At 36.7% G+C, this 288358-nt stretch overlaps 4 protein-coding genes, 1 long non-coding RNA gene and 5 pseudogenes across 8 annotated transcripts; 5 read left to right on the top strand and 5 right to left on the bottom strand.

Annotated features, from left to right (window-relative positions):
• Positions 1–57388: 57388 nt before the first annotated feature.
• On the bottom strand, positions 57389–62846 carry LOC109059594 (GATA-binding factor 6-B). Of its 4 annotated transcripts, none has more exons than XM_042717807.1 (7): positions 62721–62846; positions 61062–61964; positions 59923–60089; positions 58770–58895; positions 58535–58622; positions 58325–58425; positions 57389–58114 (listed from the first exon to the last, which is right to left on the bottom strand). In XM_042717807.1, the coding sequence occupies exons 2-7, from the start codon at positions 61909–61911 to the stop codon at positions 57947–57949; spliced, it is 1500 nt and encodes a 499-aa protein (XP_042573741.1). In that variant the 5' UTR covers positions 61912–61964; positions 62721–62846; the 3' UTR covers positions 57389–57946. The 4 variants fall into 4 exon arrangements, with proteins under 4 accessions (XP_042573741.1, XP_042573743.1, XP_042573744.1 ...); XM_042717809.1 differs by lacking the exon at positions 62721–62846 and adding an exon at positions 62596–62719; XM_042717810.1 differs by lacking the exon at positions 62721–62846 and adding an exon at positions 62327–62461.
• A 25406-nt stretch (positions 62847–88252) lies between these two features.
• Positions 88253–132857, bottom strand: LOC109092814 (annotated as a pseudogene).
• Positions 107164–112772, top strand: LOC122136146. The gene is made up of 2 exons (XR_006153957.1): positions 107164–107277; positions 107396–112772. It is a non-coding gene; the product is annotated as an uncharacterized LOC122136146 (long non-coding RNA).
• Positions 132858–140684: 7827 nt separating the features above from the next.
• Positions 140685–148488, top strand: LOC109092818 (ATP-dependent zinc metalloprotease YME1L1-like). The gene is made up of 15 exons (XM_042719336.1): positions 140685–140777; positions 142645–142743; positions 142848–142980; positions 143213–143296; positions 143566–143739; positions 144680–144832; positions 145002–145134; positions 145243–145305; positions 145488–145600; positions 145736–145891; positions 146153–146304; positions 146484–146610; positions 146854–146927; positions 147385–147471; positions 148317–148488. The coding sequence occupies exons 1-15, from the start codon at positions 140685–140687 to the stop codon at positions 148458–148460; spliced, it is 1785 nt and encodes a 594-aa protein (XP_042575270.1). The 3' UTR covers positions 148461–148488.
• Positions 148489–150472: 1984 nt separating this feature from the next.
• On the bottom strand, positions 150473–156730 carry LOC109092819 (annotated as a pseudogene).
• A 4427-nt stretch (positions 156731–161157) lies between these two features.
• On the top strand, positions 161158–165026 carry LOC122134010 (annotated as a pseudogene).
• A 9771-nt stretch (positions 165027–174797) lies between these two features.
• Positions 174798–186571, bottom strand: LOC109102735 (homeobox protein Mohawk-like). The gene is made up of 8 exons (XM_042717805.1): positions 186435–186571; positions 185891–186175; positions 185612–185620; positions 184672–184798; positions 182674–182846; positions 182236–182559; positions 175928–175961; positions 174798–175838 (listed from the first exon to the last, which is right to left on the bottom strand). The coding sequence occupies exons 2-8, from the start codon at positions 186099–186101 to the stop codon at positions 175646–175648; spliced, it is 1071 nt and encodes a 356-aa protein (XP_042573739.1). The 5' UTR covers positions 186102–186175; positions 186435–186571; the 3' UTR covers positions 174798–175645.
• A 15138-nt stretch (positions 186572–201709) lies between these two features.
• On the bottom strand, positions 201710–245384 carry LOC122136390 (annotated as a pseudogene).
• Positions 245385–247754: 2370 nt separating this feature from the next.
• On the top strand, positions 247755–255786 carry LOC109105826 (annotated as a pseudogene).
• Positions 255787–257742: 1956 nt separating this feature from the next.
• LOC122136145 (BMP and activin membrane-bound inhibitor homolog) lies at positions 257743–264783 on the top strand. The gene is made up of 4 exons (XM_042717804.1): positions 257743–257828; positions 257914–260864; positions 261349–261624; positions 262374–264783. The coding sequence occupies exons 2-4, from the start codon at positions 260789–260791 to the stop codon at positions 262787–262789; spliced, it is 768 nt and encodes a 255-aa protein (XP_042573738.1). The 5' UTR covers positions 257743–257828; positions 257914–260788; the 3' UTR covers positions 262790–264783.
• The last annotated feature ends 23575 nt before the right edge of the window (positions 264784–288358 follow it).

Raw genomic sequence — 288358 nt, 5'->3', positions numbered from 1 at the left:
ATGCCGTACCGTGGACTCTCATCATGCCACACACCTCCTGATCTAGTTTTACGGATCCCTGCGTCTTCACGGCATAGAACAATACAAAAGGCCACGTACATCGAGGTCCTCTTGTTACTCAGATGTTATGGTATATGTACAATATTTATAAAAGTTTTGTTGTACAAAGGTACAGTAAATTACATCAAAACCAATTTGCAGAAACCTTGAGTTATTTTCACAGTTCATTCTACCCTTTTCGTCTTAGCAGCTCTATGTTTTATGAAAACCACAATCTGCTTTGTTTAAGCTGACAGAAATGTTTGGTATTCCCACTTGATGCATGTGAATAATTTGGCCTATTGGTTTGGTTTTGATTCCAAATTACAGACCAATCTTAAAACCGTGCAAAAGTAGTAAGACCTGCGTTAGTTATTAAATCCCGGAGTGAATAACTGAATTTATTTACATTTCACACCTGGCTTTCCAAGGATTGGGCACTGTGATGTGATAAAATAGCATTGGTCTTTGTTTTCCAAATATTGGTAGAATATGTAGAAAAGTTGTAACGTTTTACATAATCTAAAGATCCTTTTGAATTATTTGTGAGACAGAAAAGAAATACATTTGAGTTTTGTTTGATTGTCTACTTGCCAAACACTGCTGCGATATGATTTTATTAATATTTTATTGAGGAAATAAAGCTATTAAATTTTATGTTGACAGCTTTATTCCAAACATTGAAAGAAATTCTAACTATTTCATTTATGACTGCTCAATCTGTTATAAACTAACGAATGTATCAAAACAAAACATTTAGTTGTTAGAAGTTCCAAATAGAAATACTGTAATGTTAAAAAAACATACTAGAACGCAATGTCCGAAGGAGTGTGGCTTTGCTTAAGAAAAAGTGCTCCCATTTATCAATAAGTAGGCTCTTTATAATTCCATCCGAATGTCAAAACGATATTGCAATGTCACACATATTACCAAGATGTTTAAAAAAAGGTTATGTGGCCATGAAATCGACTTGCTGTTGTGATTCAAGGGTTTTGTTGTACATGCCCTGCCAAAAATTTACATAATTAGCATGTAGACTGCTTCTATCAAACACAAGACGAAAGAACGGGATAGCAACATTCTAACATTCTGATCTTGCTCAGTGTTATAACGAACTGTGAGTAAAACTTCGCCTTGAAAAGTCCTCATTCATGTCCTTCTTGAGATTCAGCAGGTTTGACATGACTCGATGACTGTGGTCTGGAAAAAGTGAGCGCCGTAAACACATACATATATGAGACACCTAGTACAGAGTATCACAAGGGTTTTCCACATGGGTCACGGGAAATTCTTTTGATACATTATTGCCTGGGAACTTTCCCTACAACAGAACACAATAGCCGATTGTTACAAGCATTAAATAAACCCAGTGGAAAGAAAGGGAGAAGGCTGGTCTCCTGAACCGTACTGAGTTTTTTGAGTTCAAGTACGTGTCTACTTCACAATGCAAAAATCACAACAGCATGTAAGCCATGACTACAAATCCACTTTGTCAGACACTAGCTGCTATTTGAAAAATTAATTTACAGTGTGTCAACAAACAGAACAAAGAGGACACCAAAGTAAAAAAAAAATAATAATAATGCATACAAAAACAAAGGCATAGTGGTTTCTTCCAGTGTTTGGAGTAAGACAAGCATGTTCAGGTACACCATTCTTGTATTTTTTGTTTTTTTTTTTTTTTTGTTTTTTTTTTTTTTTTTTTTTTTTTTTGTTTTTTTTTTTTTCCCTTTTTTTTTTTTTTTTTTTTTTTTGTTTTTTTTTATTTTTTTTTTTATTTTTTTTTTAATTTTCTTTGTTTTTTTTTCTGTTTTGTTTTTTTTTTGCAAAATGTTTCTCTATTTTTTTTTTTTTTTTTTTTTTTTTATTTTTTTTTTTTTTTTTTTTTTCTTTTTTTTTTTGTTTTTTTTCTTATTTTTTTGTTATTTTTTGTTTTTTTTTTTTTTTTTGGTGTTAGGTATTTTTTTTTTTTTTTTTTTTTTTTTTGTTTTTTTTTTTTTTTTTTTTTTTTTTGTTTTTCGTGCTACACAGGTTCATTACGAATTAACTGACAATAGTGACTCAAGTTCACAACTGTAAATGTGTCCTGTAACAGTAAACAATAAAAAGCACAAATCACTGAGTGGCACACGTGACATAACCTGACGTTAAAAAACAAATTTATACCCCATAGGGAAACAAATCTTTGTCTTCTCATAGCTTCCTTAGCGTCTCCTGCTTCTCAGATTGTGTTTTATCTTAAGAAAAGAGCCAGGGATTCTCATATGGTTTTGTTCGGAGTTTCAGATAAGGTCCCCGCTGTCTCAAAACTGGCTCCATTGGCATCAAAATATTTATTTTTATATTTGTTAATACAAATCCTTGTGAATCGGTCAAGTCCTTGATTGCTGTTACGTGATAACTCACCATGTATGAAGGGAAAGATAAGCACTCTTTGGTGCTTCCCACAGGGCACATTGTGGGTACCCAGGACGCTTGGGGTCATACTCCCTGAAAATCTCCTATTTCATTCCCGATGAGTACCGAGAAGGGCGCTATAACAACACGATTTTACATGTGCTGCGCTCACACAATCCTCAAACAAGTATACTACGTATCAATAGTTAGTCCTACATTTAGAAAAGCAGTTGGTCTTGTCAGCATTTTGCACCACCATCTCAATCAAGTTTATGACTGTCATTTATTCTAATCATCAAAGCTCACCATTACACCAACGCCACACTTTGGTTTGGTTGGTTGTTGACCATTAAATTTGCTCTATTAAACATTAACCCAAGCGGCACAGTGACAGATCGGAGAGCTGAGGCAGATTATGTATAAGCGCCATGAGCCAGTTGCTGTTGCAGTGCACAGACAGCAAGAAGCGTATGCAAGTCCGAAGTAAACTCTAATGGTTACTTGGCAGTGGCAGGGTGCGCAGGACTAGCGAGGCGGCGGTGTGACTGGCTCTCAGCTAGACGGAGAGAAAGAGCGACGTGGAGCTCGAGATGTAGTCTGGCGACGAAATCCAGGAACATTGGTTGGATACAGGAAACTGTGTGTATGACCGCACCCCCCCAGCCACCCCCCCAAAACTGGGGTTGTGTAGTACATTTACAGAAACTGTAGTCAAATCAAGATTAAAGATTTTCGTTTAGATAAACAATGGGAGAAAGAAAATTTATTAACTAGGCCCCAAACTTACCAGTGTGTAAACTGTGGCACTCTACCAAACAGAAAGGAAGGTGAAAACCTATGGGAATGCTGGTTTCCGCCACGAAATAGAAGGTAAGGTACATATGCGTATCTTCTAACTAGAGACCATTGCACATTTTTCTCAGAATTGCGAGAGTCATATCTTGCGAACTTTTGACTTCAAAACTCGCAATTGCGGTTATATATCATGCAATTCTGACTTTGGTAATCTGAAACTTTTGAGGCAATAAGGAAAGTAGAATTGCAAGAACAAAAACTTAGAATTGCGAATTTATATCTTGCAATTCTGACTTTTTTTTTTTTTACAGAATTGGGCGATTTATAAGTTCAGGAATTTGTGGAAAAGAAACTCACAATTGCAAGGTTATAAAGTCAACAATAAGCAAGAATAACTCGCAATTTCTTGAGAAAAAAGTACAGGAAGTGGACGTTAAAGTCTCGACATCCATTATCTTTATTCGAGTTGGCGAAAACCAGCTTTCCATAGTTTTTTAAGTCAGAATTGTCAGTTATAAAAAGTAACCATTACCTTGTTTTTAATTTTTTATTTAATGGCTGAACCGGCTTCCATAGAAAACATAGATTGTACAGAATTTTGTAATTAACACAGTAAAATATCTGTACTTAAGTATCACGAAAGGGAAACAAAATAGAAATTATTTGGTTGGTTACGCTCCCTTGCCCATCTGCACCCCCATTCAACACCCTTCCAGTGACGATCACAATCGACCTTGGCACTCATGCCACCCGAGGGTGGTCGCTGGGGGATCCGACTTTCTACCTGCGCAATCTCCTGCTAGGGAGCAAGAGTAACATCTCACGTAGTACTCACCATACACAGCAGTGGCTGATAATGGCATAAGATACTTAACCTGCGGCTAATCCATTTGCCACCAGTACGGGTGGCCTGCTGGAATGTCTTCACTGCTTGAGCTATTGTTAGTTGTAAGGATCACTTAAGGAAAGTAATTTGAAATTACATGTCACATTTTAACTGTTTGGCTTTAAGAGGAAGACAAAAACAAACGCAAAAAAAAACCTTAATATAGGCATTGTTGCTAGGGTGGGCGATATATCGCATGCGATTTGTCACACGCATCTCGCTCAGTAAAGCCGGTTGCCCTTATTTACCATAAACCATACCCATAACCTGCTTGGTCAAAAAAAGTAGCGGCAGGTAATAGGACAGAGCCGTAGAGTGGGTTCATGACAGCGTACGCATATACGAAGGGGATTCAGACCTGCGATTAATGAAAACGCATATTTGCGTAGTCTAGTCAATGAACTTAGGCTCTGTCTATTTACATTGTCCGCTCCAATTCGAACGTCAGGTTATTTGGATAGTGGTAGGGTTATCGGTAAATCAGGAGAACTGGCTTTACTGACGAATGCGCGAGTGAACAATCGACCTGCGATATAATCGCTCCAGCCCCAATTGTTGCTGGTATTACAACCAAACGACTGGTTGTTGTTTAAATAACCGAAGCGGTCTTATGCTCAACAAATGTTCATTACCGAAAGAGTCTTATGCAACAAGCATTAATTCCGATGATCTATTCATTACACTTACACAATGAACTCCAATGCACAAGTAAAGGTTATTTTAACCCCCATTATTTACTGATATAAATAATGCATCATAAAAATGACGTAAAAAAATGAATTGCAATTACTACTCTCATGCCCCAAGAATCAAGATTGAATGGATGGATGGCTAATATAGCACATATAGGTTATTTATTCAATCGATCAGCCTCTCACACTACAAAAAGAATTTAGGGAATTCTTTTTTAATCCTGCAAAAACGACAGGACATGTAAGACTTTTTTTTTTTTTTTAATGTTGTATCAACAGCTGTAATTAAAACCCCAAAAAAACCTACCAACCTTTCAAACCCAAGAACCTCCATATTTCCAATCTAGTTTAAAACCTCTGAACATAAACGACAAATAACAAGCGATAGTCGAAATGGTTACTTTACACTCTCTAGTCTTCAAGTTACCTTCACATAGCTAAACAAGTGTCTACAAATTGTTCCGTAGCCACCTAAAAAGCCACAGTTATGTACCTGGAATTGTAAATCTGCACAAGAGTGTTTTCTAGTCATTTAACAGTTTTTTCGAACCTCATTGATGCAACTTATTTATATACATTAACTCTGCTAACATCATGATTTGTTTGCAGTGTACTTGAGGATTTAAGGAGTATTTGGCATGTGATGATATGGAAACCAGAAATACAAACAATATTATCTAGATCATCTGTTAATAATGTGGTGACATTTTCTCAATGCATAAAGGATACCAGAAATAGATAAAACAAAACACAAAAATTAACACTGAAGTAAAAAAAACAAATAACCAGGTTAATCAAATGCCACTTTAATTTGGTTGTTTGTATATCAAATAAATTTGTCCGACCAAAATATACCTACAGCATAACTAACTTATTCATGTACTCAGACTTAGAAGCAGACTCTTAGTAGTATTACTGTAGACTTGAAGCAGAGAGTATTTTTGAACTTAGCATTAGCGCAGAGTATTTTTGAGATGTTTTGAGTGATGCATCAATAATCCTCAGATCCCATGAGGATAGGACCAGCAGTTATAGGTTATGTATGCACAGGAGCCCTTCAAACCAGCTTGGTGAATGGAAAAGCATTAGGGGCAAAAACTAATAGGAAGAGGTTGCCCTTTAGCGTTTTCATATAAATATTAAAAAACCAAACCAGGATTTTCAGGAGGGCGTTCATAGCAACTCATAGATCCACTGTGTAGAAGCAGTCCCATAGCTAATCATCAGTTCACCTGACCTCGTTCCTTCAGTTTGCTGACATAAACTCTGTGTGTTTTAGTTTGTTAGAACTCAGTCAGGATACAGGAGCATCTACATACTCTTCGGCCCACTGGTGGCGCTGATGCTAGCAGAACATTTCCATAAACTTGGCACTCTATCCAGGACAACCCCACTTAGAGTTGCTCTGTCATAACTGTGGCACGACTTTTTACATGCCAATCAGCCAAGCTAAAACATCAATGGGAATAAATCATGCTGAATTTTTTGCCATGAGCCATTCATCATACTGAATGCATAACCTAAGGCAGAGTTCAGTTATATAATACTACATACAAGGGGATCCAAATGTTGGTATGAGCATCCGACATTAAAACAAAGAAGCATTCAGCATTTCAAGGTCAAATTTAAATCAACCATTTAAGCAAATTTAGTTAACACTGTCTAATCAAATGTTGTCCAAATCAGTTTTCACCATGTGTGTACAAAAAATGTCCAGGGGCCGGTTTGCATAAACTTAGTTTGTTTATTGACCAACTAGTGGTTTGCATAGGGGTAATCAGTCTTACTTTATCCAATACAAATAAGAGAAAAATCTACCTTTTCCGCAAACTGGGAATTTAAATAGTTATGACAAGTCTTGAAGAAAAACAATTAGATCACTAAATTAAACAGTTTTATGCAACCCGGGCCCCTAATTTTCCTTTCTTCCATTGAATAGTAACAAATGAAGATGGACAACATAAATGTTGACAAGTTCATGGTCACTGAAACAAAAGATGGACTAACCAAAAAAGTCATTTGGTGAACGATTTATGTCATTCTTAAAAAATCATTAAGACAATAAATACAACCTAGTGAGGAAGAAGTCACTCATATTAAAATAATACAAATTGCAAACTAATGCATGGTTTTCACTTGTGGTCTGAGACTTTTATAATCGCCAAACATTGATAATACCAGAGGGAGGCTTTTATCTCTACAAGGCTTTTATCAGCTTTTATGTGGTAGCCATAAATAAGGGACATTTAAATGGATTTAACGCTGTCCCCTTTTATCCAGTTAACATTACGTTTTCACAATCTGTATCCACAATTATTCACATGTTTGTTTCTGTTAAACCCTTAATATTAACACTTTTTTTTTTTTTTTTGTGGTGAAAAGAAAAACAGTGCAACATCGAGAGCCATTCAGGGATTAAGTCATTATTAATAAAGTATTTGAATACAGATACAGCAGGACTCCAGGGTCTACACCATTCACCCACAGAGCCTAATCTCAGATAGTAATAAATCCAATGACTGGGATTCCCTCAAGTTGCTATCTTCAAAAACAAACCAACAACGAGTCTCTACTCTTATGCTCAAAGCAATCTCTGAGACTGTTTAAATAGAATTTTTGCACTCCATAAACAAGAAATTAAGTAGGCCTCAAAAAGCAAAAAACTTATGTTAAAGCTTAAGCATCACTAAACTGTGGAAGCAGGTCAAAAATAACAAGTTTTCTAACAGGTTTTCGCCTCAAATTTACACCATTGGTTGAGTTGTAGATTTTCAAGATACTCAAACAAGTGTTTGAAAGCACCATCACAGAGCTCTCACTTTTCAGATAAATAAACCTACATATGGGCTTACTTACAGTTGTCCTCTGCATATTAAAAGTGATAGGAGAAACCATTTTAATGTATTACAGAAATAAATTACAAGTTTCAGCTTTAAACAATGGAAAAAGCAGCAATGCCAAGGTGTAGGTAAGGCAAAAGTCCCATTAGAAGTTAGATAATCAAGGCATAATGGAAAATGTTAAATATCAAAGAAAATAGATGGTATACGCTGCAGATCCAGTAGATAATAATAAAAAAACCTGTTGTGTCAGAAAAAAGAAGTGGTAAAGTCAAGGGTGAGTCTATGTAAGCAGGCATGCCCAAGCTTGTTGGTCAGTCTCTCTGATTTTAAAATTTACACTATGTACTGTACCAAAAATCTGAGATGCTATGCATGAACAAAACGTATGACAAACGGAGTCTGAGTGCATTCCAGTCTAAAAACAATCTGAATTAAATGAGAACACTATATGAAAAAAATCCAATATAATAGTTAAAAAACAACTTTCAGTGTATAGTACTTTATGTAAAATATTATTATGATTATTTTTATAAGATTATTTATAAGGATACAGAATGGTTATTTTTGGACCCAGTTGATAATATCCCAGGAAAAAAAAAATGGTAGGTATTCGAAAAAGTGAAAGGGATAGATAAAAAGGATGATAATGAAAAAAAAGATTTATACATGCATGAAGAATACATACCCTGTTTGGCTACAAATCTCGATAGGGCAGGGACAGAAAAAACACTATAGAAGGATCTTCTGCCACTGATAAGGACTATCCTATAAAGACAAAAGTGCGATGTGGTGGTACATAAACCTAATTGAAGTGAACTAGCTGTACAATATTGTGAGGTCAGGACCACAGGGGCAAGATGAAGAGATACACAGTAACCCCCCCCCTGACCCGTCGGCCCTCAGACTGATACGAAATAGTATGTCAAATTATGTAGGAATGTATCTGGGAATATGTAACAAAGATCAGAAGAAAACAAAAAGAAAGGCAAATTGCTTCTAAAAACAATCTTTGAAGAAAATCAAAACCTGATTCGAGACCACTAAGAACTGAACATGTTTACAAACAAACAAGGATTTAAGATTGTAATATTCTGCCAAGGCTTTTCAAGTTTCTTATATTTCCTTCAGAAGTTTCATCAACTGCTAATAACTGATCTAAAGCACCAAATAAAAAACTATGTACGATCAAAGTACAGCCACATCAAAACACTGCAGTTAGCTTTACAAAATAAATGTCAGCTGACTTCATTGCAAGGCTGCAAATCTGTTTATTTTATGGATTTTTCTCATGATTTTCTCAAAAGCCCAAAGGAAAAAACAAGCTGGTCCACACCTCTTGTTTCCCAACACACCAATTCAAAATCCCATTCAGATAATAGAGAGCATCTGGCTAAGACTCTATAATCAATTATAAAAAAACAAAAACACAAAACAAAACAAAAAAAAAAAACAATAATAACATGTCCCAGATGTTTGGGTTTTAGAGAGTGTCTGCTTCAACTATCAATTTAAAATACCAGAGGGTCAATTAGGGATAAAAATTTCACACATACATACGCACACACACACACACACACTGATGAACATCTGCATAAAAGTAACGAAAAACATTCTTTCCTTTTCCATGTTCTACAACTTCAAGTGGTCTTGTTTTTTTTTTTTTTTATGTATTATATCCAAATGGCATGACCTTATAAAATTGGAAGAAATATGATGGTTGCAATGTGCATGATTAGCCAGGGAAAATTTAATCAAAAAGGGAAATAATTTAGCAAATTTCAAATTTAATTTCAAAAGTTAAAAAAAAGAAAAAAAGAAGAAGAAGAAAAAAAAAGAGAACCAGGAAAAATCTTTTAATAAGTTCAGGGGGAGTCTTTTGCTGAAACACTTGATGTGTGGGTGCTGTTCTCTGTGAGATGTCTGTGTGTGGGCCGTTGGGTAGCTGTGTGCATACCTTCCATTGCGCATATCATGTTGTCTTATGTTTTTGATGAAATGGACCTTCTTGAAACTCTTTGGTCGGGGTGAACCAGATAAAGTTCGGCATCTAGATAAAACAAAGGCAGCATCAACACTTATCATTAGAGAAATAAATACTGATATTCTTATGGCTATACACACAAACACACACACACACACACACACACACACATAACACACACACACACCACTATATAGAGCAAATCTCATCTAATCTGCTAAATATAAGACTGCATTAAGATACTATTCTTAACAATAACATTATGATGTTCTGTAAAGCTGCTCTGAAACAATGTGTATTGTTCTGACTTTATGTTTTTCCACTTACTGCTATTGTTTTTTACTCTTAACAATTTATTTATTTACAAGCTTTATCCTAGTGTAACTAACTTCAAGCACTGTTACTAAAATCAGAATGCATCTGAAGAAACCAGTCTTGTTAAAGAGTAAATAAAACCAATTGTCTTAAACATAAACTATGCACAAAATCATTCTGAACTGAACTAAAATTACTTTTAATATATCACTTTTAAAGTAAAAAGGTTTACATAATGTTAACCAAGAAAATGAAAGAACAATCAGATGGGTTACCCAAGCAATAATTTATTTATCACAATCAGTCAGAATCACACATGTACCAAGTAACGCCTCTGGCCGTTGAAAAGTTTCAGCGCAAAAAACAATTATGGTCCTGCTGGTAATACCTGCGTTAGAGGGGCATTCTCCTCAATATCTTCCAGAGTCTCCAGTGAGGAACGCTGGGATATTAGTCTCCGCCGCCTGCAAATTAAAACAATAGGATAAGATTTTTGTAGTGCTCCATTTACTAAAATCACAGTCATAAACTTCTAGTAGTTAGTTCAGATTTTCATATATTCCTTAATCAAAATAAAGGTATGTAAATTTAGCTTATTTTATTGGAATGGGTAAAAGGGAATGTTGCAAGCAAGACTCGAACCTGAATGTCAATCTTACAAAGTGCCATGACCAACACACATACTCAAAACAATTAAACATTTCACTAGAGTTTTTACCACACAATAGGCTTATGCACAAAAACATAGCAACTGCAGAGTTTCACACACCACCTATTGAGTCAAAACATATAACCAACTTATTATGATTGGCACACATTGCCAAACAAAGCTTTGATGAGCACACAGCCTCAGTGGGCTTTAGAGCATTACTTCAAATTCAGGTTAAAGTTTCCCATCAATACCAAACCTGTTGCAGCACAAGTGTTCGACTTTGTTTATTTTCTTGATGTAATATGGAGATCACACAGAGAATTTTTCCAGAAACAAGCCCCTGTAAGAGGATAAGTCATGGCTCCAGCAGAGATTTCAGTTACACTTTCACATAACACATTCCTTCTCACAAGCTGAGGTAATAACCAACATCTATTAGTCTGCTGATAAGGTACAACACACCAGAGAGATTGAGTAAAGGCCTTATAAGCAACTCTTTTTTTTCTATTTCAAGACATTATCATAAGCAGTTTTTTTTCTCAAAGCTCACACACTCTAAGTTCAAGTTCTTCATATTTGCTTTTCAAAAGCAGAGAGCAGCACTGAAAAACAGGTTAAGCATGGCCTTGTTGCAAAGACCTGTATCTGTGGAAACGTGGGCTGAAGAATGCTTGTGTTCCTGCCAATAAGCTCTGAAATCAGACCAATAACAGACACCTGATAAGAGTGTGACCACTGCAAAAGTACACTGTATGTAGTGTTCATTCAAGCTTATTCTTCTGTCCATTCAAGTCAAATCACCTCTATTTATATATTGCTTTCCACAATACAGATTGTTTCAAAGCAGTTTTATAAGTGATTAAAAGTAAAAAATAATGATTCAGTGATGCAAACGGTATTGAATTCTGCTGTAAAAGCACCTCTGAAAAGACAACAGTAAATAGTCATTATTCAGTTGAAAATCAGATCATTGTTAATTCAGTCCCGGTTCAATAATGGTTCCAATGTGTAAAGTTTCCTCAATTATGGAATGAGTTTTAATTCACCTTTAAACAGCTAAGTCATCACCCAGCTAAATTCAGTTTTAATCCAATAGTGTATGTGCAGTCAAGTTAATACTATTGCCAAATATTAAGTGTCCCCAACCAAGCAAGCCAAAAGGTGAAAGTGGCAAGGAGAAACCAGGATTTTTAATCAAAATACAGTAAAACAGTAATATTGTGAAAATATTTTTACAATTTAAAATATCTGTTTTCTATTTGCATATGTTTAATGTATGTAAAATGTAATTTATTCCTGTGATAGCAAAGTTGAATTTTCAGCAGCCATTACTCATTACTATACTGTCACATGATCCTTTAGAAATCATTTATGCTGATTTGCTGCCCGAGAAACAGTTTTGCTGCTTATATTTGTGAAAACAGTCATACATTTTTTTAGGATTCTTTTATTCTTTAAATAGAATGTTGGAATGTTAAAAACAACAACAACAACAAAAAAACCACACATACTCGCAGGACATTTTGCATACACACAGTTTGTTTATGCATCAATAATAAATGGACTCAAGTGCATATAAGGACCACTGTTGAATTTCATTGAAACTGAGAGTTTTCAGGAACACAGGAATTTAACAGGATTATATCCCACCGGTTACTTAAAACAATGAACGGTGGTATTTTTAAGGATTGAGGTAAAGGAAATGATGTTGTGTAATGGCAAGCAGATGTGGCAGGAATAAAGGATGGCATGTATGTGAATTCATCAGTAGGGTGGGAAATGGCATAAAGTGAGATTTTACTGCTGTTACGAGTCATTTCTCGGATTGCTAAAAGAGGATGCTGTATTAGTGACTACAGCAGGTGCATCCCGATTCATACATTCAACACCATTTTGTAGTATATGCAGTGCAAATAGTGTTCACACACACATACAAAAAAAAATTAATGAGTCATGGTGCACTACAGGTGCAAAAAAATATATCACATAATTTATGCATTCAAGTCACAGCTTCCCTTAAGAAATGAAAGATAAATGTATTAAAGATAGCGGCAGCACATCAGGTGCATTTTAATTGTAATTTTCTTCAAACTGAAAACTAAAATGTATATACTCCACAACAGTCCTCTTGTGGAATAGGGTTATTGGTTAGTGCACAGTACATCATTTGAGATGGAACTAGTTTTCCTTTTCAGTTCAACTACTGTTAATTTAGTAAAATATCAACAAGTTAAGCTACTTCCCTAATTACTTGCATACTTATGTGTTTCTGGCCTTATTGTGTTCTTTCATTAAAAACACCACAAAATTACTACGTTGAATTTTGCTTTTGCATCTCAATTTCAAAAGTTTTCTGAATCTTTGATCTTGGAGGATTGAATGAAAAACAGAGCTCTGTGTTCTGGGTGATTATGCTTTACACCACTGGAATGGTAAGAAAACAATGGTCATGACCAACCAAACTAAATTACCTCAGTCAAAACATCAATACACAACATCTCTAATGTTTATGAAAGGCTTTTCAATCTACAAGGCTATAGCAAAGACTTATTCTCACAGTTTATCTATAGCAGGAATTACATCATCCACTGATAGTCAAAGCACAGAAGTTATTGTATCGGGCCTTTACCATGCAAAGAGTATCTTTCTAAACATGAGGTTACTCGTTTATGAACTTGACTCGCAACAGCAGTAAAATCTCACTTTATACAATTTTCAACCCTACTGATGAATCCACATACATCCCATCCTTTATTTCTGCCACATCTGCTTGCCATTACACAACAGCATTTCCTTTACCTCAATCCTTAAAATACCACTGTTCATTGTTTTGAGTAACCAGTGGGATATAATCCTGTAAAAGTCCTGTGTTCCTGAAAACTCTCAGGATAAAAACAGAGGCAACAAGCCACAGCAGCCCATGTTTTTTTTTTTTTTTTTTAATCATGTCTTGGCCTGAATTTGCCTGGTTGCAATTGGCCCACCACATCCGATACTGGTTTTAAGTTCTGGTTTAAAACCTTTTCCTACTTCATTTATTTGACTGGAAAATAAAATGGCAGCATAATCTCTCAGCAATGCCAGCTAACCACACAACACAAAAGAAAAGGACATGGTCCATCCAAAACATGACTCATATTAATGGTTATGGAACATATCCAGTAATGAGTCTGGAGGAATGTCAATGTTTTTTTTAAGAATATTTTAGGTGCAAAAGCTTCAAAAAAATATACAAAAATATGTGGAAAAAAGAAAAAGAATGATATTTTGGACAAAAGTACATCATATAAATAATGTTCATGTTTGTTTTTTTTTTTTTTCTCTCTTTCTCATTCATGTACTCTAAAATGAATTTACAGTGTATTCCTGGCTATTAGTTGCTGCCATTTTAACAGTAAATTTTATAGTAGTACTTCTACAATTTACTTCATAATGGACAAGAGCAGGGACAGGAAAATGATGGTGAACACAGTGATTAGCTATGCCCTATTTAAAGTAATCTTTTAAATGGTTATATAATTGTGCCGTGCACTTTTATTATATTATTTTTGTGCCAATTTTGCTGTCATTAGAAATCTTCAAAGTTTATTCTTTATCTAAAAATGATTCCTGTTGATCAATCACTAACGCAATTTTCTCCAAGCCTTGTAACAAATTGTGTTCTGTAACACTGTTACAGAAACTAGGATAAAAAAAATTTTAAAAGTAAATTTGGTCCCATGTTTCCAACCAAAGGCTACAGAACACTAATCCCCATAATGGAAACTGTTTAACACTTATTTTACATAACAGAGGTGTGATTATAGCAACACACTCTCACTCCCAGCTCGACACATATTGACGCTTGATCAGGACCCCCTTGGCGTGTCACTTTTGACACACAGGATACCCCTTTAATGTCATTTTTTCACAACCGTTTTATACTATTTACACATTTATGAGCACATACCCAACCCCTGCCCCTAAACCTACCATTTGTCAATAAAACACACTATATAACAGGCAGATACAACTACCATCAAAATTTATTCCAAAAGTATTAATATTCCAAGTCTTCTGAGGCAAAATTATTGATTTGTGAGAGGAATAGGCCTAGATGCGACTGCCGTCTCCATCCACCATAAAGCTCAAATCCTGTAATGCAGTCTGTGCACATATTCAAAAAAGATGACGCCAGAAAGAAGGCTTACGTCAGCCTTGGTGGTGAATTGGCTTTTTTGTCATGTCTTGTGACTGATTGGTGACATGCTACCGGAGTATCTTTTTGAATGAGATGTGAGCATGTAAACGGAGCTGGATCATTTTCAGTGATTAAAACCATATGTTTTACTTTCTTCTTCGCATAAAGACATTGTATGGCTTCAGAAGACATGGAATGCAACACAACTTGTTTATAGTGCTTGTTTATGGTCAGTTTTTGCAAAAAAAATAATGTTACCTGTGAGCCGGACTTATATTTGCCTGTTATGTGTTTTATATTGTTCAGATTCAGAAGGGGGTGGGTTTAGGGTAGGGGTGGGGGTTAGGTGCTCCAACGAAAGTATAAAATTTATATAAAATTATTTCTGTTATTTACAAATGCATGCAAACCATTAAATTAAGGCAAACGACTGAAAACAAAGGGAGGACCCTGCACATCGAAAACTTACACCAAAGGGGTACCTTGAGCGTCAAAAATCGAAACCAAGTGGTCCTGACCAAGCGTCAATATGTGACGAGTTGGGAGTGAGAATGTGTTGCATATACAGTAGTTACCTTTTTTTCCCCACAGTAAATTGGAATACGGTATCATAGTGTAAATTACAGCTAGACCCTAGAAAATTTTAGAGCCCTCTACTTAGTTGTCTTGGAGGACTTTGCAATCTGTGAGGCTAGATTAAAGCCACGGCACCAGAAAAATACAGGCTATTTGCACAGATGTATAGCCACCCATTAGAGCTCAGGAATTACATAACCACCACACTCTTCACACACAGTTAGACAGACAGAGTTTTGCAATAATGCTTTTGTCGCTCTGGGCCGGACCAATCAAGCCAGACTATAGCTTAACAGAAGGCCCAGAAGAAACAGGATCATATAGGCGAGGTGTGTGTTGTGTACATTTTGTGTCTTGAAGGCATGTGCCAGCAACATGAAGAAGACAGAACTACACTGCACACTCTCTCTTCACAGGCTGCTCTTGGCAGTGCTGTCTAAAGGTTTTGGTCTTCCTGGTGGAAAGTGGCAGCCCATGCAGGAGGGGTCTTGGAGAGGAAGTGGGAGGATCAGATAGGGCAATGGAGAACAGGTGAGTGGAGGATTGTGGGTCGGGGCGGGGAGGGTTTTCGGGGGCAGAGGCGCTGGGCATCACTGCCTGGATACCTGTGATTTTTCTAGCAGCCGCCTCATTTAGAACAAGTCTTACACTGTTAAAAAGCTCACAAGTAGTTATGTTAAAATACTTTCTCCTAATCTGAGCTAAAAAAAAAAAAAATACTGTGAAATTTTATGTTAAAAAACTGCGCAGCTTGTAGCTGCTAGAAATTCCCCTTAAAACATAAGTTAGCATTTTTGGCAAGTTAGCTTTTTACAGAATGAATAACCACGTTTAAAAACACATAAAATTGAAAATACTACTATTATTGAATTAACTGCAATAATGTAATAATTTATGCCAAGTTGCTGAAGTACTAAAATTAGCTTTGTATCTGTTATACAAACACAATAAACACAAGGTCACTGTGATAACGAAAAAAAGCCGATCACCGTAGTACATTAAAGGTAAATCCCAAAGTGCTGTATAGCTTATACCACAAGCTCAGGTAACCTACTGTAATACATAGAAGATTGCACAGTGTCATGTGCACACAAATACAAAAAACCCCATCATGGTACACACATATGACATTAAATTAATAAAATAAACCTTGATTTAACAACGTTCGGTTGAAACATAAAGCCCTAAATAATATATAATGCTGATAAGAAAAAAAAAAAAACTTAAGAAGAAAATAGCACATTTCACGGGGGAAAAAACCATCAAAAGTGAAGTGTTCAAAATAGGACACTATAAATTTAACAGTAATTTACTGTAACTTTATCGTGAACTTATTCACCAATTAACTTTTTTGCAAGTGGCTGTGTTAGCTATTTGTTGACTCATGTGGGACACACTCAAATAATGACGTTTTGGGGTGGGAATACCCCCCCGATTTAGTTAGTTAGTAGTAGGGGTATTTTGGGAAACCTGTTTAAAACCCATTAGTATTTTTACACCCTCTGGCTAGTGCTCAAAGAATGATACACTGTCACTTTTAAATAGGTTAGTTCACCACAAAAATGAAAATTCTGTCATTACTTACCTCATGTTGTTCCAACCCCCAGTTTAAGTCGTTCGTTCATCTTCGGAACAAAAAATTATGATATTTTTGATCAAATCTGAGAGCTCTCTGACCCTCCGTAGACAGCAATGCAACTGCAATGTTTCCAGGTCCAGAAAAGTTAGCATAGTAAAATAGTCTATTTGACATCAGTGGTTAAACCATAATTTAACGAAGCTACGAGAATACTTTTTGTGTGCAAAGAAAACAATAACAACCATAATTTATTAACAATTCTGCTCCCCAAACCTTACCATCTTCTGCCATTTTGGAGAGTACCCCAGACGGTAATCCATGTAATCAGTGTTGTTTATGCTTCACGCATGTGTGCGTGCGCTTTCTACTGTAGCGTAAACGACACGTGATTACGTTGAGAACACATTCTGAGGTACTCTCCAAAATGGCATAAGACAGTACTCGTAAAAGTAACACAAAAAAGTTTTCTCGTAACTTCGTACAATTGACGGATTTTTAAGCCACTGATGTCACATGGACTATATAACCGATGTCCTTGATACACGTTTCTGGACACCTAGGGAACATTGCAGTTGCATTGCTGTTTTCGGAGGGTACAGAGAGCTCTCAGATTTTATCAAAAATAATCTTAAAGGGGTCATATGATCTACTACTAAAAAGTTACATTATTTGGTGTATTTGGGAGTAATCAAATGTGTTTATGCGGTTTAAGGTTTAAAAAAAAAAAAACATTATTTTCCACATACTGTACATCTATTGTTTCTCCTCTATGTCCCACCTTCTGAACGCATCGCATTTTTCCAAAGGCTAATCGCCATCGCTATGAAAAAGCGAGGTGGTGCTGTGATTGGCCAGCTACCACAGTCGCAATGGTGATTGGCCAAAATGCCTCAAGCGGGTAACAGAAATGGTTGTGTGACAAGGAGGCCAGCTTGAGTGAGCAGAGGAGGGCGGCTTGAGGCGGATTCTACGATAAGAGCATAACCTGTGCTTGCAGCAACCACAGTGTGACGAAAAACAAGAATTTGGCTTAATTTTTTGTTTTTCGTTTCAAGGGTAGAAAAAATTAATAAAACAGCTTGATATTCGATTTCTACATGTGGGGCAGGACAATTAAACAACCCATTCACTGCTGATTGGTCAGACAAAAAAAAGATCATCATCAACCATCAAAACTGTCATCAGTCACTTCTGCAGCTTCCCGCGCAGCAGAATTACTAGTCCTCTGCCGACTGATGGGTGAGATTTTGCTATAGCGTACCCCATATTTTCCGAACTGTAAAGTCCCACTTTTTATCAGGATACAACTTTAAATTTTTTCATAAAGTGACTGATAAAATAATGCATTTAACGTCAAATAGAACCTGTAATGTAGACTTTTAAAAATAGGCAGGTCAAGTAGCCTACATCACTGTGTATTGGTTAATGTTTGTGGTGTGGCATACGATTGTTCAAGGAGGTGGAACCGAAGACGCTGCTTAAAGCAGCGAGCATGCACGGCTTGTTTTCTTTATTTTTCAAAAGCGATCGAATGACATTTTGTCAGTTCATTTTGAAATGTACACAAATAAAAATATGCATCTTTACCTATGACTATAAATGACAACTGTATCTAAATAATTTTTCCCCTCTTGAGGACACAAATCCAAGTGGAGACATCAACTAATTCGCAATATTACTTAACATAAAACTGTTTTGATTGCTGCATTATTCCTGTGCCACTTCCAATATGGTCTGTGCTGGACAGTAGTCATGGTTTTCTGTTTATTTAACTAGGGTAACTAGTCAGATGTTGTTCTAAAGGTTATTAGGTCTACCTTCTTTTTTCCGATAACACACGATGTCCTGCTCGCACACCCATTTAATGGGGCAGAGATGGTAAATTTCACTTTCTATTCTTTAAGCAAATGCAAACTCTCATAAACATTAAATGCATCTCGTGGCGTAGGCTATATTCCAAACTTTCTGAAGGTATACAGTATAGGTTAGTAAGAGAAACAAACCGAAATGGCCCAAGTAATTACATTTATGTAAATCTTGTGTTACATCCCTGTGTGCGAGTGCACAGGAGCTTGCGCCACGCACAAGTGTCAGACTAAATCAGACTACAGTTAGGCTACTTTTTATAGATTACATGATTACATATTATTCACACAATAGAAATAAATTATTCATCATTTATTGATTCTATCTAATTCCTCTTTTTTACATTTTAAATGTTCCTTTTCTAAAATAGTCTACCGCTTATATACACTCAGAAAGTCTTCCAGTTTGTGGACATTCGCACAGTTATGCTACACAGCATTTGACCAATGGGTTTACAAAAATAATTTCAGGTTTAAGACGTGTTCAAACATTGCATCAACTACTGATGAACGCATTAATTTTTATTTAACTGATCACTCAGTACGTTTAACCAAGTATATTATGTATTATTGAAAGGGCTTTGTCTTTCAAACTCATTAAAATTCACAAATTTCTCATATTTTCTATTTGCATTTTGATATTCTCAAACTCTTTGTTCTCCTGAACCTCTTTCACCCAAACATCTTTCTTTAAGGGGGTGGTCAATCAGGCAATTTCTGTAAAAGACTATCTCCCTTGCATTAAACTCTTGAGCATCGTAAACTTTGTAATGTTTTTTTTTAATGCTCAACCAACAACATTACATACTAAAGTAAAAAAAAAGTTAAATCATAAAATCAGTGAACCTTTAAGTACCCCTGAAGATTTTAAAATCAATATTTTAATAATTAAGTAATCTCATTGCTTGCAGTTCATGGTTCTCTGGACATAGGTGTATATATAATATTATAATTTTTATATTTTTTATTTTATAAATTTGAAAATCATTATGGTACAAGATTATCCTATTTAAATCAATGTGATAACATGCAGTTTAGGTCAAAAGTATCAAAAAAGTAATCTGACTATATTAGCTAAAACATGTAATGGTAATGGAATACATTACATTACTGACTACATTTTTTGTCATGTAATTTGCGAATCAGTACGGATTTGCAATTTGTATAGTAATCTACCCAGGGCTGCGTTTCCCAAAAAACTTTGTAAGTCCTAAGAATGTTCGTAAAAAAAAACGATCGTACCGTCTGATCTTCAATATGTGTCTCGGTCTGTTTCCCAAAAGCATCGTAAAACTTAAGTAGCACTTAGAAAATATCGTAGATCTACGAGGTTGCTTTTTGAAGTAAATAATAAAGACTCTAAGTGCCATCGTAAAAGCAGGACCCAATCGGACAGATTGCACCTATACGTTTATTCAAGTGCAATGTTGATTCTAAATAAAGATCTTTGATATGTACGTTCTTGTCCATTTATAATTGTTGTCTTTGTTGTTGATTATAATGAATGTATACATCGAAGGTAATAATTTTCAACAGATCTACAATCTACATTAAATGATGACACCAACCTGAAAATCAAAATAAAGAATAAAAAGACATAGATGTAGAGCAAAATAATCTGTCAATGAGACTACTTGCTGACTTGCACGAACACCCGTCAACCTATTGAGACCCAAGGACATTAGACGTCTCTCTCTATCTCTCCTTATATATCTATGTTATGTAAAGAAAATTAATTATATGTATAATATAATTGATATAATTACTAATAATCTAATATAGACTATACTATACTCTAAGATAATTATTATAGTATATTCTCTATCTTAGATTATATTATATTATCTTACAGTTATTATTATCCGCGTTGTCTTGAACACCAGCATATAGGTTAACATTTTAATAAAACGAGCACTGTACAACAATTACGAACCATTCTAAGGTGACATATTCAGCACTTGACAAACTGATAGGACTCCTAAGTAGTACTTGCAGCTTAAACGGCTACACGTGCTGATTGGTTGTTATGTGCAATTTTTGGGGGCATACGCTATCGACTAAACCCGGCAATGCCACTGTTGTGTCGCAAAGCCATAGAACATTTATATCAACAGAGAGATAGCAAGCCACTGTCTATGCCTCTGCCCCCGCAGGAATAGGGGTTGTCGAGACCCACTTTCATCGCTGTCTATGATTTGTTTTGATGAGAAACAAGGTTAAATGTAGTTTGCAATAACACACGTTTCACGAATCCGTACATCTGCGACAGGCAAGCTCCCCTAGTCGTCTGGCCGGCGTGGAAACTGCGGAAACGACACTGATGCCAGCACACGTTGTTGATCCTTTTGTTTTTTGTCTGGACCATCAGCAGGCGCAGGAGAGGGGTATGTTAATTCACCGCCTTGTGTAGAAATAATAATATTCAAGCTGTTGATTCATTTTTTTCTACCGCTCTAACGAAAACCTAAAAATAGAAGCAAGAAATTACAAAAACAAAAAAAGAAACGAAAAAAAAAGGAGCACAGTTTCTCATTTTTCTTCTTTCATATAGTACACAAAAAAAAGCCATATGACCAAAAGATACACGTGACCCATTACTCGACTTTAATATGGATAATACGTTAGATGGAAACAAGGTGTCCTAGCCTATAGTCACAGAATTCATTCATAGGGAACATATTTATTTAGCCCTACAGTTACAGCAATGAAAATACTATTTAAAACCTCCTATACATTTTACATTTACATCTTTTGTCTTACTATTCTGACTTTTTTTTGTTCATTTTCTCGCAACAGCAACTTTATATCTTGAATTTCGGAGCTTTATAACTGGATTTAAACTCAGACCCAATAGCGCGGGTTTTGTCCATTCGGAGAAGGAAACAAGCCAGAACATGTGGGGATAAAAAACTCAAAAGAGAGGAATGACGAGTTTGATTTTCTTATCAAGAAGTGTGCGATTATCAATCTCAGAATTGGTGAAAATAAAGTTCAGATTGTTTGTGGGAAATATAACTCAAAAGTACTTTTTGTTTTTTAACCCTATTTATTCCAATGGGTGATCGCCTAAAACCGGGTGGGCTGGCCAGCGTTTGAGAATCTGCGAGTTTCTTTGTTTGTCTGGCTCCGCGCAGATGAGGCCTCCGGCCCAGCTGGCTACAAAAATATCATCACTGTTTGCAAACACCAAAGTGTTCCTTAACAAAACTGTCGTCCACAACAAAATAAGTTCACTGGACAATGGCAAATCATCATTGAAGTTAAATGAAACAATTTATCTTCAGAAATAAGCATTACAAATACCCGTGGCCCATTCTCGGGGAAGTTATGGTTTCCAAATCAAAGTTTAACCTTTATTTGGGTGTATTTGGGTGTTTATTTATTTTAATTTAATGTTTATGTTTTTTAAAGTATCCCAATATAGTAAGAATACTTCAGACAGGTTACATTGTCTGGAGGCAACCACCAGTTCATTTCGATGTTGGGGACCACTTTTCGGACCCTTCTCGGAGTACCTTGCAACAACCTACCCAACAGGAGACTATACCCTTTCCCAGCTGTGAAATGCAAGCAAGAATGAGGTTTTTAGGTCAGTCCAGTGCCCTCCATCACCCACAGTGACGCACTACCCCAAGCTCTTGTCCTGAGGGGAAAACAGGTTTGTTCATATTCACTAATTTTCTGTAATCCATTGTTGTATGTCCATTTTGGGTCACCTTTTCGCTTAAACAACACCCCAAAAACACATTAAATTATGCATACAATCTATTCGCATATTCAGAAAACCCTTCCCTCTTGGGGCTCTCTGGCTCCACAAAACCAAGCAAAGTTGAGACAACGTACCATCAAAATTGCATTCAGGGCCCGTCTAATGGCTCAACTAACCGCAACTTCATAGTGTTTCACACACATTAAGTCAGCTCACAAGCAGAGTGCGAAGCGTAGTTGTTTGTGTGTGTTGGAGTTTTGTGTGTGTTGCCTGGACTTAATGGTGACAAGGGGGCTGTGGCAGCGGGCCGTACCCCCCCGGGCTGTGTGTGGCTGCGTGTACTATTATAGAATCATTATATATTATCTATATATACCGTCAAGAAGAAAAGTAAGATGTATGTAGTATTAACTATATAAAGAGGTGACGAGTCGGTAATATTATATTATTTATCTAAAGCTAGGGGAAGAGGAACGAGAGCCAGGGAAGATACAGTAACCAAACGTTAATGAGCTGTCGCATTTCGAGTTTCGTGCTTTGCATGCCTCATCAAACAACAGGAGAGCAACAGACCCAGTGCTGTGGCTGCTTTGGCTGAGATTGGAAATGTTGTGGTTATATTGGTTGAATGAAACACGTGCATGGCAACACTTCAGTGTTGCCCACCTGCTCATCTCGATTAGACCCAGCTTGGCACTAATGATACATGTAGAATAAATATGATCTGGTAACCTTTTAATTTAGGATATACTGGCTGCTGTGTGTTTTTTTCTCTCATAGGGACACATTTCGAAGAGAATACACATTTGACGAGTTTTAAGGGCCCATATTAATAGGTTTTTTTTTTACATTAAACAGTTCTGACATGTAGGCAATATTTTTTTTAAACTGCTATCAAGGCAAATTGATTTATCAAAAACATAAGTGAAGAAATAAAAACCAATTATTGATTCAATAATAAAAAAAAATTCTGATATTAAATGTAAAAATCTCTTTTAAATTCTGTTCAAATGTTTTGGTAAGCACAGGTGAACTGGCAGAAATTCCACCATGCAAGCTGTGTCACCGGCAAGTATCCCTCAGAATGCACGGCCCTTAGGGATATTAAATAATGAGTGATGAAATGTAGAAAAGTCTGAATGGAGCTTATTGATTTGTTTTTTCAGGGATTGTGTTTAATGTGTCTAATGGGGCCATTAGTTCAATCGCAGCTAATCTCCCATTTCAATAAAATCTAGGTAATCCCTCACTTCACAGCTTCTATGTGTATTCTTCTAAAAATATACCTATATCCCACCTCAATAGCAATATTGTGAAACACTTTTGCAATACAACAAAAAAAAGTACACTGTATCAAACGATTAAAGACATCTAATGGGACCCATTACTGTACACAAACATTGTGATGTACAGTATATATGTCTGAATTTAGTTTGAAAATTACCATGCCACTATTTTAAAAACAGTGTCTTTATATCAGACTGTTCATATTATAACATAGTTGCTAATGTTAGTACTTTGCAATTACTATTTTGCATTATTATTTTACATTATTAAAGAACTATGTTTCACAGACAGGCCTACACCACAAACTGCATGTATGCAATTCTATTAAATATTCTAAATATCAACCCAAACTGCATTTATTTTAGAGAAAGATAGTAGTAGTTACTTCTCACACAAGAGAAAAGCAAATAAAGTTTGTTAATACAATTGATATACTGAATAAAATGTATTTGGACAGACACTTTGTGTTAGTAAACGTGGAACATATTCATAGTTTATGTGAGAAACTACACCTAAGGTAACATGTAAGTAAATTTAAAAAGTGATTTCATAAATCTTCTAAAAATCACCTTGACATTAGTCGGTTAAAAGTGCTTACAAAAATGACTCAGAAAGGTTAACTTATTTCTAGAATCATTTGTTTTCATGTGGCACTTGGTTTCCCTTTTTGTTAGATTATTTATATCCCTCAATATCAATGCAATACTACAAGTGAGCTAAATTTAAAGGATTATATCTGTTGGTGCATATTTGCATATGTAAATAGTGATTAACACAAATGAACCTGCATGTTAATAATTTGTGGAGAACCTTACTGCATTACTGTTATTAATGACCTGTCCTCATCCCAGTGCATAAGATTACCTGGATCTCTGCAGTTCCAGGGCAGAATTGGCTATCTGCCCTCCCTCCAGACAGCAGTAGTTCTGGCTGGACTGCCTGGAGTAGGACACAGGCAGGATTCCCTGAGTGTACGTCTGAAGTCTCCCTCTCGTAGCCGGCGGAACTGCTGAAAAGGGGGAGCTGAACACGGACTGGAGCACCTGAGAGCCGCACACATCCCCCTCCGCATCCTCTCCGAACGCTGGAGGAGGAACAGCGGCCGCGCTGGGACCCGTGATACCAGCCATGAAACCAGCAGCTCGGGCACTGCTGAGAGCCTGGCTCGCTGCTGCGGCCAATGCCTGCTGGCCCACTGCAGAGACCAGGCTCTGTCTAGTCCTGGAGCTGTCCTCGTCCTCGGTCTGATTCTCCCCGTCATCCTGCACGGGTCGTCCGTCCAGAGAGATGTTGCTGAGGAATGAGAGTGCAGCTTGTCTCCGTCGTGGATCTATTACGCGCTTCCGTGTGTGCCTCCAGACTGGAGGGCTTCATCTGCAGCCGCGTCAGCATTAGCCGTGGATAGTGCGTGTTTTGTCCAACGGAGGGGTTCATAGTGATTGTTTGGATATGGGGTGAACTTGGTGGTCCAAAGCGCCATGGCGTTGGCTTTTAAGTTGCCTGTGTGTTTTTACTGTGGTGGTGTACAGAACAGCTGGGGTCACGTGTGTGTCGTATTGTGGCAGACAGGAGCTTGAGTCTGACCAATGGGAGTCTGAGAACAAGGCGGTGTTCCAAAACATACTGAGTCGCCTAACTAGACTGCAATTCGTAGCGCTTTTTTGGAAATTGACGTTCAAAATTCTAGAACAGCGTGTTCGAGAGCGGTTTAATTCGTTTTAGCTGACACCTGATCCCGAGCACGCCCTCGGTGCTAAAAATGCTGTCTAACTTTAGGCGGCTCGTTAACGGTTTTTAAACACAGCCTGCGTGTTTTTTCCCCTTGCTTTCACTTTTTTGTTCCGCCCTTCTGGGCTACTTGGACAGGACCATTAAAAAAAATTCAATACAAAAAAAAGTAAACATCTTAGGTACGGAACAGTCCGAGGTAGCACAAAGGAGATCAGTGGTGTCCTTTTAGATGAGTCGTTATTGTGGTTCAAATAACATTTCCAGTTCACCTCAAACAACTGTACATAGACTTGCTCTCTTCTTAAGACGGTTTTAACATTTAATAGGTATTGAAATATACTTGGGTAGTATTTTACATAACTGCGTACCCTTGCCAGGGTAAAAGGTGTAGCTTGAATGTACTGACAAGCATTCATGGGAAACGAAAATATAGGTACCTTTTCTATACATTTATATTGAAATTGTGTATGTCATTGTCATCATAACTTTGTTATTACAAAAGTTAACATTAACTGTGTTAGGAAATAATCGTCATGAAGTACACAACCAAGCATATTATAACTTAAATGGGAAGGCTTGCAGACAACCATTGGTTTGGCAACCAAATTCCAAAACATATTTGTATATTTAAAATTGGTATTTGTGTCCAGCTGGGTTTGCCTCATGATGATATAGTAAGTGGAACGTCACACAATATGTAGGCTATATAAAACACTGTGTTGAGTGTTATGGATTCCTCTTCTAAGCTAAGCTGAAATGACGAAACACTCCACATGATATCACAATTTAGATACAATAACAGACGGTCACTGACCTGAACTTCCTAGGTGCCATCTACAAAGACCAGCGTTATTTTTTTGTGTCTTGTTGTTTTTTTTTTAAACAGTTTTGTCTTAATAGCAGTTATTTTCAACCATCACAACGGCCATCTAGTGGTTAATCATGTATATGCAGTATGTCCTAGAATTTATGTGGCGATTAAAGAATGATTTCTTCAAAGTGTCTCCGAGATGGCGCCAGAGTTTTGAGCCTAAAACGTTTCAAATTATATATTTTTTGTAACCCAGATACAAGGGTGCGAGTGAGCCATAGATTCCAGTGATTGAAATGAATGAGGGAGGTGGCTATAACACCTTCGATTGAAATCCTTTGTAAGATTCAAGTTCATTTGCCGTTTTTGTAAGAGAAAGGTCAGGAATTCTTTCTCAATCAGTGTCCCTAGGCTAACAGGTTTATGAAGGAAATTAAGTGACAGGCTGTTGTGCAATTTGGGGGGAAAAACAAATTATTGTTGGTTTTTATATCATGTACACAGCTTGTTTTCTACATGTGCGGATCGTGTGCAGTCCCGCGCGTTAACTCGCCATCTCAAACAGTTTTTAATGTAGTTCGATATAAACTCTGGGCCTCTGCCCCCTACACCATGGAGATCATTTGTAACTTAATTAATTTTTTTTTGTTATTTTACAAGTCTCAATTTTTTCCACTGATGTTGCCCCAACTAAATGAAAAGGAGTATTCCTGCGTAGAATGTGGACTACAACATCCATGCTCCAGTAACAGTTGGTGGTCCCTTTGCTCTGTCATCTGGTCAGAATTCTTCCCCACTGATAACCTTTAACCTTCCTCGCGCAGAAGCACTCGGGTCAATGACAGTATTCTAACATGGCTGAGGTTTTACCATGTTATTGGTAATGAACAGATAACACTACACAAGCAACGAAATTATGTAAGCAACTCCTTCAACCACAAGAAGCTGTGCTTTAATTGAATGTGGCTGGAATTTTCCCTCTTTTACTTGTTCTCTTACCCTTCCCCAAATCTGCATAATCCAGTCCATGGTGTTTGCTACAGGGACAAAAAAGTTGGAAAGACTATTGTGCTGGACGATGAGACAAGTCTCAAATATCAGCATTAAACAATCAATATCAACAAGACTTGTTTCACTTTTCAGTCCTAATTTGCGCAGATCCTCAATGCTGTTTGCGCACTTCGGTTGCTGTTGTTAATTAACTTCCTCAGTCTCATAACGCACCCGAAATAACACAACTTTTTACACACGTGTTTATTTTGAGCCTACGCGCCTAATCACATGAGCAACAATAATGTAACTCTCGGCCAGGTTAAATCTGTATCCAACATCAGTGGAGCAGAGCACAGACCTCAGACTCTCTGTCCCTGTGTGTTGAAATGCAGCACGTCCTGTGTTTGTGTGGGGTTTCCTCCCCCTCAAGTGATTTTGGGCACCTTATTGTGAGTCATGATTGCACACGGTGTGACAACTGCTTCACGTTGGAATTAAGGAAAAAGAACAAAATATTGCTGATGGTTTTTCTGACAGCCGGTGGTTGGGATTATGAAGCTGGAATAACTGGGATCATGCGGAACTAAAATGTGAAGTGATTTATCAGAACTATCAGTCCCTGTTCTTATCAGCTTGCTTCAGGGAGCAACCGCTCTGATTCATGAGGTGACAAGGGTTTGTTTCTCTTTTAATGCATTTGTTTGTTTTGGCGAGTGCGTCGACCTAAGAAATGTAGGAGTCACATCAGTCAGTTTTGTTAGAAATGTATGTAAGTTGTTTTTAATAAGATACCAATTTAAGTGCGGTTTTATATAATTTCAGGAGCCTATCAGAGTGACGGATAGCTGCTTCTGCCCTAACGTCACCCAGTCTGACGCTGAGCGTTCTTGTTGTTTGCCTTCTCTGTGTCAAGAGGTGCAAGGTGGCTTGGGCAGAGGGAGATCTGCGGTCAGATCGTACAGGATTGATGAGTGGTTTCTAGGGGGAACTGTGAGGAAGGTCCATCTCCAGACCCACCCCTCCCAGTGGGGCCGACAGCAGCCCCACATCAAACAGACCAGCTCCACTGTGATGTTTGTGCGGCTGCGCTGCACAACTTTCAACCAGAGTCGAGAAGGTCCCATCAAAGGGATTTATCTCAAGGGAGGATGAACAGGAGAAGCAGAGGCGTCTGCCAAACAAAGCTTCCTAGGGGGCCAACAGTACCAACCAAAATCAGGCCTGGCCCTCAACTAGAGATTTATATGAGTCCACTTCTCACCGGTCAGAACACATTCTGGTCAGATAGATGGGTTGAATGGAGACTAAATGTTGGGAAAATATTGAAGATCATATTAAAATTTGTGTATGCAATACTTTTGGCCCAGACTGGTGTGGCCATTCCCCCTTAAAAAATAATGATTATTATAATATATAGCTATTCATCGTACCCTGTAAGCTAGCACATTTTTAATATTTGTTTTAATAAAACGGAAGACCTTTAGAAAAAACATGTAATTATGAAACATTTAATATATGTACACTTTAAACCTTAGGAAGATGTTAATTTTTACTTGATGGTTTCAACCACCGCCAAGACTCTGTCATGTCATTAAATTGAAAAGTTTTATGAACAGTGATATAAATATTTTTCAGAACTATATAAAACCTGAATACAAAAAGTACAAGTTCTAAGAACTTGAAAAATTCTTGAAAAGCTTGATTTTTAAACAACAGTTGGCCTTCTTAATCAGGACACATTTTATGAAAACCAAATTCACGGTTCACCTTACACTTATCTCAAGCAGCAGTATAGCATCATATGTAACTTAGTAATAAAAACCATTGCCATTGCACATGCGACTGATCATATCAACATTTAAGGAAACCCTTCCCACCTTGCTTCCCAATATATAAGCGCCCCAAAACACACACAATATCTGACATGTTCCTGGAATGAGCTCTGATTCCTTGAAAATTAGATTAATTCAGATCAGGTTTAAAACTCCAACTGACCAGTTTTTTTTCTTAAGGTTCATATTTTACTACATAAATATAGTTGACTTTCAGCTTTTAGAAATCATTATTATTTGATTTTTTATCATAAGGTAAAATCGTTTATGATCTTATAATAAAATTATGAACAGAGTTTGCGTACCAGCAAACAGCTTGGCAATTTGTGGGGGAAAAACCCCCATCTGAAATTAAACTGCCATAATAACATATTTATTATATTAAATATTCATCATTTATGAGAATTAAACAATACTAAATTTCTCCATGATGTAAGTTATTAAGTCTAATGATCATGTGAGGCCCATGACCTCTTGAATTGGTGGAAACTGTCACTCTATGTCCCCACTCCCACTAAAGCTGTCAGATGAGAGCTTACCATATTAATCACACCATCATTCTTGCACACAACTTCACCATTAAAACAATTTAGTCATAATGGGATAGCATTTTCAAACTGTTTAAATCTGTATTTGTTTTCTCTTCTCTTTCGTGGAGGAAAGCAGGCCTGTGATAACATACTTTACTGTTCGGCTCAAAATGAAAACATTCAGTTGTATTCATTTGAAGAGGATAAGCAAGCAGCTGGGGGAGACACTGAGGTTGGCACACATGAGCTCTGTTGCAAAACCTCTAGTTGCTGTGCCTTGTTGTCTACTGCCTTCATAGCAACTTTCTTCTTAGTTCAGCATCAGTCAGGGTTTTAAAAGGTGGCTGCAAGCGATGTGCTAGGGGCTTTGTGGAAAAGTTTTTTAAGAAAAACAATGTAAAAGCTTAAACTAAATTAATACAAAAAAAAAATACATTCTAAACATCCAACAGTACAGTACTACTGTGAGTAGGAAACAAAGATAACACTTTATTTTAAGGTGTTACACGTTACATGCACTTACTATTATAATAACAATAAATTATGCATAATTGCATGCAAGAGCCAAACGCCAACCCTAATCCTAACCCTAACCATATAGTAAGTACATGTAGTTTAATTAATATTACTCATTACTTAAATGTATAATTACAACTGTCACAACCGGGCAATGTAAACATATGGATATAAATTATGTATAAAAATAACTATTTTTATACAATCAATTTTATATGTATATCCATATATATAATTGGGGATATATTTTTGAATGTTAGCACATTCTAGTATTGCCTTCCTACTAGAATTGTCTTTACCCTCCGTAAAGAGCCAATGATACTAAAAACGTCTATTTCTGTAATGGCAGCTGACTAAGATTTGTGTACAGAGCTAATTGTCTCAGTGTGAAAAGGTACAACACAGGACCTCACCAAGAATTGATCTGCCCAGAATGTTTCCCATTGCGGGCCATTAATTTAATATCACTGGCGCTCCAGGCTTTCAGTTTTCTAGTTGTTTAAATCCAAGTCTATTCTTTGCCTTTAATAGTGGATGTTCTGGCATCCACTTTCACTTTGCGTTCAGAGAAACAACACACATTATCACTGACTGACCACATGTGGTGACACACAGTGGGGGACACTGTAGAACAAAAACACCTCATGTTTCATAGAAACCCCTTTTTAGGCAAAAGAGCACAACTCAGCCTTACTGTTTTGGCTGAATATTTTGTATTTCAGGTAAAATAAAAACATGGCAGGATAGGGACACTGGATGAAACCAATAATGGGCCATGAATGGGGCCACATTTGGGTGGCTAAGAGTAAACATGATGGAGGATTTATGGGGGAAGTCTAAGGTGAAAACAGTAGCAGCCAAAGGTTCATTGGGAAGGTCAGTTATAGACACTGGAAGTTTTACTGTAACAGCAGCCTATAACTGTGAGGAAAAGTCCCACGCAAGTGGAGTCTTTCAGTATAAGAGGAAGGAGTAATTATGAGGTCAGCACGTAGAGAGGAAGAAGACCTGTGCATTCCACAGGCCATGGGGATGACTGTACTGTGTGTGTCCAAAGAACGGTCAAATGTATTGGTTTAGTTCTTTAAAATATGTGCTCCTATAGAAATCCATGTAATACATTTTCATTGACTTACTCTACGTGACTGATACCGTTTTCGCCTGAAATACAAGCAAGTCAATGAGCAGGGAACATGTAGCAACGCACCATTGGGAAAGGTGATTCCTTCATTCCAATCTCCTGTGGAAAAGCTGTTTGAATTCTTAAACAACAGTCTGTAACCTGTTCCTTTGACCACTGCTTGAGATCATCATCATTTTAAGGATCAGTATTATAATTTTTTAAAATAACTTTTTTAATTATAAATTGGCTTATGCAAATTATATTTTTGTTATTACCTTTCTAATGTAAAGTTACAACATGTATTACTATAATAGTTATAAATTATTCAATCATATAGTTATAATTTTAAAATAATATCGAAATATAATTATAAAAAATATGCTAAATCAACATGTAATTATCCCAATACACAACCAAACCCTAACTCAGATAGTAAGAAAGAACATTAATTAATATTGCTCCATGTATTTATCACACTGTAACTTCACCTTAAAATAAAGTGTAAACCCCTTACTAAGGCAACAATCCTCTATTTATAATTTTTTCAAAAAATGTTAATAAAACATCAAATAAACCATGTGGTGTAAACCACAAGTAAAAAGTAACAACATATTTTACCTACACACTGTAGGTACACACGGCTTAATCAGTATTTAAAATAAATAAATCAATAAATAAGCAAGCAAGCAAGGCAAACAAACACACTTTATGAGCCACACTAAAAGAGCTTCTGCATGTTATAGATTGGCGTTTAACATGACACTAGGCTAACAAGATGATAATCTTAATAAGCATTTGGGGAAGGGGTCATGAAATGAGAAATCAAAAGCCTTTGATCTTTTGACATATAAAAGGTCTTTGTGCTATAAAAACATCCTGTACGTTTCAAGCAACTCAAAACTTTCTCACATTAGTCTAAAAACAGCTTATAATGAAACCAATCTGCCAAAAGGACAGCTTGCTGGAACATTCTACTCTATGGTGTAATATTGTCGCTAAATACCACCTTTGCAGAAGTTTTGATCAACAGCTGTGTTTCTTCATCACTGCCTGTTTAGGCACACCTATTCAAAACAGCGTTCTGATGAGGGGGTCAAACATAGGACCAGAACAATAGCCTATTACTCACTCTTAAATTATCATGTGGTTGTTGATGTAAAAAAATCTTGATAACATTATAATTGTGGACTTAAGAGAACAGTGCAAAATAATAAAAAATGCAGTTGAATGACCCCCGTTTAATATAGCACACGTGCAAATATTGATCAAATAAAGCATTTTTAATGTGCAATTGCAACTATTTTTCATGTTTTTTTTCAGTTTTTGTGTTGGCTAACTAACTTAGTGTCAAGCAGCATGTATCAAGATACTAACAACACATAGCATCTCCCTGGCAATACCCTTATAGAGAGTATTAGGCCTATTTCCTTACCAGCTCTTTACATGAAAAACTTTATTATTCTTTCTAGAGTAGTTTAAAACCTAAGTATTAGCCTGTCTGATGTCAAGTCTAAGTAAATAAGTTGAACCCTTGGGGACTGGCTAATAAAAACCCTATACTTTTAACATCTCTTTTTCTACAGAGAGCCTCTGGTGGTTTAGTGGACAAAACTTACATCGGTTCACTGTGTTCATGGGTTAGTGTCACCCAAAAATGAAAATTCTGTCATTAATTACTCACCCTCATGACATTCCAAACCCGTAAGACCTCCGTGTCATCTTCGAACACAAATAAGATATTTTTGATAAAAGCCGAGAGCTCTCAGACCCTGGCGATAGACAGCAAGGTTACTACTACAATCAAAGGTTCCAGAAACTGTAAGCAGGACATTAGTAAACATATGAGATCAGCTGGTTCAACTGTAGTTTTAAGAAACTACGAGAATACTTTTTGTGCACAAAGAAAAACAAAAATAATGACTTTATTCAACCATTCTTTTCCATCCTCATCCCATATGCTGTGGCGTGCCACCAATTTGGAGAGAGTATCATGATGCATGTGCTTGCCCACAAAAATATTCTCCGTTAGCTTCAGAAAATTAACAGTTGAAACCCATGATATCACATGGACTTAATTTTACGACCGATGTTCTTGCTAAATTACTGGACCTTGATTGTGGTCGTAACCTGCTGTCTATGGGAGGGTCCAGAGAGCAATTCGTTATTTGATCAAAAATATCTTAATTTGTGGTTCCAAAGCATAACGAAGTTTGGAACGACATGAGGGTTTGGAACGACATGAGGTGAGTAATGAATTACAGAATTGTAATTTGTAGGTGAACTTCAAATCCCCTTTAATATTGCAGGTGTTTGCGCAACATGCACTGCATTTACCTGCGCAAATACTGATAAATAGGAATGTGAGGCTTCCCATCACACCTCATGCTGTCTGGTTCAATGAAGCTAGTAATGAGGATGGAGAGCAATCCATCACGGCTGGCTGAGGGGCGTCGTGGGTCAGCGCCACAGGACCTGTGAAGCCTCGCACCGTGTCGTCCCCTTGGCATCCTGCTTGAACGGACGGCGTGGAAACCCCATGCAGCCCACACTCCAGCCGCCCCTTGAGAGAGGCAGCCAGGACAGAATGGACACTGAGCCCTGAACACCTCCCTATTTCATCCGAAGCCTCTAACCCCAGCTCACAATGGCTTAGTAAGCAGAGAATTGTAACAATGTTTAGGAATGCATGCTCGGGAACACCCCTGTGCCCTTTGTTTTTTGCGAGGGTCTTTTTGGCATGTTATCAAGTCTGTAAGGAGTCTCAGCCCTACAGGTTCAAGGTGTGAGTTATAGATCAATTACAATGCGACTCATAAATGCTGAAGTGGTTTGACAGTTTTTATTATAGCGTTCCCCATATAGATCAAGCCGTTTTTAACGGCTACGATAATTCAATGAAACACACTGATAGTGGATAGCAAACAATATGAAATCTGTTAAACTGACATTTGTGTTGTTTTTACTGTGTAAGTACTTTTTCATTATGGCTGGTTTTCTGAGAACCATCATAAAGTTTCGCAGATCCAATACATTGGAGGAACAAAGTTCAAACGTTTCAGTATCAGGTCATCACATGCAATGCACCGTCCTTATCACGCTGATGTCTAATCATACTGGTGCATCATAAACGATTTTTAGCAGTCTAGAGCACACAGACTAACTGGTTAAAGTTTAAGACGTACAGTACTTGGGCATTCCTAGTTGAGAACCTACTGAACTGAAAACAAAGGCAGAGCAGATGTTTTGTATGGTGTTCAATATTAAGTAGAGTTGATGAGGGTACAGTGGATGAGCAGTGATTGATGCTCTACAGTTTTTATGGCTACAGTGTCTTGTCAGAGGGGCCTTTTGAGGAAATGCAGGGGCAGTCTGTGGTTAGTGGTCGTTTTTTGACACAGCTTGATCCTCTGCTTTTATCCAACTTGTATTTTCACAGCATGAAACGTGAAAAACAATAACCTTTTCTACCCTGTTTGGGGCAGTTCCTGAGGCACCATCGCCTGAAAATCCAGTTAATCTAACCTCCCCTGTTTTGCTCAGGGTCATTATTATAACATGAGATATCATAAATGTGAAAACACAGACGTGTATTTTTTGTTGAATATTAGACACGCATGTTTATTCTAATGTTTAAAAGAACAAGACAAAACGTGACAAATGAAACAATGCACCAAAAAAGTCCTAGGGATTAATGTACATTCAGTAATTCTAAAACGCAATTGACCACATGAAGCATCTGAAGCAACTAAATAAAATGCATCCCTTAACAACTTGATTCCTCTAGGTAACACGAGGTTGCGGTAAAACTTGCCGGTTACTACTTTTTTCAGTGCCCTAGGTTCTATGTATTCACTAATGGAAAACAATCTAATCCAATTTCCATTCTAATATCCACTTCTTAGTCATTAAATTCTGATGACACACCCCTATTTGCAAAGACTGAAAAAAATGGTGCTTCCAAAGAAGCACAAAAGAAGTTTTACCATTTTTACCATTTTTAATGATAGTTCTCCCATTCTAAGTTTTATTACAGTGATTTCGGGGGTTTTTTTTTGGTTTTTTTACAACATTATCTCCTAAGTCTCTCGCCTGGGTTAAGGTTAGGCAGACAAGGTTTTGGCAGGTAGAACTTCCTCTGAGTTATTGCTCTCTGCACTCCATCTACACCGCTCACAGTCATTTGTTTTCTCACTCTCTGTCTCTATTCCCAAGCCCTTCGAATGATAAGTTGTCATTTGTCTCCTGGGCATACGCAGCCCAGCATTCCCTTGGTCTGCTGAGGAAAGGGTGGATTAGAATGAAAAAAAAAGAAGAGCAAGAAAAAAACATGTAACTTCACTTCCAAGGCCTTCTACAATGCCATTAGGTCCATGAGAATTTAATCATACTACGCGCTCAAAAGCTGAAAATAGTCACCGAAAGGGCCGGGGTTTGAGCTTCCACTTTCCGTCACTCAAAGGTCCTCGTCATCTGTTGGAGAGAGGAATGAATAAATACCTGGGGCAAAACACTATTATTGAATGTCGCTTTCCTCGTTTGTAAACAGTTAGAGCAAATTATCATTCCTCAAAGACAGTCCATTTCCAGAATGAGCTGCTCTGCAGTCTTCTGGAATTCTGGCTGACATATAGAAAAACTGCAACAGGCGCTTGAGGAATGGATTGTTCCAGTCGCTCGAAGCTATTTTTGTTTTGCCAAAAATTTCAGAAGTGTGCCTGTTACCCGGGAGGCAGCTCGTGTTTTCCATGTCAGCTCAGCGTCTTGGGCAGGGTCTAGATCCGTGGTTTCCCACTCTGTCCCCCCTTGCCCCCTGGCCTTCTCCCTCTCTCTGTCGCGTCTTCGCAACCCAAGCACTCCACCAACCAGGAAAGAGAGCGCAGCCCTGCTGTGGATGACAGACTGACTGCGCCGGCGGCCCGGCCCGATGTACGGAAGATAAGTTTGTGTTTCGTAAGCTGTGGCCGTGACCCCTCAGAAGCGGGACACTGCCAGAATCCTGTCAGAGATAGGGCAGAATGGAGCGGCACAGCCACTACCCTTCCCCCACAGCTGCGTCCATCATCCTCCAATCGGAACTCCTGCCATCCAGCCTATCGCGGCCCGCCTCGCTGGGAGGAGGGAAATCCGTGTGGAGCCAACGCCTTTCCTCTACGGCAGCACCACGCAGGCTTCCTAACACCTCCTATGACCCTGCAATCCCCCCCCCCCCTCTCTATGCTCTGCCGACCTACACAATGATGGCCCGCATCATTTCCCCTCTCCCTGCCGGGAGGACTAATGGATGGAGATGTGTGGAGAACGACGCCGGAAAGTACGTTCGAAAACACTCCATCAGCAGTTTTCTCATGCTGATAGCTCCTCGAGTAACTGAAGAAAGCGTTTGCTGTGCAGTTGGAAGTGAGATGTGGCTGAAAAAGAAAAGCAAAATCCTGTCAACAGAGCCCTCGAGCCACAGAGAAAGTTTGTCTTTTTTTGTCTTTTTGAGATCCCAAACCTAAAACCTGAGAATGCTATACTGCATACTGCCAATAGCAGCAGCTATACAGATGGATCGAGGGAAAGGTTGAGGTTTTAGAGGAAATCTCTGACAGCCGCACTGCAAAATGCTTAAATTGATGCTAACGATCCTTGAAAATGTGAAGCAGCAAGCTCATTGGGCCTGCATATGCAACATGGACCAATCCAGCTTGTGCCAAGTTGTTTAATGCTGGGGTTGGGGGAATAATCATCAGTAATGTTACAACCCATCAGCCTGTCACCATCAGCCTGTTGCCAGCTTTTCATGAAAGACCTGGCATTTATTTGGTTACCCATTTTCTTTTTTTTTCTTTTTGTGGTGGTGCATGTAAAATAAAATAGACAATAAAATAAAATAAAGTCTATTTGGGCTTCATTTCAAAGTTTCACCTGATACGATAACATATAGCAGTTAAGACAGAGACCCACACTCATGCAAATTGGTGGGTTAATTCTAAATAATGCAAAAATTCACAGTAACGGTAAACTGCGTTCTTTAGGGGGTGGACATTCATGCATTTTTTTTTCTAAAAATCACACATTTTTTGTATGAATCATACGGTAACGAACATACAGAATCACTGTATCATGACTTTTTAGGGCCCTTAGCGTGAGATTTCAGAGTCTTTGGTCCTCTTCCCAGCCTACAAAGAAGTCTAGTTACACAGTCACGCCGTCCCTGGGACATTAATGTGGCAGGCGTTCCCAATGACTTCCTGACTCTGTCTATGAGCTGAGACCAGTTGGGACACAGGACAAGATGAAAGCACTGGCACAACTTGAAATGCCAACGGGAAGGACTGAAAACACTGCTTTGAAGTGAACCTAATTGGGCTTTCAGCAGTTACTGTACATCTGCTTCACAGAGTTTATTTAAAGCACTGTGGCCTGATTAGTCACAATGCAGTCCTACTGATGGAACTGTATGTTACCTTGCCTTTCAAAAGGGATTTAACGCAAAAGGGAGTTCACCTTGAAGCCAAGAAAACGGTGGAACTAAAATAGTAGCTTTATCAGAGGTGGCTGTATTTCATGTGCTCTTTTGGCCACCTGGAATAAAATCCTATTGAACAAGTGATAACACGAATAAGGAGTCTAGAAATAGTTTATTTCCTAATGTTATATGTGAGCTGAACTGTGTTCTGGGGGAGATTATTGATTTGTCCCTAACCTTTGCAGAGTATTTTGAAAAATGTGGGAAATTAACCAAGCTGAATTAAATAATGTGATATAAGGAAAAATTGGTCCAAACAGAAAACAATCACCATTTGGCAATGTGACAGCTTTTTAAATGTTGTACTTTGCACTCACGGTACCGGGTTTTGGGTATTCTTTTTTAAAGAGGTCCCACAAGATCTGTGCACAAGTCTAACAACACTGAAAAAAACAAAGCAATACTGAAAGAAAATGTCTAATCTTTTCAGGCACAAAGAATATTACAGAAACTTGGGTGACTATAAGCTTCATTGTGGGGGCCTAATAGTTAGAGCGTCGGGACTTGTAACCCAAAGGTCACAGGGTTTGAGTCTCAGTACTGGCAAGCATTGTAGGTGGGAAAAAGTGAATGTACAGCACTCTCTTCCACCTTCAATATGACTGATTTGAGACCCTTGAGCAAAGCACCAAACCCCCAGGTTCACAGTAAAAAATGGTTTGGCCACGGACTCCAGATGTGTTGTGGTTGTTCACTACCCTCTGCTGCCCATTGGAATGAATACGCCTTCTTGTTATTTTTAGACAAAGTGGATATAACAATAACCCCCAATAGTTAGTTGCATCTTTGATCAATTACCTTGGCATAATTATTCATCAGCATCTACCCCAACCCTCATATCACTCCCAACCTCTATAGGGACAAAATGTTTAAGAATGCTCTTTTGGATAGAAAAGGCATGGTAATCAACGACTGTCAGGATTAACTAATATAGTTACTAACATATTAGAACTATAGATATATAGATAGAGACGTTTGGGTTTTGGCACTCAAGTCCTCTTGCACACTAAACAAAACTGGACTACTACATGAAACCAACAGTGCCCCTGCGACAAGTATTCTTTTTTTTTTTTTCATGTTCGCCCCGGCCCCCCTCACATGTTCTATGCCCCAGATATGTTAAACCTGCTTTAGATTACTTTTTTTGCACATGAATCTACACTCCATACACTCTAATGACAAACAAAAAAAACCAGGTTTGTGAACAACTTTGCAAAATTTATTAAAACTAAAACTCTGAAATGATTACATTGCATACGTATTCGGACCCTTTTCTGGAACACTTAAAATGTAACTCTTGAGAATTCTTCTTGCCTTACTGTAAGATGGTGACGACACTTTGGAGTGGAGATAACCTGTTACAAATGCAATTGAATAGGCATGATTTGGAAAGGCCCACACCTCTCAATCAAAAGGCCTACAAACACCTGAAAAATGCATATCAGAGCGAAAATCAAAACCATGAGGTCAAAACAAACTGCACCAAGTGCACATAGGGGTCAGAGACAGGAGGATGGTGTCAAGGACATAGTTCTGGGAACGAAGTTCAGAAATTAAAACTCTGCTGCAGTGAAGGTTCACAGAAGCATGTAACCTCTATTATCCTTAATGGGAAGGATCGTTTGCGAACAACCAGGGACTCTTCCTAGAGCTTGGTCTCCTGACCAAACTGAGCAATCGATTGAAAAAGATCCTTGGTTAGAGTGGTGTACTAGGGTAAAACTGATGGTACATGCTAGTTTAGCTCCATGATCATATATGGAGATGGAAGAAACTTACAGAATGCAAAATCACTGCAACTCTCCACCGGATCTGGCTTTATAGCAGAGTGTCCAGACTGAATCCTCTCCTCAGTAAAGACACATGAAAACCCACTTGAAATTTGCAAAAAAAAAAAAAAAAAAACCCCAAAAGACTCTCAGACTGTGAGAAACAAGATTTTCTAGTTTAATGATCCTTAATTCCAAACCTCCTTTAGAGAGGAAAGCAGGACACTGATTCATCAAACTGAACATATAACCATACCAACCGTAAAAAAGTGTGGTGCTTTGCAACCATATGCTGTGGGCCCGCTGTACTACTAGAAGTGGAAACATGAGACTCCTAGAAGGGAAGCTCTACACAAATCGAACATTTGTATAAAGTCCTTAATGAAAACTTAGTGCCAAGTACATCATAACCTCAGACGGCGGCTGTGACCCTCAATCACAGCAGCTAAAGTCAATGCAAGAAGTGGCTTATGGACAATTCTGTGAATCTCATTGAGTGACCGAGCGAGCCAGAGAATGGGCTTGAAGTGCAAGTCAAGCTTAACCCTTATTCCTGCGATTGTTGTAAAAGCAGCTTTACAGTATTGAACAGGGAACTGTGTGTGTCAAAATAATGTTCAGTTCTCCTCTGGCCCAGATGAAACCAGCAGTGTTAATTTAGGCCTGCAACAAGGTAGAGATTGTGCAGAGGACCTCATCTGACGTATCCTGGCTGGTCTTGTCCCGATGGCCGTCTAGCAGTTTAACAAAAGGCAGCAACATAAAATAAACATGAAAAAAAAAATAGTTTTGCAAGGCACTTGTATTTCATTATCTTTCCTAGGCTATAAAGTGTACCAAGACAGTAGACCAGCTCAAAAAAGAATGTGCATAATGCACTTATAGTATGATATTTTTAGATTAAATTCCACTTACAACTTAAAATTTGATGAATCACTAGTTCAAAAATTTAATCTGTTGGTTCCTTTTTTATTTTTTTTTAAATCCAACTTTTATAATAAGTAATTCAAATAAAGCAGTTGTGTCAAAAATATGATGAATTATTAATTTCGACTTGAGAAGTGCTATTATGTTTTTGTTTGTCGACCATTTTACAAACTGGACGAACCTTGCCTCGTCATTACAAAGTATCTTGACATTTTAAGAAATAGGAGTCTGCAGGGGTGCCTATGTGTATAATTTCCCGGATTATGTTTTGTGTCGCAGAGTGCACTTTTCAAATGTGATAAGGAGGGAGGGTCTCAAAGCCAAGCTGGGTCTGGACTCTGTCCTCCATCACAGGATGCACATCACACATTTTTTTTTTTACTTTTACCTCTCCTCTGTGCTAATTATTTGACCATGAAAACTAGTGAATGTGATATGTTTAGATATAGATATTGGATCATTTTACACCCTTGTAGTTCCCCCTCCTCACGGTCCTGGTGTTGCTGCAGCAAATTCCCCATGCAACTGACAAATGGTACACAACTCTAAAGTGTTTAGAGTCCCCAAAAGTAAACCTACTATTGTTTAACACCATCAACACATTCATTTATCCCGTGTCACCTTCCTGAAACAGGCAGCAAAAATGTATTTGGAGTGAGCAAGAACTATAATACCCCCAGTGCAGAAATCAAATCTGTAAAAAGATTTACAAATACAGATTTGTAAAAATCATTATAGTAAATATATAAAAATAAATAAACATATATTAAAATAAATAAATAAATCTACATCCAGCTTGTGTATATATATATACAAAGTGTAGAGGCTACAACATATTATCATATATACCTATGTATATATGCATGTGTGTGTGTTCAAAAAGTGGTGTCAGTCATGTATAATATACAAAGTGTAGAGGATTTCAACATAATACCTTTCATTATTTGACCTTCTGTACAATGCATTTTATGGAAAAATCAAAATATCTCAGGAAATGCTGGGAAAAGAAACCTCCATTGCTAAATAACCAGACTCTTGTTTTATACAACTGCTCTAATTTTGCCCTTCTGCCCAAGGTCTTTTATTTTATTTTTTTTGTTATTACTGCTCAGATGCAATGAGGACCAGAATAAACAATTTGCACAGCTCATCTGGTAGATTTGTACCAGACTTATGCTTAAGAAGAAAGAGACATTAGAAGGCTCTGTGAGGATACATACAGTATATTTTGAATTTGTTCTTTCTACTTCAATGTGACAAAACTGCTTTATTTTTATAATTACAACTGTGACAAATGGGTGCTTTTAAAAAGCGATTTTTCAGCATCTGAACAAACTCATGTTTCATCTCCAATTCTGATAATGAATTACAAAGCTCCTGTGAGGGTGTTCTGTTGAAGTTTACACTACATTAGCAGCACACCAGAAACTCAATTCCCAAATGTCACTTCTCTTTCTAAAATCTATCAACATGAACATTTTGAAACAAAATCTTTTGGAACAAAACTGACTTTACAATACTAGAGGCTATTATGAAGAGAAAAATTCAAATCAAGATATGTGCCTCTTTTCCCAAGTCTGAGAAGCATTCCTGGCTATTTTTCCTATAAGGACACATTATGCATATATTCAACATGCCAAAATTTAAATGCACATACATGGTGAAGCAAAGGTTTAAAACCCCAAAATGAGAAACCAAGCACTTTGGGCTGATGCGGTTATTCAAATGAGATCAGATAAAGTGGAATCACATTTTAGGTCAAGACACTGTAATTTCTTACATTATACTAAACAGTTTTAATATTACATAATGAACATTTTAAAATGATTAGTAGTTTCTGTTAGGATCAATATTAGTATTAGGATCAATACAAAACATAAATAGATACTTTTTGCACAAGATAAATAACAACAGATTACACATCAAAAATGTGCCTAGAGAAAATCCTATTAAAAGGTTGTCCCTTTTGAAAGTATTTTCACAGTTTTAGAGTAATATTACGCCAATCATAACAAACTATATTAAAAAAAAACAATATCAAATCAACTCACCACAAAAAAAGCACTACACTACTTAAAAAACCAAATACACCCATAACATTACTGAAAATATTATAGTGAGTCTGTCTAGCCTCCCACTTCACTCATTTCTTAGAAAAGGGCAAACATTCGATGGCAGGCTGAAAAAGGCCAGTATTGAAACTAATATCTGCAGCTTGGAAGTGTTCAAATACAGCTTGAATGTGTTTACCTCACACTTGCTGAACTTGTTGCTGAATGTTTAATCCCTGATTAAGCGTCAGACAACACAAGTAAATAGACTATTGTATGCGACACTACTTCACACGGAAAGGTGTGAGGGTGTGTGTGTCTGTGAATGTGACCTCTGCTGTACACACACAGTCTTGTTAGATGAAAGAGAGTTAGAGGGCATCTACAGGTAAAAGGTCAGCAACAGGTAACATGTCCTATAAGCTTCCGTGGGAAGGAAGAAAATGGAATGGAAATGAAAATAACATTCATTCAGGTGATATTATTTCAGCATGCTATGCTCCGAAGATGAAAATACTCAAACTTTTCAAGAGTTAAATCAAAGAGACCTTCATTGACTCATGAAATACTGCTAAATAAACAAGAAAGCTGATTACATGGCAACACAAACTAAGTGATACACTAAGGAGTTGCCCGGGCATGATTCGCTTCCTGGGTTTGTAGACACAGGTTTCAAACTGGTGCCATTAGGTATGAAATTCATCATCATTTGCCACCAGCTTTTGACATATATTGATACAGACATAGTAAAAACTACCCAGAAGATGCAGATAAACTGTGCCATGTTCTTTTATGAGATGTAGAGAAATAACTGGGCCATTGATATGTTCTGTGTATTGCTTGTGTGAATGACTAGTTGTCCTGAAGCTATTATGTTTAACTACATTTCTCAGTAGCGAAATTATTTGATCACAAGTCATTTGCATTTCTTTAGCAAATCTAATTAGGCAGAGTTGTGATACAAAAACATTACATTTTGTTGGACGATATTTTGGATAAAGACATATATACTGCTTAGAATCAGAACAAGCAGTGTTCAATGAACAGTTCTTTTGAATAGGTTCTTTTCTTTTATATATATTTTTTATCAGTATATATTTGATCAGATACTATATTTTAACAGTAATGAAGGAGTAGACAATTAACAATAGACATTGTTAAAAAAATAAAAATAAAATGAGAAAGAAAAAAAAAACGCAGTATAATCACATTCAGAGTTACAGTATCATCATGTGAGCACTTAGGGATGTATAGACCTGCAATCAATGTCAAGACAGTTCAGGGTAACTGCCCACAACTTCTGAAATAAATAAGATTTCCTTTTAAACATGTATATGATCTTTTCCAGAACTATAACTTCTTTAATCAGGGCTATCCAATCCTTTATCGACCAATTTATTTTTAATTAGTGAATATATATTTTTTAATTAATTAATTGATCGAACCAATATGAATTATCAAGGTCATAAGTTTGAGTTTGAATTTATCGGAACCGTTCCAGCGTAAATGACTCACTCACTCACTGAATCAGCTGAGCGATTCATCCAGCAGATAAGCTGTTTGCACGTTCAGCACGTTGTGCTCTAACCCTCCTAGCTCTCCCACATTACCTTGTGTCAGGACAGTGAGTCACCATCTCCATACTGTTTTTCCAGCTGCATGAAACTAATAAGTGAAAAGGACATTAAAATATTATTCTGCAGTCTGAAGACATCAAACACATAACAATGGGTTTACAGCTAATTAGGCCATGTTCACACAACAGCAGAATACAGTTATCAGTCCTGTATTTGAGGTGTTGATACACACAGTTCGGCAATTTTATGGAAGTGACAACCACATTCAACTACTACAGTGAGGGGGAAACAAACATGTCCCTTCCCCGTCACTGTAAATAAAGCCAAACTCACACATATACATTTTCAGAACACACAACTGCACAAACTTGTGTTTTTGGTTTTCATGTGTGATTTTGGTAACTTAAAGAGACACAGATATGAGTTGTATCTCATCTGAAGATTTTACATCCAGCTGTCTTCCACCAGAGCTACTCCAGTCAGGTTTGTGGTCTGAGTGCTTTACTTGGGTGTAAAAGCTGCTGTTAAGATATGATGGATGAACTTGCGTCTTGACTGGACTTTTGTTGTATCATATATGATACAAGACTCTCCAGTTTTACTTTAGTCACTGTTGCTGTGGTTACAGGTGATATTCACCAGGTACGAGCTGGACTTCTGTTGCAAGTTTATACAGACAGTATTCAAGCCGTTGTAAGTTGCTGTGTAAACCTGACAATCCCAAACACTGACAGTGTGAATGAAGTGAAAACAATAAGGAACTTAAATGTAGCAAGCGGTGTTTAGCTAGCTATGTTGTATATTCCATTGGAGTTTTCATTTTACTTTAATCACATTTTTTAATACCTTGCCCAACACTGGTTTTATGTCTCCACTGCCTTCACTATACAATATGACACAATTACAAAGTGAGCACTGAGCTGAGCTATGTAAATATCATATGATGTATTTAATAGCATTTACCATCTCAGGTGACGTCCTCCAAACATCATCCTGTTAAACATCCCAAATACTCAATTATTCATTGCCCAGAGATGAGCTCATTTACAAAACTGACAGGTTGTGTTTAATGTTCCCATGGATATTGTCCTGGCTGGTAAACAATCAGAGGAGGGTGCAAAGATGTACTTACCCCATCAGCCATGTAAACTTCAGGGACCACACAAAGTGTATATATACCTCACACATCTTGATATAAACACCTGTGTTTATTAATTGAGCATCCAGTGAGCATAAACGTTCCTGACTGCCAGGCATGGGCACTATGTTTCACCATGTTGAGTGACTGAATGCAGGGCTCAGTTAAGCAGCCCCAAAAGACTATCTCTACTTGGTTATTATCGCTATCGCCCTGTCAGCTACGACTCCGGGCGGCATGCAAGGAATGTGACCAACTATGCCACAGCTCAAGACCACCTCACTTAGGTTCTGCACAACCACCTTCAACCCATCCATCAACCGACCCCCCTGCCCTTTTTGAAAAACAAGTACTCTCTAAGTAGCGAAGAGGTGCCAGGGCTAATTATAAAACAAATCATTGATGTTTTAGGGACCTGGGCAGCCTGCAGTAAAAGTCTGTAACTGAGCCATGAATGATGGGAGGGCAGGGGACTCTGCTGAAGTGTTCTGCTTGAGAGAGTGTTCAATAGACTGTGGAAGGGGACCTCACACAGGGACCGCAGTGCTACAGCAGAGTGACAGGTGTTTAGGAGCAGAGCCAAACAAAGACGAGAGGAAGCCTAGTGGAAGCCACGAGAGGTGATTGTCTTAATAAGACATTCAGAAGACTGGTGGGGCTTGATTTTTTCAAAGAGAACATACATCTTTGACAGCGATCAATGACCAAAATGTGATTAAATATTTTGAATCAAAATGTGATAACTTGATCCTTCTGTGAAATGACAGACTTCTCTCTGCTGATGTATGCCAGACTGCTCCAATCATTTCAGGATATTCACACAAAATGTGTTTTAGCTTTGAAAACTGTGAGATGTGGGCAATGGAATGGGGGGAGGGATTTCAAAAGGCCCCAAGATGCTTTTTTAAAAGATGAACTTGAACACTGCATTTTTAGAACGGCATGTCTAAAGATGTGAGACTCAAGCACAATGGTCAAACACATCCGCCTATAGTGTGTTTATAGAAAAACAATGGAAAAGTACTTCAGTAGAATGAAAAAAAAAGTCTTCTGTGCCCCCTTAGTCCACTTAAACCCGCCTCTTTTTTATGGTCAACTACAAGCTTGCAATCATATGTGCCTCCATTCAGTCAACATTGGAACCAAGTCCTTTTGATAATCCATTTCATTTGGAGGTACATCACAATATGATAGAAAAGATCTGTTGCAACATTTTTAATGTGTACATCTGCTTAAAAGTACATTTTATGACCTTGATAGCTATAGACCTTATGTAGCTCCACCCCTTTTCAGCACTGCCCATTGTCTTCCCGCTCTATTTTGAATTTGTTATGACATCCACTTTGAACATTACAATGCACATGATAACTTTCGTTTACTCTTCAATAAGTAGGCTAAATCAACTTCATCAGCTAAGCTAATTACTCTTCAACAATGATGCTATAGAGCTACTGCAAAAACGGAAGTTCAAAGACAAAATTCTAAAGATGGTTGCGCATTGTTTCTCTGACGCTTAAGGTCTATAAAGCTTCAATAATGATTTTGTGGATTTTTAAATTTATTTAGGATTAATAACCCTACATACAATATTTATATATATATATATATATATATATATATATATATATATATATATATATATATATATATATATATATATATATATATATATATATATATATATATTATGAATACTAAGACTAACCTAACTATATTGAAGACATTCTTTTTCATATCTAATACACAATTGTAGACCATTACAGAGCTGTCCAGCCATTGCATCAATGTGTAGCCTTATCCAAAGGGCTATTTTGTCATTTGTCATGGGCTTCCTCTGGTATCTGCAATGGGGTGTTTAAGTGGTGAATTTTGAAAGTACTGTACAATAACAATTGTTATTCTATAACCCTATTTGAAATTCCATACGGAGCCCGTGGCTTGAATATATGAGTCCTCTTCCGAGTTTTAGGACTACAAACTAACAGTTCTAAAGAATAATAGAGACACTCCCCAGACTTAAATGACAGTCCTCATTTTCAACCATATTTACAGCATCATATTTAACAACTCTAAAATTCTATCTACTTAAAACACCCACTATTTATTTTGGTATCAGCCTTAGTTTTTGGCTAGTGAGTGTTGAATCTCAGGAAAAATAAAATAAAAATACATCCCAGTAAGCACACAGGGATATGTGGGAGCTGGGAGTTTTGCCGTTAATTCCGAAACAGCCCGTCATAAATGCACATGAGAATCCTTCACTGTGGCGAAATCATCCTCCTGTTTCATGTACTGTATGACTTTTAATAAAAAAAAATTGCATTATTGGACTCTGTTTAGGACAGAGCAGCAAAGCAATGTGTTTGTTGAAACTGATTTAGAATAATGTTTACCAGTTTCCAACTACTTAAAACCAGTACCTATTTAAATTCAGAATGTTGGCAGTTTAAGATTTAAGTTTGTTAGGTGGTTACCATTAATCCATTTTCCAAACCACTTGTCCTATGATAATGGGAATGCTGGAACACCCTTGATTGGAAAATCCCAATTCCAATTGGAGCATATTCAGAATGTGGAAGTAATGACAGCTGTAACCAAAACAAAATGATATTGGTAAACTGCTACTGTAATGTTATTGTATATTTGTTAATGTGAGGTTATGAACATTTTGTTCCATGAGTGCTTTTAAATATTTCCCTCGATCAAAAGGTACTGTGTGATGATGACAAAAAATAATAATTGCTGGCAAATATTGTAATTATTAATGAATATTGTATTAGTCAGTCTTGTTTTTTGTTCAGCTTTGAAAACTCCAGTCCATGGTAAAAATGCCTTCCTACTGTCTTTCATGACTTCCTTTTAAAAATAACAGAAGGGTGAGGCTGGAGATGTGTATCAGTTGAAAAGTGTGAATATATTGCATTTCACGCAAACAACTGAGTTGACTTGTGGCTGTGGAGACCCCACTAATGATTTTTTTTGTGATTATGAGAACGTTGTCAGAATGGGAGGGCAAAGACTGAGGGGTCAAGGTCAATTAAGCAGGTGTTTATAGGAAGAACTATTTGGAGAAATGTTCTTGTTTCATGTTGACAGAAGGAAGTCCCTGTTTTTCACAAGAAAGTCCCTCTTTAATCGACTTTTCATTGGAAGTGTGAGACATTGTGAATAAGGGAGGAAAAGTAACAGGGAGCACAAGTCAAAAATTCTTCTCTACACTCAGTGAGTAAGTGCAAGTAATCATAATAAACATAATGGTCAGAGATCGATGGTAGATGGCCCTGACCTTGAGCACGTACAGCTTGGGCACTGGCCATGCCCACGGCAGGCGCTGTTCCTTCTGAAAAATTCCCACATTACCCTTCATGGCAAAGGAAGAAATGACAGACATCATTTCCCCCTAACGATCAAGCACTGTTGATCTCTGCGTTGACATGATTTGATGCAATCTGCTGCTCGGCACGAAATAATTGAATGTGCTGAAAATTGGGAACTATTTCTAGGTATTTCCTCTCTTTAAAGTTCAGGGAAGATTAGCTTAATTGGGGGGAAAACAGGAAATTTTTAAGTCCTGTGGATAATTAATAGGCAGCCTTGGCCAAGAGGTCTCCATGGTCACTCTCTGTAAGGATCCAGGAAAAGGTTGTATATTTGTCTAAAAAAACACCACATATTATATATATAATATATATATATATATAGATATATAGTTGATAAAAAACAAAATCTGCACATCTTCAAAACAGAACCTTACTTAAAAAAAAAAAAAAAAAAAAAAACTTAAGCAACATTAATAATGCGTGCTTACATAATAAAATCATAAGATTTGGATTTTACATGATAAAGATTTTCATCATAAAATCATAAGATTTGGATAAAAAACAAAGATTTGCTGTAAACAAGGAGGTTGTAAAAATGTCCACACTCTACAGCCAACAGTTTGTGTCTGTATTTTACTATAGTTCCTAGTGAAGTGTGTCTCTCTGAGCTGTATCCTGTCTTACGTCATCCCTGATTTACTCTGGTTTCTTGTCTTGTTATCAGTTTATAATTGGCTCCCAGGGGACTGCTGATAGTTTAGAAGGGCATAGAACAACTTAGAATCTCACACACAGAGACCACTCTATCGCAAGAGCCACAAATAACCAAAGCTGCTTTTTGTGTAACTGGCAGTGTGATAAACATGCTTATACAGAGCACAGAGGAGACCCTTGTTATTCATTTGTAGATTAGTCTGTCATCTCATGAACTATTTAGGAACAAGCAGCAGTTGTCGTGTATTAAAGAGATAATTTGCATAAAATTAATTGGTTACACTTTATTTTAAGGTGTCCTTGTTACAGTGTAATTGTACATTTAAGTACTGAGTAATATTGATTAACTACATGTACTTACTATATAGTTAGATTACAATTAGGGTTTGGCTTAGGGTTACTTGCATATGAATTATGCATTTATTGTTATTAAAATATATATATAATCTTCACCCTATATATATATATATATATGAAGAGTTTGGTTCCAAAACGCAATAAATACATTTTGATTAATTTCAGTAAAAATGTGTTTTCTTTACCAAGAAAGTGGCAAGATGAAAACACAATATATATATATATATATATATATATATATATATATATATATATATATATATATATATCTCATTCTGCAACAAAGGGAGAGACTGGCGTTTGTCACTGTTTGGAAAAAAAGGGAGAAAACATGACCTAATAAAACTCTGAGAATATTGCATTTGGCATTAAAATTAAAAATGTACTTTTCAATACCGACCAGATACAATACTGATTTTGCCGTTTGAAATTTGAAGTGGCACTCTTCATATATATATTTTTATTCAATGAAAATCAATGAAGTATGAAACAACACTTAACCCCATTGAGTTCATTGTTTTGGAGAAAAATAAAATTGTTTATAAAAAAAATAAAAAAATCTTTTTCTTCAAACAAAAATTAAATAATGAATGATGACGTTCACTATTAACTTTGGGATGACACTCATAGATGGCAGATGATGATGGGTCCTGTTTTAATAGATCCAGGCTATATGCCTATTCATGCAGCAGCAGTGTGTATCTGTTAGCTGTTGCAATTCCATACTTGGTCTACAGCAGCGTGTATATTTAATATGTGTTTTAATACAGTCTTTTTATGCTGTAGGAGCGAGCAGCAGCAGCATATTTTTATATGCTTAACAGCAGCATGTCTGTATATCTACTAGCAGTATTTTAGCAGATCTAGTCTGCCAAGACCACATGCATGAACATTGTCATATCCATTAACATGCTAAAACTATTCAGAATGTTGTCGTGATCTAACTAAAAATTAATCTTAAAAGTTATACAGGTTCTTAACCGGCATATACCATCTATCACTTAAAAAAAAAAACCTTCAGGTTCTGCTCTGTTTATTGACATTAGTTAGAAAACAGACAAGATTAGACCTCACTCACATTATATGGTCCTGACTATCTATCATCAGAAGGCTTGCATACGACAACAATCACACACACTCGTTAACAAACAAAAAAAAAATAAATGCAAATTTCAATTGATTAACTCTCATTTTATGTTGCTTAAGCATGGCTTGCATACGACAACAATCCTTTTCCCTTGTTAAGAAAGATTAGAATTTGGTTTGTTGATACATAGGTAATTGATTCAAATGGGTCTCAAATGAGTTCAGTGATTGTGTTGTTTTTAAAAGGCTTGAGCTTTGACAGAAATACGCGGCGGGAAGTATTGCAATTGGCGGCGAGCACAGTTTCCCATAGACCAATGTGTTTGAACTCAGCTCCAAGCCTCTTGGATGTGAGATGACTGCTGAGCTAGTGGGAGAGGGAGAGATAGCAGTGACTCTGGCTGTGAACCCCTGCAAAAACTTGATTATGTCTGGAGTATTTGGAGAAAATACTTAAATGAGCTTCATGATTTGGTGGGGGAGTGACTCCACAGACCTGGCCCTGGAAATAGGGAAAGAAGGTGAAAAGGAAACTGGGAAAAGAACATTAGAGGATCACTTTAAAAACACAAAGCCGCTAGTGCATCTGGATCAGTCAAACTGCTGTACTTTGAGTGCATTGTCAAACTAAAAGTGTTCAGAGACTTCAAAAACAAGTCGAAAATGATTGTGATCTCTGTTTCATGCTTTTTATGTGTTTACTTTTGGAAACAGCATGTCTAGTTTGGCACAATGCCAAGAAAAAACCTACCCCTGCTTTCTTTGCAATGGGCAATCTTTAAAGAAAAAGCAAGTCCAAATTGCACTGTGCACGTCCTCACAATATAGTTATATACAATTAATTGCCCTTGCAAACAGAGCTTGTGGAAGTGTGTGTCATATCCTCCAGATCATTAGCCTCATGGGACAAATTCTATTTGCAATTGCCCTTGCAAACAGAGCTTGTGGAAGTGTGTGTCATATCCTCCAGATCATTATTGGAGGCCACGCAGAAGTCAGTTGTCAGTTATGACTAATGCATGCATTTCCGCTATTCAAGACTAAAGACCTGTACTTTTGCCCTTCTCTCATGTTCTACAGTATACCTAACTCTTTCTACGTGCTTTCTAATTTCCCTTCCCCTTGACTTCCTCATTTTTGACATTTGGAGAGGAGCACCAAAAACAAAAACAAAATTATTGCCTTGGCTTCCTGTGCTTTCGTCAATCACTCACTCATCTCCTTCCACAGTCTTGCTTCATCAAACTTCTTTGTTAGCCAAAATTCGGATTTTGTATGTATAGCCAAGGATATAAAATACACAGAGAAAGCTTTCTGTTAGCAATCCTGCCTAATTGCTTGGGTGGCTCAGGGACCCCTTAAAAGTACTGTATGTGAAGGACTCCATCTTTATTTCATAGGCAAACAGTTCTGGAAACAAGCCATGCGACTGATCATGCATCAAAAATGATTAGAATTCAAAGAAATAAAAACTTGTGAATTATATGTTGCTTGCATTTTCAATATTACATGGTTACTTGGTTATGTCTGTCAGTGAGAAAACTCTTTTTTTTGCCAGCATAATCATGTAGTTACAGCATCTGCCACCAGGGGCTAAGGTCATATCTAGCTGCTAAACCACCAATCTCACTTTACTTATTAATGATAAAAATCTTAATGTTTCCAAACTTTTGACTGGTAGTCTTTTGCCTAATTATGTTCCTTTTTTAAAATGTAATGCACATTCCATACATGTACCATAGTCTATAATAAATAATACATTCTTTATTGTCAAAAAAAAAAGTGCTAGTATTTTGTGATGTGGTAAGAATAAAGAAACACTGCACCGAACTGCCATGTCTTCATTATTCCATTATATTATAATTTCTTCATAATATGTCATAGACATTTAGTACTCATATTCCTAAGGAAATATCCTCAGGATTTCTTTTTTCAGAATGTCAGGCCTGTTTGTTTAGGGAAATATCAGTTGGAAATTGGGCTGAATTTTACTAGAAATCCTCAAGGGCTGCGTCAGTGATCCCATCTCTTCCGGAGGCTGTAGACACAGACAGTCCCTCACTGAGATCCGTTGGGTAACTCCCCCTAGGGGAAAACCATTCTTTACCCATTTTCAAACAGCCTAAGGCTCTCAGTTCTTAGTCCTGAGACCTCCTTCATGTTTACTTTGGCACAGGGTGGACTTTCAACCCCACCCCAGAGAGGAGAGGGTGACACTGACCCTTTTATTCACTCTCCAAATACATAGTTCAGTACTGGACATCAGAGGCTGTGGAATTAAAGCAAAACTCAATGTTGATTTTAAGGGAAACGTGCGGATTATAATTCTATTGCACATACCTGCAGTGTAGTGCATAGTAAAGTGCCAACTGATTGATTTAAGTGCAACAGATAACGTCATTTTCAGTTTTAAATGAAATTCAAATTTGATTTCTCAGGTAAGATCTGAAGCTCTCTACAGGACAAGATCTGTTAAAAGACAAGCAGATAAACCCATGTTTGTGTATGTCTCTTAAAGCTTCAAGCATACACACTTTTGATTGCTTGACTGTAGACCATCTATTTTTAGTAATCTCCTTATTCGTCTGAATAAGTATTCATGATGATTGTCTCAGTTGTGTGATTTGTGACTTTTATTAAAGGTAATGTATTCTATTTTAAGGAATACAGCGTTTTGTCCCAAACTTAAACACACCAGTACACAAGTTTACAGACACAGAAATATTCAGAGCATTGTGTATGATTTGAGTATTGTAAATACCTTGCCCTCAACTGTGAGTTGAAATCAAAAATATTCTTCGGTGTTGACATATTGAAAGTAATACTGTCACATTAGATGCAAAATTGACAGTAAAAAACAGCAGCTGTGGTAGTTAGAATTTTACTGTAAAAAAAAGAGATCAACATTTTAAGTTGTAAAAATTTATATGAAATTTACAGTAATAAAAATGTCTATTTTATTTATGGAAATAATGTTAATATACCAAATTACTAAAATCAATTTTTACCTTTATAATATACTGACAATCACCTTAAAAGCACAGATAATATATATATATAGAAGATACACATAAACACCATCATGGTAACACTCATGACACTAATATCATGCATTAAAACATGAATTTAACAACAGGATGTAATATAAAACCCTAATGTGCATAACAGACAAGTAAAAGTTTTACATTAAAAGAATTAACATTTTTACCGCACATTATTTAAAAAATTGATTTTTCAAAGTTGCACATAAAACAAAGATTATTGTAACATATTTTACTATATATTTTTTTTTCAGTCTTTCTGCTTCAAATTTTCACATTTAATTCAATGTGTTTGTAAAATTATTTGTAAAATTTACTACCAATTTCCAAATGTGCACCGTATTCCCATTTTTAACAATGCACAAATATCATATCAGGACAATGCCCAGATTATTTCTTTATTTCTAGATTTAATTACTAAAAAAAAATAATAATAATAATAATATAATTATCTAGTTCTTATTACAATATAACAATATATTTTTAATTTGAAGATATTTTTATGCATTGTTGCATCTTGCTTATTTTGTCTATCTGCATTGACAGTCTGCTTTACCTGTTTTTTACTTAAAACAAGTGAATTAAAATCCAGTGCAGTAAGACAAAATATAGCTTTGTTGGAGATGTCTATGAAAACAGGTCTTAAGCAGTTTTGCTTCTTCACTAAATGTTTAGATATTTACTCTGGACACTTGAGATATTGATATACTCATATACATATATTGAGACAAAACACTTATAAGAATATGATCTGTTTTGCAGTGTGTTGTTCTGGTAGTATGTATCCTACACAATTTGGAAGAAGCAGTTGGATATGCAATACCAATTTGTACCACTAGAACCGCGCTTGCGTGGAGCTTCTTGGCACAGAATACTACTCTCAGCCCTCAGTCACAAAGAGAAGAATTTGCTGAAATCCTTCACAGATCCCAGCCCCCAATAAACCTCATAGCAATATGTCATACACCCTGGGAAGATAACCAGAATGCATAAGAATAAATCTTAATCAAAGAAAGAGCGGTAGGTGACAGGAGAAGGGAGCTGGAATGTAATGTGACGTTAGTGCAGTCTAAGTGAATTCTGTTGGGCTGTGCCAAAGCTGTTATTAATGGAGTGTGTTTCTGAGTTATTAAGCTTTATGTTGTGGCTGGTACTTCTCTCCGAAGCAAAGAGGGCAAATGTAGTTCAAAAGGGCAGCAGGGAGCAACTTTTGCTCTGTGGAAATACTAGTCTGGGCTGGTGTTATGGTGTTGCAACTGCCAAACAGACAAAGGGATTGACAATTAAAGACAGAAAGTTAACAGAATTTGAAACAATGTAAACAAAGATTTGAAACAAACTTTTATACTGGATGCACTACAAAAAAAGATATTGATGACAAAGAAACAATACAGCAATTGGTTCTGGGTCTCTGTTCTTTCCGCATAGATTCCTTTCAGTGATCTCGAGCAAAAGATGTGTTGTGAACATGACGTATCAGTATGTCAAAGCATGCTGTGTCTTGGTTCGATTCAACAGAATCACAAACAGCACAAGAAATTACATCAGAGATCTGCAATCTATTGGAGACGAGACGTCATCAGTCAGTCGTAAATCAAAGTGCAACTTTGACGCGAAGATCAGCACATTCAAATGTCAAGAGTTCACATAAACCAATAACTCATTTGGGCAGGGCTCAGGCTTAAGCAGTCTTCAGATGCTCTAGAAACATGTCACGCAATATTTCATTTTAACATTGATAATGTTCATTATTGTCCCAAATTTAGATCTGGCCATTTTAAGTCATCATTTTGATATTCTGTTGTAATATAATGTGATTATAATAAAAATATATGTGAAAAGTTACTATTGTTGAAATACAAATTTCAAATTTTTAATTAGCTTCAGTGTACCAACAAACAAAATGATATGTGATCCATGAGCAAACAACTGGCCTATGAGTGTTTAACATGACTAGAAAATCAATGCAAAGATAGGCTTTGTTGTTTAACAATATTGATTGATACTTGATTAAATTAAAACAATTTGAATACCTTTACAACAAAAATAAGGGATGGGAAAAACAACCACTTTAGTCATGGCTCTTATTTATTGTTCCAGTGATAATAAACTAATCTGAGAAAAAAAAAAATCTAACAATGACATCCTTACTACTCTATACACTGGAAAACCATAGGGAGAGTCAATGGTTTAAGAACATTTTTACCCCCAAAAAAATTGCTTCATGACTGGTGATGACAATAAAATCAGTAAAATCATTTTGATTAAATTATCATAACAACCTTCCATAATAAATGTTAAAATCTAAAAAAAAGAGAAGGAAAACACACCTTGCAATTCAAAATATAACTTGAATAATTTCAAGATAAAAACATAACAAATACGTCTGTTTAACCCAGATGGCAAAAATTAAAATAATTTTGAACTGAAATTATACAAAAAAAAAAAAAAAAAAGAAAACACCATAAAATACAAATACATTAATTCAAATAAAATAAACAAATACCTCTAACAAACACACTACATTGCAGAAATAAATAATTCTAGAGGTTATAAAGGCTGAGAATCACAATGATAGCAAAATGTTTCTTGTGTTGTTCACACATTGTCTCTATGACACAAAAAGCTTGTCCAAAAATGTCACTGTCATGGAATTACTTTGCTGATCTAAGGAGTAATCATTTGAAGAAGGCTCTTCTGGTGCTCCTTTAATCTCCCATTTCAAAGCCATAAGATGTTTACACGGGGAACTTGTAGTTGGGTAACTGTTTAACAGATCAGAGGCAGTAAATCATGGACGCCAAAACCACTTGAGACCGACTCTTTCATGAGTGAATTAAACTCTTTAGATAGCTCATTAATTACTGTCATTGTGCATTATGTTTGTGGTTTAGATAGTAACTCACAAGAAACTTTCACATCTGATTGATTCTGGCACACATTGCTCTCTCTAAAACATTCAACAAATTGTGAAAGCAAGATCCAGATTAAACATTGTCCCTCCATCAGCTATAGAAGTGACCACAGAAGTGTATCACACTGGAAGTAAAAAAATAAAAATAAACAGCAATATGCACTGACATTCACACATCAGTGTCACATGTTAGGTAGTCTTACATCCAAAATCATTGCAGCAAAACCTTTTTTTGCAGTTTTGTGTTGTAACAAAAAATGCATCAGAAAAGAAATCCCGAGCACCATTTGTTCTAACAGAGATATAAAGGTCCTTTAATTTATGCTTTGCTGATGATTTATGCCATTCTGATTTCTCCAAAAAATAACTATTTTCTTCACTATGAATTTTGATTAGACCATTTTCATTTGATAGTGATCTCTAGGAAAATGTGTAATAGAACAAAACACCACAAGTCTCGTGAGAGTTCCTGTGATCTTTGATACCCTGTTAAACCATCACAAAACAGTTCAGTCTACTAAGAGCTGTTTTTTCTTTTCTTTTCTTTTTTTTATTTCACATAGAAGGTGTGCAGATTAGTCAGCAACATCCACTGCAACAACATCATGCTCGAAACAAAAGATTTTTAAAGGAAGGGCAAGGCTTCAGTCCTACACTATTTGATGTGATCTTTATTGACAAATATATGCATCATTTGAACAACTGTAGCTTCATAAATATGTTTGCATTCCTCAAAAGAACACCTTGACACTTCATCTTCAATTCCAGTTTCAGAAAGATCAAACATTTTCTCTTCAGATCGCCAAAATCCAATTAACAACCTTGTCTTTCCAGATGGGCGAAGTATCCGTTAGCATTAATATGTACAATACTACTTTCAAGAAATCATTTTTGATCCACTTACTCTTCCGAGCAACATTCGTGGTAGAAGGTGTGCTCTGAAAGTACCAAAGGTGTGTTAAAGCAGACTTCTCAAGTGTCGTCCTCTAGTGCAGAGTAGAAAAGATCATCTCCATCATGGATGTACAGTATTCCACGGGGGAAACCAAAACTGGAGTATTTGGAACAGATCAAGCCTCTGCTCAAGATCACTAACACAGACCAAAAACAGATGACACCCCATACCCTGCCAGATTTTAAGAGCAACGCCAAGGGACGTTCAAGAGAGCTGAAGGACAGCAAATGGCTCCCATCCCATAATGCCAGGGTTTAGGCCAAGGCCATGGGGCACCAAGTGTCCCCTCTCACGGAGGTTGTCACATCAGCTGTGGACGTCAGGCCTACATTCGTGTACAGGCTCTCCTGGCCAGGGTACTTCACCATGGACCCAGTCGTGCCTGGAACATCAACTTGGCCCACCAGCGTCGAAGAGTTGACCTGGATCAAAGCACAGAATGTCAGTATGACAAATAAAATGCAAACCAGTTGTTGCAATGAAATGGTCTCTTTGTATAAGGTTTTATGAGTCATACAGAAGAATCATTTTCAAACACCAGCAACGTTTTAGCTATGTAAGGTTTGGCACATTGTTGACTCATTTTAATGCTATGCAAATGCAGCAAAAAAAATAAGGGTATATAAACTTACTGATGTTACAGGCACCTGTGTTGATGAAGGACTGTTCTTTGTGCACTCGTCTGAATTAGAAGACGATGAAGACGTTGGAGTCATTGGGACAGAACTACTTCCTGTGAATAATTTTAACCAGTTAGTTGACCTGCATTTAACCTCAGTGGAATTAAAAATGAAAGATATTAACTTGTCTGATTGAGTTTTTATTATTACTGTTTAACATACCAGACGATCCCTTCGTTTTGTTCAAGGTTTTTGGTTTTCTTTTCCTTGTCTGAATACCTTCTTTTTTCATGGCAAGGGGCCTAGGCACCTAAAAAAAAGAAAAGAAAAAAAAAATCAGATTTTAAAATACTGTAATGACACATGTAGCTTTCCCCCGTTTATTTTAAATGTATCAGTTTATTATTTATTCCATTGTATCAAATCTTGTTTTCACGCAAAATTTAATATAGCATACCCCGTGTAACTTTGTGTAAAGTCCACACGCGTTGCACACAGGCTCTCCGTCTGCGTTTCTGCGCCACAGTGTTGTAGTACTCGTCTGGCAGTTCGCGCATGACAGGCCGATCCGCCTTGAAGACGACTGGAGAAGCAATTAACAATGTCATTAATTTATACTAATAAAGATTAAGTCTCCCATTGTCATTAATCCAAAGTGGTAAAATGAAATCGATGTAAGCTATAAATAGATGTCTGGCAGATTAAATGCATATGTCTAAGTATTGGACCTTTAGAATCTGTTAGTCTTGTATTTTTGTTTATTTCTCTTTTTTTTATTCCTTGTATTGATGTAGCAATATATATATAGCATACCCCGTGTATATCTGTATAGTACACGCGTTGCACACAGGCTCTCCGTCTGCGTTTCTGCGCCACAGTGTTGTATACTCGTCTGGCAGTTCGCGCATGACAGATCCGCCTTGAAGACGACTGGAGAAAGCAATATAACAATGTCATTAATTTATACTAATAAAGATTAAGTCTCCCATTGTCATTAATCCAAAGTGGTAAAATGAAATCGATGTAAGCTATAAATAGATGTCTGGCAGATTAAATGCATATTTCTAAGTATTGGACCTTTAGTCTGTTAGTCTTTATTTTTTTATTTCTTTTTTTTTTTTTACTATATATATTGATATATATATATATATATATATATATATATATATATAATCAAATAATAAAAAAAGAGCGCGCATGCAGCTACCTTTTTATTTTTAGAAAAAGCTTTTTTAAAAAATAAAAGGTAGCTGAACATTTTTTTTGTTAGCTCTAAAATTATTTGAGTAATGCAAACTTGTTTCGCCAATTTACTTTATTGATCTATTATATAGTTCAATGCAAACATAACTCAATAAAGTAAAAAAAACGGTGTTCCATTACTCAAATATTTAGAAAAAGCTTATATTAAAAATAAAAAGGTAGCTGCATGCGCGCTCTTTTTTGTAGCCTAAACAATTAATGTTCAATGCAAACTTGTCTCGCCAATAAAAATAGCGTCTATTATGGGAGGAGACCTGTGAAGATGTTCCCAGATAACCTCTGGCTATTGTTTGAAATAAATAGACAGGAAATTGAGTGGTTAAGTAGTTCATCAAGTCGGTGCTCACCATTCGCTTCTGAGGTTTAATTAATGGTCGGCTGAGTCCATTCATTTTGCTGTACAGACCGCAGGCGTTACAGAGAAAGTGACCCGTGCCGTCGCGTCTCCACAGCGGGGTGGAAATAGAGCCGCAGTTGACGCACTCCAACCTCTCCATCATGTCCTCCAGCAAATCTGAGACACAGACAGTTTTCCCACTCAGCACTGTCATCACATTAACATCCAACTAATCAACTTAACACTTTTATTTTAGAGCAGCTTGTAATTACCTTAACATTTTTATTTTAATCGCAATTAATTATATTAACATGTACACCTGAAACATGGACACTAATGTAAAGCTTTATTAGAAAAGTTAGTTATGCTACTAAAAGATACTGCAACAAAACTTCGTTGATAGACAATTTGTTAAAATTATTGTAGCCTAAATGGCGTCGGTGTTGTTGTAATAATTCTTTGTGATTTGAACTTTGATTGGAAACGATAGAATTAGTAAACTGATCCATTCCTTTTTATTTCTTAAAAAAAAAAACAGATATATTGCATATTCTACAGCCTAATATATTTTTGATCCTTAATAAAAAAGGTAGTCCGTTTACTTTGCACATATAGCAAATAAAAGGTTCCACCTGGTGTTTCTATAATGATACAAGTTACATTAAAATAAAATTTGTCCGATATCTTGTATTTTTCACCTGTCGCCAAAAAGGCTACATGCTAAAGAACAGAAACCGTTTACGGAAGGTAAACATAACCGTTTTTGGCAGAACATTAGCCTATATATATATAGACAAAAAGAAAAAAAAAACATATGATAGAAGTATTACAAATAAATCACATAACTTTAATGTTTGCCTTTAAAAATCTTTTTGACATTGATCTGTGTGTGGCGCCAACGACTGCACCCCGAAAATGACATGTGCCTTAACATTTAATTATTTAACAGCTATTTGACAAACAAACAAATACATCAATAAATAAACACAATAAATAAATAAATAAACATTTATCATTAATATATTATTAATTATAATAATTATAATAATAATTGAATTATTCACATGCTGCCCAAAATGTGAGGGTAACGAGGCTTTTGTACTTCACAGTCAAAAAAGACTTTTGATATGATGAATAGCTGTAGCTTACCTCCGTTTGGTCCCCTGATAGACAGCGGTGCGCTTCTGGACTGCAAGGAATGCAGCATGGAGTTCTCGAAGGTCCCCGCGGGCCACGCCGCCGGTAGCTGTGATAGCTGCGGTGCAACATACGGAGAATACGGGCTCGTGTAAGATCCACTTATGGGTCGTGACAGGTACTGGTCTCGACTGTTTACATTCAGAGGATTAGTATAGCTGGTATCCCTCGATGTGCCGTTATTCATAGGCGGACTTGGGGAGTAGTGGAAACGGCTGGAGGTATGTGGGCTTCCAGTGCTGTAGGACGGGCTCTCTGGGGCGGACTGTGACCAGACCGAGTGACTGCTGACGGCATGGCTCGGCTGCGACGACACGCTGGGTTGTAAGTACGACAAATTAGGTATCATTGTTCCAACGCGAGACGTCGGCACATAAACGGGAGAATTAGGGTTGGAGTGCATGTAACCGGCCGATGGCGTGTCGTTATAACCGGCCTGACTCTGGGCCGCGGCGATGGCCAGGGTCTGATACATGTCTGTAGGGTCCACAATTAAGCCTCCCTTATGCGTCTCCCTGGTGTGCCCACCTGAGATGATGAGTTTGTTGCCCTGGTCTAAATCCGTGAAGAGTGTAACGTCGTCAGAATTGGGCAGGGCGTTGTTGGGATGGCCAAAGTGGACGTAGGAGTGTAGGGGCCTGCCCTCGGCGCGACGGGTTCCCACCGCGTCCAGGTGCGTCGGCGCCGGTGATCTTAGCCGGTCCCTCCGGTCAGTGCTCAGATACTGCTCAGCCGGAGACCCTGGGCTGCTGCTGGACACTTCGCGCTTGACCATGGACCAGCTGTTATCACCCAGGTCCATCCAGGATCCCTTTTATATCTCACAGTATGTGGAAAATACAGAGGCAGAGTGCACTGAAAAAGAGAACATAATAATTTGAGAAACGTTGGGGTATATAGAGAATAATAAATTAGAAAAAAGACGAAAATATTTTACTTTTAGATAATAAATGTCGATGAGTATCTCAAATCATTAAGCAAATAACCAACTGTTAAAGTTTCTCCGAATCTTTACTGAATTGTAAGCACACAAATATGTCTTTTTCTTTTGTCGCGGTGGAACAGTTTCACTTCAGAAAGCGCGCAATGGTAGCCTACAAACTTTCTCGAATCATTCATAATTGTTTTGCCATCTTGTAATGTTCTAAATTTGAAAGTTAAGCTGCATGACCAATGAACACAACTTCACTATTCCACATTAACACATGCGCACGCACATACACAGCCCATACAGGGCTTAACACTGAAGATCTGAATCCATCCGTGTCATGAGCCCGTCCCCCCTCTTGATGTAGCCTCATCATAATTACCAAAAAGAAAAAAAAAACACACACACACAACGTAACAGATAGGAAACAAAACGTAATATGTCTTTGCAGAAAAGAGATAACCACTCGATAAGACCCACAAAAGATAAGAGAGAGAGAGAGAGAGAGAGAGAGAGAGAGAGAGAGAGAGAGAGAGGCAGGGTAAAGAAAAAAAATACCCGAAATTATAGGCTCTCCTCAGCTGGCATCGAAAACAGCACCAAGACCGGAGGTTTGACAAGAGCTGGAGAAGACATTTATAGGCAAGACAAGAATATGTTAAAAGAAAAGAGTCACCACTGACCTATTGGTGGTTTGCCATAAGTTGGTGTTCGCAGGATCCAGCGGTTATGTGGTTGCAGGACTTGGAGAACTATTAGGAATGAAAGTTCTCTGTTCACTCGTGACGATGTTTAAGAGAGGAGGCGCCTCCTGTGCTCAGAGGCTCTGATTGGATTCCAGCTTGAGCAAACACATCTGCTCGATAGGGGTGCTGCTCTTCACTTTCCACCTTACTTAGTTTTGATGTCCTTGATTTCGAACGGAAAATGCGAGTCTTACAAATCTGACTACATTTTCTCAAAAGGACGGAACATATTTAAATGCTTCAGCGGAATTTTATTGTCTTGGTTGTTTTTATTTTTTTTTTTTTTTTTCGGACAAACAAAATTGCCTATATATTTTCCCTAAAAGACAAGTACAAGTTGATTGAAATTGTAATTTAAAGCAATAATCTATAAACGGTTCATAAATGGTGTCATTAAGTAGCCTAATACGCCGGCATAAAATGTCGGTTTAATTTATAGCAGATTTTTTTTTTTTTTTTAATAAAGTATATACTGTATATACATATATATATGTGTGTGTGTGTGTGTGTGTGTGTGTGTGTGTGTGTGTGTGTGTGTGTGTGTGTTAGGCCTATATTACAGTTTGAAAATGTAAACGAGCAAAATGCCTTTTCGATTACTAAATCCGTATCCAAAACTGAATGGTAAGCTATCAAGCTCTTATAGGAATACTATTTTATATGTTATTTTTTAATTGTGTTTTGTGTAAACGTTTGTGTAATGTAAGGGTAATCACAAAAATAGAACAATGAAATAATTTATTCTTCTATTTGTTTTGATGTTGAACTTCATCTGTGCTATGCAAATTAGGGTCGTTGCTAATTAGTTCATCTAAGACGATGGGGCATCGTTTAGGATAGAAGGAGATCTTACATAAACACTCAGCGGGCAATAGGTAGTCTATTACTGAACGCTTCACTTTGAACAGCTGATAATTAATTCAAGCGGAATATACATTGTATTGTGACCTGATCAAGTATTGGAGGATGCCAATTAGATTAATCATTTTTAAGTCGTGGGGGTCTCTGACTCTTTTGTTCTTCAGTTTATTCGATAACCAACACTGAACTATTTTATTATTTGAGTTATGAGTTGTTATTACACAATTGAGTTAAATACTCATGTATGTTATGAATAAAAAGATAGGCTATATTTATTTATATGTTGGTATAGCCTATTTTTAACGATATAATTTCCGAACAATGTGTGTCACAGGTATCTGAAGCCGTTGTAAAAATGCTTTACAAAAAAAAAAGAAAGAAAGAAAGAAAGAAAGAAAGAAAGAGTTGTATTTTATTGTTTTATATGATGTGTTTCGGACAGTGAATTCCTTAGAAATTATTGTTATTTAAATAAATATCGCTTTTGTCACTATATGAGGAAAAAATGACTATGCAATGTAAAAAGATAATTAAAACATTTTTTTCGTAGTCACTTGCAACTGGAGTGTTTGTCAATAATGTAGTACATACTATATCCAGTCAGTTTAGGAGCAAGTGTGAATGCATGATCCGTTTGTCAGTCTGCTGTCTGTCCTGCAGTTATCTGACATGTGTGTTTGTCTCATAATAATAATCAAAGGCGTAGAGAAATAAAATCGTCTGCTTTCTTTTATTTAGAGAAACCAACAAAATAAATAAATAAATAATTAAAATAAAATAAGAAAAAAAAAACGGAACTTTTGGCTTAGAATTAAAGAAATGTAAGATATAGATATTAATCTTATTAAGAACTAATCGCAGTATTTCCATTAATTAAAACTGTTAAAACAAATACAATAAACAAGTCGCATTGTTGTTAACAAACAAATATACATCATCATCACCATCATCATCATTAACAACAACAACGTTTTTTTAGTAAGACACATCACATTAAATCAGGCCTGTTTACCTTACAGAAGCACTAAAGTGAGCTAAAGCGAGAACTGTAATGTAAAGCTTCTCATTGATTTTTGCATATGAAATATTGCGAGTATGTGAGAAACGTATTTCAGAGTAGTGAGCAGCTGTCAAACACATCAGACATATCACAGTTATCACTGCTGTTCATTGAAATAATGAAAGCAAATTTAACGTCACCGTCGATCAAAATAAACGTAAAAAAACTGAACACCGGTGTCGAAATCACAGTGTTGCAAAGTATTTACGGGAATAAATGGTTTCCCACTGTATATATATGAAATATCTCAAACTAGCCTATTTATTGCATGCTAGGCCACTAAAAAGAGAGTCTTTATCAGACTGTCTCCATGTACTTTGACCCCACAATGTAAAACAAATTCAACGAACACAGTAGGGACACAATGTCTGTGCCATTATGGATTCATAATCCAGTAGCACTGATCAATGATTTTAGCGACAGCTTTATCATTTTAATTCTACATTATTATTATTATTATTCGTTTGTGTTTTGTTGTTGGTATTCCCTTTAAACTGTTTTCTTGGACAAGTCAGTCATGTACACATTAAATGAAACACTAGATATATCCATATATTATTTGATAATTACAATTACAGAATAATTTAACTAGTTTGGTTTCTATCTAGAAAAAGATCATAATTCAATGGTGCCATCAGATTATCTCTATTTGATTAGACAGCTTCAGTGGAGTAAAGAAAGTATGTTTGCGATTGGTCAGCCTCATAGAAATTTGCTCATGGCTCATCAGGTTGCTTCAAACAATGTTTCTTGTAGACCAATCATTGCTAGATTGGTTTGCTTTGTGTTGTACATAACTAAAGTTTTTGTCACATGAATGATGATGAAGTGATCAAATACTCATTACCTTTGGTAATATATTGTAAGACAGGGTGTTGGCCTCTCCTCTGGAAGACCAGTCATTGTGGACATTAAGTCACCACAGTGCTTATTAGTGTCCCACAAATTTTAAATATTAATAAAAAATATGCTGAATACCAAACAAAAATCTCTCAGTTTATGTCTGATGTAGGCTATGAATTAAATATAAATGGCTTTAAAATCTCAAGACTGTCAGGCTGACACTGGTATTTCCCTCTCCTTCCAATTATATTAAAATTTAGCCTATTTAGTTATGGTTTCTAACAAATTTTATGGTTTTATGCCTGGCACTGCCTTCTCCAGTTGAGCTAGAAGTCAGAGACTGTCATCCATTGAGAGGGACAGTCAGAGGCATATACAGTATGTTGCTGTTTGCAATAGTAGATGATTAAACGAGATGGTGTAAAAGCAACCTTTGTGTGTGTGTGTGTGTGTGTGTGTGTGTGTGTCATAGTTTATGTATGGGGGCGAGTGGGAGAGGCCTCGATAGTAAACGTGTTAACAACCTTCTCACAGATCTTCAGTCACACCCTGTTAGTTCAGTAAAAATACAGAAGCACTGTAGAGGAAGTTCAAAGGAACAATGTTGTATGTCTTTTTCTTCAGTGAAAAAAAATAAAAAAAAAAAAATAATATTAAACAAACCTTGTAAAAGTGCTATATTCAAACTCTTCTAGCTAAACAAAAGTATGATATTTCACTGAAAACAACATTGGTGGGCACTCTTTTGCAGGTAGTGCAATGGCTCAAAAACTAAATACTGTAGAAACAATACAAGAGAAATACTTGTACTTGTAAATACTGTAGAATTTTAACTTCCGAAAAACAAATGCCACTGACTACATAACTCCGAAATTTCTAGTAACTATCACAAATAAGTACAGGAGAAACAGCAAGTAACAATTGAATTAAATGGTGAGATTAGCTAAGTAGACAGTTTACTCATCTTTTTTTGTAAAATATACTCCAAATAATCTTGAAATAGATTACCGCAATTAACATGTGATGCGATTAATGTGTGTGCGATTTCACTCAGTCACACAAACCAGCTTGACTGCCCAGATCTCAAGATCTGAGTGTTGGAGCACGAGGCAGATCGACATCCGAAAAAAAAAAAATGCGGTTCACTCTGCCACTAAAACAGCTTGATTCCGGGAAGCCGCAGTCTGTAACCACCCAACTGCCTTCCCCCCTAGACAAAACACAGCCCAGCCCACCAGGATGGAGGCTGATTGGATGGTGTATGGAAAAAAACAACTTGGCCCAAAGAACGTTAGCTTCACTGCTTTTTATTTTTGGAGGGCAGCGGTAGTAGTGGGTATAGACACACAGGCCACAGTGGCTAAACAATATCGATTTCACTCCGAGGTCTTCATGAAAAGTTCAATGGTCAAGCACACACTGAAATAGCACAGGGTAGTGTGAGAACATCTTGATCATACTGTTCATACAAATGGGCAAGATGCCCCAGAACCCATCAGTTTGGTTTCAAGTGAATCCAAGTAATCAGTTTTCAAAGACTAGAATTAAAAATCAATACCGCAAAGAAACTGTTTAAAAACAATGTCAGTTGTTTGTAATGATACTACACTTGAAAATATGTTTAATACTGATAATTGTACCAGTAATAAAAACAAAAAAGTCATCATTGGTATGTATTCAAACAGTAACAATTGTTTTTTATTTAGTTTTATTTTATGTTATTTTATTGTTAATTACATTCTCCAAAATGGCTTGTCCTAAGATGGTGGGGATGCTATTATTTGATAATTTGTACCATTTGTCATATTATGTCCGAATTATTTTTATTATATTATTTTTGTGATATCGTGTTTTGTTGCTGTGTCCTTATAAACGCATGTCTTTCTCCTAATAAAGTTTTTTTTTTTTATGATGTTAAATTTTATTAGTAGTAATAGTAGTAGTTGTTAATCTTTAATTCTTTTCAATCAACAGACCTCGCTTTCTGAAAAACATTCATCATTAAGTTTTGCGGTATTATAGCGCATAGACAGGCCCTATCAACATATATGCAGCTCTAATCCGGTTTCTTAAACACGTTGAATCCACAACCGGACTACTGATGGGGACTCTTATCTTTCATCCTAGCTCATCTTTCATAGGTCAATCTAGTTGTGCTTGACTGCTCTTGGATCTTCCCTGCCTAAAGCCCATGGAAAAAAAAAAAAAACTGTGTTGGATTCTGATTCTCTCTCTCTCTCTATCTCTCCTCGGATGTGTGTGTGTTTCTTATTGTTAAGCGTTAATTTTGTAAAATCTAACGGTCAACTATGCTCCTACATTATTTTCACACATACAATTTTTGTTGTTATTATTAATTTTTATTATGATTTTCTTATTGCTGTTTTCACAACAAGTGAGGCCTCTCACAGAGAGCCTATAGTTCAATATTACTAGTAAAATCCATACTGTAAATTTTGCCTGTGTTATTAATAACAACATTTTCAATGTAGGGACAACCTTTTCATTTTAACATTGTTTAACAAGCGAATTGCTTTGAGATCTTTCAATTTTGTTTAAATGACTTTACTTTTCACCTCTACCACTGTAGAAATTTGGTAAATCTGCAATAAAAGGCTCTATTTTAACCCATTTAACCCATACAAATGAGTTGTGTGCGGTTATAAATGCACATTCGCAACATTAAATAATATTTTATATTTGATAATAAAATCAGTTTTTTTTTTTTTTTCAGGTTACCTTTTTTTTTTTTTCAGTGTTACATGGAACAATGTTGCCATGCACTCAGGACATTTTTGCTTTCCATTTCCTTTGTCTGGCAAACAAGCTGTGCACTTTAGTTTCCGATAATATCTCCCGTGACCTCAAATTGGTGTGGTCCCGAGAAACATGGCCACCATGATATGGCACTGTTTCTCCTGTACAAATTCATCTTGTCCTCATGACCTTCTTATACACACACACACAGCACACAATCCTGGTGTTGTCTTCTTACTGCCGTGAACTTAAACATGCTCCTCATGTTTGAAAGCGTACACACAATAGAGTCGTTGAGCCTAGTTTCTGTGGTATGACCAGGGTTTGTTTAGGCAGAAAATACATAAGCATTCTTAACAATCTCCATTATGTTCAATTTTTATCAGGTCATCAAACTGTCAAATGGAGATCATTCTTTCAGTTCAGGCACTTGTACCAGGCACACGAGACGGACTCACTACTGTTTACAAGTGAGTCTGGAGCTGCTCTCTGCTTTGGAAAAAAAGAAAGAGAAAATGGAAAGCTGTAATACTTTATAACACTGAAAATGATGTGTCACTCCCTTCTAATAACTTGCAGGGACTTATTGGTTTTTAATTTTTTGTTCTTTCAGCTCTCTCTCTCTGGTCCTATTAAAAAAAAAAAAGTGCCCAGACCGCAGTGCTGCTGGGTTTGTTTTTTGTCCCAAGGTCTTTTGAAGAAGCGGACACTTCAGAAAGGAGTGGTATCAGGCAGATCTGCTGTTATATAATGCTAACATTGTGAAGTGGTTTTGAGAGGCGTGGGAGATCAGAGTTCTGTGCTGCAGACAGATATACAGCACTTCCATGTAATGTCTTTACAGCACGTATGCAGACTGCTAGAACGGTCACTCTTTTAAAACAGGGTATTTTTAAAATCAATAACTTGATTTTAGCACGTACACAGCCTGAGGTAGGGGAGAATATAAAAGTGAAACATTTTCACACAACACAAAAGGAAAAGTTGAATAGAATGTTTCTTTTCCACACAATGCATCAGTTACCTTGAGCTGCAAAAACTCTTAAAAAGTGGAGAAAAGGACAAACTTGTCCCATAAATCAGTCGTGCAATTATATATTGCACAAGATTAAAACCATATGACCAAAACCATATGCTTTGTTTGATGAAAAGATCGAAATTTAAGTCAACATTTGGTGAAAGTCTGCTATAGATCTCAGTTCCCTTCTCATTCATGCATGTTTATATTGCATGCTTGTTTAAAAATTTGGTGCTTGAAGACAATTGTTAAATAACATGAGGGTGAGCAAATATTTGGGTGAATTTCCTTTTTAAATTAATAAAAGGGTAAGTATTGTTTTTTTATGTTTACATTTTTTAAATTTAACAGATAAACCAAAAAAAAAAAAAACCTCAACTTATGGAATTTCGGGCAGAAAAAAAAATCTGATTAAAAAGTCTGTTAGCTAATATATGATCATAGTCCTTTATTCAAGTAAATAAAGTCATTAATTGAGTGCAAATCTGCTATAGCTCCCAGATTTCATTCAGGTTTGTTTATAACTTGATTCTTGAAGACAATTTAGAACAACATGTACAAGAAAATGACCATATTTTGGGGTGAATTGTCTTTTTTTTAAGAGATCCTCTTATTATCTTATTAAGAGCATAAGTACTTTTTTTTGTCTACAAATTATTAAACAAAAAATTATTACAAATTATTGACATAAACTATACTAGACTTTATAAAACTATATAACTTATATAAATTACAAACACTAAAGAAGTCTTTTTTTCAGAAAGAATTCTGGCAAAAATTAAGGTGTTTTGGAGTTTGTTATGGTGGTTCAAAATTTATAATCAGCTCAAAGCTTCACAACAGCTGAACAAAATGTCATTGCAAAGCTTTGCACCAGCTGCGGCTGTTAAACACCTTTGAAATGCTATTGGTTTGTGATTGTTGGGAGAAACTCTGGGGCTCCATGTTCAGTGGAAGTGGAAAATGTTTTGAGGTTTCATTTCTTCACTCATCTAAACATTGCATGAAAACACACATAATACCATACCAAATTATATTCAAACAACAATATACATCAAAACAAATAACAATTTAAATTATATAGAAAAAATTAAACAAAAAAATAAAAAAACACACACAATAATTATTATCATAAATTACAATTCCAATGTTTCAGGGGGAAAATATTTATTTTTAATAATGCAAACAATAAAATTCACATAAGTGGAGAATTTCCAACAAGAAAACAGCATGATCTGCTCCACCCACCAAACCAAAAACACCCCAAAACAGTTAACGAGGAACCAGCATGATCTGCTCCACCCACCCCATCAATGACCCCCTAGTGCCCTAAACCTCCACTCTCTAGCCTCTAAACTCTCTTCATTACTCCCCCTTGTCAGCCTTGGAGGCCTATTTGTTTTGATAGGCTGAGGCATAGCTGTGAGGCCTGGTCCCATTGGAGATTCATGTTTGGGGAGAACAACAAGATGCAGACTGAATAAGAAGTCTGAAGAAAGAAGCAGGGGTTCTCTAAACCTTGGATAAGAAGATCTCAAAAACAAGATATGCATTGAGAATATAGGAGACGGCTAGAGGTGTCTTATCTGCTTTGTTGTGACCTTCTCTGGCCTTGATCATTCAAATTGAGATGCTAAGATGATGTATGAAGGATTAGATTGGATGTTCTTATACGTCATCTCTGACACTATCTAATCATAAGTGGAAATGCTCTGATATGACTTTAACTTTTTAAATTTGGATACACTAAAACACACTTAAAAGCTAAGCCACAGCTCCAACATATTTAACAGTTCTATAGAGTCACTAAAGCAAATTCCTCGGATGTGCAAACATACCTGGCGATAAAGCTGATTCCTTATATATTTTGCAGGCATGCACAATTTTTGGTATGAACCATTAGCTAAGACTTCTTTCAAATGTTTTGTCATCTGAACCAAAACGAAACATGAACTGGAACTCTACTGACGTTTCATTTTTGCCATTTCACAATGTTCCCAAGTCTCAAAATTTACTCACTCATTTGATGACAACAAACACCATTCATAAAAAAAATCATACTGAATTCAAACACCATCACTACAAACAACATCATTCTTACCTTGCTCACTTCAAACACCATCTCTAGGAACAATTGGCCTGCTTGTAGTGAGCAGCAGTTCTGTGTACCTGTTTACCTTTGGTCTGCAAGCCAAGCCAACAGTGGAATTCAAAGGGCACAAGCTGTAGAGTGCTCACTCTCCCTGTTACCATTGTGTAAAGCACCACCCCCAACCACCCCACCATTAAAAGACAAAGGGCTCACTGGATAAGCAAATGTAACGCTCACCACAAGCAACCTGAGAAAACAATATGTGATGCTGCCATAGTCTTTCAGTACATATGTTGAAACCAGTCCTGTATGAAAAAACATCAGTCTAATACATCTATGTAACTGGAAAAAAATTCTCTTAGCAAGTATAACTTATGCTCATTTTTTGGTGAGAGGCTTATACCTTAAACTTGTTAATAATATTAAATGTAATGTGTGTGTGTATATATATATATATATATATATATATATATATATATATAATAGATATATATAGATATATATACAGACATCAATATGCCATTCTGTACCTGAAATATTGTCAGCATATTTTTTAATTAGATGAAAATCTGAAACCACAGCTACAGGAATTTTTTTTTTGTACAGTAAGTTTGTTTGTATCTAACTATAATTTGGTTGCAACACTAGTTCTTAGATATGCAGCAAAATCTATTTTAGCTCTATGTAAGTTTAGAAGGAGTTACACCCGCACTCACGATCACCAAGGTGCCAGACAAACAAGACTGAAAATCTCAAAATCTCTTTTTTGAGCTCTATGTAAGTTACATTATACAGTCAAAATAGTGGTTTTATAGAATAAATGTTCATGAACTGTATCTAAAATTATCCAGGCTATATAAATAAATATGAATACACCAAAATGGAATATGTGTTTCTGTTATAATGACTCTAGGTGATGGGGAAAGTGCATAGAAGTGCTGAGAGGTCATTTACTCTGTATATACACTGTATAAAATATGAGTTCAAATGAGTGCTGTCAATCGATTAATCGCCATGAATCCCTTCCAAATAAACGTTTTTGTTTACATATATATGTGCGTGTTCTGTGCTATATTTATTATGTATGTATACACTCATACAGTAAATATTTTGAAAATATTTACATGTACTTTATAATTTACATATATTTCATATAAATATATTTTATATATAAACATAAATTTTTTCTTAAATATATACATGCATGTGTGTATTTATATATACATAATAAATATACACAGTACACGCACATATATTATGTAAACAAAAACGTATTAATCAGTATTTTGGGATTAATCGTTTATTAATCGTGATTAATCGGTTGACAGCATTGGTTTGAATGTCAACATCATACGTATGTTTCTGATAAAATGGGTTTTAAAAAATTATTCTGTCCCTTGAAAACCTAAAAACAAAATGGAATCCAATAGCACATTAAACTCTTCGTGGGCCATGGAGCGAGAAGCTGTGGAGAGACCGAGCCAGGTCGGGGGACTGAAGAAGCTACAACGGATGGCAGTGTGTTCTCAAGACATTTGAAACATTGTCAACAGATAAGACAACACCTGTAGAGGACAAGGCCCAGGTCGCCATGCATCTTTCAAGAACATGAGGTGTCAATAAGTAACATGATTATATGGGCTTGTTAATATTTAACCCGGACCCCAGATTTGCGGCCCCCTAACAAAGTTGAACTGACACGGGCCTGCTGGTGCTGATCGCGGAGTGGTCCATGAGAAACCAAAAAAAAAAGAGTATACATGAGGGTAAACACATAAACGTCAAGTGAATCTGAGTCTGTTGAGGGTGGGGATGTTTGTTGACAACAGATATGGAATTTTCATGTGGGGAGTGGAGATTTTACTGGTATAAATAAGGATTTTATGAGCATTCAGCTGCAACTGTTGCTCGTTTAGCCAAAAGTTAAGGAGTTACGGCACCGCCTCTCTTGCCAGGGTCAGGGGAACATGATTAAGGACTATCTATCTCCCCTGCTCCCCCATAATGGCCTTGTGGCTCCAGGCAGAGGGTGCAGCGCCATCCTTGACAGACACCTTCAGTAAGCTCTTTCACCCCACACACACACACACACACACACACAGCCCTATGCCCCCCTGCTTGCCTGCCTGCGTGACTCCAGCCTCGGTGCTTTGATAAACACTGCCAGTGGGGCTCAAACATGGGTCAGGATAACCTCCTGATGACCCAAAGTCTCCATCTCCTGTTGTGACACACACTGCTGACCAGGTCATCTCTACGCGATGCGCCACTTCACTGTTCTTATCAAGGTTCGCAATTCAACAGTGGAGCTCTTTGCTTGAAAATACCGCTGTGTGATTGTTAATTGGTGGAAGGTGACTTTTACTAGCAGTTGATTTGTGGGCTTCACTTAGAACTGTAGAACTGGTCTTTAAAGGGATGGTTCACCCAGAAATTAACCTGTTTGACTATTTTTCTGCTGTGGAACACATATTTATCTATACAATGAAATTCAATAGCCCCCAAAACAGCACTAATCCCCACTGATTTTCATTTTAGGAATGAATAGAGTTTAAAAATTCAGTCCCACTTTATATTAAGTGGCCTAAACTACTATGTACTTGCATCAAAAAATAAGTACAATGTACTTATTATGTTCATACTGTATTGCAAAACACTTTTGCTGCTATTGAGGAGGGAAACAGGTAAGGATAGGGACAGGTTTGGTGGTATGGGTAGGTTTAAAGGTGGGTTAAGGTGTAAGGAATGGGTCAACAGTGTAATTATAAATGTAATTACAGAAATTAATTACAGATGTAATTACATGCAGGTATTTTTAAAATATAAGTACAATGTAAAAACATGTATGTACACAATAAGTACATTGTACAAAATGATTAATTAAAATGTAAGTACATAGTAGTTAAGGCCACTTAATATAAAGTGGGACCAAAAATTCATCAAAATATCTTCTTACGTGCTCTGCAGAAGAAAGTAAAACGGGTTGGGAATGTCATGAGGTTGAGTGAATGATGTCAGAATTTTTAATTTTTGTGTGAATTACCAAAAGCTGAATTATGTACTTGTCAATATATCCTAAAGGATTTCAATAAGAAAACTGTACAGGATTCTATTATAATTTATTTATATTTTATCATAAAATTGATACAATTTACTTTATCATATTTTGGGGCCATTCCATACACACACACACACACACACACACACACACACACACACACACACACACACACATATATATATATATATATATATATATATATATATATATATATAGTGTGTTAAGTCTTATAAGAATCACACTGGAATGGTTCAAAATTATGATTACAACTATTTTCTCATTGGAATCCTTTTTTGACAGCTCTAATGAGGTAAATATTAGGTCTGAATATAGTCTAGAAGTTTTGTATGAATGTAGTGGATTTTAGAACAGCAGATGGACATGTATGCACAGTGTAAACAGAACTGTTGAACTGCAGTACTGCATTATGGGAAAAATCAGTCTTCAGCTAAAACTGCTTATTGATAAAACTGTGTTAAAGGCCTATTCTATCTTACTACTTAAAGGCTTTTTAACTCTGGAATGTATTGTACAATTAGGAAATTAGATTTTATTCCAGGTACTGAAATGAGTTTCGTCTTTTAAAATTTGATAATTTTATACACAGTCTTCAAGTGCTAAGGAAGCATCGCCACAATGACAACATAAAGATAAATGACCCTTTCCATTCTTAAAGGGTTAGTTCACCCAAAAATGAAAATTTTGCCTGTGTTTTACTCACCCTCAAAGCATCCTAGGTGTATGTGACTTTCTTCTTTCAGATGAATCTGATCGGAGTTATATAAAAAATTGTCCTGGCCCCTCCAAGTCTTTCAATGGGGGTTAGCGGGTGTTTAGAAAAAGAAAGTCGTGACATTTGTCAAGTATGGTAACCCATACTCGAAATTGGTGCTCTGCATTTAACCCATCCAAGTGCACACACACAGCAGTGAGAAGTGAACACACCGTGAACACACACCCGGAGCAGTGGGCAGCTATATATCCAGCGCCCGGGGAGCAACTGGGGGTTCAGTACCTTGCTCAAGGGCACTTCAGCCATGGGTGTTGAGGGTGGAAGAGAGCGCTGTTTATTCACTCCCCACCCACCTACAACTCCTGCCAGCACCGAAACTCGAACCTGCGACCTTCTGGTTACAAGTCCAAATCTCTAACCGTTAGGTTCAGAAGACATGAAATAAAGTGCGCGAATAAATAATAAAATGTCCCTCACATGGCTCCGGGGGGTGAATAAAGGCCTCATGCAGCGAATCCATGCATTTTTGTAAGATAAATATCCATATTTCAAACGCAATAAAAAAAAAATTCTCTCTTCCGTTGACTGTCATACGCGGAAGCCATTCCGGCGGATTACATAAAATGTCGGCGTTGCGTGATTAGTGACAAACACAGAGACAAAACAAAACTCCGGTCACAAATTAGAAGCACAAAATGAGGATTTGTAAAGAAAAATGTCGGAGGATTTCGATATAAGCTAAGAGCAGACCGGTCTTCCTTTGCTAAATTAAGGAAACTTTGCTTCCTTTGCTCTTGCATATCTCAGAGGCGCGTGCACGATGCAGATGTCCTATGTCATCCGCCTGCATGACTTCCGCGTATGACAGTTCGTGGAAGTGAGAAAAAATTGTTTATTACGTTTGAAATATAGATATTTATCTTACAAAAATGCATGGATTCACTACAGGAGGCCTTTATTCACCCCCCGGAGCCGTGTGAAGGACGTTTTATTATAGATCAGTGCATTTTATTTCACGTCTTTGGACTGTTGACAACCAAAATCCACTTACCCCCACTGAAAGGCTTGGAGGGGCCAGGACAATATTTAATATAACTCCGACTGGATTCGTCTGAAAGAAGAAAGTCACATACACCTAGAATGCTTTGAGGCTGAGTAAAACACAGGCTAATTTTCATTTCTGGGTGAACTAACTCTTTAATCTTGCTTTGAATCACTTTAAACCATTCCAAAGTTCAGCCTAAAAACTGAGTATATTATAGTATGTGTAAATTGACATTATCAAAACAGTGTCAAAGTTTTGTGAATTGCACAACGGGCAGAGAAAATATTCAATCAATAGCAAAAATGTTACAGGTTAAACATTGAGCTCTGAGTACACCTTATTGCGTCTGGAAAACTATGACAAAAGTCTATAAAGTAAAGTACACAATACATAAACTGTAATACAGAATCACAATGCTCTGGTCACTTGGACTTGCTAAAAATTACAAACTGCTACAAACTGCTTATAAGTCTTCTTTTTTCTTTCTTTATTCTTGTTGTAAAGTTGTGTGTGGTGCAACTTGTTCTGCCTCTTTAAAGCAAAATAATTATAAATGTATAATTTTGCAAATATTCACAGTTTTGATTAGCTCTAAATAAATGTAGTAAAAAATACCTCTCAGTAACTTTTCCATATTTATACAAAGTTATATAGCAGTATTATATAATTTGTAGTGTTATGTATGTATATATAATTTTCTGCATTACGACTGAAATCAAGATGATTAAAATTTAGCACGAAAAACAAAATTTCCCTTAAATAAACATGATAAATAATCAAGTATCACAATCTTTTTTGAAATAGAATTTGTCAAGGTAAATTGACCTCAGTTCATGTCACACAAATGCTTAAGAAATTAGTGTTATAGATTCACAGCACTGGTGTTCTTTTGGAGAGTCTGAAAAAATATTTCTTTGTCTACTCTGAGATGCGGTTTTCCTTAACCTTCAGAAGTTGTCTTTGTCCTTTTATGTCACACTGGGTCTCGATTAGATCACATATAATCGCATTATCTGAGCAGCAGCAGCAGCTTCATTGTCTCCAGAGCTGAAACACACACACACACACACACACACACACACACACACACACACACACACACACACACACACACACACACACACACACACACACACACACACACACACACACAGCCAATGCAGTAGCTTCATTTCCTTATCAGCTACCATGAGCTCAAACACAGTAAGGTCAGGAATTACAGTTACAGTTTCAGCAGTTCATTCAAATTACATATATCTCCTGTCTAACAAATACAATCATTGTTCAGTATTAACATGCTGCAGTGTTAATGCAAACTAGTATAATGCAACCCAAGGCTAAATCAGCCTAAATATGGTTCGTTTTCTTGCATGGAAAATTGGGGTGTTTTTGAAGGACAGGATTTTAAAAGAAACAGAAAGGAGCAACAGCCGTAGGTGACAGCTAGATTCTCAACTATTTTCCAGTCTAACCATATGAGCTGTGGAACAACAGACACCACTGAAACAAGAAGCACTGCGACCAGGTGTTTCATTCCCAGGCAGTGCAATAACCTTGACATTAGTAACGAGTTGCCTAAACTTCTCATGAATCACCAATGAACTACATTTACAACTGCACACTTGCTTAGAAAGAATGCAATAACAGGAAAATAAATCAATAGCTTGATTTTTAAATAAATTTATATTTTTAATTATGTAAAATGAAAAATGTAAAAAAAATAACCATGTAATTCCAGATATTTAATTTAACTCAAGTAGTATTTACTTATAGAGCTTTTTTTAACATTACAGATTGTGTCAAAGCAGTAATGAACAGTAATAACAGTGTTATGTTGTAGAATTCATTAAAACAAATTCTATTTAAGCTGTATAGTAGCTTAGCAGAAGATAATAGACCATTTAAATGTGGTGATGTCATTGACCCATGAAAATTCCCTGCTTGTAGTCAAACTATTTCAAAATGGTAACAGGAGGTGATTTAGTTCTAACCAACATGAGCACAGCTGGGGTTTTTTTTTGTTTTGTTTGTTTTTTATCAAAAGGTGGACTCTCAGAAGTCATGGCAATTCGTACATATTTTACAAGGTTTTAAATTAATACAAATTTGTACGACCGCACTCGTACAGATTCATAAGATTTTTGCTAAATCGTACTTATTTTACGAGTTGGACAATTCATATGAATTTGTATGAATGACCTACACCTAACCCCGCCCCTTAACCTACCCATCACTGGAGTCTAGACAAATCATACAAAATAGTACGAGTGAGGTTGTATAAATTCTTACGAATTAGCCACTCCGTAAAATACATACGAATTGGTCATGAGATAGCATTGGAAATTTAAATGTAAAAACGGAAACGCATTTGGACTGTTGCGTTAGATTGTTATTGTTTAGATCCCTCAAAATGGTGTAGTGTCATTATTCAGCTCAAGTCAGCTCTGTGTTGGTTCAGTTTAGTTCAATAACCGTTCAATAAATTCATCAATTATGAAACAAGTTCATTTCAGCCATAAGCAGCTCTACAGAAGGCTATAGTCTCATTATTCTGTTCAAGTCAATTCAGTGTTGATTTAATGTAGTTTAACAACAGTGTTGATGTTACAAAGCTAGTGTCAGTATCCAGCTAAAATTTTGGTCTTTTGTGATAATGTCAGTGCAAGCTGAATAATATAACTGAAAATTAATTTTGAATAGGATTGTCTTTTAACATATTTAATCAATCATTAATTTATTTATTTATAAATGAAATAAAAATATTCAGTGTTTATAATTAGTCAAAGTTTACAAATGTTAACTATATTCTGTAATCAAAGTGTTATTCCCTTAATTTAATGACTGAAGTGATGTAGTCTAAGGGGCTGTTTACATGTCAATGTTTTCAGCCAAAAACAGGAAACTTTTTGTGTGTTTTGACTGTTCGTTTACATGACAACAGCATTTTGAGGACTGAAAACGCATATTTTTGAAAATGGATCTGTTATCGTTTCCGTGTAAACACCAAAAACAGAAATCTTTGAAAATGGTGACTTCATGCGTGTGCGTAGTACTTGTTAGTTTTATTATTATATATATATATATTTTTTTTGTAGTATGTGTTAGGTATGTAGACATGCACAGTACGTGTCGATTTTAAAGGCAAGTGCAAACAAACATACACAACAATGGCAGAGTACATGGTACAGTTGCTTCTCAAGAGTTTGCTAACACTTACTTCTTCAGCAGAGAGTGGATTTACTTCACCAATATTACAACCGTCAGCGGAGACGCATCATATGCAACATATAAGTGACACTTCCCTACAGCTACTGTTTGCCAACAGGTGACAGCGCCAACTACTGGCCTGGCATATGCAATACAGCATTTTTGACCGTTTTCATGGATATGTGTAAACACGAATAATTTTGAAAACGTTGTCATGTATACGTGAAACTTTTTAAAAACGCAAGGGAAAAACTTTTCTGTTTTTGACTACACCGTTGTCGAGTTAACGTAGCCTAAATGTGGTAAGCTCAGCTCTACAAAAAACTGAAACACTCACTTGTTAAACTTTTAGAAGATACTCTGTGCAAGGTCTCTTTACACAAAAGAGTGTTCAGAAGGAATACAAAGACCTTTCAGACGAGAACCAAAACAAAAGTGCATCTGTCAGGTGTTGCTAGCCAAATGCCAGCAGCCTTGAAGGGAGTAGACCGGAATGCAGGGGCACTATCTCGCCACAGAAGTAGGAAAAGCCAAGCTTTCTTATTTTCTTTTCTCTTAGAGTGAGAGAATGGGTAGAGTAGAAATCAATATTCCAGAGTCCATCCTTTTTTGCCTCTTCTTTTTTGTGGAACTATGTGAAACTTGCAGAGTGACCCCTGACAGAAGTTAATGGCTAACTGTGTTATCTCTCTTTACAGCCTGGGGTTGAACCCCAAATCAATAGATGATGCACAAATATTCCAGCACTCAGCATTGTCCGTGCTCTAACCACATTTTAGATCGTAAAAATTTTGCTATGTTAAATAAGTTCTGCTATGTTTATGCTTTCATTACCATTTCACTTTTATATAAACGTTCTTTTTTCCTGTTTAATTTAATAAAGAAAAAATGTATGCATTCAGGGAACAATATATATGTATTTTTACTAAATAAAATAAAATAAATAGGAAATAAAAAATAGGAAAAATGCCTTTGCAAATTAAATCCTTTGGGACTGATTATTCCACCCCCAAATCCATAACTACCTAAGTCTGTGAGATGTCACAACAGCTTTAAGCATTTGCTAGTGCACAGAGCTAAATATATCGTATTGAGTCACTACTATCGCAGCTTATCACTGTCTAAAGTATCGCCTACGTGATTACAGCATGTACATCGTGTCGAAAAAAAAAATGGAGGAGAGTTGAGAGGAAGTTTTGATGAATGACATGCTGTTCGGTGAACAAACAAGTATCGTCTCCAATCTAGAAATCAAAAGTACTTCCACCAGTTTACTACCCAGCCAAAGGTTGAGCTCAAGGAGGTTTTATAGAATTATTAAGTAAGCAATTATGATAACCCGGCGTTTTAAAGATAATAGAATGATAAGATTCTGCTGGAGGCGCATAATCGCTCACCCCCTCACGTCAGAAGTCAATATGTTTTTCTTGTTTTGCTCTTGTTTTCCCCTTTTTCTTCAATCAAATCAGTGTATGTTATGTCTGCTGGGCAAATGTGTCTTTATTTGTGGTGATCATCAGAAGCTCATGTGGCCCACAGTGGAAGTGAGGGAGGGTTAGCATGACCCTGCTAAGCTAGTGGTATTTTTTTTATCAAAGCTCATAAACCTTGAATGACTATATATTGATAAAGACTGTTTAAAGTGTCATTGGAACGATAACATTTGCACTGTAAATGCGGCCCGGAGGCTCCATCTCCAGTCGAGGCCCATTGATAAGCACACTGGCTGGCGGCAGTCCTCACGGCATCCCCAGCGACAACAAAACCCAAACTTCTACTCCAGTTCATTTGCTGAGTTCAGATTCTGCCATTGCTCAAGATGCTCAGTGTGCAAAGGTATTTCCATGATAAAAACATTAATACACCCAAAGGCTTTTTTTTTTTAAGATTCCACAGAATATTATCATTTTATATATATATATATATATATATATATATATATATATATATATATATATATATATATATATATATATATATTTTTTTTTTTTTTTTTTATTAGAAAGCAATTTTTGGCATAAAAACTGGCGCCAATATTTTTTGGGGATGAGAATTGGAAGTGCTTTTAATATTATTATTATTATTATTATTATCACAAACACAATAAATAACAAAATCTGTTTTAATACATGTAAATGTAAATGTAATGTAAATTATATTTAACCAGGAAAATATCCCATTGAAATACAACATATCTTCTTCCAGGGAGTCCTGGTCAAGATGGCACCAACAACCTTAACATTTAAACATTAATGTTTACATTTATAGTTTATAAAGTGTTATTCATTAAAATATAGCACCAAAATAAATCAAATAAAATTGAACAAAATAAAATAATACATTTTGTGTGCATGTATAGTGTGGGTGTGGGGAGTGACCTTTTTTGGCAAACAAATACCTATGAGACAGTTAAAAATTCATATGAAAAATATGCAAATAGTTTAGTAATAATTCATAACTATTCTGGTTTGCTTTGTGTCATATTCCATAGAAAACAAAGAAGTATGCATTCTACTCCCGCTGAGCTCAGAAGTGGGCAGAATTTATGAATGTGTGAGTGTACACTACTTCACCTCGCCTCCCTCAGCAGCTCACTGCTACTGAATCTGTGACAACAAAAATTAAACCTTAAATTAAAAATTAAAAATTAAACCTTTAGATGAAATAGTAACAAAAATGAGGTCAATATAAACAGCTTAAATTTTTGCATGAATAATACCAACCAATTTTACATTCTAGATTTGTTTCATGAGGTAAAATAAAGTGAGCCTTGTCTAAAAAAGTTTAAAAAAAAAAAAAAATATATATATATATATATATATATATATATATATATATATATATATATATATATATATATATATATATATATATATATATATATATATATAAAATCATTCTTTATTTACTTATATAATTACAATTACAATAAAAAAGAAATTGCAGTTTGGCTTTTACCCAAAAAAATGCTAAATAAAAATCAAACAAAATAAGATAATATTAACATAAAAAAAAACACACAAGACACACACACACACACACACACACACACACACACACACACACAGAAAACCAAATGAAGTACTTGGGTGAAGATAGCCAGCACTGTATGAAAATGCAAAAAAAAAAAAAAAAAACAGTAATGTACTAATGCATTAATGCACTGTATTGACAAAAACATAAAATCAAGCTAATTGCTTGGGTAAAAATATAGCGAGCTTTGCATCAAAATGCAATAAAATGCAGTATGTCAACACTGTGTTGACAAGACATACAACTTCAAAGGAATGCTGGACAAATTTAAGAGAAGCGTCCTTCCTGAAACTGGCACGAGTGCATCAGTTAAAGGTGTTTGTGCATGTGGGTGCAAGCGAGGCGCTTGCGAAATCCAGTGATCAAACTGTGAATGGGGAACAGGTCAGCAGTACTACTATACAGCTTGTTTATTCAGCCTATCTTTTTGACTATTTAATCTTTCGGTGTTGCGTGTCAGCAGAGGTGAGGCAGACACGTTTGGCCGACTTGTATCTACACAACAAATCGCAGAATCAGAGACCTGAGACAGCGAAGGGAGGAGAAAACATGGCCTCTTTATGACTTAACAGCGAGGGGTTGGGTGGCGTCTCTAGGGTCCGAACTCCAGAGCCCTGTGGCCTACGCTCTCAGCACACCCAGAAGAGCCTGTCCAGACCTAACGGCCTTTGCCCGTGCCAGGCCATAAATATCCCCTGCTGCCATGAGCGAGGTGACGTGTGAGGACCTTCAGACACAAGGATCAATGTCTTGCAACAAACAGGCACCAAACACTGCCTGAAGCAGGTGTGGCTCCTGGAACGTGTGCTTGACGTGTTCTCAGGTATTCATTTATTGGTAGCTGATGTGATGTATTGGTTCATTCAGTGTAAATAAAGATCCTTTTATAAAAATATTTTTTTTTTGTCTGTCAATAATTTATTGTTTATATGCATCCAAAAGTAGAAAAAAATATAAATATAAATTAAATAAAATATCATTACTATCAGTTCTTTTCCTGGACAATTTGTATGTCTTAAAGAGAAAATAATAGCCATATTTCTATGGGCCTATATTATTAACAATACAAAATGCTGCCTGAAGAAGGGTTTCATCTGAAACTTTGACATGTTTTCAAGTAGATTATTAACTGATGTATTGGTTCTCTCAGTCCAAACAAGTATCTTTTTATCATTTATATAATTTAAAATTTTGTATAATTTTTGTTGTTGTCAAGAATCCAATGTTTTTAGAAATGTAAAATAAATAAATATAAATACTTTAGTGGGTAATTAGTCATTTTTCTATGTGCCTATATTATTAACAATTCTAATTCTTTATACAAAATACTGCCTGAAGAAGGGTTTCATCTGGCATGTTTTCAGGTAGATTAGTTCATTAGTAACTGATGGATTGGATCTTTTTATGACTTATATAATTAAAATGTTTTGGTCAATAATTCAACATTTTCAAAAATGTGAAACAAACAAATAAATGTCAGTCACATTGCTATGGACCTATATTGTGAATTATTATACATTCTGTAGGCTACTTCAAAATATTGGAGTCAGCAAGATTTTTTTTATCTGTTTTTAATTTAAGAAATTATTATTTTTACTATGATAAGGACAATAAAGATGCATTAATTTATCAAAAGGTCCAGTATTTTAAATAAATACTGCTCTTTCTATTCATCAAATAAATAAATATCAGTATTAAATATGATCTCCCATATAACTGATAATAAGCGATGCTTCTTGAGCACCAAATTAGCATATTAGGTAGATGAGACAATGCGTTTCATTTCCAAAATGAATCAAACCAAATGTTAGACAGAGCCAGACTCTTCAAGCAGTGGCTCTAATATATGTGGCGAGAGCGGGCACTGCCACCTTGTGGTGGTTTCTGACACTTTCACTTCAGGATCACAATCAATCTCTCAGACACCTCTCTCTGTAACAGCTGTCTATAGCAGAGGTGTGATCTCTGGAAAGATAAAGCGAGGGGCCTGGTTCCCCCTGAAGCTGTTAGTCATCTATCTGGCTCTCGTACCCCACAGTCTGGTGTCAGTCACTCTCAGCGGGAGACTCCGTCTGTGTCTGTGACGGGCCCCAGCATTCACAGTCACAAACTGAAGGCCTGGTAACCGCTGAGAAGATAATTGCTTCCTAAATCTCTTAATCTACAGCACTGTCTCTGCTAACACACAACAATGCAATGTAGCGGAGTTAGGACAAATCTGCCGAGCCCCTTATTCTTGGAAACTGTGCACACAATACTCATATATTCAAAACAGAGAAATTATATACAGTGAGACACATATGATAAAACTGAGAAATACTGTTATTTATTTATGTTTTATTCAATTTATCAAAGCCTAACAACAGGTTGGTGGATCGATCCACACTACTGACTAAAAGTTTAGAAGATTTTTAAAAGATGTTTTGAAAAAAAAAAAAAGCTCACTTAAAGCTGCATATATTTGATCAAAAATACAGTAAAAAAAAGTAATATTGTGAAATATTATTTCAAAGAACATTTTTCTATTTTAATAAAAAAAAAAAAAATCATATTTACATGACGGCAAAGCTAAATTGTAACCATTACTCCAGTCTTCAGTGTCACATGATCTTCATTCTAATTGTTATAGAATTTTTTATTGCCAATAATGGAAATAGTTTTTGCTGCTTAATATTTTTGTTGTGATACATTACAAAATCATGATACATTAATTCAAAAGTTTGGAGTTAGAACAAAATAGGAAAAAGAAATTCATATATATACAGTATATTTTCAGCAAGGACGCATGATCAAAAGTGGCAGAAAAGACACTGTTTTATAATGTTACAAAAGATTTCTATTTACAGAACATGCTGTTCATTGAGCTTTCTATTCATCAATGAATCCTGAAGAAAAAAAACCCCACCAAATATTAATAAGCATTATTATTGATCACCAAATCAGCACATTAGAATGATTTCTGAATGATACTGCATAAAAGAAATCTCAAGTCGTCATCAGTCATATTTCATATTTAACTAATTTGGAATAGCCTAATTGCAGAGGTGCTGGTTCGTTCAGTGAAAAAACTATCTTTTTATAAAGCTCAGTTTAATTTTTTTTAACACTTTGCTGTTATTATTTATTTTGATGCAGGAATTATGCTACTATTCAAAAGTTTAGTATTTTTTTCCCCCAATGAAATTAATATTTTACTTACTCCGCAAAGAACTGATCAAAAGTGACAGTGAAGACAATTATAAATCTATTACAAATAATTTGCTGCTCATTTGAACTTAATATTTATCAAAGAACCTTGAAAATAAAGTACTGAACCCTGAAAAAAAAGTAGGAGGCCTGTGGGCCCAGCTTGTCCTCCTCCTCCTGTGAGAGCTCTCCGGCCGCTGCCACAACGCCAGGGCCAAAAACAACTGATAGCAGCTCTTAGAGATATGTGTTGGGTCCCCGCTATAATAGCAGCAACATTCACAAACTTGTCTTGTCTACTGTAGTTTCCATAAAAATGCTTAGCTGCATAACAGTTTTCAACATGGATAAGTATAAGAATTATATCTGCAGGATAATGTTACATTGAAGACTGGAGTAACAGCCGCTGAAAATTACATTTTAATAATAATAAAAAAAAAACTAATATTGTTATATTTTAATATTACTATTGTCACTGTATTTTTGATAAGAAAAGGGAGCCTTGGTGAGCATAAGAGATGTAGGCTATTTTAATTGTACTTTATTAATTTTAGTGACCCCAAACGTTTGATAGTCAGAATAAATTCCGCCTCAGAGGTGTCAATACAATTCCACATCCTAAACAAAACAAACACTGTTGATGATGCAATGACCACAAGCTTGTGGATGACAGATGGCCAGCAAATCTCCCCCCGAGGCCCATTTCTGTAATCGGCCCCATTAAACTCTTTTCTCAGCCCAAAACGCTCTGATGACTCGTTCGCTGACGCAGCGCAGCTCAAAACACACTTGTGCAGCATGGGGGACATTTACGGGAAGATGAGGGCCAAGAATGAAATTTCAGATGTTACAAATCACCACTAATGCACTCTGTCAGAATCAAGGATCCGCAGGTTTTTGGAAGAAACATCGGCGCTAGCTGAGTGGTTTATGGATCTTCCCCAGTAAAAGGCCACTCCTTCCATCAGAAGATGAAAAGTCGTGGTTATGAATGAATCGGTCGATACACAGAATGTAAAAGCTCTCAGTAACGACCACATCAATGCTCAAGAGATGTGTCGTGCTGCTCTTTGGATGAGTTGAGTTTAATCTTCAAATGATTTCAAACATGACCACACTGGCTCGTTTCATCTAATTGGATTATTTCATATACACAAGACCATAGTCTACAGACTACCTGCCATTATTCTATTCTGTTGTGAAGGATCGTCTCAGGGAATTGCAATAATATCTAATCAAGAAAACCCAACATTAATTTCTGGATTGCTCATTCTGATCATCTGAAGTGACTTGAGTCTTGAAACAAAAGGCGTAAAGTACTCCGCTCCATTTTGTTAGGTCTTTATTCGGCAATGCATTTTCAAAGCAAAATTGCAATAGAAGGCAAAAAGAATTTCTCCTATGATAAATGTTGTACATCATACATCAAACATTCATTCAATTTTTATTTCTTTTGTGTGTGGGTGTGTGTGTGTATACTGAAAATAAGGTACAAAACAGGCTGTTTGAGTAACCATGACATAAGGTACATTAGTGCATCTAGTTTTTAATGTTAAAATGATCACAAAAAGACTAATACTGTGAAAATGATACAAATCTTTAAAAGGTGAAAAAAAAAAACCATAAAACAACATGTGAGATACAAATCTTTAAAAGGTAAAGTATGAAACTACTTTTGCTTCCAGTAAAAATGTTGAGTCACACTGAAATGAAACAACTGTAGACGTAACTTTAGACCTCCTCCATGATGGGAACGGGCTACAGAAAAAAAAAAAAAAAAAAAATTCTTTGAAATATATTTTGACAAGCACAAAAAGATATCAAATTGTTCATGAAAGACTATTTTGATTAACAGTCCTCAACTGCAAATTCTTTTTGGTCAGGCGTTCATGAGTAAGGCCCCATTTTACAATTACAGCTAACAGGTGCTATTCCATAGTATATTCCAAGTCTGTCAGATTTAGAAGAAAAAGGACAAAATACATAAATTAACTAGTATGGTAAAGATAAACAGCAACTTTTTCCCAAAAGGTAATGAAATGTTTTCATGTTCTTGGAAGAACGGCACAAGACCATCAATTTCTATTCAGATCTTTTTTGCATTAAATATCTTGGCAAGACAACATGGTGCATAAAGTAAATCAGTTGCATGGAAAGTATGCATTTTCCTGCATTGATCAGGTGACGAGCCAATCTAAAAACAAGAGAGTCACAATAAAACTCAATCAGGTGACGAGCCAATCTATCAACATGGGTGTCACAATAATACTCTGTGTACATACTGTAGTACAGCAGCAATTCAATAGAGGAACATGCAATGTTATACTAACATTACTGCTAAAAGGTGAATGTTTTATTTCACTCATTGAGCACGACAAACTTTCTTCTGCAATTTCCAAAAATTCAGTGGGACAGAGTTCAGTTTCACCATGCTGTATCATGACCTACACAGACAATGAAAATTTAAAAATAATTTACAAAGACTCAGTGGGACAGAGTTCAGTCATGTTCTACATCTCACCATGCTGTATCGTGACTGTAGATACAACTGTTCGCATCAGGACATACGAGCATAATACACTGACATAATTAAAGAGGAAACATTAGCAGACCCTGACAGTGTCAGTTCATGTCTATCAGGTGTTGCTGAACTGCTCATGGCAGAAAAAAGTGGGCACTTGCATGAACAAAATGAAAAGATGGAGTAGTTAAGCAAGATTCTTCCTCTTCTTGTTGAACATAATCCAAGAAAACTGAAGTTAACTGAACAAATATCGAGCCTAAAAGATCATATAAAGATGATGTAACACTGATGAATCTTAGCTTAGCGTGGACACAGAGAGCCTTGCGGATACAGGAAAGGTGCTTATGAGAGCAGCAGCACACTCTGTGGCTGGAAAACAGGGATGTTGCCATGGCCCGGCGCTCTAGTAAAGTAGGATGCGACGTTCGATGGCCTTGCGGCAAATGGGGCACTCGCTCATTCTGTCTCCACAGAGCTGACAAGTGCCATGACCGCACATGAAGATCATATTCTTTAGGCGATCCAGACACACGGGGCACATAGTCTGAGTGGAAGGAAAACATTTTAAATGAGCAATTCCTGCACAAAATTGCAAATGCAGAAAACTATTAGAATTAGGGGTTTGAATATTTGGTAAGACAGTAAATAGATTTAATTCATAGGTTTAAGCAAATTCAGAACATTTTAATTCGATAAGTCAGTCATAGAGATACTATGGAAAAAAACACTGAATAGCCTTCACTTTAATCAATTAAACAACCACTGATTCTTATTAAAGAGCAATTGATTGCTTTTTGTTTGATTAATGTTAAGAACATATAGTAGGCAGCAGCAGGTATATTAGGCTGCTGTCACTTTAAGATCTAATGCACATTTAAGTTCACTTAAGACAACCCACTGTGTGAATACTTATCCACAGTTATTTATTTATTTTTTATTATTCTGATTTGTGCAAATGACGCTGCACTCCATCTCTATTAATTTGTGCATATTACTTATGTTCATATATTTTAAAATATTGTATAAAACATTACAGAAATGCGATTCATTCAATTTTTTTACATTTTTAATAATTATTGACCAAGAATGATTATTTAAAATCCACATCAAATGCATCGGCAGAATTTGTAACCGATGCATCATATCCTGCAGTTGCTGTTGTAACTTCTGTACATCTGCATTGACATGCTTACCTGCTCTTTGATATCCTGCAGTTGCTGTTGTAACTTCTGTACATCTGCATTGACATTAGTGTTGTCTTTGTCCCTCTGCAAGGCTGGGATATTCCCGCTGGCTGAAAGGCAAAGCAGATACCAATGAGAAAAGTATCACCAGTTCAATAGTCAATCATGCAGTGGGTGAAAGTAGATCCCAGAGCCTTCTAACCTATCTAACAAGGAATGACTTGTTTCTACAAGTTTTGCGCCTGTTCTGACACTTTACATGGCTTTTAAAGGGCCACCCTGTTGCGGGATCAACCCGCAGCACTGAATCGCAGCAGGCTGCAAGCAGGCCTATGGCCCCGCTTGACAGCCGCTCCTATTCGTGTAGTGCAGGCCAGAGAGAATGACGTATGCTGGGGTGGAGATATGGACTTTGAGCCCAAAGGAGCAGGAAGGAGTTGAGGCAGGAAGAACTTGGGGTGAGGAATAGAATACTTACACCAACTTAGTGCCAGATTGTTGGGCTGGAGAAGATCCTGCGACCCCCCTGCCATTGAGTTAGAGCCCCCTGCTGAGAAGCAACCAGTCACAGTGTTATGTAATGCATGCACCCCTGCTGTTGGCTCGGGGGCAAATCCAGCCTGGCCTGTGGCATATTCTAGTTCTAAATATTCGTTAGAGGGAGCAAAGGGAAGAGCAAGTTAACGTATGATTTTGACACAGCTGTTGTGGAAGGAAGACCTTGTTTGTCAAGGCATCCATCCTTTAAGGCTGCAGGACTATCCTCCTGCGGAAGTGACGACAGTCACTATTATAAAAAAAATAAAATAAAAAAAAGGTTTTAAGTAGGGATGCACTGATGTGAACATTCTGGCCGATACTAATAAGCCCATGATTACAATAGCATCCAATATATATCCAATTTTGAAATTGAAACATCTCTAATAACAGCCAATAAGCAAAATAGTTTTAATATATTGTGCATCCCTAATTTTGTGGTTTTCATTCAGTGGGAACAAAACAAAACAAAACACATTTACAGTAAAGGATTTAGAGGCCGTAAGTGTTAAGAAGCCTGACATGGAGATATTTATGATGGATTAGTGTGAAATAAGATGACAGACTGGTTAATTTTAAGCACGACAAGTTTGGAAAAAATTTGATGGATACTCACTAAAGGGGAAATTAATGGCGGCATAGTCAGAGACATTTCTTGGCTTCAGGGGTCGGCTAACATGACTGGATCATTTCCACAATGTCATTTAACAGTCCCCAAATCTTATTTTCCAAAAATGATGTAGAATCTGTCAGACGACAGCATCATTAGTGAATGGTTCCTGTGTTCATTTTCAAGTTCTCTTTAGTGGAAATTAAAGTTCTATGCCCATGTGATTGGCCACAGCCTTCAGATGCCAGTTTATCAAGTCCTTTTTTAGAGTGAGGAGCCTCTTAAATGTGTGGACTAAAGTGCTCTAGTCTTTAAAGTGACTGAAACAGAAGAGAATCCCATCTATGGTGGCATTTCTCTCTCATTGATCTGTCTACATGGAGAAAAGGGGGGAGTGTGTTAGGTCTATAATGCATAGGTCGATGCTGCTTTGGTTTTGTGCGTGTGGAAAAGTGGCGCCTTACAACAAACAGAGCTCAGGCACTAAAGACAGACCAAGATAAGAGCTAAAGGCTACATTCCTCTGTTGACTGGACTGTGTGCGTGTTTGTGTGGATCAGCATGTCTGTAGGTCAGCAGAGATGTCAGTGTGGATGGATGTGTTGGACATCTAAGCGAAGCTAAAAAGAAACAGATCCTCCTTTCTATAAATAAACACAGTAAAAAAAGTGAACTTACACCAGTATCCCTTTGAACTCAAACTAAACCAACATAAAGAACATGGGCAGTGTCATGATCACATACAAAAGGAACGATGTTCTAACAAATAATGGTGAATAACAACTCAAAATAAGATGGGACTAAAGTAAATCTTGGATAGCCCCTCTGACATGTCCAATTATAGAAATATTATGTGTGTTCTCTGAAAAATTAAACTGGTGAGGGGGGGGGGGGGGTCATTTTGACTTTTCCTAAAAATCCTTATAACTTGTAATGCATGTTTTGAAGACATTCCAGATCAGTTACAAAGCTCATTCCAGGGTGTTGATATTATGCATTAAGAGGAGGGGCTACATGTTTGATTTGAGTCATGAAAACACATTTGGGAAATAACAGATTAGTCTGTTAACAATGGGGAGAAAAATGTGTGTGGGGAACAGAAACAGACAAGCACCAACCAAAGCCAACATAAATATTAAACATGAAAACCAAGGCAGAGAGAGGAAAGAGAAATTAAAAACGGGAACGTGTGGAAGTTCACTCACTAAGGTCCTCATCATCAGTGGCATCCTCCATACCTTTCCCTCCACAGCATAAAACGAAGGGAGTGCGGTGCTCCACCACGGCCCGACACTGTACACACTTTTTCATCAGGCTGGCACAGTCTGCAGGAATACACACAATTGCAAAGTACAGTGTTAGTCTCCCATTTTATATTTGACAAATTTCGAAAGCCTCCAAATGATCTACTACATGCCTTCTGTCAACGGACTGATAGTTCATAAAAGGCCTTTTACATATAACTCTACAACGGTTCACCTTCAGGTCTGTATGTCTCTTTTTGTTGGGAAACTTTTACAGATTTTTAGTAAATGCAAAAATGTATTTTGTTAGCAATATTTCAGGATGAACACTTGTGGGGCTGAAACAATTTATAAACAAATCTTACTAAGATATATTCTTGGGAGATACAGAGTGACAACTGATATTTTCTATTCAGTTTATGCAAGTAGTCTGCTAGATCTAATTGATTTACAAGCTATCAGAGTTCCATGTTATTTTTAGGTATTTTTCTTCTCGAGTATGAGCTCCACATTCTGCTATATTATACGAGTCATGAAAGCCTCAATATGATCAATGAATCAATATGATACTCAAATACACACATGCAAACTTAAAAAAAAAAAAGATTAAATTTCCAGTTCAATTCAAATAAATATGTATTTTTTTTCTTTTTCTGACTACTATTTCATATGCCAAGCTATAAAGGGTTAAGTTAGCTTGTTAAATAGTCAGAAAATAAATTATATAGCCATAGAACAGGAGGTTGCAGTTTGAGTTTAAGGCAGAAAAATGGCAATAAAACCAAACTGAAAGGGTGGGTCTTGCTGACAAGTGATAAATGTATTTAGAGAGAATGAAACTCAGGGGATCTGGTAGGAAGGATGTTAGGTGAGAGCAAACAATTCACTTAGCTTCAACCTAACCTCGAAGACATTTTCATCATTGTGATGTGCTTCAATCAGTGATGGATTTTCTCAAGATAGAGTTAGTCTGTTTATAGTTGAACTATATTCATGTCAAGAAAAAAAGTGACAGACTTTTATAAGAGGTTTTTAAAAATACCTTTGATTAAAAAAATTAAATTAAAATCTAACACTTAGGAAAAGGTGAATCTCAAATTTGTAAAGCCCTTATCCAGATAATATTTTCACTTTAAAACTAATAGGAAAAAACAACAACAACAAAAACACACACAATAAATTATGTGTTGCATACCGGAAAAGCCTATTTTTAGTTTTCTTTTATTTGCATTGTGACATGCATGTCAAGTGCATTTTAACCCCAAACTGTCAATACTGTAATGTACCCAGGCAATTTCCTTAAAATTACTGTAATACAATGATTTTTTTTTACTAATCATCATCACCTTAAAGTCGGCACAACAAATACTATCATTTATGAATCTGATATATCATCTTAAGTTTTCATTTCAAGTAAAAAAAAAAAAAAAAAAAAAAAAAAAAAAAAAAAAATTGACATTTTTGCATCACAGCAATGATAATCTTTAAAGAAATTGTGAATCCATATTATTTAAGTTATTTTATGCTAAACGTCTGTATCTGTATCACAGTCATGTGATGTGTGATATTCTGACAAGCTAGATGACAGAATGAGCTTTTTTGTCTGGATGAGAGACAATCACATGGTGGTGATGAGAGAAGAGGTGTGGTGTGGGAGAAGCAAGCAAGCTGACTTACTCTCACAGGCGCACATGTGACCACAGGGTTGGAAAAGCACAGCTGCCTTTTTATCAGAGCAAACCACACACTCCTCAATCTGTGAGTGAAAAAAGAGAAGAGTTCACTATGGCACGTGAGAATATATGCATGCACAAAAGAAACTAATGAGGTGGATTTCTGTACCTTGGTTCTGGACTGGACCTGTTCCTTGCAAATGAGACACTTCTTGACGCGAGGTGAGCAGAGAGAGCAGGTAGCGATGTGACCGCAGGGGCCAAAAAGCGTGTCCCTTTTCATATCCGAGCACACCATGCATTCCTCAAGAGTCTCATTATTACTGTTTAGAGATGGACTACGGGAGCCAACCTGCCCACTAAGGACAAGAGAGAGAATTAAAAAAAACATCAATTGAGATATACAGAGATATAAAGTGCAAATGGATTAAAGGATTAATAGCAAAATTAATAATTAATGAATAGCAGGAAACAGATCATGAAGTCAATTTCAAATATCCGTAGTGCAAGCTTCATTATATATCCCCTACAGGTTGGGCAGATGTGCATACCTAGTCTTCTCTTTGTGGCATTTAGCTAGGGCCTTGCAGAGGCTGGGGTCAGGGCACAGGTCCAGAGGAGACTGGCCCTTCTTGTTACGGATGGTGAGGTCAGCTCCATTGGCCGCCAGGAAGCAAGCAATAGAGGCTGCACTCTTCTTCTCAGCCCCCTGAGTGCCCAGTCCCATAATTAACTGTGAAGATTCACCACAAACACAGTCAAATACAGCAGATTAATATAGATGATCTATTAAAGTCACAATTAACCATGTTGCAGTTTAATTAATTACACTATGCAATTAAAATGAGAACAATGCAGAGTCTGTGTGTATGTGTATGTATATATATATATATATACATACATACATACATACATACACACACACATTTTCATTAGAATTCTGTTTTCTGAATATCCATTTCTAAGTCCTAGGAGAATACAAACTAACCTAATTATACTGTATAGAGCTAGTGTTTCATATGAAAGCATTAAATTTCTTTATTACAAACACAGTTTTCAATTCATCACTGAATGAAAATATTTTTAATGTCCCTCCATTGAAAGCCTATGCAACTAAAATGTTAGGGTGACCATATGTGCTCTTTTTCCTGGACACGTCCTTGCCAGGATTTCTATATTGCCTAAAATATCCAGGTTTTGGCTTTGTTTTCCTGTTTTCATACTTGCTTTCGACTTGAATCTCGATCTGTCTGTGCAGCGCAGCTTCAAGTCAAACACAACACACATAAGGTGTACGTGAATTTGCATCGCTTTGACACTTCTCACGTGCCACAATTGGTCGACTATGTACAATGCCTGCTCGTTATTGGTCAATAACAATAAAATTTTGATCATTACATTCAGCAAGTATGAAAAAAGGAAAACAAAATCAAAACCTGAAAAATTTAGGCAATATAGAACCTTGCCATGATGTTTTCCGGGAAAAAAAGAGTGCGTATGGTCATCCTAACACAGTAAACATAATCTGTATGAATTGAGCGGTTTAATTTAGGTCTTCTGAAGAGACATGATTGCTTTATATGATGAAGGGAGGCCTTCATTCACACAAAAACACTGATCAATGCACATACATAGAGCTCATCAAATATGGTTATTCTTGCTTTACATACAAGAACAAATCTACTTTGAGCTATCAAGCTCAAAAGCAATCATGTCTCTTCAGAAGACTTCGATTAAACCACTTGATTCATATGATTGTTTACTATGTCTTACGTTTTGGTTACCTGGACTTCCAACAGAGGGGCAGAAATTTTTAGCCAACATATGAAACTCCCGATAGCACAGATTTGCATTGAAATTGGATTTTACCCACAAAATTTCAAAGAGCAGATATAGATCTACTAACAGTATATTAGAGTTACAGTTTTTGATGGTGTTCTAAATGCTGCTTACTGGCCAAATAAGGAGTGTCAAGTCTCTAGCTCTTTAGAAATTGCTTGGGTCGGCAGTGCAAGGATATGGGATGTGGATGCCCATATATTATAATTATATTATAATTCACCAGGTTAAAAAAAAATAGTCAAATAATTGAACTGAAATCAATCTTAAGCAATACAAGCAACATTAACAGTGATACTTGTCTTAATAAAACAACACTAAAATAATCAGTAATTGACTTCTGTGTAAAGAAACACAAAAGGCTATACATGGAATGATAAAATGCTATAGACCATATTGAGCTAATAAAAGTGGGCAGATCTCCGCATACTGATGACTTCAGTGGAGTGTTTTAAATGGATGGCCTGACTCTGCTGCGTGTGGTAAGTGTGATGGCTTGATAGAGAGAGATTTGTCACACTGTTTGTGTTAATAAATTGCTGACTGCTGGCCTGGAAGTAGCCTCCTGTCACACAATACTTGATTTACGACAGTCGTGGAACGGCTGATGATGTGAACTGGCAGGGCTTGTGTCAGGCGTAAAAGGAGCTACAAAGACTGTAAAAGATAGGGTGCATGGGACCGGCATCGTCAGTCTGTCTGGTGTCAGATGTTATGGTGAGATTTTCTGACAGTTGATCCAGAGTGTATTGATAGCATAATGTGTGAATAAAGATAAGGCTGTGGGGATGGGGGTCGTAAGTGCTGCGGGACACCTAAGAAACAATGGCACTGATGGAAGAATTCACGTATAACAGCAGCAGCGCAGAGAAAAACTTGCAGATCTGTTATTCTGATACATTTTGTGTTCTAGTGAAATGAGTAGCAAGTAAATGATAATTTACATTTCCAGATGAATTGCCCCTTTATGGGCTAAAATGTACAGACAGTAAACTATTGAATTTAAATTTATATGAGCTGAAAAGCTATGAGAAGCTGGTGGTTGACAGTGTGAGACTGATCACATCAAACGACTAGCTTCGCTCGCTGATGTTCTGTATGAAGTGTTCACTCTCTATATTGTGTCACATTTGGGATCATTGACCTGAGAACATGGCATTCGTTGCATTTTTTTAAATCTGCTCTGATAGTTCACAGATTTGGTAATTTGACTGCCATCTTTGTGGCAATATTGTGCAGAGTGAGCATAAAGTAATAGTCTCAGCCTCAGACGCCACGCCTACAGACCGATGGCCGAACATCTGATGCATATGGCACACAAAATTGGAAACACTTCAGTAGTTACAAAGTCATCATCGTGTGTGTCGCGTTCTTCAAGGTTTCGCCTGGAAACAAAGATGCGGTGATGCTAAACCCTTCATGGAAGAAGAAAGCTGTCGTGTTTACAACTGTGACAATGAGCGCTTATCAGGATCCACTAAATGCTGGATTTTCAAAAGTATGTAAAATTCATGGCACAGTCTCTATAAAATACGTCCAAGAGTTTTACACACCGGTCTGTTATTGTGGGGACATTTCCATACCCCTTAACATGAAAAAAAAAAAAAAAGTCATATCATCAGTCATATGGCCTCTTGGGCAGTCCTTGGCCATTCAAAGCAGCTAAGGCTCCAAGACGTTCTGCCGTCAGTCTGAAGGTCTGGCTATGCGTGACTAATTTAGCAAATGTCTTGATTAGGCTTATGTCTGCCAAAGCGGTCTTCTATCTGCTTTCTCTCTTCCTAGTTAATTTTACACAAATATATGTAACCCCAAGAAAAGCGAAGGGATACTCAGGAGAGAATGTCTCGCCTGAAGGATTGTGCAGTATACAGGACGCTGGACTGCAGAGGAAATGTGGCTCATTTGGCCGGTTACTCATGTGACAGCAAAGCACAATCTATCAGTATTAACACAGGGAAAAGCCTGAGAAAAGCCTTTACAGTTGCAGAGTATTTAAACTGCCTCAGTATTTTACTACTTATTACTTAGAGCTCTTTTTGTGGAATCTGTGTCATTGTTTGACGTAAAAGTTCAGTTGTTTGAGAGGTGTGAAAGCAGTTTTGCAAATTCAGGAAATCGCAATCAAGTTCACTTGAAAGGGTGTTTTGGAATATGGTTAATGCTATTGATCACACTCTGAGTAAATCTGTTTCATAAAATGATAATGTTCATTGCATGGAACGGTGGTTGGATGTTTCCTTTAGGATGCTAAAACTGCAGAGATGCACAAAGCCGGACAACAAAATGTATCTGTAGGGTCCTATGATTTATCAAATCATAAAAATGGATTTAACAGCATAAACATGGAATGAAAAAATGTGGCAAACTTTTAATAAATTGTTGTTAAATTGTATAAGTTTCATTATTTCAATTAATTAGACATGCCTTAGAGATCACTGAAATTGTTATGCCTTTCATGAAATGTAATTTAATTAAAATGGAATCCAAAACCTGTCTTGCGTGTTTGAATTGGAGGAAAAAAAAATAAATAATAACAATTCAAAATCCACTAAAACAGTAATACTTTCTCTTTCTTTTTTTATTTTTTTTAATAAAAAAAAAAAATAATAAAAATAAACTAAAAAAACTATAAACTATTTATCAATCAACAAAACAGTATTTGATCCCACCACTTCTAATCAAGTACACTGCACTGAAAGTGTTTACTACATGACATTGTTAACTTAGAGCTTTTATTGAGAACACTTTTACTGTTTATATACTTCTCTGTACACACTGTGTTTTTGGAGGGCTCCCAGGGCTCCACTTTGCTGACGTCCTGCATGTCCTGAAGTTGGCGCAGCTGGGACAGAGTGTGGTGACGCAGGGCCTCGTGCAGTGGCGTGTCTCCATCCTTGTCTTGCACATCTAAATTTGCCTCAGCTCGCACCAAGAGCTGGACACAAACAAAAAGGACTGAATTTAACCAGTGTGTTCTCAACAGTGGTGGATTTAATCATGCTCACGTTCACTGATGTTCACAAGCTAACAATGACATCTAAAGCATGTCAAATTTCATCATGTATGTATATGACAAAAATAAGAGTGTAATGTGAGACACAATAAGAATGTTTTGTTTGGTTATTACTTGAGAATCTTTCTCAGTAGACCATGCCAATACTGATGCTTTGAACAGAGGAGAGTTGCACAGCTCTCATATGCCCACAAGATGGCGCTTTGACTTCCATTGAGTCCCCTATCCCACCCCTGCCATCCATACCTCTCCTGGCGTAGCCCAGATTGCTCAGGACTAAATGAATTCAATTGGAGGGGATAAATCTGCAGCAGAACTCCTTGCATTTAAATGCATTTGTTTTGAGTAGGAAGCCAGAACACTGGGTGAGGGATGTAGATGTCAAACACTGAAAGGAAATTAAGAGAACAGAGGAAGACAGAACCACTTACTCGCACTATCTGGGTGTGCTGGCGTTCTACAGCAAGATGCAGTGCCGTCTGCTGGTTAACATTCTGTATGTCCAAATTGGCATTTCCCTATGGAAAGAGCAACACAGAGAAAAAACAAATCATTCTGTTGTCCTCAAATAAATGCTTTTAACCATTGTGATATTTACATTTATATAGATACATTATATAGTGCCTTACAAAGGAACACAAAAAAATGATTATTTGGGTATTTATGCACATACCACAATAAAAAAAATGTTTTCACTGAGGTTCAGTAAGTCGTTGTCGATATCGCTCCTCAACTAATGAAGATGAATCACTATCCATGAGCATGCCTTCTAGTCCCATAGGTTGTGTTAGGAAATGGGAGCTAATGGTGATTTGTATTCAGATATTCCCTGACTGCAACATCTCTCTGCACTACTGCAGTGCAGCTCTACTGTGGTTCGGAGGCTGAGGCTTAAGTCGCTGGTGTGAACCTTTTCTTTGTCTCTCCCTCTCTTCCGTCATGGCAGGTAGTTGACAAAGGGCTGCACTGCCAGTGCAGCATTCTCACAACACTGCTGGAATGTTGCAATAACGTTGTTACTGTGCCGCTACATAATGCTGAGCAACAGTGTCATGCTGTACTGTGGTGTGAAGGTGAGGCGCTTAACCAGTTAAGCCAAATTCACATGCAGAATGTTTAAAACGGTTCAACTCTGTGTTCTTGCAATGTGATGCATCTAGGGGTGGGTGATCTTCCCAAAACATCAAATCACGATCTTATGGCAAAATCATGATCCACGATTTGAATCACGATCTTCCCAATTTTGAGCTGTACTATCGAGAATATCCATACTGGAACAAAGCCTATGACTTAACTATTTGAACTATTTAAAACACAGTATTGCATTAAATAACCAAAACGGTCATTATAGTATGAGTTAAACTTTAAAACACTGAATCACTGTATGAATTAATTATACATTAATTCTTAAAGTTATAGAGTGATTCAGTCAAGAGCAGTGAGTGATCTTTTTTTGTTTTGTTTGATCAACAATGGCACAGACAGCAGTAGGTATTTGCAGACGGAAAGGCTTTAAGACGGAATGCACGGATCTAATACACTGACACGCATCCGATTTTTTCCCCAATTGTTTGTTTGAAAGACACATGATAGAGACTCGTGATATAATTAGACCAGCCACAGTCATCTAACAGGCATTGCTGTAGTTTTAACATTATTATGAGGACATAAAAGATCACAATCTCTATGATTCGCCTGAAAAGTAGATCATAGACATCAACATTGTTAATTCAATTTTGAATGATGGAAAGCTCTGCTATCAACATTATACTTAATATTTTGTTTCAAAAATTATCAATTCTCTACCTTAAGAGTCACTATGACTGTACAATGTGTCTAGTACAATGAGAGCTGGGTTACTTTCTCAGCTCTTCTAGGCCCCTAATGACATTAACTGCATCAATTATCCACCTGAATCATTATCTGCACAGGTGCTCGATGCTTTAACCCTTCTAGTGGACTGAATAACCTGCTGGAGTACAGGGAGGGGCCTTCCTATAGAGCGTGTTAGAACTGCTGACCTGGTGGACTAGGAGCTCCGCTACCTCCACGTGGTTGTTGAGGGCAGCCAGGTGAAGCGCGGTATAACCATCATCCTTTTTCTCATCCACTATCCATGGCCGTGGCAGTTTGGATAGCAGCACACGCATGGCACTGCAAAACAGACATGCAAAATACACATTTCAGTAAGCAGGCTTTTATAAATTTGGTGAAGGGCACTGAACTCTGGGAATGAAGGAAGCAACAGAATAAACCGTACTAAATGAGAGGAACAAGAGGTAATAGAGCGATAAAGGAGAATAGAGCACTTGAACAATGACAAAACATTATTATGAGGAAGAATATCATGAGAATCTGGTGATACTTTAAGATGTAAATAGCAGGCACAATTACTTGGGAACAAGTACACAAGCGACAATAATGATCCATCATGAAAACAAGTGAGCATTGCTATTAAAAACATTTGATCTTAAAAGTTGAATGCTGTCTTAATGTCCAAAAAAAAATAAAAAATAACCAAAATGTACATTTACGTAAGTGCATATGAATGTTGGGTGGCTGAGGGTTAGTATTCTCAATTATGTTCCTTATGAGTGTACAAGGGTGTTAAGTATCCCCACTGTAAAATGAGGTGAGGGGAAGGCGGGAAGGACAGCAAGATAAATGAGGAGTGCATCTAACGGTTACGAGCAAAGAAAAAGAACAAATCTGGTAAATGTAATTTCAATCAGAGAAGAGTGTGATTTGTGAAGCCTCTTAATATTGCTGCTTTTTGCTGCATGTTGGATTCTTGTAAACCCTGCAAAGGCTCAATCTCTTAGGTGCTTATGGGGAGTAGTGGAAGAGTAGGGCATGCCTATCTTGCAGTACAAAGTCATTTGGAGCGCTGTACAGCAAAGCATCTGTACTCGCAGTGGGCACACGGCGTGGGGCCATCAGTCTATGCCAGGGACTGCACAGGTGGGGCTCCAGGTAGCATCCTTTACAGCGCTGGCGAATGCTCGATTAAGGCGTTGTGGATATGCCCGTGTAAGAGTATGTTGACACTGATGTGCAGTAGTTTTCAAAGAAAATGCTTATCATGCAACAGTGTGTAGAAATTTAAAATGATCACCAATGTATTCGCCAAGTTTCGATATATCCTTGGGCAACACCGGCATGAACTTATTTGAAACTGCACGGCGTCATGCAGAGATCCCAGCGTCAGGAAAGTAGTAGCCAATATAAAGAGAGAAATGGTGCTGCAATGGTGCATTTCTTGTATTGGGCAAGAATGCAGATGGATCAGTGGCAGTAAGCGCTGTGGTCATTGTGAGTGGCAAGGGGCCTTTTGCTTCGAGATGCATAGTATTGACAAGCTGCCTGCGCATCGGTGGTGGCTAAATGGGCAAGTCATTCATATTAATGGCAGTTCACGGCCACCCCTCCCGGCAGCACTACTACATTGCGAGTCAAGCATTAAAAGAACACAAACTATGCAGTCTGTGGCAAGAACCCCTTGTAATTCCTTCCTGGAAATTATTTGTTCTACTGTGAGCAAAGGGAAATGGAGCTGATGAATGGTTTGTTATTGGTGGCAAACATTTATAGGGTCTTGATAATCGAATTGGTCCAATTGGCGCAAAAGAACACTAATGAAAACCCAAATAAAAAAAAAGAAAAAAAGAACCAACAAGCGAGCAATAAGTAGCCCAGAAGAACACCAATGAAAACCAAAATGGGGGCAAATGTAAATCTGAAAAGAGAGGAAAAGTAGTACAATTCTACCAGACAGGAGGAGGGGAGGTACAAGGTGAGAAGGAGATAGCCACGATGAAGCTGGGTCACCCTGTAAGGGATACAAGGGGGAAGATGCCCTCAAGGCCTGTCATGCGAGGCCTTTTTTCTCTGTAGCTCAGCCACATTGGTAGCTGTCACAGCAGGCCTGAAGGCTTCCTGTTAGCTGAGGAAGGGATAAAGTGGCTAACTACTAGCCTTATCAGATAGCACAAGAGTTAGAGTAAGGTTAAGATGGCTCCAATCTTTTCAATGTACAGAAAAGATTGAAGCAACTATATGATAGGCCCTGTATCAAAGATCAAAAACCAGCTCAACTCACATGTGAAGGCACTCAGGGAATACATCAAGAGCGAGCGGACGCTCTTGTAGCCCTCTAAAGACTACACAGACTAGTTAACAGCTTGATGAAGTAAGATAGCATGGTGATTCTTTGGGGCATATACAACGGTGAGAAAACTGACATCTTAAGCTGCAATAATAAATCGCAGCACAGCAAGACCAAATACATCCAATCACAAATACAAATTGATGTGTGGCTTGCACAAGTGGAGTTGAACCTTTTTCTCGCTTATCTTTATGTAAGCCCAATGGCAACGCGAGAATGCATGATTATCAATTCCATACTGCCTAATGATAACGATAATGGCCAGCAGCACTCCAGCTTCTGAAATGAATAAATTAGATATGAAGCAATGGTCTATGAGACATGAAACTCGAGTAATCTGAAACACTTAAGAACATGCAAGACTGAAAGTGATCTACGATTCAGAAGGCGAAAAGTGTTTATTATTAAAGGCCTTGCATAATGCTTTCTTTAAGTGACTTCTCGGCAACAAATTTGTCATATTATCGGAACAATATGTGTGAACTGGTTGTGATCAATCCATTATGGCATTAAAAGTGTGTGTCAACAGTTAGCCTCGCAAAACTTTTTTTCTGTGACCTAATTAGCAAATACACACAAATACTTATTTCTAAAAAAAATTATCTCAAACAAAAATTAACCCAATCAAACAGTAACACAATTAAACAAAAAACCCTTAATTTTACAGGTCTCGCGCAAATTATCTGTGTCGATGAGAGGCCCATCGGCATAGTAATATCTGTGACCTAATTACCTATACTGTTTCTAGAGGCATATTGATTAAACAAAAAACAAAAAACTTCCAAATCCGGAATATTGCTGCACTCACATGGCAACAAATAATGTGGTGCATTGTCCAAATAGTTTTCCGTTTTTGTGGCTTGACTGATTACAGTCCTTTACCCCAGTGAGAGTGGACATATGCATGTGGGGGAAAGGTTGAAATGTGCATTGTCCAAATAGTTTTCCGTTTTTGGTTGCAATGACTCCAGCAAATCGTCAAGTAGGTGATTTGTGGAAAAGTGGAATATATAGATTTAGACATTTTGAAATCTACCCAGACATTTTAAGTTATTCATATGGCACAGCTAGCCACCACTCCTGCCTTATTAACATAAAAAGACTACACAATAAAATCATTGTTCCTTGTCTTTTAACCACAAGCTTGACTATATGACAATTATTGTTTTTTGACATATATGAACAGCTTTGCATGAAAAACGGTTGTTCAAGGCACATTTTCCTTTTGTTGTAAAAACTGGACCTTCTTTTTGTTTACAAATCTGATGCAACCACGCATGACAGTCTTTGATACAGCCGCAGTAGGGCTGAGTGGAACAATGGCCAGGAGCTGAGAGACCCGCTCCCACAAGCTTCCCCTGACAGCACTCAGGTCGGCCCTCCATAAATCACTTTTATGCCATCTGCCGCTCAGCAGCTTTACCCGCTCCATGATGGAATGCTTAAAGGGTTGAGGATCAGGGGAAAGAGAAATAGACTAAGAAAAAAAAAAACAGGGTGGAGGATCTAATGTTATAATCAAGAACACTGAATATGGAGAGTGTGTTTAGGCTAAATTCAACATTGCACAAGACAATCTCATCCTGAAAGAATAAAACCAAATGTCTTGATTCATCCGCCTTATACCTTCAAGTTGCTGTACAATGCCAAATAAGAAATCAAATCTTACTCCCTAGACAGGTCTGTTGTATGTAATCAATCCCATCTAGTCTAAAGAGCTGTGCCAAATTTAATCAGACAAATAACATTAAAAAAGTCATTTGTCTTTTTGTGCAGACACCAAGGCCCACAGTAATTAAAACCCCTGCTTAACTCAATACTTATTACCATTCAGTCAGTCAGGTACTGGTGTGATTGATGAGATCTCTTGTTACAGGGCTACCTGAACTCAGCACTTCCGGGACAGCTTTCAAAACTACAGAAAATTACCCACAGATGGTGCATTCGTTCAGAGTGAAGCTGAGATTGTGGCTGGAAATCTTAGCTGTGCAAAATTTGCAGTCAACTGTAGCAAAACGTCACATTTAAGTATGGCTTTATAAAATAAAGAAGCTAGAAAAGTTTGTGAGCTTTGTTCAATCATTAATACATTTACATTTTCACAACTTGAACAGTAATCCAGGAGGTTGAACCACGACCTCTATGATGGACAAAGCGAGAATATACATATTTTTTTCCTCTTTCCAAATGTAGAACAACTTGCGTTAAACTGCAGAAGAGAAGTAAAATACAATGAAGTCATTCATTATTGGCCCTTCTTTCTCCGATTGATAACCGGCTCAAATAAACATTCCCAATTTATGACCTAAAGGAGGAAATTAGATTGCGCATTTGTATGGTACATGCATGGTATCCTTCCTTTATAGTAGAGTGAGTGGAATTTAACTAAAGAGACTACTGACATGAAAGAAAAAAAAAAAGGTTAATCAGACCAACAGATCCCCCTCACTGACGGAGGAATTAAGCCCAGATATTCATCCTGATGAGAACTTCCATTCACATGACACATTTGAAAATGATATTTGTCACTGCAAAGCTTTTCAGCCTCTCACTATTGAAACTTAAGCTAAAACACCAATGTTTTAATTTTGATGATGCCTCTGAAGATTCATTGTATGAGGTCCCAGGTTTTGGGGTGATGTTTTAAGATTTTCTTGAATGAGTGGTTCACTAACTGCTAATTTAACTGCTAACCCCATGAACTGTAAAATGTGTCTGTCTGGCTGAGGGTTGGGCCTCAAGCTGATGCATTACTCAAGAGTGCATTACACCTGGCAAACAGTCAATTTTTGTAATGCCCATAAATACAGAGAGCATTTACATGCCAATACGTTAGACTGTAAATGCATTAATTAAATTGTACTTCACAATTAAAAAAAAAGGGGACTTCTGCAAGCATTAAAGCATCTTAAGGATTTTTTACATCTTATCCAGAGATATTTTCTTTAGTAATCTAATGCAAGTTAGAAACCTATTTTATTTATCCTCAAAGGCTTGCCCAACACTGCCGCGAACTATAGAAAATGGGAGAAGAGAAGCCTCAGGACAATTACCAGAGACATTAAACAAAACGATGTGAAAACACTACTTTGAGAGATTAGATAGTGCCTTAAGCGCTGTAATTATCTCCTTGTAGTGGTGGGCGGATTGCAGAGGTAGCATTGTTACTGCAGGTAGAGAGATGCAGCAGAGGACAAAGCCGTGAGATGACATTGCCGACTAAATCCAACTCTCCGCACTGAATGATGGGACCTCCTAATTAAACATCTCTGTGGTTGTGCCTCAGGAAGCCTGAATGTGGCTCTTGAAAATTAATGAAAAGCTCAAGAGGCATGTCCCAGAACCAAGACAAATAATATGCTCAATACGAGTTTGACAGCTGCAGCCAGATAGTTATGCTAGTGTCCTTTGAAATGCCGTAACAGGTTTGATTCATATTGCAGTCTAGTACTCTATAGATTTTTCATAAACCCTCAAGCACTATTCACACTCCCCCTCTTCTCTCACACCTAACTGTGTATGTTGCTAAGTATAGTGACAAGGAGAGGCAAGATCTACCATATGCAGCATGTTCCGGCACTATTTAAAAGAGAACTGAGAGTACGATGGGGGTGTTAAGAAGGAGACAGAGTAGGGGGTGGAGAGGCTGGGGGTTAGAAAAGCAAGGGAGGGGAACAAGTGTGGGAAATAAAAGTGGAACCATGAGAGACAACTTTATTTGGTGCTACTAAAAATAACACAGCGAATAGCAGCCCGGCAAGCCAATGCTGTGCTAACACAGGCTAGCTACTTGCCTTGCTGGACACACAATCGATAGGTGGAACGCTGAATGGGAGACTTCCCAGAGCTTGTAGGGGGACAGCTGCCTCGGTGCAAGGAGGGGTGGGGGTAGGGGTTATTTTTTGCACTGGTTTACTAAATATGGTCACCGGGAGGTGAGCGAGATACCGAAGAGGAGCTGATTCTAAAATGATTAGCCCTACTAAAAAGTGGTAATGATTTAGCTTTTTGAGGTGCAACAGCTGGCTCCTTTTGTGGCTATTGGCTTTTTGTTCACTTTGAAGAACACCATGGAGATGACGTCTCTCTGAAATCAGTTGAGGTGATAAATGCAAAATAATCACCTCTACTGACCTTAGAAAGGTTTACGAAGAAAGGCTAAAATAAAAAGTTATATGCAAGCATCAGAGAAGCAACAATCTGCATATTTGTCGGGTTGTTGATGCACTTGTGTTTTCAAATTAAAACAGCTACTATTCACCTTTCCACTTTATAAATTTATTATGAAAGGAAACACAAACAAATGGCATTATAGAAAGTAGTGGTTTGAGGGATAAAAAAAATGATGTAGATCAGAAAAATACTAGCCAAAAAGCCAAGCGCTAAAGTGCTAGAGAAATCTCAAGCAGTCATGCAGATCTTCACAGAATTCACTGAAAATGCACATGCTAGAGAAGGGAGGGAGGAGGGGGTGAAAGTGCTGCAGTTTTTTCTGCCTGTTTTTAGAGCAGCAGCGGCAGCGGCAGCTCCTCGTGTCAGCATGATGTCTCTCCCTAAATGTAAGCCGTGAGTATGCTTTCTTCACCCGGCTCCACCCCTTTCACTTTACCACTCGTTCCTTCTCCACAACACTCGTTCACTACCCCTGCCCCCCCACCCCTCCCCTCTTCGTCAGAGAAGCTGAATCAGCAAGTCGAGCATGCGATGGCTGCAGCAGCTGGAGAACTCGGGAGGTCATTATGGCTCTTCACACACAGGAGAGAAGAAAGAGGGAGGAGCAGAGAGCAGAGGAAACTGAGCTGACAGGTAATATATGCTCCCCGTGCCTTCCTTCCTCCGGACGGGAGTTTGCCCCCCATGCCGACTAGTCCGCACTGACGTCTCTGCTTTTTTCTTCTCTGTTCCGGATGCACTGGGGGTTAAGCGCGTGGCCGGTCAGCCGCGGCGTGGTCTGTTAGAGGGAGTGGAATTTACAGCTCTGCAGCAGCATGATGAGAAAAACTACTTCTCTGGGAACACCTCGGGAAATGTAAGTGCTTCCCTCCCAAAAAACGGCAGGGATGTGTGAAACAGTCGGACAGACAGGTGTAGGTGGAACAGGGAAAGTTGCTTTCATGTGTATGGATCTGCTTGCTTGCTCGCTAGAATACTGTTTCCACCTCCCTCGCTCGCTCTTGTGCCCTACCTTACGCTCTCCATGTCTCTTGCTTTTCCAGTGCTGGTCAGGCAGCAGGCTGCTGCAGCACAGCACTCTCTGGCTCATTACCTCCTCATGGATGCAGCACCAAAGACATCTAAAAGACGGACTCAGAAACTCACTGTCCCTGAAGCGTGCAGCTTTTATCTTGGATCTTTTTCACTCTGAGGCACTTTCAGATGGAATACAACTCTTATCGGGATGGTTGCACACTTTGCCAAAACTCAATTTTCCAGTGGCCAGCCATAATTACTGGAACCATGTTTGGTGTTTCAAGACCGTTTTTGTAACAGCAGGGGGACAGGTGTATGCTAGCCATGGAGGGACATTGGTGTCACAGTGGGACGCAAGTTTCAGGCCAGGTGGGGGGTGGATCGGATTTGATGGAAAAACAGACGTGTTGGCATATTAATTCGCTAGGGAGGGCGGTTCGGTGGCTGCTGGATGTGTGTGTCAGTGAGTGAACCCACAACACCCAGGGTAGTAACCCAGTTTCTCTCTGTCTCTCTGCATGCTTTCTAATCACTAGGCAGGGGCAGAGCTGTAGTGCTGCAGTGCCATCTCCCCCTCTCAACACACTCATCCCTAAATCTTTACTAACACTGTGGCGCCACAAGAGTCCAGCCATACCTTGCCATCATATCTAACCCCGTCAAGCACCACAAACCCATCCAGGATTTCCACCCCTGCCCAGAATAGCCTGTCTAAGTGTCCTTCTGTTATGTTTCCACCCCTGCACCTCTCATTTTGGCCTGGTATTGGATAGGCTCCTGAGAGGAGGGGGATGAGACAGGGCGGTGTTGACTTGTGGAATGTGTGGAGCTGGAGCAAAGATTCATTAGAGAGCTACTGAACATTTCAAGCTGCCATGCAAACAGTTATTGATCTCTAGCACACAGCATTAGAGCTCTACAGAAGCTTCTAGAATAAACACACCCAGGTCAAAAAAAAAAAAAAAAAAAGAATATGGGGGGGTTGCAGGTAAAAAGAAGGGGAGTAGGAGAGGAGAATCAGCACACTAGTGACCAATCACTATTGCTGAGTGGGCATTAGCTCTTGCATGTGACCTCTGGCCTGGTTTGTGTGGCTAAAGCCCAAATCCTGCTCACAATAGCTTCCTGTTCCACTTGGATCAACCTCATTTTTGGACCTCAGTAACCATTCTGACATACAACTGAGAATGTGGTTAAACAACGGACAACCAGATGGAAAACGGGTAAAAAGGAGATGCATACCATGTTAAGGACACTGTTACATTAGAAATGTCTTTTTTTTTCTCTAAGGAGCCCTTTGAACTTTCATGGACAAGAACTTCAGGCAACAAGGACATCACAGGACCACTGTCCCCCTGGTTTTCAACAACATTTTTAAAAAAAATTTAGAAAAAGACTAACTTTTTACCCCCCCAAAAAAAAATATATGGCACTTTTCTTTTCCAGATTCCCTACGGATACCCCAAACTCTCTCGAGGACAGCCAAGGTCAACAGAAGATACAAAACTGAGTGAACCCCAATATGTGTTATACGCACTTGGAACGCAGTGTTGGGATAAGGCAAAAGAAAAAAGCGTGACCTAAAGAATCTGTGAAAGTCACTTTATGTATAATCCACTGCATTCTGCAGGATGGTTAAAAAAAAAAACCCCGCCACTGATCTACTGATGTGATTAAACGTGTTTGGTTTAAATAAGGGCCACGCTAACCAAACATCACATCAAAGAAGGTAAGGAAACTCAGCTGTGCCTGGGGCTGCCTACTTGGTGTACATACTTCTTTATGTGCCCATATGAACATATGACAGCTATGGAATGTAAAGAAGTATGTATTCTTGGTCAGGTGCTGATCCTCAGTTTACAAAATGTGTCAATTCTCTGCATCACTGAATATGGGTACATGGAAACCGTGTGATGGATTTTGTAACTGGGGTGCAGAAACTTACTGCAGCAGTGGATTCTGAGAGAAGTTGCTGCTCTTTCAGTGACTTCACCAGCAGTCCACACCAGCTCTCCCTAATTTAGCAACTGACATGCTGTGACAGATTGTCATGCTATAGTTCATTTCTGCAGACTATGGGTAGATAATGGTTTGTAGTGCCCATGCCCACTTTCTTGGTGAAAGAATGACTTCAGTCACTGCTTCCTCAAAGATCCAATAACGGCTCGAGACATCGCCATAGGAACAGGAGCTCCTTTCATTATTGGAGGGTTTGCTGCATTCTAAGCTTTGAATTATGGCCAGCTGCAACTAAGATCCTGTTTTTGCAGGAGTGGCATGTGCCAGAACCATTAATGCCTTCATCTTTTCAAACTTGTCTAGAGAGGGGTAAGTTTAGGACAACTTCACTTTTTTTGTCCCTTAAACGTTTTATCTCGCTACAGGGAAGCTGCTGAGGTAACAGTTCCATAAAGGTGAGCAGAGCTTGGCTATTAAAAAGGAAGCTTCTCTCACATTGTGGGATAGTACCGTTGTCGGTTTCACCCTGACACCCGTTTCTGCCCCTATTGTTCATGTTTGCTAGGCTTGCCAAATGCTTTGCTGGACCACAGAGTAGTCAGATTAGAGCATGGAAAAGTGACAATGCAGGATCAGAGTTGGCTCTGCCTGTCAGCTGATTCCAATTGTCCTACAAAAGGTAGAATGGGGGCCTCTTTTTCACTTTTGGACTGCTGGTGTGCAGCAGGTCACAATAAAAATCACTGTAAAAACAGCAGAATGAATGTACAAGTAGAACAAATCAATGCTGAACTTTTAAACCGATCAACAGGTTATCAAACAGTTGTGGGAGGGGACAAGATAACAGAGGACAGTTATACTTTCAGGGGTTTAAATGCTTCCCTACTCTGGGTGTTTGGCGGCACACCACGTCATCTATCTACTGAGGTAATACTTGATTCATGGTGATGACTAAGGTCAGAGCACCGCTGCAATTTCTTGCATAGCATCTGATAAAAGCTTCTGTTTTAAACCTCTCACTCACTTGTGTTACCAATCAAGAAAAATTTCAAGTATGCATTGTGTGCAAAGATACAGTAAGGATTTTTGGTCATGACTTGAGCCTGGGAGAGCTTGTGGCCTATTTTTCTGAATGTCAGACACTCCCGTCTGTCCTCTGTAGGGCTGTGCTCTTTCCATTTTTGTGCACCGCTTGCTGTATGGTTCGCTCCTGTCAGTCGTGTGGCTGTGTTCCCTCTTTCTCACCCTCAACCCCAGACTGAGTGACACCCACAGCAGATGCTGACATTATCAAATGTTCAGTTGATGTCCCTGGCTTTTGCCCTCTTATGGCCAGTGTATTTGGGGGCCGAACTTTGTCCAAAGTTCTGCAATCGAGTGTCTGTGTAACGCAGGGAGGGGGATCTGTGGTGCAAATAGCACTTTACTGACCCCTCTCTAATGAGCGCCATATTGAGCAGCGATGAACCCTTGCTGACACTCTCAGCTGGCCACCTGCTAAGGAGCTAAAGATGCTTTTTGGCTGCCTCTAAGCTGATGGACAGGTGACTGCATCTTACAAAGCAACACTCTGGCTTGTTGCGCTCACTATGCGTCACCAAATTTTTTTGTGGAGTTGCTTCTGTCCCAGACTGTGACTGATATGTAGTACAAATATCTTTATTAGTCACTGAGCAGTCTCAGAGGAGCTCTCACCACACTCCCTTATTGTATTAAGCGGGCAAATTAGCCCTACAATTTAGCTGAGTATGACTGAATCTTTTCCAAATTTAGAAAGTGACAACTACAAACAGCAGCACATGCTGACATCTTGATCGCCCATGTGACACTGCCCTCAGCAGGCTCAATCAGCTGCTGTAATTGCTACAAGACTTGTGGACACTTGACTCAAGTGCACAACGATAGATTATATTTTTAGTACATTCCTCTTTTTAATAAAGAGAAAGAAAACCTTTGGAGTGCAGTGAAATTATTTTTCATAGCTGTAGAGCCTGAAATGAGCCCATGTGACATTTCATGTCACGTTTCACAAATTTTACTGCTTAAGGTCATGAAACAGGGTCAAATAAGCGGTTTATTTTCAGTATCATTAACAGCAAACCACAATGCTTTGCTAAAGCTGGTAAAATGGAACCAAATCACCTCTTCAATGGATTTGGTCCCCTTCAACCAGCTGTAGCTATGCTTTGATGACAACATAAATGAATGGGTTTTATCTTGCTCTTTTGCTTCCACAGGGAATGAGATTATATATTCCATTAATTTGAGAGTGACAAAGTTTATTCTAATAAATGTTATTACAAAGTACTGTGATTGCCTTTTCTACAAGCCAAACATATTTTTAATAGGAAAAAAAAGTAGGTTAAAATATAAATGCATCATTAGAAAGTAGGCAAGGATACAAAGTTCTGAAAAGAAGGTAATGTGACGCAATGGGGATGTAAAGTTGGGCTAAGACAAGACTGACATCCACATAACTGAACAGTACACATGGAAACGGAGAGCAAAAGAAAGTCGAGGGAGAGGGGAGGACAGCAGTTGCAGCACAAGCTCACTGCGACACATGCGGGTAGCCTGCGTGCCTCTCGGTAAGCCTGCTCTGCCTGCAGACAGGGGAGTGGAGATGAAAGCCAGATGCTTCTAAGTGTGGGGGGTTATACACACAGATCATACTCAGAGAGAGTCCACCAATTATGGCGCTATGGCACACTGACGCAGCGCAGGCATGCGGTGTGAACCTCCCTCTCCTCTGCATCAGAGCAGCATCCTTCCTTCAGTCACATGGATCGCAACGCTGCATCATAATTTCACCCATAATTACGCTGATCTGCCACCATGTCATGCTGAACCTGTTCTGCACCTCCATGCATATCATGTATCAGTTCATATACAGAGGTAATTGACATATCCATATTGACATGTTTATGGTCTATGTTGTAACTGCTGTGACTGGTCACTATGAGCTAAGTGAAATGAGCTCATAAAAGGGTCAATGACAGATAAAGCGTATACAATAAGGAAAGGTCAATTAAAAGTCAAAATCTAGTTTAAAATGTAAAATTCTTAGAAATGTTCGTGTTGGTTTTTAAAAACTGTTCTATTCTATCATTTTTAATAAAATGTTGAAATTTAATGGTTCATTCTAACAAACTGAATACATGTGAGTGTACTTTTTTTTTTTTTAACAGAGAAAAAATCTTAATTCCTGATTCTTTAAAACAATGATTTTGCTTTCATTGTGGATAAGAAATCTAAACATCACCAACATGGACCATTTTTATTCTTATGACCTCCTAAAACTTGTCCAAACAATTTTACATTCAGGAATTAAAGACATGCTCATAGATGGCCTATTCCAATTCTCCTGTATGCGTACATTTTTAATGGATTTTAAATAATTTAATATTTCCAGATAACAATACATACAAAAAAGTAAATGACCAAAAAAAACTCTTAATGTCTAATCAAGTACAGCACATTAATTACATTTTTTTTTTTTATTAATAATTTTAATTTATATTGCAGTCACACAAAGTATGTTACACTACCAATAAATTTAAAAAAGGACCACTAATCTATGGCCCAGGTTTTCATAAATTAAATCTACCAATTTGGCTTAAAATCAAGCAGAAAACTTGCAATTCACCTGACAGTACAGCAGAGGCACATACAGCCCATAATAATCTGTGCTGATCATTTGCTTTCATATTCAACGGTTTCTCTATAAACATAAAACACCTCATTGAGCCATCATTTTCATTAGTGCTGAGCTCTGTTCCTATGATACCGTTTCCACTAGCAGCACTAGATATGACTGCTGGCTAAGGCTTGAACTAATCAGCTGTAGAGCACACATGCACACAGCAGTGCATCTGAGGGTGAGTGTCCATGTGGCGGTTAACAAACAGTTTGGCCCATTTGTACAGTAGTAATAGAGGCTGTGCAGCGGCAGCCTCTGCAGGGCCTGTTTGTGTACTCTGTTATGAGTCATGGGCTATTAATCGTACTGTTTACAGTGCTGGAGCACAACTGCCTTCCAGCAGCCGTCCAGAGAGCCACTGAGAGGAACCAGTCCCCTGTTTCTCTCAGCCTGGACTGTCATAAACACACAGGAAGAAGAAAAAAAAAAAAAAAAAAAATGATGAACACTTTTCAACATACCCAACCAAGACGCAAATTCGCAATGTATAGATAAACATGGGGAATGTTCAATAAAATCTTTAAAATAAATAGACAGAATGCATAAGTTCTTTTTTTTTTTTCTCAGGATTAACATATTTCAAGGGAGTTTAAAAACATTCAAAAGAATAAATTGCATATGCATACCAAGAATGTTTTCTGACTTTCCAACAGGTTCGTTTGATTCGTCTGGCTGTTTAAAATTCCTGTGTAAGGTTACAACTGTACTTACAACAGCCATTATTCAAGAACACCAGTTGAGAGACACATCAATGTGTTAATGACTTTAGGAAAATGTGCAAGGAAGAAAAAAGTAAAATGGTTTTTCAATGTGGTGTGATGTTTCTGTGATGAAATCTAACAGCTGGTTAAAATGGTGCAAGTGAACTTAGGCTAGTACAACCTACTGGTTTTAAGTCCAAAAAGTAAGACTGATTGCCACTCAGTTAACTGCTAGTTATTCATACAAGTTCTTAAGACACAGACACAGTGACTGACCCTGACAACTGAACCCTGAGATGTGTGGCGTGTGGATTCAACAGGAAATTCAATATCTTAAAGCAGCCAAACCAACAAGTTTTTCATGACCTAAACCACATACTGAAAAAAGACAAAAGCTTAGCACAAGCCTTCAGACCCAGTAAATGCATACTCAAGTCTGCACAACAGGAGTGGACTGAAAAGTTTCAGCACAGGAAAGAAAGAGTGCTGCGCAAAGACGACTGCAGCGGTGGGAGCTCATGCGAGAAATACAAGTAAATGATGAGCTGGAGGAGAGCTATATATCTCTAGGACTTTTTGATGGTGAAGGGACAGGTTCTACTCCCAAGCAAGGCTCTACTGTACAAGCGAGTCATAAATAATAACCCGGGGCAGTTCTTCACCCATAGTCAATAAAAAAGGATCCCCCATGTTGCCATTGGAGGATTGATCATTTCACTGAAGCATTTGTAACTTACGCAGCAATTTTCCATGGCACAAAGGTGCAGCAATAATAAAAAAATCAATTCCCATTTTATTTGCAATGAATAAATAAATAGGTACGGTTACAATTGACAAATTAAAGGGATAGTTCACCCCAAAAAATTAAAAATGACCCTATGATTTACTCACCCTCAAGCCATCCTAGGGCATATTTGACTTTCTTTCTTTCAGATGAATAGAATCAGAGTTACATAAAAAAAAAAGTCCAGGCTCCTTTTTTTTTTTATAATGGCAGTGAACGGGTGCTGAGATTCTGAAGTCCAATAAAGTGCACCCATCCATCATAAAAAGGGGGGGAGGGAGGGGGTGTTAATAAAGGCATTCTGAATTGAATTTATGCTACGTTTCATGCGTCCTAAGTCATCTGCTGGAATGGCACTCTCTCATGTACACACATACAACCATTAGCGGAAGCTAGAGATTCCGGGTTTATAGTTTTAAATATGGATGTTTTTTCTTACATAAATGCATCGATCACGTATTGAGGGTGAGTAAATCATACGGTTCATCTTTTCATTTTTGGAGTCCCTTTAATGATTAAATGGTTAACCTGGTTAAGTCATTAATAACATTTTATGTTATATTTATTCATGGACACTTTTTATATTAAGTACTGTGCTTCTGTGCTACTTTTTATAAAGTATTAGATGCTTCACCAAAACAGGGAAACAATTGAAATGGCTAAAATCCACAGAAAAAACTGAGGCAAGTTCTCCATGGTCCTTGCAACAGTAATATGAACAAACTAACTGAAGAACGACTGTGTTGAAGGAGATAATCATCACACAAATCTCACTGGATTGCTACGATATTTGCAAAATGAAGATTTGAAGAGGAAATGTTACACTAGAATTGAAGATGTTTTTAAACTTTATATATATCAAATCTGAATTTAGCAAAAAAGGTTTGCAAGGCTTCGAAGCTCAACAAGTTTGAAATATATATTAAGGGTATATCAACAGCTACTGGCTGAGGAAAACTGGTGAAGCATAAGGATGCAATTAGGGCTGCCCACGATCAGGTCGAAATAATCAGTATCTTTCAGTGAAGCACAGTTCTGTGATCTGGTAGTAAATCTCCATCCGCAGGCCAGAGGGCACTCACTCTCGCACTGAAACTCCAAATATGCCCCACAGAAGAAAGGTAATGCACATTGTTCCAGGGTTGTGGCTAGAAAGGATACCGCTGCAACGTAATCAATGATGTACATCCGAGTATATCGAGATGGAGGGGACGTTTACGAGTGAAGGGCATAAAAAAAAGACCTGGAACGTAAGACATGTAAAGACGTGTATTTTCTTTCATCTGCATGGGCGTGTTTGGCGTTTCAGTGCAAGAGCACCCTCTGGCCATCGGATGGAGATGTCTACTGATCACAGAACCTGCTTCATTGAAAGATACACATGACAATCGCAGCCTTTGACTAATTGCTATTTAATTTTGATTAATCCATTACAGGCCCAGATGCAATCAAGAGTGCCTACTGTAGTTTAAGTTTGTATGCAAGTGGTCATCACCATTCATGAAGCAACAATGGTAAATTCGCCAACAGTAAAGAAAAATAACTTATTTTGACTTTAGGAGCCTCGAATTTATTCCCGCACAGCCCCCAAAAAAATATGAAAATGAAATCATTCAATAAATCATTGATGCATAATTCTCATTAATCACAAGCTTAATTCAACCAAAATTATGGACACATGCAATTGAACGTTAGCCATACCTGGGGTTCCCTCGCCAGAGCTGCATGGTGAAGGGCGTTGAATCCGTTATTGTGGTTAATCGTGGAAATGTGCAACTGCTTCCTGGAGAACAGAGAGCATGTCATCCCGTCTTCTTGTGATGGCCATCATGGCGAGGTGTGTCCCCCTCCCGAGTTGCAGGGGGGAAGCATTAGTTACAGGCTCTTTAATGTATGTCTGTACTGTTTTTCTACTGAACGCAATACCAGCATGAAAAGGGTGTGATGTGACCTTGAATCTCCTGTTTACACATAATAAGCAGACACTCTGTAAATTATACAAATGCTTAGCAAGTATTATAATCAATGCTGTCAGTCAATGGGCAATGTTCATGGAAATGTTATTTTACCTTTTAATGAGAGTTCACAACATTAATATCCTTACTGGATTGTTTTTTGTATATATCTATCAAATACTATGCAGCCTTAAGGAGGATAAGAGGCTCTTGGTCAAAAGCAGTAAAACAACAAACAAAAATATTCCAAACGTTTGATACTGTAGTGTATAAGAACTACTCACTCAATACCAGCATAGAGCTTAGAGATTTGTTACCACAAACGTGTCAGTCAATACAAAGCAAGGAAGTTTTTTTCATTATAACACTGAGAGGGTCCGGAGACACCGAGGGATTCTGAAACTGACCTATTTCCACCTGCACGGACTGTGGTGGCAGCCAAAGTCCAAGCAAAGTCTTTCACCACCTGTTGCTGGCCTTGGTGACAGCGATGTGCAGAGGCGTTTGTCTGCGTTTGTTTCTGGCATTCAGGTCAGCCCCACCTCGATGCAGCACCTCGATGACAGAACCTTCGTCCCCGAAGGCTGCCGGGCTTGCCGGCTCGGTATCCATCCTTATCCAAAAGCGTCAAACGTCAATCCTGTCGAATCCTCATTTAAACACATCACAGTCTGATGCCAACTGTCTGACTATATAGCTTCTAGAATCTAATACCTGGCCTAGAACCAAGAGAAACGGACCAAGAAAAAACTGAGGAATGTTTATGGACACAGTGATTACCTACTGCCTTATAATGATGCAAATCTTCTGGTTAATTAATCAGACATTAAAAGTGATTCACAACCATAAATTAGACTTGGCCTAATAATCTCTCTGTTCCTCCAGCTGACAGTGGCAAGGCGTACAGTCTGTTTTTCTCCACTGGACCAAAATATTCATTAACGATTTCAATATGTTTAAATAATTAAACATGTACAATAGATGTGCTGACTGCATGCCACATGTACCAACATTAACTTATCCTCCGTAAAGGGGAATCAGGGGGGTGGTTCAAGTTAACCTTACCTGCCTAGGCCTCTGAAAGCAACTTAAAACAAAGCCCCTTTTCTTTACAAACCATATTTCAACTTAGCATTTCTTTTACAAGCAATTTGCGAGTCCCCCCTCCCTAAACGTTGACATCAAAATTTTATTCGTGCACGTTCCTTGGAAGATCACTCCCATTGTTCAACTGCTCCGCTGGGTAACCTCAATACTCTATGATGCTGGGATATTATGCTATAACTGTCACAACAGTATGTAATGTTACAGTGACGGCAAACTAACCATGGGCGAAGCGGTAACAAATATGCGGGTGTCCGTGGGCAACTTATTAGTATTATTTACTATAATATATGTGCAGTTTTATTAAATGTGTTATCATTATACTTATTTAATATATATCATTTTATTGCAGTATAACCTATTTCAGTAATACCAAAAAAAATATCACCTGTAGTAATAATTTACTAATAAACCAAAAACTTGATATTGAATCATTATTTTTTTGAGGTAAAACAGACAAAAAAAAAATCCAAAGAGCTTTTATTTTAAAAACAAAAATCCTATTTTTACTTGACACGTACTCGAACCCATTTAAAAAAAAAATCTAAATAATTATTATTAATATTCCAGTTTATCAAAATATTTAGTTTTATTAAATTATAACAATTCAACAAATTATATAAAGAAACAGTTCACTTTTGCTATCATACCCCAGTATGTAAAAAAATACATATTTAATAATAGTACATTTATTTAACAGAAAAAGAGTTAAATTAAATCAAAACATTCAATCAAAGAGCTCTTATTTTGAGGAAAAAATCACAGATAGAGCTTTAAACCACCCCAAGCTTCTCATTTGTTGACACTCCAACAAGTTCCCAAAATTGGGATTCATTGGATCTACAACACATCACACAATTGATATATTCTGGATTAGATATGGTTTGGATTTGGCCCAAAAAGAGACAAGTTTGCATCCCAGACCCAGGTGCATTAAAAATCCACAAGGAAACATTTAAACTCAATTCAATAAGCTAACTGGCTCCATGAGGTCTCTCTTAAACAAAAACGGCTGCTTGAGGTGTCTGAACTACAAACAAACAAGGTCCAATTGCTTTAAGGTCATTAGTCAACCAACAGCATATTATGGTTTGCACTGTTCCAAACACAATAAACTCCAAAAACAGCCAAAAGTGACAAGAGGTGGTTTAGGAGCAGGATACAAGACATACCTCAGCCTCCAGGTCCACATTATGTTTCAGCAGCAGTTTGAGGACGTCCACATGGCCATTTTGGCTGGCTGCCTGCATGGCAGTGTGTCCTGCACACTGCCCGTTCACCTGGAAACAAAAAGACAGGTGATCCATTCTCTAAAAACAATTTTCTATTAAATATATGAATCAATACACAAATTTAAACAAGTGATCAAAAGCATACACAAGTGTCTATTTATGATCTGCAGCATTGCGGTAAGTTAAACAAGTGTGCAAAGGCAGGGGTTCTTTACCAAATCATATTCTGGTGCTGTTTTTTTTTTTTTTTGTCAGAATATAATGTGGAGCCCCTGGGTATTATGCCGGACATGTTTCCTGCCGAGCATATAATTTTGGCCAGTCACCCTGGGTTCCAATTTGACATTACTTCTTCTATGTCTTCAATACCAAATTACTTCAGTGAGGGGCCTGCAGGTGGCACCGGGCCCAGTCTGGCACCACACAAACCAAAAAAGTGGGGGGGAAAAGAAGCTCAAAATTGATCAATATATTGACGTTAAAGTCCTCTATCAGGCAACGGACAAGCAAAATTCTAATGCCAATCCGGCATTCCTATCATTTATGATAACTAGGCTTTTTAAAAATCACGAGATTATAAAATTTATTTAATAATAACACAACTAAAGTTACACAAAAAAAATAAAGATTGGTTTAAAAAAAAAAAAAAAAAATGCAAGTTACAAATTTTTAAAAATTTCCCTGGCACAAATTAGAACCAGTCAAACTTGAACAAATTAAAACTTACAATTCAACAGGTGCAGAAGTTCAAAGTGATCTTGCAACAAATTAGAACCAGTGCTGCTTGATCAAAGTACTACTTGCAAGTTTCTTCATTCTGACTTGTACTTTCTTAACCCTTTCACAAGTAAGTTTAAAATATTCTAACTGTCCTCCCAGAGTCTGTTTTTTAAGGCGACCGTTATTTTAGAACATTTCCCCTTATTGTTTCCTTGCCAAGCAACACACTTTTTTTTTTAAATTTGGAAAATTGTGTTAAATGGAGAATATCTCACATATATTGACAGCAAATGAACATTAACCAAAATATTTATTGATAGTGACAGTTAAGTTCATAGTAACAGCAAACCAACATTAACCAGAATACTAAACAAACATGCAGGGATGTGCAGAACTTGTGTAGAATGAGTATTCAGATTCTATTAATCTGCTGAGCTTTTTGTGGTTGTGCAAATGTGGTACAGTGTGTGAGTGTGTGTTATGAGAGAACTCTTACGTCTACATCAGGTCTCTTCAAGATGTCCTCTACTTTGGCTAGGTCGCCATTAGCCGCGGCCTTCACCAGCTCTTCATTAATGTCTCCAGACTCCTGAGTCTCAAAAAGCTTCTTGAGGAGCTGAGACAGGCGCTCTGCAGGCATAGAAGGACTCTCTGTCAACACTGCTATAGTGTCACACAGAGTACACAATGACTGATGAGAAATGGACTGATGCTTGTCTGTGGTTGACCGTGAGCACTACTGAAATATAGAACATTTTCTCTTTCTGGCCAATCAATTAATGTCACAATATATTGAAATTAGGGCTGCATGATGTACAGAAATAGAACTGAAATCAAAAGCAGAGCAGAGGCACTCCACTACAAAATCACCCTAAATGATTTTAAAATTAGACTTAATTCTAATTTTACATTTTAGAAGTCTGCTGCTTCAAGTCTTTTGGTAATGATGGAACTTGCGACCATATTTGCTTTAGGGAAGCGCACCAGTTTAGACACACCTACTCAATCTTCAATATTACAATTTTTCACATCTTAGAAGTCACCAAAACTGCAAAATATCACAAATTGTGTGCATGGCAATAAGTGACCAAAAATAACCCAGGTGCTTTCTGGGATGCTTTTTAAACAGTACTGAAGGAATTTCCATGTAAGCTGATACTATACTCTCCAATTAATTTATTTTTTTTTAAAAAAAGCTTTTAAGCATAAGCCTTTATACCAAAAAGATTTTAAACTCAAACACTTTTGACAAGCAGTGTTTGTGTGTGTATGTGTGTATTACCTCCAGAAGCATTAGTAACAGCAGATCCAGCAGGAGCCACTTTAGTGACAGCGGCTGGATTGTATGTCCAGGATGTCCCACACACCTCGACTTTGAGGTCACTGTCAGAGTAAATCTGTTGCACTCTTCCCACCTTTCCAAGGGTCTGCAAGAGAAAACATGAGCATCTGAGTGTGAGACTGTCCTAAAATGTGTTCTATTTCATTTAACCCACTTTCCTTTCCTTCCAAGCTCTGAAACGGCTGGAATGCTAGACAGGTTTGTGTGCAAACTGTGTATTACACACTGGTATGAACACCTCCTCGAGAGCAACATCCTAAGTACTGTGGAGAGAGCTTTTAAAATTGGCTCATTTAAAAAGAGAATACCAAAATGCTCTAAGGCTTGCAGGACCATATCTCTCATCTATATTGCTCATAACTGAAGCTATTGGAATTCTGTTAAGTTTGTCCAGTGAGGACAACAAAAAGAGGGAGCTCCAAGAAATATAAACCAATCACACAGGCTCAATGCCACTCTTAGCATCTCATCCACTGCTTTAGGAGGCAGAGCTGCTTGAAACAGACTGTAGATAAAATAAAACAACTGTGCTACTGGTAGTAGGTTGCCAGTGGCTGCAAGTGAATCCTCATCAGCCTCTTAAACTCAAGCACAATGGGTCTTTATTACAAAGATGAGGTCTCATCGATGCCTGCTTTTATTGGTCATTTTATGTGCAGCCAAAACATTTTGAAATTTAACACGTTTAGAAGTAAAAGTCATTTTACTCTGGAGCTCTGGAAGTCACTCCTGCATATTGAAAGAACTGAAAAAGCTTTTGATTAGTCTAGATTTTCTTGTGCAGACTAGAGTCAGATGTCTTAGTATGGGGGGAAAAAAGCATTATTAGATTAGATAAATCCATTACACAGGACAATAAAATAACAACAACATTTCAGAGCTCTGGCCTAGTGCTTGGTGTCGGAATGGTATTCATATGGGCGAAACAGTTTTTATTTCTGCAAAATTTTCTGATCCTGTTCCAACCTCTCTCTCTCTCTCTTCATTTTTCTGTCTGCTTAAACATACATGGTAACACTTTATTTTGACAGTCCATTTTAGACACTTTTAGAGAATAAGCAAATTTGCAACTACATGTCAACTACCAATCATTAAAGTACAATGTGTGCATAATTATTATGCGAGTTGATATTCTGATCATATTTTTTTTTTCAAGCATATTTTACCAATTCCAAAGCACATCAATTTTAATAACTACTATAAATTTTGTATTTAATCATTTATAAATGAAATATTATTTAGGGTTGTTGTCCTTGGCTTTCTGACGTGATCGACCCGGGTTCGATCCCCCCTTTTGCCGAACTTTTTTTGCCAAACCTTTTGTAAATAAAATCCATTGCTAACACGATATTTGAAAAGGGAGAAAAAAAAAAAAGTTCGGCAAAAGGTGGGATCGAACCCGATTATTTCTGCATACTTTGATTGACAGACGTCTCGTCCAGTCATTGGTGAGTAATCCCAAACCAATGGCGCTGTCTCAAACTATACCTATCTCTTTCGGTTTGTCCGATTTGACATGTGTTTTCTGAAATGTTGTTATGTTTTTGGATTTGACGTTGTGTTTTATGAATTGTTATTTTGTTTTCGAATTTGTCATTGTGTTTTCTGATTTGTTATAATGTTTTCTGATTTTATTTTTTTTGTGTGTTTTCTGAATTATTTTGTTTTTTAGATTTGCAATTGCGTTTGTAATTTGTCATTTTGTTTTCATAATTGTAATCGGTTTTGCCCTTCTGGGCCACCGTAGAAAAAGGCAACAAAGAATAAGTTTTTTGACAAAGGTCAGAACTCCTGTGATGATGTAAATTTTTGAGGGTGCACTCTTGTCACAAATTAATCTATTACTTTTCCTACATTTTTAACAAAAACCATTGGTAAAATATCTATTTAGGAGTCTTAGACATTTCCAACGATATATAGTTTGTCATGATTAGACAAGGATTTAATTGTAATATAGTGAAGTAAACGGAGGCGGCCCACAGAGGGGACGGGTGGCAGTTAAGAGGTAAAACAGTTTAACTGATTGTATTAATCAGTCAAAATCTTTATGGTTGGTTAACCGGTTGAAATAAACATCCCTAATATAATTTTTAACAAGGGCTGAAAGTGAAAAACGCCTAATACTCAGTTGTGCATAATTATTAAACAGGTTTTCTTTTACAGGAAAAATGCGCCAAAAAGAGATACCTCACACTGAAAAGTCAAAAAGAATTAAATACAGAAATTGCTAAATTAAATCATGACCACTGGACAGTGAAATTTTCAGCGGGTCAGAAAAAATAAAAATAAAATAAAAACCTGGAAAATACACATGGTAACTGCAAAAGAATTAAGAAATAAGCTGAAGAATTGGGTGTGAATCCATCAGGAACCGTTTAGTCTCCAGTGCTGTCATTTTCCAGAACTGCAACCTACCTGGAGTCTCCAGAAGACAAGGGGTCAGGTTCTCAGGGACATTGCGAAGATAAAAAAAAATCTGAAACATGACCCCCACTTAATAAGAATAACATGCTGTATGATTGTGATTATGAAATACATGAAGACTGATAGTTTGAAATGGTTTTATGAACCAATAGGTTGAGAGTGATTCCTGAGGTATCAGCACCAGTTCAAGTTGGACAAGTGTGGCGGTGGTGAAGGGGTCATGATGTGAGCTGCTACAACGAGCAAGACAGACCTTTCAGGGTTGGAGATGGACTAAAAATGAGCTCCCAAACCTTACTGACAGTTTCTTAAAGATCAATTCTTCAAACAGTGGTAGAAGAGGATGCAGTGCTGGTCCTCCAAGAGTCACTCTGTCTATTAATCTGTCTATAAACCCTATCTTTGTGTATTTTACTACACTTCAGTATGTGATTCTTATTGAGTAGGGGTCATTTTTTTTAGGATTCTTTACCTAACCCAAGTCTCTGTGAACCAGGTAGGTTACAGTTCTGGAAAAATGACAGCACTGGAGACCAGGGGTGCCCAAACTCAGTCCTGGAGGGCCGGTGTCCTGCAGAGTTTAGCTCTAACTTGCCTCAACACACCTACTGGGAAGTTTCTAGTATGCCTATAAGAGCTTGATTAGCTGGTTCAGGTGTGTTCAATTGGGGTTGGATCTAAACTCTGCAGGACACCAGACCTCCAGGACCAGGTTTGGGCACCCCTGCCATAGACTAAAGGGTTCCTGATGGTTTCACACCAAATTCTTCAGCTTAATTCTTTTGCAGTTTCTTCGTCACCTGTTTTTGACTTACCCTGCTGACCCAACGAGCATTTCACTGTCCAATGGCAATGCCTTAACTTTGCAATTTCTAGTATTGCATCCTTCTCATGGGCATTTAATAATTTTAGATTTTTCAGTCAGAGTTAAATCTCATTTGGCTCATTTTACCTGTAAAATAAAACCTGCTTAATTATGCACACCTGAGTACGTCTCGGCCCTAGTCAGACACTGCTACTACAAGCAACAACAACAACAAACTAAAACCACATGCTCATGCTTCAGAAACACAAGATACTAATACCATTACCAAAACAAAATAAAAATCAAAAAAAACAAAAATGCAAAAATACAGCGTCATCACGCAAGGTTTGTGCATGCTCCAAGTCGCCTTCTCCGTTTTTAGTGCATCTCTGTGGCAGAATTATCCACATACTGGTCTAGCATGTATACTACATTGTTTTGGGTCTGTTTCAGTGGTTTCCTGTATATGCAGATATTTCTTGAAACGACGCCGTGTTTATGATATTTTTTTTTTCTTCCAAAAAAAAAGATTGGATGGGGAAAGCTCTGGCTTCATGTGGATGTGGCCTTAGTTGACATGTAGTTGCAAAGTTACTTATATTTAGTAGACTGTCTAAAATGGACTATCAATATAAAATGTAACTACATACATTTCTCATAACTCAAACAGGTTTGAACAACATGAGGGCAAGTAAATAATAACAGAATTTTCATTTTTGGGTGAACTATCCCTTAAAGGATGAGGAAGGTGATGCTCACTGGCAGCATAGCTTCAGCCCACTCTCCATGTCCTCTCTGAAGTAGTTTGATGCGATCAATGTCATAGCAGATCTGGACCAAGTCTCCCACCATGAATTGAGAGCTGCCTCCCTCAGCACCAGCCGCCACCTCTCCACTACGTACAACGTTTGCCTTTGTGAGAACTGCTGGGTTAAATGTCCACCTGCAACACACAAAAAGGTTTTGTGTTCATTTCAAAGGTTAAGTCATGGACCTTCAACAACAGTAGCAGAATTATTAGATTTCAACAAATTGTATTTTTACTGATTATTATTTTAAATGTCAGGCTTTACAGGGTTTATATTGTTACACTGCTTACTTTGTGATTTTGTTTAAGCAGTTTCATGCAACTAAGAGGGCTAATGGGAATGTTATGGTCTTATGTATTGTCACTTTAGGTCTTGATACACTGATTTACCATTTCAGAAACACAGCTTATTTTGGATTTGTAGACTGTTTATATCCAAAATGAGAATTTTTGTATATTATGTATCAACATTAATAATTAGTATTTATTATGATTTGTCATAAGTGTGAAGTTTGCATCTGTCATTTGCTGAAGCACAGGCAAATATAAATATATGAATGACAATATATTAGGGTTTAAACAGTGTTTTCAGAGGTGCCATGTGACTGACCTGTTTCCACTAGGATACTGCACAACAATGTCATGGTCTTCATCAATGCCGCACACAGTGCCTGTGGTGGTGAGCGTTTCAAACATGCCATCAGTCCAGCCTCCGTGACCATGCTGCAGCGACTGAACGATCTCCAGGTCCAAATCAATGTTGACCAAATCTCCAATCTGCAGGCCTCCTGGGTTCCTGTTTCCATTCTGCTCACCTACATAAAATCACAAAGTAAAAATTGAGATGAGCAATAGAATGACTTATGATCATTATCATCTTGAGAACAAATTCTATTGCGACTTGTTATGTTTGATTACAACAGGGCTGGACTAATTAAATGCAATAATAGCACATTTATTGTAATCCAGGGCTGGGCAACTTCGGTCCTGGAGGGCCACTGTCCTGCAGAGTTTATCTCCAACCCTAATTAAACACACCTGAACATGCTAATCAATTAATTAGGGTTGGAGCTAAACTCTGCAGGACAGTGGCCCTCCAGGACCGAAGTTGCCCAGCCCTTTAAGCACCTTGTACAAACCTTGAAAATATAAATTTATATCATACATATTTATCTCACACCAAATTCTTTTATTATGCTTTACTCAAGTTTTATATGCATTTATTGTCTGCATTGCAGTGCATTTTTGTAGAGTAAAGTGAACTTCAACAGATAGCCCTTGCTCAGGGAGTATGGAGCAGTGAACACTGCGTAGGGACCCTGTAAATTGGAAAGCACAAGACGTTACACTTTGTAGGACCATTTATTAAGGTTTCGAGAGTAATTCATTTGAGTTGAATATTCTTGAATAGAACCTTATTGTATTGGTTTGATAGCAAAGAGTAAATTATGAATTGGGGCCAAAAGAGCTTTTAAATAGGAATGTGTCATTGTAGCAATGTATGTCTGAAGATCAGCCTGACTATACCGTCTAGTGCTGACACCTAGTGGAGGCATATTATTCAATACACTTCGTTAAAATGCAGAAGAGGACTTCACTTGATCTATGAGGCTTAAACCCTTCTATATATCAAATATGTTCATGTAAAATATTATTAGTCTACAAGTATGACATGGAACGCTTACCCAACACCGGACAGTGGTCTCTGTAAAAAGTGCCACCTTTGGCATCTTGCACACACTTCAAATCAGACTAAAAAAGAAAAAAAGACAATTAATTATAACAGATTTGTTAAAAAATATATATTTTGAGTTCCTAATCATGAAAGCCTAAGCAGCGAAACTGATACAGTTGTCTGCATTTCCTTCTCTTTATCCAAATCGAATTAATAATTCCAGTGGCAGATGTCTGCGCACACCCTCCAGATATACTGCAATCACAGACAAAAGCCGTTGCCCAACCACAAAATGATTGGCTGAAATTCAGACATCGCAGTAAGTCTAACAGCCAATGAACAGGCAGCCTAGCACTTCAATAACTGAGGCACGCAGCTTTCTGCAGACCACACCCCCTGCTCACTTCACCTCTGGTCTTCATGTTGAATCTCGCTCTCTTGTGAAGAGACCGAAAGGGAACAGATTTCTTTTATCATGCAGATAGCTCATCCAGCTGCCCCTCACAATGGCTGCCCTGCACATGCCTCTTATAAAGAAGCCCAGCTTCTGGGATGACTAGTCTGTGTGTGGTGCAGTGCGTGTGTGGGGGGGTGGGTAGCAACACAAAGGCCAGTTAACTGCAGTCTTTTGTGTATGTGCATAGTAATGGGGGTGGCTTACCATGCCCTCGAATCCCACTCTGTAGAGGTTCTTGGCCCCGTTGTCCCAGAGGACGTAGGCTGCGCTGTGGGGGCTGGCAGCACTCCAGTCCTGGATCTCCGTCACCTGAAACAAAGGAGGATGGTGAGGGAGGGCAAAGAGAAGTGGAAGTGATCCAGACAAGACAAGAAATTCACAGACTTAGTGAACATCTTTCACTAAGTCACATAACTAAAGCACCCTATACAATATTCAAGGGCAAAAGAGTTTAAGAACCATGGACATCCCAATAAAGCTAATGTGAAACAAAAATAATTTGCATTATTAAAAAAAAATGTAATTAAAATCTTAAAAGATTAAAAACTTAAAAAATGTTGCCACTGAATGGTACTTGTACAGTTATTCAGAGCAACTTGTCTTGGACTTAAAGTTGAGATGAAACGCAAGTAGCGACATCTTTTTTTCCTCCATATTGTGATATACATCAGAGTGTAACAGATTATTGTGAAAAATAAGTAGGATGGGTACTTATTTAATCCCATTATGACAATTAGAGTAATCAATACGAGGGAACATATTCAAAAAAAAAAAAAAAAGATTTGTTCACATTAAGATCTATTAGATGCATTTAGAAAATTAATTTAGATGAACTGAGGGTGAAACAACAGTAACAAACTCAAAGGTCAACTGTGTTAATGATCCAGTGTAAAACTTAAGATGTCCTCTACAATAATGTACTATATATATAATTTTCGTCAAACAATAAACAAGATTAGCAATTTGTAAAGGTAAAAACAATGAACAAGCAGCAAGCACACTGAGAGTCCCAAGAAAGTGGAAGTTTTCACCACCAGATACACCATTCAAAATCAATCAAAACACATAAAAGTATGTAACAAAGACAAAAGCAATCAAAGCGAGTTCAGAAGTTATGCTTTGGAGTAAGAGCTTTACAAAAGAAAAAAATACATAATGAAAATTATTGCAAAATATGAGGTGGAAATGTTACTTCATGCAATGCTCTAGCTAACAAACAAGATGTCAACAAACAATATTACATTACAATTTTTTAACTCAATAACTCAAATTTCTTTGAATCTCGAATGTAACCTGAAACCTGCAGAATAAAAAAAGATAATCTTGGATCATTTTTAAATCACTTATTGTTTCTAGAAGAGCAGTGTGTCTCCCATCTGGAAGCTGCCCCATGCTGAACCACAGCAGACAGTTTATGGTCCTCCAGCTTTGCTGACATGCATTCATTGTTCTTCTATATGTGCTCCTAACTAACTGCAAAAAGTTATCTCAATACGAAAAAAAAAAAAAAAAAAAAAAAAAAAAGAAAAAGAAAGAAAAAAAAATTGCCAAAACATATTTAGGTTATGTATGCGGTGTTTGAAATTGCAAACTTCAATTTAAAAAAAAACTCTTAAATACAAAAGAGACTTTGTACAAAATATAATAAATAAAATAATTTGGCCTTGTGCAGAGAATGTTCATATGCACCCTAAAGCAGCTGGAAACCACAGCATGAGACAGCAGCTGCCAAAGGAAACACCCAGCAAAAAAGGCCTGACTTCATCACTGTCTTTGTGTGTTGTACTTCACTAACCATTCTCGCTAGGGAAATAGAGTCACACTTATTTGAAAGGAGACCAGCTGTTGAGCTGACCTATTATTTCTTTGAGCTCATGTTGAGGGCAGTTATGGGTGGATACCACGAGAGACGTCTTCAACAACTGCTAGACTTCTTAATAGCCCTACCATATGGAGACAGTGAAGGTTACATTACTCAAGCCAGTAAAAGGGAATAGATTGCAAGTCTAAAAACAAAACAGCAGCTCCATTTTCATATTCCATGCAAGAAAGTAGGTAAACAAAACTATTCAAGCTGTATTACACTTTTTATATATATAGCCAACATATGACTGGCAGCTAGTAAAAAATAAAATAAAAAAAACAGTAAAATATATTTTGATCAGATCAGACCCACGTTAACCATAAATCATACTAAGCAGAAATAGAACAGCACACATTTCCTGTGTTATCGTCATGACAGACATGCAACCTATAAACAGTTCAATGAATCTTCATATCTTGGATCATATCTTCACTTTGGTGAGAGAATCAAGCCATTTTATATTGCTAAGTCAATATTCAGAACAGCACAAATGACCTTACAACAGTGATTACTTTACCATACCCACTAAAAGCATTTCAGGCTTTTTAAAAAAAAATAAGTTACCTTTGGCCGCATATATGTAGTCTCTGTATTAAATAAAGAAAACAAATGACAGAAGTGTGAAATGAATGAAGGTCAATGTCAAAAAACAGACCTTAGATGCTGTTTTAACCAATTACTCCACTTTCTAAAACCATCCACCATACTGCATTCTACCATTCATTTTCTTTGTGCAAACATGGAGATATTTTGCTTCTGGATGATTATTAAAAATGTCCCAGTTTATTTGCTTATGTGGTCTACCACAGAGTCTGATCCAAAGCTTGCATTATTCGAACGAAACTCCATTTGTTAGCCTCTCTGCCATAACACCTTTTGTATCATAATGTTTACTAAATTAACAACAAAGAGTTCACCAAGTTTGATAAAAAAAAAAAAAAAACAGTGGATAACAACAAGGCTTATCTGAGCTGCAATTTGGAATGTCAGTCATTTATCTGCAATAAGGTCAATTGCTAATTATATTGCTTAATACTGCTATACAACAGCCAGTAAGTAAATATTATAGAGTAACTTGTGCATCACACCAAAAAGGGGCCAGTTACTTTATATACATCATCTCCACTAAACAAGTTAGAAGCAAAGCAAGAATGTTGTATCACTGATAAATTCAATCGACTGGAGCAAGAGGACACACAAAACCATGCTAAAAAAAAATAAAAATATCATACAAGCATGTAAGAAACTAGGGTCCAGTTGTTCAAAAGAAATTTGACCAGATTTAATTTGCATCATACACATTTATATTTTCCACTTACAGTCATAAGATACTGCAGATAAAATAGGCTATTAATCCTTTAAGTACAGTAAAGAAAAATATTTTTGCTGATATAAATAATCAATGTTGCTTTGAGAGAAAACACACACACACACAAGAAAGATCATCCTGGATAGCTAAACACAGGATTTCCTCTTTTTTTTTTTTTTTGTACAACTGGGCCCAGGTAGATGTGACAGATAGAGTACAATGTCCCAAAATCTAAAAACAAACAAACAAATCAAGACCAGTGGGCCAGCTTTAAAGTCATGCACTATGTAATTCAAACTTAAAGTATCATGTATTTAGATTCTGATTTAGGCATAAATCTCCCACACTGATGGACATGGTGACCAATGATGCAAACTGCTCTGTACTATTAAAGGCTGGTATTCCCACTGAACTCCAGGCAGTGGAAGAGTGGTCTACCTGTCGCTGGGCAACAACAGTCTGTAACTGAAGAAAATAATGCATGCTGGGTCTCAAACTGGCCAGAGAAGCTACCTCATCCACAAAGGGAATAATGCCAAGGAGTCAAGACCACAGGGAGAAAACTCACCTCTCACTACCAGGAGTGGTGATGCGGTAGAACCTGTGACGCAGATGGTGCTTATCACCATGGTAACAGGTGGTGCAGAGGTCATAGTTGGTGCACTCTGCACATTTCCAACGGATCCCAATGATGGGCTGCTGCCGACAGGTGTCACACATTGTGCCATCATGCTTGATTCCTGTAACATGGTAATGACACACATATGACACAGAAGTTGACTTCCACCCGCAGTGTGCCAACTACAGTTTGATCTATGATATATTTGCTCTATCATGTGTGTATATATGTACATATAGACACACACACAGATATATAAAAGTCTTAAGACCTTAAGGTTTTTATATATATATATATATATATATATATATATATATATATATATAACGTTAATTAATGAAAGCTATTTTAAAGTATCACCAGTGCATGTTCAATCTAAACAAGTTCGGTCTTGTTTAGGCCAGGTGACACATGCACTTGATTAGCACTAACTTGCACTTGGTGAAAGAGTCTCACCTGTGGGCGCGCTGTCTAGAATCCTCACATCATAAGCTCCAGAGCAGCGGTAATTGGCGGCGGTGCCGTTGTCCCACACGACCACCACCTCCTCCGGGCTCTCAAAACTCCTGACAGTGCCGACGTGCCCTTCTCCTCCGTCCTGTTTACCCCACTTCCAGTCAGGCCCGCGGATAACTCGAGCACCCACTCCTTCCATCATGACCCTGTTATTCCTACCGGTGGTCATTTACGAGCAAATATTGCAATAAAAGTGACTTTTAGCTAGCCGTTAAGCCAGCTCAGAAAACGCGAGGTTTTAAATTAGCCAATACGTCCCGTCTTACATCTGGGTCAATGGCAAGTGAAGGAGGGTCATTTAGTAGTTAATACAATTAATTGTATATTGATATCCTAATGACAGAATTTAACTTTGGAGTAACGTTATTCGGAATTGCTTAAGTTAGTGACAAATAAATGTGACAATGTGTAAGTCGTTTTCTTGAAATATCTCTTACGGAATAGAGTTAGCAAATTTACGTTGTAATTTAATTTATTCTGGACACAGTGCTGTGGTTAAATTTGGCAAAGTGTATATTTAAGAGTCTAACGGCTGCTTTTAGCAAAGGCCAGATAGCTGGTCTAGGCTAACCAGCTATAGCTAACCGTCCTAAAGTTCTAGGCTGATACTTGACGTTAGCAAAATTCCAATAAAAACTTTAGATTAAGAAAAAACAACCGTCGTTTTTATCGTGAGATGTAAAAATGGTTTGCGAACTTTGCCGTGCGTTCGCGGGCGTTCAACAGATGGTCCAACTTCGCGCGACGCGATTCACAATGTCTGTGCGAGCTGCTGCAACGTTACGCGAAAAGCTTCTGCAGCAATCAGCTCCAGCTTCCAGTGGATCTAAACCACTTTCATCAAAGCGTCCAGTTTTTTTAATAAGTGACAGCGTAATGTCTGAATGAATGGCTGTAGATGAGGTAACCGCAGTTCTTCATGCCCGAAACAAATGCACGCACGGATCTGTAAACAGCAGCCACATCGCCACGGATGAGGAGGAGACCTTTGTTAGTGTTTTCCCAAGAATTCCACCAGCAGAACTTAATATTTCCTTGCCAAAAAAGATTCGGAGATAATTTCTGAAATATATCCTTAAAGCCGACCTTTAAGCCCAAGTAATATCAAAGAATTGGTGAAAATGCTTGAGAATTTCTTGAGAAATGTTTCATAGAGGTGCAACTCAGGGCGAACGCGTCGCCATTATTGTCAATCAGAGCTCGAGCCAGCGGAGGTGGGACTGTTTGGGAAATGACGTCACGTCAGGGTTTTTTCTGCCTAATATTATTGCTCAATGCCATTTCATCAAGAAACTGTTTTCTCTTTCATCCACGAAGACTCTGGCTTAGACAGAAGAAGCCGTCCTCATTGAGCATGAGAAAGCATCCCTACCCCCAGCTCTCCTCCCTGATCAGAGCTCCTAGGAGACAAAAAACATGGTCAGAGTCAGAGGACTCAGCAGACGGGTCCGGAAAGTGAGCCCATCACGCCAGCACACATCCCACATCCCTCACTCCTTCCCTGACAGTGAGGGGATTCCCTAGTTCTCTCTTCTCTCCCATGTGAAGATCAGTGCCCCTCATCAAGACTGCTCGCCTTTTTCTTTTTGGAGTGATCCAAGGAGGATGTTTCTAATGGCTTCTGGACTTGTAGGAATGGTTGTGCCCATGTGGGAGAACCCCCTGGCCCCTTCTCAGCCAAAGAGAACCAGGTGATGTCAGGGGCCCAGTGTGAGAGAGCGACTTTATTTCAGTGTAGTGAAGTATTTCCTGCTGAAACTGGAGTATAATAGAGGGTGTGTGGTTTTATATTTTTGTGCTCCCCCCTGTCTCTCTCACTCACAGAAAATTAATGGTTGATGGGCGTGGTTAAGAATATTCTGCCAAAGCCATCAAACTGAAATCATCAAAGGAGTGAATGCCATCTTTACGACCTGACGCTATTAATACATACATAAAACATTACCAACAAAAACCACGACCTGCAGCAGATTAACGCAAGGATTAATTGTTCACCCCATAACTAGCCCTATTTGAATTCAATAAAATAAATAAAGTCCATTTTGATTGCATTGAGGAATTTAACCCATCCACACAGTAGTCGAGAGCAGCGGGCAGCCATATTGTTGCAGAACCCTTGAGCAGCAGGGGGTTTGGCTGCCTTTCACAAGGGTCTCTCACCCTTGTCAGGGTATTGAAGGCAGCAGAGTGCTTGCTATTCACTCCCCCACCAAACAATCTCCCTGCCAGTACTCTCAAGACTCAAACCCGGAAACCTTTGGGTTACAAATCCACAACTCTTTCTAACCATAGACTGCTTCTCAGTCACTTGAAATGCCAGGGGCTCAGGGATCAATTCAGCCAAGAGATCCCTGTCCCCCCAGCCAGTGAATCACTTTCCTGGGAGCAGTTCTGACTCCTGCTCTTTGAACATTCAGAGGACTGGGGCTGCATCATTCAAAAGTAGGGTTGTCTCTTCCTATCAGGACATTCCAGAGAATGCTGGGGCTGATGGCAGCTGCCTCCTCTGTAGTTCCCAATGAGCCTCGCCCCCACATGTGGACCCCTAAATATTTGCTGAAGTTTTCTGCATCTCATCCCATGATTGGCATCTGGGATGCATCCACTTGCAAGGCCTGCAGCTGAAGGCCTCGGCTGTATCACCAGACCGGGTACTCAGCTGGGTTAAACTAGGGAGTGGACATGTTGTCCTGGGGTGTCAGTGTCTACGGGAATGGGAACTCCACCCCTTAGATGGTTTAAAATGATCTGCAAGGGCTTCCTCCCTGGAAGGCAAGCAGGCTGACTTCTTCTGCATTGCTGTGCCACCTCAAGTCATCAGTCAAGTAAGGTAGGCTTCAGATGCTCGGGTCCTTCAGGTGGCCCCATTGCCCGCACTCACTATAGTGTTCCCAGGTTCCCTGGGATGGCACAGCCACTTCTGATCGCATCTCTTGTAGAGGGGAAGGGACCTCCCCCTCAGGCGGGGGCAAAAGGGACATTTCTTGGCTTCTCCAACTTGGAGTTGTGGAGCCTACATCTATGGACCCCTCAATGAGTGTCTCTGCAGCTTCCCATAAGGGTCATCAACAACGCCACATTACAAATGTTAATTGAGTGCTTTTGACATCTGTATCTTTCTCTCCTTATTTATGTTCCAGCAGCAAGTGCTGTCCAGCTTTTCTTGAGTTTGGCAAGTGTCTCGGCACTGTCCCATTTGATGTTGAGTGGCCTTCAAGTCTTGAACAAACATGGCCCCTCCATGAGTATCCCTTGGCATTTGGCAAGGGGAGATAACCATGTCATTGCTGTCTTCGTGATTTCAATTGTTCTGCATTTGAAGAACATGTCCAGCCAGTTTAAATCTTCTTCGGGCAAACAATGATGTGGAGTTGGCATGTGCCATTCCTCTTCAAGTACTTCTACAATAGTTATTATGATCATAATATCAGATTCTTTTTTTAGGATTTGTTGTAGACTTAAACTCTACTGAAAGATGTTAAACTTCTTGTTGATATTTCGCATGATGCCTTCCAGGTCTCATTGGCATATGTGGCTGTCAGGTTCACGATGGTAAATGAATGGTAATTACTAAATTTTATTCATCTTCTAGAAGATGGCTTCTGTCTTCCAGATGCATTAAATATGCTTCTGAGAGATTACTACACTATCCCAACCACTACCCCCTTCTCAATGCTTATCCTTCTCGCCAATTTTTATAGAGTAGTGGGAATAGAATGCAGCGTCTATCATTTTGCCCCTCAGTAAAGTAATTTTAAAACATCTGAACTGTTTGATGATGTGTAATTGTTTTTGTTGTGTTTAAATATCTTTTTTTTTTTTCATTTAGCATTATTTTTGCCATTCATTTTTTCATTTTGTTGCTCAAAAGTTGCAGACGATGCTTACAAAATAAGAACAATTGATCATTTTCAAACAGTTCAAACAGTTAACATTTAATGCATTGTGTCTGAGCATCACTGAATGTTTGCGCTCTTTTACAATAGTTGTTTTGTGTATGAGTCCATCAGGTGTCTTAAAAAATAGATATCTTTTTTGTTGATTCTCTACAGTTTTTGGACCAGCAGGCCTCATCAGATTGCAGTGTTTCAAGTGCTTCAAAACGCAGGAATCATTTTGCAAAGCAATTCGGTTTTAATTAACTTTAAGTTTCAAAAAGGTTGTTTGTTTTGTCACATCACTATAGTTAACCACCCACTCCAAAAGTTAATGTTTTCTTGCCACTGCTGTACCTAGGTTTTACACTTCAAACTTGACACATAAACTTCAATGCGACAAATCAACAAATACAAACACAAATAAAATGAAATAACAACAATGTTAAAACAATAACGCAAGCTCGAAAAAGTCAGCAAATAGTACAATAATTCGGGCAACAGTAAATAATTTATTCATGGTGGGAACTCAAATATCTTTAAGAGGATCACTCAAAAATTATCAACCGTCATCATTTAATCACCCTCATGTTGTTCCAAACCTGTGTGAGTTTCCTTCCTCTGTTGAACACAAATTAAGATATTTTGAAGAATGTTCCAAACAGTAACCAAACAGTTAACAGAAGCCTTTGACTTCCATATAATGATAATACAATGTATTCCATATAATGATAATACACCTCTATTTCCTTATGTAAGCAATGCATTTTACCGTAAAGTTCCCTTTAACTTGTACATATTCTAATATATGAAAAGTACTTTCCAACCTACAACTCAGCTAGACTGCCATTGATACAATCAACTGTCCCATTATTTATAAAAAGTTTTAATATTAATTTTGGTATTACTGTTAATTAAGTGTGTGTTTTTTTTTTTTTTTTTTTTTTTTTAATGTGCTACTTTAATTGTACCTTACTTTTACTTAAGTGTGAGGATTATATGTTTTATACACTGCAGTCATGATATGAGATACAGTGAGTAGTCTGATTCTTGGTCTAGGTCCCCAACACACTTATTATTGCTCTTCTCATCACATTATTAAAATAATTACTTTTTTTTTTTACTTTACTTGTAATTTCATTATATACTCTATTGTCATCCATTTTCAATTACACTGTTTTCTTTGTTTATATTATATTATATTATATTATATTATATTATATTATATTATATTATATTATATTATAGTTATTTTTTTTGAAACTTTTTATTAGTTTGTAGCTAGTTTGGAAATATGATTGTAAAAAAAAATATATGTTACATGCAGTAATATGGGCATTATTTACACCTGACTGACAGAAATGTTAAGGACTTTTATTTGGTCATCATCTAAGCCGGATGTTGTAGAACTTTATGTTAATGAGTCTTCGCAGTGTCAGCGAGGCTAGTTGAGCGGAAGAGGACACCGGTGGAGGGCATTACATGTAACTCCAAATCAATAAACTCCCGTTGTCTTCAAGAAATTGTCATCAGCTAATCGGAAATGTTTTCTCTTTCTACTTCCCTTCAGCCACAGGTATCAAATCACTGTCTTTATAGGACAGCGGGTTCTATAACTTAATATGCGCAGGCTGGCTGGTTTAGCTAGCATATGTAACAAGCAGCACTTAAGGTTTGGAGTTAATAGTTTTCACGAACATCATCCATTCAGAATATACATCATGTTATATTAGTCTAGTCGTAGTTGTTGCCAAGCTCACTTGGCTGCAGTGTGTTACTGACGGTTTGTGCTTGCCAAAAATGCTGTTTTTAAGACTGATTTGTAGTTGATACCAATGTAAAAACATGCATCACAGCAGAATTTTGTTTTTATCTCCCTTAAAGTCATGAACATTCAATCCACCACAGTATTTCAAGTGTGATTAATTAGTTTATTATTGTTTAATAGCTTTAGCTTTTAAAATATGTTTTAATGGTCGACTTAACGTCAGTGATACCTGGAGCACAAACCTTTAATAGATGTTAAATCATCTGGAGCTGACATAAATATGACAATCTAAAACTTGAGTTTGGCCCTTTGTCTCTCAGGAGCGCTTAAATAGTTGTCTGATCGCGATGTCACTAGTTTTTGTACACACTCTGGACATCTACAGGAGGGACGCAAACAAATATCTAAACTATTGAGAAAAGTTCAGTCTTATTTCAGTATCTCAAATGAAGTTCTTAGCAATGCATATTAACTAATCCTAAAATATTAAGTCTTTGGTTCTATAATAGTGAGGACATTTCTATCATATCTTCTGGAACATGGATCTAATATCAATTATTACAACATTTTTGTCATACTTAAGAGAAATGTAATAATGTGACTCCATACAGTATTGTTGGTCTATTGCGACAATATACTGTGCGACTGACTGTACACTGCTTCTGTGTCTGCGGCTGGACAATAATTCAATATCAATATGTATCGCGATATAATTTTTTTTTTTCAATAACGGTGATATGTTTTTTAAACACATTTCCGATATTTCGATATACCAGTGTTTCCCATACATTGATTTATTTGTGGTGTTTGACTTCGTTGAATAAATATGAGCACTGCACGTTTCAAAAATCAAACACGCCAAGGTGTTTTTTCAGAAAAGTTTCAAGGCATTTTCATTTTATCTGATAAAGAAGCGTTCATAAGCGCAGCTCCTTTGATTATAGCCGTTACTGGAGAAACCGCTGGGTCTACAACACTCTCACAGCGCCTCCTGCTGGCAGACAACTCAGTTTGCATTTAAGCCCGGCTCCAGCAACATGCTTTTTTTTCCTGCAGCAACTCAAGAGCACTCATAGATACTCTCATTCTCATATATACTGACTAAAGCACATTTGTTTCAATCTATATCCAAAGTACTGCAAAAACAGTTACAAATTTTGAAATATTTCAATATTAAAAAAAACTGCTTTTATTTTAAAATGTAGTTCGCATTCCTGCTGTGATCAAAGCTGAATTTTCAGCATCATTACTCCAGTCTTGACATGATCTTCAGAAATCATTCTATTATGCTGATTTGCTGATTATCAATATTTTAAGAGAGTTGAAAGTACTTTTTTCAGGATTCTTTGATGAATAGAAAGATCCAAAGATCAGTATTTATCTGAAACAAAGCTTTGTAACATTACATTTTGATTACATTTGATTTGATTACACTATTCCATTCAAAAGCTTTGAGTCAGCATCATTTCTTTCTTTTTCTCTTTTTTTGGAAAAAAGAAATTATAGAATTTTATTTAGCAGAATACTTTAAATTGATCAAAAGTGATGATAAAGACATTTATAATGTTAAAAATATTTATATTTCAAATAAATGTTCTTCTAAACTTTTCTATTCATCAAAGAAACCTACTCAGCTAGTTTCAACAAATTATTTTTGAGCAGCAAATCAGAATATAAGAATGATTTCTGAAGGATCATGTAATCAGAGTAATGATGCTAAAAATATAGCTTTGAAATCACAGGAATAAATTACATTTTAAAAATATTTCCAAATATAAAACGGTTATTTTAAATAGTAAAAATATTTCAAAATGTTACTTTTTCTTGCTGTATTTTGGATCAAATAAATGCAGGCTTGGTGAGCAGAAGAGAATTCTTTAAAAACATTAAAAATCTTACTGTTCAAAAGCTTTTTGACTGGTAGTATATATTAGCCTACAGTTTGAAGTTAAAGATATTAATTTTAATTAGGTGAGACTGAAATGATTTTTTGACAGTGATTTCACATTTATTGTTTGTATTGAAGGCTAAATACAAAAAAATTTGTTTTTTTTTTTTTTTTTTTCAAAAAAATATTAAATGGTTTTTAAATGAGGTGTCAGACTTGGCAAATTCATTTTTCATAAATTTATATACACTGACATCTAGGCATCTGTGGGCGTCTTGGCAGCAGTTTTACTGAGGCTTTTTATAGTGTTCATATCGATATGCAGAATTATATCGTATCAGGCCGAAATTAAGAAATATATCAATTGATATACAAATTTTGGCCATATCGTCCAGCCAAAGACAGTTTTCCTTTTTCCTCAATAATGGTGGGGGCTCCTTTTGCTAATTAATTTGGTGCTGATCAATTCATGCTGGGGCATGGACGGTGATCAGTTTGTGGCAATGCTGAGGTGGTATAGGAACACCAGGTTTCTGTGACACAAGTGGCCCTTCAGTTCATCTGCATTGTTTTGGTATCTTGTTTCTTCTTCATTTTCCTCTTGACAACACACCCCATATATTCCTCTTCTCTCTGGGTTCAGGTCAAGCCACACCAACACCATGGTCATTTAACCAACTTTTTTTGGTGCTTTTTTGGCAGTGTGGGCAGGTGCAAATCCTGCTGGAAAAATGAAATCAGCATCTTCAAAAAAGCTGGTCAGCAGAAGGAAGCATGAAAGTGCCCCAAAATTTCTTGCAGTAACCCAGCGGGTGCAGTGACTTTGGTTTTCTCAAAAAACAATGAACCAACACCAGCAGATGACATTGCACCCCAAATCATCACAGACTTTGGAAACTTAACACTGGACTTCAAGCAACTTGTGTATATTAGCTTTCTCCACCCTTCCTCCAGACCTCTAGGACCTTGGTTCTCTGAAAATGAAACTGCGATCGTTTCAAAACTTGCTCTCTTTGAAAAGAGGACGTTGGGACCACTGTGGGCAACAGTGTTCCTGTCAGACGCTTCTTCTTCATCCCTATAGCCTCCCAGGTACAGGATTCCTCAGGAGTGGTCTAACACCAGAGGAATCTCCCCACACACTGGCCAAATTCCTTGACAACAACGTCTTTGTGTGTGTGTGGTGTGCTCTTGTATGGACGGCTTGACCACCCCCCCAAACACCTTCAGTCCAATTGGGAGGAAGAGTTTCAGCCCTCAAATTCTTGAAATTTATTTTGCTTGACAATCCTCATAAGGCTAGAGCCTGCCAGTGTGCTGTGACTGGGCGGTTATCCCGCGGAGTTGGTTGTGCATTTTTTTTTTTTTTTTTTTTCTGTTTCTTCCACGAAAAAAAGAAAAAAAGGGGGGGAAGAAAAAAAGGGAGAAAGGAAGAACTGCAACAAGTGATTTTATTTCCTTCGCACATGGTGGGCTGAATCCCGGACCATTCACTCACCCCCCCTTCTGGGGCCCGACATGCTTGTTGCTAAAACAGCACATGAAAGCGTTGTCAACCGCGGGGGTGAAAGAGGAGAAAAAGTGCTAGGGAGGCGCCAGCCACTTCTCTTGGTGATGGATCGTTATCAGGCTTACCTTTCTACCCTCCTTGTGTAAGGGTGTTCAATGCTTCGTCTTCTGGACAACTGCCTGATCAGCAGTCTCTACCTCCCAACGATATCTTTTGCACCAGTGAACCCCCCTACTGCGAGACCTTTTAGAAAAAACATGAAACCTTTAGTGACGCAAGGTTAAATAACCGATTTTTACATGAATTGGAATGAAATCATATTCTAATTTTGTTTGAGAGTGGTGGGCTGAATTGGGGGATTGGGTTTTTGTTAAGTGTGTTCCAAAAATCATCACAACCAGAAGGCTCCGTCTACATTAATCCGGATACATTTGAAAACGGCATTTTTTCGTTTTAAAATGCTCTCCGTCCACACTAGCATTTTCAAGAGTTTTTTCCAAAAGTGTCTCATCCAAACAGAAACATCAGAAAAAGTTAAAACATTAACTCATTAGCGGCTTTCTGCACATGCGCAGTTCCTCAAAAAAGCTCACTGCAGATTATACACATGGAACAGACATGAAATCTTTTCATGCAGTTTTTCTGAAAGAAAATTTTTATATATTTTATTTTACAAAAGAGCTCACCATTCACTCGGGACGTCCTTAGAAGCCGACACCGACGCGCGACCACTGAACGCAGTTCTGCGAAAAAGGGGAGGCACAGACACAAATAAACACTTCTCTATAGCATGGGGTGCCAAGCCGAGGTGAAGACCTGATCTATACAACAACAAACAAAGTGACGAGGAAAGGAATAAGCGGGCGGTGACAGTCGCCGGTAAATTTTAAATTTGCTTAGTGGCGTTCTTTGCAGGACTGTGATATTCGATAGAGTTTAAGCAGCAACACATCTATAAAGTAATAGTGTGAAAGTGCATAGCACATACGGGCACAAATACCAGTATAAACACGATATCTATTGGTATACGTACCGCCACATGACTAAACTTGCATCATCGTTAAAGCCCCCTCAAGGCCATTGCAGTCCACACTACAACACAGAAACGGCATTTTCAAATTTATCCACTTTGAGAACGTTTTTTAAAAAGCTCCATTTTCCTTGACTAAAACGCTTGCGTCTCAGTGTGGGCCGGAAGGCCAAACACGGAGAGAGAAAAATATATGTTTTCGCTTTGAAAACGATTAGTGTAGACATGGCCTAAAAAGAACCAAAGACTTAAACTACTTCATTTTGTGTGCATTGAATTTATTTAATACAAAAGTTTCACAATTTGAGTTGAATTACAGAGAAATGAATGAACTTTTCCACAACATTCTAATTTATTGAGAATCACTTGTAAGTACAAGTTGGTAGATTCACACTCATTACGCGACTGTTGATAAATGAGAGGGCGGGTTTGTGGAAAGTTAAAAATATTTTTCATAAGTGAATTTTTCCCCCACATATCACATATGTCTAATATCTTACAGACATTTCAGTCTGTTTTACTGATACTATTGCCTCCCTTGATAAATGAGTACACCAACTTTAGATAAAACTTTTCATTATGGGCAAAAATGTACAGTTTAATGAGCTTTTTTTTTTTTTTTGAGAAAAGAAAAAACATACCACAAAAAAACAAAAAATGCACACATTGCACTCTCTGAAGGGTTCAGTCAGTCACAAACACAGAGAGAACATACCAGAACACGAGCTGAACTGCACAGAGGTAGTTACATTCATCTGTACACTGATAAATACTTTAAATGTGTAGGTTTTTGGAGTCTTCCCTTTGTCCCTTTCAGTCATTTATTTCCATGGAAATGTGGTTATAAAATTGAGCAGTTCAATGTTAGCAGCTTTCAAATGAAGAATGCTGTTCTGAATCCTAACAATCCTTTTCCTTCTTAAATTCTGTATCTGTAGTGTTGTGCTGGGAAGCCATCACTGACCCTTAGGGATTTAGGTTTGACCGATCTCGGGGTCAGCCAGCTAGATGAGCTGGTGCAGAAGCTTCTGCCCTGTGTAACTCAGCGGGATTCGCTCTCACAACTGAGGAGTGTGCCAAATATCTGGACAAAGATTTTACTCCATTAACACTATACCTGAACAAATAACACAAAAAATAAAAAGTATCAGATGTTGAAACGCTGGACAAGCTCCTTAAAAACAAAAACATTCCTGATGGTCAACATGATGCTTTTAAGACTGGTTTTGCAGAGGGATTCCTAAAAGCTCAGGCCCTAACACAGAGAAACCAAGGCAAGTTGACTTTGGGGTTTCAATAGACAAAAGCTCCATAAAACCATTTTCTATGAGTTTTGACAGTAATGTGATCTAGTACCTTTACACAGTACTGTAAATACTGTAGGTTTTCACAGCCTTGTTTCTACACTGATTAAGGTCTATTGTGAATTGAATGGTGAAGGTTTCACAACATTATATGATTTTTTGCTTTCTTTATTATTGTTAAAAAAAAAAACATCTCAAATAGAATCATTAAGGAGGACGCGACTGATACTATTGGTGCTTTTGCTGGTGGGCTTATATGGACTCTCAAAAACTCCTTTCTTATCAGGTAAATATTATATAGAATCTTCTGCATGTGTGATTTGTCTTCCTAAATTCAGTATAGCTTATGCCCTGTGTCATGTCTACCAGTGTAAATATAAAATCTGAATCATTAGTGAAAGTTTTGGCTTGGTTTGAAAACCAATAATGCTCACTTGGCTGGCTTGCCCCTTTAATGCCTTTTTTGTGGCTTTGAGAAAGCTCTGTGTAGTGCTTTGTGTGTGTGTGTGTGTGTGTTTGCAGTGTGAACTATAATGTGAACTATAATTCGGACAGTGCGATTCCGAACCACATCAGGCCTGGACTCAGCAGTGGACCCTGTCCAGATGAAGAATGTCACCTTTGAGCATGTGAAGGGTGTGGAGGAGGCCAAGAATGAGCTGCAGGAGGTGGTGGAGTTCCTCCAGAACCCACAGAAGTTCACTGTTTTGGGAGGAAAGCTGCCTAAAGGCAAGAACACACTTTCACTGAAAGGCTCCAAGCCAGAACCATTTAAATGAATAGTTAAACCTAAATTCTGTTTGCTCACCCTCATATTCTACCAAACCTGTATGACTTTTTTTTCTTCTGTGGAATACATTTTTGAAGAATTTTTACACATACCTTCTATAACATCCAGGACAAAAAAATGACACCAGCAGTCTATATGACTCGCGCATGGTGTTCCAAGCACTCTGAAGTCATACTTCAGCTTTGTGTGAGAAACAGGCAAAAATCTAAGTGTTATCTGTTATTTACAATGGCATTTTCTTTTAGCACATTTTTAGTTTTATGGTGACATTTTTACACAAGTTACAACATGTTACAAAGTGAAGGACGGACTACTTTTGGACTACTTCATTTTAATTTGTCATAAAAAAAAGGTATTAATTTATGCTTAATGAGGATGCAGTACATTTTTGTTTTCAGGGTTGAGGGAAATTCATGATGTCATAAACACGAGTGCTCTTATCTTTTATTATGTTAATATCAACAATGTTAATGTGAACATTGCTAACATGGTTTTTGCATTTGAACATGTGACCGCTTGCTTCAGAAGACAACCGTGTACAGAATTTAGCACAGATGTGGATGAGTAAATAAGGACCGAATTTTATTTCCCTTTGAGTAGAAGAATAAAATAAAATCACGTTTGTAATTTTAACAAAATTCCACATAAATTCTATTTGGCAGCTTTAGAGTTTAGATTTAGCTTTAGTTTTATAAAACTATATATATAGGCTCAGTGGTAGAGCATTGCGTTAGCGCAAAAGGTTGTGGGTTCGATTCCCAGGGAACACATGTAAGATAAAAAATGTTAGCCTAAATGCACTGTAAGTCGCTTTGGATAAAAGTGTCTGCTAAATATATACTTGTATTCATGTTATTTATTATCTGCATTTATTTGCAGGAATCTTGTTGGTCGGCCCTCCAGGTACAGGAAAGACCCTGTTGGCCCGTGCTGTGGCAGGTGAGGCAGATGTGCCATTCTACTACGCATCTGGCTCAGAGTTTGATGAGATGTTTGTTGGTGTCGGTGCCAGTCGAATCAGAAACCTTTTTAGTAAGTACATAGCTTGCATATAGTGCCACTCCAAATCAAAAAAAAAACATCACCTTCAATAGTCCATTAGACAAAAACAGACTAATTCTGTGTATGTGAAAGTTACCAAAAGTGTGAATGAGTCATTGTATGCATGTATTAAAGCAGTTCTCCTGCATTTGTCTTGTAGGGGAAGCTAAAGCTAATGCTCCTTGTGTTATCTTCATTGATGAGCTGGATAGTGTTGGAGGAAAGAGGATTGAGTCCCCTATGCACCCCTATTCTAGACAGACAATCAATCAGCTTCTAGCAGAGATGGATGGGTGAGCTATGCTACTCAGAGTGACTCCATTGCAACTTATGACTGCACTCGTTGTTTCAGTGAAAGGTTTGAGTTTCCTTGGCTAACTTTTAGTGTTTAACATATGCAGGTTCAAGCCAAATGAAGGCGTCATCATAATTGGAGCAACAAATTTCCCTGAAGCTTTGGATAAGTACGTAGATTGCATTTCAAACATCTAAAGACAAAAGCCTGCTTGTTTGACAGTACATCAAATGATAATATGAGGAGTGCAACTGAGGTTCATAGTTAAAGGTTGTTTTTTTTTTTCTTTTTTTTTTTTTTTCTTTCTATAATGTTGCTGATTGGTCAGAAAATCTGAATTTTGTTCCCCAGTGCTCTGATCCGGCCAGGCCGTTTTGATATGCAGGTCACTGTCCCCATGCCAGATGTGAAGGGCCGCACTGAAATCCTCAAGTGGTACCTTAAAAAAATTAAAGTCGACTCTGGTAAGTGGTCTTTTAAAGATTCATTTTCAAATGTACCTATTAAATTCTGAACTGTTAATGTTAAAGGGTAAAAAAGTAATAGTACAGCAAGTAAAGTAATTGTTCTTAAGGTTTATTGTATTTTCTGGTCATTAGCTGTGGAGGCAATGGTCATTGCTAGAGGAACGGTGGGGTTCTCTGGAGCCGAGCTGGAGAATCTTGTTAATCAGGCTGCACTAAAGGCAGCTGTGGATGGTAAAGACATGGTGACCATGAAGGAGTTGGAGTTTGCTAAGGACAAAATACTGATGGGTAGGTACTTCTAACTTATTCTGCATGCTGAAGTAAACTTTGTTGCTCATATTAGACAATAAAACCAAAAAATTTTCTTAGTGATGCACCAAAATTAATTTTTGGCAGAACCACCGAAACCAAAAATAAAGTTATAGTTATTAAATTTGGGCAACTGAGCTCTGTATGTGGTTCAGGCTGTTGTGATTGAATATTTTCATATTTTCAGTTGCTGAATTGTTGGTGCATCACTTGGTTTCCATTCACTTTCTCCCTCTGCAGGGCCAGAACGCAGGAGTGCAGATATTGATAAGAAGAATAAAGAGATCACAGCGTACCACGAGTCAGGCCATGCTATTATTGCATATTACACCAAAGATGCCATGCCCATAAATAAAGCCACTATTATGCCGAGAGGCCCAACTTTGGGGCATGTGAGTACATTTGAATTGATTATAAGAACTTCTGCTTTGAAAGGGCTCATCTATTTAGTTTGGGTTGAAATTGTAAAGTCAGGGTTAGAATATTTTAGAGATGTGAGCTGCATGTTTATTTTTCAAGTGAGAGACAGTCAGCTTTATAGTGCCAGTGTTTTTGTTCTCCTCTCTTTTAGGTGTCCATGCTCCCAGAGAATGACCGCTGGAGTGAAACTCGTGCTCAACTTCTGGCCCAGATAGATGTCAGCATGGGCGGCCGAGTGGCTGAGGAGCTCATCTTTGGCAGTGAGAATATCACCACTGGTATGTTGCGGTACTGTTTGCTCTGGTGTTGCAGTGTCATTCAAATTGTTTGTGTATTATGTAAGATGAAAGATTATATGAATATATTATAGAGTGACCTGGCTGTAAGTATGAATTTTTATTGTTCATCGCATTTGTCAATTACGTGAGAGACTGCATGAATAGTAAATGTAACAAAATTATGATAATCGCTTATTTCTGTTTTTCATCTGTGTAATGTTTTGTTGTATTAATTTCACATAGGAGCATCAAGTGATTTTGACAGCGCTACAAAAATAGCCAAAATGATGGTGACCAAATTTGGCATGAGTGAAAAGGTTTGTCATATTTAGCAGATTGTCTTTGCGCACGGAATATACGTCTGTATGGATATTATTGTCAGATTTTATTTACTTTTCTTTTTAAAGAGTTGGTTGTATTCAAACTTATTGAATATCAAATATCATTAACTCTCTTATTTTTATGCATAAAGACCTGTTTGTTGTGGAAGGAAAAATATTAAGCAGGAAATAAATGTTATGAAAACAAAATTGCATGTTATTTACTAATTTGAATAATTTACTTAATTTGTCACTGTACTAAACTATTTCACATGTCACTTGAGTTTCCATGACAGTCAGGATACAATAGAAAGCAAGGCAGCTTGCTGGGGCTTGAATAAGAGCTTTTGAGAAGGGTGTATTGGTTTTGTGTTTTTTTTTTTTTTTTTTTTTCTCTCCAGAGCTCTAGAAATGTATTTAATATTTTTTTTTTTTTTGTTTTTGTTTTTTTTAGTTGGGTGTCATGACATATGCTGACCTCACCAAGCAGAGCCCAGAAACTCAGGCAGCCATTGAAAATGAAGTCAGGATACTTCTGAGGGTATACTTTGTTTTGGTCTAATTCTATGCTCAAATCAGTACTATAAACATTGCATTTTTAAGCATTCAACAGCCTGCTATTAAAGGGTTAGTTCACCCAAAAATGAAAATTAGCCCATAAATTACTCACCCTCAAGTCATCCTAGGTGTATATGACTTTCTTCTTTCAGATGAATCCAGTCAGAGTTATATTAAAAATTGTCTTTGATCTTTCAAGCTGTTTAAAGGCACTCAGTGGGTGTTACAGTGCTGCACTTCAAAAGAAGTGACATAAAAGCACCCATCCTTATCCAAAAGTGTCTCTCACAGCTCAGGGGGGTGAACAAAGTCCTCCTGTAGCGAATCGATGTGTTTTTGTAAGAAAAAGAATCAATGTAATAACCAACTTTTTGATTGATTATTGATTTTCACGAGACTCACCAGCACATGCACAACGTTGACATCTTACGTAATCAGCCCAGAGCTGCTTCCGTGTACAACTGTTGGTGCAAGCTACATTAAAGTGATTATTACGTTTTGAATATGGATATTTTTCTTATTTTTCTTATATTTTCAAAAACACATCAATTAGCTACAGGAGACCTTTGATCACCCCCCGGAGCCGTGTGAGACTATTTTTTTCTTTTCTTGGATGGGTACTTTTTATTTAACGTCTTTTGAACTGAAGCACTGCAACACACACTGAGTGCCATGAAACAGCTTGATAGATCAAAGGCAATTTTTACTATAACTCCGTAATTTATGGGCTAATCTTCATTTTTGGGTGAACTAACCCTTTAACATTTCTTGATACCAGCTACCAATTTTTCCAGTTTTTGTCTCACATATTTGTTTGAATGCTCCTAGGATTCCTATGAGCGTGCTAAAGTGATCCTGAAGTCTCGTGCTAAGGAACACAAAAATCTTGCTGAGGCTTTACTGCAGTATGAAACATTGGATGCCAAAGAGATCCAGCTGGTCTTAGAGGGAAAGGCAATAGGCAGCAGATGAGGGCTCACCAGGACCTTCAGGCATCTAAAACAAATGAATGTAAATATGCAACCAAGAGCTTGGTAGGCCAACACTTCCCATTTATAAAAATCCAACACTTCCCATTCCAAACCATAAACTTTAGCTGAGCCCTAATTTCTAAATCCAGATGATTCTAAAAATAAACTCACATAAAAAAATTTAAAATATTACAATAAAATCAACTATAAGTCCAGCCTTATTTGAAGTGGAGCAGATGCTAATTGTGCTTGACTTATGTGGAAGTTTGGGGCCAGCAGATGCTATTTTGAATACAAATCATAACTACGCACCTGTAATCGCACAGGTCCAGTTTACTAAAAGCTCTAGGAACAAATTGCGGTTCACTGTTTCTGACCACAGTTGTTGATCCCGGCTGAGGATATGTTTCATGCCGATAAAAACCCCTGTTTGTGTGATACATATCATAATACTGCCTAGGGACTGAACAATGCATCTAAAAAAACCCCATAATGTGATATAAACCCCAGTATGTTATAAAACAAACCATAACAACAACAAACTCCAAAACAACCATTCATCAAAAAACCCCAATATGTTTATCAAACCCCCAGTTAATGTTAAAAGATCAACTTTGCCCAAGACAAGGAAATTCCAAGTGATGCCCAGTTCGATCAGTGATCAACTATACCCCATAAGTTTGAGCTCTGTTCTTGCCTATTTGCTAGATTAACTCTTACACAAACAGGAGGAGACATACATGGCTTATTTATTCATGTACAGTAGCCCTACTAAAATTTGATCTTAATTTCTCTGGTTCCAGTGGCTACACTGGGTTTATTCAGCTTTATTCTACACATTATTTATTCATGTACAGTAGCCCTACATTTGAGTTTACTTTGCCTCCATGTATGTTTGCCTTTTACCCAAGCTTGTTTTAGTTGTGTGTATATACAGTATATATTTATAATCAATAAAATTAAAAATGAGGTTATTGTATATAAGTTTATTAGATTGATTTTAGTCTGAGTTCTGCCTGGTTTGTAATTGAAAATTATTTTCCTTATATTCATGTACTCACAAACAACTGCAATGCGAGAACAACATAATAATACACAACCAGACGAGTCTAAACTAAAAAAGTTTATTTAAATAACTCTCGCATGCCAAAGAACAGTTACCATTATAAAATAAACAAAGATCTAATTAATGGGGGGGGGGCGGGGGGTTCCATTTTATGACGAAAATTCATAGGAACACAAAAGCTTGGTGCCAAGGTGGTGAGCTGCTAGATGGTTGCTGAACTGGTCCTCAACTCTATAAGTCTGAGGATTTTCACCCCAGTTACGTCTCTTTGCTTTGAAAAGTAATTAGCTTCCTCTAGAAGCCACACAGTTAAAATGACACCATTTTCATTTGGATGGGAGCTACACTAAAATGCTCACACTTCTGATGTTTCAAGACTGTCGTTTCATCTTTGAAACACAAATGAAGATATTTTTAAATGAAATCCCAGATCCCTGTCCCTCCATTTTAAAGTCCTTTCCACACAACATTTTGACGAGTTCCAAAACGGTTCATCAAATAGATTGTAAAAAGAAATCCACTTTAATTTGAGCAGTTTAATTAGAATAAGCTTTTATTCACATATTAACGCTAATAAAAGTACATGCATAATCACATCAAATATGGTAAAACAGACTTTCAGTGGAAGGAAACAGCAATCACTCGGATTTAATAAAAATGTTGACGTATCAAAATGACAGTCTACATGTTACTGCAATCATATTACAGTTACTCACTATGAATTTCAACTACATTACATTTTGCACATTTCTGGAATGATATATGTTGAAAAACATTTGAAAATCTGCCTTCACTATACTTTGAACCTGCTTCTAAGTGCTTTAAAAGTAACTACAAGAAAATTGTACTTTTTTGTCTTACTTTTATTTAATAAAATGTTATTTTACAGTATATTAAAAAAGAGATGGGACATAATGAAGAAAAAATCAGAAGTTTGATTTTTGAATTCAGTGCTGCCATAATTTGTGGCAAAATCCAAAGAAAGTTAGAAATACTGGCATAAAAGCAATGTCATGAAGCAGCTCAAAAGTAATGACTAGGACCACAATGATGAAGAACGTTCTGAATATGTAGCAGCTGGAAGCACAACTACACCCACAATTGTAGACAGAGCCCCTTGAAGTATGAGGTAACCCAGGTGTGTCGTTGCCTCCACAACTCTTTCATCACATCGGGCTAGTACTGGACACAAACGTGTAGGAGATATGAGCAGAGAAGTCCACAGAAAAAGCCAATGCTAATGACCAGGTTTAAGGTCATGGAGATTGAATCAAGAACTTACGTTTAGCAGTGCCATAAAACCGGTGATGTCCCAAAATGACTGAAGCGATGGCAAAAGCAACCCACAAGGCACAAAGAGGATTTGGAATCAGCAACAAGGGAGATGAGCAGCATTACTAGGGTTGCCACAGTGACGGTCTGAAGAGTGATAAGCCCTACCTACTGTATATTGATCATGGTATATAAACGCTGGATGGGAGACCAACAGTGGACATGGGCAGCTCGCCTGCTGTCTTCCGTAGTGAGTTCATATGCTCCTCTCATTTGAATTCTGAACAATGTCCTGAAGAAACAGACGTGAAGCAGCTATGTTGTTATTGGTTATGTTGACATCCTGTTTGAGCATTGGTTGGTGGTCCAGGAACTCATAAAAGCAATGTCTTTTAAATTGCCCTTCTGAGCTGATGTTATGACTGTGTTCCTCTGCATACTTTTCAAAGGAATGGAAGCCAAGCAGTGTTGACAAGTATCTTGACAAAATCCAATTCCTGAAAACTTTTGTACAAAACATGACTCTCAGTTGAATGGCGTTTGTTTCTCCCACCAATATGAAAATGTGCCGTTGATGGTTAACATTACATTTGGACCATAATAATCAAAGTATGTATTTTCAGCTTTGTAGTATTGGATGATGTATGATTTATCAAGTGCTAGGTTCTTGAGATCAATGCCTTGCAAGCAACCATAAACACTAACAGCAATGTATGTTAAGTAAATCAAAATGACTAAAGCTTTACTCCAAACTGTTGTCAAAAATGGTCCATAATACTTCCTGAAGAACAGTGTCATTGGGTGCTCTTCCTCAGTGCCTGTGTTATGGTCGTAAGATCCTCCAACGCAACAGAGAGTATAGACTTTAGACCGTCCTGGTGGGACCTCTTCTGGGACCTTCATGCAGGTTAACCAGTGTCTGTTCGCCCCCTCTCTTCTGCCATTCAGAGCCAAACAAGCTCCAAAGAAAGTGATGTTATAGAAGTAGCAGAACAAGACGGCTGTGCCTGCATACAGACAGAAAGACCGAACAGAGCCGAAGGGATTGCCGTAGCTGAGGTAAAAGGCTAGCACGTCAGTCAGGGTGGTGATAGTAATGGAAACGGCTGCCTCCCTGTAGGTATCAGCCATGCGTTTTGGCACTGTGTCTTGGATGTTGGTCCGTTGCCAGCTGGAGATCATGATAAACATGTCATCAATACCGATTCCTAAAAAACAGTTTCACATCTTGAAATGAAAATCTGTCAGTTGTGGAGAATATGAAATGTAGTGCTCTTTGTGCATTTGGATTTATGCATTTTAAACCATTTATCCAAATGCTACCTACAGTGTGTGGGGTAAGATGTGTCACCTCCTTAATCCAGCACCTTTTTTTTTTAATCACATGGCCATTTTTAGAAAAACAACCCATCATATATATATTCTATATGGCATTGAAAATCTGTCCATGTCTCAAAATATATATGCATATTGGTCAGTTATACATGTATAAAATCATGTTAATTGTTACATTTACATTTTTTCTGTCCAAAATGGTAGAAAGAGTTAAAACCCCCTTAATAATTGTCACCATCCTACCTGTGGGACGCTTGGTGCTCTTTTATTTTGTTGTCCTTTTTCTCTATCAAATATTTTAGTAATTATCATAAATTATATATCGTTTGAAAGATTAGAAGCCCAAAACCATTTTAAAACTGGACATTGCATTATCATGGAAATGGTATTTTAAAATCTTTTGGCATACTCCTCCCCCTTAGGCGGGCGGTTGTCAAGTGTCTTATTACAAAATGCATATTTTTCTTTATTGGTCTTTTACAATCAAAACTTTTTATAATCTTGAAATAAAAACATGTCATTGGAAAGGTCGTGAGTCGCAGGATTCCATATTTGATGGTTTTGGTGGTATTTTATGATAGAAATAATATTGGCAGAAAAATCTAGACATTTGTATGGAAGAGGATTAGGGCCAAGCAATAATAAAAAAATAAAACCATCTCGAGATTAAAGTCATTATATTGCGAGATTAAACTCATTAAATTTCGAGAAAAAAAGTTGAAAATACAATCTTGAGAATAAACTCATTAAATATCGAGAATAAAGTCGTTGTGTTTCGAGATTAAAACTCGTTTAAATTTCGAGAAAAAAAGTCGAAATACAATCTTGAGAATAAAACTCATTTAATATATCGAGAATAGAGTCGTTGTGTTTCGAGAAAAAAAACTCGTTAAATTTCGAGAAAAAAAGTCAAAAGATACAATTTTGAGAATAAACTCATTACATTACACGCCATTATTAATTACGGAAGAGGATTAGGGCCAAGCAAATAATAAAAAATAAAACCATCTCGAGATTAAAGTCATTATATTGCGAGATTTAAACTCGTTAAATTTCGAGAAAAAAAGTCGAAAAAAAGTCGAAATACAATCTTGAGAATAAACTCATTAAATTTCGAGAATAAAGTCGTTGTGTTTCGAGAAAAAAACGTCGTAAATTTCGAGAAAAAAAGTCGAAATACAATCTTGAGAATAAACTCATTTAATTTCGAGAATAAAGTCGTTGTGTTTCGAGAAAAAAAAGTCGAAATGAAATGTAGAGAATAACGCATTCGATCAGTGTTCATTGCATAGCCTATATCTTTCAGTAGCTAACAAAGAAATACTATCAACTTTAGCTAATTATGACACAATAATAATTAGCACACGAACTTTAAAGAGAATTTGCAAGAGGCTAGGTCTTTTTAGAAGAAAAAAAAAACAGTCCAATTTGCGCAATGTAGGCTACTCGCTTTTGTCCAACATGAAATGACAACCAGAGGACAAATGCAAGGTTATCGCTGGCTTCACCCAAATGCACTCTGGCTGGCACTTGGACAGCTATGATAAATTTAAAATACAAACCGTACATTGCCATTAATGGCGTGTAATGTAATGCGTTTATTCTCAAGTTTGTATTTCGACTTTTTTTTGCTCGAAATTTAATGAGTTTTTTTCTCGAAACAACGACTTATTTCTCGATATTCTAATGAGTTTATTCTCAAGATTTGTATTTCGACTTTTTTTTCTCGAAATTTAACGAGTTTAATCTCGAAACACAACGACTTTATTCTCGATATTTCATGAGTTTATTCTCAAGATTGTATTTCGACTTTTCTTCTCTCGAATTTAGCGAGTTTAATCTCGCAATATAATGACTTTAATCTCGAGATGGTTTTATTTTTTTTATTATTGCTTGGCCCTAATCCTCTTTTACCATTAAATGGCAATGCCGTACGGTTTTAATTTATCATAGCTGTCCAAGTGCCAGAGTGCATTTGGGTGGTGAAGCCAGCGATAACCTTGCATGTTGGGACAAAAAGCGAGTACCTACATCGCGCAAATTGGACTGATTTTTTTTTCTAAAAAGACCTAGCCGCTTGCAAATTCTCTTTAAAGTTCGTATGCTAATTATGTGTCATAATTAGCTAAAGTTGATAGTATTTCTTTGTTACTGAAAGAAAGTCTAAAATATAGCTTGACTAAGTGATCCAAATCTGCCATGTCCTCTATAGGCTATGCAATGAACACTGAATCGAATGCGTTATTCTCTACATTTCATTTCGACTTTTTTCTCTCGAAACACGACTTTATTCTTGAAATTAAATGAGTTTATTCTCAAGATTATTTCGACTATTTTTCCTGTTTTCGAAATTTAACGAGTTTTTTTCTCGAAACACAACGACTTTATTCTCGAAATTTAATGAGTTTGTTCTCAAGATTGTATTTTTTAAACTTTTTTTCTCGAAATTTAACGAGTTTAATCTCGAAACACAACGACTTTATTCTTGATATTTTCATGAGTTTATTCTCAAGATTGTATTTCGACTTTTTTTCCTTTCCTCTCGAAATCTAACAAGTTTAAAAATCTCGCAATATAATGACTTTTAATCTCGAGATGGTTTTATTTTTTTTTTTATTATTGCTTGGCCCCATCCTCTTCCGTACATTTGTGGCAGAAAAATGCATAAAAAAATTAAATGGAGTTTGGGATGGCACCCAGTGGCTGTTTGTGGTATAACGCCCTAAATAAAATCTCAACAGAAACCACTTTTTTTTTTTTTTCATATCAACTTCAAATTTTGGAACATAACTTATTTAGGCATAATAAAATAATAAAATAAAATATTATTATAATAAAATATAATAAAAATTGTACAGTGCATTTTCTTTACAGTAACTTTAAACTTCTATATCTTTTTGATATTTAATTTTTTCCACTTCTGCTGACTTCTTTAAAAGGAGACCAACCAATTGAAATTATAACAATTTAAATTTGGATAGTGCACTTTAATGCCTATTTTAAAAAATGGGGGTTGACAGTTAAGGGGTGTATCAGATGCTGGGCCAGTGGGTCTTCTAATAGTGAACTTTGCTACAAAATGTTGAAATTATTTCAGTACATTTAAATATTCTAAATATTAAATATTTTGGGTCTGTTATATAAAATATAGAGCAGCAAAACTTTAGAATGGGATTGTATATTACTTAATAGTTATTTAGGTAACATTTCAGTTTAGGGACCAATTTATTTCTGTTCTATGCAGTGGAGCTTACATCACTATCCCCAGTTATTTTATTTTTTATTAGAAAAACCCATAACCTGTGAATCAGATTTGCAGATCCTGTACCAATTGTAGGGTTGAATAAGTTCAAACAGTAAAGATAATAAACATTATCTACGATACAATATCTTACCAAGTATAAGGAATGGAGAAGATGCCACAGTAATAACAAATGACACCTTTATGAGTAACAGCAACCCAAAGCTGGACAGCACTGCTTGTGCAGTGGCGAAAACTCCAAGAGAAGCCACCCATGCTTTATTTATATTTTATATTTTGTGTGCCTCACGTTATCAAACCTGCAAAATTAAATAATATATAACTATTTACAATTTATATCAGATTTGTAATCTAAATGTTTTTAGTTCATGATCTGTATTACACAAACCTTAGGCAAGATATTATGAAAATGAGATGGCAAGAAAATAAGTAATTGCAAAAAGTTCAGTGACAGATAGGGTACTCTTCTCAAACTCATGTTGTCTTGACATGGATGTGAAATAGGATACCTGACAAAAAGAATTATTGTTTAGTCACCTATATAAGACTGATAAAACTAAGAATCACAGTATGAGGTAGGCTACAGAAACCCCCCTAAATATAATGCATGAATGCTCAAACCATTTGGAATTTATTATAAAGATAGCTCACCACAAACATTTCATGAAATGCTTGCAAATGGCATGTTATGTCTTAACTGTGGCTGAAGTGTCCTACATCTTGAAGCCACTGAATATGCAAATGGTTAAGCACTCTTATATGAAGTGCAAAAATATTATGCAACATTAATGATGTTCCATAATTTAGAAAACTGGCAGAGTTAAAATGTAATTGTGATTGGCTCATGCCATTTTAGAGTTCACCAAAAAATAATCTTTCATGTAGCATTCTTAGTAGTTCTTGAATTTATATGGAATTTATTAGAAGATTCAAAACTGGGAAAAACAATGGTCATACACAGATTCAGTAGTGACTACAAAGATACTTACTTCAGTTTTAGAGGTCGTTACATTAGAGAGCAAGTCTATAAAATCCTGAAGCCAGGCATCTTCCAGTGTATTATTGCTATCTTGCAGATAATAGAAAAGTCTCATTGCTTTTGCACTTCGAACAACTCCATTGTGATCCACCTCCACCTTACCAATGATATTTCCCATGTGGATACAGTTGAATTCGGAATGACAGTACACAGGATACGTTATGTTGGCTTGGCATTGTAATCTAGAACATCAAGCATTACGTTAGAGTTGCACGTTCCGTTCACAGTTGCGCAAATATCCGAAAACACCAAACTGCTGTGCGTCACGAGCTGATGTGATTCTTCTAACTTCTCCATCTATGCGGATGAATCTCCTCTAGTTGCGGCAGCACTGAGTATGTTTGTTTGACAGGAGAATATCAAAGATGCAAAAACCCCGTCACTGTTCAATCGTATAATGGAGAATTGGGAGTCAATTTGTGGAAAGGTTTCTTGGAAAGACTCGCCTCTCCACTTTAGCGCGGGGCCGTTTTTCGGTTCTTTTGTAAACTGCTCCACTATGTCGTTGGATTTCAGGTCATTCAAAAAGTAAAATCCTCCTCCGAGACCTGCTTCAAAACAAAGCCTGTAAAGTGACAAACCACCACGGGTGAAGCCCTACGAACTTACCAACACTTTCAAAACAAAGCCGGACGGGCTTTTCAGTGCAGCCTGTGATGCAGGACACCTTGACTACTGCAGAGATGTGCACTGATCTGTAGGCTACACATGGCGGGGAAGAGATGTGCGGATTATATATGCCTCATTTGAATATGTAACACCATATTTTGTTACTGTATGCATGCATGCCCTCTCCTTTTGGGTGGAGCATGCATAATGGTGCTTGAATGTTAGATATTTTCCCCCAAAATGTAAATAAATACTTTATGATGTTACATATGTTGTTTTCCATATAGTCCATTCAGCTTTAATTGCAGTACTTTAATTCAGTGGGATTTTTGTACTTAATTTGTATGACCATGACAGCATAAATTCACATCTGGGATTACATGAAGAGGGCAAAAGTTGTCAAACACCTGGAATATTTTTCATGTATTTTATAAAGGCTACTCAAATAATTCTAATATCGTCTTAAAATTATGAGAAATTGTTACTGGATAATGACCATTGGTGGGAAATATTTGAACTTGACAGCATACAAACCCATATTTAATGTAATGATGGACATGGGTACTTGTGGGGAATGACTTACATCTGATCGGTGGTAAAATGCTCATTTATGGAAATTTGCAAGTGATGTCAAAAAGACAAAAAGAATATAAAAAGCAGGTCATATCTCATCTCTCCAGAGTGTGCTGGCACAAAGGATCTCTTTAGACTTTGTCTTTTGTTATTGTGGTAATTATTTCCATTAGAATTGCTCCTCAAACCTATAATCAAAAGGTTGAGCTTCTTCTGAAAGGAAACAATTTTCTGAAGCAGTGATCCAGGTACCTCCTGTAAATGAGGAGCAATTAGCTCCCAGTGAAACAATGGACCTCTGAAGTTGCAAACAATGGGAAAACTATAGAAAACTGGCAGAGATTCTAAGAGAAATTGGAGAGGGATCTTGAGAAATTACAAACCTCACCATAAATGGACATCTTTTAGGACCTAATAAAGCATGTGTTTTTAACGAAAAATATGGCCAAATATAAGATCATTTTAACTGGGTGTTTAAATAATAGTTTTGGGCATGCATGTATTCATACAAATTAATACATTTACAGATTCGGTTATTTTTGTCTTTGTATATCAGGAAAAAGTTTATAGATGGATTAAAAATAAAAGATCTCTCTGGTGAAGAAGAAGCAGCAGCATTTTTCCTCCTTGCTGATATGACAGTGGAATAAGTCCGAGCATCACAAAACTGGAACTGGTACAACCCAAGAGTGTCACATGCATACTCACTCCTGTACCTCAACATTGCTAGACCCATAAAGATCCATACTGTATTGTGTTCCAGGTTAAGGCCCAGGGGTCAAATGTCAATAATTAGAGAGAAAGAAAAATGGGAGTCTGGTCACCATGACCTGAGCTCTGCAGTGAATAGCAACTATATACCCTTGTGAAAAAAAGAAGCAGACTTTGGCATACAAATAAAAAAGTAAGGAAAACATATACTTTAAAAGAATATACTTTAGTGCAAATTGAATGTGATAAACTTTGGGATAATTGCATGCTATTTGCAATTAAATTAAAATGTATTATATTTCTTGTCTTTGGAAAATGGGTTAAAGTATCGGGTGGGGTATAGTGTGAATGTACAGATAAGCCCTTTTATGGTTTTAAATTTAACTAAAAAATTAAAGGCATTCCTGGGGACTTGTATGTCATCTACTTTTAAAAATAGTATTTGTAAATACACATTTGTAAGGAAGTTTAGCACACTCAAAATCACATACTTTGCAATTTCTCAGTGTTCTCTGCATTTCTTCTGCAATCAGTAATAAAAACTGTAAGAAAAAAAAACACATCTATATTAGGAAAAATGCCTGTATATACGATTTATTTTATTTATATATTATGTGTCATTGTTGTTTAACTGGAACTGGTTATTAACCGTATTTAACTAGTGTTAAAGTGTTTATAATCAAATGCACTGACAATGGCGATAAAGTTAACATGCTGGAAAAATTTTGAATTTACTTTATTATTATTGTTGTTGTTTTAATTCATTTTAAATATAGCTTTAAAATTGGCGCTATCACAGACACACTGCTGGTATGTTAAATTGATCTGTATTTGAACATTCTACTATTCATAACGTCATATAAAACAGTAGTGTTGCTGTAATTCTTTAGTTAGTGTGCGACTAGGACGTACAAAGTGCAGTATTTCTCTTCCCGTGAACATAAATCTCTACAGAATGACATAAAGTAATCCTTATACTTATGTTGGGATTTTCATTTTGCAAAAACATATTTTCTGAAAATTGCCTTCCTGATATTGTTTCGGGGCTCAGACACACTCTCTGTCTAAAAGTCTGGATCCAGTTATATCTGATCAGAGGAACATTATCATTCCTTTGCTTGAAAAGTTATGAACAGCAGCTACACTAATTATTCTCTCTCTTGCTTTTTTGTTTCTGCTTTCTGCCACGGATGGGCAACCCAAGGTAACTAGAGATTACACAAACTGGATCCAGCCTCTTTTGAAGATTTGAGATGATGCCAACCCCTCAGAGAACATCAGATGAGGCCAACCCTGAACCAACATACAAAACTACCAAACTTTCCTTACATTACTACATTATTTTTGATCTCAATAAATAATCACTGCTGTTAATCATGTTCACCATTTCTGTTTGAATACGTCATTAATTAACTGCATGATTTTTACTATCCTAGAACTGTACAGGGTGACATCACCCGTGACATAGTTACCATTGATGATACAGCAGGATCTGTTAGAAAATCATTTGTGCTGTATAGTTGTGTTTCTGGACTCAGCGTGGACTGTTACACTGGAGAAATGGTGAGCTCCTGAAATTTTAACAAGTAAGTGTAGAAGTTGAAATTTGTGTGTCTGAACACTACTAAATAAACATCATGTAAAGAGCAGTAGTTAACTTAAAAATAAGCAAGTATTGCCACGAGGCATTAACACTATGCTTGCTTTTAACATGATTTTAGTGTGACAAAATGGCATTTTCTGTGTACATTTTCTATATCCAGTGTTACAACTTTGTTGCCATAGTAAACTTAACCCAAGTAAAAAGCAAGTTTTAACAGAAGTGCTGTTATTTATGATACATTGCACTATGGGCGCCCCAAGTCCCTGGCTTGTGGACATTTCCTGATCTCTTTTCCCGATCCGTTAATTTACATATTGTTTATTATTAAACTGTTGTTTAAAATGAATATCACACTAGCAATCACGCTAGCAATATTGGGGAAAAAAGCCCATGTGATATTGTTTAACTTTTCTGTTATAAACACAAAAATGAAAAGTCCATAGCAAATTCACCCATAGTTCGCTTGTTTGTTGTTAAGATTATATTAAATATAACAAAGACAGACTATACTGATATTTTTTAACATTACCAAAACCATAATATATACTTTCTTTACAAAAATACTGGAAGTACAAATAAGACTGGCTGTACTGAGATGTTTTAACAGTAGCAGTGTCACAACTGAGGTCAGGCTGTGGTGGATGCACAGTGTGCACTTGTGATGATGTCAAAGAGTGGGAAGAAGGCCTGAAAACAATGCTGTGAAAGACAGACCTTACAATCTTTTGCAATAGCACGCACTGTACAGTAAAGCCATGGCTAGATCATGAAATTTTCAGCAAATCACACAGCTTTCAAAAATGTTTTTTATGGCGTTTTTTGTTCTACTGAGTGTTTTTTTTTGAAAGACGTTTTCGTCAGCTGTATGCTGTTTAAAACAACAGTAAAAGATTAATGCTGTTAAATAGAATGTCAAAAGTGGGCTATGGAAATGGCATAAAGTGCAACCAAACGTTCTAACAGGGCACACAACAAGCTATTTTAATGGACATTTAGCTCACGTTTTCTTTGTGATCAAATGTTTACTGACAAAATATGTTGACTGTATGGGTGAGTTTTGGGCTTTATTTTGTTTAGTCAATCCCTCATCCGTGAGTAGTTTTTCCACTTCTTATCTTCTTATGAACCATTTATGAAATCTTTATAAGTAGCCCCAGTGTCCTCAGTCAAATTTCTTTCAACAGTATGGCTTGGGATTTACGCAAACATCTAACATGAAGCGTACTCGTGACGTCACGCTCCAGTCGGCAGTTCCAGCGCAGCAGCAGTCAACACCGAGTTCAACCAGCTTTAGGGTAAACAGCCAAACCATGGACGACGACGTGTTAACGACTTTGAAGATTTTAATTATCGGTGAGAGTGGTGTCGGTAAATCAAGGTGAGGTCCGAATCCGCTATTTTGTTTTTTCGTTTAGTCTTTCTCGTACAGTTGGATGAGTTGTTAATGTTAGCGTTAGCCTCGTCTTATCCATCAAAAAACTAAACTTAAATAATAAAAACTGTCGCCTGTGGCCAGATTTTGCCAGTTTTATTCAGACATTAAACTTAACTTTTAAATGTTGTTTTGGCCTCAAGAACGAAATGAAATGCGCTATATTGTGCCCCTCGTGGTATTTTTAGCCTTCAGATGTGTTGTCTTCAAAGCACCGTCGATTGTTAGCTTAATAATTATAAAGCCATGGACATTTAGTTCTGGTAACGTTAATTCATATTCTGGTAATGAATACTTTTGTATACTGTTACTGTTGTCGCATATCTTTAAATATTTAATAAGAGCAGCAGCAGTGTTAGCTGGCAGCTGTTTCTGTAGCTGTCATGCTATCTGCTCATTGTGTGGTGTGGCAGTTAACGTAGCTCTAAATATACAGGCCTTAGAGTTTATAGAGGGGTCAAATACTTAACATAAACAGACTTAAACGTGCTTTACACACGTCTACTTATGATGACAAAGGGATTTAGCTAAATTAGTGTTAAAGTAATTTTTCAAAGAAGACCTTCCTCATCCACTCGGGCAAGTGAAAGAGTTCTTCATAACTGAATATGTTGTCATGTTTACAGAAACGAAAGTGTAATTTTATAAGAAAACAATGTGAGGAAATATGACTTAATTATAACAATTATTAATACTGATTTTCTTATATTTATCCATTATGTCCCCAGTTTGCTCCTACGCTTCACAGATGACACATTCGACCCAGAATTAGCTGCGACCATTGGTGAGTCATGTATTTGTGAATATTACGGGTAGTAACCAGACATTATTAACAGGCCTGTAATCAGTTTAATGCTCAAAACCAATGAGAAACTTACTGAGTAATGAAGTCTGTTGTTAAAAAATTTTAGTTTTACCTCCTTAAATATACTTTTAATCCTTGTGTATTTTAAAGTATGCTCCATTTCTGTTTTTCATTGGTTATTTATTAAAGTGAAAACTGTTGCAATAGATGGCAACAGAGCAAAGCTGGCCATATGGGTAAGTGCTGTAGTACAGCCAAATCTTTTATAAATGCTCAACAACACTCAGTTCAGGGATGTAGTGTCTTAAATGCCTGAATTATTTGTGGATTATTATCATGTTCACTACTCTTACAATTGTCCTGTTCCACTAGATGTCACTGTCGTGCTTTGTAGAATTAAGTGACGTAGTCTGTTTAGAAAGCTGCTGAAATCCTCATGAACTTCTGTTTTAGGACACGGCCGGTCAGGAGAGGTTCAGAACTCTAACACCAAGCTACTACAGGGGAGCCCAGGGTGTCATTTTGGGTTAGTGTTTTTGAATACTTGATTTCACTAATTAAAAAACGCTTCATTGAAATATTTTATTCTGATTGGTCAGTCAGGAGTTCTGCAAACAGATATTTTTTATAATGTCCAATAATTTTATGATTGTCTCAGACACAGCTACATGGCTGTGCGAGTTTCGTGCGTCTCAGATCATTCTGAGGTGTATCTATTTATTTAATGTCTTTATTAATTTATACAGCTGGCCAAATGTTATCACAAGACAAGATTCATTCTCAAATCCAATCAAAACAATACTTTATATTAATTTTCAAATTCAATCAAATTCTTATACTAGTTGTTGAATGTAAAATTGAAATGGTTATCGTTTTCTCTCTCTCTTTTTTTTTTTTTTCTTTTTTTTTTTTTTTTTTTAGTGTATGATGTTACAAAGCGGACACGTTCACAAGGCTTGAGAACTGGCTTAATGAGCTGGAGACATACTGTACACGCAACGACCTGGTTAAAATGCTAGTGGGGAACAAAATTGACAAGGTTTGTTTGATTATTGTTATTCTGAATGTAAAGCTGCTTGATACAATGTTTTGGTATACAGCTGTGAAGGTTGTTTTAGGTTAACAGTGTCTTGAAGGGATGGTTCACCCCCAAAAATTCACCCCCAAAATTATCATACTCACCCTTATTAATGGCTTTCTTTTGTAGACCACAGAAAGGGTATTTACTCTGTATATCTGAAATTTTAAACATTAGCTTGTGATGTCACTTTGGTTAATGCAAATTACGGAAGATAAGGTGCTATTAAATTAGAAATAAAAGATGGTGGATTTTTGTTGCTGTTGAATTCTAGGCAAATAAGGACTATAGAGGACTATTCAGGGCAATTTTAAGAAATTTGGCAGTCACTGTGTGTGGGTGAAAACGCAAAAGAGTCATGCATGATTTGCAAATGTGTTTGGATTGTCCATATGTCCACATATGGCAAACGCAATGAAAATACAATTTCCAGTTCCTTTTGAAAATTGTATTGAATATTTTTCCATAAACGACTAATGTTCGGTCTAGAATTTCAAGTCTAGCCTCAATTTTAGAAAACTCAAAATCTTTAAGTAATGATGAAAGGGGTTCAGTCAGGAGCGTATAATTAGATAGAGACATGTCCCTACCAATATCCAGCGACTACCAAATTGTCCCTAGCAATAATTTTGATCAAATGGTTAATTATGTATAAGTTATTGTCATTTGGGAGACATCTGAAGTAGGCTATGTTATATCATTGATATTACATAAGAAGGTAAAGTATCCTAAATATGTTACAAAACTGTGCGCTTTCAAGGACGCACATTTAATACATGGGCGGAACTTAAAGGTAGTCGCCTGTGCTGTTATATCCCGTCATGTCCCTACCAATGTCAAAAGCAAAACTATGTCCTTGGCTTCAGTTAAATGTTCAGTTTGGCTTTGAAGTCTTTAAATCTTACTAACAGATTATAGATAATTATTTTACGGACACTTCCAAGCTCTGGATGCTGATTTTTTCAGTCATTCCAGACATGCAAAAAATACGAAATACTGTGTGCCAGGGTCTATTTGGCACTTCATGAGTTTCTTTCTTTCTTTGCTGTTTTTTTTTTTTTACTCAAACAATCATTCAGAATAAGGGAAAAAAAAGTAAATTAAAATGTATACTTTCCTCAAGAAAATAAAAGCGCAGATTTTAAACAGTCCTCTCTGGTTTATTGAAACAAGTTAGAAACCGTTGTTTACAAATGATTTAAATAGAAACATGAGCTCCTGTATTTTTGGTAAGGAAAGTTGCCAAAAAAGTAATGGAATGTGGCCTTAAAGACAAGTGTTGAAGTTATGTGTGCTGACATTGAGAGATTCCTGTAATATTTTTTGTTGCTTTGTTTCGGGGTGACTCAGCATTATAATTAGAAAGACCTCTCTGTTTCAGGACAACCGTGAAGTAGACCGGAATGAAGGCTTGAAGTTTGCACGAAAACACTCTATGCTTTTTATTGGTATGTTTCCTCTTTATTACCATTCATTTTGTTTTCAGTTAGATTGGATGTTTTGGATAGCCCTACCTGTATCTTAAGTTAGTTTGTTTTTCGACACTAAAGTCTCCAGTTAGCCATCAGAGGATGTGAATGAGCATGATGGTCTGTCTGTGTCCAGACAATCCTGTCTTGCCAGGATTTTCTTTATATTTTCCTGGCTCTTTGAAATAGTTACAGATGTCAGAATGGTTTTCAGTCATAAAAAGTGAATTTGTGTTGAACGTATGCTTGTATAATGGCAAATACTTTTGCCTTTGTTCCTGAAGAGATCATGGAACATCAAACAATAAGACTTTTCTGTCATAGCTACTACTCTGTGATCGCTTATTTCTGATATAATTCATATTTTTTTTATACTTATGTAGTTACCCCCCCCACCAACAACACCTGTTTTGATCTCAAGTGTCAAAAGATTGCACATTCTTTACAAAAACTTGCAGTTTGCAAAGGAAGGAACTGGGTTTGGGCACCGCTGATTTTGGTTGTGGGTGTCTTTTTTTTTTTTTTCAACAATTGGTTTATCTTTAAGGTGTGTCAGTTAATGTTTGTACTCTTAAACTGTTGACTGCATCAAAGCACCATTTTTCTTCGTTTTTTTTACTTTCCAGTCTCCTTACTGTGTTTTTCCCTCTGTTGTCCTTCCTTAACCCATGTGGTTCCATTATAAGGGCTAGTCGCAAAGACGCGGGACTGAGTTTCAGTGTGCCCTTTGAAGAACTGGTTGAAAACAGATCCTCCAGACCGCCAGGGCCTCTGGGAGAGCAGCATCCAGAACCACGGTGTCCAGGGCTGTCCGATCATCATGACCAGCAAGCGTCTAGGGTTCCTGTGGGGGTTACTGCTCCCTGGTTTAACATCCTCACCGGGAGCTCGACCCAAGAACCACAACACTGAGATGGAAAGCACCGTTTTAACTTAAACTGGTCCTTCATGAGAATGAGAGCTTCCTCTGAGGGGGAATGGTCTGTACCCTTAGAGCTGGTCAAAGGGACCTTTGCAGTTTGCACACTCTCTGTCACTCAATGTTGTTTTATTCTCTCCCAGAATTCTGTCATGTTATTCTCAATTAATGTATCACAGTGCTACATTACCGGTAGCCAATCTAAGCCGTTATTTTGCAAAATAAGTCCTTTTGAAGATAACACCCTGAGCATGTTGAAATAGGGCCGAGACAATCTCTCCCCCACCCAGAGCAGGGGGTGAACAGAGTTAAACTTCTCCACGCTGGAAAGGAAGTGCCTGCCTTTTGACCCTGATGTGGTGTAGACCAATAGTATTCTAAGAGGGAATGGACCTAGAAACTTGAGCAGTGTCAAGAAACTCATTCAACTTGATGTTTATCAACTGTCCTTTGTACCCAGTATTACATTTCATCCGCTTAATACATTGCTCTGCCTCTCTAAACACAAAAAAAAAAGCTATCTCCAGCTTTTTATTTAATGTTAGTTTTCTTATGTTTATTTTTCTAATATTGTTGGCCTTAGAGATAATTGCTGCGCGATGAGACTACCTTCTTGAAGATTTTAAAATCTTTTGTAAATAATACGTCTTCAGTGGGCGGTTCTGACATAATTTGTGCCACACAGTAATCGAGTGAAATGGGCTTTAGACTCCAGCTGCTGGTCTGGAAAAAAAAATTGAGACTACTTAAAGCATGTTTGAAATAATGGAATCTACTTGATGAACTTTTGTCTGAATATAACACACTAGAGATCCTTTTACCTCCACTGTGTGTTTAATCTTGGCACTTATTTCTTCCCCTTTTTTATGGTTGTTCCTAGTGTAAAGTTTGAATGAGACCAAACAAACCTTAGTCTGTATTCTAGTTTCAAAGGTCAGCACAAAGTGCCGTCGTCTGACTTGATATTGGATCCTCCTCACACATCTATAGTGATATTAAATGGAAGATTGAGGTGGTGGTCTATGGCCTAAGCGCCCTTAATACTTATTAGATCTGCCAGGTGTAACACGGATCGGACCTAACAGGCTTTCACCATGTATGATATGTTGGAGGTAGAGGGTGGCTCGATCTATTTGTGTAGACCTAGTGCCCTAAAATTGGCCAGTGGTACACCATTGGTAAAGTTGGTAATTTCATTTAATTATAACATCATCTTGTGGTCATAAAAGTATGAGTTATCAAATAATGCTTCGTTACCTATGCCTATGTCCTGTGGCGTTTGTTTGGTTCTTGTGCGGAGAGATTTCAGTCAGGTGTCATTTTGGAAAAATGGTCCCTATGACCTCCTGTAGGCCGAAAACCATAAACAGCGTCAACCCACCACCTCCACTAAAGGAATTTCTTATTAATTTCACAATACAGCATTTCTGTTTCCATTCAATCAATTCGTTTCATTCTCAAATTTGGTAGAATGCTGTGCCTTTCATTCTTGTGCTATTGTCCTATCACCAGCAGATGCCAATTAGTTCCCCTAGGTAATGTGGGAACATTTATAAGAAAATGATATATCTTTACCATGCGTTTTGCTGACTTACAAATATCTAACTTCTGCCAAAGTGTCTTCGATTTAACACCCGCTAGAACTGCCTCAGCGAGAATAAGGTGTAGATGTCTGGTGGGTTGAGTTACACGGTCGATAGGTGAATTGTGTGTTGTGAGATGATGATAATTAATTACTCTGCAAATGTGTAATAGAAGACATAACAACGTTTTCTACGCAAGTACAAGTACCAGTACCACTCCTTAATGAAAGTATACTTAAGGCTACGAAAGTCGTACAAGCTACCCGTGACAGCTCTAACAAGTGCGTAGCCTTACAATGGAGTAAAATGTACAAACTAGTACTCACAATTATATAATTTGACTCAGACAGGCTAAATAAATTACTTAGTATTACATTTTAACAGTGGTAAGGGTCTGAGACAATCAAAATGTGTCATACCAATACTGGCCCCAAGTGAATGTCTGAACCTCAGTTTCCTGGAGTGCCCACCGTCTCCCGTTGCACAGTTTATAGGTATATATCACCGTGTAGATACTCCCAACACAACCGTAGCCCCAGGCGACCATACCTAATAATCATTCTCGTCACGTCTGTCTATTTGCACAAAGCACCTACGTGAATTCATCTGGTGCGTGGCTGGCAGGCAGGGTTGGACCCAAACTCCGGCAGGGCGTCGGCCCTGACCCCCCTGGGACAGGCCTCAATTTAATGCCATTTGTGCTGTTTTAATTTAAAGTAATCAGTTTAATTTTAGAAATAATACTACATTTGGGCTGTTACCACACCAAGGCACAATCATTATCAACAGACTCATCTTTTCAATGCAGATGACATGCAGAAGCGTCATCGGAAGTTGGCACGTTAGATGGAATTTACACACTGTTTAGTGCAGGAACAGAATGGCATTTAACCTGTCAGTTACACATTCATGAATTTTGAATATACAATACATAAAATGTTGAATACTCATTTGAAATTATAGAAATTAATTATTAAAAAAAAAATCAAAAAGATACTGTAAATGTGAAATTTAAAATGGCCAGTATGTGTCAGCAATTCACTGTTAAAAGTGAGTCGTTTTGTGAGGATTGAACCGAATTCATTTAAACGGTTGATTCTTCATGAACGAAACACGTTCATGTTGCTCAGATAAGCAAAACTGTGCTTTGGTGGTGTTTGGAATTATTTTTGTTGTGAATAAAAGGCCCAACACACAGGCGGCGTGCGATAGGTGGTCTCAACGTACAAGTCGCTTAATTAACTTGTTACTGACACTTTTGATAATATGTCTAGGTAGGTGACATGGTAAATACATGGGTAATTTTTGTGGAAAGGTGAAAAGACGGCCTTCGTTTGTTGACAGTTTGAGTTAGATCACACCACAGAAATTAGATAAATTATGTACAGTTTCTGCCCCTAATCGTCTCAATTTTGTGATCATCTTCTAAATGCATTGTAGCAGACTGAATTGCACACTAGTGGAAAGAACGCACTATAAAATGGCGCGCGCACGATCATTAGAAACTGACAATTATGTATATTATCGCAACGCGGTATACTATCGTCGGGCACACTCCGCACCAGTCACATTTTGCTAATTTGGTGCAAAGGCACCTCAACTTGACGGAAAAATGTCGAAGCTTCATTTTAACCACAATTTGCAACTAGCACAAAGCTCATTTATTTACAGCTTACCTCTACCTGCTTAGCGAAGGGTATGAATGGCTAATGCGAGATTTCGAGTAAGCTGCTAGTTTGGGTCCCCCTATGCAAGCACAGCGTACACTGCATAATAAGCATAAAAAATAAAGGCGCAGAGGGTGGGGATTACAACTTGCACACATTTCCTTCGATTGGTCAACTTCAGAAATATGACGGGTTTACGTTTTTCATCGGTGTTCAATGCAAAGACATCTAACGAAACCTTGTTTTTTGTGCCGTCTCAAAATCATTCTTGTGATGTTTAGCGCCATTTGTTCCCACTCGCTGCCCAGTCACTACATACTTTACTGTGACAGTATTTTCCAGGGAGACGTTTTTGTTTTTTTTGTTTTTTTTTACTCAGTAATTTAATGGGTTGTTTAGAAATTCCAGACGAAGTAGCAATACTTCAAACAACCAAAATGATAAACTAGTAGGATACTACAAACAAGTAAAGATTACAGTAGTTTCAAAAAATATACTGGTAAGAGACGGGCAGACTCGAGTACACAGAAAAGCTACTCAAGTTACAGTAAAGCGATTAATGTAATTCGTTACTTTCCACCTCTGATTATTGTATTAGTATTTAAGATTGTGGTAAATGGTCGACTCCGATGTGGGCATTTGATGTTGTCTGACAGATGCCATAGAGAGCAGGAAATTGGTGATACCTCCAGCTCCATATTGTTTTGAAGCAGGCCCATAAGACTGTGAAGCCTTTTTGTGTCTAGTAACGGTGCAACTAGGCATAGCGAGCGAGTGACGCGGAAAAACTATAACACGAACCTGCAATAACTCACAACCAAAAGTAGGGAAAAATGTCATGCGTTGTTCCAAACGGTAGAGTGGCACCTCAGGTCGATTTAAGTGTACCAAACTGTAGGGGCCTAAGACATCAATCCGTCATGTCACTTGAAAGGTTAGCCTCTGATTTACCTTCGGATGGTTCTGATTGTTGTCAGGGTTATAAAACTGAGGAAATATCCAAAAGGGCACAAAAAGCATTTCAAAGTGCTATCTCAATTGGGTGTGTGAGTAGTTGGGCTTTTTATGCCACCGTTTCAATAAAGAAGATCATGTTGACAACTTTATGTAGATACAAAAAGTGCATGTACTCTCGCTACGCGACACACACAAAATGTCAGCACACTTTGTCATAGCTTTCTTAGCCAAATATAAATAAACATAGGCTACAGTATATTCCAAAGTTTTTGTAAGAAGTTTGTGAAATTAAGTGTTTTACATGCGTTTTTTCCCATATGGATTTGATGGTCACCCATTAAATTTAAGAGCGTCTTTTGGTTAGTAAAAGAAAAAATAAAAAATAACAGTTGTAATTGAGACATGTCAAGGGGTAATAATAAAATCACAATTAACTGCATTCTGGTGTGGTAGGATAATTATGCATCAGGGTTTGGGTTTAGGGTAAAAAAAATAGTTGCCTATAAATGTTATTAGACTAGTAAGTAGGTAGGTTTATAGACGAATTTAACAAGGACACCATAATTTGTTACCAAGTGGATTTTTTTTTATGAATCTACCTACAAAAACACTTAACAATTCAAAATTTCATTTAGGTCTTTATAATTTCAGCGCAACTCTCGACACATATTGGATGAGAACAAACCATGAACTTACTATAGCTGGATGATGACCACTGCTGTCTTCTTTAAAGGCTATTTAATAAGTGAAATTTGAGCTAATTCCATAATTAATGAACTTCACAGAGTTAGTGAGTTGAGCTGACCCAATACTGAACTGACTTGAGAGATACTTTTTAAATGACACTAATTCAGAGTTTTAATGTCCCGCGAACTGGTAATGAAGACTTGGAGGAACAAAGCAGCCACAGAACTGTCCGCAAAAATCGTCAAATTTCCTGTCCTTGTTGCAATCCACATAGATTTTAGTTAATCCACCTCTTGTAAAATAATAAAGACCGATATTTGACCAAAAATGCAGTTGTGGCCAATCGCTATCCATATAAAGCATCCGCCGCAATATTTAGACAAGCAGAGCCCGGAACATGCGCGAAATGGGTTGTGTTTTGCTGATAGAATGGTTTTTCTTAGGAAAACTTTTATAATGTGAACTGTTGTGTATGCGTTTATATTCTGGGTTCATTGCTGCTTGCCTGTACCAAGTGATGCATCATTGTAAAAATAACTGGAATAACTGAAAAACTTGAAATTGTCCTTGTTAGAGCTTACAACAGAATATTAATTTGTCTCATATTTGATCGAATGTTGCACTTTGATTTGGTTTTTTTCCATAGTTTATTACTGTCAGCTTGAACGGAAAACCCTCTTCTATAAAGCGCTATAGTAATGAAGGGTGACTGACTTGACTGAAGTATACACAAAGACCTTTTTCAGTCCCATTAAGCCAGCAGGCTGATCATGGGATTTTTGGTTGCGTTTAAAACTGTAGAAAGAGTCACCATAAACACAGACAAGCGATAGTGATAAAAACAGTGAGGTCGTTATAGTGTGGTATGTCTTTAAATGAAGCATGAAATGGGAATTTGTTCTTGGTTTATTGTTCTTCTCTATTTGGAACTATGTTCGAATTGAAAACGCTTCTCGAATGATACAACATTGGGTAGATTGTGTTCCCTTTTCGATACTCCCACTCTTACGGAGGCGGTTTGCTTAAGACCCTACGGGAACAAGCCTTTTTTGCTCCTGAAATGAAGTCCTTGGTTTTCAATGATGCAGTGCTGCGTCATGGACATTATTTCGGTGCAATGTATGGAAAAGAACCAACCAATGGTTTTGGCAGAGGGAGCTGCATGGGCCGTATGGCAACGAAGCCCGCCAGAATGCGGGGGGGGGGGCTGACCTGCTTCTCTGCCCGCTTCAGGTGACAACAGCAGTTCTGGTCCTTTTTCCCTGCCGCCATCCACCAATACTAAAAGAGCTACTAAAATACTTGGTGTTGTGGCAAAATGCCACACCGGTTAACATGCGGTTTGTGGGGTCTCGCTCTTGCACGGACGTGATGATGGCCATTCAGAGCGTATCGTTTGGCCTGCGTGGGGAAAACACTGCATGCGGACGCGTGCCACAACCATAGGAAACTATTTGTTCTCATTGCAATTAAAATCAGTCTTGCCTATCCTCGGCTCATGGATTGGCTTTCTTTTTCAGAGAGCGGCTCCGCCCCTCGCGCCCGCCTCACGTTTTCTTCTTCCTAGGGAAACCCGTTGAGCAAAAAACAGCGCACAGCAGATAGTGGCATGCACACTTCGTGTGCGTGAACACAAAATCGTGCCTCGCTCTCGCCCCAGAGGAGTGTTACGTCCCCTACTTTTCTCCCAGTCTGATCACAGTCCCTCTGCTGGTGCAGTGACCTGATCTCATTTGTGAAGTGAGGGACGGAGCTGAATCGGACCACACAAGGAGACTGTAACAGGGTCTTCGGTGAACCTGACCCCACCCAACCTCGCCATCGTCTGCACCCAGCGACACCAAAGACAGGATGGATGCCTGAGTCTCCGTATCATCTCATGCGGTTCAAAGAGCTGGTTTAGAGTGGTTAGCAGAGGAGCCCTACACACACTCATCTGGAGAGTGGTTCTGCGGGGTGCCACCAGGCCCCTCGTCAGCGTTCCTCTCCATACTTCTCTGAGGTCCATGACGAGCCTCAACAGATCATGGAGCACACCCTATTCCACCTGCCTCCGTACTGCTTCTTCACAACCACCCTCACTTCCATCGATGGTGCTGAAGAAAAAGAGAATGATAAACCTCCTCCCCTAGATGAGTCAGTGGCCGCGCACCTCTGCCAGCCCACGGCCATCGGCTGGTGAGCAAAGGCCACTCACCCGTCCAAGCTGGGTAGGACACTTCAGCTCTCGCTGGACGTTCCTACACTTCAGCTGGACAGGTGGCGCTTCGCATCTCTGATGGGTCTGGCCTGGACCCTGCGACCCTCAGGGAGCTGAGGAGCACAACCGACCCTGGCTCTGCGCGCCACCAAGGACCACCCCTCAGGTTATCAGGAGATCGATGGCCGCCTTGTGGAGCTCAAGTGCCATTTGTGGCTGACGCTAACAGAGATCAATGATGCTGATAAAATTCCCTTCCTCGATGCTCCAGTCTCTCCCAATTGTCTCTTCGGACTGACGGTCAAAGGATTCGCAGAGTGCTTCACGGAGGCACAGAAATTGTCCCAAGCTATGCAACATTTCCTGCCTAGCACTCCAGCCCTCTCTGCTTCCTCTGCTTGCCCTAAGCATGTGGACGTGACTCAGGCAGCCCGGGAAGCCAGTAACCTGCTAATGTTGTCGCAGCAGACGTGTCTGGGGACGCTCTCGCCTCGGCCAAATGCTACCCTCTTCCTAAGTGTCTGGGACCCCTACCAAAGATTGCGACCAAAGGAGCCTGGCAACAATGTCCCCTCAGGGGAGTGGACACTCCATCCGCAGACTGTTCAGAGGATCTGGGAAATCTTCGGCGAGGCCGAGGTGGAACCTCTTCACACTCAGAAGACAACTCTCACTGCCCAATTTATTTCTCAAAAAGATGAAGGACACATTTGGCACAAGACTGTTAACTTCTCTATGGGTATTGGTTGCTTATGGAAGTTTGATACTTTTAGTAATTCCACTACATTAGCCACGGCACGTGATTGTTCTGTGGTTCCATAGTGTCTTAAGCAGAAGACGCAGTACGAAATTAAAAAGGGTGAACAAACGTAACCTTCGATTCCCTGAGACATGGGAATGAGTACTGCGTTGCTTGCCGTTGCTTATGTAGCTGCCGACTCAGTCGTCGCTTCAGTCAAAGTAACCTGAGAATCCTGTGGCTTTAAATAGCTTTATATAGCCAGATGCCCCACCATATATGGCACAGGCTTCGTCGCCATAGGCTTGTGCAGCTCCGCTGCCCAGCCATGGGTTCGTTTTTAATAAACTGCACAAACCAATGGCCGTGCAGTTTCACTGCGTGATTGAAAAAAGGCCTCAGTTCAGGAGAAAAAAGGCTTTTTACCATAGCGTCTTATACCTCTGCAAGATGCAGTACTCGTTAAATTCCAAATTTCTAGATGAGGGAAGGCCAGAAGAATGGTGAATATTATGTTTTAGTCTTCCTTGAAGCATGGGTGGGGAGAAAGAAGACTTGAGAGCAAAACTTGAGATATAGAGTAGAGCGTCCTTTATGTTAAATTCCAAATTCTTACTGTGGGCTGAACCGTTTTAAAGCATCCAGCAAGACTGAAACATATCGCACTGTTCAAACAGCTTATCTAGAAGACCTATCAGGTACATAACTGAAATGCAAATGCTTGTCCAATATGGCCTTGTACAAGCAGCTGAGCTCTGTCCAGATGTCAAGGGTAATTGCTTTGACATGGGTAGAGCTTTTTCTTTATCAGATTGGAGTTTTAGTTGCCTTTACCAAAATGTGTCTCTGACCTTTTATATTCCACACTGGATAATGTGAAAATTATAGAGGTCCATTTCTGCCTTAGAGATAGAAAAAGATAAATAACTAAATATTGATATTAATTATAATTAAAAGGTAATTGTTGTGTATTACTATTTATGATGACTTATTGTTATTTTTAACTAAAACTAAAAATATGAATATAGTTTTTGTCAATTTAAATAAAGCTGAAATTAAACAAAACTTAATTTTACATGCCTAATACTGCTTAGGTTGAAGAACTAAAATTACCAAAATCTGAAATAAAATATCAATCTGAAAAAAAGAAAGAATTAAAGCTAAATAAAAATATAAAAACAACTAATAAAATAACAAAAACGGCAGACGATAACCCTATATAAATAATCCTAAAATAACATGGCTTCATATCTGCTAAGAGTGACTTTATATTTTGCAATTGTGTTTATGTTTCTCACATTATATCTTACAATTGTAGCTTTGTTTCGTGTAGTTGCGACATTATATCATGCTTTATAATAAGTTTATTTCTGATAACTGTAACTTTATAACACAGTGTGATTATACATCCCACAATGTGACTATTTCTTATTTTAAATTTTTCTCAAGTACTTTTTCTATTTTTTTTTTTTTTACCTTGAAGGAATGAGAGGAGCAAATTTTATCAAAGCACAACTTTATTTGCTCTCATCTGACTGTATTTTGCATGATAATCTTCACAGGCAATGACCCAAATAAAATTAAAAGCTTCCAACAACAAACCAAGGTTTGTTCCAAAAAATGGTTGCTTCACTCATAGATAGAATATAACAAAAGAAATAGAAACTTCCTTTATATGCCATACTTAAACACAAGAATGCACATGTATATGCCATTGCCATTGGATGACAATAATCCTGTGTCGATTAAAAATAAAATAAAATTAGCATAACTTAGAAAAATTTAATACATATATGAATATATTACATTTTAGCCACTGACAAAAAGTATTTTTTTATCTTAACCTGTAAATTAATAAAATTGCATTTCAGAAATGTATAAATCAGAATGATTTTTTTTGTGCTTCTGTGTTTAGTGGTAGTGATCGTCCACACATCAAACTTTCTTTACTATGTCATTTTTCATCAGACAGTGGTAAAAAAAGGAAAAAAAAGAAATATAAATAAATTATAAAAAACAAATAGGCACGTTGGTCAATCAACATGTATTTTTCATCCCAGAAAAAGCTGTTGTGGATCATTTTCAACAAAATTATTGCATGTAGTACATACTAAAATGTTAGTCAGGTAGTCTTTTAGCAATTATGACCTATTACTGACCGCTGTCCTGTCTGTTAGCCACTAATGTCGGGGTTGTATGGGCACTTTGACAGTCTTAATCTCTGCTATATGGGAAGACTTCTGGATGATACAGCTGGTGGTGCCTGGCGCTGAGCTCTCCTTCCCTTGGGCCAGGTTGGTCAGGGCCATGGCGGCATGGAGCTCGTTCCAGTACGTCTCGTTATTTCCTCCTCCGCCACCTATACAAGCACCGCTGTTGCCAAATGGAGAGGAAATGGTTAACGAGGAGTTTTTAGCAGTACTTTGTGTACCTTGTGATTCATTAGGCAACAGCATTCTTACCTCTCGCTTTGGCTTGTGCCACAGTCCAACGTCACTGAAAATACAGTTTGGTGAAATGAGTTATAAACTGGATATTCAAACCAGATTTTAGAGTAGCCACAAAAGCTACTTGGCCAAAAGCTGGCACATCATCTATGCTGCTAATGAAATATCCCTGAGCTACTCTCTACCCATATCGATGGAACTGATGAGTAAACATGTTTTCATGTATGTACATGGGTGAGTAAGTGGGTGTTTGTCAAGCTCAGGGAGATTTAAGTGGAGCTCTGCAGGCTGTGCCTACAGCCACATTCATGCGCTCCAGCCAAAACAAATGCAATTATGCTTCCCCTGTGCTCTCGAGATGGAAAAAGCATATCTGCTCTGTCAGAAACAGACACGTTGTTCCACCACTCTGCAACTGATTTGCATTTTTAAAATTATTACACCTTTTCTTTTGACTAATGACTTTTTAAATGGTTGCGATGTTGCGTTAAAGAAACAGTTCACCCAAAACTTTATCATCATTTACTCACCCTCATGTCGTTCCAATCCCATGTGACTTTCTTTCTTCTGTGGAATACAAAAGGAGACATTTTGTCTATGCAATTGCAGAAGATTTTAAGCTCCAAAAGAATATAAAAGCAGCATAAAAGTAGTTCATACAACGTGTGCTCTATGTTCTATGTCTGCTCCATGTATAAGGCATATGATGTCTGTTTAGTTTTATGGAGCAGATTAAATGGTTAATTAAAAAGATTAGACTGTTTATGACTCAGAACTGACCATTTCTCTCATGTGCTCTTAAAGCATCAAGGATGTTAAAATAAATTTTGATGTGTTCTTCAGATAATGTTTCAAAAGATTCAGAATATAGGGCATGATTAGCATGGACTACTTTTATCACACTTTAATGGCTCTTTGGGTTCTTTTTGAAGCTTGAAAGCCCCATTCCTGTGCTTTGTGACTGAAACAGAATGGCCGGAACATTCTTCAAAATTTCTCCTTTTGTGAAATATGGAAGAAAGAAATATGGGTTTGGAGCAACATAAGGGTGAGTAAATGAAGACAGAATATTGTAATATTGACTGAAAAACTAACTAGCATTTAAAGGGATACTCCACCCCAAAATGGATTCAGTATCTTCTGTATCAGCCGTGCCACAAGGATGCGCTGTTTTCTTTCAAATCAAAGCTAAATACACGTAGAAACAGCACATCCTTGTAGCGGCTGATACAGAAGAGCATACGCAGCATACAGTGATATGGAGAGACACAGAGGAGACTATTGACAGAAGAATTGTTGAATAAAGTCGTTATTTTTGTTTTCTTTGCTTACAAAAAATATTCTGATGATGTCTTTTATACTTTTCTGGACCTTGACAGTGTAACTTACTTGGCAGTCTATGGGACGGTCACAAGCCTCCCGGTTTTCATCCACAATATCTTAAATTGTGTTCCGAAGACGAACGAAGCTTTTACGGGTTTGGAACGACATGGAGGTAAGTGATTAATGACAAAATTTTCATTTTGGGGTGGAGTATCCCTTTAAAGTTTGTGAGGTTTCCTTTGCAGTTAAACTAAATCATATAATTTAATATGCTGTCTTCACACAACCATTCACAAGATGAAAACTTTCACACTATTTGATATTGCCAGCAGTGTGATATGAATGACAGGAAACATCATGTTTGGTTAGATGAGGGAGGACAGCTCCAACAAATTGAGATCCATCCATTAAACATTCATGGACATTATAAATTTATTTTCACGTTCATCTTTTGAAATGTGTTTAAATATCATCCTTTGTTTCGTAGATATAAATCGGTTTGTAAAAGTAAAGCTGCCTCTCTTTTCTGCCGAAAGAGATCAGTAACGAAAAATCTCTCTTATGGGAGTTATGAGAGGGAAAATTGGATGACAGGCATGAGCACACAAAATGCTATTTTCACTATTCTTTGCCTAAAACATCTCCAACTCGGATTTCTAAAACAGTATTTGTGCCAAGAACTACTATAAACCATTAATATATCATTTGGCTCTGGTTTCTTTGTGCTACTGAATATCTCTCATCGTTTTAACTTCACTTCTATTGTCCACAGATGCTTTGGATTAACTTGACCTGTAAAATACCCCCCAATTAGCTATAAACTGAGATTATATAAAACAAATATAGTAAAAGATAGATAAAACTGTGCTGTGTTTTCCTAACAAATGTTTGAATATAATTTTGACTGGAAAAAAATCTATCTTCTAAACTTCCAAAATATTTAGGATATGTGGCAAGGTAATCTGCAACTAGCATGTGGTTTTATTCTGGAAAATTCCACAAACTAACATTTAAAGTTGACATAAATAGCTGTTCAAACCCCATTTTACTTTTGTGATGTGATATATTTTCAAGTAAAACTGGATATTCAATAAAAAAAAGTTGATTGGATTAAATGCAAAAGCCTGTATAAATGCATAAACAGTGCCTGCCTGAGTCCCTGTTTTAGCTGTAAATTTTCCTTGGCATTTTTTTGTGTACAGACAACAATGCTGTCAAAACAATCCCCACAAAAATGACTCTTGACTATATGCTATATTATGCATGATAGGTCAGTAGCTGGCAATGCTATTTTGTAATGAAACACTACACAAACATGTAGCTAATACATATTTGCATGATTAACATTTTCACAAATTCACATTTTTTGTAGTTTACATGAAGATTATATGTATTGGATTCAACAACTTGCACTTTGAAACCCGTTTTTAAAAATTAGTATTTTCCCATCCCCATAATGCTGCTGTCATGTAAATGGATGGCCAAAATGCAGAAATTATTTTCAGTTTTAGTTGAAAACAGTGCTGTGTAAACACCCCCTTAGAGAATGTTTTTCAATAGCTTAAGTAGTCTAAGTGATGTCTGCTGAAAAGTTGGACAGACGAAAGATCACGTTATTACATTTTAAATAGGGCTTAAAGGGATAGTTCACCCAAAAATTAAAATTTGATGTTCATCTGCTTACCCCCAGGGCATCCAAGATGTAGGTGACTTTGTTTCTTCAGTAGAACACAAACAAAGATTTTTAACTCAAACCATTGCAGTATGTCAGTCATATAATGTAAGTGAATGGGAATCACAGCTTTGAGAGTCAAAAAACATACATAAAACCAAAGTAAACCCTGCGGCTCGTGACTATACATTAATCTCTGTTTGTGTTCTACTGAAGAAACAAAGTCACCTACATCTTGGATGCCCTGGGGGTAAGCAGATGAACATCAAATTTTAATTTTTGGGTGAACTACCCCTTTAAAGAGACAAATAGACCACAAACCATTCATAATGAGACCAGGAACATGCATTAAGAAATAATGAGGGTCAGTACATTCAATTTGACTTTAACATTTGAAAAAAAAAATTCAGTTTCATTGCAACTCCAACTAAAAAGACAAAAACAAGCCCAATATGGCCAATTTTCACACAATAAATATGTTTCAACAAATTTTATTACCTCTTCTTTTTATACTTATTATTATTATTATTTTGTTGAAACTGGACTCTGCCTTGTGGGGATGTCTCTGTGTGACTCATAATGGTTAAAAGACTAAATGCTCAATTTAAAATCTCCTTTAAAATTCTATCACAAGCTTTTGAGCACCATTCTCACAGCTATCAGTAGCTGAGCATATGATCCATTCTGAACTACAGAATTAAATTATTTTGTGAAAATACTGATCTTTTGTTTCATGATATTTTTGTGGAAAACAAGTGGTTTCCATCTAAGGAAACTGTAAGGTGTGTCTCGAAGTTACAGGCATGCTTCAATGAAACAATGACATTTCAGTATTGACTGATTTGTTGTAACCACAACATGAGAAATTAATGAAGAAAATATTTACAGCTAATCAACTTTCTGATGGCAATGACAGCATCACAATGGAACAATTATAAAAGAAACAAAATTTAACAGTTACCAACTGTTTTCTTCACATGTAGGAAACATTCCTGACAGCCTCTTTCTACAGTGACTTTGAGTGAACAGTTTTGTTGTTACTTTATACATTTATTATGTCAAGTTAGGAGCAAGCTTAGTTAAAATTCCCAAATAACTACCAAGACTCTGATAACTTCCAAATTACTGAACTGCACAATAAGACAAACACCAAAGGGAAACAATCACACAAATAAAAATGAAATAAATTGTCAAACAAAATGTAAAACAAAATAAATGAATTAATGGTGGGGCAATCAGGGGCTGTCAATATAAAAAAAACAACAACAACAACAACAACAAAAAAAAAAATCTTAAACTGAAATTTGGCATGAATTTGGCATTGAAATTTATATATATATATTAGGGGCAACGGAAGAGGATTAGGGCTGTCAATATAAAAAAAAAAAAAACAACAACAACAACAACAACAAACAAAGTCAAAAAAAAAAATTTGTAAAGTTCGTTTTCGAGAAAAAAACTGTTAAATTTCGAGAAAAATAGTCGAAATAATTGTGAGCATAAACTCATTTAATTTCGAGAATAAAGTCGTTGTGTTTCGGCATTGAAATTTCGATCATATTCATATATATATAATTTTCATACTTATATATATGAAGTTAATAATTAGCACACGAACAAAAACTTTAAAGTGAATTGCAAGCAGCTAGGTCTTTTTAGAGAAAAAAAATCAGTCCAATTTTGCGCGAATGTAGGCTGCTTTTGTCCAACATGATGAAAAAATGACCAGTGGCTGTCAAACAAAAAAAACCGTACGCCATTATATATATATATAATTTTTTTTTTCTCGAAATTTAACGACTCGAAACACAACGGACAATTTGGACATTCTCCGTTTCTTTTTATGAACAACATAGGACAGTCTTTAAATGAGATGTCCCTATCTGAACATTCCACATTGATTACATTACAGACAATTAATGTCCTTTCACCAAACAGAAAACATAAATAATGCTTCAAATGTTGTGAAAAATGGCAACTTTTGTAAACAGCTAAACATGTTTGTATATATATAAATTTAATATAATGCTATCAAATGTTTGTGAAAAAATGGTATGGAACTTTTGTTAACCAAAAAACTTATAACATGTTTGACACTTCCACCACTGTACTGAGCCTAATTTTTTAGCTGTAAAGTTCACACTTGCCTATTTGATCTAAAAGAGAAATAATAATAATAATAATAATAATAATAAAAACATTTTCATTACAAAAACTTATTCATTGTCATAAAATATGTGTTCTCTGTAGTAGCTTATAACTGCAGAAAATATTGTTATACAGTAGATTGCATAATTAGAATGCTTATTTTCATTACAAACACCTGCGTGTTTTATGGACTCATACTTCATCATAAATGAAAAAAAGAAAAGAAAAGAGCATTCCTTAATTTTCCCAAAACGGGACTATTCCAGAAGGGCACAGAGACAACATAAACAAAGAAGCAGAACATTTTGAAATGTTGAGGCGGAATTATGTTAATGATGAATTAGACTCAACTCCTTTGGCAACACTAATGCATTTTCTTTCATGACGCATCAGCAGGTGTTCCTATAATCTACGAGTCCAAGAACGTTCCACTCACTAATCAAACCATATGAAACCACAGCTTTACATTCAATTTAATTATTAATTCCAATGGGATGCACAAAATCTTTCATTGTGTTTGACTCAATTTGTTTTTTTTTGTGTGTGTGTCCATCTGTTAAGTTGGGATAGTTTGATATTGTTTGACAAATCTGACAAGTCAGTCAAAGCAAACTACATTGTTCAAAATCTGTGTGCTTTTGTTGCTTTCGCGGCACATAAAAAGAAGTTTAGCTGAATGCTGATGATGAACTTTTCCATACAATGAAAGTGTATGATGATCAGGGATTTTTATGCTCAAAAAAAAAAAAAAAAAAAAAAAAAAAACACACCATGAAAGTATTGTGAAAGTTGTCATATATCTGTATTACATTCAAAGTCCCCTGAAGTCATAAAATAGCTTTGCCTAGAAAACAGCCCTAAGTATAGACCATGAGATGTATCGCCCAATTTCATGGTGCATAAAAAGAGCAGAGTGAATATGCTGCCTAAAATTTTCTTTTGAAAAGTTTGCAAAGCCATGAAATGAATTTAAAAATGACAAATCAAAATTTTGGGAGAACTATCCCTTTCAACTCTTACATAGTAGTTTCTTTTAATCTAATATTTTCCAAAAAGGGCAAAAGCACTGTTTTGAAGACCTCTGATGAAATACACAGTGGTAAGCATCAAAATAAGCTCTCTTGACAATATCCTCTTTAAATTATATTTATGAATCTTGAACGTTTGTGGCAGCTTTTACCTGAACGGTAGGTGAAGTTTGCCTCAGCTTCTGATGATGGAGAGAGAAAATCATCCTCATACTCATTGGAGCTAAACGATCCAGAGTGGTTCCTCTTCCGAGAGTCCATAACATTTTCAGAGGTCATTACATGCCGAAGGGAATCATTTAGATAGCGGTTTAGCAAGCTGTTCTTGTATTTTGGTGGAGACACATAATCATCACAAATTGAGGGGTCTGTACTTCGCCCCAACCCTTTGCCTCTGCTGTCCTGAATAACACTCTTGTGCATGGGCCTGTTATAGTCTGATTCACTGGCCTGAATCTGTAAAGGATTCTCCCCATCTGTGGAAAACAAATAGATAGAAAATCATTTTTAAAACTTTTTCACAGTTTTTGTGTTGGCACATTAAATACATCTGAATGTCTACAGAATATGTAAATGTCCTAAATCCGTACCGTCTGATGTTGTGTCATCACTGCTAATGCTGAGTCTCTCAGCATTGCCTTGTACATATTTGTTGTACAGTTTTATGCGTAGGGCCCAGCTCAAGTCAGGCTGTCGAACTGTGTTCTTGAGCCTACGTCTCGCATTCGCAAACCAGTTTGAGACCTGAAAAATACAAATGCGATCAGGAACACCTTTTGGCTTATCTTGCTTGCACTGACATGTGTAATGTTTCAATGAACAGTTAGAAAATGATGCAATACATGGTCTATTTGTTTTCAGTCAAGCTAGCGGTTTTTCATCACTACATCACTCTTCAGAGTCAGGCTGTTGTGGTTGATTTTTGTCTGCAGTTTGAAGATTTGACATATTTAGATTCTTATTTATATTTATATAAAATATTATTATTATTTTTATTTATTTATAGTACACACATACAAATACATACAACTTATATTTAATTACATATACTGTGTTTAACAATGGAATATTTCTACCCTACCAATATGTCATTAATAAATAAAAATTACACATCAAGAAGTTACACTTAAGCATTAACTACATGTAATACATAAATAAGCAAGGTGTTAGATGCATTTTTATGCACTTGTGTGTTATTCAAGCAACACACCTGGCCTGCTTCCACTGCAGCAATGTACTGTCTATAAATCTAGTTACTCTGTAAATATAGATGTTTGTGCTTGGCAGTATAGTTTTTGGTTATGGTGACATTGGCTTTGTCAGGATTTATTTATTCATTTTTTTTTTTTTTTAAATGATAGAAAGTAATCTCGCAATTCAATAATACTTAAATAAGTGGAAGGAAATATAAATGCTTAAATCTTGAAATCTGTGTATGTTGATAAAAGGCTGATTTGGGGGTAATTTTTGGTTATGTTTTGATACAGTTCGGTTATTGTGATTTTTTTCCCCACATAAACCTGCCTTCTCTGATCTGCTTTACATTGCAATTAAAAAAATAAAAAAATAAAAAAAAAATATATATATTTTTTCTCTTCCAAGTATCATGTCAAAATGATCTGGATTTCTGCTTAAGTGATTTCTAAATGATATCAGATTTTCCATCTGGGTCATAATATTAAATACAGACATATTTAACAAATAACACATGCACCAGTTGCAGCGCCATAAAATTATTGGATCAAAAATTTTACATTTAAGATCATCAATGGAACAAGTATGTGACCCTGAAGGATACTAGAGTCCGATATTTCAATGCATTTCGACTGACCTGCTATGCAATATCAAAAACACAATAGTACCCCACTCTTCACAAAAGGATTCTGTTTATGTGTAATACAACTCAATCAAAAGAGATTTCAGTACAAATCAGAAAGAGACCCACTGAAGTTCATATCCATCCACAATCAGGACGATAGTTTACAAATGGAAGATATTCAACATGACTGTTACTCCAATAAGTGGGCTTCAGCAGACTGCTAGTGTACTTAAAAAAGGACCCAAAAAACTCCGGAAGCAAACAACAATAGGGAAGAATTTGGCATTTGTATATCAGCCACGGCAGAGTACCTTGAAAATCCAGTTTAAAATTCTGTGGAGCACTCTAAACAAAATCCTTAAATAAAAATTACAGGAAATGTTTCATGATCTTTTTGAACACTATCTTTTTTTAACTATTATTATTAGTATTAAATCTATTAAGTCTAGTTGCCATGTATTTTTGTCATTAGCATGTTTTTAACATCAGAACAGATTGCTACCCATTTTTGGGTTGTGCCCCACCAGTATCTTCAAATGCCATTTTACATTGCTGTGCAAGTTGTTGTTAAAACATGTCCCAGATATGGTAATATGCTTTTTTTCATCACTCTACATTCTGTTACATCATGTTTTTATGTACTTAATATATATGCGCCCAAATCCATCCAGGTACTCCATCAAAAAACCACCCCATTATGATATGATCAAATATAGCGTCTCATTCAAGTGCTTGTTTTTGACATCAACTGAACAGAGGGTCAGGTGGGGAGCCCAGAGCCAGCAGTATCTTCTCAGTCTTGGTGGGGGAAGGGTTGTCCCTGTGTGTATGAGCCACTGCTTTCAGGTAGGTCGAGTCCATATCCTGCAGGGCCTTGCGTTTGTGTAGCACCTTCCCTACACTGAATCAAAGTAAAACAACACAGAGAGGCAAAGTTGTAATTTTATATTCCAGATTTGTTAATGGTCTATGTTGCCATATAATGTAATTATAAACTAAATGTACAATATGTTAATTTCTTCAAAGAACAACATAGTTATCTGTAGCCATCTGTCCTGATATTTCAACAGATGATTTAATGGAATATATGTCATTAGTCATCTTTACTGCAAGATGTCGCATACAAATCCTTTCCCCTCTCAGTTGACTTTGCTGATTCTATAATAATTCTTTGTAATCCTTCATGCCAAAACTAGCTGAAAAATGATAGCTGAAGCATTAGTTTGGAAAAACAACTGTCAACAAAGACATCCTTACCACTACCACCACCCTAGATTAACACAAATGATTGCACATTGTCAGTGTATAAACAAATTCATTTTACATGAGCGACCAAAGATACTGTAAACAAAGTGCAGGCCAATGCAGCTTAAATTAATGAACCATTTAAAAGAAAAGAGTTGATGTCCAATCACAATAGATGATGTGGATATCCAGTACCAAGACAATCAGCAGATGTCACTGTGGACCAAGTATGTGTAACATCCCTACTGTACCTTTACCTTACACATATGATGAATCTACTGGTCAAAATATATAACCCAATTACTTATACTGTATGGGTTTGAGGTTCACATCGCTGTCATATCAGTATCCTTTAAATAAGAATAAACAATATCTCACATCCAGTGTTGATGTATTAGGCTACATTGCACTTCTTTCCTATAGAGTTAAAGGAGAAAGAACCACGTACCCTACCTACATCAAACCACCACTTGCTGCCAATATTCAATAATCTTCATCATTCTAGCAGAATAAAAAAAAATACTTACACTACATAAACAAAATACTTACTAAAAAAAAAATATAAATAAACAATGTAAAAAGAATAAATCAACACAAACTTCACGAATATTTACTTATGAGGGGTTGGTAGATGTGAAAAAAGGCTGCGTCCATTTAAAGTAAACTAATAGTGGATCACATTCAGTCACACGCAATTACAAATGTTTCATCATGCACAGTCATTTTATTTGTCACATACAGACCCATTTCTCCGTTGTGTTTGAGAGCTTCCCTGTGCCACCCATCCACTTTGTGGCTAGTCAGTAAATCTGAATGTTGTCCATCAATCACCTTTATTTCCATTGTAAATAAGCTTCTGCTGGTTCTCTCCACGTTCTGTCCGCTCTCTTCAAAGCGCAGCTGATCAAACGTACTAAAGACTGCCGTGTTCATCGCTGCTCGCGCTGCATTCATTAACTGCCATGTGCCAAATGACAATGTAGCTCCAAAGACTGTCCAGGAAATTTCCTTATACTGGTATAATGCCCCTGTGAACGAATGGGTTGTTATTTGAAATGATTAACCTGATTTAAAAATCCTTATATGTAGGCTACAGGCTAATTCCCATTTAATTCAACCTAATTCACCAATAATGCGTTATACAATGTATTCAGTAAATAAATAAAATATGACCAATGAGCAAAGTTTATTTAAATAAAATAAAATATTATTTAAATAAACAGTCAACTTAAATAGCAATAGCAACTAAAGAAAACTGCCTAAAAAATGTAAAAGTAGTCTACTTACAAAGTTATCCTGTTAGTTGCTAAACTACAGGGACACTAGAATTTCAGTGTCTTCCATACCATCTGCTCATATTCAACAGCACTGCGCTCAGCCAGGCGGCTCTCCACTATATGCAACAACCACAACGCTAGAGGGTTTGACACCCCGGAACATGAATACAGCGCGAATCTCGTCTTTCCCAATGAGTCCTGGCGGGGGCTCGTGTCCATTCAGCGTACTGTGCGTCTGGCTGCAAGCGGGACTGGTCATCTCCCAGTGGTCTCTTCTCGTATGTAGCCTGCTTATTCACGGATAAACATTTTATAGTTGCGTTGGTCAGAACTCGGCTTGGCAGCACCGACAATTAACTAGGAGCGTCCTGTTTAAAGCAGAAAGCACAAACAGGCGCTTTTTAATGCGTGTTAGAACATACACTGTGAAAAGTATAAAAACAACAACTTCAAGAAAACATAAATTGACGAAAATCACCTTAAGTATTTCCCCTCTGGTAAAAATTGTGAAAAAATAAATAAATGGCATAATGTCAGCCTTATTTAGGTCAGGTCATATAAATCTGGAGATTTTCCGCTTATTTCGAGGTTTCACCAAATAAAACAAATAATGGCATGGCTTGAGATATTGATTTAAATGTTTAAATGTCTTTATTTAATTTACTCTCTGACTCAAGACAGGACACGAAGATTATACATTATATGTTAATCATAAACAATTATTCCATGGGTCTAAATCTTACAAAATGTACATTTTTAATTGGTAGCTTGACAGACAAATAAAAAAAAAATACTATTTTTATTGTTTTATATAAAATACTGGTAAACACTTTATTTTGATAGTCCTGTAACTTTGCAGCATGTCATTAGAGTAAGACTGTCTGCTTAATATCTTCTAACACTTTATTTCGATGGGGTCCACAACACACTGACTATAAGAAACTTCAAGTATATATCAACTTATTCTACTAACCCTAAACCTAACAGTCTGAGAGTTAGTAGACACATACTTGCAAATGAATGAGAATTAGTTGACATGTAGTTGCAGAGTTTCTAGCTAGTAGAATGTCTAAAGTGGACTATCAAAATACAAAATACTTGCTGAAAAAACTGAAGTAGCCCCAGGTTTACTCCACTGTATTGATTTGATACATTAGCCTTTAGTGGCACCTCAAATTTGAGCTCAGGATAAAAAACATTTTTATGATAAAAGACATATTTTTAAATTACATATAATTATGGTTATGGAGAAATCGTTTTTTTTTTCTTTCCACTCAGACCTGATGTTCTCACATAACATATCTTTACTTTATTTTAAAATCACAAAGAAAACACAAAGAGCACACTCACATATGACACCTTAAAGCAGACAGCACATTCCTCTCCAGTAACCCAGGCATATAACACAGCAACACACACCATAAATTCCTTTCCCTCAGAGATAGCCTCGCTACCACATTTGTTGATACTAGCTACACGCAGCCCTTTTTCCACCTAGGAAAACACAAAAAAGAAGGGACACGTTAAGGTTGAGTTGTTCTCTTAAGTTGCACAATACTGCAAATGTACAAAACTTTCCACTTAAAAGACACAGGTTTATTCCCACTTGTTTTTCCACTCTTTTTCGGATAAAGGATGTTTCAGGATTTCTCAGACCCAATTTTCCAGGAAAAATGTACTTTTATATGTGCACTAAGATGTACTTTAATAATTAAACTACAAATTTAATTGCAAAAACAACTGCAATATCAACACTGTGTAATGTAATGAGAATATGTAGTTATGAAGCTGTAAAATTCATTGCAAAAACACCAGCAATTAAAAAACAGGCCTGAAGGAAAAAGCATTGGGCAACTTGAGATTACTGCAATATAGCAGCAATTAGAGCAAATCCGAAACCACGAACACCACAGCCACAAATGCTCTGCAGCACACAATAAAACGAGCACAGCCCAGAGAGATGTACGGTACGACATCTCTCTATAAATGACACAATCGGTTTAATATTCCTATATGGAAATTATCTGAATAGAAAACAGTGTCAGCGAATGTATCACATGTACCACAAGCCTTTTGAGTCATTCAGTTAACAATCTCAGCGCCCTCTTGATCTGTTGTTTTGATTTCTAGAAATTCATAACATAAAAAAGATTGCATGTACTGGGAAAAAAAAATTATGACGACTGTGGTACATGGCACTGTCCCATGAAATTTATAATCCTAGAAGGAAAAAGCTTTGAAAGGTGACACAAAGAACAGCTATTATTGTATTATTAATTGCAACTAATGCTGTTTGAAGCAGTTCTTTTATTAATTGCAACTAATGCTGTTTGATGGGCTTTGCTATTATAATGCACTGGTTTCTCTCATTGGTACAACTGAAGCAATGGGACATTCCGTTCCCATGTGATTTGTGTTTGGCTCTTATATAGCTGCTTGATATAATTGGCCATACATTGCTTTAGCAGTCACATCTATTTCTTTGATTACCCGGCAACTGTGGACCCGTGGGCAACGGTTGATCTGAAAGGTCACAGCATTCATGTGCAGCGGTTCTCGGCCTGTAGCCGGCTATCACTGACAGTCTGTAGAGAAGAGCATTACTGCAGTGTTACTCTGTCTCAGACTCTATAACCAACTCCACATGTCTTATCTAAATAAGTACTACGCCAAGACAGATCACATTTCCTTCTGCTGCTAGCCAGATATAGGCTACTGATTACCTTGTCACTGGCTTCGACATAAAAATTGGAATTAAATTGGTACTGGCACATGAAGCTGTGGTACCAGTCATGTTAAAGAAATACTGTACTTTGGTTTATTAAGTGATTCTTCACCCCTTTTTACCATAAAGATATTGTACATTACTTTTTGCCGTACAGGAAGTCACATTTACTGCACAAGAAATTGTTAAGTAAGTGATATCCCTACAATATTAGACCTTTGCCATTCCACTAATATAAATCCTTTGAAGAATTCCCCCCATGACTTCTGTCAAATTAAATGTTAATTCACACCACAATCACAGGGTGAGCACTGTTAGTCAGACAAAAAGCAGCCCGAATGCCAAGGTGCAGCCATGGCAATGGCTGGAAAAACTGAACAGAAGGCAGAATGTGGAACGTACTGTAAGATCGTATTAGTAACAGGATCATTTTTGGTGGGTGAAGAGACTGTAGACACTGGACACTAAGCACTGGGTTTATACAGTCAATATGAAATCATAACTGACCCTTGACCCTGCAAGCTATTCCAAAAGAAAAAAATTAATTACTTTTTAATATTAACACAAAAATTAATAAAACAAATTAAACCCCAACAAAGTCAGGAAAGTTCTGATGACTATAGGCCACATAGGCTGTTTGTTAATGTTAACTGTGAAACCTCTGTAAAAATTACAGTTGCAGTTATACAGCCTTGAAATATAGTCCTGTTGAGGCAGGTTTCCCAAATGCAAAATCCTGGGGTTCATCTGTTGATGAAATGCTAATAATTAAATATATTGAATGGACAAAAAAAAAAATGGGGCTGAATGATGATTGCAATGCAACTTAGTGTGATTATCAATTAAAGGCTGTGAATATTGTTTGATGCAAAGCATATTTCAATGAAACGCAGCACTATGTTCAGCGCACATACTAGCAGCTTATGATCCAGTGTTTTTCATTATCTCAGAGTGGATTTGGGAATGCTAAGTTTGCTTTCTTTTCACATTCACATAATTTCCAACATTTTTTTTTTTTTCCAGAATTTATCCAATTTTTCCAAAATAAAATCTAATGAGTGTGAATGTTTGAAAGTGAAGAATTTGACATAAACATTAGTATTGGAACTCACATAAAACACTAACATAAAAAACAAAATATACAATATAATTCATATTTTATATTAAAAATTAAAACATTGGTTGATTTATACATATACACAAACACAAAAAAAAAAATGTTTGGGACAGAGACAATATCACAACTAAAAAGAGGTTTAAAGGGATACTCCACCCCAAAATGAAAATTTTGTCATTAATCACTTACCCCCTTGTTGTTCCAAAACCGTAAAAGCTTCGTTCATCTTCGGAACACAATTTAAGATATTTTGGATGAAAACGGGGAGGCTTGTGGCTGTGCCATAGACTGGCAAGTAAAATGCACTTTCAAGGTCCAGAAAAGTATGAAAGACATCGTCAGAATACTCCATCTGCCATCAGTGGTTCAATCTGAATTTTATGAAGCGACGAGAAAACTTTTTGTACTCAAAGAAAACAAAAATACGACTTAATTTTAAAAATTTGTCTCCTCTGTGTCTCTCTGCATCACGGTAGCGCCATTTTGTAACGAAGCTTTTACGGGTTTGGAATGACATGGGGGTAACTGATTAATGACAAAATTTTCATTTTGGGGTGGAGTATCCCTTTAAGTCCAAATAAAAGTAAAACAAAAAAAATCTTGCATGCCATGTGACTATTAACTGACATCAGAGAACCATGAATGTGCAAATGTGTCATTAAATTATTTTAATATTAACTTTAATATTAACAAGTAAGTATTTTACATCTAAGGAGTTTGGCTGACAAAAAAGTTTGGGAACCCCTGTGCTAAGGTAATAAATAGAAAATAATTATATTTAAGATGTTCTCTAAGATTAACTGCATGTTTGACATCATTCTGGTTTGGAAAGTTCACTTTTAAGATTTGAACAATAAAATGAACCCCACCCTTACGGAAGTAAAATGGGTTGCAAATGCCATTTCATCATGACTTTAAGACAGAGAAACAATAGAACTACAAGTAGTCAGATTAGCACGTCTTGTTGGCAGGTAAAATATGTATTAATAGTGTGCTGCCTGAATAAAAGCTGTAATACCATTTAATTTAAACCAGACTGTAAAAAATGCATTGCTTTTTGCAGGCCGTCTGATGTAATTGCATTTCCATATGCGTCTAGCCGCCTTAACATTGTCTGCTCATAATTCCTTAAACATTCTGTAATCAACATATCTCTGTGTCTAACAAAATGTCAAATCCCAGTAGAGTCTATTTGTGTCCTGTGTTTTTCTTTGCTAATAAATCTACAAAGGTGGAATTATATCCACAGAGTACAGTAAATTGAGTATGATGACATACCAATGTTAGCGTCTTCTCATACTTGCTGTTTTGCCCATTAGCTAGACAGGGAATGGTCCAATAGAGAGATGCTATGGTAGTTTAATATTCTACAAGTCGATGAAAACCCTTTTTTGGTAATCCAATTTCTTTGCATGTAGGATTTTTTTTTTTTTAATAGTGTTACACAGTCTTCACTTAATGCACCCAAGGTGATGCTAAATAGTGTACAACTCTAAGATTCAAAAGGCTCAGAAGTGATCAATTTGGCAATTAAAATCTGTTTAATGCAAAACTCCACGGGGTGCATCCTCTTACACAGAAGTTATGTTGAAAATTGTTCTTTTAACTCATTTGAGAGCACCTAAAATGTATTGAGGGCAAGGGCATTAACTGGGACGGGTATAATTGTGCCTGTTCTTCTGCAGGTGGCTCTCTTTAAGGGCTCACTCTATTTTAACACCTTACATGACCACTAAGGTTTTGGACACTGCGCATAAAGGCTCTAGGCTCTAACTTACAACCAAATGACAGCACACAAGAGCTACAGAGCAATAGCTCTTATTAAAACATAAATAAAAATGCTCGTATTAAAACATAAGCAGTACGATCACAACTCCTTGTATTCTGACTCCTTTAGTAACCAGACATCAACACCTGTGCTGTGATGTTTTTTTATTTTATTGTCTGAATTATAAATTATTCTAATGTTTTTAGGTGTATAAAGTCAGCAGTTTGAAGTATTATGTGGTGTAACCAACATGCTGAAACATTATATCATAGAGATTACATTCACAGACCCTCATGACTGTTTCTTAAATTAACAGACCTTTTTATAAAAAGTCAAGGTTTGTTCAGGCTGTAAAAATTCCATATAGTGCAACTCCTCAAACAATGTAATGATATTTATAAATATAATAATTCATGGTATTTGTACAAAAAATGTACATTGAATAATATATTAAAAATTATCTTAAAATTGTTTATTTATCTAAGGTTGTTGTGTTACAGTTGGTTTCTTCAGAAGATATTCAGCTCAACTTTCCAATTGTCATTTACTGACTGATTTTTGAAACAAGAGGGAGGAGTTGAGAACACAGGTTTTGATTGCATTTATTGTAGTATAAATATTGAACATCAAGTTTAGCAAAGCAGTGGAAGCTGCACTCCTATTCAGTCTATCAAGTAATTACACATCCAGTTCTTCAGCCTTCTTTAGTAAAAATAAGCCCGGCTGAAAAGGCAATGCCCAGCATGCCTTTCCCTTGATGAACTGCTTTGTGAATGTGTTGGTCTGTGCCACGTACACTCCCAGAAGTCCCTGGGTGTTTGAACACTGTAGTTACTATATCATATAATTATGACTTTGCCATTAATCACATTTTCATACTAATGCATCATTAACCCAACAAATAGCTCCCATATGTTCATCCGAACCCACTCCTCTGGTCCAAATACTGTGTGCCTGCCACATGATTTTCCACAGAGTTGTGAGTGTACCATGCGCCACATGGTTCTTTCACCTCATAGGCTACATCTTGTTTCACATCCCTAATGAGTCGGGTCATGTTTGCTAGTTAAGCAGTCATTGATAATTTGGTATGAATGTGAACTTCTGAGAGCCATACGGATGTGTCAAGACTTCCCTCCATTTCTGGGCTTTTCAAACGCACCGCATTGCTTTTGCAAACAAAGCCTCATACGTCTCCGTTACCAGGGTCTGCAATCTACCCTGACAGCCACTGACTCGGTACCCCCGTTCCAGCTTTTTTCTTTGATAATTTTGTTTTTCTGCTCGCTCGTAACTCCATGTCTCAGCTTCAAGACGAAATCCCCTTGTGGCACATTAACCTCTTCTTATTTACCATCATGCTGGTTTCCATAGACAAGCAATGGGCAATTTTATGTCTTTCACAGCCACTTGACTATATGATCCAGGGGAGAAGTGAACCTCCAAAAACGTTTGTTATTTCACGTTTCTCATTAGACTCATCATGGGTCAGTGTTGAACACAGAGCTTTGCTAATGACATGGAGGAAACTGCACCTGCAATTACAGCTCTCATTATTGTAATCATCTTTATTTATGACTCCCTGTTTAGAGTATGGTTGAGCCCAAATGGAGCATAATGAGGTGTTGCGATGATAATGAGTTCGTTGTGAAGATGATGAGGATGATGATGGCATAATTCTCCAATGTTATAGTGACTTACGGTGTCAGACTGTTTTTGGCCCATGTGTGAGGCAGCTGGCACATCACTGCATGGTAGAGGGCCATGTGGTAAACATCAGGGTGACTGAGGGGTGTATTAACAGTCTTTTTTTCTGTTGGTTAAATTATTGACATATTAGTAAGATATTAGAGTTGTTCAGTTATATTAATAGACCTACAAAACATTTGACCCATTAATTCCCATATTTTCCCTCAAAAAAATATCTTTTAGAATGCAAAACAACATTAGGCTTTATATAGGAACTCCCATAGAAACCTTAAAAAGTCTGGTATAGCCTTTAGCAACTTTAAATGCCCACGGGCTTAAATGGGTTAAATATCATCTTCATTTTTCAGGTTTCAGAAGACTTAAGAACACTCCCGATATTCTAAAATGAACCAAGACAAACAACCCAACGCATAATCCTCCAAAAAGGCCATCCAAAAAGAAAGACCAGACACACAAATTAGGATATTTTGCAATGGAAAATGAATCTCCCATCACTGTGGAATAACATAAAATTTGGCTGCATGTGTAGGAATCTTGTAAGTTATTTTTCAAGTTAAAAGGACTTGCAATCCAACATATTCTTCCAAAATGCCACTCTTCTGGCTTTAGGTATATAATGGCCAAGTCTGATCAGCTTTCCAAGTTTATATATATACTCTGAGTCTATAAATGGCTGAGCCAATAACAAAATTATGTTTGACTTTTTGCTTAGGATGATATTCCCTAATATAACCAATTCTATGAAACATAGCAGCACCTATAAATAGTTTGAGACAGATGGTGTGAAATCTTCGATATGTTGTGCCACTTCCCTTTCTGAAAGCATTCATAAAGAAGACATACAAGGTGTAAAAAAAAGAAAGACGCAGATACATTCAACTCCACGTAAGTCTTCATTGGACAGATGACTTTGCCTCTCAGCCAGAACACTGGAACATGCATGGCTGAGCCTCTGATGCATGAGTTAAAGCCATAACATTTCGTTAACAGGGCAGATTGAATTAATACCCATTCGAGGACCACTCCAGATGACTGCTGCCTCTCTCACAGCCTCTCATTGTGGAAGAAAATAAATAAATCACCACAATGGGAGTTCCTACAATCAACGATGCTGAAGTCATGGTGCAAATCACACCTTCTCAGAAGACCTGCTGATTTTGTGTGGAATAGTGTGTGCTGTAAAAAGTAATCGCCTGACACAACATAACGTAGCTGTTTGAGACGGATGTGGTTTCACATTCTTTTCTGAACTGATGTTTTTGGCTAAAAATCTTTGATTCTGCCGAGGCCACAAAGTAGCGACACCTCTGCTCGCATACCTGCTTACAAAGTCTATTTGTATCACCATAAACCAACAAACACATAAAGAATCCAACTTGCCAACTTAATCCAAAAAACAAAAAAAAAAATTGTTTTTATTGGAAAATAGGTGCTACCCAAAGCTTTTTTATGCCAAACTGAATACATATGCTGCCCGATACCCTTCTATGCCAAACTGAATCCATATGAATAGATGACCCTAAGCAGAGGCTGGTTACAATTGCAGTCAATAGAGCTCTTTGTGGATATTTTACAAAAACATTCATTACATTCATGTTTCTGCCATATCAAATATGGAGAAGTGACTCATGGGAGTGTTTTGGTTGCTCGCACAATGGGGAAAAAGATTAAAGAGGTGTTTCTGGTTGATTTCTTTTAAAACATTACACTTGTTAACAGAGAATTTTGCCCCAGAAATTCATATTTCTTTCTTTCTTTCTTTCTTTCTTTCTTTCTTTCTTTCTTTCTTTCTTTCTTTCTTTCTTTCTTAATCTAACTTAAATGTTTCAGCTTCTTTGTACTCTTTATGTTTATGTTTGGATAAAAGCGTCTGCTAAATGACTAAATGTAATGTAATGTAAATGTTGGTATCAAATTTTTCAAAAACTTTTGTACCATTTTCAAGAAGTTTAAATTTGAATATTTTTATTCATGTGGTATAACCATCAAGTAAAATGAATATCATACTTTTCCTATACCTTGACATTTACAAATATCAGTATCAGTTTTGGGGATGTCACACAACATGACATTTAATACCCTGATCTAACGAAGACTTATTGACCTTGACACGCATCAGCAGGGGTACTTTATATAATTTCCTATTTTTTATTTTGTATGGCTCTTTTTTGCATGTTGTAAGGTAATAGCATTTTTGTAATCCCAGAAACAACCTGAATGGCAAAGTGAATGATTTGGTTCTTTGGCTCTTTACGTGCTCTCTGGTCATAGTCCATTAAACCCACAGGCCCTCAGTTCTGCTCAAATTCTATCCAAAGTTTCTACACTAACACGGAGTGATCAGACATTGTTGTAAATCACATGTTATGGAAAAACAAGAGCTTTGGTTTTCATATATTGGAGTAAAAGGAGTTTCAGAATTGTATTATGAAATAACAGGAGGGTCAAGAGGTAAGTCTAGCCCTTCGTCTGAATATGTGTACATATGTATTCCCTGCTGAACAGTATGCAAGAAACATTATGTACAATGAGAACAATCTCTGTACAGTAGGAGAACAATATCCAGATGACCTACTGCATCTGATGGAAAGTGTAAACCCATTCGAAACTTTGCTATTCCTTGAGGGTAGTGAAGCTGGAAAGATGTCAGATTCAAAAAGATGAGAAAAAACAAATTGTGGACAACCTTGAGCTTCTGCTAGGTATGAAGTTGCTCTTTGTGTTGTGACCTTTTGGTCAGTGCAGCAGTGCAACTGCTACAGCACCCGTATTTGGACACAGCCTAGGTGTTTTAAAAGCTGATCCAGCCTCCATTGTCTTCTCAACTGTCTGGAAAGGTGAATAATTTACATAAAGTGAAGATCCAAGGAGCATTCAGTAATTTCTGTCTGGAGTTCTGTTAAAGGCAAAGCTTTGTCTCTAGAAGATTTTACTTTGAATATGAGAGCTGTCGGTTAGACAGATGGAACATGTACTCTTGCTGGTTTCAGGTTCACGTGCTCCTGAAGGTGGAGCCCAACAATACAACCGCAAGCTCTTTCATTTACTAGCGGGGGGCAAAATACCAAAATGAGCATTTGTGTTTTTAAATGAATAGACACAATGAATCACACATGATGGTGGTTTGACGGTTATGGTTGTGACCCAAGCAGAGTTTGGTGATTCAAGTTTAAGTGAAGTTCTCATTAAATTGAAACATTTGTTGCATATTACCATCCAAAGGATATTAAGTTCTAAGAGGTGGTCTGTTTTATCCATATTGATCATAGAATTGCTTACCATGATGGTGAGGTCAGATTCACCCAGTGTACAGTGGTTCATTAACTAATCAATCTCATGTGCTCCAGTCAGCTGTAAGAATGGCCCATTCTGTCTGGATCTGTTGTGATTGGCTTTCAATATGTTTAGAATCCCTCTGCTTCTACTGTGTGTCTTGTATTCCTCAAGTCTCCATAAATAACCCTTAATTGAAACTGTCCAGCTGTCAGAATGATTACGCGCTTTACTTCACCATTTGGCGGCAAGAGACAGAAGTCTATGCGTGCTAGGTTAAACAGTACAAGTTTGTGGGAAATTCTTCACTTTCCAAGCCAACATAATCATGCCACTGGAAAAAAGGGTGAAAGGTGAGCGGCTTACTACACCTGTGTACTTAAACATGATTAATGCACTACAGCGATGTAAGCGGTTGTGCAGATGCTCTTATCAGCCTTGATAAACAAATATTGAAACATTTCTAAGGTCAGGGAGGAGTGGTGGTTTTTAACTAATCCATACTTGGAAAGAGTGAATGGGCTGCTAAAAGACTGCTAGCTCTAGCATGCAAAATCGCAAAGACTTTTTGCATTGAGCCAACACAGATGCGGTACAGTGGGACAACTTTATGAAAGACTAAATAAAACATTTTGCTAGCACAAAAGCAGCCTGTTTCTGGAGCCTCTCTTTGGAATTGGAACTGTGGACTGTTTAACTAAACCGCTTTCTATTATTTTATTGATTTATTGCTACTATAAAAACATTCAAATTGTGCACGTTTTGTCACAGAGAACAAGAACTTGCTGAACTTAAAATAGTTTCAATTTTGATGAATATTATTTAGATTTAGATGCATCATCTTAGTTTATTTAGTTTATAAATTTGAAGAAAAAAAAGCCACAGATTTACCAAATAATTTGGGCTAACTAGCTGCAAAGATGCTGATTTTGCAGGGTGCTGGTGTTCCCAGCATGCACTTGGGTATAAATAAATAACATGGTTGCAGTGTTGGCCCATTTGCCAGTATTACTTTGACTGTTGTGATCTAAGTGTTTTCTAAGCATTTTCATAATGATTTTTTTGGGGGAGGTCTTGGGGTCATAAAAATTGAGAACAATAATGGTGTATATTGTTTTAATCAGGCACAGTTCATTCACAGTTCAATTCTGTCTTCATTTATTCACCCTCATGTCATAAACCAGTAGTGGAAAGCAAAAGATATTTTGAAAATACAAAGTCTATAAAGCTAAAAGAAATAGTTCAACCAAAAAATGAGCAATTACTCTTAATTTACACACCTTAAGCTGAAACTCCTTGGTGGTTCACAGTTCACGGCTACCATCACTCTGAGAATCAAAAAAGCATATACAGGCAACACAAAATGAATACCCGTGGCTCCTGAAGATATACTGTTGTCTTATGAAGTGAATCGATTAGTCTGTGCAAGAAACTGAATATTAATTACAACTTTATTATCTGTAATCCATAGCCTCAGGCAAATGGTCCAGAGTGATATCTGGTTTGCGAATAAACCGTTCTTTTGAACAGGTTCTTTTTAGTGAACCAGATGAACCAGATCACCAAATCGAATTGAACTGAGCCAAAACAGACTGAAAGGGTACCTCCCCAGTGACAGCTTTTGTACTTTTTTTTCTCAAGATTTACATGAAACAGTCCTCATGAAACAGAGTAACTATGGCTCTAAGTTTCTGAGGTTTGGCAATAAGGTGAACAAGCTTTGTGCTGTATGTCCACAGAAAGCTGTGTCCCTCTGGACACTGTTTAGAGTGCACTTCGTTAGCCTTCTGTATTGAGTAAGTGTGCTAAAAAATATGTTTGAAACAGCCCCCATCAAATAACTATATCACTGCATGATTAGATTTTGTAAACATGGAGTAGTTTTTGATTTAACTGCTGACCACAAATGGTTGTTCTGTTGCTGAGAGACAGGCCTTAATTAAATAATGGCCAGTGCCTGGCAATAGTTTAGGGAGAGTTTTGACATTGGGGATAAAGTGTGCTTTGTTTTTTGTAGTTTCATTAACATTGTTCTTACATTGCTTCTGATGCTGTATTTTGTGATAATCAGGAAAGCACAAACCTCTTGTTCACCATGAATTATGGTAGCATATTTAACTCAATCAGTTATTTTAAACTCTTGTCCGCAGCTCTACTGGGCTCGCCATATTTTTGTTGGCATTTTCATTCTGTGCATGTGTGCCTATGAAGTATATTGGTCTTTTTAACACACTCGGTTAAACTCGCCGTTCAGATATCGCTTTAATAGTGATGACGTGAGCCCATGAAGGAACCTGACCTCTCATAAAGCCACAAAGACTGGGCTGTCTACCCATGCAGCAACTCCACACAAAACCAGACAAATACTGAATCTTTCTCTTCATCCAGATTTCTCTTTCTACACCAGCCTCTTTCTAGTCATTATAAATCAGTTACATAAAAAAGACTAAATTGATTGACATTTGGATGAGCCATGATTGACTATTAAACTCATTTCACAATCACCACAGATACATGGAAACTTTGAGTGGAAAATTAAAGTACTCTCTGCTTTAAAGGCTGGATGTAATTTCATTACTACAAAAGAGGTCCCTGAATTTGATAGCTCAGCAGGTGGATTGTTAAAAAAAATAAAAGAAAGAAATAAAGTACATAGATAGATATAATGATTATATAATCCTATTATGGATTTTTGAAAATTACCTTTCATGCAGTTTGTAACACAGCTCTAAGTGAATGAAAATATCCTGCAAAGTTTTACATCTGAAAGTGCTCCATGTATAAAGTTATTGTCTCTCAAAAGAAAGAGTCGACTCTGAATCATTTAAACGAGTCGTTTTTAAAATGAATCCCAAGCTGTTTTAACTTCCAACCCAACATTAAACATTATCATATTGCCCTCAAACAAAATGCTCTTTTCAGGTTGGTCTGAATGAAAATGCAAATTAATTCTGTGCCACTAGGTGCCGCTTTAGGAACGGAAAAATAGCGGTTTCCTCAGTAATGCTGTACACAAAGCAGCACTGCGCTCACAAACGCTGCTTTATCAGGCATTACATTCAAGATGAAATGAAAATGGGACCAATCGGACCAATCACCACAGATTAGTGTCACGCAAAGGAGGGGTTTGGAAAAATGAATCATTAAACAAATAGTTTGGGAGTCCTTGAGCAAATAAGGTCAAAAATAAATGCATATTATAAGACAATGAAAGTGCTTTTTGACCTTGCATGCATGTTAACCTATTTTTGGGGACTCCCAAAACCAAAATATGAACTTTTCATTACCCATAATAGGGGCACTTTAAAGACCGTTTTGTCAAATCCATATCCAAGTAGCCTAAGCTTTACAGATAGCCTATTTATTGAAAAGGGTTTAAACAATGTTTTACATGCTTGTTCAATGAAGCATAAACAAATATTGCATATGTGCATGTGAAACAGTCCTTTAGACACTGAAAGTTTAAGGCCAATTAAGGTCATGGTTACATTAGAACATTAAAGTGACCTTTGTAGTAATTCTGAAAAACACCAGAAGGAAAATGCCCAGGGACTCTGCTCACCTGTGTGAACATGCCATAGTCCTGCTGCAGGGTGGCATGAGGACTGCAGATGTGGCCAGAGCAACAAACTGCAATGCGTGCAATGTAAGAAACCTAACACACATGCTATAGGGAGACAGGAGGGACAGCTGATCATCCTTCCAGTGTCAAACCACATGTAACCATGTGTCATTCCATTTCAGTTTGTCAAATGTCTGTGAGACTTGTTCAGTTTAAGACATTTGCTGGAGAAAAAAATAAATAAATAAAAAACTTTTTTTTTTTTTTTTTACACAACGTATATATGCTCATGCAGTGTTATGAAAGAGAGTGGCTCTGCATTCTATAAGTGACTTGCCTGATATTTACAGGTGTCAGAACCAAATTGTGAGAGCAAGTTTGGTTGATGTGTCCCATATGAACAGAACCACAATTGGTGGAAAGCAGCAGAGAAAGGCTAAAAGCAGCTAAAAATCATGAAATCCATTAAATGCTGAATAGTTTAGAATAAAGACACAACACAACATCCTGATATATATATTTTTTTTATCACAATCTGTCACAATTTTCGATCAAAAACACTGACATACTGAATCTGAAGTTTCCTTTCATTCCTGCTTCACAGAAATGTACAGTCAGGTGTGTGTGGAGTTCTGTCCCTCATGCTGACCAGGCAACCATCCAGTGTAACCCCAGGAACTCTCCCGTTGCTCATTAATTCCACTTTAATATGCCCACCACAGAAAAAAATAAACTCAACATCATCAAGCGTCTTTTGCAGGAACAACTAAGGTCACCTTGAGCAAGCGTCTTCCTCTTAACTTCCATGTCAGCTCACCTTTCTAAATGAAATGTTTGGGAGGAATTGCCATGGGAATTGCTCTTTGTTAGTTTAAAACCTTTAAAAAACAGCTGAGGTGCTTTAAATTGATCCTTTTGAGAGGTTGACTCATGGATCACCTTGTATACCTTCAAGAACACTAAGGCATTTAAATCACTGTAAAGCCTGGAGTTCGATGTCAGGAGCAAATCTAAACTTGGATTGGAACTGTTTGGTACATAGAGCTACCTGGATGTGTTTCAGGGGTCTAATCCAGAGTTCAATCTTGTAGTCACAAATTATATAAAAAAGAGAAACTGTAGTACTCCACCTCACTTAAACCAAATTGAGAACACATCTTTTCAATGGAAAATCAACATCTGTAAATGATTAATGTCAAAAATATGAACCACAACAGTGCACAAAGAAATATCTGTATAGAAATAATCTAGTAAAACAGCATAATGTATATCATTATGTAGGAATTAGGGGGAGATAAAATTCTTTAGAATTACTTGTTTCTCAACATAAACGAAACTATTTCAACTTCAGTGCAGTGTCATGAGTTTGGCGGTTATGAATGGAGTTGATTCATGACCTTCCAGCACACACTACTTATAAGCATATAATTACAATAATATGGTGTGCCTTTTTTATATGCAGAAAATCTCCAAAACATAGTCAAAAGTTATCATGTGTCTAAGTGGTTCAGTGAACATGAATTGCTTTTTCAGACATGAGCCCATGTATTTGGGATCCAGTGAGTCTCTGTTTCTATCTTTGCGAGTTCGTCTCTCAGCTCAGCTCAGTGAATGCCATGGCCAGGTCGTCATTGATGATCACATTCTCAAACAAGTGGCCGTAGTTATTCTCCATGGCTTAGGCACTGGTAACCATATCCTGAAAGTCTTCCTCCTGTCAAAAAATGAATAAAAGGGCAATGTATGAGAATATACAGCAGTTAGTTCCATTCCAAATTTGACTGGCTGAACGACATTCCAAAAGTGCTGATATTTATGGTGCATTCACATCTTATTGGAATTACTGTAATTATGAGTTGAGAAATCAGAGCTTTTCAAACATTCTGACTTTACAAATGGTAAATTATGAGCTTTACGAGGTAGTGAATGTGTTTACAAGTTGGAATCTCATAGTGATTAGAATACCATTAGTATAACAGCACTGGAATGTTTTACTGTTTGTATCACTCCTCTTGTCTGAGTTGTAGAACAGATTATTTGAGTTTCCCATGCACAGAAATTAATCAGATGAGATGGGAATCAAATGAATGAGATTTAAAAAATCATAATTATAATGGTAAAAGAGTAAAAATGGTACACTAAAAAAAACCTGTTAAAATGGTTAATGGTAGTTTCCTTCCTTTATGGTGGAAAAAAAAAAACTGTAATAGATCTAATATGACAGTTTACAAGTAAAGTTATAATTTCCACTAAAAAATTAGAAAATATATGTATATATATATATGTATATTTGTACATTAACAATATTTTACCATATAAAAATTGTTAATGTACTGAAATATTTTTTAAATTAATCTTTAAAACTTAAAATGCTACTACCGTATTTTAAGAGTAAAGGTCTGGCAACCACAGCTGCCGTTCTTGTACTGTAAATTTAACATTTTTTTTTTAACAGTATATAACCCAAAATACAATAAATACACCCTCAGCTGAATCGGAGGTTGTTCCCTAATTGCATAGCCTACTTTACTGTATGTACACTGTGAAGGGATCAACAAGGAAAATAATAATAATAGAAAAATAATGCTTTTAGCTTTTTTCACCATGACTGATATTCACAGTCTGCATTCCAGAAAAAATAGGGTCCACTGCCTACAGATGATTCATTTAAGTCATTTAGGGATACCATGCTTTGGAGTGTTTTCTTTGTTTTGGTCAGCTTAATAAAAAGAAATTGCTAAAGTTTAAGCTTTAATTTACATTCTTTACATATATACTCATCTTGAACCTTTTAGAAAAAAATATCCATAAACATGGATACATTTCATTGTATTTAAAGGGATCATCAGATGCAAAATTCACTTTGCATGTTGTTTGAACATAAATGTGTGTTGGAAGTGTCTGTACAGATCCACACTACAGTGTTTTTTTTTAAATCCCTATTTTAAAATCCCCTTTCTCAAATCAGGCTGATTCCTGTCAGAATGACATAGTTCTGCACAGGTCCCTCACACGATTGTTGATTGACAAGGCCGTCTTACCTTAGACCCGCCCTGATCGAGCTGTGACCTGTCTGACATTGTGTGCCAGGGAAGACAAGAATGTCTCCGATTAAGCAATTAAGGTGTTTTGTTGTTGGATGTAATAATGAACATAGCAGTCGTCATTTACTCCCGACATCTGAGCCACTGAAGACGCAGAGGTTTAACGTTACTTTAGTTTTTGAAGGGAATGCGCCGATCCCCGATCTGCCTAAATGCATCTTTGTTCATGCGAATCATTCGTGATCCAGCTTCACCTACAGAAGAAGTGAGTATAAGGGGTTTTTTATGGATATTTGCAAATCACCTTTCCTAATATGTGCTAATTAGCAAGTTTTGTGGCTGAAATTTACAGTCTGCTCGTCACCCCACGGAAGAGAGGGGCGGGGTCAATTACAATTTAAAGCAACATGGACTAAAACAGTTTGCTGAAAACAGAGCTGATTTTGACAGGGTAAAAATTGTGTTTTTTTTTTACACTACCATTGAGAAATTTTAACCAAAGCATGTTATAGACTTTTCATTAAGACCCTAAAGAATGATATCAACTTGTGGAAAATGGGCATCCGAAGACCCCTTTAAGAGTCAAAAACAGTCAAATGTTCTTTCTCCGCTATGATATTGTCCACTATTTTTAACAATGAAAACACACATCACCCAAAGCTGCAGATGGTCAGAAATAATACATCTTGACTATAAATGTCTTGTCTTACCTCAAAAGGTATTTCACTTTGCAGTTTATGAATTATTAAAAATGATGTGACATTATACATCAACTGAATTGGCTTGGACTGGAGTAAGAAAAGGAAAGAAGACCGTAAAGATGAGTCAGTCCAGTAAATCATGAAAACCCCATGTCCAAGTGTGTCTTGTTAAGGTCAGTGCTCAGTGCAGACATATAGGACTTGTCCTGGGTTAAAATGGAAAGATGAGTAACACATTTGCACCCAAGAACTTGGTAGTTTGTAAAACAACATCCAGGTGTGAGAGACATGACCTAAGTCTTTTATAAGACCCTAGGGCAGACTTAGGTGCTCAAGCTCACAGCATGACACAGATGTGTCTCAGTGGGGTTACCAGAAAACCTTCTACCCCAAGCCTGAACAACCCTCAGACATTTGGAAGTGTAAGAAGATGAACCTATGTGTGCTCATGGGGCACATCTGCAGCCCACCCTGGAGCGATTTTTAAAAGGGACCCTTGGTGCATTAAAAGGTGCACCAAATGCCAAAGAAGCTGAGAGTTGGGTCAAGATGACAGGTCAGGTCAGGCCTTTTCCACCTATGTACTGAACAGGTGTAACATCAGGAAGGTTGTGAATTAAGAATGTGGGATTTTACAATGTATTTTTTTGGTCCCACAATATATAAAAATATTTTTAACCACTATGCACTTACAAAATACACTTTTGATACATTGCACTTATTGTGTAAATTTTTGTGTTATGCAAAATTTAAAATAAATAAAATACGCAGTTGCTGCTATTGAGGTAAGGTTAGGAGAAAGGGTAGGTTTAAGCTTAGGTCCATTGTGATTACATTACACATTCACACAAATTACATGCACTTAAAATGTAAGTACCATGTAATAACACGTTTTACACAGTAAGTACATTGTTTCAAATGTATATTTTCACCCTGTAAAGCCTGATTTAAGAAAAATCTAATTTGAAACGGAACAGTTTATTGAATCTTTAGACAATCAATCAATAAATCAATATTATATTTGACACATCATGCTTTTATAGCTAAAGGAGAGGCCAAAACAGAGCAGAAAAAGCCTTAAAAATCCTGAAGTGTCACATTTGATACACACCTTTTAACATATATATATATATTAAATGTCAAAAGTATATGCAAGTATCAGTATTATCATTTCTTAAATGAGATGTAAAACTTTTTAATGAGTATAACACCAGCCAATCAGACAGTACAAAGCGATAACAACCACAATGCACAAACAAACAAGAGTTGGCAGGAAACTACACTCATTATATCTCTTACCGTAAATATTTTTGTAGGTGTTTGCTCATTCTGACTTGACAAAACTTTTGCTTTTCTTCGGCTCAATCTCAAGCTCTCTATTGATGGAGGCTTCACAAATACGACATAGGGTTTCAACTCAGAAGTGTATAAGGCTGTTATGGTCTGTTAGAGAATGGAGAAAAAACTGTGAAAGAATGCCATACAGTGAGCAAAATGGCAACATATGTGACCCTGGACCATAAAACCAGTCATAAGTTGCTAGGGTATATTTGTAGCAATAGCCAACAATACACTGCATGGGTCAAAATGATTGATTTTTCTTTTAAGCCAAAAATCATTAGGATATTATGTAAAGATCATATTCCATTAAGATATTTTGTAAATTTCCTGCTGTAAATATATCAAAAACGTAATTCTGATTGGTAATATGCAATACTAAGAACTTGATTTGGACAACTTTAAAGGTGATTTTTTTTTTTTTTTTTGCACCCTCAGATCCCAGATTTTCTCAGCCAAATATTGTCAGATAGCAAACCATACATCAATGGAAAGGTTAATTATTCAGCTTTTAGATGATGTATAAATCTCCTTACGACTGGTTTTGTGCTCCAGGGTCACATATGGGAACCATCTTTTTTCCAAAATAATTTGTTCAGTCTAGTATGAATGTGTCCATATTGTAACTGTTTAATTTCAAACCATTTTCTATGACATGAACACTAGACCATTTCCAAAAATTCTACACAAGGCCTGCAGCATCAGCCATGCATAAATTCAAATGTGTGGCCATAGTATGTTCGTTAATACAGTGAGAATGTGTCTATAAATGTTACAAGCTGATGAAAAAATAATCAGACCACAGGAAATCTACCAACTGGAGTGGAGCTGACAGAATCTCCCCGTCCAGAATGACATAATTCCTGCCCTTGAGTCTTGTTCCAAAGTCAACAAATAAGACATGTAATATAGGTCTCCCTGGCTCTCGCTCACTCTGTTTATCCCTGTTTTTCTCTTTCCTCTTTCGCTCATGCTTCTGGAGGGAGGCACATATTGTGGTATTTGTACCATATACTGCATGTGTGGTTCTTTAATAATATGAAATAGAATCCACTAAACAATATGTCCTGAAAGTAGGAGTTGCTGTTGAAGAGCCTCGTGCATGGATACCTGATCCAGTGCTTCTTGACACTCATGAATGAATGAAAGAAATCATGAATGATCTTTTACTCACGTGTGGCTTCACATCCAGTAGGCACACCTTGCTCTCCGCTACAACCCTGTGCACTGAATCCAGACTCATACCATAGTAGTACCCTTTATATTCACCATATTCCAAAAATCTAGATGAAACATTTGAGAAAGCATGAAATATGGGGAATATAGTGATTTTTGTCATTTAAAACCCCTAGTAACTTAAAACCTTTTACAAATCTGAATTTTAATAAAAATTCTGATAAATAACAAGATAATCATTTGTAAATAAATTACAATTTGGAGCATTCAGACATAAATCTCTAGGTGTTGTATTTAAGTTTGCTATTAAACATCATTGGCATGAATAAATATTCATCAAGTTGCTGCTCCATGTACAGTATATGTGCTATTTGAATATATGTATATGAATGTATACACATACATTGTATATGTGCGGTAAACTCTTGGCTACCGCTGAATATGTTTGTAGTGAAAGAGCGGCTTCATGTAATGTCCCAAACTGTCATATGGCTAACACACTGTGGTTACGTTTTAAGGAAAATAATGCTATATAAAATGCTTTGGATCTTCTCACAGGAGCATAGTCATTTTAGCAGATAATGCTTACAGATTGTTTGACCTAGTATGTTTTATGTATGTTACACAAATGAAAGCCACATTTGATCAAACATTTGAGGAAAGGTCTCTAAAGAATAATCCAGCATGAAAATGCAATGCGTTCCATAAGTGTCACATTTGCATATAAAATAAGATAGCAAATGAATTTGGGTCTTATTTATCGAAAGTCAAGTGCACAACTTATCCTAAATGGAGAGGAGAATTAATACTTAGTATATGTTTTGTACATTTTTTGTACATGCTGCTGGCTGGTTAACTATAGTGACAATACAAATTCCCCATCTTGTGGACCAGAGTGCTTGGTTGTAGAGGACATAACATACTGCTGCAATCTAGCATACTATAATTATAATGAAATTTAATTTACCACCTGCTTTTTATGGACGGTAATAGTGTAATCTTAATTGCAACAAGCACATACAGTAGTTTCGTGAAGCTATTTTACATAAAAGAAGGCATGTTTATGTTAATTGATTTAAATATGCATCAGATATAGAGTTAACCTGGATTTTGGGCTATAGGGTTTTGTGCTAAAATACAACATGCAGAAGTAGGACTACTGTTTAGTGATTTCAAAACAGAAACCTTTTATAATTTTTAAATCATTTGCCTAGTTGATGTTGTTTTAGTGAAGTAGAGATAGGTTTACTGAGTTTATACTGCTCAGTTCTGGTAGTAACTTCTGTAGCCTTTGGCTTCAAGGCTTTTGTATATGGTAATCAAAGATGATGGTAATTCGGTGGAGTGATGCAAAAAGCAGTCCGCTTTTCCTCTCTTTAGTGCATTTCTCTGGAAAGTTGGGCTGTCTGCTCTCTGTCATTCCTGTCTCACTTGCTTTGACTTCTTTCCCTATGTCCAACTAACAAGACAAAAAGTCATTTCAAACCACAGAGGGCTCTTAAAATATCCCCCTAGTTTAATATAATGTGACACTGTTCACGGACACATGCTTTTGAGATTTCCTTTCGCTTTTGAGGGAAAATTGGAGAAAGAGAGTATTTCCTGTCAATGGATGTGATCTGCGTTTCCAGCATTAACAAGGATTAAATGTGTGATTTAATTTCCATAAGCATCTTTAAAAGAAGGAATAAAGCAGTTTGCTTCTGATGATTTTGAATTATTTTTAGATAAAAAACAAGGTTATTAAGTGGTAGATTATTAAATCTTTTGTTTGATTTTAAAATATGCATTTTTTTTTTGTTTAAATTTGTATTAACAAACTTTTATTCATGACTGTAAACTTCCATAATTGCTCACTAAACAAAAGACATTTAGCAATGTAAAACAACACAACCCAAAACTAGCCTCTAGAATAAGCTACAACATGGGCTGGGTACTATTTAGGGGTGTTTAGCTTACTTGTGGTTGAGGATATCTTTTTCAAAAGTGTGTTTGGAGACAAAGTGGTACTCCACCCCCACCCCCTCATTCTCATTCTTTTCCCAATCCCTATCTGTATATAATAAGATTAAAGAAAAGAAAATAATAATAATAATAATAATATATAAAAAACTTTTATATATATATAATTTTCTGTTGAGGTTGACTTAATCCCAGATCCCTAATAAAAATAATAGTAATTGTGATAATGTGATTTGTTTTTACAAAATCTTTTAATAGGCTTCTTTGACCTTAAAAGCTACTTGTCAGATATTATTATTGATTTATCTGTTTACAGTAACGTAAACAAATATGACTGGTATTACATTGTATAGTAACAATGTTTTTTTCTTTTCTTTTTGTCATGTGATCGCAGAAAAATAATTTAATTATATTTCTCTGAGACCCCAAATAGAAAATGATTATCTTACTAATACTACATTAACTCTGAATTTACGAATTACAGTGCCTTTTAATAGCTTTTAATTAGGCCAACTACAAAAGAGAATTTAATTGTTCTAATAAACTCTAATTAAAGTAAAATATTAATTCAATAAAAGGCTAGGCTACTATGAAGGGGACCCTTGGGTTTGCTACAGCACCAGGGTCGTATGTATTCTTATCAAATGTACACTACAATAAATACTAGTGTGCATTTGATACAATTAAGAACACTTCTTTTTCACAATTGGAAGCAGAGCTGTCTCTGGTAACGTGTCCAAAACTGAGTAAGGGTTAGGTAGTACGACCCTTATTTAACTAGACTGAGTCACACAGAAAGTATGCTCAGAGGTGATCTTAACAAGGCCTGAGGAGCTCGCCACACACCCTAACTCTAATTGTCCACACGTTCTCTGCATATTCCAAAATAAACTATAAACTTTTACTGCCAGTGAGTGTGTGTGTGTGTGTGTGTGTGAGTGTGAGTGTCCTCTTCATCTAACCATTCAAATAACATGAAAACCTTCTGTTCATTGAGCATGCATACATGATATGTCTATATTGCAAAAAACTGATCTAAACCCATCAACAAAGCACTGTTACCAATCATTAAACAGCAGATACAAGCACATTTCTGTGTGTTTTGGCTTTGAAGTGCAAGCTTTATATGGACATTTAAAGGCAGCAGGAGTCTGTTACAAACACGTTATTCCACTGAACTGGAAACTGTGTGATCACAGATGTTTATTAGTTGTGGTTGTCATTAGTTATGGCACTCTTAAGGCTACATGTTGATGCTAAATCACAGCCACCATCTTACTGATCGATTTTAACACTCACTACTCAAATGTCATAAATCAAATAAATGAATATGTCAGACAGAGTTAGACCCTAACCCTGTTTCGCTACAGTTCGGAAGCTTGGAACACAGTCAAAAATATGGAAAGCTGTTAGTTTGAGCTTCCAAAGGGGAGAAACAGGCAAGACAAATGCCAACCTAAAGAAACATGGCCTTTTTCCAGAATAAAGAGAAAAAGTCACACTGCTCACTTCATCACTGCATCGTCTGTCTAGCTGTTAGTGGCTGTGATTATCCTGTTCTTTCATCGCTCTATCGCCCCCTGTCCACATCACTCTTGGACACTCAAAGTGGCAGTGAAAAGCTGGTTCTTTTCTCTTCTCCACCCTGACAGCCTAACACAGCTTTAGACCTCAATGTGGAAAAATTTGATGGTCTGCCTACAGATTATTCATGAACAATTACAAGAGTGTAGAATCAAGGCAGTAGTTTTTCTTTTGAGAAATATGGTGGTTCTTGATTCTTGTTAGTCAGTTTGCTTGCTTGGAACAGAGTTAGAGAGTAACTACGTAAAACTGTTGTTAGTACCACTCAGTGGTTCATAATGTACTGTTAGGAAGTCAAATACATTTTTATGTAAATAAATGATTCACCCATCAAATAAGTTGACAGATTCATAGGATTACCTATACTGGTTTTTAGTGGTAAATTGCATTTTAGTGTACATTCATTTGTTTTATTTATTTATTTGTATATTGTATATTATCTGATGTATAAAATACATTAATGAAATTATAAAAAAGACATTCTCTCTTAAATAGCTTCAGGGTAGTTCATTTTTTAAGTAGTTGGGATGGGCATGTGTACACGAGTACTCAAGAGTGACAGTGATGATACTGTCACATGACTTTGAGTTTTAAATGTTTTTAAAATTGATACATTATTGCTAATAATAAGTTTTAATAAGCTATCAATAAGCTATCAAGTATTCAAAAGAAAACAAAAATGCCCATCCTTAGTAGCTTGTAGTCTATATAGCTACTTTATTTAGTGGACATCTTTGTAATACCAACTGAGCAGACAGCTATGTAGACATCTGACATTGATATCTCCAAAATTAATATATTTCCAATCAGATGTAAAATCAAGACAATAATGACATCATAAATGTGCTTCTTTAGAACAAATTTAACTTAAAACTGCAATTTTCAAACTTGTCCAGCTAATGAACATTTAATGTTTAAAGGGGAAATCAGATTAAATTTTCACTTTTTTACCTTTTGTTTTGCATTCAGTTAGTTTTCTGGCATGTCAGCTCAGAAAAGCTGAAAAGAAAACATGCAGCCAGTTCATTATGGGCTGTATGATTCTAAAATGTGTCATCCAGAGGTGGAAAGAGTACAAAAATATTCTACTTAAGTAAAAGTACCATTACATTAATGAAATTTTACTTAAATACAAGTACAAGTACCAGTCTAAAAATCTACTCAAGTAAAAGTAAAAAGTACCGTCATTTAAAATGTACTCAGAGTAAAAATTACTTAGTTACATTTTAACAGTGGGAGGGAGGCAAAAATGGGACAGGCCAAGGGTGTCAAACTCAGTTCCTGGAGGGCCACAGTCCTGCACAGTTTAGATTTAACCCTAATTAAACACACCTGATCCAGCTAATCTAATCATTTAGGCTTATTTGAAAACTACATGGTATGTGTGCTGGAGCAGGGTTAGAACTAAACTCTGCAGGGCTATGGCCTTCCAGGAACTGAGTTTGACACCCCTGAGGCCTATTAATCTCAAACTAGTTGTTTTTAATTAAAGGGATCAGTTTTTTAGAATAATAAGACATTTGGGCTGTTACCAGGCAAATCAGTATCAACAAACTCATCTTTTCAATGCAGAGGAAATGCAGAAGCTTCATCTGAAGTGGCATTTAGATTTATTTACACACTGTTTAGTGCAGGACAAGAATGCATTTAACCTGCAGTTACAAATGCATGAATAATGTTTTGATATACAAGACATAAAATGTTGAATACTCATTTTAAATTATAAGAAATTAATTATTTAAAAAAATCAAAAGATACTTTAAATGTGAAATTAAAATGGCCAGTAGGTGTGAGGAAGTCACTGTTAATAAGTGAGTCATTGCGATTGAACCGAATCATTTAAACGGTTGATTCATTCAGGAACAAAACACTGTCATGTTGCTCAGAGACGCAAAACTGTGCTTTGGTGGCTGTGTTTGGAATTAATTTTTGTTGTAGAAATAGAGCAAAAACAGGCAATATGGTGTGTAAGAGGCAAGTCTCTTAATTAACTTGTTTACTGACCTGTTGTAATATATATGTTATCATGATGATTTTTTTGGAGTAAAAGACAGCATTCTTTGTGTGATTTTGATTTACTATATGAAATTATATTAATATGTAAATTTTCTGCCCCTATATCTCCAATTTTGTGATCATTCTAAATGCATTTTACAAGACTGAATCACACAGTGAAAAACACTGTAAATGCACGCACACACATAATTAAAACAACAGTTATGATATTATCGCAGACGATATATATTGCACACTCCGCACCACTGTCTTTTTGGCTAATTTGTGCAAACCTCTTGCTAAAATGTCAAAGCTTCATTTTAACCACCAATGCAGCGATGCAGTTATTTAGCTTACCTCTACATGCTTGCGAAGAGTTGAGTCTTGTCGAGATTTTATAAGCTGCTAGTTTGGTCTCCCTAGGCAAGCACAGCTCACACTGCATAACAGAGCGTAAATATGGCCAGGGGTTCACTTCATTTCCTTCGAGTTCAACTTCATAATATGACGGGGTTTCGTTTTCAGCGGTGTCTGCACCACTAACGCCTGTTTTGTCCGTCTGCATCTTTCTTGTGATTTTAGCGCCAGTTTGACCTCCTGCCCATTATTTACTGACGTAGTTTCCATGGAGCGATTTTTTTTTTCTTTTTTTACTCAGTAATTAATGTGTTTTAAAATGTAGCGAAGTACAATACTTCAAACAAAATATACTTAAGTAAAAGTAAAATTACAGATTTTAAAAATTACTTTAAAAAGTAGAAGTACACAAAAAAGCTACTCAATTACAGTAACGCGAGTAAATGTAATTCGTTACTTTCCACCTCTGGTGTCATCCAGTGAGCTGTTTTAATTTGCAGCCGGTTTCTAGATAGACAGCTATATTTGAATAAGACCACCTCAGAGCCAAATACGGAGTCTAAGGCTATGTTTACACCACAATGATGTAGTCAAAAAAGTGCAGTTTCACGTATACACAACAACATTTTCAAAACAATTTGCGTTTACACATATCCGCGAAAACGGCCAAAAACGTTGTATTACATATGCCAGGCCAGTAGTTGGCGCTGTCACCTTGTTAGTAAACTGTACCTGTAAAAATATGCGTTTTTAGTCCCCAAAATGCTGTTGTCGTGTTAACGAACAGGCAAAACACATAAAAAGTTCCCTGTTTTTGGCTGAAAATGTTGTCATGTAAACGGCCCCTAAAAGGCAGCAATTCACGAGTGAGCAGTAGCTCATTATCATTTAAAGAGACATGTGCCAAAACGGGTCGCTGTGAACAGAGCTGTTTTTGACAAGGTAAAAAGTGTGTTGTTTTACACACCCACTGGGGAATTTTTACTAAAGTATATTACCGAAATTTCATGAGAACCCTAAACAGTGGCTATCCAATGTCCCCAAACAGGCAATGCTTGTCTGATCAAAAAGCAGACAGATTTCCTTAGACCTTATGTAGCTCCACCCATTTTCATTTTCCAATTTGTATTTCCACAGCATGAAGGTAAAATCTTATAGATTTTAAAATCTTCCCGATCTACTGACAATTGTTTTGACATCCGCTTCAAACATTACAATGCTCATGATAACTTTTGTTAACTCTACAATAACTAAATCTACTTAACCAGCTAATTTCTCTTCAACAGCGATGTCATAGACATATACAGAGCTGCTACTAAAATGGAAGTTCAAAGGCAAAATTCTAAAGATGGCTGCAGCCTGCATACTAGTTTCTCTAGCAGATAAGGTCTATAGCCATTATTTTGTTTTTATTCCCACCATATTATTCCCATTAATTTAGCTTTGAATTGTCTGTTTGATCCCTCTCATGGTGTCCCTATTGTAATTTATTTTGGAGGGTAACAGTTTCGAGGTAACAAGATCTGAACTGAACTTTAAGCAGCTCTAAAGAGGTGTACTATTAGGTTGATTTATTGCACAAATGTTATATGAACTTACACGGCACAGATACACTGAAGTGTTCTGGGTCAGAGAGTAGAAGTCTTCTCTTTAACTCGGTCACACCAACCCCACTAGGCCCTGTACAAAACACACACACACCAGCAGTTTATCACTCATTAATCAACACTGACAAAGCAATAAAGCAGCAGTCAACATTCACTGAATAACTCATTCAATACAAATACAAGCTTATCTAAATCACCAATACCAATATACATTTTCATCACACTTCAGTCAGTAAACTCATGATCCCTGTCCAAACATTTTCTCTTTATCTTGCATCCAGTATAAAAGACTGTAGACTTGGCTAGTTAGCTGGTACATGAACAGATTCAGTCCTTGTTTTTAGGCGGACATGTACTGTGTTTAAAGTCTTCATGGACTGTCTAGGCCATGAAGTGGCCCATTATTCCGGCAGGCATCTGCAGTTTCCATCACTGGGATTTAAGTATGAGGATGATGGGGTAATGCTGTATTGATTTCAGGCTGTGGCTCCCGCCACTCGCACCCTTTCCAAAACACAGATCCAGTCTCTGCTCTGGCCCAAGCACCCCCAGAAGGTAAAGCCATACTACTGTAGTGAAAATGAAGAATCTGTCTGGTGCCCATTCATGAGAGACTAAAAGCCTGTGTCTGGCAGCCACAAACAGATGGTACAGTCGCTGTGGGTGCATCTCTCGAAATCAAAGTAAGTATGTTATCACTACACTGGCTGCAACTGGCCTCCTTGATGTGGAATGTGATTCTGGAGTGAAATTCCTGCCATTCTGATAATGCATGAAATGTGTTTGGCCATCTCAGTTCACGTTTGGTACAGGGTTGCTTTTCACAGCAAATGAGTTTTACAGAGTGAGAGGAAAGAACAAAATTGCATTGAGGTTGAATATGAAAATATTAAATCATCTTGTTTGACCTCACGTGGGCTTTCTGCCTGCCCTCACTGTCATCATCCACCAGTGCTCATCTTGCAAACAAACCTGTGGGTTGATGGTCTTCGAAATATTTGCAAGCTGTGTCTGTGGTCAGTTGAACAAATACATTAAGGAAGATACAGTATATTTTCATTCCGGGATGCCTTTTAAGTTATAATTCTATATGGCATACCTAGGCAAGCAGCGATCATAGAGTTAGTCAAATTAGACGTTAACGTTCTACACCCATGGCCAACAAAAACTCATGAGAATGACACACATTAGAAGTGAAACTAGTAATTTGTACAGCAACCTGCTCATTAGGGATGAGCAGACTGCTTTGGTGGGCTTAAACTTTTGTGGACATTTTGTTTGTCTCGTATGCAAAATAACAAATGACATGTTAATGTATTCATGAAAAAGAACAGGAAAATTCTTATAAGAATATATATATATATATATATATATATATATATATATATATATATATATATATATATATATATATATATATATACACACACACACACATATATACATATACATATATATATCCCCCTTTGTTGCTTTTTTTGTAGTTTTAAAATGAAAGTTTCTGTTTCCCTTTTTGGGGGAGTCCCGTTATATGACATTTTACAGCTTAAACTAACCTCGCTAAAAAAAGGTAAAATGTGACCCTGTCTGTGAAAACCCAGCTTAAGTCATTTTTTGGTGATTTTTTTGGTAAAGAACATTCTGTGAAAATGTAACACTGATATCTTTATTACTGACTGAGTAAGACCATGTCAAAGATTGAAATAATGGTTGGTAATCGAACTTTGATGCTTGTTATCTCATAATTAGATTTTGAGACTTTAGCCTGAATTTCACTGAAAGGGTCACAAATTATCTGATATTTTCAGAGACTACTCACCCTGACACAATATCAGTGTCTGCATGTGTCCTCTCAATTATATAATTTTCTGTTTTATGTTCCTGCATATTAGTTGCAGCATGTGAATAAAATAATAAAAAAGAAATTAAATAAATTAAAAACACAATCATCAAATTAAAAATATATTTGTATGAATTACACTTTAATGTATTTGTGAATAAATAAATATAAGACAAAAAATATATATATAATATATATGAAAATAAATAGAAATATATGAAAATAAATATATAGGAAGAAGTGAATGTCACTGACCCAAATTCTACCTATTGGAATCCAACATAACTAATATTTTGTTGATCTTGGATCAACATTACTGTCCAAAAATATAAACCCAATCCCTACCCCTAAACCTAACCCTACCCATATTTATCCCTAAAATCAATGTGAAATGACCATCCTGTAACAATTGTTTATAATCACATAACCCTGAGCATAAGCCTAAAAGAGATATTTCCTGAAAAGTTATCCCTCAGTTCTGATTGGTTAATTGGAATGTTGTTCCAGGATCAACAAGGATGTTAATCCAGGAACATGTTGTACTTGGTGAAATCACGGTCACCCTCTGCACCCCTTTACCTACATCTTCAAGAATCAGCTAAAAACACATCTCTTCCATTTTTTGACCTAGTCTAGCACTCTCTGTTCTTTAAAAAAGTCAATTTTAGACTTACACTCTATTGATTTATTGCTTGTTTTCTTAAAAACAAACAAACAAGCAAACAAGCAAACAAACAAACAAACAAACAAAAAAAACAATAGCTTTTCTAATCTTTTTGTATTCTGTCTATTTGTATTCTTTGTATTTATTATACAATTAAAGGGGTCATATGATGTTGCTAAAAATAACATTATTTTGTGTATTTGGTGTAATGAAATGTGTTTATGCAGTTAAAGGTTCAAAACACACATTATTTTCCACATACTGTACATTATTGTTTCTACTCTATGCCCCACCTTTCAGAAACGCGTCGTTTTTTACAAAGCTCATCGTTCTGAAAAGCATGGTGTGCTCTGATTGGCCAGCTATCCAGTGCTTTGTGATTGGTCGAATGCCTCAAGCGTGTGACAGAAATGTTATGCCACTTGCCATACTGTGATGTGTGTCCCGGTCAGAACACCGGCACGACAAGACAAAAACAATAAATCCCAATACAAACGAGCCATTTGTGGCATCCAGTGGGGACATAATTATTCACGCGTTGCGTTGCATCATGCCGCATAAACATAAAACCATGTCTACATTTGTGATCAGAGAAACGACAAACAACAAGCGCTACTCTACACCAGCGGTTTTCAATTCCAGTCTCAGGATCAGGAAACAGTCCTCCATAAAATGCGCAGCACACATCTGAATATTTGGGTTGAACTGTTCTGGAACAGTGTTGTAAATACAACTTAACCACTGATTTCTTGTTGTGTCCTCTTTTGGAAGGCCAAACAAAGTATTTCAACATCAACAACAAAACATTGACTCCACAACATGGCGCCGGCATCAACAGCTAAAATCAAAGGTTCTGCCTTCTTTCTTTGCGTGAACATTTGGGCGGTGTAATGCAAATATTCCCACATCATGACGTAGACATGTGGGGGCGTGTTTAAACAAGGCATTTGAGGAGGCCGTGGATGAGTCTTGACTTTTATAAAGAATATCTCTTTGGGTTTGAGACTTTAATCTTTGCAACTTTACAGATCTTTTTTATTCACCAAGAGCTTGTAACACTCCAAAGAGAAAGCAAAACTTGAAATCGCATCATATGACCCCTTTAACAAAAGCAAAAAAGTCCTCTAACGCTAGCTTGCTCTATTCTTATTTTATTCTATGTTTTCTTTTTATTTATTAAATAATAAAAAATAAAAACGTGTAAAAAACTTGCTACGTGTACTGCGTTAAGCTAACTGAGACTTGTTATAGCACTGGTATATTATTGTTCTTTTGTTGATTTTAATTGCTTCCATTGTCCTCATTTGTAAGTCGCTTTGGATAAAAGCATCTGCTAAATGACTAAATGTAATTGTAAACTGTACTCATGAAAAGTCTGTTTCACAGCAGCTAAATTCAGACATTGTGGACAAAATGGGGGAAAAACAGCAAAGTCTAGTGCCACAGTTTTGTTCATTTTTCTCATATATCAATGGTAGACAACCCAGTTTCTGACCTTGCTGAGATGATTTAACGTTTTTGAAATAAATCCACCCAGTCTTTGAACATATTGGCTCTTTGGCCAGACTTGTCAAGGCTCACTTGAAGTCCTTCAGTACTGGGAGAGACTTAACTGTGCTCCTGTACATTTTTTGTTGTTTGTTTAGGAAAGAAGTCTTGCATTCACCTACACCTTGCCAACAGCTGTTCTCACCCCTGATATACCTAAGAATTAATGCTCTAAATTTACCACAGGGACAAATTTTTGATTCAGCAGTGGATAAAAAAAGTGAAAAAGTTTAAATGATCTCACATGCCTCATCAAATTTCTAAGTAGAATATCATACATTCGTAATTATGCAAACACTAAAGCAATGATGATGTTTTAGGCAGACAGTTACTACTTTTATAACAATAGAAATTCTATCCGCCAAGATGCCATTCAATTTTCAATATTTATATACCCTCAGCAACACAAAAGCTGAACTTCAATTTCATTAAAGCTCTGAACAGATAGCTCTGGATTTCATACTTAATGGAATGTCAACTTTTGATTATAGTCATTTTCTAAACTCTTGCTACTGATGGACTGTGGCAACAGGGAATGTAAATGACATAAAACATAGCAAGTGGCTCCAGCTGTATGGAGGGCTGCCTGGCATATTTAAGCAGTACTTTCATGTTTAGATAATAAGCACATATTCTTTTGGCTCCTTCGGAGTCTGACTTTAGAAATGACGTTGAGGTGAACATTTTGCAGGTCATTTGACCCAGGTCTACATCCAGGCAGTACAATGAAAACAGATACATAGTCTGCAGATCCATGTGTTCATTTAACTTTCTAGACTCTTTCTTTTTCTACACCTATACCAATAAATAATCACCCTCATCATTCCAAACTTGCATGCAATTTGTTCCCTTTGCCAAACACACACACACGCAAAAAAAGAGAATATATGAAGACTTTTCCATGCTCCTTTCCATGCAGTTACAATGAACAGCAACTGAAGATGTCAAGCTTCAAAAAAGATACAAAAGAAACCCCCAAAAAAGTATTTTTAAAAGTGGAACATGTGACTTTTATGCTTTATTCAAAGTCAGGGCCCAATGGTTAACCAGTGATGAACAATGCAAAATTTGGTCTGTAAAAGACTTGGAATATAACACATGCATTCTGGCAATTTCCACCGCAAAATGACAAATTTTTTTTTTTTTTTTTTTTTTTTTGTGATTCAGAATGGCATGATATAAAATCGCAATTTGTAGTTAGTCAGAATTGCCAGATATAAACTCACAATTCTAACAAATAAGGTCAAAATAATAAATAAAATAAAATCAACTCAGAACTGTGACTCTATATCTTGCAATTTTGTGTTCTTTTAACAGAATTTTGAGATATAAACTTGCAATTTAAAAAAAAGTAGGCATTTTTTTTCCTCTCAGATTCGGAATTTATAACTCGCAATTGTGCGTTTATATCTCAAAATTCTGAGAAAAGAAGTCAGAACTGCAACTCTGACTTTATAACAATTGTGAGTTTGTATTTTGCAGTTCTGACTTCTGATTTGTCACAATTCTGAGAAAGTCAGAAATAAAAGGTGCAGTTATTTATTGATTGATATTTTTTTTTTTTTAGTGGTGGAAATAGGCTTCCATAGCTTTTGCACAATTGTGCTTTTTTCAACCCTAAAAGTTAAATAATGACTAGTGCTGTCAAATGATTAATCACGATTAATCACATCCAAAATAAAGTTTTTGTTTACACAATATGAGTGTGCACTGTGTGTGTATATGTAGTGTTTATATATTTTATATATATTTTATATATATATATATATATATATATATATATATATATATATATATAATATAAAATGTAAATATATAAATGTATAAATTGTATAAAATGTATAAATACATATAATTATTTCAAGATATATACTGTAAGTGTGTGTATTTATATATACATAATTAATAAACACAGTACACAAAACCAAACATGAACAATTTTTTTTTATCTTGGACGTGATTAATCATGATTAATCATTTGACAGTACTAATAATGACAGAATTTAAGGTCTTAGATGAGTTTTTTTTTTTTTTTTTTTTTTTTTTTTTTTTTTTTTGTTTTTGCAAGAATCATCCTCACCAGTTAGGAGCACAAGGCGGTAAGGCTCATCAGGCTTTCTCTTGTAAGGCAGGACCTCCTGATATATTGGTAAATGGATACCGGCATTTCCTTTGCCCATCTTCTGTCTCACATGTTGACTTTTGCTGTCCTTCTGGCTCAACCGGAAACTTTTCCTCAAACCAGCTGTGGTAAAGGAGAAAAATAAATCAATTAACTTAACATCTCATGTAATTAATTTTAAAAGAATACTTGGACTCTTATTTTTATAATTTTTTATTGATTTAAATTTACATAAGTATGTCATAATAAGTCAAGCTTGATTTGATTCTTTTTTTCCCCCACATTGAGTAATGTGTTTAGAAATTACAGCATAATTTGCTCAGAGTTCCTACCAAGTACAGATGCCAAAAATATTTGGGCAGTTGCACTTACATCTGTTTTTTATTAGACAAGCGTGTTTGTCTGGATCATTAGTGTATATTTCAGATAGCTGTCAATGTCTAATTTTGCTTTGGAATTGGTTCTTGGAACATGAAATTAGACATGAGAACCAGAGAAGGGTCAACAATACTGAAAAATCAGTAGACTTTAATCCAAGAGGTAGTCAAAACTATTGTCCTGGCAAGACCTGCTGTTTGGTAAATCTACAATGCAAGCATTGGTTAGCTTAACAGTGACCAAAGAGAATCAGTAATGTGGCTGCCAGAAGAAAACTTTAAACATGAAGAAACCCCCATCAAGTAACTGAATAGCAGTATTCACCAGGGTGTAAGAGATTTCTTAAAGACTATCCGTGTGAATGTGATGGAAGTTTACATAGCACATTACACAAACAAAATCATGATTCAAAACACTTTTCCTTGAATATCTCCAACTGTACACATTATGGATGTCTTACTTATCTGACACACCCATTTGATGTTTGGAGTTTTTACAAACAAAATCATGAGTTAAATCAGGTGTGTTTGATTAGGGAGCCATCCAAAACGTGTAAGGTTGGGAAACACTGCTTTGGATATCAAGCAGAACTGATTATTGCAGACCATGATTAAGTGCAGGACAGGATGGACACAATGGCTTGCACAAACCTTACTTGGAGAGTCTAACTTACAAGAACTTTTGCTTCACAGGAGCAATAAAGTAAAGGTGGAGTATTCCTCATCTTTGTTCTCAACGCTGTTGAAAAAAGAAATCAAAACAGCATATGGTGTTTAGGTGTGTTGATGCATGTCAGTTGGTTTGAGCTGGTTTAAGCTGTTCCTTAGTTGGTCATGAGCTGGTTTAAGCTGGTTATGAGCTGGTCTTGAGCAAGATCTAGTTGCTTAGGACCAGCACATGACCAGCTTCAACCAGCTCATGACCAGGGCTGTGTTTCCCAAAAGCATCGTAAGCTTAAGTCGATTGTAGAACTATTGTCACCAATGGAGCTACGATCAACTTGGGCTTATGATGCTTTTGGGAAATGCAGCATAGATAAGGACCAGCTTAAACTAGCTACCATGCTTCAAAACATACCTAACTAACAAAAAGGGTTTTTTTTTTTTTTCAAAAGGGAATGCTTTCTTTGTGTAGTGCTGATAGGTTATTATCAACAACAATGCAATCAAGATATTAGGAAAAAAAAATAGATCTATTTCCATGCAATCAAGATATTAGAAAAAAAAAATCCTCTTTACTGATGACAGTTTGGGTCTTGCTCAGATTTATTTCCAGGAAATCAAGATATAAGAAAACTTAAAAAAAGACACTGTGGAAATGTAGAGCACATTGTTTCAAACTTGGACAAAGTTACCCTCCTCTAATAGCTTTGTGCACAAAGTATTTTGAAAAGATAAGCATGTCGTTAGGGTACCCTGTCAAGCATAATACATAAAATACATAATTGATGAAATTCTGGAAGCTAGTAGTGACCTGAAAGACTGTGAAGATGCTCTTCTACTCTTTCCCCTTCTGGATGTGGAGCAGGGTGTAGACCCTGCATAGACTGAACTTTTTGAAGATCCTGGTACTTTTTGGCAACTCAAAAGCAGTGGCCATCAACTTAAGACAATATTAATTGTTTGATTTTTTTTAAAACCAACATTAGTTAATGCTTGGGTGTATTCTTCATCCCAACAAGAAAAGCCTGCATGTGCTATAAATGTGGAGGGGTGGATAAAATCAAAACCAGCATCAAGGTCCTCTACTCTCAATGTGCCTCTCTTTCTCAGAACAGGCTCATAAGTAACCTGTTCCTGATCAATTGCATAGCCAAAAGATCAATGAGGGGAAGGAATAATACTATACTGTATATGTAATATGACAACATGAACCTCAAAAGTCTGTGGAGACATTTGAAGTCCAATAAAGTGCATCCATTCATCATAAAAAGTACCCCCCCCCAAAAAAAAAAGCCATGTAGAGTACTTTTTGTGATGGATGTATGCACTTTATTGGACTTCAAAATCTCAACGCCCATTAACTGCCATTATAAAGCTTAGAAGAGCCAGGACATTTTTTAAATATAACTATTTATCTGAAAGAAGAAAATCATATACACCTACAGTAGGATGGCTTGAGGGTGAGTAAATCACGGGGTCATTTTTATATCAATATAAAATAACCAACTCAAATAAAAATAAATAAACATAACCTAAAACATACAAACACAATAATAAAGAACCCAGCTACCACTTTATAAACATAACTTTTAGCAGCCATACAGAATATGGAATCCCAAAGGCCCGTATCTCATAAACTGTTCAAATCAGTAGTGCAAACTAAACATCCAGGCATCAAAAATGTTATTTCCAACATATAAATAAAATATAGTATTGTGTAATAAACAAACAAAAGTTCTGAGTTTGTATGATTTTTTGTGGAAGAAAAACATACATCAAACTCTGTTTTCAAGTAATGTTCAACACAATTTGACACAATTTATAAACAGATTTGTAAAAATGTTGGGTAATCACTGTCAAAAACGTCTGCTGCCATGTTGAGAAACAAAAAACTGGAGGTCATATTATAATAGTCCAATTCATTGGTAGCTACTAATGATAACAGTATCATAAACACATTACAGTGCACTGAGTAGCTGTTGATGTTCATCTACACCTCTGGGAATTATGTAGCAGAGGGCCTGAACACAGGAACATAACGGACTTGGTGAACAGATGTAAGGCATCTAACATTGTCTGCTGCAGTATCCTCTTTACAAATACTTGTTTGATTGGTCCCACCAATATTAATCTTGCTGAATCCTTTAAATGCTTCCAGATGTTTAGTGTCCCACATAGACAGCAAAAATCGGGCCTGAAGGCCAAACAGCTTCTGGATAAATAAATCAAAAAGAAGCTAGGAAGATTTGACAGAGATAATCAAACCAAGGCCTGAAGATGAATTTTATCTGGCCCACTGGACTCCCACTAGATAGGGATCTCTAGACAGTAGTTTTTCTTTCTTAGATTCTTTTAACTTTTTTTTTTTTAATTATTATTTTTTTTTCTTAATTTATGCAGTTCAGGATATCTACAGTAAGTAGACTTAAACAAAGAAAAAAAATAGCACTTAACATACAATAGTAAAAAAATATACTCTACACTGTAAAACTGTTTTATTATGTAACCCACAACTTTCTTGTGGTAACTAACAAAATTAACTTGTACGAATTAAGAATTCAAAAAAATACTAAGATGTGGATGTCTAAATCAACCTTATTACACTGAAGGAATACAGGAATACAAATTAAAGCAATTTCCCTGTTTTCTGTTACTGAAAGATACAATAAGGGGAAAAAATACAGGACAGGAAAAAAATAACAATTTATGAAAATAAGCTATTATGAGGTTATAGGAAAGATGTTTTTATGAACACAACAATGCTGCTATAGATATAACAAAGAGAACCTTTTAGTCTGTGACACTATAATTCCATTAGCCTTCATCCTCATCTCTGTTCACTGATGACCTTGGTTACAGCTAATCATCCTGTTCAAGGAAAGCTAAGCAGCTGGCAGTAAATAACATGGATCAGGCCCGATCCTTAATGCAACTGATGACTGGTGATGGTGGTGCTGACAGAGACTTTATCTAGAGATTACAAACTTGGAACCTGCAGCATTTTTCATGTCGGAAAAATGACAGAAACATAGCCACATGACCAGTTTCAGAAAATAACACTGTGCAGGAGTCACCACTCCAGAAGGTTAATGATCCTTTATTCATGGGCTACACCAAAGCAGGGCTTTCACCACTTGCATGTGGTCTCGCGGAAGCCATGTTGTGGGCACGGCGAGGCTCTGACTTACTGCAAATGATATGGGCATCTCCTAGCTCTGACATCTGTGAAATTACACTCAGTGGGTAGGACAGCCTCTGTCTTATTATAAGTTACAGAGACGTTTGAGTTTTTGGAAGCAGTTTTGTTAGGATTGACTTGGGATCATGGTAATCCTGGTGGTCATGTTGTTTTCCAGAGTCTGTAACATGGAAGATCACTGTAGACAGGGAGCAATGGATCTCAGGAAAAAAAAAGGACACAAAAAACAAGATACCAACAAAATCAGCAATGATAAAATCAGCTCAGATAGTTAAGTGTACCATCATATCAAAATGTTTTGGCCATTTTAGTCCATTAGCTTTGAAGTCATATAGTATTTTACCGCAAACTGGGGGCTGGGGCTGAGATAGATAGACAGACAGACAGACAGACCAGACAGATAGACAGACAGACAGACAGACAGACTGATAGACACAGACGCGATAGATAGATAGATAGATAGATAGATAGATAGATAGATAGATAGATAGATAGATAGATGACAATGTTAATGTACTGTATTTGGTCTTGGCAGAATATATCTGCTACACTGCTGCAGCTGCTGTTGATTATTGTTGTTGCTGCAAGTAAGTACAGAAACTTGTACTGCCAATGTGATAGGGTGATGCATTTAAAACATGCTGCTGCACAAATAGCATATAAAATAACCCATAGCAGATCTATACAGGTGGAGCTGGGGAAGTTGGAGGGTTTTCAGGGGAACTCTGAAAGTGCGCTGCAAAATGCTCAAGTGGATGATAACCATCCATTTAAATTTAAAGCAGCAAGCACATAGGCAGCGTATGCAACATGAACCAATCAGCTTGTGCCAAGTCGTTTAACGAATATCATCAGTTACGTTAATGCATACCTGTCGTCTGTACCATCTAGAGTTCCATGAAAGAACTAAGCATTTTCTGGAAACTAAGTTGACCCCGACTATAAGTCACACTGGTCAAAAACTGCATTGGATTTTTTGTTTGAGTCACAATTTATATTAACGTTCATAAATAATGTAAAATACCGGTAAATAAAACAAAATGTTAAACACTATAAACTATAAAAATAATCTCATTTAGCACATGCTTGAAGTTAATTGCCATTACATGAAGTTTTAAGATTATATATATATATATATATATATATATATAAACTGTATATACAATGAGTCCTTGTACCAGTGACAGCAAATAGCAATTATATTTTATGTATAGGGAGTATATTGCAAAGGAATTATCATATCAGGGGCCTGTTACATTTGAAAACTTAAGCTTAAAAGCTGACAAAATTACATTTTTGGCAGATGTACTATATACATTTAAAATGTCTCCTTAAACTGGACAAAAAAATATTGATTGACAGATATGAATAACTTATATGTGTAAAAATATTCTTCCTTCTTTCTTTCTTAATTTTGCTTTGAAATGCCATAACTTGATTTTTCCACTAAAAACGACAGATTCTATCTGCTGACTTATACTGGACCATCTCTAATCATTCTAGCCCTGCTTAAAACCCTGCCCTTCCATGATTGACTACGAATCCCTGCCCTTCTTTTTTGATTTCTTTCAATAATCTGTTACCTACTCAGATGTGCATAACAAATACAGAAAGAGACAAATCTTCAATTAAAATTTGATTTTTGGGTGAACTATCCCTTTTAGTAAGAGTGAGAGAGGTTACACCAAAACACTCTTTATACCCCCAAACTGTTGCCCTCGCGTTCCTGGAGTGATGCATGTAGCCACCCTGATGAGCCATTAAATCATCGATAGCGATTTAACGTGCAAGCAGTGAGCCAACACAGACACCATATATCCCATGCAATGGAATCTAGACAGACAATCCGCTAATATGACAGGGAGCGCTTTGTTATGCCTCTTCAGAAACCACACGGCACGCAACCTCATCAAGTGCACAGTCCACATTATCTGCCACAAACGGTACATAAAATGTATGACATATATCCTATGCGGTTGGTTACACCAGACTGCATGCTAAAACCATTATCTGTTTGACGAAGACTTTCTGCTGCCATATTACCGAAGTCTACTAATGCACATGAGCTGCGGCTACCTGACAGCTGAAAACATTCAAAAGATCTGGAAAGTAAGCCCAAGCTTTCTGGAGTTTTCAAGCATGCATTACTATTGGCTCTTTGTATCATGTGGGACTGCATACTGATTAAATAATCTGGTTTGTAAATAGAGCCTTGTCTCTGTTGCATCTCTGTTTTTCCATGTCTGGATCTTACTGGGATTTGCTGATACCTTTTCCAGGTTTCCCCAGTTTAATATCCCACCACACCTCTCCCTCATGACCCTTTTCATATCCCACAATACCCTGGGCCTTTAAATCCACGTGGTTACTCTGAACAGCACCTCTAAATTTTAGCAAGGCTTTGCTGAATAGATTTATAGAAGAATGTTGACAATTATGCTCAAAAAGCATCCAGTGCTACCAGGAGCACAAAACCTAAATCAAAGACATACAAAATAACAATACAAACTCTCTGCACCACAGTAATGTCTTAAGCAGTATGGCTTGGTCCCATTGTAATGTCTTAAGCATGTTTTCTTGAGGGACCGCAGCAGCCCTGATGCTAGTTTGGCCATTGTGTGTCCTGGAGATTAGCAGTGGACATGCTGGCTTTTGAAGTGGGGTCAAGGTTGCCAAAGAGCTGAAAATGAGGCGCGTCTCTGCTAGACTCATCTGGTAGCCTAGCTGCTAAATGAGCGCAGTGCATGTTTAGCTCTCAGATGGCCTGTATCACTAATGGACCAGCACAAAGCACCCAGTCTGGAGCCATCAAAGACTCTCCCATTAGCATGAATGCTCAAACCATATCAGACTAAATCTAAAACTAATGATCCTCACCTTGAATAAACATCATCCTGATAATGGTGTGGGAACATAATGCAAAAGTACAAATGAAACAGGATGAGATGGATATCTTTAACACAACGGTGGAAACTGTTTCATCAGGACTGTGGCTAAACAGGACAAGTCACATATACTGTAAATAAATACCAGGCTAGGAGGTTGCAAACAAAAATCTTACAAATAACAAATCCTAAAACCCACCTATATGTATGCCACTTATTGCTCCATAGTCCACATCACTCTGGTTATTGAGTGAAAGGCAGGTTAGAGAGAAAAGAGAGAAAAAAAGTGCACTCTAATCAAAATAATGATAAATGTGAGATGGAGTCTGGGCAACCCTTAATCAAGAAGTGGTGAAAGAAAGGGGGGTAATTTGCAATGTTACTGTTTTTTTTAAAACATGATGTAAAACAAAGACAAAAATACTGGCAAATTAGAGCTGGGTTACTGTTTATGTGACCGTGCTGAAAAGGCATTTTGAAAAATTACCTTCCATGTTGTCTTTTCAGTGTGACATGAAAGGGCAAGAGGGGAAAAAAGAGATGAGAGAGAGAGAGTAAGAGAGACGAGAGACAGAAGAGACGGAGAGAGAGAGAGAGAGAGTCAAATAAGACGTTGCACTCACAACAATATAAAAAAAAAGTTTTTGTCCATTTTTGTAGAGATTTCTAATACTCAGGAAATACATTCTCATTCTGAAGTTACACAGGCATCATATCTATTTGTTAAAGAAAGAAGCTGCATTTAGATACAGCAAAGGCCTAGCACTTCATCAATCAATCTTACTGTATAATCAGTGAACATGTGATGTCGTTTTTACTGCCTAAATTTGGAGCGTCATGGTCACATAGTTAGACTGCACCCTCACAGTTAGTTCACTGACCACTTCTGCATATTACTCACAGGACCTGACTCTACAATCTCTATCTGACAAACTCTAAGCTGATTGGCCGACTAGATGCAACTTTCAGGAGCAGGGGTCCAATGAGGATAAGTAGACTGACTGTTTGACTGATGGATTTTATTTTATGTTATAATCTAATTTCGATAAACCTGCCATTTCGCTTTAGAATACACTTTTTAGATAAACATTTGCTCATTCTGTTCTAATCTTTCATGTTGATGTCTTTAGGATGTAAACATTGAGATGACAAGGTTTTTTTTTTTTTTATTATGAATGTACCGTAAATCGAAAGAAAGGAAAATGTAATTATTTTTGGAAGAGAACAAACATGCTTTTACTTCTCAAATGGGACGAGGTGAGCAATGTAAATCCAAAGCTTACAATATGTGTGTGGTCTTGTCTTTAGAAGCCACAATGCAATGGCAGCCAAGGGGCAAGACATGGACATTCAGTCCAATTGTCCATCATGCTGTGGCCAGGGTGCATTTTTGGAATAGTAATTGCAATTTTCTGTGACCAAGCTCAACGTGTCCTAACCATGTCCTCACCGTGCGGTCCCCATTGGGGAATGCATAAGATGTGTTTCATGCTTTTACAGAGCCAGTAAAAAATGCTGGTGCTGTCTTGAGTTTAACTGTGGCATTTTGGTAACCTTCTGTTCTGCTTCAACCCAAGCTTTATGTTTTGCAGTGGTTAATAGGGGAGGCCGTAAAGTGACCTCTCGTCGATTCATCGCAGTGTGAGGACTCGGACCGTCCGCAGAAGCAGCTGTCACTCTCCTCGCATCCAACCCACAGATGGAGGTTTTATAGGGAAGGCTGTTGCTTTGAACAGACCCTACAATGGCTTTTCAAGACGAGACTCAAACTATTCCAGATCCATCTATTGGCTTGTTTTTGTCCATTTTCCACCCCAATTTAATTCCCTCAACAATTTGTACTGCAGAAAAATCAAGACTTAGAAAATAGCAAACTACATGTTACTTTGCCATGCATATTGTTTTCACTATTCATCAGTTCAGATGAACTAGCTCATATGTAGGGTGATGCATTATTTATTCTTTGATGTCAACTTTGTTTATAGAACCCAAACTCATAATGCCAAATGTAACATACTGTATTAACAAAAACTAGCTCCTGCTGGAAGTTTGCTTGTATTAATTTTACAGTGTTTTCTGGTTTCTGGAGAACTGCTTTCATCCTGAGGTCACACATGTGTTGTGTTGCTTAGTCTATGCTGAAGTCTTTAGCAAAGTGAAAGACTGACTAAGACTGTTCTGAATAGTGCGAAGCAACCTTCCAATGGCTTAGTATGAATGTGTTCAACAAGTAATAAAATTTTTTTTAATATGTCCGGCAGAGCCACTGTGATTTACAGCACTTCCGCAGACTTTATCAGGTCATTTATTCAGCTCGCGTCTCCAGAGAGCAGCTCCAGGAAGATGCCTGGCACCCTTAGACACACTCTCATCTCTGACTGTCACTAACAGTTTTTGTTGTGATGTTAAGTGTGACATCACTTCATTTCCACAATCATTTCCACATCACTCTTTAACACAGTGTGGGATGCTGAGTTAATTCTTTTTTTATATGTTTAATCCAACAGGAGCTCTAAATTAACAACAGATGCTTTTCTGTATTTGTTTAAATTACCCTGAAAAGTGTTCTAACTAATTTTATGTCTTATAGGCTAGTGTTTTGTTTTGTTTTATGCCTTCGTATAGCGTATATACTATTTGGTAAATTGAATGCAGTGTAGAATGTCTGATGCCGATTATTATTATTTATTTTTAACTGGATCATTTAAATGAACTAATAAAAATGAATTGTAAACTTCCAGTATTTTCATATGGAGACAGGACTCTGTCCCAAATGATGGCCTTTAAGCTGAGGGAGACAGCTGAGTAAGACATAAGGCTCAGAAAAAGCAGCACAATGAGGGGCTGGCATGCCTTTAAAGCAAACAGCTAAAATGACAAAAGGACCACCCTGGGCCACCATGTTTGGCTCAAGTATGTATGCCGTTCGGCAACAATTAAAGGTTTGCTAGTGCACATAAGTGGCACCATTTGGGAACAGGGCCAGAGAGAGTGATTATATTTTAGCATTTGAATATTCCAAATGCTGTCTTAATATGCATATTGTTTCCAATCCTGCCTGGATTTCTGAGCTTTACCAACCGAATATCATTGACTCTCTCAGTGGTGGAACAGATACTGCAGGCCTTTGTGTAAGAGTCACTTCTCCTGTAGGGAAACATAGGAATCAATGCTGAAAAATTATCAAACATCTCAGTTAGGCTCCGGGAAAATGCCTCATAAATATTATAAAGCTGTCTATTCAGCATTGGGAACATTATGACAGGATCTGAGTCTGACTGACAAGGTCTGTGTTTGACTCTGACAACAGAAGGATTTAGTTTCTCAGTCTAGACTTGGAGTGAAACTTTGCAAGTCTGATTATGAAAGTTTTCTTACCTTTCCTAAAGCTGTCTTGAGGGAATCAGTCCAGCACTAAGGTTTGCCTCATCGTGCCGTATGGCCTGCCACCAGGTGTCATCTTCTTGGCTTACAATCTGTAACACATCTCCTCTCCAGAATTCCATCCCGGCGTCTTTGCATGGAATAGCAGGGTCTGCTTGGGGACTATAGTCAAAATGTGCCCTTACAAAGACCTGCAAAATCCACAAACACATTTGTGATGTTTGAAGTTTGGTTTTAATTATCTGGAGTGTAAATCAATTAAGGACCTTGTTATCTATGGCCTCTGGCACTTTTTGGTGCCTGGGATGACTTTGAAGGTCAATGCTTCTTTTAACTTGGCCTGGAGGATGTGATAATGACATACAGACCCAAAACAAGCTTACATGGTTCAGATTCAATAATGCTTATGAATAAAGACAGAGAGAACAGAACATTGTTATTCTCCAGAAAACACTCAAATGCACACACACTAAATTCCCAAACACATTCACACATGCAGCTAAGCCTAACATCAATTTCTGTTTTGGATATTGCTGGTTTATATTCTGGTCTAGACAATATAGTCATGTTGACCAAGAGAGGTTTGCTGGTTAAGCTAGTTAAGAAGCCTTTTGGGAACATGAGCACACTATCATCCTATGCTGGGAACCAGCATGCAAAACACAACACATGCTGGTGATCAGCGGTTCTTGTTCTCCACTGGAAAATCACTGACTTCCTGTACCCCACCACAAAAACAAATAATACCTGTAGCATCAACCAACCAAAAAGAATTAAACAAGAAGTTTTAACAAAACTACAAATAGGCATCAATTAAAAAAAAGTTCCATGAACAAATAAATTAAAAAAAAACATTTTTCAGATAATCAAATCTTTAGTCGGTAGTATTCAGAGTTTATAAGCTCATTTTGGTTTAGACACTAGTGCCACCAGGATACGCTGTACATAAGTGTGAGTGTCAGGATAATTCCAAGTAGAAATCTGGACACAATCATCCTTATAACCAGTTGCAAGCAAGCATTCCCAGTTTGCCTTGTAAATCAATATGTGAGTGTCAGGATAATTCCAAGTAGAAATCTGGACAGAAGCATCTTTAGAGAGGGGGATACTTGTGTGAAGATCACAATATGTATCCTAAACATGTTATGTAGTGACAGCTGAGGATTAAATGTTACATGAAACCATGGCGGGGGGAAAAATGAGCGTGACTCATTTTTGAGTGTGTGTAAAAACTAAAAAGCTCAAATTAGGACAAAAAAAAGCTGTTGTTTAAATCACACAGATGTGTTGACACTATATGTTAAACATCTGATCCATGTTGTTTTACTGTCTGAAGGAAAAATCAGCAGCCAATGAAATTAATCTTTCTGGTTCATTGGATCTAAAAATACATCAAATTTGGCCTTGATGAATTAGATACATGTCTGTGTTTTGCTACAGTTCCATATCCATTAGCACCATCTCACATCACTTATAGAAAAATCATTCTTTTCTTTTCATGCACATCATCTCCCAAGACAATCAGTACACTGACCGTGGCCACAATACCACAGCAACACTACAGTTGTTTAGGTTGAACCCTCCAAAACATTTTAACAACTTGCAGAGTTCCTAAAATAAACTAATCCAAACTATGATGAAATTTAAGTCCTTTGAAAGGCCTCTTAGATTACTGGTTTCAGGAGGCCAAGCTTTAACAAGCGTGTACCGAAGCAGACAATGAGATATATGATGCTACAAGGGGCACTGATATATGACAAATTGCCTGTAGTCCTTAATCACAGGGCTAAGGCCCCCTATTAGTAGGACAAAAAGATCTCTCCAGATTGTGGAGTACTTTTTAATTCCTTCTCATGCTTCTTACATTGAAAATGGAAAAGCCATGGCCCAATGTTTATAACTCTCTACCCATGGTACAGAGAGAAAAAAAAGGCAAAAAAACAAAAAACAGATGGGTTCTGTTCCAAGCCTCTTGAAAATGGCATGCTCAAAGAGAGAACACTCCCATGGCAACATCACTGATCATCATTTGTAAGGTAACCCCCATCTGCCAGGTCTGACTTCCACTACAGAAGTCCCTTTAAACTACAAATATTTTCACTGGAACATCGAGCACAGACCAACCCTGATGACGGGAAATGCAGGCACTTTTATTTGTACAGTATCTGAGTATGCTACTGGGTTGATGGCAGAGCACTAGTTTCAGATGTCATGTAGACGACCACTATGCAGCAAAATTGAGACAAAAGAAACTGAATGTATTATACACCAAACCACTGAAACAATTCAAACGACAGTAAATATAGTAATAATACAGTAAAATGCTAATATTATGAACTATTATTACAATAAAAAAAGTTTTCTGTTTGAAAATATTTTAAAATGTAATTTATTCCTGTGATGCAAAGGTAAAATTCTGTCAGCCGTTACGCCAGTCTTTAGTGCCACATGATCCAGAAATCATTCAAAAATGCTTAGTGATTCAGAAACATTTCTTATTGTTATTTATGTTGAACTGTTGTAACAGTTGTACTGCTTAATATTTTTGTGCAAACCATGATACATTTTTCAGGATTCTTTGATAAATATAAAGTTCAAAAGAACAGAATTTATTTTCAATAGATTTTCATTTTTATTAATTTCCTTTTTTTGTAGCAATGTAAAAGTTTTTAACTGTCACTTTTAATCAACTGTATGTGTCCTTGCTAAAAACAAACAAACAAACAAAAAAACTTTGAACAGTATAGTGTATTTAGTGACATTCTGCTTCTCGTTGTTCCCATTCTGCTTGAAAATTTTTGTATTTGACTGTTCTCTGATTAATTAATCATAGACTATTCCATTCTAATCACAATCATGACAGACAATAGATGGAAAGTAAAATAGTGGTTAGTGAGCGTATGACATGGAGGGACTCTTCGTCACGGTCATAACAAAAAATGATGATGCTCTTTCCGTTCATTCTCTGGAATTCATAAAGCGCCATTCAAATGGCTGCCTTCTTCAGCATTATTCACAACGAAAGGACACATAATAGGAAAATCTGCTTTTTACAAGTTATGCATTATGAATGGGAAGACAGCCACATTGTGCGTCAGAATGAGAAGGATAAACCACAATAAAAAGATAGAGCTTGTTTGAGAGGGTTCGATCTGAAGTCATGCATTTTATTTGCAGAGTGCTGTACAATGTTTCCTATTTGTATTCAAAGCATCCCATCTAAGTAACACAAATGCAAGTGCATATGATTTTGTTCAGAGATGGAAAATATGATTCTGGAGGTAGAGTTGAGGGCAAAACTGATCCAGGCTGCACTTTGATACGCTTTAGTATTAAAATCAAAATCTTACCCCTAAATGTATGTGCCTTATTAGTGTTATGCTAATTATAATCAAAACAATTCATTGAAGTAATCAATTTCAGTTGATTCGTTTGAAATCAATTGATTCCTAATCAATTTTAGTGCCATGACCTTAATCTAAGCATTAGAATAACACACAGTTTAATTTATCACAATTTAATGTATGAATGACCTTTTCAAACAATAGTCTTCTGAAATTAATTTGTAAATGGGTCCCACTTTATATTAAGTGGCCTTAACTACTATGTACTTACATCAAAAAAATAAGTACAATGTTATTGTGTTCATATTGCATTGCAAAACACTTTTGCTGCTATTGAGGTGGGATACGGGTAAGGTTAGGGACAGGTTTGGTGATATGGGTAGGATTAAGGTTGGGTTAAGGTGTAAAGGGATGGGTCAACAGTGTAATTATAAATGTAATTACAGAAATTAATTACAGTTGTAATTACATGCAGGTATTTTTAAAATAATAGTACAATGTAAAAACATGTATGTACACATTAAGTGCATTGTACCAAACGATTAATTAAAATGTAAGTACATAGTAGTTAAGGCCACTTGATTTTTCATAATGACTTAACTGCTGAGTTCCTATGACTAGACCTGTTTTAAACAACATGGAATATTTAGTTATGTTTTTTTCTCATGTAATTTTGATTGAATCTTCCTCTTTTTCAATGTAATTGGGCAATGGGGGCAGCGGCGGCAACCGAGGGTCAAACTCTTTCTGAGACACCATGTCATGCACTGAGAGAAGAGCCTGAAGTGAATAATGAAAACAGAGAGATGTTTGGTTAGGAATTCAGAATTCAGCACACACACAGAGACAGAAGTGAATACTGTAGCACAGCCACAGTATGTAAAAAAAATAAAAAATAAATAAAAACCTTAAGTTTTAATTTTAATTAATTGTTTAATTTATTGCTTATTATAGCTTTTAACAGTCTAACAACCTTTTAGTTGTCATCATACAAAAGTAGCAGAATGACATGACTGATCATTCAGAATCAAGTATTGCATATAGTCATGCAATAAATGAGACTAATTTATCCTCTATAACACCATTCAATAGTTTGGAGTCAGTAGGATTTTTTTATTAATATTTTTTTAAAGAAATTACAGAAAGGACATTTATAATGTTACAAAACACTGTTCTTTTGAACATTGAAGCGTTCCACAAAAATATTGTCGAAATGAAACAGGTGTTGTGATTGTATCTTCTTCCCTATTGTGATGTATATCTGAGTGAAATTTAATTTGGTCCATCTGGAATTGATTAGTTTGTTGGATCGTTGTTTGCTATTGCTGCAATAGTGAACGTCATCAGATATGAGAAGAGATGTCATTGCATGGGGGAGAGAATGTTATTTTGATTAAAGATTACAAGGTCACATGAATAAAAAATAAAAATAAAATATATATATATGAATATATATACATACACACACACACAGTAGTCAACATTTGAAGTGGATCAAAAAAGTTAATCAAAGTTGTCCTAAGACAAGAACACATTTACGTTCTAGGACAACTTTGATGAAAGATTTTGATCCACTTCAAATGTTGACTAGTGTGTACAGTGTACTATATATATATATATATTTATATATATATATATATATATAATATATATCTATATATATATATATATATATAACGCACGAGGAGCACCTGGAAAACTCATCACCGGCTGATCGGTCACGGCTGCCGACAATCAAGCTACATAAGCCGCCACCACTGACACACAAGTGAGTGATCACTCCAGAAGACTGGATGCTAACGCTGTTCTTCGTGTTCCCCTACAGAGAACCCTGATTGATCAGCACCCCACGCACGGACACGCCGCACCTGGGACACCACCACGACCAGCGCACCAGCACTTTCCACTTCCGACCACTAACATTTACTTTTGTAATAAATCCACCCTCCGGAGCTTTACTTTGCACTCCTCACTGTCGTGTGATTCTTCACCCAGTCACAATATATATATATATATATATATATATATATATATATATATATATATATATATTTGTGAGGATAAAAAAAAAATATGATAAAAGATTTAGTTTTTTATTCCATGGTGACCTTAAGCAGCAACTGTTTTCAACACTGATAATGTTAATAAAATAGAAAATATGAAATGTTTCTTGATCACCAAATTTGCATATAGAATTATTTCTGAAGGATCACAAGACTGGAGTAATTTATCACCATCGCAAATTACAATTTAAAATATATTCAAATAGAAAAAAGTTATTTTAAATTATAATAATATTTTACAATATACTGCTTCTACTGTATTTTTGATCAAATAAATGTAGCCTTTGTGAGTAAAAATATTTTCTGCAAATCAAAAGGTACATCATTAATCAACACTGCTGACTGGTCTTTACACTTGGCTTGATAAAGGATCTTTCCACATTGAATATCACTTTACTGAGGCAACCCAGTGTTGTTTTATAAAATGGGAGAGCCAAACAAATGATCCAAGAAGCAACACAGCATTAGACCAATCACAAATAAAGCTGTCAAAGCCCTCGTAAGTGAAACTCCTGAACTCTAAAAACTTAAGTAATACTTATAATTTGAATGAAATTTACACCAAATACTATTCATGTACTTTGTATATTGACATCAGCCCACCATAAACGCAGGAATTCTTTTATTTGCTTCTGTTTTCAGTCAGTCTTTTATGTTGATCCTCTGCCTTTCTTGTGATTGTCACTAAATCTTGACCTCAATGTACATTCTCTTCTCACCTTTACATGAGATTTGGAGAGCAGGTATAACAACTCTGTTGTCTCTGGGCTGGCGACTACACTGCGCAGCTCTTCTGTCAACTGAAATGAAAAATGAGAAGCCTTAAATATTTAATAATGTCTGTTCGATATGGTAAAACAGGCAAAAGTCTCTGACCATTCTATTTAGCTTAGTTTATGCTCCAGGTATCATGAACTCATCTAGTGCCAGTTTGCTTTGCCAATGCTCGGAGGTCTGGTTCAATCTATCCCAACCCACTTGACAATATTATGTGAATGTTTGCACAGCAGGTCAAAAAGCCACAGTACCAGGAGCCCTGGAGAAATTGCTGTTTCTGTTGTGGTTCAGCCAAGCAACAACCAATACGTTTGTGAGTGACACCAGGCCTGACATTAAACATACATTAAATCTCCAAAACTGAAATTTTACACTGAGCTGCGACGTAAGGAAAACACTTTTAATGGCTTAATGCTCCAAAATGTCCTTCTCGTTTTCAGTTTGAAAGAAGATGGAAAGTGATATGACTTTAAAACTACTCTTTGCCTTAATGAAATACACCGTCAAAAGCTGGAGATAATCTTTCTTTTAAGAGTCTCTGCAGAAGTGGGTTGATAAAGGGTGTTTTTCTATTGAAAAACCCCCTAGACCATTGTCACAATGTTGTACTTGTGTTGGCCAAGCTGAAAGAGGTTGGTCAAGCTCTGGGGTCCAGGACAGAGACTTCAAATTGGATCCAAGGAAGAAGGTAGGAGTGGAACAGTAAGGATACTGTGTAGGTTTTTTACTTTGGCACTTTCACTTTATTATGATAGGGACATACTACAGCCAGATGACAGGAAGTGATGTGGGAGAGAGAGAGGGGGTGCGTTATCAAGAGAGAAAGGTCCTCCGAGTCGGGATTCAAACTCTGGATGTCGAAAGTGGTGCATAGCATTGCATTACAGCGCATCTACCTACAAGGCTATAAGTCACCGACAGGTTACTGTAGTTTTAGCCGAATCAATGGCATAAATTGTATAAGTCTAGGGTTGAAGGATTGAAACTAGTAGTTTTACTGCTAGCACTGGCCCGAGACCATGGCAGGATGACGCAGTAGTGTAGGGAGCCACAAAAGCTGTTTTTCCATTTCAGAACTGTTATCAGAATGAGGTTGTATGTGCTGCCGAAGATTCAAGCTTCATGAGATGATAGCTTCTATGGAGTTCAAAACAGCCAGGATGAGGGAAGAGATTTTTATATATTTCACAGTAGGCTTGTTAGAGACTGGTGATCGATGCAGATCACTGAGGGACCCCCACTTCAGGACATATTACAGTAGAACAAGATGCTATGGGTGAATGTTTAGCAGGCCATGGGCACTCCAAGATAATGACGCTGTTGTCTTTCCCAGAACCAGGAGGTGAACCCAGAGGTTTTCCTATAGAGCAGACACAGATGGGTATTGGAATAGTAAGCAGGGGCTAAGGTTTGGCATGGAGATTATGATGTGATGAAACTCACACTAAAGCTTGTGGGAGCTTGATGGGACATGTAGATTCCACATGTCTACCTACTCTGTAATATAGACAGAGATAAAGGTACGCCAGCATTGACCCTCTGCCGAGAGAAAGGGCAAGTGTCGATCTGCCATCGGTTTGTGGCCTGCTTCTGGAGAGTCAGTGAAGCTGGCTGGGACTGAAAAGATGGAATGTTGGCTCATTCCGGTGACTGGCAGCTGCCAGAGTCTAGAACTTTTAAAGCTGTAATCTATAATTGAGGTTTTTCCTTGGCGTAGCTGATAGAGTTGTTCACTGACTTAAAGTATCCGCAGGCACGGGATCTCAAAAAACCTCACAGTGACTGGGATATGAGTTTCTATGAAGTGACTGGCATTGGCAGGACCATAACGGTTCCATATCATTTCTACCCATTGGAAGCTCTTCATTAAAGGATCGAGGGATGCGGTGCCTGCAGGGTTCATGGTGAGTTGTGGTCTGGCCTTCTGTCACAGAACACCAAACATGGTAGACAAGATGTTAGGAACCCAATCGCAGGTATTTATTGCACAGCTGAAGAATAATGACAGATAAGTAAATGAGCAGATGAGATATTGCAGAGATAGAAAAGCAATACTAATACTGATGTCTTTCGTAGGATATCAGAGCAGCACACTACAGAGGGGGAGCAGAAGATACCAAATACATACACAGGGGATTACTTAAGGAGGAGATGTAGGAGATTGCTGGAGATAATGCTGGAGGTGCTGGAGTTAACATTAGAAAACCACTGGAGACAACACAGGGGAGATATTGTTGTCTGGCTAATATTTATTTCTCTCTGCTTAGCTCCAAACTCAACATTTTAGCAAAGTAAACAGAAATTATTATTGTTCACATTCACAATAGTACACATACACTCACCACTTTATTAGGTATACCTATTCAATTGCTTGGTAACACAAACTGCTAATCAGCCAATCAAATGACACAATCTCAAAAAATTCAAACATAAAAACATAATGAAGAAGAAAAACTAAATAACAAACCTAGAAAAAGAATGTTGAAGAAATACAGTCTGGACTTATTAACTCCAAATGGTTGTTGGTGCCAGACAGACTGGTCTGAGTATTTCAAAAACATAAGACTAAAAAATATTATAGGGTCATTCTGGGCATTTATACTCAAAAATGTTGGCCTTGAATATAGATAGGAATTGCCAGATTAAAAAAATAAATAAATAAAAAATACAATAAATAAGTGTCTGTGAGACTGCACATATATTTATGTGACACTGGGGTGTTCACAAGTAATCCCTTCCAGTACACTTCAACTCGACAACACTAAACAGACTAAAGGTCATGCAACTGAATCCCGTCCCAGCTCTGCTGGACTGTCTGATCACTCTGTTCTGGAGACAAAAACCACTAGATGCCCCAGAGGAGAACTTACGTCCTGAGCCAGGCCCTGTCTGTTATCCAACAGTGGAGCAGGCCGCTGGACTCTGTACTTCTGCAGCCTGTCATAAACCTGTGAGAAGAGGAAAAATAAAAGGAGGATAAGTGGCATTAGACTGACGTCCTCACCACTGAAATTCATCTAGTAGCAAAATGTTTCTTTATATCTGATAAGCAGAACTAACCGAAGTGTAATATATCAGTCAAATCCATATTAATCTTAAAAAGTGATGAAAAGACAAAGGAATTTAGTGTGTTTATTGTTTATCTGTCTGTCCATTCATTGGCTGGATTGTACAGTGTAGGCAATGGGAAAACTATTAGAATATTAGCCAAGAAAGATTTAATCATATTTATGGCCCTCACACAGCTAACACAGCTCATAAAGATGAACATGTTTCATAAAGTAAAATAATAATAAAAAAAAAATAATAAACATGATGTCACACACTAAAAGCAGACTGGGGTTTGGGGCCACATTCTCTGTTAACAGAAAACTAATTAACATAAAACATCTTTACACACTTGCTGTCCTTTAATGTTTCTTAATGCAAATCCATGTGCCAAATATCACACCTTACATAGAAGAAGATCAATATGATATATATATATATATCGCTCTGATTTAATTTACAGTCCAATTGAAAAAAAAATTATTCTTTAGTTGAATGTTAGTGTTCACTGCTGAGATGACATTAGTTGTAACTTGTGTGGTGAGAATTGGTATATCAATCAAAGACATTTCAGACTCATGCTTAAATGTTTTGCACAAAGTAAATTCATGACTTGCCTCTTGAGAGTTACTTGTCTATGTAACAAACACTTTTCTTTTTAATGGCCCCTCAACAGGTGTGTGTGGGTGAAGTTTCAAGCAGTTTTAGCAGTTTTCTGTCATTTCAAATGTTGTAATTAATCTAAAACTATTTTAGAATTATTTTATAATTATTAAAAATGCAGGTTTCCATAAGCTAATTTTAATTAAAAATTACAATATTTGTATTTTAAAAAATTGTTCAATTCTTTTTTTCATAAAATGAACAATAATGAAGGTAAAGAGATTATAAAATTACAGGACATGAAAAATACACTTCCCCCAGATATACATGCATATGGTACTATTCAAAAGTCTGGGTTTAGTTATATTTTAATGTTTCTGAAAGAAATATCTTATGTTCACCAAGGCTGCATTTATTTGACCAAAAATACAATAAAAACAGAAATATTTTGAAACTTTAATACAATCTAGGATAACTGTTTTCTGTTTGAATATATTAAAAAATTTAATTTAATTCTGTGATGACAGATCAGAATTTTATGCAGTCATTACTCCAGTCTTCATTTTCACATGATCTTTCAGAAATCATTTTAATATGCTGATTTGGTTCTTGAGAAAGATTCCCTCCTATTAGCATTGTTGAAAATAGATGTGCTGCTTATTATTTTGTGGAACCTGTGATACATTACATTTTGTAGGAAATATATTGAATCTTGTGTTCAAAGGTACAAAATTTATTTGAAATATCTATACAAAATAAATATGAATATATAAAATATAAAAGTATATTTTACCTGTTAGTGATGTTTTTACTTAATGTGTTTAAATAAATTTGTAATGAAAACAAGTTATGACACCAACTGTGTAATGATTACACGAATCACGAATCGTCAATGATGAATCGGAGTAGAAACATAATTTTATAATTAGATGTAAAAGTTAATGTAAAAACTGCTTTATGTACAATTTACATGTTTGGTAACTTTTTTTATTATTATTATTTATTAATTAATTTATTTTTATTTGAGTGTTGATAAAAATAAAGAACAATTGAATTGAATTATTTGTAAATTGTACATTTTTAATACTAGTGTACAATTATTGTTAGTTAAATATAAAATGATGTATCATGAGGCGACATTCATAAATACTATGTAGGTGTGGATTATTATGTTTTTGGCATGCATTTTAAGTATTTTTGTATCAATGACAGAAATAGCTTTCAAACAATTTTGAGCGGTTATGTAGTAACCGGGCAAAGTAAAGTTTTAAAAAGTCAGATTGATTGGAAAACCTGATCCTTTCCTAGCATTAAAAGTGCAACATCCAGCAAGAGCACTGTACACTTAAAGGGTTACTCCACCGCAAAATGAAAATTGTCATTAATCACTTACCCCCATGTCATTACAAACCCATAAAAGCTTTGTTCTTCTTCGGAACACAATTTAAGATATTTTGGATGAAAACCGGTAGGCTTGAGACTGTCCCATAGACTGGCAAATAAATAAGTGCCAAGGTCCAGGAGAGTATGAAAGGCATCGTCAGAATAGTCCATCTGCCTGCGTACTGCTCAGATTTGTCAAAATGGTGCTACGCTGATTTGGAGAGACACAGAGGGGAGGAATTGTTAAATAAAGTTGTTATTTTTGTTTTCTTCGTGTACAAAAAGTACTCTCATCGCTTCATAACGTTACGGTTGAATCACTGATGGCAGATGAACTATTCTGACAATGCTTTTCATATTTTCCTGGACCTTGACACTGTTATTTATTTGGCAGTCTATGGGACAGTCTCAAGCCTCCCGGTTTTCATCCAAAATATCTTAAATTGTGTTCTGAAGACGAACAAAGCTTTTACGGGTTTGGAACAACATGGGGGTAAGTGATTAATGACAACATTTTCATTTTGCGATGGAGTATCCCTTTAAACAGCTCCACGTGGCTCATGGAACAGAGCACCCAGCAGTCCAGCTGAGCTGTGTTTGGGCTTTTATCACAGTCCCTTCCCCTTCGACCTGTCCTCCCTCCCTCCTAGCCTTCCCCTCTCTCAGTGTTGCAGACAGCATGTGCTGACTTCATTAGACCCGTCTGCCAGAAGATGATGATGCTGGATGTGCACCCGCTGCAGTGTTTGGAGAACTCAGTTTTCCAAAAATGTCATCCTGAAGTGTACCTACTGCCCATAACTAAAACAGAGTAAGTAAATGAGTGGTCATTTTTTTTGCAGAGTAATTTTTTTTTTTACATTTTTTTTATTTATTTTTTTATTTTATACTGGTCGTTTTTGTTTTCATTTTCATTTACGGAATGGTATGAAACTTGGTGACTTTTGTGGCACTTGATATATGAGAAAAAAGTGGACAAGAATAAAAACTGCTAAATGGTCTTTAAAAAATTGTCTCACTTGTAATCTTTGCGGTCAAAAAAAAAACATTTAATAATAGCCTCGTGGGCAGTGCACCGAAATATAGTGCCATTGCGCTTTGGGTGACCCGAGTTTGAGTCCTGGCTTGCGATCCTTTTCCAATTCTGTCCCCTCTCTCTTCCACTTCGTTTCCTGTCAATATATACTGTCTTATCCTAATAAAAGGGGGAAAAAATATAATCTTAAAAAAAAAAAAATAGCCCGTTTTAAAGCGAAAATACTGACCATTAGTTTTGTTGTAGTCTTCTAAATATACTGTACATCTAAATGCAAAACCTAATAAAATTAATTAATTAATTATGTCTGAAAATACTCATAGAAGCAACTAGGGGATACACAACCCTATCTAAGTGAGGAATACCAGATGGTTAAGGAAGTGAATGAATGAACAAATGTGTGACTGAACATTTTCAAGGAACATGCTCAGTCAGTGAAAGCAAGAAGAAAGGAAGGAATGAGAAAAAACTGAAATCTGAAATAATTGGCTGCCCAGTCACAAACAAACAAACAAACAAAACATTAGATATCCAAACAAAAATTATCCAATGACTTGTTCCTTTGGGCCTTCATAAACAGATACTGTTACATCCTACCTCATCATTTGTAGAGAGGAAACTGCCACTCCAAAAACACACATGATGGATTTGTGAGTGAATGATCAAGACAGTGTTAATGAGTCAGTGAGTCACAGAATCAGTGAATGAATGAATGAATATGTGCAGATGCACCTTCTTATGGTCAAGCCAGCAACTTGATCTGAATAATTTCACCCAATTCAAATCGTAACTCTGGCAAACAGCAGTAACTAAAGTGGGCTAACAACACTCTTGTACTGGTTGCTGCTAAAATAAAGTCTGACCTTAATAAGCAGATGCAGAGTATTGCCCATGAGCATGTCCTGTAGAAAAGTACTGTCCTCTGAGGTGTCCATGTGAGACTCCAGCCCATAAAGCAAAGAGGCCAGCAACCTATACACCTGAAGAAGGAGAGGAATATTCTAAACAGTCTAATAGTTCTTAAAATACTCTGAATTATTCATCTCTATTCTTATACTGTGCATTTCCTTTAATTTAAGTGCAAAGAGACATGTAAATGTAGGATGTTTATGATTTGTCTCATTCACATATTGCCCTCTACTGGCAATAAATTAAGGTTTGCAACTTTCTGTATTAAAATTAAAATGGGATGCTTAAATGCAGTTACACATATGGCTGCTTTTTACATATTTTATTATTGACCTAAACTTTATGAGAGGAGCACCAGATTCAAGCCTGCAGCCAAAATAAATACAAGCACCAATTGCTTTCATGACCCTCAAATATTGTAATGTAGGGCTGTTCACTGATTAATCACGCTTAATCACATCCAAGAAATAAACAGTTTTGTTTACATAAGATACTGTGTATAGTTATTCTTTATCTATAATCTAAACACATATAAATTATATAGTTTAGACAAATATTTAATGTATATACATTTATATATTTATATTCTTATCTTTTATATATATATATACACTATATTTAATATAAACAACCATAAACTTATTCTCTTAAATATATAACATGCATGTGTGTGGATTGATATATACATAATAAACTATACACTCAGTATACACACATATATTATGTAAACCAAAACTTTATTTTGGATGTGATTAATAGTGATAATTCATTTGACAGCCCTACTTGTAATGTACTGTTATGATTATTTACGTTGCTCCTATAAACCGTTTGTTTTGTGAATCATCCATATATACCAAATGTAATCTATCACTAACTGTCAATATGGTCCAACTGCAAAAGCACCAATGGTTCTTTTTGTTGTATCAATACCAAATTGGTTCACTTGGTACTGGATTAAGAATTTCCGTGTGACCCAACTACCATGATAAAACTTAAACTAGTAAAGTGGTCAGCATTTATAGTAGGATAACGTATCCAACATTATTAACATCTCTCACAGACCTATAAACTTTAAAAGTGGGGCTATGCCTGACACAAAACTCTTATTTGTATCAGAAATAAACTTTGTTAGTCTACGAGCTTACCTGGACTTGCAGAAATGCGGTTCCAGTAAGGGGTATTGTCTGGTAGTTCATTTTCAATCTCTGCATGAAGTGTGACAGAGGCTTACTCACAACTCTCAGGCAGATAGATCCTCATCAATAATGACCTAAATGGAACAGACAAGCAGACACAATCAATTAAAGCAGCACAGCATTTGACCTCTTAGCCTCAATATAGCACAAATAAACCTCTGTCTTCTGCAAACAGCGAAAACCGACACATTAAAAATCAACCACATTTCTTACGACTAATGATACTGACTATTTTAAGTAAATAGCTGATAAACATGGACCTTGTAGACCTTGCAGTCCAGTTTATAGAAGAAATCAAAGGAAATGACAGAGATGTCTTCTGTGCCTGGACTAGTTTACAACTAATGAAATTTAAACAAATTAAACTAACCATAACATTAGTTAAATATTAGCTTACCATTAATTATGTTGATAGGTCACCACCTGAAAATATATATAACATGCAGCACTTAACACTTTATTTATTTCTATTTATTTCAGAATAATTATTTAGATTTATTATAATAGAGCGATTATTCAACATTGATGGAGCAACTTTTGTGGGAAAAGAAATCAAAAAAGCATATAAATGTATCTAAATGTGGCGAGGGTGGCCTCTTATTTCAAGATAAAAAATAGTAGATAAAATAATAAATAAAATATTATTTAGTATTTTTTTTCGTAGTATTATTAGTATAGTAACTATATTTAGCAAATATCTCAGTCAATAATTTTTTTAAACAGCACTCCAGCACTGTCTGTAACATGTTTTGTTAAATTTGTAAGATAAAAATTAAAATATCATTTAAAAATAAATAAATTTTTTTTATATGATAAAAAAAAATTATTACTAATCATAAAATTAAACTTTTAACACGGATTGAAAGGTGATCTCATTTAAATAAAAAATCAAAATTTACACAATTATAAAGAAAAATCATATGATAAATATAATATTTTAAAACTAATTGAGACATTTTATGATTATAATTATAAGGTGGATACCCAAACTTAATAAATGATATTGGACTATGTGATTCTAAAAATTTTGCTGTCAACAAACGGACTTGCAGACACACTTACTTTTTTATCAAGTCAATTATTGGTTCGTTTAAGCACCAACAATAGGTGTGCTTTTACTCCAGAGACCTCAGTTATTCTATTCATTCAAGCGTATGTCAATTATTCTTCAGTTATGGAAAAAGCATTAGCACAAAATAGTAGGCTAAAGTGGCAAAGAGGGGATCCAAAACTACTAGGAATAACGAAACATGGCAATGACTTTAAAAAAAAAAAAAAAAAATTTTTAAAATTTGAAGAAGAAGAAGACATAAACGATCAAATTCGTTTTGAAATGCTTATGACAAACAAAATTGTGACAGAAAATAGAAATAAATTTACAATTTATTCATCCCTTTGTTATTTTTGTTTTCATAATACACAATACTATCCTTTAATGTAAAAAAGCAATTAACTTAATAAATTAAAAATACATTCTGCTAATTTCCAACAACCCTCTCTCACTTCTACAAAAGAAACACAAATCATCAATATCAGAGTAATCTTGAAATGAATGGTTTAACAGGGTAAAATGGTATGCACAATTTTTAAAATGTTCTTCTTTAGTTTTATCATTAATACAATATTTAAAAGGTCTTAACCAAGCAGTCTTCCAATTAAATTGTGAATAGCAGAGTTCCTATATATATATATATATATATATATATATATATATATATAGATATATATATATATATAAATATATATATATATATATAAACTCCTCCAGCTGCAATTTTGTTTTTTAAAAATAGGCTAGTACAAATATGTTTGTTATTTGATTTATTTATTTTTATCAGTCAGCCCAACACTGTTTGAAGTTAGTTTGGATTTTGTCATAGAGTAGGTTAAACATGACTTTTAACAAGCTAAACAAGGTTAGAGGCTTCAATAAGAGAATTCAATCCCTTAAATTGGACAGGCAAATTGTGGCAACGGAAAATATCAAAAAGGCGACGTGATAGCCCAGTTAAACAAATTCCTTAAAAACTAAAATTATTTGCAATTATATTGGTAACCCAATGAAAAACGGTGAGGAGGCGAAACTGTGTGAGTAACAAATTTTCCCAAGCGCCTAGGAGCTTGCTGCGGGAAATTTTGGACACTTATTGGACCGATATTTAGAAAAAGAGTGTGAGGTGGGGTTTGGATAGCAAAGCAGCACTGCAGCAGGGGCGCAGTCGCGAGCAAAACGAAGCGATGGACCGTCAGCTCTTTCCCGAATAGCAAAGCAGCACTGCAGCAGAGCTACTTTTACAGATATTATCGTGTTTGTTTGCAGGCAGTACCACTAAAAAGAGCTATAATACAGCAGCAAAACCTCCACAATAAAAACCACACCACCACAACATCACTGCATCAATAATAATAATGCATGCAACGAATCCATCCAGACTCAATGATGGGTAAACAGACATTTACCTCCCGTTTACACCCTTCAACTAATCGTTTAAAGCCTAATCTAAGTGCATATTATGTTCGAAGGAATTGTTTTAAAGTATTTTTTTTTTCCTCTAGTAGCGAGTTGTTTTTATTTCTCTACGTTAGCATTGTAGCTGGCTAGTAGAGGTCGCATTTATGACTATATTAACTTTTTTGTCTTTCACAGGTGTAATGATCTAAGAGATCCTCAAGCCTGCCAGGTACACAGAAGTATTTTATCATTGCAAGTAGATACATATTTGGAAGAGATGACGAAATGGTGTCAAACTTGGATTAGCCGGTTTTAGCAAAACACTAGTGCTCATAGGCCTAGTTCCTGCTTGCTAACAGAAACTGATATACATTACACGTCATACTTTTTAGGTAACATAGATCAATTATTTGTATTTGGCAAATTGCTCTACATTTAAACTAGAAAACTAGCTTATACAGAGGTAATGGTGTGACCAGGGAGCTCATGTCTCAGTGTGCTAGCTTGTAGTTTAGTCAGCCTAATTGCTGAATTCACAACAAATAGAAAATAGCACATCGTTCTCATTTACTTTAAGGTCTTTTCAGATGTAGTATTGCATTTTATAGCGAAGTAACTTGATTAGCTTAACAATGATAAAAGTTTAGATCAACCAGTTCTCTGTCTAGGTTTCCTAAACATCCTATTTTAGTTTTTTTTTTTTTTCTTTTTTTCCCAAAAGCACTTTTGGGAAAGAATTTCTTTCATGTCATTTGTATTACAGTAAATTTGAAAATTACATTTAGTGATTTTCTGATTTAATAATATTTAATTTATCCGAGCCTGGTTTTCTCTGCAAGAATAAAAGTTCAACCTCAGTGGTCTTTGTAAATGGGTTGTTTGCAGTCCTTCTCTCATGCATTGTATTTTGCAGTCTGTCAAATATCAGTCAAAGAGTCACTCATCTAATGACCATCGCCATGATAAGATGCGAGATTCGTCAGACTCCACACCACCAACTAAAATGCTGCGGCGATCGGACAGTCCAGAAAACAAGCACAGTGATGGAACAGGACACAGCCAAACGAAACCACTCCACGTTCACCGGACCCGTGAGAGGGACAGCGGTAAGAACATGAGTGAGGAGATGTTCCACATGCATATGATTAATGTTTTTTGGTTGCATGTTTGCGTAATTCCCCAGAACCCCAAATTCCTATTTATAAGTGGGCTATATGGCGAATCATCATTTACAGTGTTAAATACTTATTGACCTTGTAATACTTTCACTCTAAACAGTGTCTTTACTGGATATATTCATATATTTATGTGTGGTTAAGATGAGGATTAGAATTAAGAGTGCACTGACGAGCGGTTTTGAGGCAAGACTGTAATCAGAACCCACCGGAAGAAACATTTCACAATTTGGCGCCTATGATATATTAAGCACTTTAGTCCCGGTGTCCTCATATGAGGACATGTATGAAATCAACGTCCTGTTTTGTAGCATAAACTCATATTTTGATTTGAAACCCCATAAGATCCTGAGACATTGATTTATGACACACAGTTTAAAAATTAATCAGATTTAAATAATTACAGAAAATTATCATATTTCATATATCATATTTCCATAAGAGTGTCACTAAATTAATATCAGACATTTTTGAAGACCAAGGAGAGGGAATGGTCATGGTGAAACATCCAAACATTTAGTATCTCTGAAAAGCCATGAATGTGCTGTATAGTACAGCCAGACTGAAAACTGTGGCATGTATAGTCTCAAAGAAATTCACTAATATATAATGTCGTCATATGATGATGCAGGGTCTTAGAAGGTTAAAATAGCAAAATTCTGCCTGATTCCTATAATCCAGTAATTATTTTGTATTTATAGTAAAATATTGGTATTAATATTATGATGTCATTAATTATATCCTATAGTATTTTGTCTAAATAAAAATACTAAAATCTAAAATCAAGAATTTTAAAGTCAATTTTGGGATCACAGTAGTAGTAGTATGTAATGCAATATGTGAAATGGATATTAATTTTGATATTAGTTACCTTAAACTTTAACCATGTTAACAGGTAATAAATTATATAATTAAATCAGCTGATAACTGACAGATTGTTTCATGAATCACTAGTTTGCCATCTTGCATTTCAGAATTCTATGTAATTAATTTAATTAAACTTGAAAATTTACGTTATAAACCAAAAACCTATTTGGAAGTTGTAGGATTATACAATAAGGCTAAAATACATCTTAAAGTTTTAAATAATTTTGTGAAAATTGTCTGATATTGATAATAAGCTGTACAAGTTTTTATGGAACAGATTTAATTGCTAGATTTGAGTAAATCAAGCAGCATTAAAACACAGGATTCTCTCTTGTGCTTCCTTCATACAGTTTTACTTCCTGTTATTGCCACAGCCATGAGGCTGCAGCAGGTCCACAGTATTATTTCTCTTTTCATCTGGTCAGAGGCCTTTTAACATTTTTATTTTCAGATATCTGGTGGGTTTTTTTTCAGCCTTGGTGATATAGCATAAAAAAAATTCTAGTAAGAATTAACTTTCTTTTCTCTCTCTCTCTCTCTCTCTCTCTCTCTCTCTCTCTCTCAACTGGAAAAAAAACTCTAAGAAGTTGTATGTATAGTGTCTTGTTGTTCACACATTTAGGACATCAGTGGAAACTACAGCTCGTCCTGTCAAGAGGCCATGTTTCCACCACTCAGCCACAGGACTGTCATCTGAAGCATATAAACTAGCAGTCCAGTGTGTTAAATGGAAATCCAGAATACTGTCTTGTTTCAATGAATTATATTCTGCAAAAGTCTTCAGGCTTTCACATGCATGGTAGTTTGTTTCTGACCTTCTTAATTATGTTTCAGGTGTCAGTTCTTCTCCACAAGAAAACTCCCATCATGCATCCAGCTCTCACCCTCATCCAAACAGAACTTCAGAGATGGTAAGTTGATTACGTTAAAAAAGTGAGATCCAACTGTTGAGGTTGAAAATTTCCTATAAAGGGATATTTAAAAGACTGTTGCTTCAAAAAAAAAAATAAAAAACGCTTGCCAGTTACTAAAGCATCCTGACTCATCCCTTATCCCTAATGTTCTCTCATATGACCAACATTTTCCTGCTCTTTCTTTCTTTGATGTGATGCTATTTCCTGGTACGACTTCCACAGCCACGTGAGCAACGCAGATTGATTGGTTCAGAGCATATAAGTTCGGTTCTGGCAAGAAATACTACTCTAACTGTCGAGAAAGAGGTCTCTCAGGGGGGAAAGACTAAAGAATGGTGGGCAGAGGTGTGAGTTGCTTTAAATACCAGGTACAGCTGCCTTAAACCATGCACTGACACCAGACGTCCCTGTACCCTGAACAGAGAACAAGCAGAGAGAATCCCGGCAGACGAGAAGGTGCCAAGAATATGGTTAACAGCTTTTCCCACAAAGACAGAGACTACAGGACAAGCAGAGAAGCCATTATCAAACTCTGGTTATTCTCAGCCTTTGTCCATAAACCCCTCCAGCACGTCCAGCTCCTCCTCGTCCTCCACAGTGCCTGTGTCTCCTGCCCTGCAAGCTTCAGCCTCCACTCTGCTGCAGGACCCAGCACTTCTTCGACAGCTGCTTCCTGCACTCCAGGCCACTCTGCAGATGAATCATGGCAATGTAGACATGGGCAAAATTAATGAAGGTATTAATGAAGGAATGGCTATGCAGTGCTTCTTTCTAGGGGTGGGCGATATGTCGATTTTATATTGTGATCGCTCTTGAAGATGTGTCTACGATCCATTTTTTAAGCAAGCTGTAGAGATTGTGATCTTTTATGTCCTCATAATAATGTTAAAACTACGGCAATGCCTATTAGATGACTGTGGCTGGTCAAATTATATCAAGCATCTCTATCATGTGTCTTTCATGCGTGGTTACGTATTTAAAAAAACAACTCAACGTGAGCTAGCACGAGTACTGCGATAAATCCAATTTTAGTTTGTTTCGATTTGTGCTGCAAGCTGTTCTAATAATTTCAAGTGGCAAGCTTTAGCCTCTCCTAAACTTAACATCCAAATCAGTCAAATCATGCAGTGCAACCATGCAACCAAATATTGTTTTTATTTATTTATTTATTTATTTATTCATTTATTTTATTTTTTGTTATCTTAGAGATCAGGGTGGCCACTATAAAGCAGATACAGTGCACATCATAAATGAGTACACCTCCTCTGAATAAATATAAAAGATGTATTTTCTTAATGAAAACTAATATAATTCATGGAAAGATGGCAAAATTGAAACATTATTAAAGTATTAAACATATACTTCATAAAAACAACAAAATATATGCCAATATTTTTTGTAAAATAAGTAAATTAGCCAATTTTGTTTAAATGAAGGATTGCAGAAATGAGTACACCTTAGATTTAATTCAGAAAATGTATAATATTCTAGCACTTATTATGTCCTCCAGAACTTAAAGTATACTGCTCTGTCCCTTCTTGGCACTGAGTGTACAAGTTCATGACAAATTTTCACATCTGTCCTGTAACTCCTGGACGACCTCCTTAAATGCTCTGGTCTTTAATGGGGAGTTTTGCTCAGCTTGTCTCTTCAGAATCCCCCACAGCTGCTCAAGAGCGTTAAGATTGAGTGAAATACATGTCCACTGAAGGATTTTCATAAATAAATAAAAATTTTCATAGAATAAATATCTTCATTGTCATGCTGAAAAAATGGCCAATAATGCAGAGAATAAAGTGAGGGTAGCATCTTCTGTTTCAAGTTTTTGTATCACATCACAGTAGTTTGTGAATTCATGCCAGCATTGATAAAGCACAACTCCCTCACTCCTTCAGCACTCATTCATCCCTATATAAAAGCTTTACTACCACTGAACCAATTACTTCTCACTGTACTCCTCCTCTAGCAACACCAGAACATTTTGGATGCTTTTGGATCTGAAATGATTGACTTGGTCTCTTGAGACCAGAGTATGGATTCACAGAAGTCTCTATTTTGTAAATATGGGCCTTGGAAGAGGTCAAATGAGTTTATTTTGCTTTGGCTACAGTAGGTAATTCTAGTGGTGACAACAATCATGCATGTCACTTCTGCAGGCTGCGTCATACTCTGTGAGATAAAGTGTCATTCTTTTCATAGCTTTTGCCGGCTCTGAGACACTTGCATGTTATTTCTCCTGCTTGCAGTTCTCTCCCAAGTGGTTCCACTTCTGCCAGCATTAAGTCTGAGTATGATTCAGTGGGCTATATAACCCTTAGGAAATTGCTTGTCTTTAAAAGTTTTCCTTCAATATACTTAACTGTTGATCAAAAATAGCCTTAAACCTATACACTTTTTTAAATTTCTTTTTAGTAACTTTCAGGAGGGTGTACTCATATTTGCAACACAATTTTATCTCTTTGATAAGAAAATCTTATTTTGATGAATAATTTTGCCATTCTTTGGTAATTGATCAAGCAGGCTTGTTAGAACATTATATCTCCAAATAACCCTAACATGTCTTCTAAGTAAAGAGTATTTGCTGAGTTTAAGTTTTAGAGGGGGTGTACTCATTTATGCTGTGCACTGTACATATATCATGCTATTTAATTTAAAGATATTAAAAACAAATGCATCTCAATTGCTGAAATTATTTTGTTTCCATATTTACAAATTTATTAAAAAAATAATTTGAAAATGAATTATATTAATTTAATTAAAATTCTGTAAAAAAAATAAAAAACTTCTTGATCCTCTAAATCTTCTGTAAATTGTGAAATTGTAATTTTTTATTTTTATTTATTTATTTTTTTGCCACAAAGAAAGTTACAAATAGGGATAAATAAAAGCATAAATTCAGACACATTGGCTAAACAGAAAAAACATTGGCCAATGATGATAATATAAATAAATTCAAATATCTACTTATTTATTGGTGGTATATCAATTAGCCTTTTTCACAAAAATCGGAAATTACATCAACGCAGTGTAAAGTTAGTTATGTTACAGATCTGCATCTATTATATCAGTATGCCCTTTCCTCAAATAGTGCTTCTTACCTTTTCTGTTTTGTCTGTTTTCCAAGTTGTTGTTCGCTAATCTACAAAGAAATAACATTTTACTTGTTAGTAACTTATATGGCCACTCAGACCGCTGACTCGTGAGATAATATGTTCAACATAGCGCCGGATGGTTTCTATTCTCCATCCCTGAGATCCCTTTTTATATAGTCTTTGATCTCCGGTACATTTGAGAGTATTATCTCAATTTACTCAGTCATTTCCCTCAAATCACCATGATAAATTGCTTAAAAAAGTTTAAGGGTAAAAGTCACTTTCACTTTTCACTTTCACTCTTTCAAAATGACAACATTTATGTCCGGATGCACATTTTTTTCCAAGAATACATTAAACAATTCTGAGTCCAGTTGAAGCATATTAAACTCAACACAACAACGTAATCTGATAGAATAGGAATAAAGTCATGAATCCGAGTCATCTATTGTTTAATATTTATTTCCCAGGGCACATTATACAACATACATTTAAACCATCATGTTAATAATGCAAAGGCGAGCAAGTAGAAAATACAATATTACTTCAATAATAATAATACCGAAAAACATTCACATGGAGAGTCATAATGCACAGCCAGAACCAAGCGGACAGAACGGCTAAACTAACTGAATTATAGCTGCCACCATTTAGAATTAAACAAACTTGTATTTGATGACCCGAGCTGACGCAAAAAGTTAAATTTGAAATGTTTGCGCTTTGTAAAGTAGCGGCAGTTCAAGCATTTTCATGATCTCTATTTTGTATAAAAAGACTTTGATTATCGAACTCATTCTTGTTAAGTACGGCCGCAGTTGTCACCGGAAAAACTTTTACCCTGCAAGCACCAATCCGGAAGCCAGAAACACGGAAATGTGAAAATGGCTAATTGGCCACTACCCTAGACCCTTCAAGTAATTTCCTTGATTTGTTCTTAATGATCAGTTTGGTGCATTCTTATAAGTTATATTCGCTAGTTTAATTATTTTAAACACTTTTGTAGTGGTGGGATGTTGCTATAGAATCTCCAAAATTGTGTTAGAATACATTCCTAAATGATGACATCAACCTGTGACATGATATAGCTAAAATGTTATGCTCTAGCTGTTTGCCACCTTGACAACTGCTTTTTGCAAAATATTTGGCATCTTCTCTCCACATGGTGAAAATACCGTGAGCCGACAAGGCTTGATGTTCACCAATAGAGCGTTTTTCAGATTGCTTTCAGTGTATAGGACTGCTATAACTGTATGTGTGTCTTTTTCTGTCTTCGTCTTCCAAGTCCTCACAGCCGCTGTCACACAAGCTTCCTTACAGTCTATGCTTCATAAGCTTCTCACTGCCGGACCGTCCGCTTTCAACGTCACTACTCTGCTTTCCCAAGCTGCTCAGCTTTCCACACAAGGTACGGCTAAAGTCCCAGTCACTTCACACCTCTCCTAATTGATGTTGTGTTTCAGAGCAACTAATCCACCAAGGAAATGTGTGACTATATTTAACTATACTTTGTTATAACAATGTTTTAGGTATGTTTACCTTTTATACACACAAGGCTATGGACACAAACATGCTGAATAATTCTTAATAGGTTAAGCCACATAACTTTATTTTACACAGGGGAACTCAGACTTGTATGCAGAATAAGATATTTCCTAAATGGTAATTTAGCATATTTGGTATGTTGTTATATTGTTGTAAATAAGTTTATTTACTGGATTGCATATATAATTTCTGTAACTCTGTTTCTGATGAACAGCTCAACAGTCCGGTCAGTCACCCATGTCATTAGCATCAGATGCCTCTTCACCGAGGTCATACGTGTCTCCTAGAGTCAGCACACCTCAGACCTATGCTGTCTCTAAACCCCTGCTCAGCAGCTGTTCCCAAAGTAATTTGAAGTAAAGTTTGCTGTTCTATAGTAAAAATCTGTTCTACTTCTAAAATCTGAACAAACATTAGGCATCAACCTTTGTAAAAGGTTACGACATGCACATTGTAGCTAGGAGACACATAACCAAAGCAAATAAATATTCAAAATCAAATCACACTTGTTTGATATCTGAAGCTAATTTGTAAACTCAACTACCCAAAATATGTCGACTGGCTCTGACTTTCAATAAGTAGACTCGACACGTGGTGCAAACTAAATTGAATAATTTATTTGTTTTAATAACGGATTTGTGTAGATAAAGATGAAAATATTGGTCTTTAGAAAAAGGGCTCAAAAGTTCAAGAAACAATATGTACAGTCTATATGTCATATTGGTTTGATATTAGTTGAATAATATTCCACAACTCTTCAACTACTCTTTTGGGAACCACTGTGCATGGTTTACATCACAAACATTAAGAAAGTTGTATGCTGACCTTCTGGTCATTTGCAAGCTGTTGTTTTCCATTTCAGGTAAGCAATCATTGCAAGACAGGATCGACCTTCCCAGCAGTCTGTCAGCTCTGACAACCCTCTGGAGTTCCCAGTGATCCCCGTCTTCACCGGCAAATGTACGAAATCCCTCATGAGGTACTTGGCTTTGGTGTTGGTAATGTTGAAGGCAAGCCTATCAAAAGTTGTCTTACAGCACCATCTAACTGTTCAGTGTTGAATATGCAACTCAAACACATACCTTTTGGAGGGAGAGAATGCTGATAACAAGTTTGGGGGGGTGTCCTGTGATGAGTATATAGTGACAGAGAAATTGCATTGGTGGGTAGACTTTCAATTTAATACATGTTTCTTATTATAGAGCATACAACTTTTCGTTAGTATTAGTGTCAAGTAGTAGTATACAAAATGACATCTATTTAGTATAGTTCTTACTGGTAAAAACTATGTATTTATGCTTTTTTATAGCAGTCAAGATGGCTTTGTAGGGCATATAATGTTAGTTCGAGGCATCCGTTGTTCCCAGCCTCAGGCAGCAGCTCGGCGAAGCGCCAACGTCACTTTAACCTCATTCTGCTAGCATTGCACTTTGATGAAAATCTTCATCAGGCCTGGTCAAGGCTGGCCTGCAGAACCTTGTGGAGAATAAGCTAGGTATGAGCATGCCTTTTGTCATCTCATGCGATTCATGGATCTTTCTAGTAGCCGAGTTGTTCAAAAGTAATCTGATTGGAGCTCAATCAATCTTCAAGATTGGTGGTCCGACAGAAAATCTGATCTGGGTCAAATAATCAATTTGCGTTATTCAAAAATTTTAGTGAGATTTGGGGATAGCCTTTATCCAAAAAATCAGGATTATACTGGTTTCCCACCAGAAGTGTGGATTTCAGGAACAAACATGTATAAAATCTTTAAACTGGTTCAAAAATGCAACATTTGTACATTTTTATAATACCATTCATATTTATACTTTTTTAGAATTTAAAGAAGAAACCAATCCGATGTATAGTTGACATTTGAGGCTTAATACTATAGAAAAGTACTAAAGGTTTTTCCGTTTGTGTTTTCAGCTTATTTTCATATAAAAATATGGCATACAGTTTCATCAAACAATGGTATAAACATCAATGTAAAATGTGATAATCGTAATTAATAATCGCAATTACAATTTTCAAGGGAATAATCAAAATTATGATTAGTGATGCAACTGATCAATGATTTTTCATGGCCGATTCTGATACCGAGTATTCTTTACAAGCAAACTTGACCACGATTCCGAGCATTCCATTTCGATTATTTTTTTTTCTTTAAGCAACAAACAAGAAAGAAGGAAAGTATACATTAACAAGATGTTTATTTGGTATTTAACATGCCAAACTGGCTTTTGGCTGTTGAAAACAACAACTGTAACCATCCCTGGAAATAACGCATATAAGTAGCCCACATTCAAATACAAACAAGGTCTATAACCCAGATTCATGTCAGAGATCTGCACCGAACTTAAGAACCTTCGTTCTTTAGTGCGAGTATGTGAAATCCAGGCCACATTAAGAGAGCAAAGGTCTATAACCCAGATTTATATTAAATGATCAAATATATGTAATTAAATGACTTTTTCTGAATCTTTTTTTCTTCTTTTCACACAGGATTCTGTTTTTGAGACAGCAGATCAAAGAACTTGACAAACTGAAAAATCAGAATTCCTTCATGGTTTGAGAGGTGGCTGTGGAGCTCATGGCAGTCTCTCTCCAAACATGTCCAGCCCCGGTTGTTTGGACCCAAGCTCTCAGCCCAAGCTCTCAGATTCGCAGTCAAACTGTAGGCTGCAATGCCTGAAACGGGACAGAGAGAAAGGAACCTTACAAAATGCTTATCAAGGCAACACAAGGCCCTGAGATGATAGATTATTTTCACTGTATTTTGACATTCATTGCTTCTCTATTTTCAGATCCACGGGTGATTATAGACATATTTAGAGAGTGCTTTCCAACTCAGACTAACCTTTGAGGAATCATGCAGTCGATCTGGTTATTTATGTGCTGGTTTTTCAGGGTTATACCCATGTCAACAGATTATAAACTTTACTGTCACACTGGAGACCTAATATCCCCTTGTTCTCCAGTGACTGACCGATTATGAATGATGTCAGAAGGGCTATCTGTGCACAAGGATGCTTCCAGCTGCGCAGGCATCTATCAAAGTGACCAACTAAAATAAACCCAATATACTTAGTGCTCATTTTCAAAAGTTAGGCATGACTGACTGATTCTCTGCCTCTCAGAAGGATTACATAGGACACAAAAGTGATCTTCTTTAATTCACAGCAGAAAAATAAATGGGTGCTAAAGATTTATGAATTGGTAACGTGGCACTTAAAAGCTTTTGCCGAAGTGATAAACGCACATTTTCTGAGTTTCTGACCCTGATGGGGTTGTCACTATCTGCCTTCGATGCTCCTTGATCTTTGCAGTGCTGTTACACATCTAACAGAGATTATTTTTCATGCTGCACCCCAGCAATGTTTGACTCTTTTTGTATTAATTTTGTTTTAATTTGTTTGTATTTGCTCAGTTGTTCTTAACTCAACGAATTAAGTCATTCCCATATTGCCCGAGTTAGGAGGATATATTTTATACATGAGCTGTGGTTGCACATTAAAAATGCATCCTTCATGGACAAAAGAGGACCACAAGGACTGTCCAAACTGACCTACTGGGGGAAGAGTAAGGGGAAGTACAGGATCAGATCACATTTTTTTCCTCATCTATTACGTAAAATATCAAACAGTCTATAGAAGAAACTGTAAGCATTTAGTCAACTTGTCAGTTTGTATTTTACAAGGATGTAAAAAAAAAAGAGGCAAAACTGGTGATTCCTCTTTGATGTTTGCGATGTCATTCATAGTTTTGCTCCATTGTTCTTTCTGTCTTCACTGCCCTCTGATGCAGGGTTTGAACTTAGACCAATTTTAACTCTATAGGCTGTAAATGGAGTTCACTTTCAGAATAGAGATGGGTATGTTGCTTTGTATATGGTTTCTAAAACTAAAGGAAATAAACAGTTACCACATAACATTTTGGTACATATTGGCTTTTTTGCATTGGTTGGTTTAAGGTTGTTTGCATGCGGCGATGAACTAAAGGAATGCAAACAAATGCTAAAGAGTTAGTCCATGTTCGCCCTCCTGTGGAACGGTTGCATTTGGAATCTGACAGTTACAGTGTTTTGAGTTATCGGTTCAGAATCCAGCATTGATAACCTTGTAAAATATATTAAGATGCATTAAATATAGAGTTGTGGTTATAAGTTTATATACTGTACTTGCAGAATCTGCAAAATGTTAATTTTAACAAAAGGTTAAAAAAATTGCTTTTCTTTAGTACTGCATTGAACAAGCTGTTTCACACAACAGATAGGCCTACTTCACAAATACTTGCAAATACTTCAGAAGACAAAAATAAGAGCAGAATTTAAATATATAAAATAATATTTAGGTGGGCTTGATTCTTCATGTGGTGTTGTTTTTATGTTTTGTGATAATTGTTCAATGGTCTATACTGCTCACTGTTCTCAAGGAAAATTATCCAGGTACTAGTATTGCAAGACCATCTGCTTACTCTTCCAAAAGTGACTTCATGATTTTGAGATTCATACTGTATTTTCATGGTGAAGACAATTGAGGTGCAAACGTTTACTGATGCTTAAGTAACATAAGATGCAACGAGATTCTTGAAATGGATAACTGCGGTAAATTCTATACTTTATCTTCTTGGAAAACTAAATAAAGCTTAATGAATATATTTATACATGTATAGCCTATATTTGTATATATCCTAATACTGGTTTGAAGTAATTTATGAATTTAAACGTGTGTGTCTATTTAATTGTAATAGGGTTAAAGCAAATCGCTGTGACAGAAACAGTGGGGGTTTTTTTTCCTTTTTTCTTTTTAAGATATAGAGAAAATAAGAATTCGACTATTGGCAATTGGTATTTTTACACACAGGGGTCACTGAGTCAAGCCATGCTTTCCCTACAGAACGAGGGTTAAGCTGTATTAGCTGTGCATGGGCACACGGGGAGGCAACAGTCACAGCTCACGCTTGTTAATGAACAGCCCCAGCGGCTCGATGACTCTTACAGGAGGAGCTGCTCTCATTCTCAAGTCTTCAACATTTAAGTGCACTCAAGCGGAGTATATACAGGAGATTATCCTTTTGAACAGTTGTGGAGTTTAAATATTTCGCATCCGAATTAAAACAAAAATGGATTATATCTAACATGTCTTTTTAAACTTTATTCAAACAACTGCACGTCGGCTTTTCTGCGCACAGATGATTTTATCTGGAAATCTTGAAGAGCAGCGAGGAATGAACAACGATGGGATAATTTCTATCCAAAAATGTTATGAAAAGTTTTGAACGAAGCAAGTTGGAATACACTGTGGACAGTAATACGGTGTTTCTGGCTATAACGTCCGTATCGATGCGAATCTGAAAGGCAAAGAAAGTGTTTTGTCCAATGCAGCGGAACAGCAGTCCCGTTTCCATTTGGCTTCAGCTCGAGCTCTGCGCAATGGCTGTTCTCCTCACTAAAGGTGAGTGAATAAGTCTCCAAATCGATATATTTATGATTCAGTGGAACTACAATTAATTGCATTTGTAATAAAACCAACGAAGTAAAGCTACATTAAATACGTGTATTAATAATTAGGCTACATATTATTACGCAGTAACATGAACGCTAATGAAAGTTCCACGACCTAAGGTTTCTGAACAACTAATTGTTTTTTTTTTCACTGCACTTTGTTTTGCATTGCTGGGTTTGTGACATAAATGAGCACAAATATCAAAGCTAAATGTTGCATTGTTCTGTCAGAGCAATTATCTGGAGCAGCATCTTTACAAGAACTAAACGCCTTAAAGCCAGATTCCAACATGGAATCATATTACCTTTTTTAACTAAGTTTTAAACAGTTTTCAAGTTGGAAAATTAATACCTATGTTTACGTTCTTCTAAGCTTTCAGTTAGAGTGAAGTACATTATATCAATATCAGTAATTTCTCCTTTTTTTGGTACAGGAGAAATACGGTGTTACTGTGATGCCCCCCACTGCGTGGCCACTGGTTATATGTGCAAATCGGAGCTGAATGCCTGCTTCACCCGCACCTTAGACCATCAAAGCACCAAGTCTCCTTTATCTCACGGGTGTTTTGACCCTCTGTTGAATTCTAGAAAAACTTCCCATCCAGAGTATGATACCATTCATGGATCTGCCACACTTCAATGTTGCCATGAGGATATGTGCAATTACAGAGGCCTGCAAGATGTCACATACAGAGGAAGTGAAATTCATGGTATGAGAATGAGAATTTTTTGGTTATTGCTAGTGATAGACAGATAAATCAGTCATTTTTTTAATTTATTTATGTTTTATATATTTCAGTCATTAACTCTGCACTCTTGGCCAGTTAATAGAAGTGCCTATTAAATTCTACCAATCTACCAATTTATCAATTTATCATCTGTGAATGATCTACAAACAGACTTGTCAATGATTAATTCACAATTATTATTATTATTATTATTATTATTATTATTTAAATATTTAGGGGAAAGTTGAGATAAATGTGCATTGATTCCTTGCATATGGTGTGAAAGAAAACGTTTAAAAATGTTTAAAAAAGAATGAAAAAATAATAATAAAAGAAGTTGAGAAGTTCATTTTCAGAATATCAGTTGCATCTCAATTGTTTTACTTTATCAGCCATGCTGGTCTCTAATAATATTACTGTGCATGGGCACATGGGGATGCAAGATCTGAACTGGAGCTTCATCATCAAATTTACAATATTTAGAAACAGCTTTCCCTGATTGATGATGATTGATTGATGGTTGTGAAACAGAATACATTTCATTTAAATGGTTAGTTCACTCAAAAATTCTCACCCTTATGTTATTACAAATCTGTATGACTGCTTTAGAAAAAAAATTCTCCAATGTTGTTTTGGACCCCATTGACTTTCCTTGTATGGAAAGTCGTTCTTCAAAATATCTTCTTTTCTACATAAAAAATATGGCTCTAAACATTCTCTGTTCTATTCAGACAAACGACGACAGCAAACTGAAGTCAGCCGTCACGTGATTGCGCGACTACAGGAAATCCCTTCCTCCAAGGAGGTATGGTTCCGTGCTGTGGTCATCACCGTACCAATTGCTGGTGGCCTTGTTTTGGTTTTCCTCATCATGCTTGCCCTGCGTATGCTTCACAGCGAAAACCGCAGACTGCGACAACAACGGCGAGAAATGCTGTCTCGCCTTCATTACAGCTTTCATGGCCAACACCTCACCAAGGGTCATTTGGCCAAACTGGACTTAGAGTGTATGGTTCCAGTAGGAGGGCATGAGAACTGCTGCCTGACCTGCGACAAGATTCAGCAGTCCAATCATAGCAGCCAAAAACATTTTTCATTAGTCAGCTGGGGAAAGTACAGCGGCCGAGGCAAGCTGGAGTTTGTGTGATGGGTTTAGAATTTGCTTTCCTCAGTGGGACTTTCAACCCTTATAAAGGAGGTACTGCAAACAAGAACTCAAAAGAGAACACTTGAAAGCTCTAACCATATGGTTGTTGCTCTAGAAGCACTTTACTTGAATTAGAGACATGAGGAGAAGACTGCTTGTATTATAGGATGGACAAAGAGTGGCTACGTGCTGGTATTCTTTATCACCGAAGGATTCCAAAAAAAAATATTTTGGTTTTATCATTTGCACTTTTTGTATAAAGAAACGATTGTTGGAGTGGTGGAGAATGACCAGTGTGTCAACACTCAGAAAAATGTGTAAAAATTGTAGGGGTACAACATCTTGTCACTGGGACAGAACCCTTAAAGGAAATCCCTGTACCTTATTTACCCCTAATAGTTTCATAGAGGTAACCTAAGGGTGCATATTACTACTAATATATAATTTTTTATGGGTAGATAAGGTCCTGGTGACATGCTGTTGTATCAGTAAGGTACAATTTTTGCAATTTATTTATTATTTTTTTTTTTTTTACAGTGAATGATGACCGCTGATGTGTGAATATGTGACGTCTCACTGTTAGAGGGACAATTCATTCGAAAATGAAAATTCTGTCATTATTTACCCACTCTCATGGTGTCCCAAACTCAATTGAATGAGGTTTCACCTGTTTTTGTCCATATAGTGGAAGTAAATGTGGTTCAAAAAGTTCAGTCTCCAAAATGGACATAAAGGTAGTGTAAAATTGTAATCCATCCATTCAAGTAATTCATATCCATAAATCCAGTACTTTAATTCAAGTCTTCTGAAGCAATATAATCACTTTGTACAATGAACAAGCAAAAAATCTCAAATCATTGATAAACTTATGTATACACAGCCCATGTTAATAAAATTAAACCTCACTGGCGTGTGTGCCACGACAAGGAGGATAAAAGTTTTGGACTTTCACTGTATGGACAAAAACTTAAAACTGAAAGTTAAATTTACTTGTGTTCCACATATGAAAGAAAATAATAGATTGGAATGTCATGAGGGTGAGTACATGAGCACTGAATTTGAACCTTTTTGAGGAACTATCCCTTTAACATTCACCAGTCACCTCTGACCTGCTTGTTGACTGTGCTCACTGTACAGATGTTTCACTGTAAATATTACATTCAAAAAGGAATCAGTTTTGGTCATTTATTGTCTCTGGTTCAATGAGATTGCATTGGGTGGGTGAAGCTGAAAAGCACTAAAAGTACTCAGTGTTGTGTACAATATTGACAAGCTCACTATACCTGGAGGGAGAAGTCTTGGCTAATGTTTCAGTATGTCAACACATGCACAGTTGCAAATGGTCGACTGAGGGATTGGAATCATTAGCTGCTGCATAAGGGCATGGTAGTGTAGTGTGGTAGCTTTTACAATCATGTCTTGTTTTACAGTAGCGCTACACGTCTGACTGACTCATTCCCCAGGCCACAATCGCTCAGCCTCAAACTCTTTCACTATGTTTCTTTTAAAAGAATTCACATCCTCGCTGTAAACTTACTCTCTCACACTACTTATCGTTAATTCCATTGGACTGAATGTGCATTTGGCATTGGTTACCAGTGTAAATTGCACTGGTTTCCAGTGTAAATTAGATTTTATGTTTGTCTCTTTGGCTCCTTTATTTAGTAGGTAGTGCAGTGGGTCCTAAAACCCTTCTACAAATAATCCCTCGTGACAGCACAGCATGTCTTTTTTACCTATGTTTTATTTTTGCATAGGAAATAGGAAATGCAGTCAATGCACTTAACATTTACTGTCATTTTGCATTTGAATTCTTTTTGAGATCCCAAGTCTTAACAGTGCCTTTTATAAGCTTCCTCAAAAATGTGTCCCTGTTCCCTTTCCAAGTCATCATGGCACTGCACACTTGGCCTCTGGCTCAAAAAGTTAACAGTCATTGTTGGCCCTAGAGGAGAATGCAAGCTTTATTGCAGTGAATGGGATTAAAGGCATGTTCCTCTGACAGTAATAAAAGGGAACTTCTTCTATTTAACACATGGGAAAAAGGAAAAATACAGGCTCTTTTGATCCTCAACTCAAAGGACATTCAACAAATATTACATCACCAAGCAGAGGGGAAAACTTGCTTTAAAGTTTGTTAGCACTGTAATATTTCAACTTTACCTGGCTAGCTGCTAACATTTATTTTGGAATTCAAGTATAAAAATTGAAAGTGATTTGAAAGGAACAAGCACTTTTTATTATTACAAATATGAGTCAGACTGGAGCATATTCATTAGTTTTAATTTTTTTGAAGGGGGAAATTATATTCTTATAGAAAGATAAGCATTATGTTGACAAAGCAGGGATTGAAGAACAACAATATGAAAAATGGCACATAAATTATGATTAGAAACATCAAATTTAGGGGGTGTAGCACAACCAGCACTCCCTGGATCTGGGCCCTGTTGTTCAAGAGGGTGTGGAGTTTGAATTTGAACATCTTCCTTTTGTAACTAAATGGGGGAAAACAGGATTAAGAAGAGAGAAAAGGAGATGAGTGAGTTATCAGAAAACAGTGAATATGGAGCTTAAATGTGATTAAAGATTCATTTGTGATTTTTTCTACACATTTGAGAAATGGCAGCTTTATGGTTTTGTAAAGTCATGTAAAACAGATATAGGTAGACTGGGAATGATAAATAACTTTTGGCTCACTGTCCATTCTCAAAACAAAATGTTCTAATATCAACATGAAACTCTGGAGCTATAATCATTTCCTGAATATTGACAAGGAACTAAATATAACATTCCTATAACAATGACACATAAATATAGCTGGATATTAACCATAAATTATTTTGTGTTAGTCAGATAACTAGTTATCTGTAAACCCACTGATATTGAATCAAACTCTTTGCACATTTAACTCACACAATGTTTTACAAATGTTCATCATTCATGAAACAGCAACACTCACTAAAATGTTAGATTCGTAACATTAAAAAAATTGTTGTCATATCTTATATGATTGCAACACAAAATAAAAACAAGATTTTTTTGTAGTGTTTTATGCTAATAAACAGACATGGGGCCACGTTGAAATACCAAAATGGATTCAGACTACTTAGTTTCTTCCCACTGTTTTTTTAAGTAGGGGGAAGTGAGTGCTTTTTCACAACTGTAATTCTCAGAAATCATATCCTGATTTTAAAGTTTTTTTGAAGTTTGGGAAATGAAAGATCTTACAAAAAAAAAAGCCCCCCTCACCACGCAGGCCCCCACAGAAACTACTTATGTTCGTGTTTATCACAGCCTCCGCAGTGCCTAACTACTGAAAACCAATATTCGACAAAGGCACAGTTCTTGTGAACACCGACAGTTAGGGGATACCAAAAATGGACATCTTATTGTTGGCTTTTTTTGATCAGAGAAAGCCATGTATTTGAGCAAGGCATTAATTTTGTCTGTAAAATGAGTAAGCGCCCTTGCCCCCCCCACAGCATTTCTCTCTTCCTGGGTACTATTTCTCTTGTGGCCCTTGGTTAACGTACTGGTCTAGTTGGTATACATAAGGTTTGTGCTGAGGGCAAGGAGGTCATCTATTATGCAGTAGAAAAAGTGGCACATATATTCTTGCTTTGCCAGTCGAACAATACGTTCATAGTCCAGGCTGCAATCACAAAATCAGATTATGAATTGATATATTTCAGAATATTTCACTCCAGTTCATTCCCCCTCCTCCTGAAGATCGGGAACATTACGCCAGCATTTGGTGGGGAGGCTTGTTGTGAAGCTGGCAATATGGAGCCTGTCAGACAACGGTTTGTGGTTCCCTTGTGATCTTCTGCTGGGGATCGTAGTCCCGTATGCCGCTCATCTAGTTGTCATAGTGCTCAGGCTGACACTGATGACAGAATAGACTGTAGTTAGGCGTACTGTAGATGCCCCCCACTTACCTGATGGTAGACAAGAATGAAGCTATGGAAAGTGTTCGTCCTTTCTGGTTGGACCTAATTTATGCAGCATTTAATTATGCAGCATTTTATCGTTTAGTTTGATCCTGTCCACTCTTGTATGTCATTGACCCATATGTGTCTGTTTTGATTTTGGGTCAGTTCCTCTTTGTGTTTCTAATATTTTATTGCATCAAGAGCCAGGAACTTGTTGTAAGATTTGAACATTGGTTGTTAGTAACGAGATAGGGAAGGAGTTAGTGATGCTATATGATTTTAAAAATGTATTATAAAATCTCTGTCATCAGTTGAGGAGCCTTAAAATCAAAACCTAACAGGAATGACCACTGTAATCGCTTGGTAGTAGTCACACAATTTTATTTTTTTTTTGTCTACAAATTTAATTGTTTCCGTTGTATTTTGGTGTGACTGTTCTGTCCATAGCTGTATGTTGACCTTCTGGGAGGTGTAAGTAATAGGTGATCAAAGGAAAACACTGCTCCACAGAGGTTTACTGAAAGCCGACCACCAGATTTTCACCCTATCATGTCCTGTACATCGCAGGTAATTACACAAAGCTGGTGTCTACTTCTGAGACCAAGCCCTTAGACCTTCCACGTTATCATGTCTCTCTCTCTGTAAGTGTACACGATTGAGAAGATAAACATCACATTTTCCACACATTTCTTTGAGCGGGTAAACTTAAGCTTCCTGTACCCATGAGATGGAGGGCATTCCAGTGGCTGATAGACTTAATAACAGCGCCAGAATGGTTTGTTCACATGCATGTCGCGAGTCACCTATTGATCGTTATGCGCAGTCTAAAGGCTACCAGATGACCAACCCCCAACCAGATGTCTGACCAGACCACAATACATCAGCCAAGTCCTCAGTGTGCACCATGATAACACCAGATTACACAGACAAATACTGCCAGGTACATATTAAATCATTGATGTTTTTTAATAATCATAGTTACAGCCACCACAATTGATAATTTTTAACTTAGGTGTGTGCTTTGGGATATTAACATGTTAAAGATACGTTAAATGGTGCTATGTTAAATATACAGTTTTGCAAACCTAACATTACAAATGTGTAATTACAAATATTTTCAAGTACGATGGTATATGCAGTTCTCAGTTGAAATGACATTAAAAGTAGTAATAATCTATCAAGGTAGGATGACTTCAAGACCATACATAAGATAATCATTCTCATCAATGTACTTCACGCCAATCCACTTGGTTTTGTGTTAATCCCCAAACATTCCATGGGATTCATAAAAAAAAGAAGGTCTGACTATCAGATGTCTTTCCCCCTTTCTTGTTTAACTTTTTTTGTTTTGGGCACTCATTTGATCAGAAGGGGGTCAGAACCAGAATTAGCAGTTTGTCCCTCAGTTTGAAGGAGGGGACAGTGTTTCAGTGTGATTAAGCTTTGAAGCACAATGAAGTATGATGCCCTATATTGCACACTAGTGATACATTAACTCTTGACATATGTCACAGAGTTCAAAGATTAGTGGCTTAGACTTCAATGACATTGTGCTTGAGAAGAACAGGAAGATATTGAATCAGGATGCTGATCGAGATTCAGGGAACTTTGAAACTAATGCAGGTTTTTGTTGCTAGATTATTGTGATGTGTTGTGCCTCAAAAGACTTGAGTACAATATCAAACACTGATCTGGATAATGTATGTGATTGCAGCAAAACTGCGGTGAAATAAAATTGTAATTTTGGTTTTGAAAATAAATCCTGACTAGCCTTTTACCCTCTGCTGCACTGCTATTACAGATAGATTTGAAGCCACCACAAATTAGTTGCCGAGCATTCTCCCTCTCCCAATCTACTGTCCCCTCTTGCCTCTCTCTCGTCAGTGTAAAGTAACTAAGGTCAAGCCAGCACCCGGTCGCTTCTAATTGTATGGGGTTCCATGAGAATCCCGTCATTGTTTTATAGGGTTTTGGAAGGTACATCTCCACCAGGCCAGCCAAGATTACTAGTGCTTCATTGTGCTTGTGGGTAGAAAGAACGGAGGGGAAACAGACTTTCCTGACTGACTGCTGTATTAATAGATGGTGCTGAGCTGCAAGACAAGGACAGACATTTCTTCAATTTTTACTGTTTTTGTTTTTATTTTAGTTTTTGGAATGTGGGTTTGGTAGGGATTTACGCGGGCACCAATGCATAAATTCAATAAGAATAATGCACATAGTGAAGGTTGTGTGATTGAAACCTATGTATAGCGGTGTTGTAAACTGGTAAAAATGCCACGAAATGTTCCATGAGATATACAAAACAGTGATTCTTTTCACCATATAGAGTAAGAGTTATTGGGTTCAGTGCTTGTTTAATGTCTGTCAAGTGGTCAAACAAGCATTGCAAAGTTGGTCTGGTTTGTAATTACAAGCTATCAACCGCGTTTACGAAGCATGAAGTTTCTTGTTAGGTATAACATGTGAGAGCGTAATTTTCGTAGAGCAAAAATTACGAAAGATTAACATGCATTACAATTTACATCATTGCACTCATATACGAGTAGGTGTTTTGACAAATTGTGCATATAAACAAATGTCTATTACCCCTAAGGAGGAAAAACATGACCAGGGATAGTTTCAACCCGCCCCAAAAATGGACCCAATGAATTTAAATCCACGGCCATCCGGCGTGTGTATATGAGTTTCTTTACTCTTCTTAGAGCCAATACAGTCGAAGTTCTATTAAAACAATCCTGGCTCTTCGCGGGCCTTTATAATGGCCGGGGGTTAGTGCGTACAAATTTTTAAGCAAAATAAATAGCAGCTTACTGTTTTACGTCCATATACAAGAGAGTGGCGTTTCCAGTGGATTACGGAGGACGTTGGCGAACGTCCTAAACCGACGCAAAAAGGGACAAACATGGACAACACCCACGCGCGGAAGAGAAGAGCAGTTTGTATTATTCGCTTGTATTTGTATTGTTGATGTGTATTCGTTAGAAAGACACGAAGAAAAGTCATAAACACTCGAGATGTCGTAACGACGTTGACTGTGAGGTAAAATTATTGGGTAGCTTTTCATTTTTGGGTTAACATCCCTTTGAATTGGAGTTGGAATGCACATGTATTAGAAGAAGTCATTAGTTCCACCACATTTGGTTGACATCATTTCCCAATGTGGTATTTTTTGAACAAGAATGATATATGAGTGACATCAATCTTGCTATGTGTTGCGTAGGCCCTAGTTTAGGTTCAAATCGAGGTCCAAAAAGCCTACCCTTTCGCTCCTCAAACTCACAAAGCTGCCTTGGTTATGTGGCATTACTAACTTAAATGGAAATGTTATAGGAGTTTTAGTTTAATACATAGGGATTGTGTGGGGGGCTGTATTGATGAATATATAACAATTGTTTTGGTAAACAGGTTTCCCCTCTTTAAGAAGTACTCCCCTCCATCTTCTGTTTGGTTTAACTAATGACTACTACTACTCTACTACTACTAACTACTACTACTCCTACTAATGGTATTCCCACCCCAAACACACTCCACGGTCCCAAGCCACTGTCGTTGTGTCACAAACCATTCAGGGCTAACGCATGAGTTGGACGATAGCTTCCCAGATAGACTATAGAATGGCTTACCTATATTTATCTTATTATTATGCTGTCCGATCAAGGAAAGATGTTTTAACATAACATACATAAGATTGTAGAAAAAATAGGAGGGAATGTTTACTTATGTGTAAAAAATGTTAAGCCAGAACCAAAAATGGAACAAGGATGAATGATTACAGTTTAAATGTGGAAGTTCTGGTATCCGCTAGAAAACTGCTTAGATTTTTTAAACTGGTTTCTGAAAATGTGTTGTTTTTAAATCTATCTTGTGGCTCCATTCATCTACAGAGTCTGACAGTTGTTGTCAGAAGCTGTATTAAATGGAGCCATAAACACATTTTCAGTGCATAACTAGAGTGACAGCTACCTGCTTTAGCTTCCCTTTTAACCTGACATCAACCCCTGGCGCACTGGGATTTTTTTTCTTGTTTTGCACACATTGTACAAAAGCATCTCCAATACTTGTGTAGAGAAGCATATATGCAAACTTTGGAAGTGATTGATGAAATACATGTGGCTGCACACTTTTTATTTAAGCAAGGATAAAAAGTAAGAGATACATAAACAGAACGTAAACAATACTACACCTCAATTAAAAGCAAGCATCTGTAACCATAGGCATAGAAATATGATTTCTTCAAAATGTAAAAATGTAATTTTTGAAACACCAAAACAAACAATTTTAAAATATCATTATGCTGCACTTTAAGTCACACTTTTTCATAAAAAAGGCCAGAGAAAACAACAGATTGTTACAAGACGCTTGGTAATTTGCATGATCACAGTTTACATTTGGTGTGCACCTTCCCTTGGCGGGTTATATGTCCTAACTACAAATATATACATAAATGGACAAAATAAATTAAGGAATGTTAGGTACAGGTGTAACTGGTTGTTCAGTGGTTGTTGGCACAGTGAATAACTACTGCACTATTAAGGTAATTCGAGGAAAGCGTGTTTGATAAATGTAAAGTATGATCCATTAACATGTACACAATAAGTCCCATTGAATCATAATGAATGGACTTTAAATGTAATGTAAATAGACTAGTTACACATACACTCAATTATAAATTTCCTTTACCTTTACACTGCCATTTATAATGCTTTAGCCTCACAATCGCTAAAAACCCACCAAAAAAAATTAATAGAAATTGGTAAATTTTTAAGCAAAGCATTTTCTTGATTTTATAACTTCCAATACTTGTCATATGCACAAAATAAGTAATGCCTTGATACTTTTCCAGACTTTTTTAAAACTTTTTTTTTAGAATAAATGTTTTTTTTGTTTTATTGTTTTATAGAATACAATAAACTACCTTTGGACACATAAACAAATTTCCCTTCTATTAAGAAGAATTTAGTATGACATGCAATGTTCCATTTTTTTTTTTATTATTGTTTTTAAATGATTTTTGTATAGTATTTTTAGAAAAAAACCCCTGTTTTAAAAATGGTCTGTGGTCTGCCACAGGTTAGCCCGTATAAGATTGGGTCTTTTTCAAAATTATACTAATAAATACAATAAACATAAATTAAACAAATATTTGAACAGGGTTTTTTGTTGTTTGTTGTTTTAGCATGGCTTTAAATATGTCGTTCAGTTTTACAACCCAATCTTCCCCGTACAGTGTTTGAAACCCGTATGGGCTTACTGATCTTGTTTTCTTCCAGCTTGTGTTCCTATGTCGTACGGTGGGTTTTATCTGTTTGCTCTTGTGGTTGTGTCGAAGGGGCGTCTTGCCAGGGTTCCTGCCCTATGATTGCTGAGCTCGTCTCTGCGTTTTTAAACGTTGCTCTGGCCTACGTATAATGTGTGTGCCAGTCTGTATTGTTGAAAAACAGGCTGGAAGAGAGACGAGAGAGAGAGGGGAGGGGGGGGGAGAGAGGAGGGGAGAGAGGAATGAGAGGATGAGAGAGAAGGTGTGGGAGGAGAGATGTAGAGAGCAAGAGAGAGAGTGTATGAGATAGGTAGGAGACGGAGAGGGGGAGCTGTATACAGAGAGAGAGAATGGAGGGAGAGGAATATGGAGGGGATGAAGTCAGGTCTGGGGAGGAAGAGGAGGGGGAGGAGGAAAGCTCTCAAGAGCCCCACTCCATGTTATAGTAATTGAGTTCTGACAGACAGCCTGGAGGCTTCCACAACTACCTTTTTTGTTATACGATAGTGGAGGGAGGTTTTAGTTTGTAATATTCGCAGAGGAAGCAGAGGGAGAAGATTTAGTACCCTGAAATTAACCTGCGTCGTGTACTCTAATGCAGAGCGGGTTTAAGGTCCTTTAGTTTAAACCATTTGTAAAGGATTATCTGCAATACACCTCGTGGTGTAGACGGGACTTTTAATTAGGATTTTATATTTTGAGGTTTTTCACTGGTGTCTGTCATTCAAAAAACCTTGAGTGATTATTGGCAACAGGTTGCCAAACAACATCTGGAGATCCACAGCCATTATCTCCTGGTCAGACCTGTAGGCAAAAGTACAGGTACTTCTGTATTAGCTTTTATATGTGGCTCTTCCATAACTCATGTCCACAGGCTTTTAGCAATTTACCAACCAACGGCATAGGGCTATTTTTAGAAAAGCATGTGTTATTTACTTTTACACTACTCTGAGCAATATAGCTCGATAGTGTATGTCAACATGCAAATGTACATAATTATGCAACAATCTTCATTTCCAATGTGATGGATTAACAGTGTGAAAATTAATATCAAGGACTCAATCAAAATTCAATCCAACCACCAAAACTGTGTTCTCAGTGTTCCATCTTGTCATTAGTTATTTAAGGGTGTGTAAAATTGCTCTATAGTTTATGCAGTTGCACACTGAGTGATGCACTAGTAAGATTATATACCATTGACAGTGAACTCTAACACCAATTCGATTTAGGACCCATTGAAATGCAAGACCTGAGAGACAGTAGACAAAAGTTCAGATTTACATTCTAGCTTGATTCACATAAGACTATTTTGTTTCTAAAGTATGTGAACAATAAATGGGCACACTTTAGCATACTTTTAAAAAGGAATAGACTATGCAGACTAAATGCAATGTTTTTGGGACACTCACAGTGGTTGCATGTTAATGCATTAGAGTTTTATTTTATATTAAAAGTAATCAGCTGAACTTTGCAGTGCGTTTTGACCCATTTTGGAAACAAGTCCATCTTTATTGTCTGTTTCTTCTGCCAATGCATATACTTAACAAGCTTTTGCGAAAACTAAAATATTTTTAAATTTATGTCTTTTCTATTGAATCGTACATGTCATGATGGAGTTGGAATTAAGTATACTTCAAGTATATTTATTAACCTTGAATGTAATATTGAATAACTCATGTAAAATTATAATCAGTTATTTTGCATTATACCTTTAGCACACTAAAATTTTATTAAAACATATGATTTAAAAATAAAAGATGATACAAAGTTCATCTTTTAAAAAGTGTTAAGAAACATCATGAAAGTGCACTTTTTATTTATTTATTTTTTATTTCATTAATATCACATTATTTGCATTTTTTATTTTTTTTAAAAAAAGTACACTGCAATTGGACAATCAGTGCAATTAGGTTACGTTTGCATGATTGTACCAAAAATTGAAAAGTTTTTTTTTTTGTTGCATTTTTGAACAAAGTTTTGCATACAGACAACACACTGTTCAACCAGCCATCCCCATTGACACGGATCCGCAAAAATATCTAAAAATGCTGTATTATGCATGCAAGGGCAGTAGCTGTTGATGTCACTTTATAAAGAAACATTACGCATCACCGTTTTCCACAAATTTGCATTTTTGTTTTACACAGAGATGAGTAACTATCATTTGAAAAACCTGGCATCATCCTGGCATCATGGCACTTTGAAACCCATTTCCAACTGTTAGGCTTTACAGGCCCCAAAAATGGCAGTGCCGTAAATAAATGGGCCTAAATGCATTTTTCGTTGAAAGAGGAGTCCTGTAACCTAGCCCCTTAGACGCATTTCTTTTCAGATCGTTTAGTTATGTGGGTAGCAAATTAGTTGTAAACAAGAAATTAAATATAATACAACAATAGTCCATGTATCATGTAGTCTCTTATAAAAAATATAAGAATAATTAGTTAATGAATAACAGTGTCTACAATTAGCACACTGCCGTCACTGCTTGAAATTTTCATGTAAACTTCCTTAATACTTATGAGTACCAAATGTACCAATATGACCAAATGTGTGCTGATGTATCTTACACCACAAAGGAAATACTGTTCATGGAATGAATGGTAGAGACACCTCTGGCCAGTCCAAAAAATAAGTGATTTCTGCCAGTAGTCTGTTTGTATTAAAGTAGCCTCATCAAACGTCGAAGTGGCAGTCGGGAAAACACTTGCGGTTACCCCACAAATGAGTATTACCTTCCTTCTGAAACAATTCCCTAAAGGGCTCAGGATGTAAAAAACAAATGGGCACATAAGTAAATTGACATCTGTTTGTGGTTTGTCTGGACTCCAGAGCGCAGAACTGGAGTTGATCTGGCTTTAGTGCTTTTAAAGTTAAACTATTAGCCAGTTTAAGCAAAGACCTTGATCTCCTAAAAAAACTATCACACCAGTCCTCTTTAATTATTCCCTGTTAGCTATTTATAATCACTTTGGATAAGTTTTTAAAATACACCCTGTCCACCAGTTAAATTTCAAATGTGAGTGGCTCAAAAGAGGACTCCAGGCCTAAATAATTTTTTGTTTCCCATTTATATTGTTTAGTCTTGCACATGGATATTTTATGACCTGGGGAATTACATCGGTTCTAAGTGCTCCAAGTCTGAAAGAGGTAGAAATTAAATGAAAGAGGATGAGGAAAACCATTCCCTGTGCTCTCCATAAAAAACAGGTCTGAAATCTGGGTGACCGTGCTCTCCATAAAGTCACTCTGAGAGGGCCCCTTTTTATTTGGTTCGAACAGGAGGTTTGTGTTAACGCCATCACCAACTGTACACAAGAGTCCCTGGTCCTTTTTACAGAGGGGTCTGGAGTTCTTTAAGCCCTTTGGTGGGAGGAGAAAGAAAAAGAGCCGTGGAGCATGATCTTTACACAGAAGGACACAAGCTGCCCTGCTTCTGGGGTATGGAGGCTAACACCTGTTCTGACTGGATATTTGGTATGAAGTGCTATTGTAGTAGTGTCAAACATATTGTTTTATTGCAATTTTAGAGGAAACTGAGTTTTGTTTTATAGTTTTCCGTGTGTACTGATCCAGGTCATTTCCTAATAATGTTACTGCTTTCTGTGTTGGATGTTGAGGGTTTCAGATGTTTATTGATGCCTGTTGCTTTCTGAGAGTTTTTTTTTTTTTTGGCAAAAGTGGCAACTTGCAGCTGTTACATTAAACAGCTATTTCTTCCTGATCTGGTGTAACCTAATAGATTTAGGTTTTATTCTAGATGTTAAATACAATTTTAATTTTAATAAAATCAGTTAATTTAGATGTTACCACAGGCTGCACATTTTTAGGTAACCATTTTTTTGCAGTGTATGTAGAGTGAGTAAAAAAATCTAGTGCCTCAATGATAAGAGATATTAAAAAACTGAGATAGGTGTAGATATGTGGTGGTTGTGGATAACTTTTAACAAGTCTGCACTTTTTTAATTTGGCATGTGCATTCCACAGTGAGGTTTTTCATGGGGCAATGTGTATGTATAAATGCAGATTAAAAATTCAAAGAGACAAGATCTATAAATGACCCCTCACATTTTCCATGACAATCTGTGTCAGGGGGTTGTAGTTCACCATGCACAACACAGAATAAATTATAAACACTTTACTTACTGAGAACACAGAGGAGGAGAACCAGCACAGCAAGCTTCACAAGATCAGATAGCATTAACAGAAAGAACTGAAGTTTCAAATACATAGAGGGAATAATCAAAGGGAACAGAGAACAGGTGTGTGAATCAAAATGAAAAAAAAAATGGGGGGGAAATGGGAACAAATGGGGAAAAAATAAAACTAACTAAAAACAAAACCAAAACAGTTACTGGTGACAATCGCCCATTCATGTGTCACATCCAGGGCTCACAGTGTTGCAGCTTTACAGTTTTGATCCTAAATACTAATAGAAGTAGTGACAATTTAATTTTATAAATAATAAAATGACTGACTTACAGCACACCGCCATCATAACTTGAAAATTTTGCAACAGTTTAGCTAAAGTACTGTACTTGTTGTATACTAAGAGGAAATCCTTTTTAACCCTAATTCTGTTTCAACACTGCCTCCAGATCCAGTCTGTATCCAGATCAGACCCCTAAGGCCCTGAATATCAGTGGAGACCATGTCAACTATGTGCCCCAGAGACATCCCCAGCAAAGTCCATGTCACCTAGATGGCTTTTGAGACAAGACAACAGGAACCAGATGACTCCTCTGCACAATCTGACTTTGCTGCAGCCTGGAATTAAACTACTGGTTTCGTTCTGGCCAGAGGAGAACTGACCCCTCGACAGAGCCTGGTTTATCTCATTTCTGTCACAGATGAAGTTTTTGGTTCCTGTGCCGCTGTCGCCTCTGGCTTGCTTAGTTGGGGACCACTTAATTTCCAGTGATGTCCTCAACTTGATTGCAACAGATACGACTGTATTTGAATTGAACTGAGCTGGACGATGACATCACTGAATCAACGATGAATTTGACTTAAACCAAGGACTATAGAATACCTAGACATGTCACTCGTATAGTTTTAAATAGGGAAAAATGAAACGCTCAATATGGCCGCTCAGTCACAGAAAGCCCCGCCTTCTGAATGAAAGAGCCAATCGCTAATCTGTAAAGTCGGTACATCACTGCAGCTGCCGTTAGAAGTCCCGGTTGCTATACAAACAGTCAGCATTCTGAGACATACGCTTTAGGACTGTGCATGCGCACTGGCTGATCTAGCCTGAAAAATAAGCTTTCTATAACGTTATTTGAGCAAAAGAAACAACATTTATGACACAGTTGTTGTCGGATTTCTTTGGTGATTTCAAATATGAAATTTAATCATAAGCTTAGTTAACAGGTTTGGGTGAATTTGATGTTTCCCCCATACAAAGAGATAGGAGCTGCACTTGCATGCCCAGGAGACGTTTCAAAGATGGCCGCTGAGTGACATGACTTGTCTTAAAGAGTCTTTGCTTTAACTGAAAATGTAATATTTACGGTTGTCCTTTTTGCATTATTACACAATATTTTTCCAATTTAATACTGTAAAGCTGCTTTGACACGATCAGTATTGTTAAAAGCACTGTATAAATAAAGGTGACTTGTCTTGACCAATATTTTACAACCATATACTTCAATAAAAAGCAGACAGCTGAAATATGATATGCATATGCATATATATGATATGCACATTTCAAAATAATTTCCAGTTAAGAAGTGCTACACATTTATGTCTAAAATAAATAAATAAATCATCTGTATTGTCAATATTATTGTCAAATTATAATGGGAACTGTATGAAAACTATAGATGCTGGGTTGCAGTCCAGTGGCCTTTTTTAATCTCTTAAAATTATATTACAGTCATAAGTGAGAGTTGTGTTGTTTGACTTTAAACTTCAGTACCTTGCGGCCAGTTCCCCATATCCCTCATTATTCCACCTCTTCTTCATGAAACGGCCACATTCCTGTGTTTCACAGCCATAAACAACTATTAAGCTAATGGGTAAAAAAATCATTATAGGGGAACATCTGTGGACCCCAAGGTACCAGTTAAAGTGGGTAATGGAGGCGCGGTGCCCAGTAATGCTGTGTCTGATTGGCCTAATGCGACTTATCTTTTCTTCAAGCCCCTCCCGAGTGCATGTTGTATTTTGTTTAAGTCTGTCTAGTGACAGGGGGAGTCAAACAGAAGGGATGAATAAAAATAGAAGGGGGGGGGGGGGGGGGGGGGGGGGGGGGCTAAATTGTTAAACAAACAGATGGAAACGTTTACCTAAATTATTAAACAAACAGATGGAAACCCTCAACCCCCTGAGTGGTAGCTACGATGGCCCCCTCTCTAGTCAGCTTGTTTAATGCTCCCCCCCCCCCCCTTTTCATTTAGCCAGCCTCAGATTTAAAGGATGTCACTTGAAAATTGAGGTAGGTAAACTGTCAAGCAAATGAGGGGGGAAAAAAAGAAGGAAGGCTGTAAATCACATAATTACAGGCCCCAGAGAGGAACACAGGCTTTTTAAAATGAAACCTGCTTCCCACCCAGGATTTCCACTTCATGACTACACACAACAGCAGCCCTGGGGGTCTGTATCTATGCCCAATCAAAGCAAGAGATGCCACAGCATTGCAAAACCAACAAAAAAGTGTCAAAAACACCCTTCCTGTACCTATGTGCTGCCAAAGCAAGATATGCCACAGCACTACAAAACCACCTGAGAGATGGTTTTGTAGTGCTGTGGCTAATTCATTTCAACAATTTTAATTGGAGTTCTTGGTGTTTCTTTGACTTCAGTCACTTTTATATCTACTGGGAACAGTTTTCAACTTCTTTTTGTTAAATGAAGGTCACATAATTGATACAGAAACCATTTACCATTTCTTCATTATTTATTTGTGCTTTATTTTTGAATGCCTTTCATGGCATTTGATTTTATTGTTTGACTACAGACTTTTATCTATATGAAAATTCAATCATGAATAATAATTATTATATTTAATGATTTAGTCAGAGCCAATAGTCTTTTTGGGCAGTGTTTTAAACATAGTGCATTTGCACTTTGAGTCCTGGCTTCTAGTTAGTTTCCATTTTCTCCATTGTTGTTTACTGTCCACTCTACCGTTCTATACAAAATAAAAGTCTATAAATGCTAAACAAAAAAAAAAAAAAAGAACAAAAAAAAAGAAAATTGATGATCTAAACAAAAGTTAAATGAAATAAACATAAACCAGATACATATCATTTGTTAACTGAATATATTTATTGTGTGGTTTATTGTGTTATTTCAAACTGTCATTTTGTAAAATGATTTTAAATATTCTGTGCATTTAGGATTCTCAGAATATGATCTATGTATTAGCCAGACAAAGGAGACTTTTTATGTTTATTCCAACATTTAATTCTAAAAAAAATTAAATGTAATTTAAACGCAATGCTCACACACCCTTCCAGAGGGGAAGAGAGAGATTGTTATGTTTAACAAATTATACTTGGAAGAATTTGAAGAGTAGCCTATAATAAAATATTATTTTCTGCAGTGTTCAGTTCCATTTCCTTTTAAATCAAACTATACAATCTTTACTGTATAACATGCATAAGAAAGACAAAACATGAATAAAATGAATGGCCCTCGTTTTATCAACAACAATCAAACTCACAAACGAGTTGCATTCATTCATAAAGTGTCACATGGTCAGTGGTAAAATCTGATATCTTTTGTTTGGTTTGTTACTGGTATGTGACCTGTTTCTTCCACACGCTCAATTTTGGAGTTCTTCAGCCACACTGGGGTTGTAAGCGAACTAAATACTCTGGAGAGGACACAAACAAACAAACACAACTAAAACCATCAACACAAACCACACACTCCCACTTTCTCTCACACACAAACAAACATGCCACTTCTCCAACCACTCCCACACTCTTTCTGTCGTGAGCATAGAGGCATGAAAATACTTTCCCAAATGGAGATAATTGAAGTGGGGGTGGGGGGTTGGGAAGAGAGCCCTGCCCTGTCTGCCTAATCAACTCACACAACAATTGGTGGATTGTTCCGGAAGGCTGGTGACACAAAACCTTGTCCTGCAACATTTGAGCTGTAATTAGCAAGCACTTACTGTCATGCATGTCAGATGCGGTTATTTGGTGGATTGAACTGAACAATGCGTACGTTGAGGTATCATGCATGGGCCTACAGTAGAAATACTGAAAGATACTGAATACTGAAATACTGAAAAGATAAAAAGCATCCATATTGTTGGAGCAAGAGGCACAGTAATCGACATGATAATGAATAGCTGCATGACTTTTTCACATGTTGACATCATGTGGTTAGATCCAAATGGTCATATCATTTATTTAGTTAGATATTAAGTTGAATTTATAACTTGTGTAGGAATTTTGTTGAATTAGTAGAATGTAGTTGAATTTATAACCAGGCAGACAGAAAGACAAACAGTCTGGATCCTGTTCTATGTTGAATCAATGATCAGAGTGGCCAAAGGACTGATAAGAGATAAACCTCACTCAACCTATCTTTCTCTGCCTCCCTGGCCCTGGCTCTTAAAACCAAACCGAAGCACAGAGAGCAAGAGCACTACCCTTTTTCTATGCTAAAGTACAGTTTTGCAGTTAATGTATTATATTATTATTATAATGGTATACACTTGATATACAGTACACTCTTCGAAATACAGTATTTAAACAGAAATTTAATTAAGCACCGTTAATGTATCATAAACAAATCGAGGACCTTTCCTGATCCCTGCCCCCCCTCTCTCTCCCACTTCGCTTCCTATCATGTCTGATCTGTCCTATCACATTAAAAGGCAACCCCCTCCCCCCAACCCCCCCCCCAAAAAAAAAAAAAAAATATAATAAAAATAAAATAAATAAATAAAAATCCATACAACTTGTACATTATTTTCTAAGTCATCTTAAGTCATATTCATACTCGAGTCATTATTTACTGAAAATCATTGAAAAATAATCTCTACGGAAGCTCTCCATGCATTTTGGAGCTTAACTGTGCAAGTTATCATTCATTTCTAACTTATGGAGAAGAGTGGCCAGAATATCCCTTAAAATTTTGCCTTTATGTTCCATGGGAGACAGAAAGATCAGTTTAGAACAACATGAGGGTGAGTAATTGATGACAGGATTTTCATTTTCAGGTGAACTAGCCTATCCCTTTAACCTTTGATAAATTTTCCCTTCAAATAAAAATCTTGTTTGTCTTGAATAGCTACTCTGTGTTCTTTATTCAATAAATCTCCAAGAACTATTTCTACTTGGTTATAATTACACTCTGAAGTAAGTTCCATGGGAAATATCTCTCCTAACTACTTAGAGAGCTTCCCATCCTTTTGTCCAATTTCTTGGCAGCCCTTTAAAAAGTATCACTGCATAAATCAAATTACCAGCTGAGAAAGAGAGAGACAGAGAGCTAGAACTGAATAACTAAGGTCAGTCTGATGGTCACAGGGAATGACAGCCCTGGGGGAGAGGTTGTTATCTGACCTGAAGGACCCTGAGGTGCCACTTCCCTGCCTGATTAGATCTCTGACGCAGGAATGTCTGTTTTGTGACGCTGGTCAGGGAGATCACAGACAGAAGCATTCACAAGCTACAAATCTAATGAGTCACATGGACCGAGCTCTTGCTCAGACTAGTTCATAAGTACTTCATTCCCTTTTCAAGACCCGATCAACACATGGCACACGGCTTTAAACTGAAACATGGCTTTAAACTGGCATGGAGACAACAAATACACTTCAGCGTCAGAAGAAAATCACCTGAAAGGGTGAATCTCACAAGCCTGCCAAGAACAAGTCATATTTCTCTTCAAAATCAAAATAAGATTTTTTTTTATTTGGCTTAAAGACATGAAGCCAATTTTAGGAGCATTATATGAAGTCTATTTTAGGACTATTATATCAAGTCAAATCAAATCAAGTCAAATTTATTTATACACATTGTTTCAAAGTAGCATTACAAAAAGTCATTATCATTATCATTATTAATGTTTAGAATTTAGCAGATTAGAGCTGGGCAATAATGTAGTCATACATACAATGTTGTACATTGACGTTATACCTACAATAGTTTTGTACCTGTATTTATGCAGATAATGTTAGGTATATATATAAAGCCCTAACCCCAGCATTTTGGGGATTTAAAACACATATTTTTGAAAAAAGGTTTAAAAAAAGTTTTTGAAAACGCCACCGTTGTCATTTCCATGTAAACAACCAAAACAGCAGTCTTTGAAAATGGTGACATCATGCGCTTGCATAGTATGTGTTAGGTAGGTAGACATGCACAGTACGTGTCGATTTTAAAGGCAAGCGCGAAAAAACATACACAACAATGGTGGAGTACATGGTACTGTTTTCGCTTCTTCAGCAAAGTGTGGATTTACTTCAATATTACAAGCAACAGCGGAGACGCATCATATACAACATATAATCATCACTTCCCTACAGGTACTGTTTACAAACAAGGTGACAGCGCCAACTACTGGCCTGGCATATGTAATACAGCATTTTTGGCTGTTTTCGCAGATATGTGTAAATGCAAATCGTTTTAAAAACCTTGTTGTGTATGCATGAAACTTTTTAAAAATGAAAGGGAAAAACTTTTCTGTTTTTGACTACATCGTTGTCGTGTAAATGTAGTCTACGTTTGAATTGAAGCTACTTCCTCATGCCCCTCCACTGTGGACAGCAAGCCAAATACATGTAACTTTAATAGCTTAAAGATTAGGCAAACAAACTCATGAAATCCTTTCTTATAGGGACTGTTGTGTATGCTATGTGAAGTTTTACATGCATCTAACATGCCTGCAAATACAGCAACAATCAAGAAATGGTCCTTATAATGTGTTTGTTCCAATGTTGTTCCAAAGTCTTTAGAGTCTAAATCAACAGTAAACCGCTGGAAACTCAACTTCCTGATAATTCACCATAATTACAGGCCTGCACTGGAAAATACACAATATATGGCAAAGATTCAAAGCTTTAAGCTCCCCAAATGAGAGGAAACACTGCTGTTGGCTGCAGGCTGAATTCAACTGAGGAAAACGAAGGTTTTCTTACTGTGGTAACCTAATTAAACACTTTTGGAGACACTTGGCAGTCAAGATGTTGATTTCTTCAGGGGGTAATACAAAATGCATATATAAAGGCATTGTATGAGAATACAATTACAAATCTCCGGCCTGGTGATCAGTCATAAACCTCAAAGTCTTCTGGAAAAATAGTTCTCATTGAGTGTGTTTACACACAGGAGTTTAGGAACAATTTTGCAAAGGATGCTGGTGTATTTATTCAGTTTTAATGGGCACAATAAAAAAGGCTTGGAAGCCACGATGGGAAAAATCGAATCAGCAGCGGAAACACCATTGGCTCATTTCCTACCAATGCCAACAGCCGTATCCCTTACATGTGCCTTTTTCCAATGTCTTCATCCTTGACAGCTCTCAGCTGCCTCCCAGATGAGCCATGCCCAAATGAGACACACCTCAGGATGATCGCCTTTCAGCACACTGAATTCAGCCAGATTTAGCCAAATGTCTATAAACACTGATTCATATGCTTGTAAGAGGAAGTTCTAGAGAAATACTCTCAGCTAAGACTGTGGGAGTCCTGCAGAAGAAGGCCCTTCCTTTATTTTCTGTTTACATAAGGTAAATTGAAGCCACATCCAAGCTTAACAAAGAGGCCGTATGTTAAAACTGTTTGCTGAATATGCGATCATGGTGAAGCGAAAGGCCAGGGACCAAAAAGCAATGTGACCTGTGAAAGGGTTCACTTAAATGCCCTGAATTTGTAAACTAAAAGGACTCTTGACCCTCTTGTGAAAACAAAAAATAGCCTGATGTGTCTTTCAGTACTGCCTGGTGCCATAGAGACTAATGGTACTGGCCCCAGGGCCAGGAATGGTTCACCACAAATATTATGAGGCCTGGGGCTCTGTCACTGACCTGAAAGAGATTCCTGTTGGGCCAAGGATGTAGTTACTATAAGTGCTGTAAGAATGGTTTGTTTCGTCTTTGGCAGGATAATGTAATAGAATTCTGTTTACTCAGGGAAAAAGAACTGCATTGTGCAATCTTTAATATAGAATGATACCTTAAAAATAAATTTGTCTCTATTTTATTAAGTAACACCACAGGATCAAAAACTTGAAAAAGTAAGCTATTCTGAAATACCTGACTAAGCAAAATAATAATAATAATAATAATAAAAATAATTATTATTAATCAGCCCATTGTGACCATGGTTTTTTTCTTTAAAGCATTCATACCGTCTAAAATAGGATAGAATTTATAAGAAATGTTAAAGAATAGTTGTTCCAAGAAGAAGAAAAATAGAAAATAGCTTATGGAGTCCTTTTATGCTACTTTTATGGTGTGTTTGCATCCTTTTTCCATTACAAAAATTAACCATAGCTTTACTACAAAAAAAAAAAAAAAAAAAAAAAATCATTACTATTTGTTAAGCTGTGATAACCACAAAGTAACCACTAACTACAGTTTAACCATTGTATTTGTATCAAAACTGTGATTATACAAATAGTCAATATGGCAAAAAAATTAAAAAACAACAACAACAACAACAACAACAACAACAACAAACTTGGTTACCACAGTTTTACTGTAATAAAACCAGGGTTAATTTTCTAAAAAGGGTTTGACTCTTGCCCCCATTCACTGCACTTTCATGGAAAATTTTAAATTCTTAAAATTAACCTCCTTTTGTGTTCCACATAAGAAAGTAAAGTATAGAACAATATGAGGGTGAGAAAATGACAGAATTTTAATTTTTGTTTCATCTCAAGGAGAAATACTGTTCATAGCACAATGTTAGATTATGTGTACTCCTATCTGCAGTAGGAGATGAATGCTTTGTATTCATTTTCACATGTGCGGCTCCTTTTCTCGCTCTTGACAGATCTGTCTGGACCTGCTGACAATATGGTGAGAGGCAGAAGCTTACCTGCTTATCACAGCCTGCCATCAGACCCCTCTTGTCCCTCTATGATCTGACTGCTCCCTGCTAACCCGGTGGTCTCTCCAGCAGGAACAACAAAAGCGGCTTGTACATGAAACAATAACCTTTGTCATCATAAGAATGAATAACTTACCCTTTTGCAACCTTCACCGGTGTTATCTGCAGAATACATCTGTTTGAGCAGTCTCAGTATTTCAAAAAATGAATAAAACTATTGTTAATAATATAAGTCATCTTCAAGAATTGTGGTATGGACATTTTATTGGAAATAATATTAGCATAAAAACTGTTGTTAAATTTAAAAGGAGGCGGATTAGGGAAAGCATTGCCATCAAGAGATTTAATCACTTCAGTTGGGATGGTTAGAATACCAGTGCCTTTTGATATCATATAGTAAATCTATGACAGACTCCTGTTGTGTCTTACTATGGTGAGCGCAGGACATGTCTTGACCTGTCTTATCACATGCCTCTATAGCTCTGCAAAATCTTCACCAATTGGACAGTTGTTCAAATGCATCAATTTTAGTACAGTACCACAGTATAGGTAACATGTCACTGCTAGGTCTATACAGATCCTACTGTCTAGGACAGCCTGTTTATACAGTAATAAATGCATTCAATAAAAGGCAAATATCACAATTACTATTGCTCACCCTTGTAAAAAATGCAGTGTGGTTAACTGTATTAAGTATGCATTTGTAGTGTATTTCAGATCTTAAATGTATATTTAAAAAATGCAAATTATACATTTATTGTACTTAAAAAGAAAACACTTTCATCATGACTATATTTTTTAAAACACTTAATTAGACTTTAAGGAGTGCACTTCCTAATAATGTCAAATTAAAGGCTTTACTTAAAAGTACGTTTTAAATCATTATGTTTTAATGATCTTTAAAGAAATTCACTTATTTTGATGTGTTTACTAATATCGTAAAGGACATATATGAAAGCACAACTTCATCTTTACAAATGTGTAATTACAATTATATTTAAATAAATGACAAATATCAATAGAAATTACATTTAAAAAAATACATTTTAGTTTACCATAAATACTTGTAAGTACATTCTGCAGTACACTTGAATCATATTTCAAAGACAATAGAAGTAGTTATGAAATTGCATATGTATTTTTTACATACACATTAAGTGGGTCAAAAAAGCACTCAACTGATTGAATTTAAAATAACTTCAAATACATTTTCATTAAATTGTGAATAGTATTACTTGCTATTTACAATTAGGTCAAAATGCATTATTTGAATTTATATTAAGTGTAATTATGTGTCCAAAATATTACATACAGTTCAAATTTAGGTAGTTATACAGTATATATATATATATATATATATCTATATATATATATTATATATATATATATATATATATAGATATATATATATATATATATATATATATATATATATATATATATGTATTAGTTTAAATGGTCTTTTTAAAAGTATGCTAAAGTGTACTCCTTTAATAAGTGTATAAAAATATTTTTGTGTAGGAATTGTACAATTATTCTTAGTAACTGACGATCACTTTTTCATCTCCACAATTTTTCTTAAAAGGATTGTTTTGCTTTACTTTTCTTTCCAACTTTTTTTTCTTGGTTCCCCTAATATGTTTTTTCCTATTCCGTTCCACATCACGAGCGATCCTGGGAACACTGTGCGCCCTTTTGCCCGAGCCACAGTAATGGAGAAAAGGTCTAACATTTATTTTCCTGCTTCTCTTTGCAAAGTGCAGAGGAATGTTGTTTTTATTGGTCTGGGGAGACAGCGCTGTGAAAAGTTCTGGCGAACTGGCACTTTTGTGAAAGAACTAAACAGGCTACTCTCCTTCCCACACACACTGCATATGTTTGCCACTGTCAGTATTACTGTGCTTTTTTCCATTCCCCACAAGTAAATATAGGGGAGATGATGACCGATCCAAACTAATAAAAGTCATCTTGCAGAGCTGACTGCAATATCACTGTTGTTTCAATGTCATTTTAGTAATTACCTGACATTAACTTGTCTACTAACAACTTATTACAGCTGGTTTGGATGAGTTTACAAAGCAACATGTAAAACATTAGACAATATACAAATCCTTTTGTCAGGCATTTTGAAAAAGAAGTACACTAGGTATACTTGTTAAGCAAATAATATACTTTAAAAGAATATACTTAAGTGCATACTAAAAGTAATGTTTTTTGGACACTTAATTGCATGCTATTTGCAATTATTTGAAAAGGTATTATAATTTAAATGTATATTAAATGTAATTTGTTGAACTTGAGTGCCCTTTTGACATACTTACATAGGACTTCAGTACATCTTTATACATAATTTTATTATGAAATAAAATGTATTTTTATATAGTGAAGAAGAGGTTTGGAGTGTTAGGAAAGCGAGGGAGAAAACTTTTAATGAAACAATAATGAATAAAGTGTTCTCTCTCTAAGTACACTTAAGTGGCCTTTTATTGCATTATAACACAACTGCAAATACATTAAAAAAAAAAAAAAAAAAATACACTTTTAAGATATGAAATACACTACAAGTGCACATTTAGTATAATTAAGCACCCTTTTTTTTCATAAGGGGGTGACAGCTTGACATGATATATTGTTGAGGTCAACATTAAGAAGAAATAATATCACACCCACACAGTACTATTTCCTGTCCAGCAGGATGTTTGTTGAACATTGTGTTTAAAATGTCACTCGGTTGTAGAAATATTTATATATGAAAGTCTTTGTGGCTTTCAAAGAGTAACATATTAAATTCTCTATTCTCTCAGTGATAATCATCTACTGCAGGGTATAAGACCATTAGCCCAATGTAGTGTGTGCTCTCACCCTTCCCCCAATGTCTTTCCCTCATGTAACTACTCTTTCGTCATTGCCAAGGCACTTTGTTTTGTCAAAAAAAAAAAACACCTGGTTTGAGATTGGGAGGTTCCTATGAACTAGTGCTGAACCTGTGCTGATGAGGTAGAGGTGGAAATCCAGTAATAAGTAAAGTGCATTCACTGTTTCCTACAACACAACATGGCTCCAATTCTTCTGGCTGTTCTTGGATCTAATGCCAGCTGGAACTTTCCAAAGGAGAGGAACTCTTGATACAGCATGTCTCCTCGCTCAGGTTAAAAGCAACAGTCCCTTCCCGGGTATATTATTATGACTGCAGTTGTGAGGAAATGTTATCTCTTCAACTTTGGCTTGTGTACATTTTCTTCTATCAACCAGTGACATATGTTCAACCCAGAAACAAGTGCAAATAGCAAATCATTCCTTTGGGAAACATAAAAGAATCTCCCAAAACACTAATAAACAAAATTAACCAACAAACCTTC

This window comes from Cyprinus carpio, chromosome B2 (assembly GCF_018340385.1).
Source record: "Cyprinus carpio isolate SPL01 chromosome B2, ASM1834038v1, whole genome shotgun sequence".
Classification (NCBI taxonomy): domain Eukaryota; kingdom Metazoa; phylum Chordata; class Actinopteri; order Cypriniformes; family Cyprinidae; genus Cyprinus; species Cyprinus carpio.
Note: the sequence above shows the minus strand (reverse complement) of the source record. Positions and strands in the feature narration are given on the sequence as shown.

Coding starts and splice junctions, on each gene's coding strand:
- LOC109092818 (XM_042719336.1), top strand. CDS start 140,685: ATGCTTGTTGCTAAAACAGCACATGAAAGCGTTGTCAACCGCGGGGGT. Junction 143,740..144,679: donor GGGAGGAAAGCTGCCTAAAG/GCAAGAACACAC, acceptor ATTTATTTGCAG/GAATCTTGTTGGTCGGCCCT. Junction 146,305..146,483: donor GAGGCCCAACTTTGGGGCAT/GTGAGTACATTT, acceptor CCTCTCTTTTAG/GTGTCCATGCTCCCAGAGAA.
- LOC122136145 (XM_042717804.1), top strand. CDS start 260,789: ATGCAGCGGAACAGCAGTCCCGTTTCCATTTGGCTTCAGCTCGAGCTC. Junction 260,865..261,348: donor GGCTGTTCTCCTCACTAAAG/GTGAGTGAATAA, acceptor TTTTTGGTACAG/GAGAAATACGGTGTTACTGT. Junction 261,625..262,373: donor CAGAGGAAGTGAAATTCATG/GTATGAGAATGA, acceptor TGTTCTATTCAG/ACAAACGACGACAGCAAACT.
- LOC109059594 (XM_042717807.1), bottom strand. CDS start 61,911: ATGGACCTGGGTGATAACAGCTGGTCCATGGTCAAGCGCGAAGTGTCC. Junction 58,896..59,922: donor TTAAACCTCAGAAGCGAATG/GTGAGCACCGAC, acceptor TTGCTTCTCCAG/TCGTCTTCAAGGCGGATCGG. Junction 58,426..58,534: donor CAAAACGAAGGGATCGTCTG/GTATGTTAAACA, acceptor AATTATTCACAG/GAAGTAGTTCTGTCCCAATG.
- LOC109102735 (XM_042717805.1), bottom strand. CDS start 186,101: ATGAATGCAGCGCGAGCAGCGATGAACACGGCAGTCTTTAGTACGTTT. Junction 182,847..184,671: donor ATACTGCTGGCTCTGGGCTC/CCCACCTGACCC, acceptor AGGTGTTCCTGA/TCGCATTTGTATTTTTCAGG. Junction 175,962..182,235: donor AAACTTCACCTACCGTTCAG/GTAAAAGCTGCC, acceptor CTGTATTTTCAG/TGACGTTGGACTGTGGCACA.